This window comes from Salminus brasiliensis, chromosome 11 (assembly GCF_030463535.1).
Source record: "Salminus brasiliensis chromosome 11, fSalBra1.hap2, whole genome shotgun sequence".
Classification (NCBI taxonomy): Eukaryota; Metazoa; Chordata; class Actinopteri; order Characiformes; family Bryconidae; genus Salminus; species Salminus brasiliensis.
The window spans coordinates 14958391-15246748 of record NC_132888.1 but is presented as its reverse complement, the minus strand read 5'-3'; the positions used below and the strand labels follow the sequence as shown (position 1 = coordinate 15246748).

General features: G+C 41.4%; 13 protein-coding genes and 1 long non-coding RNA gene across 41 annotated transcripts in view; 3 read left to right on the top strand and 11 right to left on the bottom strand.

Moving 5' to 3' along the window:
- msi2b (musashi RNA-binding protein 2b) overlaps positions 1 to 20200 on the bottom strand; it is a 297133-nt gene extending 276933 nt beyond the window's left edge. For 11 of the 12 annotated variants that reach the window (XM_072691943.1, XM_072691935.1, XM_072691931.1 and 8 more), the window contains exons 1-5: positions 19946 to 20200; positions 19507 to 19547; positions 19052 to 19133; positions 17838 to 17922; positions 11365 to 11406 (exon numbers count right to left, since the gene is read on the bottom strand). In XM_072691943.1, coding sequence (XP_072548044.1) covers positions 11365 to 11406; positions 17838 to 17922; positions 19052 to 19133; positions 19507 to 19547; positions 19946 to 20007 — 312 coding nt within the window. In that variant the 5' untranslated portion in view covers positions 20008 to 20200. The remainder of the gene's footprint in view (positions 1 to 11364; positions 11407 to 17837; positions 17923 to 19051; positions 19134 to 19506; positions 19548 to 19945) is intronic. The other variant, XM_072691940.1, reaches the window with a different exon arrangement.
- An 11703-nt stretch (positions 20201 to 31903) lies between these two features.
- On the bottom strand, positions 31904 to 36580 carry LOC140565728 (uncharacterized). Its single transcript, XM_072691774.1, is given in 8 exon segments — positions 31904 to 32065; positions 32681 to 32796; positions 32903 to 33029; positions 33466 to 33581; positions 33682 to 33808; positions 34030 to 34181; positions 34498 to 34700; positions 35043 to 36580. Coding segments are annotated over 8 exon segments (2541 nt in total).
- A 15107-nt stretch (positions 36581 to 51687) lies between these two features.
- On the bottom strand, positions 51688 to 57222 carry LOC140565727 (uncharacterized). The gene is given in 6 exon segments (XM_072691773.1): positions 51688 to 51810; positions 52227 to 52342; positions 52451 to 52577; positions 53578 to 53729; positions 54024 to 54258; positions 54607 to 57222. Coding segments are annotated over 6 exon segments (3369 nt in total).
- Positions 57223 to 67338: 10116 nt separating this feature from the next.
- Positions 67339 to 72603, bottom strand: LOC140565726 (uncharacterized). Its single transcript, XM_072691771.1, has 6 exons — positions 69953 to 72603; positions 69408 to 69610; positions 69053 to 69204; positions 67924 to 68050; positions 67702 to 67817; positions 67339 to 67380 (listed from the first exon to the last, which is right to left on the bottom strand). Exons 1-6 carry the CDS (start codon positions 72601 to 72603, stop codon positions 67339 to 67341), a joined length of 3291 nt encoding a protein of 1096 aa, XP_072547872.1.
- Positions 72604 to 75962: 3359 nt separating this feature from the next.
- akap1b (A kinase (PRKA) anchor protein 1b) lies at positions 75963 to 89415 on the bottom strand. Of its 2 annotated transcripts, XM_072691930.1 has the most exons (12): positions 89265 to 89415; positions 85107 to 85213; positions 82699 to 84284; positions 81255 to 81388; positions 80930 to 81056; positions 80692 to 80819; positions 80066 to 80243; positions 79811 to 79961; positions 79638 to 79705; positions 79450 to 79523; positions 79292 to 79357; positions 75963 to 79131 (listed from the first exon to the last, which is right to left on the bottom strand). In XM_072691930.1, exons 3-12 carry the CDS (start codon positions 84257 to 84259, stop codon positions 79069 to 79071), a joined length of 2550 nt encoding a protein of 849 aa, XP_072548031.1. In that variant the 5' UTR covers positions 84260 to 84284; positions 85107 to 85213; positions 89265 to 89415; the 3' UTR covers positions 75963 to 79068. The 2 variants fall into 2 exon arrangements, with proteins under 2 accessions (XP_072548031.1, XP_072548030.1); XM_072691929.1 differs by lacking the exon at positions 85107 to 85213.
- Positions 89416 to 91995: 2580 nt separating this feature from the next.
- Positions 91996 to 155943, bottom strand: nf1a (neurofibromin 1a). Of its 6 annotated transcripts, none has more exons than XM_072691923.1 (59): positions 155704 to 155943; positions 150612 to 150755; positions 149528 to 149611; positions 148293 to 148483; positions 147180 to 147286; positions 147024 to 147091; positions 146832 to 146907; positions 146408 to 146565; positions 145492 to 145665; positions 145274 to 145402; positions 144957 to 145031; positions 144514 to 144645; positions 143615 to 143743; positions 143232 to 143345; positions 142225 to 142304; positions 141956 to 142079; positions 141124 to 141370; positions 140723 to 140796; positions 140520 to 140603; positions 139784 to 140128; positions 139147 to 139286; positions 138300 to 138422; positions 138063 to 138146; positions 137859 to 137975; positions 137297 to 137478; positions 136373 to 136584; positions 136112 to 136273; positions 135889 to 135992; positions 135012 to 135147; positions 131729 to 131791; positions 129468 to 129626; positions 129260 to 129357; positions 129016 to 129162; positions 128440 to 128586; positions 127869 to 127979; positions 111043 to 111475; positions 110604 to 110944; positions 109970 to 110172; positions 109664 to 109857; positions 109377 to 109517; positions 106684 to 106963; positions 105419 to 105633; positions 105234 to 105295; positions 104826 to 104967; positions 104056 to 104157; positions 103760 to 103900; positions 103483 to 103609; positions 102999 to 103130; positions 102763 to 102898; positions 102193 to 102350; positions 101687 to 101809; positions 100897 to 101015; positions 100572 to 100672; positions 99638 to 99780; positions 99188 to 99234; positions 98104 to 98320; positions 97624 to 97701; positions 97025 to 97078; positions 91996 to 95323 (listed from the first exon to the last, which is right to left on the bottom strand). In XM_072691923.1, the coding sequence occupies exons 1-59, from the start codon at positions 155761 to 155763 to the stop codon at positions 95181 to 95183; spliced, it is 8412 nt and encodes a 2803-aa protein (XP_072548024.1). In that variant the 5' UTR covers positions 155764 to 155943; the 3' UTR covers positions 91996 to 95180. The 6 variants fall into 6 exon arrangements, with proteins under 6 accessions (XP_072548024.1, XP_072548025.1, XP_072548026.1 ...); XM_072691924.1 differs by having other exon boundaries at positions 97624 to 97698; XM_072691925.1 differs by lacking the exon at positions 131729 to 131791.
- LOC140565806 (uncharacterized) lies at positions 108282 to 113770 on the top strand. 2 transcript variants are annotated; one of them, XR_011980614.1, is made up of 3 exons: positions 108282 to 108419; positions 111831 to 112001; positions 112303 to 113770. It is a non-coding gene; the product is annotated as an uncharacterized lncRNA (long non-coding RNA). The 2 variants fall into 2 exon arrangements; XR_011980615.1 differs by lacking the exon at positions 108282 to 108419 and adding an exon at positions 108449 to 108693.
- LOC140565254 (uncharacterized) lies at positions 114764 to 118433 on the top strand. 2 transcript variants are annotated; one of them, XM_072691094.1, is made up of 3 exons: positions 114764 to 114929; positions 115375 to 116496; positions 116533 to 118433. In XM_072691094.1, the coding sequence occupies exons 2-3, from the start codon at positions 115401 to 115403 to the stop codon at positions 117381 to 117383; spliced, it is 1947 nt and encodes a 648-aa protein (XP_072547195.1). In that variant the 5' UTR covers positions 114764 to 114929; positions 115375 to 115400; the 3' UTR covers positions 117384 to 118433. The 2 variants fall into 2 exon arrangements, with proteins under 2 accessions (XP_072547195.1, XP_072547194.1); XM_072691093.1 differs by having other exon boundaries at positions 114766 to 114929; positions 115375 to 118433.
- Positions 122607 to 127233, top strand: LOC140565263 (oligodendrocyte-myelin glycoprotein). Of its 2 annotated transcripts, XM_072691106.1 has the most exons (3): positions 122632 to 122695; positions 123001 to 123103; positions 124393 to 127233. In XM_072691106.1, exons 2-3 carry the CDS (start codon positions 123090 to 123092, stop codon positions 125570 to 125572), a joined length of 1194 nt encoding a protein of 397 aa, XP_072547207.1. In that variant the 5' UTR covers positions 122632 to 122695; positions 123001 to 123089; the 3' UTR covers positions 125573 to 127233. The 2 variants fall into 2 exon arrangements, with proteins under 2 accessions (XP_072547206.1, XP_072547207.1); XM_072691105.1 differs by lacking the exon at positions 123001 to 123103 and having other exon boundaries at positions 122607 to 122695.
- A 4382-nt stretch (positions 155944 to 160325) lies between the features above and the next one.
- LOC140565803 (galectin-9-like) lies at positions 160326 to 170134 on the bottom strand. Its single transcript, XM_072691920.1, has 11 exons — positions 169893 to 170134; positions 169331 to 169419; positions 167394 to 167598; positions 166524 to 166643; positions 166320 to 166346; positions 166111 to 166140; positions 165985 to 166014; positions 164612 to 164641; positions 164427 to 164515; positions 162043 to 162199; positions 160326 to 161876 (listed from the first exon to the last, which is right to left on the bottom strand). The coding sequence occupies exons 1-11, from the start codon at positions 169926 to 169928 to the stop codon at positions 161730 to 161732; spliced, it is 960 nt and encodes a 319-aa protein (XP_072548021.1). The 5' UTR covers positions 169929 to 170134; the 3' UTR covers positions 160326 to 161729.
- Positions 170135 to 180542: 10408 nt separating this feature from the next.
- On the bottom strand, positions 180543 to 223832 carry ksr1b (kinase suppressor of ras 1b). 6 transcript variants are annotated; one of them, XM_072691914.1, is made up of 20 exons: positions 223344 to 223832; positions 210037 to 210177; positions 198460 to 198637; positions 197194 to 197602; positions 196488 to 196654; positions 196281 to 196341; positions 196113 to 196196; positions 195955 to 196013; positions 195063 to 195169; positions 194644 to 194812; positions 193577 to 193618; positions 192399 to 192441; positions 192185 to 192245; positions 190745 to 191169; positions 188826 to 188922; positions 188607 to 188740; positions 188378 to 188509; positions 187929 to 188064; positions 184744 to 184877; positions 180543 to 182601 (listed from the first exon to the last, which is right to left on the bottom strand). In XM_072691914.1, the coding sequence occupies exons 1-20, from the start codon at positions 223497 to 223499 to the stop codon at positions 182517 to 182519; spliced, it is 2820 nt and encodes a 939-aa protein (XP_072548015.1). In that variant the 5' UTR covers positions 223500 to 223832; the 3' UTR covers positions 180543 to 182516. The 6 variants fall into 6 exon arrangements, with proteins under 6 accessions (XP_072548015.1, XP_072548016.1, XP_072548017.1 ...); XM_072691915.1 differs by having other exon boundaries at positions 195075 to 195169; XM_072691916.1 differs by having other exon boundaries at positions 198490 to 198637.
- An 8945-nt stretch (positions 223833 to 232777) lies between these two features.
- Positions 232778 to 246381, bottom strand: wsb1 (WD repeat and SOCS box containing 1). Its single transcript, XM_072691913.1, has 9 exons — positions 245977 to 246381; positions 244530 to 244698; positions 242619 to 242890; positions 240411 to 240542; positions 239580 to 239680; positions 236459 to 236631; positions 236132 to 236245; positions 235528 to 235635; positions 232778 to 234997 (listed from the first exon to the last, which is right to left on the bottom strand). The coding sequence occupies exons 1-9, from the start codon at positions 246014 to 246016 to the stop codon at positions 234835 to 234837; spliced, it is 1272 nt and encodes a 423-aa protein (XP_072548014.1). The 5' UTR covers positions 246017 to 246381; the 3' UTR covers positions 232778 to 234834.
- A 4606-nt stretch (positions 246382 to 250987) lies between these two features.
- On the bottom strand, positions 250988 to 278684 carry cuedc1b (CUE domain containing 1b). Of its 3 annotated transcripts, XM_072691912.1 has the most exons (12): positions 278384 to 278683; positions 277842 to 278005; positions 262620 to 263264; positions 258289 to 258416; positions 257192 to 257414; positions 256791 to 257013; positions 256222 to 256284; positions 255716 to 255799; positions 255528 to 255621; positions 255197 to 255255; positions 254780 to 254849; positions 250988 to 254325 (listed from the first exon to the last, which is right to left on the bottom strand). In XM_072691912.1, coding segments are annotated over exons 3-12 (1254 nt in total). In that variant the 5' UTR covers positions 262929 to 263264; positions 277842 to 278005; positions 278384 to 278683; the 3' UTR covers positions 250988 to 254324. The 3 variants fall into 3 exon arrangements, with proteins under 3 accessions (XP_072548013.1, XP_072548011.1, XP_072548012.1); XM_072691910.1 differs by lacking the exon at positions 250988 to 254325 and having other exon boundaries at positions 254776 to 254849; positions 278384 to 278684; XM_072691911.1 differs by lacking the exons at positions 250988 to 254325; positions 277842 to 278005; positions 278384 to 278683 and adding an exon at positions 266738 to 266939 and having other exon boundaries at positions 254776 to 254849.
- Positions 278685 to 282515: 3831 nt separating this feature from the next.
- The window catches only part of vezf1b (vascular endothelial zinc finger 1b), a 12426-nt gene continuing 6583 nt past the window's right edge, over positions 282516 to 288358 (bottom strand). Inside the window, 5 exon segments of the mRNA XM_072691089.1 lie at positions 282516 to 283549; positions 283551 to 283673; positions 284041 to 284231; positions 285849 to 285918; positions 286282 to 287039. Coding sequence (XP_072547190.1) covers positions 283318 to 283549; positions 283551 to 283673; positions 284041 to 284231; positions 285849 to 285918; positions 286282 to 287039 — 1374 coding nt within the window. The 3' untranslated portion in view covers positions 282516 to 283317.

Here is a 288358-nt window from a genome sequence, read left to right as displayed (position 1 = left end):
TGCAAGTTTTAGAAAACGCAGATCTGCTTTCACAATGCTTTCTCAAAAGCGGTCCCCAGAGCAATGATCAATTTTATCATTATTAATTCATCCGACGCTTGTGTTTCAGTCTGGACCACTCTCCGGTGGCCAACGTCATCGCTCGTTCGGCTAGCCAGCTATACGAGTCAAATGTCTGTTTCCAGCACATAAACAATGGGCTTCAACTATGTACTGCCAGTAAAGGCCCAGGGCCAAAGCACACCATGCATCACCGTTTTCAAACAGCTCACGCTCACATTCAGCCGCCAGCTCAGAGTAACAGGCACTTGCTGGTGACCAAGTGCTGCCCATATGGCTAATATACTAGCGGACCGTGACTGCAACAAGAGAAAATGAGAAAGGACAGTATTGCTGAAAACACCTGTGCCCCTGTGTAGCCGTGTGTAATTCAGAAAGCACCACATGGCCCGAGTCCTGTAAAGCTAGGAGTTTGTTTTGGCTTCACAGTGTTCAGTGCATGCAGGAGGGGATGGGGGGTTGGAGGGGGTAAAGCAGGTCAGTTTACAGACCTTTCATAAGCACTGTGCCTCCTATTGGTTCAGCTGGATCTGCATGGAGGGACAGTCCTAGCCAGCTCCCACAGCGTTCTCTCCACTCCACACAAACACACAATCTTCTGCTTGGGCCTCAAATGCTTAACCACCCTGTTACTCATGCTAATCATGCTAATCACCCCACAATCGCAGACTAAACACGTTTGCACGAGTCCTGGTACAGGAAAACGAGGAGAGATGGAAGTTGTTTTGTTTGCAAATCCAGTTTTGCATGTCGTTATTTCCGGCATTAAGGTGGCTGGCTAGAAAATAAAGGTAAGTGGTTTCACAGGGACTTGTGGAGTGAAGTGAATGAAATAAATAGCGAGGTGGTGATTGCATCGACGCACGAGGCGCTTGCCTGCGCAACTGTCTGCAAGCTCGCAGTTACATAAGCACCACAGCCACTATTGACAAAATAAACTAAAGCATTTCGGTGCACTGATCTCAGGAGCCGAGCTGCCCACCGGGGATTAGGAGTTTGTGCTAAAGTTAGTCCAAGTTAGTTACTTTTGTGAACTTAAGCACATTCAATAGAAGAGGGGGAAAACTGGAGCTGACAAGCTGCATTAGGATCAGACTGCCTGTCCAGCAGGAAATTATTGTGCACACACACACACACACACACACACACACACTAACACACACACAGAAGGCCTGTCCAAAATAGGTGCAACACTATGCAACACAGTGTGAGTGAAGGTCCATCATAGTGGTTATGCAACAACAAATGTTAAACATTAAAATGTTAAAAATCAAAGGCAAAGGCAGGACCTTTAACCTGTAAAAGTGTTTTCTCTCCAGTAGTGGATGTTCTAGAAAGAAAGCCTGCCGCTCTTTCATGCACACTCACTCTCACACACACACAAATATACTCTCTCTCTCCTTTTCGCTCTCTCTCGCTCTCTCTCCCCTGCCAGTAATCTTTCTCTCTGCGCGAGAAAAACGGCCTCTAAATTTAGCATCAGATTTATCATGCTGCAGGAGAGGCTCCAGCAAACCCAGAGAGGGTGGGGAGAAAGTGAGTGAAGGGGGCGTGGCCTAACCCCAGCTGTCCATCACTAGTCAAGCGCCAAGCCAATGAGAAAGCCACAGGCAGATTTCAAAACACACACACACACACACACACACACACACACACACACACACACGGCCAAGGGGAAGACACTCCTACTGCCCTCCCTGGCACACAGGACAAACCATGACCAGCTAAATGTAAAAGACATAGATTTAACCAAAATGAAAAAGAAGAAGAAAAAAAAAAAGAAAAAAAAAACAAGGTGTTTAAGAGAGCGAGAGGGGAAAAAAGAAGGCCCATCAGCCACCCGTGCAGATAAGTGTCTGTGTGGTGCGGAGGAAAGAGGCCAGAGCCACTGCGGTGGAGTGAAGGACAATCATGAAACAAGGACACACACACACACACACACACACACACACACACACACACACAGTGGGTCAGGATATAGCACTTAGTCCAGCTTCAGCCATACTAACAGTTCTGCACTCATTACACACATCACAAACACCCACAGAGAGAGAAGCTGGTAGGTACAGTTGTGTGTGTGTGTGTGTGTGTGATGGTTGGAAGGGGGGGGGGGTGTTGTTGTTTGCAGCAGACAAGAAGTCAACACTGTCAGTACTGTCAGAGTGGAAATATTCTGTGCAGTGTATTTATGGATAGAACATATACTGTCGTACCAATGGAAGAAAATTACAGCTGACATTTACCTCCACTGAGAAACGGTAAAGCTCCAAATCAGCTCAGGTTCATGCTAAATTAATGACATTAATAAGGAGGCACGGATAGGAGATCTGTGCATCCTGTGAGCTGATATGATTTTTATCTATGTATTCATCAGTAAAAATACTAAAACACACTGAGAAAGCAGAAAAATGGGGCCTAATAGAAGTGGATTAGAATTACAGAAATATGAAATTCCATCACTGCCCAGCCAAAATCTCCATTTTTGACATAATGTAAAACTGGCAGTTTTTTTCCTGATTAATGGACCAATATAAATCTCCAAAAAAACAAATCTTGTTATATTGACTAATGTTGAGAGTTCTCCTGTAGAGTGTTTTGTGCCTTTTTGGAGATACAAGGTTTTTACATGCCCACAGGAATATAAAAATGTATCAATATTAAACGATGCTGTGGTCTCAGTGGTCTACTGTGCTGTCACTATAGCCCGGTGGTAGCAATTTTAAATCCTGAACCATGTCGCTTTGCCATCAGCAGCCAGAGTTAGAGTGAGCACAACTGGCTGTGCAATCGCTGGTTGGGAAGATGTTGGCTGGCACAGGCGTCCATTAGCTGGGGAACCAACGCTCTTCTCTGAACCTGTCCACTACCCAGTGATGTCGCACCGCCAGCATTTCGAGTCAGTGGCTGGCTTCACACATATCGGAGGAGACATGTGCCAAGTCCTTATCCTCCTAGTGTCTGGAACATTGCTAGTACTAAGGGAAGCTGGTGAGTTAACTGGTTATATGTAGAAATATTAAACAATACCAAATTCGAATAAAAACTACTACATTATTCAAACACATTAGGGAATCCTTAATCAGAGTTTAAGATTGATCTGTATTAACTGGCTGGTGACTGTGTATAAAAACATATTTAGTGATTGGTTAGAGGGCTCATTTGCATATTACATTCTGCAGTATTTCCAATAATCACAATAACAAGAAGCAAACATTTGAGAATATTAACATATTTAATAACATTTTAATTATAGTTATTCTAACTCAAGAAATGCAGAGACTGTGTGAATCCAACTGTTTCACAACCTGTCCATCAAAAGCAAGCGCTTGACTCAGGGCTCAGAGAAGTGATAAAGTTTGTGTCTAATTAATGTGATGATTGTTATGGGCTACCATTAAATGATATAATGTGCATCCTTAATGAAAAAACAAGGCACCCACCCATAAAAGGCACCAGCACAGAGAGGCAGGTAATGTATGAAAGGTGAGGGCGAGGGCGAGAGCGAGAGAGAGAGAGAGAGAGAGAGAGATGGGTTATCAGAGAAAGAAGAGAGTGGGCGGATAACCCCAGCACTACTACAGTGCGTATGACACGGCAGCTAACAGCAGCTTTAAAGCAACGTCTGCAGGGGCGGATTTGGAGGGCTGTCTGCTCCTACAAGGGACTGGAGCGCACTTGGCAGCTCTCCACTCTGGGAGAAACCCTAAATGAAAGCTCCAGGATGCTCCAAACTCAGTTTGTCACTGTGTAATAACCTGTCTGTGCTGTTGACGTGCTTCCAGGCCTGACAGCCCACAAGCAAGTCAGGAATTGTGCAGAAATAATGCAAGTTAATGAAAATGACATCAATTGCAAATGTTGGGTAAACAGTAATTATTACGAATAAAACCTTGTGTGAATTATCAAGGGTTCAGAATTTGTATTGATTTCATGCACAATAAAAAAACGCTCTGACCATTATTATTAATTTGTCATAACGTTCGATTACAACATTTTACGTCCATTTCCCTGTGCTGCTGTACTTTGTACGAGAGCTTGTCTGCTAGTCTACAAAGGCAGATCATAGCCAGGGTCATATCAAACATATCATTACAGTACACACTGATACGGATATGTAGTTAAAGTTTATAGACCTATAAGATGTTATTACCTTGACTTACAGAGCACTTACTACAAAGCTTAGTACTATATATAGTATAATAATGCACTGGCCACAAGTTAAGAGGTTAGCACACGGCTAATATGCTTTTATGAGGAGTGTTTTTTTTTTTTTACCTCCTTGGTTTTCAGCAGTTCGAGGGACCTCAATACGGACCTGCATACCTCATTTGTATTACAGATCTCAGCAGTATAACATCACTGTCACATAAAAACATTGTATCTCCACAATGGCAACTTTACAAGAGAAGGGAAACCCTTCCTACCCTCCAATGGAAGCCAATATATGTAATCCGTATTTGTGCTTACAGATCTGGGCAGGAACGGAGCAGTACCACCAGAACTCGTGGGGGCAGTGTAGCCAATAGTTCCAGGTGAAACGTAACCACTGCCTTAAGGACACACTGAGGAAGAAGCTCTGAGCATCTTTTTTGGTAGCAATTACATTAGCACAACCTCTTCCACCGTCACCATGTCAACATCCAACCTCCTTAACATCCAATCCAACATAAAGGACACATAGCAGCATGTGGGCAGGGATGGTTACAAGATTTTAAATGTTTATTTTTGTACGCAAAGGAAGTATAAATAAGCCTTAAGCTGTAAATTAGGTCAACATTTAAAAAAAAATGGCTTAAATTTATATACAAGGTTTTTGCATGACAGCATTGATAAGAAGTAGTATGGCCTAGCAAGCCCACAACACTTCTTACATTAGTGTGAAGCATGATTCGAATGTAAGTCCTTCCGAACAAGTGTATCGGCCCAATTCTGTAAATGTATGGTTTGATGGCGGCATGTATTTACAGGCTCATATTGAACCCTATGACATGCTGTACTGTTTCACCCCAGAAGAAAATTCACCAGAACAAAGAGGCCAAACACAAGCAACTGGGTTTTATTCAAAGAAAAAGGCGACAGAGACAAACAACGCAGTTTTAGGGTTTTTTGGGCCCAAGCTAAACTTTACACAAGACATGGTTCAACTAATGCAGTCGGGCTCCATCTGTCTCTAGCAGAGAGGCAGAACACAACACCCTCTGTGTCACCGCTGTACTTTTTTGCTTCATCACTGAGGTAATGTCCCCGTAAAAAGTCAGGCAGAATTCTCCCTCCCTCCCGACAATTCTTTTTTGTCTTTCTGGAACTTGGGCACAAAGCCAACCTCTGGTCCACCAGCCACTAAAGTCTGCACAAAGAAATCTTTCTACCTCGTCAACTTCACAGGGAAATGGAGACCTCAAAGCAACACTGTCTATTTGATGTGTAGCCAACAATTACAACAATTCCTGCAACACCAAGCAGCAGCCATTTTTTCCCTGGCCCTGACCTTCAGATGCGCTTGAGGAGAAGGGTTTCGAAGGGGAACACCGCAGACAGGCAGCTCAGTAACTCTCTTCACAAGGCCTTATCGCGCTGGCCGTCTGCAATTAGTACTCCAAGGTATGGCACCTTTACAAGTGGAATTAATCCTCACCTACCCCTTTCTCACGAACGCCACTGTTTTGGCTCTGCCTAAGACATGTTGCCATACTCTCAGCGGGCTTGCATTAGATCCGGCGCTTTCTGCTAATCAAAACAAATCAAAGGAAAGCTTCCACAGAAACACGTCCTCAGAACCATGGTAATTGAGTGTCTTTTGTGAAGGTTAGCCTTTGAGAAGGAGCAGGAGAAGGTGGGGGCGGGGGGTGTGGGGGGTGGCATGGGAAAGATCGCTGTAAGTGTTGGAACCTAAAAGGGGTTTTGTCAATGGCCATGTTGAGTGCACCACGTTTCTTTGCTCTTCTCCATGCCTGGTCCCCTCATTAGTGTCACTCAACGGTAGTTAGCGCAGGGGCTGGCCGCAGCATCTCCCTCCCCAAATTCTCCTCTGTAAGCCTGCGCCCGTGCAAACACGTCACCTCTGCTCTCAGACAGTCGCCCAGCAACACAAGCGGAAAGACGGAGGCTCTCAAAAGATGCCTCGCTGAGAAAGAGACAGGAACATGACACGGCCTAAGGCCGAGGCCCAGTGCAGATGCAGTTCAAGCACTGCTCTTAATCACTCATGGATCTGTATGTGAGCTCATATGTCAATACATACAAGGCATTTGTGTCGTTACTGACTGAACAATAAGGGGCTGTTTAATGGGCTCACTGCATTAAATTGACAACTTTAGAGTGTGAGAAGGTCCAATCTGACCAAAAACAGCTCAAAACGTCCATCCATGCCATCCAGACAAGGTCGCAGTGAGTCCGGAGACTAGGAAGGAATACTCTCTGGACAGAGCATCAGTCCATTGCAGGGTAGCGCACACAACCATTCATTCACACACCCACACTCGCACCTGGGCCCATTGAGCATTGCCAATTCACCTGCCATGTGCATTTTTGGGAGTACCCAAAGGAAACCCGAGCAGTCACAGGGACAACACAACCAAACTCCACCCAGGTAAGACCGGAGTGAGAATCAAACCCATAACCCCAGGCCTCTGGAGCTGTGTAAAACATGCACTACCTGCAGTGCTACTGTATCACCATGATTTAAAACATTAAATAGAAAATTTGATTTCCCATCAGAACTGCAGTAACTTTCGTCATGGGTTGGTTTAACTTTTTTGTCCTCAATGGTGGCTGAGTCACTAGAGAGCAGTTCAAAAGTTCACTGGTCAGCTTTGATGGCATTTGACCAAATTTGTGGGTGGTTTAGCTCAGGCCAGTGTTTTTCAACCTGTGGGCCACAGCCTACAGTGGGGCATGTCGATACTGCTAAGACATAGTTGACGTCAACATTTAACCAAACAAACATTTGATGGACTGTACTAATTGTGTTGTATCTTTTGCTGTGTTTTAATCAATCAGGGTTGGTATATAAAACAGAGGATTTTGTAGGCCATGTTGAATTATCCCAGCTCTAGACAACAATGAAAAGAGGCACATTGGGGAAAGCTTGGTAAGGCATTACCTGAAAAAAATAACCGGTTCTCAAACCAATCCTCAGGGACCTTCAGACAGTCCACATTTCTGAAGACGTCTGTCTATGCGTTGAGTTGGAGAAAAAACGTGGAGTCGAGACTCTTTTAAAAACAAGGGTCCTTAAAGGACAGGACTTATCTTACAGGAGTATATTTTTAGTACAATATAGAACCCTTTCCACTTAAAGTGTACTTTTGTCATGCCCTGCAGCAAATTCCACATCCCATATCCTCTTACATTCTACATAATATTTAAATCAGAAAGACATACGTCGTTTAGCCAAGACCCCTTTTACTTCTCAAACAGCCCCCAAAAAAGCTGAAAAAAAGCTGCTCAAATACTGCAGCTAGAAAAGGGGGGGTAGAAAACAGACACTTTGCCAAGCTGTCAGTCGCAAGGGTCGAAATGAAAGCAGCGGTGACGGCAGAGTGGGACTGATCCGGGCCTTCGTCGGGCGCTTAATTGGCGTTGGAGCGGCAGTGGGCTGTTTGGCGAGGGGAGGGGGGGTGGGGGCTTCTCCAAGCTGCTTCAGCTGCCTTTCTCTCTGTCTCTCTCCTTCTCTCTCCCTGAGAGCTAGTGAGCATCCGCCATGCCAGCGAGGAGCCATGCCACTTCACACAGCAGCACCTTTTGGACTTCATTAAAAACTTGGCCCGCCGCTCCCCCCACCAGCGGCCGCTGCATGGGCCCCGACAGCTTTGGCGGTTTGGCTCTACACAAGGTGTAAATATTGTTACTTAAAACAAGCATGAGGCAGAGCGCAGCAGAGACAGTACATGGGACATGACATGAGAGTAAACTCAATTCAGTCTTCGACACCATCTCCTCTACCCCCACTGATGCCTTGGGTGAATCCCATGCTAGGCTGTTGCAGCATTGCTGTGGATGTAGCTGAGGGAACACAACTAGCACAGGCATTGTTTTGACAGCTCTCGTGGCGGTAAATGCCAGGACGTCTCCGCTCAGCCTCGTTGCGTGTTGCGCTGCTGCTGGAACTGAAGGATCCTATTATGCAGTGTACTGGGCCTTTTACTTCCTATGTATCCCCCCCTCCCCCACACTTCTCCCCCTGCACTTCCCATTCCGCCTGCACTTCGAGTATAGCTCCCATTTTTGTAGATAATGTCACTCATTAGGATGATTATAGCTGCTGGCATGGAATTCGCTGGTGAGAACTCTGGCGAAATAAAGTCGGAGGACCAGAGGGGTGGCTGCTCCGAGCCTTCAATCGCAAACTCATTACACAGCGTCTAACAGTGTTTGAAACTGGTGTCAGCGAAATGACACAATAATCTTTTAAAGGCTGGGTGGGGGTGTTGTGGCTGGTAGCCAAAGGCACAGAGAACAAGTCTGAAGGGGGTGAAAAGGGTACGATCTCCTGTGGTCCGAGGGAAACAGAGGGCCAGATTCTGAGGAAAATGTCTAAATGTGTGAGGGCAAAAAAACGTGCAAGTTTTGCTAGCTGCCGATCGGCCCATAACACTTCTGGGCTGAATTTTCCTCAGCGTCCACGAGCACGCTCCAATTTGAGCGAGACGTATTTCTTTCAAAGTCAGCGGCATCACCTACAAACTTCTCCCTCAGTTGCGAGGATATAAAAAGCTATAAAGAGGCGAATGTGGTAAAACCGCAAAGTACTATTTCCATATTGCATTGTCCCCACAATAATGAATTGCTCAAGGGCAAAGAAACAATGGAGGCTAGACAATAGTAGTACCATACAATATTCCAACAAGAAGGCGATCTGAAGAACCGAGCTAAAAAGGAGGGCCACAGCGATAAAAATGAGATCAACCTGGACAGGTTCCTCCTACGGGCTTGTTAGAATGGCACGGTGGCTTAATTAAAAAGAATACGTAGGTTTTGGGGTAATGACAGCTTTTCCTCTGAGGGAATATCCTATCTGCGCAATCCATCGCCCGCTAAAGTGACCTTACTCCGAATATCAATTAAAATCTTGTCAGGACACGCAAAGATGTGTTATGCAAATATGGTGTGAGGCCAAAAAAAAAAAAAAGACCAACAACAACAGCAGCAGCAGCAGCAGCAGCAGCAGCAAAAGCAATCTCCAGTTCTGTCTGTGGTAACCGGCCACGCCGTTAAAAATGATCACAGCAAAAAGCAAGCCTCTGTCAGTTTTCATGCCTTCATTGGCAAATAAAAAGCAGGCCAGCTTTGCAAAGACAAAACAGCACAGCTATTTAGAGCTTTTTCTCCTTCACTGCACTTCTTTATTCGCTCGTACTTACACGCTTCTTGCCATTGGGCTGGAGGAGAAGACGGTAATGCATTTGCATCGTACTCACTATTCGCCAGTTGTCCTAGCCCGCAAGTCTACTATCTCATGATTGGGGAAGAGGGTATTAATGCATTTGCATCGAATTTGTTATTCGCTATTGTGTTTTCCAGCTCGCAGAATAGCGAGTATATACAGGAGGCAGTCGTAGAAGCTGCCGCTGCTGCTGGAGCCTGCCGGCATTAATGCCCCCATTCATCCCTGCACTCACTCTCGAGCCAAAAAGCGGCATTAGGCCTGGGGCCCTGCGGCCTGCATTTGGACCGGCCTGCCTGGCATGTGTGCTCGCGATAGAGCGAGAGAAAGAGAGCGCCATTTCTCCTCCACTGATTCAGCCCCATTCTGGACGGAGTGGAAAAGTTCTTTATTTTAATTAGCCAGACAAGTGTGCTATGGACACCTGCCACCTCGCAGCCTCTCTTTCCTCTGACACGGCTAAGGCAAGACAGTAACTTTTGTATTCAGTAACAGAAAACGGTATCCTTCTTACTAGTGCTGGGAAAGAAAATGAATCTGATCCAATTCTGTAACAGGGTAGCTTGAACACACACTCGCAGTCTGGGATGTCAGCTAGGGCTGCACAATATTGGGCATTGACAGTGCAATTTTATTTTCTGCTATATGAACTGTGACATTGTGACAAAAGAATTATCACCAAATTTCACAAGAACACATGTGACATATTGTATAAGCAGCCAAAACGTTGTTGCATGACATATATGACATTTGATATATGAAAAAATATAATAAAACAGTGCAATCAAAACAAGCAAATGTTAAGCTTGTAAAACCTAAATTTACTATAGAGGAATGATACATCCAATATGTTGTTGCGGTCACACAAAAGCCCTGTTTCATGAAAATGGCAACTTCACAGGAAGGGCAAGAAAAACCCTTCCTAACTTTTAATGGTTGCCAAAGTAAAAGAGTTCGTTCTGAATCATTTTGGAGCAGTTCTATTGATCCATTTATCAATTAAAGAACACACATACATAATTACACACATATACATACACACACACTGAATATTATTATTATGACCCTGAACTACTTTTTGAATAGAATTATATATATATATATATACATACACATATACACACACACACACACACATTATATATATATATATTTAAAATGTGAAAAAAATGAAGTGCTCGGAATAGTGGGCAGCACTGCCGGCGGCCCAAAACACAGCAAAGGAAGAATCTCAGCTCAAGCTTATAAAGGCCAAGACACAAGTGCTCAGCAGCAGACGCTAAAAATGGGGCACGGACCACCTGGCTGACGCTGCAGTCTGCACTAGAGAGCCTCCACAGGACACTCACTGCCAACATGGCCACCACAGGCCGGACAAGAAACGCTAATGGCCAAATAATAATAATAAAACCACCAAAAATAAATAAATAAATAAATCATTGCCAAAGGCAACGCTCACCTATCTGGGTCGGAGAGGAAAAAAAAAAAAAAAAACACACAAGCCACTGCTTCACTAATGATCTTCTGTTTAAGCAAGGACTACAGCATTTCAGAGGTTTGTGTAACCTTTAGATTCATGTAGTGAGAGATGATTACTCCCCTTAGTACCCTCAAGATAGTCTTTACAGTATCTTCGCAGTTTATTGCATGTATATTACATGAGTCAAATAGGCAATCAGTGCTCAAATCAACCTACTCGGAATCTATTGCCAAGTCTAACAGTACCACAGTCTGGAAGAGACATAGGTTAAATGAAGGAATTAATAAAAAAAGGAAAATTAAGGCTAAAGAGAAGCCATTACGCTACTTCAAATTCAAATGAGAACCAAGCACTTCTGCAAATCAGTTACGGTACCTTCAGCACTAAAACAGCACAATGCTTTCACATTTAAAGCCAAAAAAACAAAAACATCTCTTACCTTGGGTTGAGCACGTCTTGGGAAGGCAACTTTAGGGTCAATCTGAGCAGAAAAAGGAAAGAAAGATTTGTTAGCGAGCAATGTGAAGTCATTTGCAGTGGAATAGTACAGGATTTATGGTGTTACTGCATTGCATATTGTTGCTGTCATGCAAAAAACTTCCAGCTACATTTTTGCTGTTATTGACATGATGTAAATCTGGCAGTTGGCCTTCATATTGGAGCAAAATTTCTATATTTTTATACATTGACCTTCACTGAATGTTAAGTAGGTGTTTTTGCACAACAGTAATGATACATATGTGATTTCTATATTACTATACTGCAAGTATAGTGCATAGTGTGTATGAAATTGTACTGTGCCAGAATACATTGTTTGCATTGCATGTAATGTAGCCTAACTGTGATTTGCTAGTAACACCAGGTGTACTCATAGTATTTGGTAAAATTACTGTACTACCACATCTAATGAAATACAGGTCCAGTGGTGAAAGGGGAGGATACTTGAGTAGTTGTATTAATATTACTTAAGTATTACTGAAATATTATTAACTCTGTTAGGAATTTCCAGGAGAAATTAAAACACACAATTCCACATTTCAAATAGTGGTCATTAGTAGTTAAGAGAAACAAATTCTACAAGACATATAACGAAATACCTTACCAGTTTCACTGCTTACAATCAATGATAAAATACAGTTTTAAAAAAATTACTATCTAACAAATAAAGATGCATTATGTAAGGAAGTCCTTGACAGCTGGAATAATACCCTAGGTTAGCCATACTTAGCAAAATAGTCCTTTTCTACAACATGTTTTTGTTTTGTTTTCAGATTGTCTTTTCTACAGTTCTTTTTCTGCATAAAATGTTGTGTTATTATTCAATTTCCATGTTTGTTTTATTTGTCTGTTTGTTGTTTAGTTTAATTGTGTTATTGTTTTTGTTTTGTGGATTGTTATTGTACTGTCTTGTCCAGTATTTCTATTGGACCCTGGGAAGAATAATGGCTATTGAGAATCTCAAACATTTTCTTTTGCTAATTAGTCACGTTATTCTGTAATTAAGTGTAATATTTGTATCAAAATATTCACTGAAAAATCAGTAAATCACTGGAAAAAAAAAACCTTCCCGCAACTATGCTTTATTTGTATTTTACAAGGCTACGATCACTGATTAGCTGCTATATTGCCCATCACTAAACACAAGCCTCCTCCAGCCTCTTTTTTGGCTCTGTACTTCCAGATTTTCACACAGGACCCACAACACACTCACTTCAGCCTAATTTCTCTGTACGTTTTCCACCAAGAAGATAAAACCCCGGTTATAATTCCACAGCTTCATGGACATGTCTCTTTGGCCCCTGGGGAACTGAGTCTGACATGGCGGAGTTTGTATTGGTGAGGGCTGTAGATTTGTGAAGAATCATGAGAGGGCATTAGATCAATACTCGCACAACCTCTTTCCCCCCTAGAGGGATTATCATCATTACTGGTGACTCCTTCCTGCAGTTACTTTCTGAATAAAGGCCTACAGAACCATCTGCCCGAGACATTCCTCATCTTAAGGATCAGCAGTGGAAGCTTATGAACACGCCACCACACATATCACTCACTACACGCAGTGTTGCAGCACAAACATAATGAGTTCACAAACACAATCCTGCACGCGCTGGATGAGAATGCCGTGCAATACAGCAGGTTATATCTTCATCAACGTCTAGCGACTAAATTAGCTCCCTTAATAATTCACAGGAAATCAAACGTTGGAGTCGAACGTCTTTCATCTTTGCACCTCCAATGATCGCATGAGCCGAACATGACAGTATGGAAAAAAGGGGTGTTGTGAGATGTTAAACTAAACAGCATTTTCCTGTGGGGAAAAAAATAACTGCAGAAAATAGCATCTTTCCATCTATAATGAGTAGATCCTCGCTGATTTCAGTTAAGTGGCTTGTCAGGTGAAGGTTTTTGCAAATATTTTTTAATATATCCAGGGGTCCTAAGGTAATGCACAATTAAAGGAAGCTTGGCTGATATGGAACTGAAGAGAAATCAGAGGGCAGAAATCAAAATGGAGAAAAATCAGGTTTGGGCCGGACAGCGAGTATGCTAAAATGCCTGGTTGACTAAAAGGATGGCGAACGATCACACATGCAAGGATGGGCACGGTGCAAAGGCCTTTCCAGCGTTCTCATCAAATGGAAAAATAACTCAAGGGGAAAAAATCCATTAGTGAAAATATTGCACTTCAATATACAGTGTGTCTTAGTGCTTTGTCACTTCATAAAAAAGGAAAAGTGAAAAAAAATGGAGTAAAAAAAAATAAAATAAAATAAAAATGGAATGGCAATATGCAAAGGTAAAATGAACATAAAAACACGTTTCTTTTAGGGGTGGGAAGGAGGGTGGGGGGTTGTCCTCTGGAAAATTCATTAGGGCTGAATAGAATTGTAATACGCACTGCCTTTTAAAGAGTCTTTCTGGGGGGGAAAAAGCTATGCTGTTTTTATTATACTTTAATTCATCCAGAAAAGTGTTTAATCTAAAACAGATTGCTTTTAGAGAGGACTGCAGCAGGCAAACAAGTGTCAACACACAATGCAATTTTCACTCCAGGTTCTTACATCCGAGGCTTACGTAACCGGTTTTAATCAAATGTGAAATATTAAAGTGTGTCAAGAATTTTGCTGCTCCGCTCCGCTCATATTCATTCATTCCCGTGTATTCAATACCTCAGAAAGTGCCAAACGCTGGCAAGGCAGGTGGCGGGAGAAGAAAAATAGACGCAAAAGAAAAAGAAAAAAACGCTACAAATGCAAAATACGTTACAAATGACTTTGCATGCCAGTATACAGTACATTTAAACAACAGTGGGTGTAATCACAAACATGAACAGCCCTATACTTTTAAATTAAGCTAATTATATGGAACGTAACCAGACTCAAAATTGACGTCATATGGCAGTAATAAACAGGGACTAACAAAGGAAGCAAAGGAGTTGGGAGGGCTGGGATCCAATACTGTAAAAAGTGTTCATTGTGTCTGTTTTTGGGGGTTTAAGCAAAAAAAAAAAATGGCCATAATTGCAGAAAACAGCCGAGACGGATAGAGCAGACTAAACCCATACTTGAGTTACTTGAGAATGAGGTAGGGACTGAACAACAAGTCGCTAAAAGCTCTGAAAAACTGCTTGAGTAATAATTCAAAAGTAGCTGCTTTACAAACTATTTAAGCACTGAGCAGCGGAGAGAAGTGCAGCAGAGCTTTTTACATTCTACACTCAACATCTCACAACCCAGAAAGTGAAGTTTGCTCAACTCCATGCTATATATTGCTTTAAAATATCACAAGTCAGCGGTGTGATTTGTCTCGAACTATTACCGACAGGGTCAATGGGGTAGCGCTGCACTTAAAAAATAAAAGTAAAAAGTAAAAGTCATTAGAAAAAGCAGAAAAGAAAGTGCCAACAAACCCAACACACGTTTATTGCATGCAAGCGAAACCAGAGAAGCAGTTACTGCCCACAAAGAGTAAGATTAGATAACAGAGGTTAAGTTTGGGGTCATCCCTGTACGTCTATTGCTGCTTTTGTGCCAAGCACTCGTCACAAGTGTTGAGCCAGTGTCCTGGAGCAGGAGCTGCAGGGTTCACCTTTATCACTGAGGTCACGCCTCAGCGCGGAGCCATTCAGCCGGCTCTCCGGCCGCGCGTGTGACATCACAATCCACAGCCCGTTAATCCCTGCTTTAGCCCCGTCACTGCTGTCCGCGTGATCCCAATCTCTACCAATCCTGGACACAACGCTGCTAATGCTAACACTCACTCTACCCCACCCCCCCTCCCTCTCCTTTTTCTTTTTTTATCTTCTTCCCCCACCATTCAGAAACATTTGAAATGTCAAACCTTGACCTACTTTTTAGCCAGAATGCTAGAGTTACACATGTATGGAGCGATTATGTAATGTAACTGGCCCACTTTTAACTCATCCGAGATACCAGGCTAGAGCAAGACTCAACGATACAAGAGCTCGTTTTCTAAATTAGCTTTAAACGTTGCTCCAAAGGAGAACCCTTATTGCTTCTGACCTACATATGTCGTTCATGCTCGGCTCGGCATCTGCATATTCTCGTAGATCACCGCTGACTTGGTGTTTACATGACTTTCCACAACAACAACAACAACAACATAATAATAAGCATGATGTATGCATTGCGGAAAAATGGATGCAGATGGAAATTAGCTCATAGCTAACTGTGGTAGAAGCACCTTCTCATTTGAAGTTAAATGTCTGTGGCCACAGACAATCTAAACATAATCAACTAGGCCAAACAGATACTAGTTTAGTCTTTTTTTTTTATTAGTCGTTTCATCAGCTCACAGCCCTTAAAATATCAGCTTCATTAATGTTCTTTATATGTTTGGTAGCACCTCCTGTCTGTTAGTCTTTGCAATTAAGATTTAACAGTCTATACTCCTCTAACTGGATTAAAATAAGTGATCCAGAGTAATCTACCTTCGTCCATGTGCGGTTGACAAGGAGTTTAACAGGTTAATCTGCTGTCGACCAAATTAGCACCCTGATCTCCTATGAGCAAATTGAACCACATGTCTGTCACATGTAAACAAAGCACAGACAGACAATAGAACCCCCCCCCACCCCCCCCCCCCACCAAAAAAAAAATAATAATAATACATATGGGTTTACACAGTTTCGTTCAGACTGCGGACTGAAGAATTTTCAGTGGAGAAATCTTATCACAATTTCATTAGGCAGAGGCTCCGCGTAATAATTGCCCAGGTTTCTCCTGTAGTTATATATAGTTCTGAATATGCTGCTTTATTTAAAAAAAAACAGCTTATATCCAGTCTATCCACTGTCAAATCATAAAAAGAAATCACAAGGAAAGCATTGAGAATTGAGGTTACAAAAACACCATCAGCAAAAGAACCCCTCTGATTTCACCATTAGTCCTGCTGCACTTCAGATTTCCTTTAACACCACTGATATACAGGTTGTCTTTTTTTTATGGGTTTTCAGCAGCATTGCTTCCATTAAAACGACACGGTAAAAGTAATGCAGTATGTCCAAGCCCAGCCATTCCAAATAACAACTCCTCCTGTCTGTGCTCCAGCAGACTTTCAATGAGGAATATCCAAATCACATATCTGCACAAATCTTATTGATACGTGGCACAGCGTCTACTGCCCCTCAGATGTGCAACGGCAAAATGTCAGAGCGTATCTGTTGCACTTTTCAAAAAGGAGCCATCCAATAATCCTAAGAAATTCACTTTCTCGCAGAAAGTCTGCAAAAAAATCCGCCTTTGACAGTGTTGCTAACAAAAATATGGAGCAAGTTTCAAAGGATAAGCTACTTGTCACTACAGAGCATCCTAAGAAACTCGCCTGTCACACTTGGTGATGTTGATGTTTATGTTTACTTTGTCATTCCCCAATTTTTTGGAGGCAATAAAATGCAGAATCTTAATTTCACACATATTTTCACAAGATTTTTAAGGAAAATTCTACTTCAGACATTAACAAACAACTTCTATCACTACCCATAAAAACACCAATCTCGGGGGGGCTTTGGAAAAATCATAATTCTTTATTTTATAAAGTGTGCAAAAAGTAATGCGCAAGCAGCCACAACATAATAACAGCAAGTTATAAATGATATAAAAATAGGGAAGGTACATAAATACAATAAAAATCTCATTAAACAAGCAACAAAAGGAATGTATAATATGAACTACAGTTACAGTATTACAACAGCAAGCAGGTCTATTGTAGTAACACCAATGGGATTTTAATGGACACTCTCACAGAGAAATTCCATCCAGAAATCTAGCTAAGAGTTCTGAGCCAGAGGAGCTATAAATGCATCTTTACAATTCAGTCGCTCCAGTAAAAACAATAATAACCAGCAAAACAAAGTCACGGATGTGCAGCCAATCTAAGCGCTTAGTACAGTATAATGCAGGCAATAAAGTAATGCATCACTGTCTCTGTGCACATTAGTTTGGCTTGGCATCCGTTCAATGCAGCAATAATGATTGAATACACTAATGTCAAAAGCGACCATCCCTACTGACACGAACTGCACTGAGCACAAAAGCACAGTGCAGCAGGTGCTCCCTTTGAACGGCTCAGACCGCAGCAGAGCGTGCTGGCAGAGGCAGGGTTAAAACCCCACCAAGGCAGTGGGAGTGGGGTACGACAGAGTTAACTACTCCACCACTTATTTACGTCAAGTGCCTGCTGGCGTGTGAGCGGCACAATGAGAAATGTCATGGAGAGCCGTCAGGCAGGAATGGGTATTATAGGAAAGTGTGTGTGGTGTGCAGGACACTGTACATGCCCGGACACCGAGAAATTTAAACAGCACTGCAAGATAAAAAAAAATAAATAAAGAGAGGGAGACAGAGACACAGAGAGAGAGAGAGAGAGGATGTCAGCAAAAAGCAAACATACCGTCTTTGAGTCTAATTCGTGGTGAGGTTGACCTAAGACTTTATCTACACTGGCCGCATCCGCAAACGTAACGAACCCAAATCCCCTGGAAAAATAAACACACATACACAAACACACAGACAGACACAGAGAGAGAGACAGAGAATGGCATTTAGATCAGAGTCAGTGCAGATGCAAAACTACTGATTTACCCAATACACTTTAATCATTTCTGTTTATGCTGTATCCAACCAGACATGCTGTAATCACTTTAACCCATTCACGTCCAACAACTAAGCCACGCACTCATGCCACAGAGCTGAATCTAGTTACACCTTGGACAAACATCTAACATGTGAATCTGATGTGGGGGTTTTTTATGGGGTTTTTTCCCCAATGCTGTTATCCATAATCAAATTTGGAATTTTTATATTTTGTTAAATATCCCAAACCAGGCTTCTGTGACCAAATGATCACATTGCTTATGGTAAGTTAAGACTGCTGTCCCAAATTAAGCCTACACTAAAAACTATTTCCAATGGTGAATCACCATTAATGACAAGTGAGTCTAAGACTGAGCTTAATCCTTGTCTAGGGACACCATCCCTAATTACAAAAAATGTCAGATAAAAGAATTTAGCCTTGTGTTTTGACGGATTTTCAAAGAAATCTTCAAAATTGAGGCCAGGCAAGCTCAGAGAACATGTACAACAAAACCAACACCACAATTATAAACTACATTAATACAGATTTATTTACAAATGAAAAAACAATGCATCTTTAATAGATCATTTAAAATACATAAATCAGATGTTTAATGTGAGAGCATCCTGAATGCCAGAAAAAAAACAATGTAAACTATTTTTTTCCTGACATGGGCGTGAATGGGTTAATCCTCATGCACATTCAGCTAACTTTTCACATCATATATCATCATCATCATCATCATCATCATCATTTCCAACAGAAGCAGACTGGATGCTTTTTACGCCCCTATAGCACAAACAGGAGGTTATCGGAGTGCTTAGAGAAACCAGTGAGCTAAATAAGAGCAAGCAGGCAGCGTGTTATTGGGACCCAATGTCACCCTGCATTCTGGCACTGGCTGTTCCAGCGGCTTGCAAAAGCGGATCGCCGCATGGCACTGAAAGCTCACAGCTAAACATCAGCGAGAGCACACTGCAAGCACACAGCAGCGATTCATCATCACTGTTATTATTCCCTCTTATTTTTACCTGGAGCGTTTGGTCGTGGGGTCCCTCATCACCATACATTCTCTGATTTCTCCGAATTTACTAAAATAGTCTCTAAGGCTGTCTGGAAGCAGAAGAGGAGAGAGAGAGAGAGAGAGGCGGATTAGATTAGGCGGCCGTCCGTGGGTCAGGCAGGCAAGTGCTATTTATGTGTGTGTGTTTTGAAAACGCCCCCTCCAACGCATGTAGGGGTCGAATAGAGGACTTTCGAACCAAATGAAAAGAAGCTTTCGCTCACTAACCACACATTTTCACACACAGTCTCTTTCTCTCTCACACACACACACACAAACACACACACATATATACACACCACTCGCTCTCTCACTCGCACGCACGCACAGCCAGCGTACACCGGAGCCGTTTCAGCGCGGCTCGGAGAGCCCCGCTAGCGGCCAGCCTGGCCGGCCCAGCCCCGCGGAGAGCGGCTCGCTTACCTGGTGAAGTTTGCCAGCTGAGGCCACCGATGAACATTTTACTGCAAGAGGGAAAAACAGCAGAAGTGAGTCCAGATGTCAGATCGGCCATTTTGACGTGGAGCTAACTACTTAGCTAGCCACACACACACATATACACACACACACACAAACAAGGGAGAGGTGGGGAAAAAAGAAGCGGGCGAAAACGAAGACACACGGATCGCAACCGTGGCTTTAGCCGCCGAGCTGCGTCTCTGAAAGGGGGCAGGCCAGCTTCAGCACACGGCAAACAAAAGGAGGTAGAAATAGCGCTGGTAAAGAGCGGCTTTTAAAATGTATTCAAAATAGCGTTAAAATAGAAATAAAAAGGACTGTTTACCGAATAAAAACATGACAGAAGTCAAAGTGTTTACGTTGACGAGAAAGAGGGAAAAAGAGGAGAAATCCGCCGCCTTACCCCGGGTCGTGTTGTGAATCGTTAGGACTCCCAGATGTGGCTTGGCTCCCGTCCGCCTCCATAGCTGAAGCCGACCGACCGCAGGCAGTGAGTGGAGCGCTGGCTGGCTGGTTGGCTTGCTTGCTGGCTGGCTGGCTGGCTGGCTGGCTTGCTGGCTTGCTTGCTTGCAGAGCGACCCGCTGTACCGAAGCCCCCGCTTAGAGAACAGTGGCGAGCCGGGAAAGCAGCGTCACACGTGGGATCAGCTCAGCTCTGGTTCCCTCCTCCCCCTCCCTGGACCCACAAGGGGGGCGGAGAAGGGGCTCGTCACCTAACTCCGCCCATTGACGCCATCGATCTCGCCCCGCCCATTCCTCAGTTGCATCCATAACACGAGTGTTATGCATGCATGTGCGCGTGTGCGTGCGCGCGTGCGCGTGTGTGTGTGTGTGTTTTGTGCCTGTGGGGAGCGCCGGCCAAACAAGCATGACGTCACCAATAAAGGCAACACACCAATCTATCTTGATTAATATCAGCTCGCCCCCGGGGAGGGGGGTATCCAGCATGCATCGTGTAACCTATTTGTCCAACATGGCATTATTAGTATTATTATATTAAATTATTATGATATAAAATACTTATGCACTTCACTTCATGCATTTTGCATGAGCTCCGTTCAAACATTAGCCCAGTACATAAGATAAGAAGTCTTTGTCCAGTGTAATGTCCTTACATAACACAAAGATGAGGGAATATACAAGAACATTTCATGAGTTAATCCATTAATGCTCACATGTGAAACGTTACATTAGGGCCATGCATTCTCTGAGGATCAGCGATTAAACCACATACCGAAAGAGTATACTATAGAACCAAGCTTTAAAATGGCCTAAAATACACAAATAGGCTCTTTCAGTTGGTGTTTCAGGTGTTCCTGTACACATTTTTTTTTCACATTAGACCAGTCTAAACTCTGCAGGGTGGTAGATCTCCAGGACCAGGACTGATTTAGACCAATGAAGACAAGTAAATATGTAATAAATGTAGCTGTTGGGTTTGGACTTACACTATTTTAGGTACAGCCCCCACAGCCTTAACAGACCTATAGTATAGACTTAAGAGTATGTTCAGAGAGGTGAGTTGTGCATATATGATAAATCAGACTGGAAAACAGTGTCAGAGGTATTCTCCTTTAGTCAAGAGAAATTATGTGCAAATAAATTCCAAATGGATAAATATTGCCAGCCAAACAGCTGTGAAATTAATTACACTGGTCTGGAAAACCAGCCTTAATTACTTTTGTGGTCACTTATTGCTGTTATAATGATGTCTGATGCAATAGCCATTCATCGAACATCTCCCACAGCTCTACTCACAACTATTAACCCAGTAGAAATTCCACTTCCAGTAGAAGTGCTGTGAGTGTGTGATACATACATATATACCAACAGCACCTACATTAGCATTTAGGTACTATAATTTGTCCTCATGTTCTGGATAGAATGACAATATCTCACTGTTGGGACAAATGAACACAACAGTGATACAAGGTGTTGTCCTGAAAGCATTGACGTGTCTCCCCCTACTCAAAATATATGTGAACAAATGTGATTTCCTGCTACGGTGGTGCAAGGCCGAACAAAAATGAAGCCGTGTCCTCTCACACTGCTTAGGCCTTAACAACTCTGAGAAATCACACATTATTACTCATTTAATAATAGTTTCAAATGAAAAAGAAATAATTTTGGAAAGGTTAAGGGATCCTTCCACTGGAGGCTATGGAAGTGCACGCTTATTACCCAGCAAGAGGTGGAGGAAGGGCTCTCTGCACTAAAGAGAGGCGAGAGAGAGAGAGAGAGAAAGGCCTCAATTAAGGGCCTTGCTCAGCGGAGGCTCAGTTATGCTACAGTGATTGCTGTTTATTTCCTGCAGCTCTGTTTAAAGCAAGGCTCCATGGCCTGAAGACAGCTCATCTTTGTCCCCCCGCCCCACCGCACCCCACCCCACCCGGAGACACATTCTGAACGACAGTCTCGCTGCTAGAAAGTGGAGAGAGCCTACATCAGGCTAGCCAGCGTCCAAAGCAGGGCAGCTAAAGTGCTTCTGATTGGCAGGTGAACCCCACGGTCTCACCTCGCTGCCTAGCAGGCTGCTTGTTGGTAAACTGACACATAGGTACCTGTGGGGCACAGCCCCGAAGCAAAACATCTCTCTCCCTTTCCCAGTCTGTTCCTTTTTCTCCCCCTCGCTTCCACTGACTTTAAACAGCAAAACACCTCAGAGGCCGCACACGTTGCAGCTCAGCTCATCGCCCGTTTTTCAGTTTGTATTAACTGGTTACTGCAATAACAGGGCAATTATGTCAGTGTTGTGTTATTGTACTGATAAACCGTGCTTGAATTGGTAAGATGTGATATGGGATGTTGGTTATTAACTGCAGGTATACACCATTTTTGGCATTTGGGCAAGTGATCACATCACCTAGACTGGGTTTATTTCACGTTTGGAGAATTTCTATTGGTCACAATGATCATCCAATTTTGACACAAGGTAAAGAACAACTGACAGATTTCTATTATGTCAAAAAGTTAAAAACAGCAAAAATGAGATGAGGGTTTTGTATGACAGCAGCGGTATGCTGGTGTTACAGCAGATTTTGAGAGACCAGCTGAGCCAGTTATGAAAAGGAACAGCTTGTAACAACCTTGCAACAGCTTTGCACACTCTTCTGTGCTACCTTTTCACACATTAAAAGCCAGTTAGTGTGTACATCTTAAATAGAGATGGAATATAATTATTTACAATTGCACACTTAATTTACTTAATTTATATCATTATTTGAATGCTTTTTTTGGTCATTTTTGACCAAAGGATGTGGCATACCCTTGCATTTCTCTTTAAATATAAGCCCTGCTTATGAATATGTTATAGATGTTGTAATAGAGACCTTGTGTGAGTGAGATATTGGGCACTGAAATGGAATAGATATTCAAGCTCACTTTGTTTCCCATTGAAATGTTATTCTAACTCTAACACAAATAAGCAGCAGCACTGCTGCTCCGTTTCACTGTAATGTAATACATAATTACATTTCAGATTAGGCCTGGCAGAGTGGTTTATGGGCTATTTACAGTAATCTAAATTACATAATTTCATAATAAGATTTGATAAGCCTAATGGTCAGCAGCGTACTTTGTTTAGAATGGTCCCCTTTCATTGAGCATTAACCTGAAAATAACATCTAACATCCAATTCGAGCACACCAATGTGGACTGGGAGGCTTTAACAGTACATAGATGTTTGACTGGTATGAAACAAACGCCTGATTGTCTTTAGAACATTAGGTTTGATCATTTGGAACTGCATACGAGCATTAAAAAGTACGATGTGATAGCAATAGAGGATAATTTCACTCACTAAACAGCCCCATTGCACTCTAAACATCTCCCCGCCATAGAACGAAGCTCCACACAGTAACACAAGGCAGAGGCCTCCGTGTTTCTGCTGTACAGTATGTTAGTGAGATTGTACATGGCATGTATATTCACGTTATATGCGACATACGTAGAGCTATGATTGGCTTGATGAATGTAAATGAACCACGAATGAAGAGATTATTTGAGCGCATACATTTGCATGGACTGCTTATAAAGTAACCACTAATTTATGCTACAAGCCCACCATTATCTATTTAAATTTAATGTTTCAAAAAGTCCATTAAGTCTTCAGAAACAGTGCGGAAAAGATGGTGGAACTGGAGCTCCTGATTAAAGCAAAGACTAAGTGCACATCGGAGCTCGGCCCAATTAGAGGCTGTGCATTTCACAATTAGAGGAAAATTCAGTATGCCTCACGTCTCTGAAATCGGCCAATTTGACAACAGAAAGTAAAGGGGGGGAAGCTTGAACTTGAAAATGAATGACATTATGAATAATACGTCTACACTCTCAAAAATAAAGACGCCAGAAAGGGTTCTTCGGAGTGCCGCCAAAGCAGAACCCCTTTTGGTTTTCTGTGGATGACTGTGGGATGCGAAGGTGTGAATAACATTCCTACATGATGTGAAGATGAGGTTCTACGCAAATGAAAGCTCTAGCAAAAGATCTACCAGGAGACTCTAATGCAGCGTAACCTTTCTTCAGCCAATCACCAGCCTCCATCTGTGCTGCTTTCAGAAGTGACGTCACCTCTCTCCCTCCTTCCTCCCCACCGCCACCAGTTTGGTCCCGGCGGCTGCCCAGGGGTAGGCTCCACCTCCTGCCTCTAAGTTTAGCAGGATGTTGCAAGACCTGGGCTGAAAACATAGTTAACTTGCTAGCATTGTTTCCATCTCATTATTTGTCATCTCATTACTGCACTAATGTCTCCATGAGTCTTCTGGTAAAAATGAGAGGTCTTCCCCGTCACCAAGGCACCAACAATATAGGCAAAAGGTACAACATAGTGCTAAAAGAATTCTTTTTTGGTGAAATATCAAATGAAAATGACTTATCAGTGATCAGTCAATCAGCCAAGCCATATTTGGTATCTATAGTATCTTCTTTAGTGGAGTAGCTAGCTATTTATGCTGTTTTACTGGTCTTTCTTTTAATAAACTTGCTTATGTACCTTTTTGATGAACTTTCTAGCAAATACATGAAGACCCTGCTATGTATTGACCGAGCCGAGATAGGTGACAGTCCAAGTACAGTATTTGTTAGCAATGTTAGCCTAGCATCTACATTTTAAACTAAGGAAGCACATATCTATATCAAACATGCCTTGGCTGACTGACTCCATCTACATTTGCACTCTGCAAGAGATCAGTGCTGTAAATTCTTTTGCTAAATTCAGGGTCCAATTATATGATCAATAAGTGTATAAACAGCTGCAATGGAAGGTACTGAAGATGGACCCTCCAAGGTACCCCCAGCAACAGTATGGTACTTCACATCCCAGCCAATAACCATTTAGGAACCTCTTTTGAGTGGAAGAGTGGAAGGAGTGTCTTGGTGTTAGTGGTGCTGAACTGGTGCGGAAACAGTTCAGCATTTGACCTCTTCTCCTCTGCCCCCTGACATGCACGAGATTTAATCACACATTTACGAGCGGAAAATAAAGAGGATTCCGGGCCATGCCAAGCGTGAAAGACATGGAGATAGAAAATGACAAATGGGAAGTGGTGGATTGGTTGGTGGGGGGCACTCTTAATATCATCACAAGATAATGAGTTTCTCAATACTTTTAACTCCAGTTGTACAGTGTATGCACAGTGCATGCATACGCCTAATATGGCTCCTCTAATTAGACATAATGCTCTATGTACACATCCCATCTCAGATCAAGCTTACCAATTAACAACAGAAGCTAAGCAGAAGCAATAATCCCTTGTGTTCTTATTAGAAAAGTCAGCACATGCAACAAAAGAGGTAAAGAAATCAATAAAGCCAATGCAGGGAATGAAGTGCTCTTATTGTTTTACAAGTGCCACACTGACCTTGGGTCATAAACCAATATTAAATTACATGCATGTGCTTAAATAGATATTTCATGTATTTCTGTATTGAATTACATGTTTCTCTGATGATTTTATTTCTGTATTTCTCTTTTATTGAGTTGTAAACAATGTAACGTAAAGTAACAACTGTAATTGCATATAATTCCATATCTCTCACAAAAAAAAAGACTTATTATGTCCTCAGTAATCTTAAGATTTGTTATCCAGTAACTTCCAAATTATGCAGTACCTACAATGGAATTACCAAAGGTACTATATCACTTTTTCATTTGTGAACATTTTTATACTTTGGTTATTCAATAACCACACTCTATTTAAAATAGGATCTTTAAAAGAACAGTAGTGTCAACAGTGGAAACCTTTTTGGTGCTATATAGAACCATCTACAAGACGTTTTCCTTATATGTGAAGAACCATTTAACCAGGCAAGAATTCCAGTGCTTCTTTGAGTTGTTATGGTATATAGGACCGTTTTCTTTGTTGAAGAACCCTTGAAGAACCCAGCGTTTTGAGAGTGTACTGTGAACTAGCTTTATTTTTATATATGGATTTTAGCTTTGTGTGTGAAGCTCCAGTTTCACATGTTATTGGAGCTCTTCGCTCACATTTTCGCTGTGAAAGCTTCTCCTACTCAATGAGCTCAAGTATGTCCTCCCTTTTACACCTCTGTGCACATCAAGGACAATAAAAAATGAAAGATGTTAGCGATCTTTCTAATGATCGGCCCTCAAAGAATTACAGGCATCCGCAACAAAGAGGCCGATCCATTCACAGACCTAGAAAAGGCCTTCACTCGTCCATCCACACACACACACACACACACACACATATAGATATGCGGCTCTATTCTGTGTGCAGAACAACAGTGAATGTGAGCACCTGGTATAAAGAGCAGCACTGAAGACCCTTCACATGCTTTTATGTGGATCTTCCCTTAGCGAAGCTCAAAGCCTATGTAGCACTCTGCCATACTCTCACTCTCTCTACCTGCACCGTTAAAGATTACACAGAGGCGTCTGATCCAGCTGGACCTTCCTGGTTGAGCTGTGTTTTAGCTGGCCGGATTGGTAGTTGGTATTTCAATGCTGTTATCCCGAGGCTAATATGATAACAGTGATTGAGCACAAAGCATTTTAACACAATGCTTTTAGGCCTTAAGGCCTTTTAGGCTTTCTAGGGATGGCATACTGATTTCTCAGAAACTACAATAAATGTCTGTGATTTTAGTTCATAGATTCATCATACCTGTATTTAAATGAGATGCAATCTTCTAACTCTCAAGTGCACACCAGCATGAGGGACCTATAAGGTAGGGGGTTTCAGGAAAGTGGTTAGCAGGGTATGATTTGTTATTTGTTAAAAAGGATGTTAAAAGGTTCTTTAATAAAGGAATACATCGGGAAGGGCCAGTTTAAACATTTCAACAGTAAAGAAAACAGCATAAAACTAAAAACAAAGCATATTATGGTATTTTAGTTTATTTTTAATAAACAAAAAAACATTTTACTAAAACCAAAAATGTCTAGTTACAAATTAGAAATTACCTAAGCATCAAGAATCAAGATTTTATCCCATGATATCTGAAACATAGAGCATATAAAATGATTATGGAGGGCATATGTCTATTTTACCTATAGCTTTACCAAGATACATTCATTTAATTTTTTTTTTTTTTTGTGGGGGGGGGGGGGGGGGGGGGTTGGTACATTCATCATGAAATGTTCACTCTAAGCCCATTTAATAAAAAAAAAATATTGTATAAGGTTGTAATATGATCAAGACAAGGCCCTTTAGCTAATGTCTTATTACTGAGGCGAGACAAAACAAAGGCTGTGTCTGAAACTGCAGGTAACTAGCACTAGCTGACTCGATGCCTTGATGTCCACGCTGTCTCGGAAGGCAGTGTGGTGATGAAGGTCTTTGCCAAGGTATCGACAGATCTAACGTTTAGCTGTACTGTCGTTAGCCATTAGCATTGTTTTCGCCCAATAAAGTAAAGTAGAAGGCACGTGACTAGGTGCCTGCCTACCTCAGAATCCTGACAGGGTAGGCAGCACGCCTTACATTTGGACACAGCCAAAGTCTCACGTTTCTCTCTAGCAGTGCTTTGATTTCGAGAACGTATTTAAAGAGTGTAAAAACCTGTGAGAAATTGCAAAATGACATTTCTCTCCTGATAGACCACACAGACACAAAGCAGAAGCAAGGTCACCGGCTGGAGCACAAGAGATTTCACAAATCCCCATTCCTTCATTAGTCGAGATGTCCAACACCACGTCCTCCACCTCTGCAGAACAATCACGCGACTGATGCTGGGCGTTCAGTCGCCTCACAGAGAGGAGAATGCCTGGGAATAGGTAGCGCTCGCATGAATGAAGATGTCTGGATTTCATTTGTGTCTCGTTATTTGTGTGGAATTAAGCAGCGAGGAGCTGAAAGTGTCGAATAAAAAGCTGCAGTGACCTCTAAAAACAAAATTGATCTTGTGAGGAGAAAAAATGAATGCGAGCTTTTTTCCTAAGGCATCTGAATGAACACCATATGTGGTCGAGTGCACTCATTAGGCCTGTCTGAGCTTTATAAGGCTATACACCTCCTCTATTTGACACAGAGATCAGACAGGCATAAAGTTCATTAATTTACTATGCAGCAGAAGAGCTCCTCAAGAAGTAGATGAGCTCATTCATCTCCTGAACTCACTCCGCCATCTAGTGGCCGTGGTGTGTTATTGCAACTCGAAATCTATAACTGTGGATGAGAAGGGAAGGTGTATTGGGTCACAGTGTGTACTTTGTGTGAAACACTTACTGGACACTTAATGAGTATACAACTATCAGCCATGACATTAAAACCCTCTGCCTAATATTGTGTAGGCTCCCCTCATACCAGGGCAGTGGTGGCTCAGCGGTTAGAGCGCCGGGATATCGATAACAGGGTTGTGGGTTCGATTCCCGGGCTCGGCAAGCTGCCACTGTTGGGCCCTTGAGCAAGGCCCTTTACCCTCTCTGCTCCCCGGGCGCTGGAGTTGGCTGCCCACCTCTCTGGGTGTGTGTGTGTACTCACTGCCCCTAACACATGTGTGTGTGTGAGTGTGTGTTCACTACCAGCTGGGTTAAATGCGGAGGACACATTTCGCTGTACAGTGTACACTGTATAGTGACAAATACGTGCACCTTTACCTTTACTGCCAAAGCAGCTCGAACCCATCAAGGCATGGACTCCACAAGACCTGTATCTGACACCAAGACGTTACCAGCAGATCGTTTGAGGATGTTGTGAAGTGGGGCCACCATGGGTCACATCAATAAGCCTTAGGTGCTCTTGACCCTGTCTCTGGTTCACTCAGTGTCCTTCTTTGGACCATCTTTGGTAGGTAGATGTTTTGCTGAGATGCTCTGACTCAGTCGTCTAGCCATCACAATGATGACTAGGTTGAGAATGGCCCACTGCCAAAAATACCCTGCCTGATAATCAGAAATTGACCATTGATGAAGGTCTGTCAATGGATGGGCTACAGATATCAATAAGGTGAACCTTCAGGGTTCTAGTAAAGTGTCCACAACCCAAAAATATCCAAAAGAAACTGGTTCTACGTCAAAGCTTAACCACTGATGAGGATTTGGAAGAAGATATGTAGTTTGTGTTATACAAAAGTTCAGTGAAATCTTATTTACACAGACCTGGACAAATCAAGAAATACAGTGTGATGAAGCATCATGAGACTGGAGAACAGTTGGGTGGAGGTTATTACGATACTCCATTTGTCTTAAATAGAATAAAGAATGACGAGAAACTGCCTGAACCGAGGAAATGAGCTGACAGTATTGATATAGATATCCATGGCTGCAACTCTACCATGAACTATGAACTTGCTATCCCACCTAAAACCCCTGCCCACCTGAACCACCCTCAAACCAGTCCAAAGTTCCTGCAGTGCTCCTCAAGAAGTAGATGAGCTCATTAAAGACTTATCTTCTGAACTCAACCGCCATCTTGTGGTTGTGGTGTGTTATTGCATGGACAGCATCCATGACGAACTCGGAATCCCTAACTGTGGATGAAAAGGGAAGGTGTATTGGGCCACAGTGTGTACTTTGTGAGAAACACTTACTGGACACTTAATGAGTATACAACAATCAGCCATGACATTAAAACCCTCTGCCTAATATTGTGTAGACCCCCCTTGTGCTGCCAAAGCAGCTCATACCTATCAAGGCATGGACTCCACAAGACCTGTATCTGACGCAAAGACGTTACCAGCAGATCTTTTGAGGATGTTGTGAAGTGGGGCCACCATGGGTCACATCAATAAGCCTTAGGTGCCCTTGACCCTGTCTCTGGTTTGGTAGGTACCTGTTTTGCTGAGATGCTCTGACCCAGTCGTCTAGCCATCACAAATTTGGCCCTTGTGAAAGATGCTCAGATTTCAGTGGTGCTAATATTACAGCTGATCAGTGACAAACTATAGCCAACCTGTTGCTGCTCAATTTGTCAACCTACCTCCATCTCCTTTTACCACTAGCCAGGTTCTGACCACAAAGACTGATAGACTGCAGTTGACCAGATATTATATGGGTATTAGACTTTTTTCAGCACAGCAGATAATATGTGGTCCTGATGAGTCAGTCACTATGGTCTAGTTGGGATTTTTGACAAACATCAATGTGATGGCTTGGTTGAGAATGGCCCACTGCCAAAAATACCCAGCCTGAAAATGGGAAATTGACGTTGACATATTAACGTAATATTGCAATCACTGCAATCAAACAATTCCTGTAACTGTCAATGACTTCTGCAGCTCTCAGCAGGTATTTTGGCCCACTTCTCATGAGCAAACTGCTCCAGTTGTCTTAGGTTAGAAGGGTACCTTTTTCAGACGGCATGTTAGCTCCTTCAAAAGATGCCCAATAGGATTTAGGTCAGGGCTCAAAGAAGGCCACTTCAGAATAGTCCAATGTTTTCCTTTTAGCCGTTCTTGGGTGTTTTTAAGCTGTGTTTTGGGTCATTATCCTGTTGCAAGACCCTTGACCTATGACTAAGACCAAGCTTCCTGACACTGGGCAGCACATTTCTCACTAGAATCCCTTGATAGTCTTGAGATTTCATTGTACCCTGCACAGATTCAAGACACCCTGTGCCAGATGCAGCAAAGCAGCCACAGAACATAACAGAGCCTCCTCGATGTTTCACAGTAAGGACATGACCTTTTCTTGATATGCTTCATTTTTCCATCTGTGAACATAGAGCTGATGTGCCTTGGAAATAAGTTCCATCTGTCCATAGGACATTCTTCCAGAAGCTTTGAGGCTTGTCAACATGTAGTTTGGCAAATTTCAGTCTGACTTTTTTATGATTTGTTTTCAACAATGTGTCCTTCTTGGTTGTCTTCCATGAAGTCCACTTTGGCTTAAACAATGACGGATGGTGCGATCTGACACTGATGTTCCTTGAGCTTGAAGTTCACCTTTAATCTCTTTAGAAGTTTTTCTGGGCTCTTTTGTTTCCATTCGTATTATCCAACTCTTTGATTTCTCATCAAGTTTCCTCCTGCGGCCACATCAAGTGAGGTTGGCTAGAGTCCCATGGATCTTAAATTTCTGAGTAATATGTGCAACTGTAGTCACAGGAACATCAAGCTGCTTGGAGATTATCTTATAACCTTTACCTTGAACATGCTTGTCTATAATTTTCTTTCTAATCTCTTGAGACAACTCTTACCTTTGCTTCCTCTGGTCCATGTTGAGTGTGGTACACACCATGTCAACAAACAGCACAGTGACTACCTTTAGCCCTATATACAGGCCCACTGACTAATTACAAGATTGTAGACGCCTGTGGTACTAATTAAAAAATAAATACATTATTTTCAGGGGTACCATCATTTTTGTCCAGGCCTGTTTAATAAGTTTACTTTCTATGAGTTTTACTATTTCTGTGACCATTGTGGGTTTTTCTTTCATTAACTGAGGGGTACCAACAATTTTGTCCACATGTGTATGCACTGCTGATGAGGATTTGGAAGAAGATATGTAGAAAAAGATGGACTACGGTCTCTATATGTGCACCAGCTTGGTGGATCTACAAGTAAATTTCTGAGAAACCATACGTGAGACACAAAAGGCTTCTTTTAATTGTAATGATTGTGGGACCCTTTTTGGTGTTATATGGAACTATCTACCAAATTTAAAGACCTAGGAACCACTTAAGCATCTAAACAGTTCTGTAAGTTGTCATGGAACCACTGATTTTAATCAGGGCACTGAAACTCTCCTATTCTTTTAAGAGACTGGTGAGTGTATACCATTACTCAAGGTTAGGTGTGGATCATGCAGATGCAAGGACTATTCAAGGATGTGCATATTACTGAGCATTCTTTATTACTCTCTCCACACACTGTTTCGAGACAAACTAGTATCCCGGGTGTGCAACAGCAACCTAAATCAAAAGCTGATGTGGAGAAAACAGCAACACAAACAGCAAAACTACCAAACTGTTCCCGGGGGATAAGGGAGTTCTTCTGAGAACAGAGCTGAATTGGTTGAGCTGTCGGTCAGCCTCCTCTCCTCAGCAGTAAAGTGAGTGACTCTTTGGGTAATGCCGGAGTACTGCACAGGGAGCCTGCTGAGAGCCACCTCGCTGCTCTCCTGAAACAGAGAAAAGAGCTGTTCACAGGCAGTCTCGTGCAAAGGCCTGCACACTCACAGCAAGACATGAATGTTTAACCAGAGGCTTCTGCTCAAGCCAGCAGGACAGAAGAGCTCTCCCAGGCACAAGAGCCTCAAAGCAGTCAAAGAATTCACCTGCAGAAAAACGCCCCCCAATTAAAGAAAATTATGAAGACATTTATACAGTTTTGAATATAACCCCTGAGTGCCATTTATAATATGTATTAAACATTCACTGGGATAAAAGCTGCATTCTTTTGGAAAAGATATTTTGCTCCACCTAGAGGCAAATGTGGAATATGCTATGCCACACTGCTACACAGAAAGAATGCATCTGCTTATGCATACACAGATAAAACAGTGTGTACAGATTTGGGCGAAAACACATTTCTAAAATTTCATTCAGGGCATTTTTACCATTTGAAGTTGATCAAGAGGGTTTCCTGGGCATATATTAGGCCACTAAAGAGCCTTGTTAGAAGGTCTAGGTTGAGGTCTAGGTCTGTGAAACCAACCCTCTATAAAGTCTATAAAGACCACTGTAAAACACTTGCATATATTATATAAACTTATTATCCGTATTATCAGTATTACCTGGTCCAACGTGGGTAGCGATGACAGTGGTATGAGGACATGTAGGTTGGTCAGGTCAAAGCTTCTGAACTTCTTGCCAATCAAGGCCAGCACTTTATCTACCTGCTGCTGAGTGCCTGAAAGGAAAGGAAGGGAAGGATAGAAAAACAAGCTTTAACGCACAAATCAAACTCATCATCAACCCAGCTTAGCAGAACCTAATGGCTTTCACAGCTCACTCACCTTCTACATGGCAGATCTCAAACTCTTCAGTATGAGGCAGGGTTATAATGTAAACCTCTGCACCAGAGCTCTGCTTCAGATAGTTCATATACTTCCCTTGCTTGCCAATCAATCTGCTGACAAGATGCTACAAACAAAAGGAAAGATAGGGCGTCAGAGCAAAGTCACACATGAGACACTTTTTACATACAGATGTATTATACAGTGCTTTCACTCGGCTTCAATACAGTAGTTCAGTACACACAGGAGAACTTCATTACTGACTTCTGTTTAAGAGTTATAGTCAGTACTGAGAAAGCTCACCTTTGACACCTCAAAATCCAACTGAATCAGTTCAGAGCTCTGTGATAGGCTGGCTTGGCTGCCACTCTGCTGGAAGCAATCAATACAGCTTAAATAAATAAACACTGGAATATGGAGCAATTCTCCACTATCGCTATTCACAGACAGAATGCATAGATCTGCAAATTAATACACAGTTGAAGAGAGTTGTGTAGTTGGTCAATCACTGTAAGAATTGAGCAGAGTTGGGCTGAGGGTCTTTTTCTGCTGAGAGTTTTTACCTGGTTCATTGTGGGTAGCGATAGCAGTGGCAAGGGATCAATTATGTTGGTCAGGTCCAAGTTTCGGAACTTCTTGCCAATTAAGGCCAGCGCTTTATCTACCTGCTGCTGAGTGCCTGAGAGCAGGGGATAGGAAAAGAAAGAAAAACAAGCTTTAACACACAAATCAAACTCCTCATCAAAAGCTTAACCTAATGGCTTTCACAGCTCACTCACCTTTTATATGGCAGATCTCAACCTCTTCAGTGTAAGGCAGGGTTATAATGTAGATCTCTGCACCAGAGTGCTGCTTCAGGAAGCTCACATACTTCCCTTGCTTGCCAATCAATCTGCTGACGAGATGCTACAAACAAAAGGAAAGATAGGAAGCCAATATTAGTCAAAATTAGTGACTGACAGAAATGCGATATAGAATACATTGGACACTGCTGTAAGAACACACAGGCAATCAAACTGACAGAAGTATTATTTCCATACAGGTTTTTTTTACAGAGTTTTCACAGTGACTACATACAGTTATTCAGTACAGAGAGAAGAACTTTATTATTGACTGAAAAGGCTCACCTTTGGCACCTCAATCTCCCACTCAATCAGCTCAGAACTCTGGGATGGGCGGGCTTGGCTGCAACTCTGCTGGCCTCCCATCCGCAAGGTGAAGCAGCTGTCAGCTGAACCCATGCTATTTACATCTGAACAATTCATATGCATTTAGTGACCTTAAATATGACACATGTTACATTCATACTGTTGATTCAGGCTAAATCTTACTATTAGGGATGTCTTGACCCAATCCAGTGGATCAGGGTCAATCCATGCATACTGTAATTTATTAGGGATAAGGTGTTTTAAGCCGATCCAGTTCAAATTCTTTGTTTTTACCGCTCCATTAAATCACCCTCTGGTGTCCTGTAGGCGTTATTAATTAGGAAATCCCTAATTACTATCATTATAGTGAAATATAAGCACATTTCTAAATGCTCAGAGACCTCATGAAACAATAAATGTAATTTCCTACAAAATCATGGTACTCACCTCCTGACTGACCTGCCTCTGTCTTACTGGTTCCATTCTGGAGGCCTGGCCCGTTGAGCAATGCTGCCTCAAATACAGCAGCCACATGGTCTCTAGTCAGCACTGGCTTTTCCACCACTGAAAAATTGGAACTCTCCTGCAGTCCATCTTCCGTTTTTCCAGAACCTCTGGAGATCCCTGACATCTCATTAAGGTCATCTTTGCTCTCAAGCACAGCTGTGCTGAGGAGAAGGTCCTTGCTGCTGGTGGCATTCTCCGGCTGGCACGTGCTAGTGTCAGTTTCCTGTTTATCAGTTGTTTGATTCTGAGGTTGCGTTGCTGAGCCCTGCTCATCTCCTGTAGGCAGGTGGCTTGACTCAGTGCTTACAGCAGCTGCTTTCTCAACTGCATTTGATGGGGTTGAAGTTGGGTCTTGGGGATTTTGCTTAATCATTATAGGGCTGCCCTCTTTAGAGTCTGCAGTTGCACTGTTGGAAGAGGGGGTGCCCAACTGTTCATGTGCCATCACTGTGATTGGTGGGCAAACTGGTTTTGCTGTGGAGAACCCTGAATTCTGAATAGGTTCCTCTTTATTCTCAGGCACAGCTGAGAACAAACATGTGTCGAGGAGAAGGTCCTTGTCGCTGATGCCATCCTCTGACTGGGACGTGCTACATCCAGAGTCCTTCGTTGCAGGTATGGCCTCCGTAGCATGAAGCTTGGGAAGTACCGGGGTCGATGCCAACTGTCCCTGAGAGGACACCAAACACTCCCGCTTATCCTCGGCCTTCTCCCGTGCATAGGAAGTAAGGCAGCCATTGATGACCTCCTTCACAATCTGTGCTGCCTGCTCCTGTATGTCATCTGTGTGACTTTGAGAAGAGGATCCCACATGAGATGTGTGGACATCCTCATCCTTCGTGGGCTCCTTGTCATTAAAAGAAGGTGCACAGCTGCTCACTGCCATGACCTCTTGTTGGGCCGCTGAAATGACCTCAGTGATGAGACTGGCGGCTGAGTGCTGAAGTTTCTCAGTGTTGTCACTGGTCTCAGCAGGCTGGCTAAAGTCTCCGTTCTCTAGGTGCTGGGAACCTACAGAAGCTTCTGAGACAAGTATGCTGGCTGAGAGGGGAACTGAAGCAGATACCATAGGGCTCTTTGGGCCAAAAAAGTGCCCAAGTGCAGACTGAGTACATTTATCTACAGCTTTGGGTGCAGTGGAGGACAAGTCATCTCTGGTGGAGGACGGGCTGTCTTTCATCAAGTCCACTTGGACATTTTCAGCAAAAGGCACAGCCAATATCTCGTCAGTTACTGCCTCAGGTTCTGGGCACTCTGCTTTAGGCAGGTCCACAACTGAGGACACAGTCGGTGCGTCTTCCTTCATGTCAGGTTCCTGTTCGTCAGTGTTTTTATCCTGAGGCTGCATAGCGAAGTCCTGCTCATCTCCTGTAGAAAGGTGGCTTGACTCATTCTGGCAAACTGGTTCTACTGTTGTGGGCTCTTTGTCAGGTGCACAGCTGCTAGCTGCCTCAGAGGTTTTGTAGCTGCTTTTTTCCATGACCTCCTGTAGGGCCGCTGAAATGACCTCAGTGATGAGACTGGCAGCCAAGTGCTGAAGTTCCTCATTAATGTCAGTGGTCTCAGCAGGCCGGCTAAAGTCCCCATTCACATGGTGCTGGGATCCTACAGAAGCATCTGAGAGGGGTGTGCTGGCAGAGAGGGGAACTGAAGCAGATTCCATAGGGCTCTCTGGGCCAACAGAGTCCCTAAGCACAGACTGAACACACTCATCTTTGGTGGAGGAAGGGCTGTCTTCCACCAGGTCCACTTGGACATTCTCAGCAAAAGGGACAACCAATGTGTCGCCAGCTACCTCTGCCTCAGGCTCTGGGCACTCTGCTTTGGCTAGCTCCTCACCCGAGGATACAGTAGGCGCTATTTCCTTACTGCCATGTGTAACGCTGCCCTCACTTGGTAAAGTCAACATGTCCTGTGTCTCTTCATTGTCCTCACTGGTGATTTGTACTTTCTTGCGAGAGGTGTACCACCACCAGGAGCCCACGAGCGCTAGCACACCAGGAACTATGTACCTCAGCGCCATCTCCTGTTATTCCTAGCTACTACTGTTGAGAACAGTTCAAAAAGTGGAAAGGTAAAAAGTAGGAATTCAGCAGTTTCCATTTGCAAATACTTTCAGACATTCACAGAAACATTTAGAGCCGCATCAGAATCTGCATGTTTCCATTAGTCCAATGTCACCTAGAACACCTAAAATCTCTGCCTTCTCAGTCATGTTCTTGTAGGTGTAAACATTAGATGATTTTAAGGGTCTCTGACTGACAGGGGCCCTAAAAAATATATAGTAATAGCATATTTTGGCAGAGCTGTTAGAGTTGTGGGGCCCAAAATCCCTGGCAACGCCCATGGCAACTCGCTTATGTTTAGCTAGAGTCGTTTCAGAGTAGAAAAACAATAAACAAACAAATCCCACATACCAGCAAAACAGCACATTTTACAGTTCCGCATAAAAGCATAAAAAATTACCTGCATAACTGATATTTCCTGCATCTTTGGTGAAACGTCGTCCAAATAATCCCTTCACTCTTTCAGTGCTGCCTGACTCTCGACTGGTTCACCAACTACTGAAGAACTCGTGAGAATTCCAATTTTGATGACCTAACAATGAGCACCACTGACATCACGGCCTTTATGAAACTGTATGCAGTTTAGACTGGAAGACATACATACAGTCTACTGTAATGTAGTCTACTTCAGTAATGCCATGTCTTTACACAATCTAGGCCAACCCAACCAATTCCCATTCAAGCTTGAATCTCGGTCCCTTTATAAGAGAAAGATCATTAAAGGTAGAAGACGTGGAATTAATTAAAGTCGTGGACAATGCTGCACTGTCAGAGGAGACGCCATATACACTGATACAATCAAATAATTATATATATAACAAATTATATATATATATATATATATATATATATATATATATATATATATATATATATATCACTGTATTTACAATTGATCAAAAATGTGCTTTCTTGTCCTAGTTTCACATGAATCAGCACACTCTGGGACACATTTGTGTGTTTATTAACCTAAAACAGCTTACTGTGACAGTTACTGTGTCTAAATTAACACATCTGCTGTCTTAAATGTCTGCAATTAAAAATAAAAGTAGTGTAGTACTGATAACTGCAAAGTGTTTTGTGAAGATATTGGCCAATGATCACTTACGCTTATGTTTATGCTTTTCAGGCTGTCACTACACTTCTTTGCCTTGTAGATACGGCTTCCATTACATAAATACAGCAAGAAGTAACAAGAAATTACTCTTCAAAAGTTAATATCTTCTTTGCAAGAAAGTACTTGAGATCTTGTGAGCTAGTATGAAGAAGAACAAAGCCTGATTCCAGATTTATAGTCCCAGAATTCTACATGTTTATTTAAGTACTTTTTGCAAAATGTCATCTGGCCATTCTGTTTGGTGGTTTGCATCTTCCATTGTAGCCTCTGTACTTCTGTTCAAGTTTTTTGCAGATAGTAGTCTGACAAATACACACCTCCCTCCAGACAACTGAGGATTTTTCTTAAGATTATGAAGATTCCTCTGCCATCAGCCTACCAGTCTCTTTTCGATTGCCAGAGTTTCCTTTCTTCACGATGATATTCCACACAGTTGGTTTAGGTCATTCCAAGACAGTAAGATGCAAAACAAAAACTGATCAGATGTCCTAGTTGGAAATGAGTGGAAAAACAATACATTTACAAAAAGTAAAAGAAAATTAACATTTCTACAGAGAAACTGTATAATTTTTCATTTCTACAGAGAAACTGTACAATTTTAGATTTTTCTGAATTGTCATAATCAAACACCTTCAATAATCTGACAAATGTTCTGTAGCAAAATTAACTATCTAAAAATTCTGTGGCAGTACCAGAGTGAACACTAGCACACAGCTGGTGGAGTCACACTCAGCAACACAGAAAAATAACAAGACACAAAAGAGAGTGTCAGTAACTGAAAGACACGTCCTGTTTGCAAATAGATGGTGCCAGAAGTCAATGAGAAAGATGTGTTTTACTGAGGTTGTATTTTGTTTCTCATTGGCTCCTGGCACCAACTATATGGATATTGGGCATGTCCTCCCACTGACTCATGGTCAGCGTGGTGTTGTTTTCCCCAGGCTACCTTCTCTTACACATACATTCCATTTTTCAGCAATGGCTGGCTGCCTCACCTCAGTGTTGTAAGTTCTTAGAGCTTGAAGTTACTAGTTTCTCTGTTGCTGTATTGGCACAGCTCTTGTCCTTGTGCCAGCGACGCCACCAGGGATGGACTGACCATCAGGAGGACTGGGACAGTTCCTGGTGGGCTGCTTTAGGTGTGGGCAATTTTTCAGTAGCAGACAGGCCAGGTACTCGTGGGTACAGGTCAGCTTTCAGATCCTGCAAGACATTTCCTTAGCTAGCTAAGCTACAGCGTTATGATTTTCCAAAAACCTGGTGCAGCTTCCCCCTCAGATCTCAGAAGTGTTGATAAGAGACTTCTTTTAAAATAAATACTTCCTCAATATTTTGAGAGGGGCTTGAAGCTTGAAAACATGGGCTCCCTGCAGGGCAGTATGTTAGCAGTCACTACAACTTGCAAACATAAGAAAAGAAATATGTCCCCTTTGTTTCCTACACTCTCCCCAGTGTTATACAAAACTACAGTGAAATCTTATTTACACAGACCTGGACAAATCAAGAAATACAGTGGGATGAAGCATAATGAGACTGGAGAACAGTGGGGTGGAGGTTATTACGATACTCCATTTGTTCTGAATAGAGTAAAGAATGATGAGAAACTGCCTGAACCAAGGAAATGAGCTGACAGTATTGATATAGATATTCATGGATGCAACTCTACCATGAACTTGCTACCACCCCCTAAAACCTCTGCCCACCTGAACCACCCCCTTTCAAAAAATAATAAAAAGTCCAAAGTTCCTGCAGTGCTCCTCAAGAAGTAGAGAAGCTCATTCAAGACTAATCTCCTGAACTCAACCCCCATCTAGTGGCCGTGGTGTGTTATTGCATGGACAGCAACAAAATTGATCTTATGAGGAAGAAAAATGAACGCAAGCTTTTTTCCTAAGGTATTTGAAAGAACACCATATGTGGTCGAGTGCACTCATTAGGCCTGTCTGAGCTGTAGAAGGCTATACACCTCCTCTATTTGACACAGAGATCAGACAGGCATAAAGTTACTATGCAGAAGAAGTGCTCCTCAAATGTAGAGGAGCTCATTCAAGACTAATCTCCTGAACTCAACCGCCATCTAGTGGCCATGGTGTGTTTCTGCATGGACAGCATCCATGACTAACTGACGAAATAACCCCAATGACAGCTGAAGAGTTTACTGAAAAACTGCCACCCCTATCGACCTTAGCTTACACTCCGTCAGACCAAATGGAGCTAGTTAAATTAACAAAAGATCCATAAGATACCCTTCAATCAACCTTAGACTAAGTAGCACCGTTTAAAAGTAAAATGACAAGGCAAAAAAAAGGCTTGCACCGTGGCGCAGTGATCAAACTTGTACCTTAAAACAACAACAGTGCGGAAACTAGAGCGTAAATGGCGGAAGCCCAAACTAGAGGTGTTCCACTCTGCGTGGAAGGACAGCCTTAGTCAATATAGAAAGACACTCATTAAAGCTCACTCAGTGTATTTGGCCTCGCTGATCGAGAAAAACAAAAACAATCCTAGAATACTTTTTAGTGAAATCTATAAACTTACTAAAAGCCAGGCAGATTCTCAACCCCAGGTTCCAACATCTTTAACCAGTAATGTTTTTATGGACTATTTTAATAATAAAATAGAACATATTAGACAACAAATCCAACCCTGCTTATTAAATCAAACATGGCCGTCACCTGCTGGAGCTGCTTTAGAACTTAACTTAGTTGTAGAACAAAGACTGGAAGCCTTCTACACACTTCCACAGCCTGAACTAGAAAAAAATATTTCCTCAGAAAATTGTACAACCTGTACACTCGACCCAATTCCCTCTAAAATGCTAAAAGAAATACTCCCAATTATAATAAGACCTCTTTTATCAATAGTAAATCCATCCCTTAGCTTAGGGCATGTACCAAATCCCTTAAATTAGCAGTCATAAAACCTTTAATCAAGAAAAAGCCCAAAAGACTCTGCTTATACCTGAGTAAAATGACATGTATGAGAAATACCAATCTGGATTCAGACCCAATCATAGCACAGAGACAGCCCTAGTGAAGATTACAAATGATCTCCTTCCTGCCTTGACAGAAATTGTAGGACTGTGTAAAGAATATTAAACTCTGGATGTCACATAACGTCCTTCTTCTTAACAATGACAAAACCAAGGTTCTTCTTTTAGATCCAAAAGACACTAGAAAAAAAACTATCAGACTTAATGTTAGACTTGGCTGATGCTTCTATTATTTCTGGTCTAGCAGCTAAAAATCTTGGCGTCATATTCGATTTATCATTTGAGCAACATGTAGCCAATATTAGGAGGTCAACCTTTATGCAGCTAAGGAACATTGCCTAACTAAGAAACTGCTTATCTCTACGGGATGCAGAAAAGCTAGTACACGCTTTTATTACCTCAAGGCTAGATTACTGTACTGCACTCTTGTCAGGTTGTTCCAGCAGGAACCTCAATAAACTTCAGTTGGTTCAAAATGCTGCAGCCAGGGTCCTTACTAAAACTAGAAAATTTGACCTTATAAGTCCAGTTCTATCAGCACTTCATTGGCTCCCAGTTAAATTTCATATTGAATACAAAATTCTTCTATTAACATATAAAGCCCTACATGTCCTCGCTCATGAGTACCTGAAGGATTTTATTACATATTTTGAACCATCAAGATTACTTAGATCTCAGGGTGTTGGCTTCCTAGTAGTTCCCAAAATTCAGAAAACCTCAGCAGGGGGAAGAGCCTTTTCTTATAAAGCCCCCCAACTCTGGAACAACCTTCCAGATAATGTTTGGGACTCAGACACAGTCTCAATCTTTAAATCTAAGCTGAAAACTCATCTGTTTAGTTTAGCTTTTGGTAATTAATGTTTCCATTGCAGATGGACACAAGCGTTTCAGGGTGCTCTTGTGTTTGTGTCTTGTGAGTCTTGGTTCCTCCCAAGGTTTCTTCCTCCAGCTCTGAGAGAGTTTTTCCTTGCCACTGTCACCGTTGGCTTGCTCACTGAAGGTCTTTGATCCTTCATGTCTTCTTACATTATTTCTTTTTTGTCTCTGTCTTTTACTAATTACTAATTATGTAAAGATGCTTTGTGATGACAACAGTTGTAAAAAGCGCTATACAAATACATTTAACATGACTTGACAAACTCGAAATCTCTAACTGTGGATGAAAAGGGATGGTGTATTGGGCCACAGTGTGTACTTTGTGAGAAACAATTACTGGACACTTAATGAGTATACAACAATCAGCCATGACATTAAAACCCTCTGCCTAATATTGTGTAGGTCCCCCTCGTGCTGCCAAAGCAGCTCGGACCCATCAAGGCATGGACTCCACAAGACCTGTATCTGACACCAACACGTTACCAGCAGATTGTTTGAGGCACTTTACCAGAACCCTGAAGGTCCACCCTAATGATATCTGTAGCCCATCCATTGACAGACATTCATCAATGGTCAATTTTCGATTTTGACTGGCTTCTAGTAAAGTGTCCACAATCCAAATATATCCAAAAAAAAAAATAGTTCTATGTCAGAGCTTAACCGCTGCTGAGGATTTGGAAGAAGATATGTAGAAAAAGATGGACTACGGTCTCTAACTGTGCACCAGCTTGGTGGATCTACAAGTGAGAAACCATACGCCAGATACAATAGACATCTTTTAATTGTAATGATTGTGGGACCATTTTGGTGTTATATGGAACCATCTACCAAATTTAAAGACCTAGGAACCACTTAAGCATCTAAACAGTTCTGTAAGTTGCCATATTTGTATATGGAACCACTGATTTTAATCAGGACATTGAAACCCTCCTATTCTTTTAAGAGACTGGTGAGTGTATACCATTATTCAAGGTTAGGTGTGGATCATGCAGATGCAAGGACTATTCAAGGATGTGCATATTACTGAGCATTCTTTATTACTCTCTCCACACACTGTTTCGAGACAAACTAGAAACACTAGTATCCCGGGTGTGCAAAATAACCTAAATCAAAAGCTGATGTGGAGAAAACAGCAACACAAACAGTAAAACTACCAAACTGTTCCCGGGGGATAAGGGGGTTCTTCTGGGAACAGAGCTGAATTGGTTGAGCTGTCGGTCAGCCTCCTCTCCTCAGCAGTACAGTGAGTGACTTTTTGGGTAATGCCGGAGTTCTGCACAGACACAATTATGAAGACTTTTTTACAGTTTTGAATATAACCCCTGAGTGCCATTTATAACATGTATTAAACATTCACTGGGATTTTGGAAAAGATGTCTTGCTCCACCTAGAGGCAAAGGTGGAATCTGCTATGCCACACTGATACACAGAAAGACTGCATCTGCTTATGCATACACAGCTAAAATAGTGCGCACAGATCTGAGATTTGGGCGAAAACACATTTCTAAAATTTCATTCAGGGCATTTTTACCATTTAAAGTTGATCAAGACGGGTTTCCTGTGCATATATTAGGCCACTAAAGAGCCTTGCTAGAAGGTCTAGGTTGAGGTCTAGGTCTGTGAAACCAACCCTCTATAAAGTCTATAAAGACCACTGTAAAACACTTGCATATATTATATAAACTTATTATCAGTATTATCAGTATTACCTGGTCCAACGTGGGTAGCGATGGCAGTGGTATGAGTACATATAGGTTGGTCAGGTCAAAGCTTCTGAACTTCTTGCCAATCAAGGCCAGCACTTCATCTACCTGCTGCTGAGTGCCTGAGAGCAGGGGAGAGGAAGGATAGAAAAACAAGCTTTAACACACAAATTAAATTCATCATCAATCCAGCTTAGCAGAACCTAATGGCTTTCACAGCTCACTCACCTTCTACATGGTAGATCTCAAACTCTTCAGTATGAGGCAGGGTTATAACAGTGATCTCTGCACCAGAGCTCTGCTTCAGAAAGTTCACATAATTCCCTTACTTGCCAATCAATCTGCTGACGAGATGCTACAAACAAAAGGAAAGATAGGAAGCCAGAGCAAAGTCAATATTAGTGACTGACAGAAATGCTATATAGAATACATTGGACACTGCTGTAAGAAAAGAGGCAAACAAACTGACAGAAGTATTATTTCTATACAGGTGTGTTTTATAGAGTTTACAGTGACTACATACAGTTATTCAGTGCAGAGAGAAGAACTTTATTATTGACTGAAAAGGCTCACCTTTGGCACCTCAATCTCCCACTCAATCAGCTCAGAACTCTGGGATGGGCGGGCTTGGCTGCCACTCTGCTGGTATATCTGAACAGTTCATATCTATTCAGTGACCTTAAGTATGACACATTGTACATTCATACTGTTGATTCAGGCCAAATCTTAATATTAGGGATGTCTTGACCCAATCCAGTGGATCAGGGCCAATCCATGCATACTGTAATTGATTAGAGATGATTTTTATTAAGCCGATCCAGTTCAAATTCTTTGTTTTTACCGCTCTATTAAAGCACCCTCTGGTGTCCTATAGGCATCAATAATTCAGTAAGTTGTTGTTTTCCCCAGGCTACCTTCTCTTACACATACATTCCATTTTTCAGCAATGGCTGGCTGCCTCACCTCAGTGTTGTAAGTTCTTAGAGCTTGAAGTTACTAGTTTCGCTGTTGCTGTATTGGCACAGCTCTTGTCCTTGTGCCAGCGACGCCACTATTGATGGACTGACCATCAGGAGGACAAGGACAGTTCCTGATTTAGGTGTGGGCAATTTTTCAGTAGCAGACAGGCCAGGTACACGTGGGTACAGGTCAGCTTTCAGATCCTGTGAAACCTTTTCTTTAGCTAGCTAAGCTACATTTTTGTTTTTGGCAATCACCACAACTTGCAAACATTTTTTTGTAGCAGTGAGTGTTTCAGTTCATGTTTGGGTGAATTTCACCTATTCTTCCTTGCAAAAGGCTTCTGTTTCTGTGAGATCCTTGAGCTGTCTTGCTGCAATACTCTTCTGAGGTCTATCCACAGACCTTTGATGATGATTAGGTTGGAGGGGACTGTGAAGTCCGTAGCAAAACCTCCAGCTTGTGCTTCATGAGATAGTCCTTTGTGGGTTTCAGAGAGCTAGGCAGCTCCTTGTTTGGGAAAGGTATTATTGAAATTGGCTTCACCAGGTCTTTTCTAACAATGATTGTAAAGAAGCTATAGCCTTGAGAAGCTAATTAAGCTTTGAGGCCTTGGTAAACATTCTTAGTGTGCCAAAACTCTTAGGGTGGACCTGGTGCTCCTTTCCGCTACCACTCTAAAATAGTACAAAAATACAATGCTTTAAAAAAAAAAAAACAATTCTTGCTTACAATGCTGAAGAAAAATCTATTTCCTGGCCTTTCTTCATGTGTGTGGGTCAATGATAAAGAAGGATTTAATAGGTCCTGTTACATTTCTTACATTTTTGTTTTTGCACTGAGTGATATTCTCTCCCCCCAGTTTTGTGTAGTCTCTGCGTGGTTCACGCTCGTCCTTAGTTTTCCCTGTAATCTCCCGAGGCTCTGCCTGGTAGGTTGTTTTTTGTTGTTCACAGTTCTCCCTCACCAGCTCACCCAGCTAAGCTCCCAGAGCCCCCACGGTCTCAGGTGTGCTTTTGTGTTCACCCGTTTTAGTTGTCGAGTTTACATTGTTTTACTGTTTAGTCCTCTAAGTTGCTGCTTGGCTTGCTTTCATTTACCCTCTGTGTTGTACCCTTTTTTGTTAATAAAAGTACTTGCATTGGATCCATCTCTGCGAGTGTTCATCCCTCAGTGTCTGGCCTAACCAGCCATGACAGAATTCTCGTCCAACAGCCTCCGAACAGCGGGGATGGGAGCCTTGAATAAGGTTTTTAGCGCCAAAGGACAGTTCTTGGGGCAGCAGCAACTCACTTTCCAGAGTGTGTCAGAGACTGTTGGTAGCCTGGTGCAGCAACAGGCGGACCAGCAGCACCAAGTCGCCTAACTAGTGGGCGACATTCAGGGGCTCACAAAGCGGTTGCAAGCTGTGTTGGAGCCCGCTAGTCCTCCCAGCCCAGTCACCTCATCCCTTAGTTTGTGTCCGGTATGTACACCAGATACGTACAATGGTGATCCAGAGCTTTGTGAGGGGTTCTTGTTACAGTGCTCTGTCTTTTTTAGCAACCAACCAACTGGCACTGACCAGGCGAAGATCGCCTTTCTAGTATCGCTTCTCGCTGGTAAAGCTCTGGATTGGGCCACTGCCACCTGGGCGGAGCTGAGCGATAATCCCCGGAAGGGTCCCAAGCTACCATGTCATCAGCTGCCTCAAGTGCCAGCAAGCCGATGGAGGTAGGAATTGGTCGCCTCGATCTGGAGGAACTCAGCAGGAGGAGCCAAGGGGGTCTATGCTTCTACTGCGGGAAAGCGAAGCACCAGCGGAAGGTCTGCGGTCTGCAACCCAGAGGGGCATCACGCCAGGTCACCGGTGTGTGTGGGGAGAGGTCTCCTCACGCCAATGCAGTGAGTGTTCCTGTTTAGGGGTTGATTTCTAGGTTGATCACGTTGCCGGTGGTTATCTCCTACCAGTGCCAGTCTCTTGTCATTGCAGCACTGATCAACTGCAGTGCGGAGGGCAGCTTCCTGAGGGTGGATATCGTGGACCGTCTCAACATCCTGGTAGAAGCGCTCCCGAGGCCTCTCCGCATCACCGCCCTGGACATGAAAGCCCATGGGTCCTTGGCCCATTAACCATGACACTGCCTAAGTTCAGTTAGCAGCCAGCTTTCTCCACCAAATCTCTCCTGTTGGTTCTCCCGGTCTCTGAGCACGTCCTGATCCTCGGTCTCCCTTGGTTAAGCCACCATAACCCCCAAATTTCCTTGCCAGAACGGGAAATAGTGTCTTGGTCCCCATATTGCCGCGATAACTGCCTTCGCCTCGCCCTTCTCTGTGTCATGTCTACCTTGGTAGAGAGTCCCGAGCCCGAGACCCAGGTTGTCCTGCCCCCAGAGTACAAGTATATACAGGACGTGTTCAGTAAAGCCGAAGATGCTAAGCTTCCTCCCCATCGTCCCAATTGTGCAATTAATTTAGTGGAGGGTTCCACATTGCCCAAGGCGCGTATCTATCCCCTCACAGGGGAAGAGGGACAGGCGATGGAGGAGTATATCACTGAAGCCTTAGACCAGGAATACAAAACCCCGTCCCCGTCACCGGTAGCTTAGGGTTTCTTTTTTATTCAGAAGAAGGGTGGGGGGTTGAGGCCATGTATTGACTATCGTGCACTTAACACTATTACAAAAAAAATACCCATATCCTATGCCCCTGGTTCCGTCCGCCCTTGAATAGTTACGTGGAGCTTGGCTCTTTACGAAGCTAGACCTGCATAGTGCATACAATTTGGTGTGCATCAGGGAGGGGGATGAGTGGAAGACATGACCACCAGGGGGCATTAACAGTACCGGGTCATGCCGTAAGGCTTGTCAAACGCCCCCTCCACGATTCGCTTTCACGTCGGCTGTTCTCTCTCAGCGTCACGGGGAGGGTGACAGGATCCACCCAGTTGCGTTCTACTCTAAGAAACTCACTATGGCCAATGCAATTACAGAGGTAGGGGATAGGGAGCTCCTGGTGAACTTAGAGCTTCTTGTGTTAAAGGTGGATCAACATAGAATTAGACCAAAGTTACAGTAGACAGAGTGTTACTATATCATCTAGTCCCATCTGACCAACAAGCATAGTGGTTTCACAAGTCAGGGGGGGATGGGGAAGAATTCACTGACTAATTGAAAGCACATCTTACTGTAATGATAGATGATCACTTGTTGGTGTTATATGAAACTATTAAAAGATATAATACCCTTTAACCAGGCAAAGTTCTGGTTGTTCTTTGTTCTTTGAGTTATCTTGTTTCATGTAGACCCACAGCATTTAGTAAAGAGCCCTTGAAGGGTGTTCAATCCTAAAAACACCTGAAACCAGACGTAAAGCCATCAGATAATTTGCAGCATATCTTCTGGACATGCAGGTATGCAAGCTTACTATTGATCCACAATGCTATGCAGCCTTGAACAAAACCTAAAAGAAAAAGTTATTAATATTAAGATATACTAACATGGCCAGAAGAAAAATCATTTAGCTGTACCAGAGGACTAAGACCAATAATTAGTAATAGTAATAAATAGTCATTTCAACTAGTTATAAATAAAAAGAAATAAATGGTCATATATTTATCTGTTGGTCTGACTTATAAGTAGTGGAAAACTCTCTTTTTTTAATAGATCGGTACAACCAAGAATCAAAACTTTTTTATGAGTCTAGCAAAAACTGAGCTGAACATGTCTACGCTCTGGACAGGATTGCTTACACTTACATGAATCCAAAATGATTAATAAACTAGCTAGGTAAAACACTTCAAACTATAAACTATTTTCAAACTATAAATTAGGTCCCCTTTGTTTCCTACACTCTCCCCAGTGTTATACAAAAGTACAGTGAAATCTTATTTACACAGACCTGGACAAATCAAGAAATACAGTCTGATGAAGCATCATGAGACTGGAGAACAGTGGGGTGGAGGTTATTACGATACTCCATTTGTCTTGAATAGAATAAAGAATGATGAGAAACTGCCTGAACGAGGAAATGAGCTGACAGTATTGATATAGATATCCATGGCTGCAACTCTACCATGAACTATAAACTTGATATCCCCCCCTAAAACCCCTGCCCACCTGAACCACCCCCTTTCTATAAAAAAAAAGAAAGTCCAAAGTTCCTGCAGTGCTCCTCAAGAAGTAGAGGAGCTAATTAAAGACTAATCTCCTAAACTCAACCCCCATCTACTGGCCGTGGTGTGTTATTGCATGGACAGCAACAAAATTGATCTTGTGAGGAGGAAAAATGAACGCAAGCTTTTTTCCTAAGGTATTTGAAAGAACACCATATGTGGTCGAGTGCACTCATTAGGCCTGTCTGAGCTGTAGAAGGCTATACATCTCCTCTATTTGACCCAGAGATCAGACAGGCATAAAGTTACTATGCAGAAGAAGTGCTCCTCAAATGTAGAGGAGCTCATTCAAGACTAATCTCCTGAACTCAACCGCCATCTAGTGGCCATGGTGTGTTTCTGCATGGACAGCATCCATGACTAACTGACGAAATAACCCCAATGACAGCTGAACAGTTTACTGAAAAACTCCCACCCCTATCGACCTTAGGTTACACTCCGTCAGACCAAATGGAGCTAGTTAAATTAACAAAAGATCCATAAGATACCCTTCAATCAACCTTAGACTAAGTAGCACCGTTTAAAAGTAAAATGACAAGGCAGAAAAGGCTTGCACCATGGTATAGTGATCAAACTCGTACCTTAAAACAACAACAGTGCGGAAACTAGAGCGTAAATGGCGGGCGACCAAACTAGAGGTGTTTCACTCTGCGTGGAAGGACAGACTTAGTCAATATAGAAAGACACTCATTAAAGCTCACTCAGTGTATTTGGCCTCGCTGATCGAGAAAAACAAAAACAATCCTAGAATACTTTTTAGTGAAATCTATAAACTTACTAAAGGCCAGGCAGATTCTCAACCCCAGGTTCCAACATCTTTAACCAGTAATGTTTTTATGGACTATTTTAATAATAAAATAGAACATATTAGACAACAAATCCAACCCTGCTTATTAAATCAAACATGGCCGTCACCTGCTGGAGCTGCTTTAGAACTTAACTTAGTTGTAGAACAAAGACTGGAAGCCTTCTACCCACTTCCACAGCCTGAACTAGAAAAAATATTTCCTCAGAAAATTGTACTACCTGTACACTTGACCCAATTCCCTCTAAAATGCTAAAAGAGATACTCCCAATTATAATAAGACCTCTTTTAACAATTGTAAATCCATCCCTTAGCCTTCTTCTTAACAATGACAAAACCAAGGTTCTTCTTTTAGATCCAAAAGACACTAGAAATAAACTATCAGTCTTAATGTTAGACTTGGCTGATGCTTCTATTATTTCTGGTCTAGCAGCTAAAAATCTTGGCGTCATATTCGATTTATCATTTGAGCAACATGTAGCCAATATTAGGAGGACAACCTTTATGCAGCTAAGGAACATTGCCTCTAAGAAACTGCTTATCTCTACATGATGCAGAAAAGCTAGTACACGCTTTTATTACCTCAAGGCTAGATTACTGTACTGCACTCTTGTCAGGTTGTTCCAGCAGGAACCTCAATAAACTTCAGTTGGTTCAAAATGCTGCAGCCAGGGTCCTTACTAAAACTAGAAAATTTGACCTTATAAGTCCAGTTCTATCAGCACTTCATTGGCTCCCAGTTAAATTTCATATTGAATACAAAATTCTTCTATTAACATATAAAGCCCTACATGTCCTCGCTCATGAGTACCTGAAGGATTTTATTACATATTTTGAACCATCAAGATTACTTAGATCTCAGGGTGTTGGCTTCTTAGTAGTTCCCAAAATTCAGAAAACCTCAGCAGGGGGAAGAGCCTTTTCTTATAAAGCCCCCCAACTCTGGAACAACCTTCCAGATAATGTTTGGGACTCAGACACAGTCTCAATCTTTAAATCTAAGCTGAAAACTCATCTGTTTAGTTTAGCTTTTGGTAATTAATGTTTCCATTGCAGATGGACACAAGCGTTTCAGGGTGCTCTCGTGTTTGTGTCTTGTGAGTCTTGGTTCCTCCCAAGGTTTCTTCCTCCAGCTCTGAGAGAGTTTTTCCTTGCCACTGTCACCGTTAGCTTGCTTAGTGGGGGTCTTTGATCCTTCATGTCTTCTTACATTATGTCTTTTACTAATTATGTAAAGCTGCTTTGTGATGACAACAGTTGTAAAAAGCGCTATACAAATACATTTAACATGACTTGACAAACTCGAAATCTCTAACTGTGGATGAAAAGGGATGGTGTATTGGGCCACAGTGTGTACTTTGTGAGAAACAATTACTGGACACTTAATGAGTATACAACAATCAGCCATGACATTAAAACCCTCTGCCTAATATTGCGTAGGCTCCCCTCGTGCTGCCAAAGCAGCTCGGACCCATCAAGGCATGGACTCCACAAGACCTGTATCTGACACCATGACGTTACCAGCAGATTGTTTGAGGATGTTGTAAAGTGGGGCTACAATGGGTCACATCAATCAGCCTTAGGTGCCCATGACCCTGTCTCTGGTTCACTCAGTGTCCTTCTTTGGACCACCTTTGGTAAGTACCTGTTTTGCTGAGATGCTCTGACCCAGTCGTCTAGACATCACAAATGTGGCACTTGTGAACGTTCTTAGATTTCAGTGGTGCTAATATTACAGCTGATTAGTGACAGACTATAGCCAACCGGTTGCTGCACAATTTGTCAATCTGCTTCCATCTCCTTTTACCACTAGCCAGGTTCTGACCACAAAGATTGATAGACTGCAGTTGACCAGATATTATATGGGTACTTTTCTCAGCACCGCACATGACATGTGGTCCTGGTGCATCAGTCACTATGGTTTTGCTGGGCTAGGGTGAGTATGGCCCACTGCCAAAAATTACTAGCCCAAAAATCGAAAATTGACCATTGATGAAGGTCTGTCAATGGATGGGCTACAGATATCATTAGGGTGGACCTTCAGGGTTTTAGTAAAGTGTCCACAACCCAAAAATATCCAAAAGGAAGCTGTTCTATGTCAGAGCTTGACCGCTGCTGAGGATTTGGAAGAAGATATGTAGAAAAAGATGGACTTCGGTCTATAACTGTGCACCAGCTTGGTGGATCTACAAGTGAGAAACCATACCATAACCATAACATGTCATGTTTGTATATGGAACCACTGATTTTAATCAGGACATTGAAACCCTCCTATTCTTTTAAGAGACTGGTGAGCGTATACCATTACTCAAGGTTAGGTGTGGATCATGCAGATGCAAGGACTGTTCAAGGGTGTGCATATTACTGAGCATTCTTTATTACTCTGTCTCCACACACTGTTTCGAGACAAACTAGAAACACTAGTATCCCAGGTGTGCAAAAGCAACCTTAATCAAAACTACCAAACTGTTCCCGGGGGATTATGGAGTTCTTCTGGGAACAGAGCTGAATTGGTTGAGCTGTCGGTCAGCCTCCTCTCCTCAGCAGTACAGTGAGTGACTTTTTGGGTAATGCCGGAGTTCTGCACAGACACAATTATGAAGACTTTTATACAGTTTTGAATATAACCCCTGAGTGCCATTTATTACATGTATTAAACATTCACTGGGATTTTGGAAAAGATGTCTTGCTCCACCTAGAGGCAAAGGTGGAATCTGCTATGCCACACTGATACACAGAAAGACTGCATCTGCTTATGCATACACAGCTAAAATAGTGTGCACAGTTCTGAGATTTGGGTGAAAACACATTTCTAAAATTTAATTCAGGGCATTTTAACCATTTAAAGTTGATCAAGAGGGTTTCCTGGGCATATATTAGGCCACTAAAGAGCCTTGTTAGAAGGTCTAGGTTGAGGTCTAGGTCTGTGAAACCAACCCTCTATAAAGTCTATAAAGACCACTGTAAAACACTTATTATCAGTATTATCAGTATTACCTGGTCCAATGTGGGTAGCGATGGCAGTGGTATGAGTACATGTAGGTTGGTCAGGTCAAAGCTTCTGAACTTCTTGCCAATCAAGGCCAGCACTTCATCTACCTGCTGCTGAGTGCCTGAGAGCAGGGGAGAGGAAGGATAGAAAAAAACAAGCTTTAAAACACAAATCAAATCCATCATCAATCCAGATTAGCAGAACCTAATGGCTTTCACAGCTCACTCACCTTCTACATGGCAGATCTCAAACTCTTCAGTATGAGGCAGGGTTATAACGTAGACCTCTGCACCAGAGCTCTGCTTCAGAAAGTTCATATACTTCCCTTGCTTGCCAATCAATCTGCTGACAAGATGCTACAAACAAAAGGAAAGATAGGGCGTCAGAGCAAAGTCACACATAAGACACTTTTTACATACAGATGTATTATACAATGATTTCACTCTGCTTCAATACAGTAGTTCAGTACAGACAGGAGAACTTCATTACTGACTTCTGTTTAAGAGTTATAGTCAGTACTGAGAAAGCTCACCTTTGGCACCTCAAAATCCAACTCAATCAGTTCAGAGCTCTGTGATAGGCTGGCTGGGCTGCCACTCAGCTGGAAGCAATCAATACAGCTTAAATAAATAAACACTGGAATATGGAGCATTTTTCCACTATCTCTATTCACAGACAGAATGCATAGATCTGCAAATGAATATACAGTTGAAGAGAGTTGTGTAGTTGGTCAATCACTGTAAGAATTGAGCAGAGTTGGGCTGAGGGTCTTTTTCTGCCGAGGGTTTTACCTGGTTCATTGTGGGTAGCAATAGCTGTGGCAAGGGATCAATTATGTTGGTCAGGTCCAAGTTTCGGAACTTCATGCCAATCAAGGCCAGAGTTTTTTCTACCTGCTGCTGAGTGCCTGAGAGCAGGGGATGGGAAAAGATAGAAAAACAAGCTTTAATACACAAATCAAACTCCTCATCAATCCAGCTTAACCTAATGGCTTTCACAGCTCACTCACCTTTTATATGGCAGATCTCAACCTCTTCAGTGTAAGGCAGGGTTATAATGTAGATCTCTGCACCAGAGCGCTGCTTCAGGAAGCTCACATAATTCCCTTGCTTGCCAATCAATCTGCTGACGAGATGCTACAAACAAAAGGAAAGATAGGAAGCCAATATTAGTCAAAATTAGTGACTGACAGAAATGCGATATAGAATACATTGGACACTGCTGTAAGAACACACAGGCAATCAAACTGACAGAAGTATTATTTCCATACAGGTTTTTTTACAGAGTTTTCACAGTGACTACATACAGTTATTCAGTACAGAGAGAAGAACTTTATTATTGACTGAAAAGGCTCACCTTTGGCACCTCAATCTCCCACTCAATCAGCTCAGAACTCTGGGATGGGCGGGCTTGGCTGCAACTCTGCTGGCCTCCTGTCCGCAAGGTGAAGCAGCTGTCAGCTGAACCCATGCTATTTACATCTGAACAGTTCATATGCATTTAGTGACCTTAAATATGACACGTGTTACATTCATACTGTTGATTCAGGCTAAATCTTACTATTAGGGATGTCTTGACCCAATCCAGTGGATCAGGGTCAATCCATGCATACTGTATTTGATTGGGGAAAAGGTGTTTTAAGCCAAAGCGGGTCTATTAAAGCACCCTCTGGTGTCCTATAGGCGTTATTAATTAGGAAATCACTAATTACTGTTATTATAGTGAAACATAAGCACATTTCTAAATGCTCAGAGACCTCATGAAACAATGAATGTCATTTTTTACAAAATCATGGTACTCACCTCCTGACTGACCTGCCTCTGCCTTACTGGTTCCATTCTGGAGGCCTGGCCCGTTGAGCAGTGCTGCCTCACACACAGTAGCCACATGGTCTCTAGTCAGCACTGGCTTTTCCACCACTGCAAAATCGGAACTCTCCTGCAGTCCATCTTCCTTTTTTTCAGAACCTCTGGAGATCCCTGACATTTCATTAAGGTCATCTTTGCTCTCAGGCACAGCTGTGCTGAGGAGAAGGTCCTTGCTGCTGGTGGCATTCTCCGGCTGGCACGTGCTAGTGTCAGTTTCCTGTGTATCAGTTGTTTGATACTGAGGTTGCGTTGCTGAGTCCTGCTCATCTCCTGTAGGCAGGTGGCTTGACTCAGTGCTTACAGCAGCTGCTTTCTCAACTGCATTTGATGGGGTTGAAGTTGGGGCTTGGGGATTTTGCTTGATCATTATAGGGCTGCTCTCTTCGGAGTCTGCAGTTGCACTGCTAGAAGAGGGGGTGCCCAACTGTCCATGTGCCATCACTGTGACTGGTGGGCAAACTGGTTCTGCTGTGGAGAACCCTGAATTCTGAATAGGTTCCTCTTTATTCTCAGGCACAGCTGAGAATAAACCTGTGTCGAGGAGAAGGTCCTTGTCACTGATGCCGTCCTCTGATTGGGACATGCTACATCCAGAGTCCTTCGTTGCAGATATGGCCTCCGTAGCCTGAGGCTTGGGAAGTACCGGGGTCAATGCCAACTGTCCCTGAGAGGACACCAAACACTCCTGCTTATCCTCGGCCTTCTCCCATATGGAAGGAGTGAGGCAGCTATTGATGACCTCCTTCACGATCTGTGCTGCCTGCTCCTGTATGTCATCTGTGTGACATGAAGAGGATCTCACATGAGATGTGTGGAGATCCTCATCCTTTGTGGGCTCCTTGTCATTAAAAGAAGGTTCACAGCTGCTCACTGCCATGACCTCCTGTTGGCCCACTGAATTTACCTCAGTGATGAGACTGGCGGTCAAGTGCTGAAGATTCTCAGTGTTGTCACTGGTCTCAGCAGGCTGGCAAAAGTCCAAATTCTCTAGGTGCTGGGAACCTACAGAAGCTTCTGAGACAAGTATGCTGGCTGAGAGGGGAAATGAAGCAGATACCACAGGGCTCTCTGGGCCAAAAAAGTGCCCAAGTGCAGACTGAGCACATTCATCCACAGCTTTGGGTGCAGTGGAGGACAAGTCATCTCTGGTGGAGGAAGGGCTATCTTTCACCAAGTCCACTTGGACATTTTCAGCAAAAGGCACAGCCAATATTTCATCAGTTACCTCTCCCTCAGGCTCTGAGCACTCTGCTTTAAGCAGATCCACACCCGAGGACACAGTCAGTGCATCTTCCTTCATGTCAGATTCTTGTTCGTCAGTGTTTTTATCCTGATGCTGCATAGCGAAGTCCTGCTCATCTTCTGTAGAGAGGTGGCTTGACTCTGTGCTAACAGCAGCTGTCTTTGGTCGGTTTTGAGAACATTTCTCTACCAAATTTGATAGTGTTGAGGATGGGACTGGGGGGCTCCTCCCGATAGTCCCAGGGATGTCCTGTTGGAAATCTGTAGTTGCACTGGTGCAAGAGGGAGTGTCTTGCTGTCCATGTGCTATCACTGTGACTGGTGGGCAAACTGGTTCTGCTGTTGAGAACCCTAAATTCTGAATAGGTTCCTCTATACTCTCAGGCACAGCTGAGAATAAACCTGGGCCAAGAAGAAGGTCCATGTCGCTGATGTCGTCCTCTGACTGGGACATGCTACATCCAGAGTCCTCCGTTGCAGTTATGATCTCTTTAGCCTGAAGCTTTGGAAGTTCCGGGGTCGATGCCAACTGTCCCTGAGAGGACACCAAACACCCCTGCTTATCCTTGGCCTTCTCCCATGCATGGGGAGTAAGGCAGCCATTGATGACCTCCTTTACGATCTGTGCTGCCTGCTCCTGTATGTCATCTGTGTGACTTTGAGAAGAGGATCCCACATGAGATGTGTGGAGGTCCTCATCCTTCGTGGGCTCCTTGTCATTAAAAGAAGGTGCACAGCTGCTCACTGCCATGACCTCTTGTTGGACCGCTGAAATGACCTCAGTGATGAGACTGGTGGCCAAGTGCTGAAGTTCCTCAGTGTTGTCACTGGTCTCAGCAGGCTGGCTAATGTCCCCTTTCTTATGGTGCTGGGAACCTACAGAAGCATCTGAGAGGGGTGTGCTGGCTGGGAGGGCAAATGAAGCAGATACCATAGGGCTCTCTGGGCCAACAGAAAGCCCAAGTGCAGACTGAGTACATTCATCCACAGCTTTGGGTGCAGTGGAGGACAAGTCGTCTCTGGTGGAGGACGGGCTGTCTTTCATCAAGTCCACTTGGACATTTTTAGCAAAAGGCACAGCCAATATGTCGTCAGTTACCTCTCCCTCAGGCTCTGGGCACTCTGCTTTAGGCAAATCCACAGTTAAGCGCACAGTCAGTGCGTCTTCCTTCGTGTCAGGTTCCTGTTCGTCAGTGTTTTTATCCTGAGGCTGCATAGCGAAGTCCTGCTCATCTTCTGTAGAAAGATGGCTTGACTCATTCTGGCAAACTGGTTCTACTGTCTTGGGCTCTTTGTCAGGTGCACAGCTGCAAGCTGCCTCAGAGATTTCGTAGCTACTTTCTTCCATGACCTCCTGTAGGGCTGCTGAAATGACCTCAGTGATGAGACTGGTGGCCAAGTGCTGAAGTTCCTCATTAATGTCACTGGTCTCTGCAGGCCGGCTAAAGTCCCCGTTCTCATGGTGCTGGGGTCCTACAGAAGCATCTGAGAGGGGTGTGCTGGCAGAGAGGGGAACTGAAGCAGATTCCATAGGGCTCTCTGTGCCAACAGAATGCCTAAGCATAGACTGAGCACACTCATCTTTGGTGGAGGAAGGGCTGTCTTCCACCAGGTCCACTTGGACATTCTCTGCAAAAGGCACAGCCAATCTGTCGCCATCTACCTCTCCCTCAGGCTCTGAGCACTCTGCTTTGGCTAGCTCCTCACCTGAGGATACAGTAGGCGCTAATTCCTTACTGCCATGTGTAACGCTGCCCTCACTTGGTAAAGACAACATGTCCTGTGTCTCTTCATTGTCCTCACTGGTGATTTGTACTTTCTTGCGAGAGGTGTACCACCACCAGCAGCCCGCGAGCGCCAGCATACCAGGAACTATGTACCTCAGTGCCATCTCCTGTTATTCCTAGCTACTACTGTTGAGAACAGTTCAAAAAGTGGAAAGGTATAAAGTAGAAATTCAGCAGTTTCCATATAAAAATACTTTAGCAAGAAAAAGAAACTATCAGACATTCACAGAAAATTATAGAGCCGATTTAGTACATGAACAGTGGCCAAGGATTCCAATTCCATCAGAATCTGCATGTTTCCATTAGAGATGGGATTTCTGACTAATGTAATATTCAGGAATCTCCAAGAGTTCATGAGCACCTCATAAAAGGAGCTAATGAGCTAATGCTACAGCTACAGACTTTTCTACTCAGTGGGCGATGTGCCAACGTTAGTTTTGTCAATGAAACCTACAGCAAGTTCAGTTTCTGAATCTAGCTAATGTCACCTAGAACACCTAGAATCTCTGCCTTCTCAGTCATGTTCTTGTAGGTGTAAACATTAGATGATTTTAAGGGTCTCTGACTGATAGGGGCCCTAAAAAATATATAGTAATAGCATATTTTGGCAGAGCTGTTAGAGTTGTGGGGCCCAAAGTCCCTGGCAACGCCCATGGCAACTCACTTATGTTTAGCTAGTCGTTTCAGAGTAGAAAAACAATAAACAAACAAATCCCACATACCAGCAAAACAGCACATTTTACAGTTCCGCATAAAAGCATAAAAAATTACCTGCATAACTGATATTTCCTACATCTTTGGTGAAACGTCGTCCAAATAATCCCTTCACTCTTTCAGTGCTGCCTGACTCTCGACTGGTTCACCAACTACTGAAGAACTTGTGAGAATTCCAATTTTGATGACCTAACAATGAGCACCACTGACATCACGGCCTTTATGAAACTGTATGCAGTTTAGACTGGAAGACATACATACAGTCTACTGTAATGTAGTCTATTTCAGTAATGCCATGTCTTTACACAATCTAGGCCAACCCAACCAATTCCCATTCAAGCTTGAATCTGAGTCCCTTCATAAGAGAAAGACCATTAAAGGTAGAAGACGTGGAATTAATTAAAGTCGTGTACAATGCTGCACTGTCAGAGGAGACGCCATATAACTGTATTTCCAATTGATCAACACACTCTTCACTTCACTTACTCTTATGTTTATTCTTTTCAGATTCGGAGACTGTGCTGGCCACTCTATTACAGTCAGAATTCCGGTTGACTCCTTATTTCTTAAATATTGGCGACACAATTTGGAGGTATGTTTGGGGTCATTATCCTGTTGTAGGATGACCAAGCGCTGTCCACAGGGCCTTCTTTCTTTAAGATCCCTTCCACTTTGTATAAATCTCCAATTTTACCACCTCCAAAGCATCCCCAGACCATCACGCTGCCTCCACCATGCTTGACAGATGGCATTAAGGCATTGGTCATGCATCTTTTCATTGGTCCTGCACCTCACAAATGTTCTTCTGTTTGATTTAAAGACCTCAAACTTGGGCTCATCTGTCCAATGTCTTTTCTTTTTGGCCCATCGCAGTCTTTTCTTTTTATTGGCCAGTGTGAGGTATGGCTTTTTCTTGGCAATTCTGCCATGAAGGCCGTTGATGCTGACACTGGTGTTTGACGGGTTCCATTTGGTGCAGCTGTCAGTTGACAGCCTGTGAGGCGTCTTTCTCTCAAAATGCACACTTCTTGCACAGTTCTGCATTGGGGCCTCCCCCTCCTTTTTCTGTCCTTGTTAGAGCCAGTTTGTGAGAATTGCTGATAATAAGCCTCTATACAAAAATAGGCTTTAATACAATCTTTTTATTCTTTAAAAATCATCTGATACACTTAAATTAATTGTGAAATGGACAATATTGTTTGTGAATTGCATGAAAATGTAAAAGAGGGAAATTTGCAAGTAATCCTAAACTTTTGAGCGGTAGTGTATATATACATATACATATACATATGCATGTACATATACAGGTAATGGTCATAAAATTAGAATATCATAAAAAGTTGATTTATTTCAGTAATTCCAATAAAAATATTTATTAATTACACACAGACTGATATATTTCAAGAGTTTATTTCTTGATGTGTTATTTCTTGATGTGCTATAATGTGTTATTTTTGATGGTAATAACGGACAACTAATGAAAACCTCAAATTCAGTATCTCAGAAAATTTTAATATTGTGAAAAGGTTCAATATTAAAGACACCTGGTGCCACAATCTAATCAGCTAATTAACTCAAAACACCTGCAAAGGCCTTTAAATGATCCTCAGTCTAGTTCTGTTGGCTACACAATCATGGGGAAGACTGCTGACTTGACAGTTGTCCAAAAGACAACCATTGACACCTTGTGCAAGGAGGGCAAGACACAAAAGGTAATTGCTAAAGAGGCTGGCTATCCACAGAGCCATGTGTCCAAGCACATTAATAGAGAGGTGATGGGCAGGAAAAGATGTGGTAGAAAAAAGTGCACAAGCAATAGGGATAACCGCATCCTGGAGAGGATTGTGAAACAAAACCCATTCAAAAATGTGGGGGAGATTCACAGTGTGGTCTACAGCTGGAGTCAGTGCTTCAAGAACAACCACAGACGTATGCAAGACATGGGTTTCAGCTGTCGCATTCCCTGTGTCAAGCCACTCTTGAACAATAGACAACATCAGAAGAGTCTCACCAGGGCTAAAGACAAACAGGACTGGATTGTTGCTAAATGTGGTCCAAATTTATGTTCTCTGATAAAAGTAAATTTTCCATTTCTTTTGGAAATCAAGGTCCCAGAGTCTGGAGGAAGAGAGGAGATGCACAGAATCCACGTTGCTTGAGGTCCAGTGTAAAGTTTAATGATGGTTTGGGGTGCCATGTCATCTGCTGGTGTTGGTCCACTGTGTTTTCTGAGGTCCAAGGTCAACATGCTTCCTGCTGCTGACCAACTTTATGGAGATGAAGATTTCATTTTCCAACAGGACTTGGCACCTGCACACAGTGCCAAAGCTACCAGTACCTGGTTTAAGGACCATGAGATCCCTGTTCTTAATTGGTCAGCAAACTCGCTTGACCTTAACCCCATAGAAAATCTATCTATCTATAACCCCATAGAAAATCTATGGAGCCCCAGCTAAGTATTGAGTGCTATACATGCTCGTACTTTTCATGTTCATACTTTTAATTTGGTCAACATTTCTAAAAATCCTTTTTTGTATTGGTCTTAAGTAATATTCTAATTTTCTGAGATACTGAATTTGGGGTTTAATTAGTTGTCAGTTATAACCATCAAAATTAACAGAAATAAACACTTGAATGATATCCGTCTGTGTGTAATGAATGAATATAATATACAAGTTTCACTTTTTTAATGGAATTACTGAAAAAAATAAACTTTTTCATGATATTCTATTTATGACCAGCCCCTGTTTATATATATAGCCCCAGAATTCTACATGTTTATTTAAGTACTTTTTGCTAAATGAGGCATTCTTGCCATTCTGTTTGGTGGTTTGCATGAAGTCTTCTGCAGATAGTAGTCTGACAAATACACACTTCCCTCCAGACAACTGAAGATTTTTCTTAAGATTATGAAGATTCTGCCATCAGCTTACCAGTCTCTTTTCAATTGCCAGAGTTTCCTTTCTTCTTTATGATATTCCACACAGTTGATTTAGGTCATTCCTAGACATTATGGTGCCCTGAAATGCCAAACAAAAACTGATCAGATGTCCTAATTTGAAATGAGTGGAAAAACAATACATTTACATTTTTTTTTTACAGAGAAACAGTATAATTTTACATTTCTACAGAGAAACAGTATCATTTTAGAGTGAACACTGGCACACAGCTGGTGGAGTCACACTCAGCAACACAGAAAAATGACAATACACCTAAGAGAGAGTGTCAGTAACTGAAAGACACGTCCTGTTTGCAAATAGATGGTGCCAGAAGTCAATGAGAAAGATGTGTTTTACTGAGGTTGTATTTTGTTTCTCATTGGCTCCTGGCACCAACTATATGGATACTGGGCATGTCCTTCCACTAACTCATGGTCAGCGTGGTGTTATTTTTCCCAGGCTAACTTCTCTTACACATACATTCATGTTTTTAGCAATGGCTGGCTGCCTCACCTCAAAGCTCTGAGGCCTTGGTAAACATTCTTAGCGCGCCAAAACTCTTAGGGTGGCCCTTTGCTCCCTTTTTCCCACCACTCTAAATTAATACAAAAATACACTGATCTTGCTCACAGTGCTAAAGAAAGATCTATTGCCTGGCCTCTCTTTGTGTGTGTGGGTCAATGGTAAAGAAGGCTTTAATAGGTCCTGTTACATTTCTTACATTTTGAACTCTTTTGCACTTTGAGTGATTTTCTGTTGAGGCTTTATTCTGATGCTGCTTGTACATTGTCATTGTCATTTATTTTCAGCAATAAACAAATACAAAGGAATATCTTCAGCACATCAACTAGTCATAAAAAAAATTAATAAAAGGGTATATATTTATCTGTTAGTCTGACTTATCAGCAGTGGAAAGCTCTACTATTTATTCAATCAATAATATGTGAAACACAAAACAGATACGAGCAAGTTTTAATAACTGTATTCTATTCTCCGTCAAAGTTGTGCCTATCCTAAAGGAGACAACTCTGGACAGCTTGGATATCGGCAACTACAGATCCATTTCTCTTCTCTCCTTCCTCTTAAAGCTTCTTGAACAACCTCTACAACCAACTGTCTCTCTTTCTCATTCTAAACAATCTACAGGACCCTAACCAGTCTGGCTTCAAAGCAGCACACTCTACTGAAACTGCTCTCATTGCAGTTACAGAGAAGCTCCATGCAGCTAAAGCTGCCAAACTGTCCTCGGTTCTGATCCTCCTGGACCTCTCCACAGCTTTTGACACAGTGGACCACAAGATCCTCCTGTCTATCCTTTCCAGCCTTGGAATTACCGGCTCTGCATGGCGATTGTTTGCATCGTACCTGCAGGGACGCTCATATCAGGTAACATGGCAGGGGGACACGTCCGCTCCTTTTCATTGGCGTTCCACAAGGCTCGGTTCTTGGTCCTCTTCTTTTCTCGCTCTACACTAAATCTCTTGGTAAAGTGATATCCTCTCATGGATTCTCTTACCACTGTTACGCCGATGACACTCAACTCATCCTTTCGTTCCCACCATATGACACAAAGGTTTCTGCCCGCATCTCAGAGCTGCTGTACATCCCAGGAACTGCTGAACCTAAAAACGATCTTGCCATCTCCTTTGAGAACTCACTGGTACAGAAGCTCAAAGCCTTGGTGTAGTCATGGATGATGGTTCTCAAGTCATGTCGCAAACGTAACTCGGTCATGCAGTTTTCTCCTTTACAACATCCGGAGAATTCGACCCTTCCTCTCGAGAGAGGCTGCCCAGGTGCTCGTTGAGTCTCTCGTCACTTAAATACTTGACTACTGCAACTCTCTTCTGGCAGGTCTCCCTCTGCGCACCATCAGGCCCCTGCAACTTATCCAAAATGCAGCGGCATTTGATGGCAATGGTCAAAAGCCGATCCGCACCAAGAGCCCTTCGTGCTTCAAGTACAGCTCGGTTCGACCCACCAACCTCAAAATCGATGGAAGACAAGCGTCCAGACTTTTTTTCTATCCTGGCACCAAAGTGGTGAAACGAGCTTCCCCTGGGTGTCCGAACAGCAGAGTTTCTCGCTGTCTTCAAATGCAGACTGAAGACCCACCTCTTCCGAGAATACTTGGGCAAATAGTAGAGTGGTCACCTTACTGACTTGTGTTTAGTAGTGTCTAAACTTAGAGGTCTTTGAATTATTATTAGTCTATTCAAACTAGCTAAGGTTTTTCTAGGGCAAATAGCAAAGCACTTTTGTAAGTGGCTCTGGATAAGAGCGTCTGCTAAATGCTTTAAATGTAAATGTAAATGTAACTGTTTTTGCACTTTGAGTGATTTTCTGTTGAGGCTTTCAGCAGCTGAGGAGCTGAGCTAATACTCTCCTCTAGGAAGACCTCTGGATGATAGTTTACATCCCAGTGATGGAATTTGTTTTTCATTGTTTGTTAAAATAATAATAATTAATTTAATAAAGAGCCCTTGAAGGGTGTCCAATCCTAAAAACACCTGAAACCCGACGTAAAGCCATCAGCTAATTTGCAGCATATCTTCTGGACATGCAGGTGTGCTAGCTTACTATTGACCCACAATGCTATACAGTACTATGAACTACCACAATACTATGAACAATACCTAAAAAAAAAAAAGTTATTAATATGAAGATATACTAACATGACCAGAAGAAATTCATTCAGCTGTACAAGAGGATCAAGACCACCTGATGAGTGGGCATTAGGGTAATTTCAACTAGTTATAAATAAAGATAAATAAAAGGATATATATTTATCTGTTAGTCTGACTTATGAGCAGTGGAAAGCTCTACTCTTCATTTAATCAATAATATGTGAAACACAAAACAGATACGAGCAAGTTTTAATAACTTTATTCTCTTTTTTTAATAGATCTGTACAACCAAGAATCAAACCTTTTTCATGAGTCTAGCAAAAACTGACCTGTACATGTCTACGCTCTGGACAGGATTGCTTACACTCACATGAATCCAAAATGATTAATAAACTAGCTAGGTAAAACACTTCAAACCAGTCCTACCGACAGAGAACAAGGAGTAGAAAAAGAAAATAATTATGTCCCTTTTGTTTCCTACACTCTCCCCAGTGTTATACAAAACTACAGTGAAATCTTATTTACACAGACCTGGACAAATCAAGAAATACAGTGTGATGAAGCATCATGAGACTGGAGAACAGTGGGGTGGAGGTTATTACGATACTCCATTTGTCTTGAATAGAATAAAGAATGAGAAGTAGAGAAGCCTTATTCAAGACTAATCTCCTAAACTCAACCCCCATCTACTGGCCGTGGTGTGTTATTGCATGGACAGCAACAAAATTGATCTTATGAGGAAGAAAAATGAATGCAAGCTTTTTTCCTAAGGTATTTGAAAGAACACCATATGTGGTCGAGTGCACTCATTAGGCCTGTCTGAGCTGTAGAAGGCTATACACCTCCTCTATTTGACACAGAGATCAGACAGGCATAAAGTTACTATGCAGAAGAAGTGCTCCTCAAATGTAGAGGAGCTCATTCAAGACTAATCTCCTGAACTCAACCGCCATCTAGTGGCCATGGTGTGTTTCTGCATGGACAGCATCCATGACTAACTGACGAAATAACCCCAATGACAGCTGAACAGTTTACTGAAAAACTCCCACCCCTATCGACCTTAGGTTACACTCCGTCAGACCAAACAGAGCTAGTTAAATTAATAAATGATCCAGAAGATACCCTTCAATCAACCTTAGACTAAGTAGCACCGTTTAAAAGTAAAATGACAAGGCAAAAAAAAGGCTTGCACCGTGGCGCAGTGATCAAACTTGTACCTTAAAACAACAACAGTGCGGAAACTAGAGCGTAAATGGCGGGCGACCAAACTAGAGGTGTTCCACTCTGTGTGGAAGGACAGACTTAGTCAATATAGAAAGACACTCATTAAAGCTCACTCAGTGTATTTGGCCTCGCTGATCGAGAAAAACAAAATCCCAGAATACTTTTTAGTGAAATCTATAAACTTACTAAAGGCCAGGCAGATTCTCAACCCCAGGTTCCAACATCTTTAACCAGTAATGTTTTTATGGACTATTTTAATAATAAAATAGAAAATATTAGACAACAAATCCAACCCTGCTTATTAAATCAAACATGGCCGTCACCTGCTGGAGCTGCTTTAGAACATAACTTAGTTGTAGAACAAAGACTGGAAGCCTTCTACACACTTCCACAGCCTGAACTAGAAAAAATATTTCCTCAGAAAATTGTACAACCTGTATACTTGACCCAATTCCCTCTAAAATGCTGAAAGAGATACTCCCAATTAAAGTAAGACCTCTTTTATCAATAGTAAATCCATCCCTTAGCTTAGGGCATGTACCCAAACCCTTAAATTAGCAGTCATTCCAATTAGCAGTCAAATTCCAATCTGGATTCAGACCCAATCACAGCACAGAGACAGCCCTCGTGAAGATTACAAATGATCTCCTTCTTGCCTCTGATCAAGGCTATGTGTCTCTATTAGCTCTACTAGACCTTAGTGCAGCCTATGATACAATAGATCATACCCTATTACTAGAAAGATTAGAAAAAATGTTTGGAATCACAGGAACAGCCCTCTCGTGGTTCAAATCATATCTAACTGAATGCTATCAGTTTGTAAAGATAAAAGACTTATCATCAAATTACACAGAAGTAAGATATGGAGTTCCGCAAGGCTCAATTTTAGGACCGCTATTATTTACATTTTACATGTTACCACTGGGTTCAGTTATAAGCAGACATTGTTCCATTGTTATGCAGATCACACACAGCTCTATATATCAGCCAAACCTAACGATAAATTTAGGTTACAGAAATTGTAGGACTGTGTAAAGAATATTAAACTCTGGATGTCACATAACGTCCTTCTTCTTAACAATGACAAAACCGAGGTCCTTCTATTAGGTCCAAAAGACACTAGAAATAAACTCTCAGTCTTAATGTCAGACATGGCTGATGCTTCCATTATTCCTGGTCTAGCAGCTAAAAATCTTGCCGTCATATTAGACTCAGATTTATCATTTGAGCAACATATAGCCAATATTAGTAGGACAGCCTTTATGCAGCTAAGGAACATTGCCAAATTAAGAAACTCATTATCTCTACAGGATGCAGAAAAGCTAGTACACGCTTTTATTACCTCAAGGCTTGATTACTGTACTGCACTCTTGTCAGGTTGTTCCAGCAGGAACCTCAATAAACTTCAGTTGGTTCAAAATGCTGCAGACAGGGTCCTTACTAAAACTAGAAAATTTGACCATATCAGTCCAGTTCTATCAGCACTTCATTGGCTCCCAGTTAAATTTCATATTGAATACAAAATTCTTCTATTAACATATAAAGCCCTACATGTCCTCACTCATGAGTACCCGAAGGATTTTATTACATATTTTGAACCATCAAGATTACTTAGATCTCAGGGTGTTGGCTTCCTAGTAGTTCCCAAAATTCAGAAAACCTCAGCAGGGGGAAGAGCCTTTTCTTATAAAGCCCCCCAACTCTGGAATAACCTTCCAGATAATGTTCGGGATTCAGACACAGTCTCAATCTTTAAATCTAAGCTGAAAACTCATCTGTTTAGTTTAGCTTTTGGTAATTAATGTTTCCATTGTAGATGGACACAAGCGTTTCAGGGTGCTCTCGTGTTTGTGTCTTGTGAGTCTTGGTTCCTCCCAAGATTTCTTCCTCCAGCTCTGAGAGAGTTTTTCCTTGCAACTGTCACAATTAGCTTGCTCACTGAAGGTCTTTGATCCTTCATGTCTTCTTACATTATTTATTTTTTGTCTCTGTCTTTTACTAATTACCAATTATGTAAAGCTGCTTTGTGATGACAACAGTTGTAAAAAGCGCTATACAAATACATTTAACATGACTTGACAAACTCGAAATCTCTAACTGTGGATCAGAAGGGAAGGTGTATTGGGCCACAGTGTGTACTTTGTGAGAGAGGCTTCTTTTAATTGCAGTGATTGTGGGACCATTTTTGTGTTATATGGAACTACCTACCAAATTTAAAGACCTAGGAACCACTTAAGCATCTAAACAGTTCTGTAAGTTGTCATGGAACCACTGATTTTAATCAGGACATTGAATCCCTCCTATTCTTTTAAGAGACTGGTGAGTGTATACCATTACTCAAGGTTAGGTGTGGATCATGCAGATGCAAGGACTATTCAAGGATGTGCATATTACTGAGCATTCTTTATTACTCTCTCCACACACTGTTTCGAGACAAACTAGAAACACTAGTATCCCGGGTGTGCAAAAGCAACCTAAATCAAAAGCTGATGTGGAGAAAACAGCAACACAAACAGCAAAACTACCAAACTGTTCCCGGGGGATAAGGGAGTTCTTCTGGGAACAGAGCTGAATTGGTTGAGCTGTCGGTCAGCCTCCTCTCCTCAGCAGTACAGTGAGTGACTTTTTGGGTAATGCCGGAGTTCTGCACAGACACAATTATGAAGACTTTAATTCAGTTTTGAATATAACCCCTGAGTGCCATTTATAACATGTATTAAACATTCACTGGGACTTTGGAAAAGATGTCTTGCTCCACCTAGAGGCAAAGGTGGAATCTGCTATGCCACACTGATACACAGAAAGACTGCATCTGCTTATGCATACACAGCTAAAACAGTGTGCACAGTTCTGAGATTTGGGCGAAAACACATTTCTAAAATTTCATTCAGGGCATTTTTACCATTTAAAGTTGATCAAGAGGGTTTCCTGGGCATATATTAGGCCACTAAAGAGCCTTGTTAGAAGGTCTAGGTTGAGGTCTAGGTCTGTGAAACCAACCCTCTATAAAGTCTATAAAGACCACTGTAAAACACTTGCATATATTATATAAACTTATTATCAGTATTATCAGTATTACCTGGTCCAACGTGGGTAGCGATGGCAGTGGTATGAGGACATGTAGGTTGGTCAGGTCAAAGCTTCTGAACTTCTTGCCAATCAAGGCCAGCACTTCATCTACCTGCTGCTGAGTGCCTGAGAGCAGGGGAAGGGAAGGATAGAAAAACAAGCTTTAACGCACAAATCAAATCAATCATCAATCCAGCTTAGCAGAACCTAATGGCTTTCACAGCTCACTCACCTTCTACATGGCAGATCTCAAACTCTTCAGTATGAGGCAGGGTTATAACGTAGACCTCTGCACCAGAGCTCTGCTTCAGAAAGTTCATATACTTCCCTTGCTTGCCAATCAATCTGCTGACAAGATGCTACAAACAAAAGGAAAGATAGGGCGTCAGAGCAAAGTCACACATAAGACACTTTTTACATACAGATGTATTATACAGTGCTTTCACTCGGCTTCAATACAGTAGTTCATTACAGACAGGAGAACTTCATTACTGACTTCTGTTTAAGAGGTAGAGTCAGTACTGAGAAAGCTCACCTTTGGCACCTCAAAATCCACTTTAATAAGTTCAGAGCTCTGTGATAGGCTGGTTTGGCTGCCACTCTGCTGGAAGCAATCAATACAGCTAAAATAAATAAACACTGGAATATGGAACAATTCTCCACTATCTCTATTCACAGACAGAATGCATAGATCTGCATATGAATACACAGTTGAAGAGAGCTGTATAGTTGGTTAATCACTGTAAGAATTGAGCAGAGTTGGGCTGAGGGTCTTTTTCTGCTGCGAGTTTTTACCTGGTTCATTGTGGGTAGCGACAGCAGTGGCAAGGGCTCACTTATGTTGGTCAGGTCCAAGTTTCGGAACTTCTTGCCAATCAAGGCCAGCACTTTATCTACCTGCTGCTGAGTGCCTGAGAGCAGGGGATGAGAAAAGAAAGAAAAACAAGCTTTAACACTCAAATCAAACTCCTCATCAGTCAATCTTAACCTAATGGCTTTCACAGCTCACTCACCTTTTATATGGCAGATCTCAACTTCTTCAGTGTAAGGCAGGGTCATAATGTAGATCTCTGCACCAGAGCGCTGCTTCAGGAAGCTCACATACTTCCCTTGCTTGCCAATCAATCTGCTGACGAGATGCTACAAACAAAGGGAAAGATAGGAAACCAATATAAGTCAATATTAGTGACTGACATGGTATGCTAAAAATGCTATATAGAATACAGTGGACACTGCTGTAAGAACACACTGACAGAAGTATTATTTCCATACAGGTTTTTTTTTTACAGAGTTTTCACAGTGACTACATTCAGTTATTCAGTACAGAGAGAAAAACTTTATTATTGACTGAAAAGGCTCACCTTTGGCACCTCAATCTCCCACTCAATCAGCTCAGAACTCTGGGATGGGCTGGCTTGGCTGCAACTCTGTTGGCCTCCCATCCGCAAGGTGAAGCAGCTGTCAGCTGAACTCATGCTATTTTCATCTGAACAATTCATATGCATTAAGTGACCTTAAATATGAAACATTGTACATTCATACTGTTGATTCAGGCTAAATCTTACTATTAGGGATGTCTTGACCCAATCCAGTGGATCAGGGCCAATCCAATCCACAAATCCTTAATTACTGTTATTATAGTGAAATATAAGCACATTTCTAAATGCTCAGAGACCTCATGAAACAATAAATTTTCTACAAAGTCATGGTACTCACCTCCTGACTGACCTGCCTCTGCCTTACTGGTTCCATTCTGGAGGCCTGGCCCGTTGAGCAGTGCTGCCTCACACACAGCAGCCACATGGTCTCTAGTCAGCACTGGCTTTTCCACCACTGCAAAATCTGAATCCTCTTGCAGTCCATCTTCCTTTTTTTCAGAACCTTTGGAGATCCCTGACATCTCATTAAGGTCATCATTGCTCTCAGGCACAGCTGTGCTGAGGAGAAGGTCCTTGCTGCTGGTGGCATTCTCCGGCTGGCACGTGCTAGTGTCAGTTTCCTGTGTATCAGTTGTTTGATACTGAGGTTGCGTTGCTGAGTCCTGCTCATCTCCTGTAGGCAGGTGGCTTGACTTAGTGCTTACAGCAGCTGCTTTCTCAACTGCATTTGATGGGGTTGAAGTTGGGGCTTGGGGATTTTGCTTGATCATTATAGGGCTGCTCTCTTCGGAGTCTGCAGTTGCACTGCTAGAAGAGGGGGTGCCCAACTGTCCTTGTGCCATCACTGTGACTGGTGGGCAAACTGGTTCTGCTGTGGAGAACCCTGAATTCTGAATAGGTTCCTCTTTATTCTCAGGCACAGCTGAGAATAAACCTGTGTCGAGAAGGTCCTTGTCGCTGATGCCGTCCTCTGACTGGGACATGCTACATCCAGAGTCCTTCGCTGCAGGTATGGCCTCCGTAGCCTGAGGCTTGGGAAGTACCGGGGTCAATGCCAACTGTCCCTGAGAGGACACCAAACACTCCTGCTTATCCTCGGCCTTCTCCTGTGCATAGGGAGTGAGGCAGCCATTGATGACCTCCTTCACGATCTGTGCAGCCTGCTCCTGTATGTCATCTGTGTGACATGAAGAGGATCCCACATGAGATGTGTGGAGGTCCTCACCCTTCGTGGGCTCCTTGTCATTAAAAGAAGGTGCACAGCTGCTCACTGCCATGACCTCCTGTTGGCCCACGGAATTTACCTCAGTGATGAGACTGGCGGTCAAGTGCTGAAGATTCTCAGTGTTGTCACCGGTCTCAGCAGGCTGGCTAAAGTCTCCGTTCTCTAGGTGCTGGGAACCTACAGAAGCTTCTGAGACAAGTTTGCTGGCTGAGAGGGGAAATGAAGCAGATACCACAGGGCTCTCTGGGCCAAAAAAGTGCCCAAGTGCAGACTGAGCACATTCATCCACAGCTTTGGGTGCAGTGTAGGACAAGTCATCTCTGGTGGAGGAAGGGCTGTCTTTCACCAAGTCCACTTGGAGATTTTCAGCAAAAGGCACAGCCAATATGTCGTCAGCTACCTCTTCCTCAGGCTCTGGGCACTCTGCTTTAGGCAGGTCCACACCTAAGGACACAGTCAGTGCGTCTTCCTTCATATCAGGTTCCTGTTCGTCAGTGTTTTTATCCTGAGGCTGCATAGCGAAGTCCTGCTCATCTTCTGTAGAGAGGTGGCTTGACTCTGTGCTTACAGCAGCTGCGTCTGGTCTGTTATGAGAACATTTTTCTACCAAATTTGATAGGGTTGAGAATGGGACTGAGGGGCTCCTCCCGATAGTCCCAGGGTTGTCCTGTTGGAAATCGGTAGTTGCAATGGTGCAAGAGGGAGTGTCTTGCTGTCCATGTGCCATCACTGTGACTGGTGGGCAAACTGGTTCTGCTGTCAAGAAATCTGCATTCTGAATAGGTTCCTCTATACTCTCAGGCACAGCTGAGAATAAACCTGGGCCAAGAAGAAGGTCCTTGTCACTGATGCCGTCTTCTGACTGGGACGTGCTACATCCAGAGTCCTCCGTCGCAGTTATGATCTCTTCAGCCTGAAGCTTGGGAAGTACCGGGGTCGATGTCAACTGTCCCTGAGAGGACACCAAACGCTCCTGCTTATCCTTGGCCTTCTCCCATGCATGGGGAGTAAGGCAGCCATTGATGACCTCCTTTACGATCTGTGCTGCCTGCTCCTGTATGTCATCTGTGTGACTTTGAGAAGAGGATCCCACATGAGATGTGTGGAGGTCCTCATCCTTCGTGGGCTCCTCGTCATTAAAAGAAGGTGCACAGCTGCTCACTGCCATGACCTCTTGTTGGGCCGCTGAAATGACCTCAGTGATGAGACTGGCGGCTAAATGCTGAAGTTCCTCAGTGTTGTCACTGGTCTCAGCAGGCTGGCTAAAGTCTCCGTTCTCTAGGTGCTGGAAACCTACAGAAGCATCTGAGAGGGGTGTGCTGGCTGGGAGGGGAAATGAAGCAGATACCATAGGGCTCTCTGGGCCAACAGAGTACCTAAGCACAGACTGAGTACATTCATCCACAGCTTTGGGTGCAGTGGAGGACAAGTCATCTCTGGTGGAGGAAGGGCTGTCTTTCACCAAGTCCACTTGGACATTTTCAGCAAAAGGCACAGCCAATATCTCGTCAGTTACCTCTGCCTCAGGTTCTGGGCACTCTGCTTTAGGCAGGTCCACAACTGAGGACACAGTCGGTGCGTCTTCCTTCGTGTCAGTTTCCTGTTCTTCAGTGTTTTTATCCTGAGGCTGCATAGCGAAGTCCTGCTCATCTCCTGTAGAAAGGTGGCTTGACTCATTCTGGCAAACTGGTTCTACTGTCGTGGGCTCTTTGTCAAGTGCACAGCTGCTAGCTGCCTCAGAGATTTCGTAGCTGCTTTTTTCTATGACCTCCTGTAGGGCCGCTGAAATGACCTCAGTGATGAGACTGGCAGCCAAATGCTGAAGTTCCTCATTAATGTCAGTGGTCTCAGCAGGCCGGCTAAAGTCCCCGTTCACATGGTGCTGGGGTCCTACAGAAGCATCTGAGAGGGGTGTGCTGGCAGAGAGGGGAACTGAAGCAGATTCCATAGGGCTCTCTGGGCCAACAGAGTCCCTAAGCACAGACTGAGCACACTCATCTTTGGTGGAGGAAGGGCTGTCTTCCACCAGGTCCACTTGGACATTCTCTGCAAAAGGGACAGCCAATGTGTCGCCAGCTACCTCTGTCTCAGGCTCTGGGCACTCTGCTTTGGCTAGCTCCTCACCCGAGGATACAGTAGGCGCTATTTCCTTACTGCCATGTGTAACGCTGCCCTCACTTGGTAAAGTCAACATGTCCTGTGTCTCTTCATTGTCCTGGCTGGTGATTTGTACTTTCTTGCGAGAGGTGTACCACCACCAGCAGCCCACGAGCGCCAGCACACCAGGAACTATGTACCTCAGCGCCATCTCCTGTTATTCCTAGCTACTACTGTTGAGAACAGTTCAAAAAGTGGAAAGGTATAAAGTAATAATTCAACAGTTTCCATTTGAAAATACTTTAGCAAGAAAAGGAAACTATCAGACATTCACAGAAACATTTAGAACCACATCAGAATCTGCATGTTTCCATTAGAAATGGAAAAAAATATATAGTAATAGCATATTTTGGCAGAGCTGTTAGAGTTGTGGGGCCCAAAATCCCTGGCAACGCCCATGGCAACTCGCTTATGTTTAGCTAGTCGTTTCAGAGTAGAAAAACAATAAACAAACAAATCCCACATACCAGCAAAAAGGCATATTTTACAGTTCCGCATAAAAGCATAAAAACAATTACCTGCATAACTGATATTTCCTACATCTTTGGTGAAACGTCGTCCAAATAATCCCTTCACTCTTTCAGTGCTGCCTGACTCTCGACTGGTTCACCAACTACTGAAGAACTCGTGAGAATTCCAATTTTGATGACCTAACAATGAGCACCACTGACATCACGGCCTTTATGAAACTGTATGCAGTTTAGACTGGAAGACATACATACAGTCTACTGTAATGTAGTCTACTTCAGTAATGCCATGTCTTTACACAATCTAGGCCAACCCAACCAATTCCCATTCAAGCTTGAATCTCGGTCCCTTTATAAGAGAAAGATCATTAAAGGTAGAAGACGTGGAATTAATTAAAGTCGTGGACAATGCTGCACTGTCAGAGGAGACGACATACAGTGAGTCCAAGAAGTATTTGATCCCTTGCTGATTTTCTTTGTTTGCCCACTAATAAAGACACTATCCTTCTGCACTTTTAATGGTAGATATATTCTAACATGGAGAGACAGAATATCAAGACAAAAATCCAGAATATAATTTTAAAGAATATATTTTAATTAATTTGTATTTCAATGAGGAAAATAAGTATTTGATCCCTCTTGCCAAACACACTCAATACTTAGTGGCAAAGCCTTTGTTTGCAAGCACAGCGGTGAGACGTTTGTTGTAGTTAACCACAAGTTTAGCACACACACCAGGGGGAATTTTGGCCCACTCTTCTTTGCAGATCCTCTCTAAATCATGAAGGTTGGTGGGCTGTCGCTTGGCAACTCTGACCTTCAGCTCCCTCCATAGATTTTCGATCGGATTGAGGTCTGGCGACTGGCTGGGCCACTCCATGACCTTAATGTGATTTTTCTTGAGCCAATCCTTTGTTGCCTTTGCTGTATGTTTAGGGTCGTTATCATGTTGGAAGACCCAACCACGGCCCATTTTCAGATCCCTGGCAGAGGGGAGGAGGTTGTCCCTCAGGATTGTGCGGTACATGGCTCCATCCATCTTCCCAGTGATGCGGTGAAGTAGCCCTGTACCCTTGGCAGAGAAACACCCCCAAAACATTATGCTTCCACCTCCATGCTTGACGGTGGGCACAGTGTTCTTGGGGTCATAGGCAGCATTTTTCTTCCTCCACACATGGCGGGTGGAGTTGAGGCCAAAAAGTTCAATTTTGGTCTCGTCTGACCACAAAACCTTCTCCCAATAACTTGGTTCATCTTTCAAATGATCATTGGCATACTTGAGGCGCGCCTCCACATGTGCTCTCTTCAGCAGGGGTACCTTTCGGGCACTGCAGGATGTGAATCCATTGTTGCGCAAAGTGTTGCCAATTGTTTCCTTGCAAACTGTGGTCCCAGCTGCCTTCAGGTCATTTGCTAACTCCTGCCGAGTGGTTGCAGGACGAATTCTGACTGTTCTCAGCATCATTGCCATCCCACGAGGCGAAATCTTCTTTGGAGCACCGGGCCGAGGTCTGTTGATTGTCATGTTATACTCTTTAAACTTTCTGATAATTGCACCAATAGTTGTTACTTTCACATCCAACACCTTACTAATCTTTTTGTAGCCCATTCCAGCTTTGTGAAGGTCAACAATTCTGACTCTGAGGTCCTGTGACAGCTCTTTGGTTTTACCCATGTTGGAGACTTGAAATCTGTGTGATCTGTCTGATTCTGTGGACAGGTGTTTTTCACACAAGTGATTAGTGAGAACAGGTGGCTTCAGGTCAGGTAACAAGTTGATTGGGAGTGTCTAACTGGTCTGTAAAAGCCAGAACTGCTAATGAATACTAAGGGATCAAATACTTATTTCACTCCATGAAATACAAATCAATTAATATATATTCCTTAGATTTATTTTCTGGATTTTCTTTTTAATATTCTGTCTCTCCATGTAAGAATACATCTACCATTAAAAGTATAGAATGATCATGTCTTTATTAGTGGGCCAACGAAGAAAATCAGCAAGGGATCAAATACTTCTTGGACTCACTGTATACACTGAGACATACAAATAATGGAGCATTATTATTATTCTTTCACCACATTCAGTCTGTCAGTCCTTGTGATTTAACGCACACAGATCTAATAGCACTCCGAAATATCTCTGGTCACTCCAATATATATATATAAATATATATATCACTGTATTTCCAATTGATCTAAAATGTGCTTTCTTGTCCTAGTTTCACATGAATCAGCACACTCTGGGACACATTTGTGTGTTTATTAACCTAAAACAGCTTACTGTGACAGTTACTGTGTCTAAATTAACACATCTGCTGTCTTAAATGTCTGTAATTAAAATAAAAGTAGTGTAGTACTGATAACTGCAAAGTGTTTTGTGAAGATGTTGGCTAATGATCACTTACGCTTATGTTTATTCTTTTCAGGCTGTCACTACACTTCTTTGCCTTGTAGAAACTGCTTCCATTACATAAATACAGCAAGAAGTAACAAGAAACTACTCTTCAAAAGTTTATAACTGCTTATTGAAAGCATAACTTAGTGTAATGCTAGATGATCACTTGTTGGTGTTATATGATACCATTAAAAGATATAATACCCTTTAACCAGGCAAAGTTCTGGTTGCAGGTTCTAGGAGTTATCTTTGTTCCGTGTCACAGCCTTTAGTAAAGAGCCCTTGAAGGGTGTCCAATCCTAAAAACACCTGGAACCAGACGTAAAGCCATCAGCTAATTTGCAGCATATCTTCTGGACATGCAGGTATGCTTACTATTGATCCATAATGCTATAAATCCCTGAACAAAACCTAAAAGAAAAAGTTATTTATATGAAGATATACTAACATGACCAGAAGAAAATTAATTCAGCTGTACAAGAGGACTAAGACCACCTGACGAGTGGGCATTAGGGTAATTTCAACTAGTTATAAATAAAAAAAATAAATGGAAATATATCCATATCTGTTAGTCTGACTTATGAGCAGTGGAAAGCTCTACTCTTCATTTAATCAATGATATGTGAAACACAAAACAGATACGAGCAAGTTTTAATAACTTTATTCTCTTTTTTTAATAGATCTGTACAACCAAGAATCAAACCTTTTTCATGAGTCTAGCAAAAACTGACCTGTACATGTCTACGCTCTGGACAGGATTGCTTACACTCACATGAATCAAAAATGATTAATAAACTAGCTAGGTAAAACACTTCAAACCAGTCCTACCGACAGAGAACAAGGAGTAGATTTTGGAAAGGGGTGGGGGGGGGGGGGAGAGAAAAGAAATATGTTCCCTTTTGTTTCCTACACTCTCCCCAGTGTTATACAAAAGTACAGCGAAATCTTATTTACACAGACCTGGACAAATCAAGCAATACAGTGTGATGAAGCATTATGAGAGTGGGGTGGAGGTTATTACGATACTCCGTTTGTCTTGAATAGAATAAAGAATGATGAGAAACTGCCTGAACCGAGGAAATGAGCTGACAGTATTGATATAGATATCCATGGCTGCAACTCTACCATGAACTATGAACTTGCTATCCTTTCCTAAAATCCCTGCCTACCTGAACCACCCCTTTTCAAAAAAATTTAAAAAAGAAGTCCAAAGTTCCTGCAGTCGGGTCACTGTGGCTCCTTATCCATTCTGTCTGCTTAGTGCAGGTACACACACTTCCAGAAATTGATAAGAGGTTAAAAACCAGTACGTAAGCCATGTAGTACCACTTTGCCTGACACTGACATGTTACCACAGATTTAGACAACACACTAAACACAGCAGACAGGAGGGAAAGCCCATTCCTGAGACTCAGCATAGATATTACAGTACCTACAGCTTTCAGAGACAGTGAGGATACTGCAACGAGTAGTGTAGAAAAGTGCATTCCCTTCTGCAGTAACTTCTACAGAAGAATATCCTTCCACACCAGTTTTTAAGTGTTTGCAGGGCTGTAAGGATCATTACACTATGCAATCTTTACAGTTCAAGGGGGTGACCTGTATTCCTATAACTGAAGAAAAGAAAGAAAATTCAAGTTTGTCTTTATCCTGAAACGGTTCTTAGGTTGATATCAGACATGTGGATATAAAATGCTCCTTATCACACAAGCAGTTCAAGCCGTGATATGAGCAGACCCCAACTGGAGTTCTAGTGGGTGATTCTCAGAATACAGAGAATGCTAGCAGCACACACAACAGTATGGGACCAATAATAGTGGAAAGTAGTAGTGCTCACCAAAAGAACCCTAACAGACTGATTAAAACTGTAGTAAAAGCCCAATAGAAACGCCAATCAGACAGGTTTGGAACTGCCAACATCAGGAGAATGATAGTGGAGCAGCAGCAGGAAACTGGGTGAATGAAACCTGGCTAAACAAAAACGTCAATTGCCCAAATGTAACACAGATCACGGTCAAAAACATACAAAAACAAACAAAAAAAAACAAATCTCAGTGGTTTACATTCTGTTCACCATATTACAGGTACTGCAACAGACCGCACACTGTAACAAAGTCAAACCAAACTTCCAAAGAAAAAGAAAAAAAAGCTGTGACTGAGACTTAAAGCGTTTATCCTCCACCGCAAACCAATCATGAGCACATCATCTAAATGCCATTTCATGAGCCAATTAACACAGGGTTTACAACCAGGGTGGCTTTTCCGCGATTCACAGAACGTAGAAAACGGCTACTGACCATCACGAGACCATTTACATCCATGAGACCTGACTGAGGAGTAAAGCAAGACTAGCAGGCAGCCAGCCAGCCACACTACATACAATGAACTGTGGGCTTCTTGCATGACCGGTGGATCAACATAGGACTAGGCCCAAAGGTGTGCTCTGAACAGGATTACATGCATACAGTAGACACAGTCTTACTAGATCATCTACCCAAAACAGGAGCCCCCCCTCGCAGACAGTGTTCTGGTTTAGAAGTCTCATCCGACCAGCAAGTGTAGTGATTTCACAAGTCAGGAGAAAAAGAGGGGGGAAAAAATAATAATAATAAATAAAAAGTGTAGCGAGGCCATGTCGTTTCAGTGAAGCACAACCCAATGCCTTTGTGTATTCCTCAAGATACAGGGAGAAGGACGAGCCCAGAAACAAACAGCCCAGAGAGCAAGTTGTATAGTGTCTCCTTATATAATGGGCTACAGTTACGAGCTGCATTTGGTGAGAACGCTTGACACCAGGCCTGTTCACATCGAAGGCAATTTGCAGGGCATGTCCCACAGAGCTAGTGTGCTGGGGAGGGGGTAGGGGTCACGTTTCCCCCCATAAGGCCACATTGCTGTACAGAGAGAAGTTGGGGTGGAAGATCAGACAGGATCTGTGGAGCAGTGGTAGTTCTTCATCGTCACATGACAAACTTGGACAAGTCCCGTTTCACACACTTGATGCGCAGAGACTTTTGGAACAGCGGATGGCACTCTGGTCCTGCCCTCACACGAGCAGCCGGCTTCAGTGAACCACCAGCGTCCGAAAACAAATCCGGTCAGCACATGAACTACTGAGACAGGGCTACAAAAACGGAAGTATGCACAGGTTGTTGAGATCAGTCCCAAACCGAACATTTTACAACCGAGTCTTTTCAAACGCTACCAACGTTGAGCGTTGACGGCACCATAGTTATACTCTTAAATGTACATTATTTTTTCTTCATATAATTACAGTGTTTACAGCCATGGCATAATCATCCATAGTCATGATTACTTGTGCTGGAAGGAGTCTGGTTGGACGGAAAACATGATCTTTTTTGTAGTTACCTTTTTTTTTTAAGGTATCTATTAAGGTACCTTTTTTTTTAAGGTATCTTTTCATTTTAAGTACTCTTCATTACAGCAATGAAGATTTCCCCTTATTCATTTCTTAAACAGCATTCTCTGATTAACTTGGCTTCATATTCATCTATCACTTTTTTTCCTGCATTTCAACAAATGGATTTATTCTGAAAGGGAGTACAACTCAAAACAAAGCCTCAAAACCCAAAACTGAAAAGTAATTCTCCCATAGTCAGCGATGTGCACTTCAGGTTGAGGGTGTTAAGGGGTGGGGGTGTGATGCAGGTCAATCCTGCGCGCTGACAAGATAAAAGGGGTGAGGAGGTGATAAGAAGTCGGGACGAGGAGGGGGCAGGGATCAGACGGATCAGAAGCTGTCAACCCAGGTGGCAAAGCCTCGCTCTGCCAAAGTGCGGTTCAGCAACACCAGCTAAAAAATAGGAAAAAAAATAAAATTGGAGATAAAACCATTACCAGGTTGATGTTCTTTTCATAGTCAAAATAACACTGGCTACAAGTTCTCTAAATGTGAGGCACTGTCCTCTATGTAGTTAGCTTACTGGGGAAAAAACAATTGCAAATGTACTCACCTCATCTCCAACCATGTTCCACATTTGTACTAACGGAAGGCCTGTGTTATTGTCATAATTTGTGACCTAAAAAAAACAAACAAAAAACAATAACAATAAAATGGATGTGTTTAATTGTACTTCTTAAAACATTTTAATACAGTAAAATTCTTCAGTACTTGGGCTAGCAATGGGACCCCTCGTGTCATCTCTTCCAGGGCAGAGCTGGCTTCAGTTGAAAATCGATCCTCTCCTGCAGAGGACATGGAGGGGCTAGTTATTAAAGTGGTTAAAAGACAGCAGGCAGACTTTACTTAGGGTAAACGCAACACTAAAATATTATAAAACACTAAAATCTATTCCTTACCAGGAAGAGGAGCAACATTGTCCAGTAACACTTCCGTTCCTTGGAATGGTAACGTCACAAAGTCAGACCTGAAAGAAAGAAATTATTTAAGAAAAGGAAAGCTAGAGAAAAAAAATTAAAAAAAATAAAATTGCCATGGTGTCACACTAAACACCAAGCAAAGGAGCAGTAACCTAATCTGTCGGAGGGTATCACTCTTCACTCGGTCGTAGCCGCCGTAGTCTACGTATCGGATCTCCACTTCGTTGGAATCCTTGAAGAATGAGATGACCTGTGCACGCCACCACGCACCATCAACTGCAGGAGCTGCACAGATCACACCAACTAAAGAGAAGGAGAAAGGAGGAGAAGAAAAGGTAAAGGAACTGATTTTGCAAAAGGACATTACCTATTGAGAGGAGTGGACTTCCTTAGTGAGAGTTTCTCACCTTCAGCTGGAGATGGCAGGGCCGGGGTTCCTGGCTGGGAATAGCACAGGAACATCTGCTGGTCCAGGCTGCGCAGGGCATGATAGGTTGGGTGGGTGTGTTGCTGCACAAACACGTGGCCAGCTGAGACGATATTCACCACAATAACCTCCACTGTCACACCATTAGGAAGGAGGAGCTGCAAGATGAAGAAAGACAAAGTTTACTAAACCTATTTAGTTTTTGACTGTTCATTCACCATTTCCTCAGGTGCCAGAGCAAAGAAAAACTGTCAGAGCACAATTTGGAACCACTCAGCTATACACTGCTGTGTGATAAGTCATCTTTAAATAACACTAGAAAACCTTCCTGGGATGCAAAACAAGAGCAGAGGAAAATAATCTATAAAATATATATATAAGGTTTCCTGAGCATAGATTATGAGGTCTGGGAAACCAAACCTACAAGTCTATAAAGACCACTGTAGTCACCAACTTTCTTCATACAAGTCTACCCTTCTGCAGAAATCAGCCCCACTCCCCCTGTCAAACCTGTCAAAATCAGGACTGCCCAATACGAATGTCTTGCAGCCCTTCTTTTAATAGACAAACACTGGATAGATATATAGTTTTTAGAATATGCATTACCCAGGACGTCATGGGCAGTGAAGGCAGTGAGAGGGGCAGCGGTGGGGGCGCGTACAGGTTGGTCAGGTCCAAGTCTTTGAACTTCTTACCGATCAGAGCCAACGCTTTGTCTACCTGCTGCTGGGTGCCTGAGAGCAAGAGAAGGAAACAAAAGGAAAAACATTTTAACACAAATCAAACTCATCAATCCATCTTGAAGAACCTAATGAAACCTGACAGCATTTTGCAGCTCACTCACCTTCTATATGGCAGATCTGAAACTCTTGAGTGTAAGGCAGGGTTGAAATGTAGATCTTTGCACCAGAGCTCTGCTTTAGAAAGCTCACATACCTCCCTTGCTTGCCAATTAATCTGCCAACTAGATGCTAGAACAGAGAGAAAAATCAGAGCCAAGTCAATATTAGTGACCGACAGAAATGCTATACGAGTCTTGTTCAGTTCAAAATAACTAAAGAATACATTAGACAAGTACATGCAGGCAAAAGAACTGAGTTTTTAAAACCATGCAAACTGCTTTTGAAACAGCTTCACTAACAATTAGGGACAGTACTGAAAAGGCTCACCTTTGGCACCTCTATCTCCCACACAATCAGCTCAGAACTCTGTGATGGGCTGGCTTGGCTGCCACTCTGCTGGGCATCTGCTGCCCCTAAGGTGGAGTAGCTGTCCACTGAATCCATACTGTTCACATCTGAACCTGGATCAAAACGTTCATATTAATTCAGTGACCTTAAGTTTGTCAGGACTCTATAACTACGCGCACACATACATCCACCATGGTTATGACTAACCTCAAAGCCTAAAAAACGCAGGTGTTTAACCCATGTCTTTGAAGATCAAAAACAAATAGCTGCTTAACCAGGTCATACCTGTCTGCTAAGCAACAGGTGTAACTAAAACACAAGTTACACAGATGAACAACAATAATACTTAAAACGACTGCTCTCCAGAGCATGACACCTACTGTGTCAAAGGGAAGACGAGACATAGCTCTCCTTAAATAAGGGGGGCAAAAACAAAGGACGGGAAATGTTGCCTGCAGAAATGGCAAAGATATAACATTTCACCCCGACTGAAAACACAAGTGAGAAAGTGAAGACTGGGAGACACCAGAAAACATCTGGCTAGGCATAAGACCACACTTTTCTAACATCGGAACAGGCTTAAAAAGAGCACAACAGTACTACTGCAGCATTTCCTGTCCCACTGTGAAAAAAGACAGGGGGACAGGACAAATGTGGCAGGCAGTTTGAAACAAATAACCAGGTGCTGTGACAAACACCTTTCCTAAGACACAGGCAGAGGAGGATCACAGAGCAGATGCTAGAATGGCCACACTTCGCAAAGTGTCAAATCAAATGACAGATGGGACAATTGGTTCCTGCCAAAATAAACAGTAAAACACTCTGACACTGCCCAAAATTCAGCTAAAGAAAGGATAATCCACTTTTACGCTGCAAAACACTTCCAAGCCAAAAGACAACCTAGGGACTACTGCTGGTGCAAGTAGTAAGAATGTGCAAGTGGAGGCTCTCCTCATGTAACATGCACTGTTTGGGAATTTGAGAAGTTGAGGTTTCCATGGGTCTGACAGTAAATGATCTACACTGCTTAACTGTTAAAGGGTAGCCCTTACCTTAGACTAACCAAACTTTACCACAAAAAGGCTAAAGGGGGCATTTCTGGGGTGAATTTAAATGGATTGCTACATCCACACTACAGAGTCTGGCCTTAAATATACAGTAAAAATCTATAGTACTATTAGGGATCAGGGCCAACCCATGTACATTTCAATGCCTTAAGTTTAAGGCGGATCCAGTTCCAACCTTTAGTTTCTTACCACTACAGCAAATCACCCTCTTTGTGCCTCCAGTAGGCACAATTACAAGGCATTATTCACAGGCTGCCCACAGAGAGAAGAATCCTTAAACTATCTATTTGCAAGAGAGCTCCTTGGTATCAGACAACACTCAGCAACAGGTACTCTGACTGGATCATGGCACTCACCTCCTGACTGGTCTGCCTCTGCTTCACTGGTTCCGTTTCGGAGGCCCATCCCATTGAGCCGTGCCGCTTCACACACAGCTGCTACGTGCTCTCTAGTCAGCGCTGGCTCTTCCAACTCTGTTAAATCTGAACTCTCCTGCAAACCATCCTCCTTTTCTACCGAACTTCTGGAGATCCCTGAAACCTGAATAAGGTCCTCTTTACTCTCAGGCACCACTGAGGACAAACCCGTACTGAGGAGAAGGTCCTCGCTGCTGATGCCATCCTCCGACTGGCATGTGCTACATCCAGAGTCCTCCGTTGCGGTTATGACCTCCTCAGCCTGAAGCTTGGGAAGTACCGGGGTCGATGCCAACTGTCCCTGAGAGGACACCAAACACTCCTGCTTATCCTCTGCATTCTCCCATACGGAAGGAGTGAGGCAGCCATTGATGACCTCCTTCACAATCTGTGCTGCCTGCTGCTGTAGGTCATCTGTGTGACTTTGGGAAGAGGATCCCACATGAGATGTATGGAGATCCTGGTCCCTCATTGTTTCCTTTCCATTAAAAGTAGGTGCACTGCTGCTATCTGCCCCAGTTGTTTTGCAGCTGCTCACCGCCATGACCTCCTGTTGGGCTGCCGTAATGACCTCAGTGATGAGACTGGCGGCCAAGTGCTGAAGTTCCTCCATGTTGTCACTGGTCTCAGTAGGCCGACTAAAGTTCCCATTCTCATGGCGCTGGGGTCTTACAGAAGCATCTGAGAGTGGTGTGCTGGCAGAGAGGGGAAATGAAGCAGATACCATAGGGCTCTCTGGGCCAACAGAGTGCCTAAGCACAGACTGGGCACACTCATCTTTGGTAGAGGAAGGGCTGTCTTTCACCAAGTCCACTTGGACCTTCTCAGCAAAACGGACAGCCAATATGTCGCCAGCTACCTCTCCCTCAGGTTCAAGGCGCTCTGCTTTGGCTAGCTCCACACCCGAGGATACAGCAGGCGCTACTTCCTTTGTGTCAGGTTCCTGTTGGCCGGACGTTTGATCCTGAGGCTGTTCATCTTCTGTAGGAAGGTGACTTGACTCCGTGCTTACAGCAGCTGCCTCTGGTCTGTTAAGAGAACATTTCTCTACCACATTTGATGGGGTTGAGGATGGGACTGGGGGATTCTGCCTGATGGTCTCAGGGCTGCCCTGTTGGGAGTCTGTAGTTGTACTGATGCAAGAGGGAGCGCCCAGTTTTCTGGACGCTACCACTGCCAAGCAAACTGGTTCTACCGAGGTCTTTGTTGCTGGTGCATGAACCTGCGCTATCACCTCCTGCTCAGCAGGCCTCTGCTCTTTGGCCTTAGGTCTGTCTTGACAGGTTCTGCCATGTGTAACACTGGCTGCTGGACAGCCTTTATCCACCATTCCGTTGCTGCCCTCATTTGGCGAAGCCAACAAGCCCATGGCATGTCCCTCCTCACTCTTGTGGCTTGTGATTCGTGCTTTCTTGCGTGAGGTGTACCACCACCAGCAGCCTATGAGCGCTAGCACACCAGGAAGCGTGTACGGGACAAAGGATCGAAACCTCAGCGGCATTTCCTGGGAACCCTAGCTACTACTCCTGAGAACAGAGAAAATACAAGGCAGGAATTAGAATTCAGAAGTTTACATACGCAAAAACACTGACCATTGTTCATTTACCAAACTGATTAATTTGTATCTATAGTTTTAAACTCTAGGCCACCTCATATTTCCATTAGGGATGTGCTTTCTGACCAATTGTGATTCAAGAATCCTCGAGAGTTCAAGAAAACCTCCTTAGACGCGACAATGCTACAGCTGAACAAACTAGTGCTGAAGGCTGCGGAGTACTTGCTGCCTTCTACAAGAGTTATTTTCACCTCAGTGGACAACGTGCCAATGATCAGTTTTTCTGTGAAAAATATATGAACTGTTTCTGAACCTAGCTAACGTCACAGAGAATATTTCCACATATCCATACATCTCTGCCTTCTTAGTCACATCCTTGACAACTCGCTTATGTTTAGACACCCAAAATCGCAAAACAAACAAACCCACATTATCTGTAAACTGATTTTGCTATTCTATTACACATTAATCTGAGACTCTTCATAAGAGGAGGTCAATTAAAGATTCATTTATTAGTTCTAGATAATTCTGAGTTATCATCGGAGACTGTGAAAAAAAAAAAAATCAATTGCCTCAATATAAGAAAAAAAGACTAAGATGCTGCACTGTTTATAACTACAGGTATGTGTGTATGTATATACTACAATACAACTACTGTAATAAAAAAAATGTTTAATTATTCATTAAATTCACATTTACACACACACACACACACACACGTGTATAAATATATAAAATAATCTATAATAAAAAGTAACTGCACATTTATAAACTAGACAGAAAGTGTACATACTTGTTTAATCTGTGAACAGTCCCAAAAAGTAAGTCCCCTTACTCTTACTTCATGGCATATGGGCCAGCATGGCTATGCTCACATAGCAGCCACTAGGAACAGCAGGCCTGTTGAAAAGGGGAGGATTTTGTGTACTATAGTAGAAAAGTAAAGGCGGGGCCACACAGCTACACTTAACAGCTAACAGGCTGACAGGACTACGTGCTGCGGACACTTCTGCGCCGATTGGCCAGCAGCTGCACCATGTTAAAAAAAGGACACCCAAGCATGCCTTTCCTTAACTGAGCCAGAGAAGCCCAGCCTGTGGAAAGAAAAAAATGTATTGCAGGGGGAGACATGCCTCCTCTCGACACTGCACTATATAAAAAGGACACCGTGCTAATACACGCTGAACTTGGACTTTGATCCCACAGAGATGGGCTGAACTGGGGAGTGCCAGTAGTATGGCTAACGGGAGGACACACACACACCATGTGTTACACCTAGGTAATATCACTGTGCGAATCTATTAGACCCTGGAATTTAAGAGATGCTCTACAATGAAGGGAAGAAGCTGACAGTAGTGTAAATTAAAGAGCGCATTGACTCACGCTATATGCTGGTCTACAACCTGCTTTGAAAAACGCTTGTTAGGAGGTGTGTATAACAAGCACGAGGAAGCAAGGTTTAATATGGAGTGGGCAGGCAAGAAAGAGGTCAGTTACAAACTACGTAGTACTGATAAAATTCCACGCTATAACTGGATTAACCTCTTGATGGCTAATCTTTAACAAAACACTTGTTTTAACAAAATGCAACAAGGAGCATGTATGTGAAAAAGATGGATCGTATTCACAGAAAAATAAAAAGTTAATTTACTCGCTTGTTAATAAGTAACACTCAAAACACACAAGTACAAATATTAATTCTTGCAGAGCACTTTCCATATTCAAAATGACTCAACTTGGTCTGAAATCTTTGTGACATACAACTTTCTCTTCTCAATGGAAGACCTTACAACATGGACGAAGGATCTCGTTACTAAGATTACACCCATAAGAGGTTTAGCTATGAATGACGGTGGATTAAAGGAGACGTCTAAATGGTGAGATGCGTTAGTCCCTCCTTAAAAGGGAGATAGGGAATTCAACTACTAAACAAAACAGGCGAAAACACTTGTGCAATGATCAGATTTTCCCAAACCGTTACATTACCCCATGTCAAGGCTCTGAAATTTCTGTTGCTGTTGATTCTGTACATAGTCATTATAGACCAGTGAACTAGAAGGAGAAATGCCTTAACTAAGTGGGATGGAGATAAGGATGGTCAATCACATTGCCCTGAGCTGCCCCATCCCGGCAGTCCCACATGGCCCCATTCCTGTTAAATATCAGCTTAGTGCACACACACAACAAGCAGGCCTCGGTTGAAGAGAATACGAGTCTGCTATAGGGTTTTATCACACAGATAGAAACAGTGAGTGTAATTCATCTTAAATGAGATCCTGGACATTATTGATTATTAAGGTTGTGCGGTAATCCTAACAACAAGCCTTTTTACAATGTTTCTAATTTCATTTTAATAAGCAAAACTATTTACCAACAAATTGGGTTGCTGGGTATTAACATATAAAACCATATACTGACATTACAAGACAGTTTTAGCAATATTAAAGAAATCTTCTTTGATGGACAATGAGTTTTTATATCCATGACAAAATGACAACGTTTTCTGTCTGTAAAAATAGATACAAAACAACAGACAATACAAGCTCTGTCATGCTGTAACATTTAGCATAAGCATTCACTAACTTTATTCATTTTTGAGTAGATATTATACAACAAAACTTTATTAAACTTTAAATGTCATCAGTTACCACATAACTATAATATGTATACATTACGTGATCCTGTGCAGCACTCCAAGGCAGACTAGGGTTCAATTCCCCAGCTGGGCAAGAACACCACTCTACATCAATAGGAGTCCTTGGGCAGGACTCCTAACACTACAGTTGCTGAGCTGTGTAACATGATTCAAGCGCAAGTCTGTCTGGATAGGAGCGCCAGACGATTGATAAGCGCTGGGATATTGAATTTAGTCAATATGGCCCTGTATTACTGACAACTAACCCACAGCTTTTGCAAAAATCAATACAACCAATAAGTAATTTGATAAATGCTGCTGAATTTACATAAATAATTCTAACTACACACTGGTCTCCAACCCTGGTCTTCCAAAATCTACACCGGTGCCCTGTATGGAGGCTCTCCTGTATGGGGGTCACATGTCTCGGGCTGCAGAGAGACTTGAGCGTGCGCAATTTGGTCAACACAAAAATGTCAGTAGTTATTTTGCCAAAGCCGTCGTTCACCTTCGATGAGGTTAAATAAACCCTTCGTGAAGTGGACGCCGACAGCAGGCTTGGCCGTTATCACGGGCCCGGGCGCTTTAGTGCACACACGGAGTCAGGAATCACGGTGCGCCGCTGTACGACCTTGGGGGGGGGGGAGAGATAACGGCGGGGGTCACCGGACTTCACACTCCACACACACGAGAAACAAGCAGCGAGCACTTCGAGTGGAGGAAGCATCTTAAGCAGCTTATTAGCGTGTCCGCGTTTAGCATACAAAACACCCCGCACTGAGCCTGTGCTAATATACGCACCAACCACCACACAGCCCGCTGTGGATTCCCCCAGCACTGGAGGAAATCTCACCAGCATCAACAATGGCGAGACAGGTTGTAATAAATACCACAGAAAACCTTCGTCCTGAGCAGTGTCGAAATTAAGATGGGCATCTGGCGCATATGGCTGTGTGGCTTTTACCTCGAGGTTGCGGTGCTACATGTGCGCTAGCATGAAGCCAAAGTTGGCTCCTCGTCCGACTTTTCCGGTCCACCTTAAATGCGTCCGTTGCAGTCTACGGTCACGCACAGGCGTCAGAGCGGAGCTCCTGAGCATTTAAGGTGGACCGGACAATTGCAATAAGAAGCTGGCGAACAAGAAGCCAACTTCAGTCTCGCTGCGCTAGCAGGCTAGCTGCTTACTGCTAAGCACGACTGACATTAACTTGCTGCATCGACGCTGGAAACAAACGAATATAGACAGACTACAAATCTCTAAACAGTCCTAACACGTTAGACCCGCCGTTCGGCTTTAATAAACGGGGTGAGCTGTAAGCCCGGGCTGCTAACGGGTGCATTTTGACCTACAGCGTGTTTATTAGGGTAACGGTAGGCCGAAGCGCTGGATGAATTAATGCCGTGCAGCCAGCGAGCAAAGCCATTAGCTGCACGGAGAGGTCATCCAGGAGTAAAAGCCACAGTGCACCGTGACTTTGACCAGCACGGCCAGCTCAGTTCACGACTGTGTGCAGTTAAAAAAAACAACTCTAAATGATCGATATTCCGAGTGGATTCTCTCCTGAACGTGTCTGTAAATGTCAGCAGTTACAACATCTCGAGCTTTGCGCCATAGAAAAGGTCTGGTTTTGACTTCTAAGCGCTGTGTAGCACGAGCTAGCAGTGAGAGAGTCGCTCCACGCGTTGGACGTCAAAATTAGCTGCAACACAAAGTGAACTGGGCTAGTTAGCTTAGCTTAATAGCTAGCTAAATTAACGTTACCTGAATGAACGGGTCCTGGCTATTCGTACCTTACATTTGAAAACTGCAGCCAACGGTTGCCATGCGTGGCTTTAAGCTAGCCAGCTAGCCTGGTTTACTGGAACTTACCTATGCTAGCTAGCTACCTCCAACTTAGCTACCCACCTAGCTTGAACCGCACGCTGAAATTAGAAAGCTCTGTCAGTAACACTCTCAATAGGCTGCAAAGTGAGACAGCTTTAAGTCCTGTGTTGGCTGGGAAGCCATAATTAGTTATCTAACAGTTCTGTTTAAAGTTAGAGCACCCCTACGGCTATCTGTCAATTAAATTACACTAATTAAACGCGCCTGAAGCCTAGACAAAGCATTACAATAAAATACCAAAACACAACAAAGCACGGACATTGCTGCTGTTCGCTAACCACCCCGCTAGCTAAAGTAGAGGGCAACGCTGAGACACTACACAAGAGCAGTGAGCTAGGCAGCTAAGCAGCTATCTAGCTAGCTGTCCGTGTCCCGCATGAGCTCCCCGGTTTGAGATTTACTCTGCGCCGGGCAGAGCACAGCACACTCACCGTATCTGTACGTCCTTCTCGCCGCCACCGTGAACCGCACACCCGTATTGGTGAAGCCTAGCTACTATTCCGTCCTGTGGGCCCAACACACCCCGGCCGTGTCCCTCCGCTCAGTGTCTGTATGTGTCTTTCTCGCTCGCCTCCCCACGTGTTGACCGACCGAAAGCACTCTAAAACACAGACGCATCAGCTGATCAAATCTCGCGACAACTGCGCTACTCCCAGCGACTGCGGCTGATCTCGCGAGGCTTTGTTCCCCAGCCTTAGTGTTAAACGTGCAGCACAAAGCAGTGCAGGTACTATCATCAGAAATTAACCCTTAAAAGAACTTAGTATTTAGGTGTTGACATTTAAGTTGTAGCTGAGTAAGTATAAATTCCTTTGCTCAGGGAGCTTTGTGGCCAAGCAGCTGCTTGCAAGATTTGCATGGGAAGTGGTGTAAAGCGAACCACCACTGGACTCTGGAGCAGTGGATAAAAAAAAATTAGGGTGCACGTATTTGTCACTGTACAGTGTACAGCGAAATGTGTCCTCCGCATTTAACCCATCTGGTAGTGAACACACACTCACACACACACACACATGTGTTAGGGGCAGTGAGTACACACACACACCCAGAGCGGTGGGCAGCAGAGAGGGTAAAGGGCCTTGCTCAAGGGCCCAACAGTGGCAGCTTGCCAAGCCTGGGAATCGAACCCACAACCCTGTTATCAACAGCCCGGAGCTCTAACCGCTGAGCCACCACTGCCCCGGACGGATAGTGTGTTCTGTGATGAATCACGCTTCTCTGTCTGGGTTTGGCAAATACCAAAGACAACATTGTGCCAACTGTAAAGTTTGGTGGAGGAGGGATAATGCTAAGGGGTTGGTTTTCAAGGGTTGGCCTAGGCCAGGGGTCAGCAACATGTGGCTCCGGATCCACACACAGCTTTAACAATAAATGATCTTAAACTCTGGAGTTAGTTTATAAATGCTATATATAAATGCTGCTAATTCAACTTTAAACTCAGAAGACTGGCACACAGACTGCTGGCCACATAGCAACACAGTAGACAGTAGCTAACAAAGCAAATAACAAAGATTTAAGAGAAATGGGACATAACTGCATTCATAGACACTCCAGCTGATTTCCTGATATTAAATTACAAAACGGTCAAATACTAAGAAGTTGCTACACTGAGGTCAATTTCAGCTCCAGCTCCTTGTTCAAATTTCCCCCTTCCATCTTAAACAGTGCAGCAGTTTCATTCTGGTAAGTCAGGCACCATTGGATATTTTACAAGAAACCTTTAGTTCTGTAGAAAGGTATTCTGCCAGGGATGCAAGAAAAGCAACTATTGCTGAGATTAAGCTTTAAGCGAGCAAAGTAAGTCTGCATTTTCATTTATATTAGCACATACCAAGACATATGTACAGCAAAGATGGTAAAACATTACTTTAATAAAATGGGTAAAATCTGGCTCACAAGGTGGTTTGATTGTTGTTGAAAGTGAGTCCTCTTAACCGGTTGGTGTGGCGCAACAGATAACAACAACACCATGTGGGAGACCAGGGTTCGATTCCCGGTCTGGGTGACTATGCTGCGCTACACCAATAAGAGTCCTTGGGCAAGACTTCTAACACTACATTGGCCCACCTCTGTAATACGAGTAACCTTAAGTAAGTCGCTCTCTGCTAAATGCCGTAAATGTAATGTGTGGGTTGCTGACCCCTGCCAGGGCCCCTTAGGTCCAGTAAAGGGAAATCTGAATGCTTCAGAATTCCAAGACATTTTGGACAATTGCATGTTTCCAGCTTTGTGGAAGCAGTCTGGGAAGGACTTTTTTTTCCCAGCAGGACTGTACCCCAGTGCACAAAGCATAATTGGGTGAGGTTGGTATGGAAGGCCCACACAGACCCTGACCTTTCCTGAAAATGTGACAGTAGGGCTATGGTGCATATTTTGTATATACGCTTGCATCATTTAAACATAAAATATAAAAAAAAACTTAATTTCAGAAATTAAAGCTAAATAGTTGTTTAAAATATTTTTAAATCACCAGTCTGTAACTAGAACAAATGGACCTGGCTTGTGGCTCACTCACAATTCTCCAGAAGGGGGTGCTACTAGTACTAACATAGCTTATAGCGCTTGCAATAATGAAGACCGAGACCAACTGATCCAACAAGTTTAGAATGAGAACTTACAGAAACGAACTATGTCCCTTTTACAAATTTGAATGGGCCTGAATTAGGTGATGTTCAGCATCACCTAATTCAGGGACTGTTTTGTGTGGGTCCTGCTCAAGCACACCTGATTCAACTCTCCTGGTAATTTTCAGGTTTAGTAGGTCTGTTTGAGCAGGGAAAGCAGCAACTGTGCTGGACTCCAGCCCCTGTTGCCCATGCCTGCTATAAGCGATAGTCCTGCTGCATTGGATGTGGGCAATATAATGACCAAAGAAAATGGAAAATGAAGGGGCCATTTATTGATTTAAGGGGTTTCATGATCTGTTCAGTTTGAACTCCATACATGATCAGAAGCTGCTGGTGGGTACAAACTAATTACACCTCTATACATGATAAATAACCCAGTTAACTAATGTAGTTACTGAAAAATAAGCCTCAAGATGTAATCTAGGGGCTAAACAGGCAGATTCTAATGACTTTTATGTGGCTGCAGACACCTTCTCCATTCTTGCCTCTTGAATAAGAATGATGCAGTACTAATAGGCCGCACAGTAGCGCAGGGCACATTAAGCCTCCATAAAACCAGAATTACAAACCTGAAATAATGAATACACCTTTGATATAGGTGTGACAGGGTAGTGGACAACTTTTATTATGAACACAGGTATATTTAAATTGCCATGTTATACATGTACAGCAACTAACTGCTTTACAAAAAAGCAATACAATGTCATATTTACAATCATATAACTTCCAATTTTACACAAAAATATTTACAAGTGACAAATGTGCTGTTTACAGATGACTGGTGCAATTAAAATGTGGTAAATGCTTAAACAAATACAACTTTGCATTGTTTAATACATATAGTTAACCTTTTTTTTTTCCAATGTACGCAGTGTTCCTTAACCACAACGTGTGATGAAAAATGAGCAAGACTTTATCTTACATCATAGTTCACACACACACACACACACACACACACACACACACACACACACACACACACACACACACACACACACACACACACACACACACACACACACACACACACAGGCTGAAGGGCAAGCATGCTTCCAATGAACTGCAGTGCAGGCAGTATTCTAGATCATACCTGCATCTATAGCTTTACATATTAGGCTTCCATATATCCTGAGAACTTGCGCAGTTAAATTCAGCTGTGTACCATCAAGTCAATGCTTGGGATTAGTGAATGCATAACTGAAAGGGAGTGAAAGAGATAGATAGACAGATTATAGTCTTGGTTAGTTGAAACCCATCTTTTACCCACATCAGTCCTTTGCATGAGGTGTAGGTGTTGGTAAAATGTGTTTAACTTGAATTAAAAACGACGTCTACAATGTTTAAGTGAACTGCCTCGGCACCTTCACCAGCTGGGACTAGGAACACTGTACTACTACTCTTGCACCCTAAAATGACGGTACTCACTCACTCACGCGCACACACACAGACAACAGGGTAACATAACAGAACATTACATACTGAAGCTACATGGTTTAGACAATGACGGGGAAACAAAATAAGCTTAAGAAACAACCGAACATGGGAGTGCAGGACAGATTTGGTCCCAATTCCAAAAGCAAAAGCATGAGGCACTGTTATTCATAACTGGACTACATACACTGGACGCAGTGACAAGAGTAAACCCTTTAAGGCAATTAATTCTTAGGAGATGCAGTGGTTCAAGATATACAGGTTTAGTGGTTGAGGGGCAGAAAAACAAATTACAACCAATTGAAAACAACAGGTAACTGACTTTGGTTTCCTTAAATAAGAAGTGGGTAATGCTTCATTGCATTTGGATGCTTCTTTTGTAGTGCTAGTCTTCCCTTAAAAAGACACGGTCAGTGAGAAAATAATAGAACAAAACTAACAGTATGAAAGGTAGGATAGTGTATAGACAGAAGATTTCCACCTTATCTTCTGGAAGAAGGGGGCGTGTAGGAACAGAGAATATTGCACGTCATCAGCAAACCTCCTCAGGTCATGAGCGGTATATTGAGTACACTGTAGTGGTATTCGGTTGAAAATGTAAGTGAAATGGCACATTTGTCTTCATGCATTCATAGAGGGGAGAGGGGGGGTATGAACAAGCATGCAGAGTACATACAAGCCAAAAACTTACTTACAATGGCCTGATAAACACAAGTCCTAGTGAACATGATCTACCATGGTAAACATATAAGGCAGTCCTAAAAGAAAACGAGGCGTTTACACCATGTCCTTTCATTCCGTCTTGTGATTTATCCTTTGGTGCATCGTCACCATGCCTCCCTCTTGATATCCTGGAACTTGGGGAGGGGGGGGGCTGGCACTGATGGATTAGCTGTGTGCTTCGTGCCACTGAAAGATTAGCAGACAGAGCAACACTTCATTCTGAAGGAGCACCAGTAATGGAGTGCACACAGACCACCTCATCTCCCTTTCGGTCTTTACTTATGCCCTTTAAACACACACGTAACGTAAAACAGACAAAACAACATATATTTGAAACTAAAACCATTCCTTGTGGCTCACCACAACCTTGAGACCAAGCTGAATCCTCATATGTCCTCAACTTGTCCGTTTTATCCTGGTCATTATTGTCATCATTACAGGAATCTGACCAGTTCGCACTCTTGTCAGTATGATCATTCTTGTTAATATTATTTGAATGGTTAATGGTTATAAGAGAACAGTGATTAAGAGATACCTTTTCACTTGATTTCGAGTCATCTACCTCCACAGAATAAATATATACAGTAAATGCAGCAAGTAATGATACTTCTATATTTGAAGGACATATGATACTTTTTTTTTCCTCTTTACAGTGCAGCAAAGTATGGACATATGTATACGTGAAGAACACTTCTCTATAAGTAGTACCTGTTTTTCCCTTCCTCAGCTTATATTACAAACTATACACAGCTGATAATCCTGACAAAGGCACACAATGGACAAAACAGCAACCCAAAATGTGTGATCATCGTCGTCGTCGTCTATATATCGCTTCCATATATACATCTATCTGCTTGGTATCAGCATGATGTCCAATTGCCAGTCTGGACATCAAGCCTGTGAATAGCAGGACACTATTCTCAGGACAGAAGGACCCAAGCAAAATCCCGCCAAAGACTTTGAGGCTGTCTTTCTCCACAGTCAGTTTTGGTCAGGCGTTGTAGTGGTTGTTTATGCAAGTCCCTGGTTTGTATAGTTCTTCCAGACTTTACGGTGACAGGCCTTCAGTGTTCAGTCTCCCAAAAAAATTATAGCAGAGAATAATTCAAAGCTCGATCCACAGCCTACAGCGCAATCTCCTGCTGATACTGAAGATTAAAATAGCAGACAGCGTCTTCATACTCATGTGGCTTCCCTCAGGCTCCCCTGACTTTCAGAGCGGAAGTTGAAAAGCCGACGGGGGAAAAAGGATGCCAACTGCAGAGAGCTGCGCAGTTTACAACGTTTTCTCTTCACGCGCCAGTCAAGGCTTCTAAAGGCGGTCGATTCCGAACTGTAGTGCTGAGAAGTTCTGGCTCATCCCACCTCGTCTCTTAGATCGCTATTCCACACATGCAAACACACAGGTAAAAACGCTGTTCTTCCGTTTCTGGCTTCCTCAACAAACAAAACGAAGCTCAAACGTAAGGAACCTTCTCAGACTGGTCGACGGAGCAACAGAAACTATTTATGCAGAAAGGTAATTAATGCAGCCTCCTGAATACAGAGCTTGGTCTCAGTGCATGGTCAGACTATCTTCTTGATGCTGGTACGTTTGAAGCTGCCGGCGCTGCGCTGTTTCTGCACCTGGCTGGCTGAACCGTGGCGCGCTCGGCTACCGCTGCACAGGCTGGAGGTAGGGGACAGCTCCACGTTCTCCTTATCAATACCTGCAGGGGGAGGAAGAGACAACATACACAGGTCAAATCCCACACATTCCTACCAACCAACAATATGTGAGAAAATATTAGGACACCCTATGCCCTAATAGCTGGTATTTCACCCCCTTGACTGAAATAACTTTAGTTACACAATCCCTACAATAATCTACTGGTCTCTGGCATCCATGGGGAGAAGGTTTTTCCCACTCCTCCAAGGAGAATTCTTTCAGTTATGTGACTTTTCAGTTTTAGTTTTAGGACAGATGGTCTCCTTTTTCTTTAAGCGCTGATGTGCTGCACCTGGTTCTAATTGTAGGCATTTGAAGTAGTAATAAATGTGTGTGTGTGTGTGTGTGGGGGGGGATTATTAAATCAATAATTAATAAAAGGTTTGCGTAATGTGACAGACATAACATACAAACATGTTAATTTGTAATTAGCTAATAGTTTAGTATTTCCTGTTAGTTTACTATATACTATAATAGTTTTTACTGAGAAGTACTATAAACATACCCTTCTCAATCACTTACCACACAAGAATTGCATACACCAGTTTAGATATTACACTAAGAGCAGCGGTTCTCAAACTAGGGGCTGAAAGGGGTGCTTAGACGGCTGCAGAAAAATCTTACAAGTTGTATCTCTAAAGTTCTCTTTAATTTGCCAATGTAAAGTTTATAAAAACCGCTTTGACATTATTTATCATTGCTGATATTAAAAATGTGCCAAACAATTAAAATTCATGTCCACCCCAAATGCCCACTAAACGAGCTATGGGTAAAGTCGGGAAACAGTGACATGTCTATTGTACGTGCAGGTCAGCAATGGCTGCGGAGAAAGAAAGCTCACAAAATGGTGTCTGGTAAAAGAAGATCTTGGTCCAGTAAGTAAAATTAAAGGAGAGTGGGGCGCAATGACACTCTCCATAAAAAAAAAGAAGCTTGAGAACCACTGACAGTATTTTCTCCACACAATTACTACAAATATTACAGTTATTTTCATAATAGAGATGGGCAACATGAGAGTATTGTTTCATTACAGTGTTACATTTTGCCATCATGATCAAAAATATGCTTTTCTGGGCACACTGTGGATCTGGTCCAAACCAAAGAACAATAAAGAACTGCATGTTAGGTTTTTAGGGAAAAAAAAAACAGTGCAGTGAGTCTCAAAATATTGCAATACAGATCATGTATTGTGAAAATGTTCCCAAGTGTTGGGATATATATATATATATATATATATATATATATATATATATATATATATATATATATATATATATATATGATATGTGATATATATCTCAGAGTAATACTCTTGCAATATTGCCCATCCCTGTGTCCAACAAACCATGTTAGATTAATCAATAATAAAAAGTAATATAAAATGTATAGAATTCTCTCAGTCATGGACTGAGCCTTTAATACCCTTATCAACCAGAAGGTGGCTCAAGATGCAACAGTGCTGCACCAGGTGAGATATGTGCCGTGCTCACAAGTCCAACTAATCACTTACAAAGAAACAAAGTGAGAATTCTTTTAAAATTCTCATTTTGTACCCAGTGATGTGGACTACAGCATGTCTTTAAAAAGCAAACTATATTCTAATTAAGATCTTGGAGCAGAAAGAGCAGCTGATTTCAGAATCAGCAGCAGAAGGGAAAAAGTCTAGTGTCAGGTTTTAGCACACACAGCAACGGACGAATACCTGGAAAGACGAGGTGTGGTGGAAACACAGCCGACTTAGAGCAAGGCAGAGAGGCTTCACACACGTACAAAATAGACACAAATACACACATACACACAGAGGGGTGGAAAAGAAAGCAGACATGAGTGACATTTACAACTCAAAAGAGAGAAGAAGAGACAATGAATGGTGGAAATTGAACTTAAAACAAAAATGATAGCTGATTCTCTCCTTATTAGATCATTAATAAACAGTAAGAGAGACATAACATGTTAACTAACGTGGATGATTTTCATTAATAGCTCATATATAATAGTTAAAAGTTAATTAGTAGTAAACAAGGGATTCTGAAATGGTAAAATTTATGATGGATACAAACTAACCTTAAAAAGAAATACTGGGCATCATTAACAGCCTTATAGCAGATTGCTGCTGTTGTCTTTTTTTCTTTAAATATCAGACGACTTTTATTGGCCAAATCAACCATCACTATCATCACTACCAGCACCAAAAAAAAAATTATTACAGAAGCGATAGGCACTTAAACCAGTTACCAAAGTCTGCAAACTATAGAACTGGACATTAATTGCCCATCACAGCTCTATAGTTTAGGCTTGTACCAGCGGTTTTCGGTGGCATCTCTTCTGTTGTCCTGGCATGAGACAAAGTCGGGGAGCGTCTATAAACTATAGGGCCTTCTGAATTCACAGCAAGTCCCAAACAAAGAAGAGAAAGTGCAGTGAAGTTAATGTAGAGTCAAACACAGAGATGAGAACACACATACCCAACCTAGCACACACACTTTAGAACTTCTATAGCACATGTCCGTAAACACTATGAAGTTGTAAGAAGGGGGAAAAAAAATAAATAATAATCATGTTCATCACTTGGAGAGGCAATGATTGTGCATGACATGACAAAGCCTTGCATTAGAGTGCAGCAGAGGACACAGAAGCAACCACAAACACAGCACAAAAATCCCCACACAAAGTTTTCATTCATAAGCTTTATACACACACACAGACACACAGACACACAGACACACAGACACACAGACACACACACATTTTCTGTGTGTGAACGTATACACAGCTGCTCACCTGGCGAATGCTGTGAGGTTGCCAGTGAGGTCATGGAGTTGGAGAGGTTGAGGTTGGCTGTGATGCTGAGCTGGCTCTGAACGCTGGGTGGGTATGGAGAGGTGGGCGTTCGCTGGGACTCCTCCCCTCCCTCTTCTTCAATACCCGGAAGGTAGGTGTCGATCAGAGCGTCCAAGAACTTCACCACCAGCTCAGCATAATCAGGGATCTGGGTTTGCTGCAAAGAAAAGAAGAGCATGGCTCGTGATGAGGCCAAAAAGCTCATCATAATGTGTACTACTTTTTCTCTGATAACTTGTTCATGCAATATCATACTGTTGTCTAATAACAGCATGCTATTTTCAGTGTGCCAATACTAAAGACAATTATTTCAAACAATGTTTTGGGCTTCCTTGCTTCGCCATTTGCCCCACCCATGTTTCTCCCCTTTTTAGCCATTTCCAATTCCCACCTACTAACTAGGACTGGTGGGAGCAGGAGAGGCCACGAATAACTGCTGCATCACATTTGCCATTACATTCTGGAAACATTGACTCAAACCAGACAGAATTTTTCTACCTCCCTATCTAGCAAGTAAAAGGATTTGCTTCTAATATTAATGACAGAAATACTACAGATGTAATCAACAAAAGAGGCAAACTGACCTTACAAAAGCAGACAACAACACTTGTTGGTCCAGTTGCAGACCAAAGCAAATGGATGGTATCATTGATCGCAAGTGGTTCAATAAAATGAGAAAGTCCTTCTGACTGTCTTTAGACTAACAATAGGCCATGACTCTGCTGCCTATTAGCTATCAGCAGGCCAGTGAAAGAGCCCTATAGAAACAGAAGGCTGTAGCAGTATTGAACTGTTGAAGATTCTATGAGCGGTACATAAATAGTACATCTTTGCCTTGAGCTAGTGTTATGTGGAGGAAAGGCAAGTAAAGGGGGAGGAGGGGTAGCGGAAGGGGGTTTGAACGCTTTGCTCAATTAATGCAGGCAAACCACAGACACCTCAGTGGGAAAGCAATTGCTTAGCAGGCTAAATTTCGTACTTCCTGGGGAAGACGAAAGGCTAACATAAGGACAATTAATCATACCTTACAGAAGGGGCCGGCAAACCTCCAAAGTCCATTAAAACCGAAGCCTGCAAAAGAGAGAGAAGTGACAGTGGGGTAATGACAGAGCAGGAAAAAGGAGCAGAGAATGAGAGATGAAATGAAAGTGAGGGGAAAAGGGCCAAAGAAATTATGCTCTCAGCAGACCGAGACCTTAGACATTAAATTAGTTCAATTTTAAACTTGATGCCACTTAACTACATTCCTTCTACTTTCAGATATCCACTGAACTCTTCTCCAATTAAGACAAAAACATTATTTCTTCCAAATTATTTCTATCTAATCAGCCACACAGAGAACTTCAGAAGTCAAAGTTTACATCATGACTGGGATTCATTCACAGCTTTTAAAGATGGGATTTCTCACTGTTGATGCACTTAAGAATCCACAGAAGAGCAGAAAAAAAAAGCATGAAGGGGAAAGTGTTTTTACTCTGAAGGCAGGAGGGTTGGTACTGAGGGGGTGACTCCTCATGGTAGACCACACTCTGGACGATGCCATGGACAGGGTTCAGCAAGTTGGGGTCCTGGCACATGGACAGCAGGGTGCTGATCTTGGAGTCCAGCAGATTGTGCCTGGGGCATGAAGGCCACAAAGAAGAAAATGAATGCCATAATATACATTTTCAGTAATCTAAATGAGATCACATCCAAAAAATGATGGCTAATATAAGATTAAAAAAATAAGATCAAGTGATCTGGAAAACCCAGCCTTGAAACATCGCACAATAAACCTGCCCATTGCTGTTTCATAATGAATCTAAATATTAGCCTCTGTCAAACATTGTAAACTACTTTTTTTACTTTTTGTTCACATCACTCAAATAAATCTTGACATCTTAGCATGACATGGTGAACAACAGAGTGGTCCACTAAATATGTGCCATAAGCCACCCATCTGAAATCATCCATTTGGGCTCATTAAGGAGTTACAGTTGCAGCAATACTTGCCACATGTATGGCCTCCTGTAGAGAGCAGCTCAGATAAGAATGGAAAATGTCAAGTGCTATTTTTGATGAGCTGCTTGACACTTCTAAAAGAACACACTCCACAAAAGCCACAATCAACAGCCTATGTTGACTGACTGACTCAAATTGATGAATGCTTCTGTACACGTATTCTACCTTAAAGCATCCTAGGCTGCAACTCGCCTCAGTGCTTCCGTCTTCTAACCCCAAGAGCTCACTCCAAACTTTTCTCCACTTTCACTCATGGGAACTCCAACAACACAAGATTTCAGTACTCCACCTCCTCAGATACATCTAACTCAGTCCACAAAGAACTTGCTTAAACCCGCCTGGCAAGCACCCTCAGTTTTGTTGCACCATGTACTAAAAGAACGTGGCCCGGAGGGACAGACACTCACACAACTGGAAACACCTTTGGGAAGACCACGCTGGCTTCAGCCAAATATTCGTACAGGATCCTCTGGTGGAACTCATCGGTGGTGTACTTCACTTGAGTTGCCTGCAACACAACAGACTTTCAAACACATTCTACGCCACAAGAAACGCCCCTGTCCAAACAAACAATGATCGAAATTAAGTAGAATCCAAGTACGTTTAAATAATTCTGCACAATTTGCTAATCTTTTAGCATTAAAGAGACTGGCTGAGAAAACCGGTCATTTCGTAAAGTTAAGAAAACCAATGTGGATAGAAAAGACAAGACATCAGGACAGAAGGTCTCACCAGCACAGTGAGAAGCAGAGTCTGGATCTTTGGGTCAGTGAGCACTTCTTCATCCAGTAACACATTGGACTCAGACACTGAGACTTTGCGCAAGTGGGAGTTGGCAATTCTCTGAGTTTCTGGAGAGGGATGGAGGAAAGTTTGTCACTGTATTACAGAGCCTGATATCCCATCTTCAGTCTTTAAATTGCAATTAATTGTTTGATGATACTCAGACTTGCTGAAATTATCAGAGGAATGTATGAATTTGGAAACTTAAAAACTGAAAATCTGCGTTGTTGAGATGTGTTATCAGAAAACAGATCCACTAGTGTCATATTGTAGGTTCAAGCAAAGGGCACGATATGGACAACATTGTTGGGACAGCTGCTCATTTATTGCTTCTTTTGAAATTAAGGGTATTAAAAAAAGAAAAGGTTTATCCTGCTTTTGTTAGAGAAATTGCATCTACTGTCCAGGAAAGGAGTTCTACTAGATTTTGGAGCATTGATGTAAGAATCTGATTGCATTCAGTGCGTTAGTAAGGGCTATTAACAGACTGAAAGGTTTCAGTGCAGACGAGTACTGACGGAGCAAAGTTTTGTGAAAGTGACAATGTCCACACAGATATTTTAGATATTAGATTACATATTAATTTTGTCATTTAAAGGTTTCTAAATATCTGTATTTCAATATACGTATAAGCACTTACAGAAGAATCACAGTATCAAAAAATATGCATCATTGAAGTTTCCATTCACGGTCATGCTCAGCTCACTGATCATGTACAGTACTTTCTGGACAGTCTTACCAATGTCGTAATCGTTCTCAGCCACCCGTCTTATCTTCGGAGGAGTTGTGATGCCTGATTCCATCTCTGGTCTCTTTGGTGCTTTGGAGTCAGATATCAAATGGTCAAAACTCTTCCTGGTGCCTATGAAACAAACCAATTAGGTTTAAGCAATCCAATCCAAAGTTACATTTACAGCTCTCTAAGCCTATGAGTTCAGGCTTTGCAGCGGCCTCAAGAAAATACTTCTTCATTAATCTCTTCATTAATCATCTTACATATTCCAATCCTACACTACGGTTAATGAGTAACAAAAAATAGGCCTATATAGCTCCACAGATGTCATAAAATATAATTTAACATCCTTTTTGTCCTGTGAAGGCAATATCAAATCAACAACAGTCTTTTCAACTAGAAGCAAAAAGGTGTTTTTACTTTAGTAAAATCTGAGATTACCAGTCAAGTAGACTTAGAATGTTTTGTGGCAAAATTACGTGCAGGAGCTCCTTTCGCTGGGTGTTCCTTACCCAGTAGCTTCTTGGCATTGGCTTGTGAGGGCTGACCCATGTCTACGCTCATGGACTTGCGTGTCCGGGGACTAGTTTGCCCCACTGTGGGATAGTATGCGGCCAGGTAGCGCTCAGATACTTTAGGGGAGGTCCATGGCTGACTTTCCTTAAGCGGCCTGAAATGACAGACAGACAGAAAATAAACACTTAAGACCCAAGACATGTGTCACATTCATTTAAAACTAAAGAACCAATTAAAAAGTAATACATTACATTTATGAAATTAAAAATTAATGTAAATATATGCTCATACAGTCCCAAGATATTTCAGTATTCACTGTAAGATGAGATATATATTAAGAGCACAACCAGTATCTTCATAATGTTCAAAACAGACCAAAAGATTATGAACTGATTCAAGGCTGATGTTCGTAATAAGAAAATGACATCCTTTCAAACAGCAGAATGGAAACTACCACCACAGCATCTGTTCCATGTCTCAGTATTTCTTTGCATATTTCCTGTACACATTTAAAACCCTCAAGTCACAAACACAGAAACAGCACCAATGTTTCTTCCACATCTTACCTGCAGCCAGGCTCAGGGTGATACACTGAGTATGTGTCCACAGGGAAATTTTCCATGGTAACATCTGAGAGCAGCAAAGACTTTCTGTGCTTCAGACTGCAACGGCTGCGCACCTCCTCTGAGACTGTGAGCAGAGCTATAAACACACACCACATACACACATTATATGACAAAATATGACACAATGAATAAAACACTCTGTGGAGTTGTATGAGAGTTATGTTAATTTCACTCACCTGCCAGGTAGGCCACACTCTGAGTGTTCACCTCGAATTTGTCACAGTTGCGATGTTTGCCCACAAGGCCTAGAAGAGTGTGAAGGATACGGACCGTCCTTGCTACTGTTGCAGAGGATGGGTGTCTGTAACCTTCAGGAGAAAAATTGGCAGAGAAAAGAGAAAACATGCTAAATGCATTTTATTGGTATAGAGTTTATTGGTACATTTGGGCCCCCATTATCTGTGCCAAAGCATAAAACCATATAAAACATTACACGAGTACACACGGAGTGCTTTTCTGCCTTTATGAGTGACAGTCTATTAACAGAGCTTTTTAAACTGCAGCCAATAACAGAACATATCAACAATCACACAATAATACATGACTGTTGCACACTATGACAGATCCAAACTCCCTCATAACGCCAGTTACACGCTATGTCAACCTGAGATATTTCATATTTCAAAGTTATTGCTGCTTGCATCAACTATCAACTGTTACCTTTTAGCAGATGTCCCACTAGTGCAAAATTGAAGTTGGAGTTGAAGTTGAGTCCCACAAAATGGTCCATCTGTTTACAGTCCCATTCTAGAGGCTTCCGAATCTCCATGAACACCTCCTCAGGACTCTGCATAAGCAGAGAAAAGATTCTCAGCATTAGACTTATAGTACTGTGATTAACATTTTGCCTAATGTCTGCCGACAAACGTTTATATCTTTATTAACACACAGTAGCAGATCAAAACGGATTTTGCGCTCGATTACATATGTTTAATACCTTATCATTAAAAACTCGTAAGCTGTCTAGCGTGTGTAGGTTCTGCTCCAGCAGCGCAGTCCCAGCAGAGTACAGATTCACCTCATCCAGCTGCAGCACTGCTACTGCCACCCAGAACAGAGCCTTGTGCATGGGAGAGTCCTAAACACAGCACACACAACCCTCTGCGGTCAATCACAGTGCTGTAGATAATATAAATCATTTCTAGACCGTCAGGGCTCTAAAAAACAAAACAAAAAACTAACATAACAACAAGGTGCTGTTGAGTAACCATTCTCTCTTCAACCAATAGGTACCTGGCTGAGGAGGGGCTGTAACTTGGTGAGTGCGATGACCGTGGCCTCAATGAGAACCTGGCTGTTGTAATTATCCGGTCCCTTTAAGCAGCTCTCCAACCCCTGCAGAGGAAGAGCATTAATCAGGCTGACCAGTGGAGCTCGGCAGCAGCAGCTACAGATACACAGCCACAGTGAATGGCACTACAGCAGTTCCCCCAGCGCATTGCCTTCTGCAGATAGGGCCCCCCTGACAATCATGCGCTTTGCAGAGGAAAAAAAACTGGCTGTCTAAATGCTCCCAAGAGAGGGACAATGATATATACGGATACAGGAGCTGAGCTGAAGAGTGGAGATTCTTAAAGGTTTTCTACAGAATGACAGAATATGACTCAGCATAATTTGGATGGTATTTGAGTTGACGCAAAACATACCAACAATGACTGCACTAAACACCTTCAGCTGCATATTACAGCTCATTCATCATTTTTAAATGTTAGAAAAGTCCTTTCTCTTTCGTTTGCCTGAATTGACTAAAACTGAGCTCCACTAAGGGCGGTTTTGTAGTGACATTATTAAATTCTTGATTTCTGCATTGAAAACTTTTTTTTTTTATTACAGTGCGTTTTACAATCTTTTTCCACATACATTTTGAGCTACTGGTAAGCATTAAAACTTGTGGAATTGTTCTGTGGAACAGGTATAAAAAACACCACCACCACACATTTGAGTCACTTTTAGTTTATATATGTGAAAAATAAACATGCTTCAGAATGAAAAGGGCAGCTCACCCGATCTATGCTGAGAAGTGGACTGGCCTTGCTCAGGATTCGGATGATCTGCTTGATTTGGCCATGAGTCACACGCTTACTGATGCAGCCAAACACCACCAGGGCTCGTGGCTGAAGAGATGGGTTATACTGGAAAGCAAACCTAAAAGCAAAGACATAACCACTGAGGAAGCTTGCATTTACATAACTGAGTGAGTGAATGCTAATAAAAGGCCTTAAAAAAAAAACTAGGACTTTAAAATGACATTTGCTATATACACACACGTATATATGTACGTATGTATGTTTTAATGCTCCAGAACATCTGATTAAACTCATAAGCTAATTAACAATTAATCATTTTTCAGAGCAGGGGAAACACAGGGTGCTTCAAGTACTGAGAACAATAGTTTTAGGTTGTTTACGCACTTCTGAGCCAACTCTGTCCACTGGTCCAGCCACTTGCATCCAGGAATGTCCCTCATACAAGCCTGAGGACAACACAGACAGACCACTTTAAGCAATGAGATGATACAAAACAGGTCATTTTGTGTGATCCTGACCACAGAGCAGCATAATGTGCGTATATCTGTCATGCAAAAGTGCACACCAACCTCCATGATCTCCAGCAAGGCTTCAGTGACTGTCTCTAAAGAGGATAAGGCGAATGTCTCTCTCTCATAGGAGCCTGGAGAAAAAGAGCGGTCTCTGTAGCTGGACCGGAAAGCTATGACCGCTGCTGACTTCACCTTACTGATGCCGAACAGCAGGTAGAACTTGGGCAGGGAGAATTCAGTCAGACTGAGTCGCAGCACCTGTTTAGTCTCCTCTACAAGGAAGAGAACAAGGGCACACATCAGGAGAACCATTACAAACTGAAGAGATGCTAGGAAGCCTTACTATATGTCCAAGTGGACACCCCTTCTAATGAAGGCATCCAGCTACTTGAAGTTGCACCCATTGCTGACACAGATGAGGAAATGCACACCCACACAGCTTGTCTAGTCCCTGTAGAGAAGTAATATTAATAGAATAGGACCATCTAGATGAACCTTGAACCTGTGAGGCTAAATGCCTAATGCCAGGCGTGGGCTAAAGGGTATAAAGTCACCCAGAATTGAGCTGTGGAGCAGGAATAATGTAATAATGTGTGATACCTTGATACTTTTGAGTTAGTGAGTTGAGGATGAGGTGGGGTGTCTTTTTTTTTTTTTGATTCCCTTCTGGATGCCCAACCACATGCATTTTAACCCATTTAATAAAACTTTAGTAGCCTTATTTTTCTTCCAGCCAGAAATACATAAACCTTACTGAAATACAGTCAGAAGAAATGAGTTTATACCAGGAAGGTGTTTTCCTCCTGTTAGTCACTCTGATTTACTAATTTTCCTGTTAGAGCAACTAAAAACGTGTGGTTTCCACACTTCTAAATAAGAATTTCGGATATACTGTAGACCTACCAGAAGAAAAAGTCTCCTTATATCTAAATAGTCTTCCCTTGCATCACTAACAAAGATAACAGATAAAACCGGCTCTCCCCAGGTATGCAAATATATGTGGTATGTGTCTATGACACAGTTTCCTGCACAGAATATATTACTGCAGATACATTTCTGTCTGACTGAAGTCATCAGTGATATTTATGGAAAATATGTTGATTTTCAATACTGAATAATAACTCCTGTTGCTCCACAACGTTCTATAATGGTTCATATAATTCACACAGGTCAATTGTGACGAATTCTAACACAAAGTATACAGCGACAACAGCTTCTCTTGTTTTAGGCACCATAAAAGAAGAAAAGCCCTTGTTCCACAAACGGAAGTGAAAATACTATTAAATAATAAGACAAATGGAGGCAGGTATGTGTTTTCTTACCACTGAAATTGAGCTGGGAACAGGTACAAAGTGAGTGAATGATGTTAATGACCAGGCCATGTGTAGAGGCTCTGAGAGAGAGGGGCCCTGTGGCCACAAGCAGCGTGACTACATGGAAGAGGTATGGCAGGTGAGCTGCCACGTCCAGAGAATTGTTAAAGGAGAGCATGAGCATGTAGCGTGCCAGGATGGCAATGTCATCCCACATCAGGTGCTGCTCCAGTGTTGGAGTGGGAGAGAGACACGTCTTATCGATAATCTTGCACATGCGGCCAATGACCTGTAGAGGAAATCAGAAAATGCTGTTGTCTAGGGGTAAAAACTTAACACCCAAGAACACTGGCTATTAATTCAGTCACCAATATTTCCAAAAAGAGCTAATAACGTTTACTGTTAATGCTAAAGTTTAAGATCTAAGAGGTTTCAGAATAAGAATAATACCGTCACCATCATTGTCATGACCACTAGCAGCTATATTCTCTAGTCTACTACATGCTGCTGCTTTGTGTGTGCCTATTATAACCCTTGGTCCTAATATTCCTTTTTTGTCTGCTGCTTCTGTCCTATTTTTCACTTCAATGGCAATGTGCAGTCCTGCGAGTGGCCACTAGGAAGGCGCTCTGTATAAAGGAAGTATATTTGGAGAGACACACTCAGGCATTCTCCCCCTTCACATGACCTGGAATACCACCTGTCCAGACTTCACACTTTAGCTTCTGTTACATTTTGTCCAACTCAGGAAGTAGATAAAAGTAGATAAATAGTGCCTTTTGTTTTTAACAAGTTTAGTGTCTTTGTTTAGTTAGTAATTTATTTTGATGCATGCTCACCCCTAAAGCAAAGCTTCCTTTTTGCCTCTATAATGTGCAATTCTAAATATATTTTTATTGATTTAACTGACTTAAACTAATATGGAATAATTTTACCTAACATTTTTATTTTTATTAATCATTTGCTGGTTCCAACTCCGCAACAAAGGCAAAAAAGCAGGAAAGCCTCTGACAGGCTGGTTTCTACCCTGCTTGCACCTAAGCCCTGCCTCCACATGCTTTTTATCAACCCCCTAACATGCATTTTTCAGATGTGCTAAGAGTCAGGAGACCTTGACACTAAGTAAAAATACTGATATAGGCCAAAGTATCATGATATTATGTTTTGCAATACTGTAACAATTCTCAAAAACAAGGTACTGATTTCACGAGATAAAATGTGCGCTGTGTTTAAACCCTGACTGCGAGATAGCAGTGTTGCACTCTGTCATCAGAACCCACTTATCTGATTGGATAAAAAAAGTCACCTTTTTACAAGTTTGTGAGAAGTTAGCACTTATTCTAATGATAGTATTTTTATGGCATTGAAGAATAACAGTAAGCCTATAAACGGTTTTAACAATGTGTCCCTCTGTGCCATTTACCTAAGCATTACTTGCATGAGGCATACAACCTCCTCAATAAGGTTATGTTTGGGTCTGTATTGGACCCCAAATGTTGTGCGAGACGGGGAGAAGGCAGATGCAATGACTGGACAATGCCTGCCCTTGTGCTCCTAAACTGGCATGTTGTGACATCAGCAGTGGCTGGCACATGCTAGTCAAACAAGGCTCTGCACCCATTCAGTTTAGCTATAAACCTGAAAATAGAGCTACATATGACAAATGGAGATAAGTAGATAAGAAGACGAATACCAATGCGCTTGCTACTTGCTGCTAAAACACCGCAATGCCCGAGACACTTGAGGTTAGTGGACTTTAAATCACAAGAACCACCCTTTACTCTGCCGTCTGACAATGATGTCCATTCACTGTAATGACTAACAGTTGTTCATATAATAGGAGAGAGTGGCTGGCTGGCTTACTATTGTGTTTCTGTTTGAGTGTGTTCATGTACGGATTGGGAACAAGCATTTGTGTACAAACGCTAGAGATAATGGAGTAGGAGTACGAGGTCGGATAAGATCAGTGAAGCTAGAAGAGAAATGGTTTCGGAGCACAAAAGGCAAGCAACATCAAAAGTAAGTCAACCTCCATTTCAGAGAGGGTCAGTAGGGTGGTACCGTGATGAAATTTAGCTTTGCTGTCAAGCCGATTACAGGCATTTCTTCAATGATTTAAGACTGTTCATGTTTACATCAAATGATTAACATACTAAAGTTAAGATTAGGATATTTAAGCATATTACAATATGAGGCATTTGAATGCAAATATACAGCTGATCAAATACATATCTTAAGTTGGTGAGAAGTTCTATAAGTAGGTCTAATGGTTACCATTTAGTTAGGAGTATGACAATACTGAGACAAGTCAGTCTTATTTATTTACATAGTGTATTGTGCAGATGTGAACACTAATACAAATATACAAATACATTTACATAGTAAGTGGTTTTATTTGCGTGAAAGTGTTTAATTATTGATAAACCCTTTCTCAGGGATGGAAGTATTATTTGTATTTTATCTCCTAATAATTTTTACTCTATTTATGTTTAATCTATTGTAATGATATTTGGTGTTTTACAAGCAAAAATAGCCAAGATTATCTTCAAACCTTTATACAATACGGTATTTTTTAGAGGTGTACGTTAAGAAATAGAACACCAATTGGTTGTATGTTCTGTTCTTTTATATGAATAGCTAACAGTTTGCTGTTGCTGGATTTAGACCCATAGCCTTATGTCAGTTCAGTACAAAAGACTTACCTTACTGGATACCAGTTTGACATTTCCTGAAGCAAGAGCCACAGCTGTGTCCGCCATTACTTCAGCTTTGATGGATCCCAGGCCCCCAGTAGCACTGGTCTTTATGAAACTGTCCAACACCACGTCAAGCAGATCTGATATCTAGAGACGGAAGGCAGAGTTCCAGTTTAGAAATCACTAGAGTCAGTATCTCTAAAAAAAGAAGTAAAGTCTGGAAGACCAACTACTTTTAAAATCAACACAGCAGGGGCATAGTAATAGAGCAGAGTCTGGTGTGAGAATTCTACCTGTCCCAGGCTGCCCCAGATCTTAGCCTGAATTGAAGGGTACATTTGCTTCTCATTGATAGTCATGGTGATGAGCTTGTCCAGTATGGCAGTGACACGCTGACGCTTGGCGTCGTCATTGTGCTTACAGAAGCGCACCAGGTTACGCAACCATGGAGTCATGTATTCCAGGCACAGGTGCTTCAGTTCAATGCCTGTAACCCCACAACAGACAAGAATAAGGGAAGAGGCAATGAACAGAACCCAGTGGCTATGATGAAACTGTTGAATCTCAGAATGTAGTTCTGGCACATGTATGGCACTGACTAGACTTGCTGAATCCAGAGATGCATTCTTCCAGGAACTCCAAGGTAAGGTGGGGTTCATTGGCTGCTAGTGTCTTACTGATGGACACGATGAAAAGTGTGTTGTTGGCTGGAATGCATAAGCCAGATGTCTCCAGGAGCTGCCCTTCAATCTTGAGGTTAAAGGTACAGGTTAAGGCACACAGGAGGTTGTATGCTGCTGACCTGGTGATTGCATCAAAACAGATAAATTATATTAGTAGCATATATAATGTCTGTTGACAGATCTTCAGAAATGCAGATTTAATGTTTCTGCAAGTTCTCAAAGAGATATGGTTGATCTGAACAAAAAAATAGCATTTATCAAAGCAATAAAGAACCACATGTAACAGGTTCTTGGCTCTCAAGTAAGTGTTTTTATTGTCCTAAGGACAGCGAGTTCAAGTGCCTGGCAGCTGAACTAAAGACATACAAGGTCACTATTAGCATTTCTAATCCGTCCAAACCAGCAAAAACAGAATCTTGCTAATAAAAGGCCCATTGTTACAATAACTGGGAGCATTGCAGCGCTCATCCATGACTGTCCAAACAGTTAGCCTACAGGGAAAACCTAGCATTGTACAAACTTCCAGGCCAATTAAAATCCCTGGCCTTACCTCAGGCTGGGGTCAGAACTGCCCAGGTTGAGGAGGGCAATGTTGAGCAAAGTGCCAGGCACATCTTTAGGCCTGATTTTGGTGTGCTGAGGAATGGAGTCAGGCTGAGAGAGCTCCCAGCGTGTGCGGATGTGGATGATGGACTGCACTATGGCATCGCATTCCTGGTGCATGAAGGTGAGGGGTGTGCCTTGATTGGCAATGGTCAAAGTGAACTGGTTCTCATCCACAAGGCAGATCTCCTCAATCTCCGAGGCATAGTAGATGTCATTGAGGAAGACTGACTGGCCTAGAACACGGGTACGCTCGGCTGAAGTTACCTGCACAGCTGTAGAGCCCACCTGCAAGGAAACAGAAGTAGTGACATTAGAAAGAAAAAAAAAAAGGCAGTTGGTGAATCTCTTTAGTGGTGCTCCATGGAGCTATCATGAGCAAGTACCTTAATGGACACTTTTGTGTCTTTGTGAGCCAGTTTAAGAGCATTATGGAAAACTTTGAGATCTTCTTCCAGAGCCAGGGTGGCAGCAGGAAGCTTCTGTTGATCAGGTTCCACATGTTCGGCGAGTCGTGCAGGTGAATCGATAAACAACAGCTTCTTACTCCCTTTGAGACCAGTCAGCAGTCGCTCATGGTATTTAGTGTATTCCCGCACCCATGTGTTGCAATTGTAGATGAAGACTGCGGCCACGTTCTCATAAGCAAAATTTGGAAACACAACAAACCATTTGGAGAGAAAGTCCGTCTTGAAGCGGTTGCTTGGGCCTACATGAGTCAGGTCCACCACTATCTCATAGTGTTTGGCATAGTATGGCTTCAGGGTGAGTAGCACATGGTAGATCAGAAGGTCACCATTGATCTGTCCAGTTTTAAACCTATGGGAGACAAAAAGAAAGGTCAACAAAGGTCTCAAATTTCTTGTAAGAGCAAATGACTCCTGTGAAATGCAAAATAGAAAAACATTTACAATTATTGCGGGTGTTTCCAGATGCAATCCTCATACTCCAGAGGCATCAAATGAGCAGGTATAAACGGGGTACACGTACATAACCATATAGCCACATTTACAAACACTTCAATTACTTTGTGTAAGGCTCTACGTGTGAATAACAACCAAAATAAATAATTAAATTAGAATACGGTAAATGTATTGACTGTACACTCGCATTTGACAGGCCAAGGGTTATTTTGTGCAGTTATTTACAACCTGCGTTGTTCATTCTTTCACAGCTGGAAGCAAGACGTTTCTAAATTCAAGGGGCCCTAAATAAATCTAGCAAGCGATGGGCAGGAAGTGAACATTTTGCATATTAGTCTGCTGCTTTCATTGGTTCTGTTCACACATTCATCACCACACTCTGCGCACCTTTCAACAAGCACCACCAACAAAGCTCAACGCAGGTAAATAATCAGCATATATGTACATAATACAGTACTTGCATTTGTCCTAACTGTGTTAACATTGAAACATTTCTATGCTTATTATATAATATTATTATTATTATTATTATTTTATTATTATTATTATTATTCTTTATAACAATTTGAAAATGTGTTTATAGATTTTATTGTGTTAATTTTATAGAGCAAGATGTTCAAGTTATTAATTTCATTACAGAAATAAATGTCAAGGCAGTGAACCCTACACAAAATGAACACATTTACAAAATGAAAATGTTCTCGATTCTCCACATTGAAACAGGCATGGCGAGCCCTTTTATCCCAAGCTTTACAACAGAGTTTCTACAGAGCACCTTAAATTCCTCAGATGGCCTTCAGAACATGACTGTTCCAGTCAGTACTTCTCCTACTGGTGACACAACAAAGTGCGTCATTGACCCTCAACTAGCATTCATAGTGGCTGTATCTTCTGGGAGTCTGATCATCTTCCTACTGATCTCAACCTTGGTGCTGAGCTGTAAGGTTATTGTTTTGAAGCGGCAATGCCAGGCTCGACGTCCAACCCGCAGTAACGTTGACCTGGTGAGTGGAACTGGCTACTGGGGCACTGAAACAATTGAAGGTGGCATTGTAGGACCATGCGAGACCAACCTTCTGTTAGAGGAAGTCAGGACCGACGCAGAGGATGAAGAGGTGCATGAAGAAGCAGAGGAACCTATTCTGCACCATAGCCTCACCACAAACATGGATGCAGAGAATGCCCCGGTCACAATGCAGACCTCTACCTCCAGAGATTCCTGCATAGATCCTAAAGAGCTGGAGAACATGCCTCTCATGGTGTGAGCTTAACTCTCCCTCCATCTAAATCACTTATCTGCCTAAAGGCAGGAGGTTATTGATAATGGCCTTACCAATAGGTACATCGATTTTCTGCATTTCATAAGATTTAGGACAGGAAGATTTTACATTAGACTAAAGATCTTTTTGGAAAACTAGTAATTTCACAGGCAAATATATTTTACGAAACATCCTTTTTATGCACAACTGCTGTTATATTAACGGAGCTGATAATACTGCACAACTAATTTGTTTAGGAAACTCATGTTTTACTATTGTGATTGTTTTAGGAAATGTAACAGATGTTTTGGTGACACTTAAACCTATGTACATGTAACTGGGGTATATCATATTGCAGAAAATGTCAGTATGTCAGACGCTGTATTTGCTAAATAGTGATGACTAAGATCAATATTCTGTAAACGTGTTTCTTAAAACTAACTGTTACTTAATGTTTATATAAAATAAGAATACGGGATTTTCTATTATTGGTACAATTAAACCTGATTAAAATCCCCATCAAGATAACACACATCAGTTAGTCTTGTAGACTATTTGCATTTATCTGTCTAAAGTATTTCTACTTTTGGCATAGATCTGAAATATTTGTACATTTTCCAGCTGATTCCAAAATACAAATACAAAAACTTGCTAGACACAAATATAAATAAGCAAATACTTAAAGTATGGCTAGTCAAACTCATGAAACTCACTCTTCAATGCTAGAACCCACATTTTGTCTATAGACACAGAAGTATATTAGTCCTAAAAATGTCTTTGCTGTTAAATTAATTTGCTTTTTCTTTATTCTTGTCACTGTGTACCAGATATGAAATTGTAGTGTAAGCAAATACTACCCTTTCTGTCAGAAATGATTCTCGTTTTTGTATACCACCATATTAAAAATAAAGCTAAATACTAATTATAATTAACCCACTGTACATGCTGGATTTCCTGTATTTTGAGGCTCATCTGATATTTAGGTATTGTTCGTACCTAAAATCTATTTAAACCGGATCAAGTTCTGAATGGAGTATAACATTCTGAGCACATTTCTCGCATTCATAAACTGAGCGGTGAGATATTCTGACCCATGATATCTGAGCTATGTACATACATGTCTACATCAAACTATATCCCAGAACATGACACAGATATGTAGCAGATTACAGAGCTTTCTGATCGGCTTGGATTTATATTATGCAAAACACTATCAGGCCATTTTAAAAAGAGAACTAACAGCATAATCTCAGCATATAGTCAACTATATTTTTATCCTGCATTTATCTTTAGATGGTATGTGGCTGACCGAGTAGAAACATATGTAACACCACTTGGTTCAAAATCTCCCCCTACATGGTAACATGGTTAAATAATAAAAGCTAGTCTGGATAAGAGTACATCTCATTAGAGTCTGGTAAAGCTGCAAGACAGAAACGCAGCCAAAAAAGAAAAAAGGAAGAGATCCACATCACACCAATATCTATTTAATAAAACAGTTTCCAAGTGTCCTTCACTTGCTCTTTTAAATATTTTTTTTCATTTCCATCTTCTTATAAGGCAGAGGATACACTCATCCCAGGCTCCCAGCTTCTCTTGATATTCTGTACGGAAGGCAGAAACTCTCAGGAGAAAGTAATCTGGCTAGGCTGCATAGGCTGTACAACTTGGCGTTTTCAGAGTCAGCATTGCCAGCGTCACCACAGGCTATCCATCAACAACAGTAACAGTGCAACAAAAGCAGCGAGGAGACCTTATGACGACCATTTAAATTTAACTAGAAAACACTTAAGATAAATCTGATTCAGTTTCATCATCCTCAACCTGTTTATACATAGGGGCAATGACTTCAGACAGAATAAATTACTCATTAGCTGAGCAGAAAAAACAGTGGTTTCACAGCTCTCGTTTCCTGTAAGAGAAACATGCGCAAGTTCCGTATTCAACAAGCCCAGCGCTTCTCCCTCTCACACAGCTTTCAAAAGGGGCTCTGCATCCTCTTATCTGTCTAATGTAAAAGGTCTAATATTTACATCAAACCAGCAGCACAGAAGAATGTCTGGACTTCATTAGCCTATTATATTAAGACTGGTAAGTGAAACTATTTTGTGATTCTTGGTGAATTTCTATTATGAAACGGCACGAGACACGAGAGTACGCTGAACAAGAGAAATAGCATATAGTGTTTGCCTGTGAATGTATCAGAGCCTCAGCTTTACCAAGTCAGGCTGATTGTTAATCATATATTACTCTCTCTTGGATTTATTAATACTCATTTGATCTTTGATCTGCTGTCCTGTTAAGCCATTTTCAAAACAAAATAAAATAAAATAAATGATAATAATGTCTGTAAAGTTGCTTTATACAAAATCAGACAGTTACATAGAAAAGAAACACTTTGTCTGTTACCAAGTAAGCTCAAATGGGAAACATTTCACAATCTGTCCAGTTTCTGCAACTTGCAAGTTCTTCCTTTTAAAGAGTGAGTGTTGCTAACACATAACTAAAACGTCTTTATTTATATGGATGATTTCAGGGGGCACCATTAATGAAGACCACATCATGAGAATCATTCTCAGTATATGTTTGTTAGTTCTGCTATTTGCATGGGAACTTAATGGAGCTACAACCACCAGCCCAAGTATCCCTAGTAGGCATGCAGAACCTTCTGAAAGTCATGAGCCTCCATCAAGAGGTAAAGGATCCACCATTTTTTTTACAAGTGATCATCCCATCACAGAATTGGATAAGGACTCAAAACAGTTCTCACCAAAGCAGACCATCAGGGGTGCAAGCCTTGCAGAGCACAAAACCACTGAGGTGCAAACTACCACAAAAGAAAATGAGTCACCTCAAAGTTCTTTCTCCCTGAGCAGCTCAACTTTGCAGACAACAAGGAGCTTGGATTTCTCCAGCCCGCATAAAAGCTCAGCTGAAGATCACGAGCCTTCAACAAAAAGTGAAGAATCTACAATTTTATCCACAAGAGATCATGCCTCAGTGTCTGGTTCTGAAGATGGAGTCTCCTCGTCGGAAGAAGAAAACAAAACTACTGTGGTGCAAATCACCACAGGAGAACGCCACTCGTCTTCACATTTGTCCTCCCTGGTCACCTCAAGACAGCATACAAAAAGAAGCTTGGGCTCCGCTCAAAACAACCAACCCTCAAGTACAGCAGCCAAGCCGAATATGATGGACATTACTTCATGTACTGCTTGCTCCCCTTCAGCAGTAACACCCACAAAGGAGAACGGCCTAACAAATAACCTTCAGCGGAACATTTCAGAATCCCTCAGCCTACAGACCTCTGCCGCAGGTCAACTGCAAACTACCCAAGGCGTTATTACAGATGAGCCTGTAAATGTGGCTGCAGATAATCCGACAAAAGAACATACTACAAAATGGTCTTCACAAGCCCAGGAAAAGGGTAATGACAAGAATACTACTTCAACCACAGGTCATGAGATATTAATTACAACCAAGTCAAATAACATTTCAGAGGAGATAAGCAATGGTCATGACCGTGCTCTTTCTACTAGTGCTTCCACAATTCACAAAAAAGTCACATTCACAACAACCAGCTCCATGGCCTCCACAGGCTCCTCCACAGGCTCCTCCACAGGCTCCTCCACAGGCTCCTCCACAGGCTCCTCCACAGGCTCCTCCACAGGCTCCTCCACAGGCTCCTCCACAGGCGTCATCTCAACGGTTACCACAAAGATTGCAACCACTGCAATCACAGATACTACGACAACAGTAACACATGGCATGCCAACAAATGCAAAAACGTCTACAGATGCACCTACGACCTCTCTCACCACTCGGACTGACAAGACACAAACCACTAAAAAGCCCATGCCAGTAATCCCAGAAAACCAGAACAAAAGCAATGCAAAAAAGAACAGTGGGAATGCAGGCCCCATAGTGGCAGCTCTGATTGGCAGTGCTCTGGTTCTTATGTTTATAGCAATTGTGGTGATTTTGCTAAGAAAACGTCAAATGCAGAAAAAACAAAAGGACAATCCTGACTGGGCTGGTCCCTCGCCGTTCCTTGAAAGTGAAACCCAGCCTAACCCAGCCACACAGGCTGATGATGGGCTGGTTCACAGACGTGACACCAAAAGGATCTCCCTCCATTCATTTCTTCCCCAAAGGCTCTCCCAGCGGCTTTCATTGCTGGTAGAGGAGGAGGTCCAGATGAACGACATGGCAGTAAGTAGCACGTTTGGCAAAAATGAACAACCAAAGAATGGGACACCAACGGCGCAACAGGACCAGCCACAGGACCAGCCACAAAAAGCTGAGGACCACGACCCAGCTGTGGTCTCTTCAGATTCAAGTGTGCCTGAGACCGTCAACATGCCTGCTGCTCCTGTCGACAATGGGAATATCCAACCAGCACCTACACCTGATGATAAAGAAATCACCTCATCTCCAACCTCAGAGACTAATTCTGCCCTTCCAACTCCACCACCATTTGAGGATGTAGACCTCAGTCTTCCTCAAACAAATGCTGCACATACACCCCCTGCTCCACAACCCTAAACTCGATGACATGGACAAACCACTTCCTCACCATCAACCACTAACCAGAATAGAAAGAAAAAAAGATAGATAGTAGTAGATACTTCTCTGCTTTTAAAAAAGCAAATTAAAAGTACTAATTAAACAAAAAGTATTTTACATAGAACTGGTGTAACCTACCATAGACTTGCATTTTGATCAAGGGACTTCGAATTAACTCCAACAGCCCAGTCAATTAGCTCCTGTAATGAAGAACTCTGGCTCATTAAAGCAAATTCTCCTTCACTGATTGATTGCTTCTAAAGCCTTTATATTTAGACCACTGCTAGAAAATAGGGATGTGTGTAAATGTGCTAATGCAAAAATGGTCTATTTTTATGTAAGACTTCCTGTGTTTTTAGATCCAACACTGGGTCGGTCAGTGGGAATATATGAGATTACTGCACTGCAGCATTACATACTAGAATCGATTGATATTGGAGAGGGTGAGACTATATAGGTTGCAATTTAGTCTCACACTCATGCTCATGGAATGGGAAATGCCTACAATTCTCAAGCTGACAATGCACATAAAATCAGAACCCAATGTGTATCTGTGTGTGGTGTGTGTATGAGTGTGGAGAAAGCAAAAGCAGGAGAGAGAGGCAGCAAGAGAGAGAGAGAGAGCGGGAGAGGGTGAGTGGGTTTGTGAGAAAGACAGGGGCGAGAGACAGAATGACTATGTGTGTAAAGCATTGCCGAAACAGTTTGAGTGAGTTACTGCAGTGCCACAAGCTTCAGCATCTGACTGCTTTTCTGGGCAGCAAACAACCTGTGATTCACAATCCAGGCAGCCCAGCTACAGCCCCGACTCTGAAAGTGTCCCTGCGCTGGCACAAGTCAATGAGGGATGTTTAAGTCACTGGTGCGGTACTTTACATTAAAACAAATGAAAGGAAATATGGTTAATGTAGAACAGCATTTGCACGGCAAATTCAGAAAAGTACATTTTCTTTACATGATAGTTAATTTTATTTGTGCTGATATCTGATGTTCCTCTGTGTGGTTACAAATAAAATTTGTCATATTTGATACAGCCTCCTTTCACTTATTATGTTTGCTTTAATACAGATATTTAAATGTGTTCAGGTTGTAAAGCTCATCACAGAACTGCCACTGTTACAATTACCCCATCGAGGCAGCTAGTTGTATTATTCACACACCCTCTCCTTACTGCTGAACTTTATGTAAATGGTAGGTGCTGCAGTGACACTGACACGGTGGTGGCGTTACAAGTGGATCAGCCACAGCAGTGCTGCTGGAGTTTTTAAACACCTCAGTGCCCAACCAGAAATATCCAGCCAACAGCGTCCTCAGTGCAGCACTAGGGCTAAAGGACTAGAGGATGACCAACACAAACTGTGCAGCAACAGATAAGCTGCTGTCTTTGACTTTACATCTACAACGTGGACAATCTAACGAGGTAAGAGAGTGTACAATGAGTGGGTCCAGTGTTTAAAGACTCCAGCAGCACTGCTGTGTCTGATCCACTCGAACCAGCACCACGAATACACCACCATCCAGCCAGTGTCACTGCAGTGATGACAAAGAACCACCACTCAAATACAACCTCCTCTGTGGTGGCCCAGTGGGGACTTGACCACTGAAAAACAGGGTGAAAATAGGCCAGCAAAGTGAGCAGAGAAACAGATGGACTACAGTCTGTTATTCCAGAACTACAAAGTGCTCCTGTTTTGTAAGTGGAGCTGACATAATGGACAGTGACTGTAGAAACAAGGTGGTGGTGTTAATGTGAGGCTGAGTGGTGTATATAGATTAGAAAGCAAAAACCAAAACTGATTGGGTTATGATCTGTTCTTCCTTACACATTCCAGAGCCGAATCCCCACTTTTAAGCCTGTTAGCTGCTATCATGGCTAATTTTATGTGCATTATAAATGACTGTTCTCTATTGACACCAATGTAGATGTTTAATACTTCAGAATTAGGTTGCATCGCTTTAAATCAAAATGAAAGGCACCAAATATGTAACTGGCATTGCAAACAGGTCTTTGTTGTAACTGTGAGATTCTTCTTTTACATGTAAATAGCACCATCTGTGAAGATCTGCTTACAGGGCATGTGCAAATGGGGCAGAGCAAAAGTAGGAAATGGCACAGTTGAATAGGACATGAACCACAAGACTTTTTTTAGATGTTTCACTTGTATATGAGTAAACCTTGTGGTTCCCACAGAAAAAGGCCAAGATAACCTCAGGAGTTCCTGTTGTATGGCAGCTGGGCCAAATTACTCTGAACTGCCTCAAGGTCAGACGTGACCTTTAACTAGCCAACAGCTGACCATCAGCGTGAATACTGTAGTGGTAAGACAGATGACCACAGCTTGCTGACAAAACCCAGAAATTTCCAGTCACAACATAGCAGATACACAAAACTTGCAAGCTTGCTGTTAGTGTTGATCACACATCTGCCGAGCTGCATGATGCCGTCCATCATTCTTGAATAGAGGGGACGGCGAGCCAATGACACATGCACACTGTGCGTGTGGATGAGCCCTGTGATGAGAGAAATGTCAAGGCCGAAAGATCTATTCTAAGAGGCTGATAGCTTGCATAAATGATCTTCCTGTACACCAGCTTCCATCACCACTTACGCACACATTGGCAAAGACTGGTGGCTGGAACTATTTAACAAGAAAAAAAAAAACCATGTCAATAAAAGACATGTAAAAGTGACGAAAAAGCACTTCTTTTTAATTATGTCACCTTCATTAGAACATTACCCAAGATCTCTATCTATTATTTATACTATCATCAAACAACAATCAGCACTTAATGAGGTTACATTAGGTGAGTTGATGATGGGATATAACAAATGCACATGCTGCCTTGGGGCTTTAAATCCTAAACTAAAATTAAGGCGCTGCTTGTCCTTGATCGACAATGTCAGAACTGTCAGCACTTTCATTAACCATTCTAACCTCCACTCAAAATTAGAATACAAAGACCAGGTTATTTACTTCTATCTAGCATAACAGAGTGTCATGTCATTCTTTGACTAAGTGCAGTGATCTGAACCATTAGTCAGCTTTTCTGTCATCAGCGCGCCAATCATCAACAGGAAGAGCAAAGGAAAAGCTATAGCAAAACATCACCACACACATTAAGTATCTCAGCAGTCCCGCCACAAAGCCGCTCTAACATAAACGTCACTTCATCCAAAAAAATTAAATACAAAAAGCACAGCCATGCCTTGAAAAATAATTAGGTGCCAAACATTTCTGCACAGACTTGTATAGCATTTCGTACAATAAATAATACCATTGCAGGCAGCCTCTGAACAGTCTGCGTGGGGTTAAACGACGACTACATGACTTTAAAGTCCGGATCATTAACAAATTGGGTATCTCTCATCAACTATCCCACTTGTTTCCGCACATGTTTTGGTAACCGAAATAATGAAGGTAATTAGGTACAAATGAGGTTGTTGCCTCATCAAACCTGCTCAACCAAACATGCTCTCCTGTTCCATGGAGACAAAGAGGGCAAAACAAATATGGAGGCCAATAAAGAGGCCACTGCTGTTTTCACCACATTTTCACTGAAACACTGAAGAAACGCCTATGGGTCACAGATAAGAGGCGTGATCACTGTGTGGTAGTTTTTATACTTCATATTGCAAAACTGCAGACTTGAGCCAATGAGCACAGGCTCAATTAGGGAAAGGAAAATACAGATATATCGAAATATCACAATATTATGTTTTGCAGCAACTGTATCAATTCTCAAAAAACTGTATAGAGTAATGAATACTTTACAAGTAAAGACTGGTGGCAGACAGAGATTCATTCAGGGTTGTGTTTAAAGCCTGACTGCTCCATAACAGTGTTTTCACCCGCCTTCAGATCTCACTGTTCTGACTGGACAAAAAGTTAACTTTTCTTTTACTCAGATTTGATGCATACAGTGGTGCATGTTCCTAATATTGGACCTCTGTGCATTTGCAGATTTTTGCCAAAACACCGTCCTGGGCTCCACCAGTTTTAGAACTGAAGATTACACCTTTTCTAAGATGCATAAAAATGATTACCTAATTATTTTTCTCAAGTTGTTTTTAAACTTAACCATCAGGAGGGAAGGGATATGATTATATGGGGACATACTGAGAGCAAATGAAAAGAGGAAGAGAAACAGAGAAAGAGAGACAGACAGACAGGCGCAGAGAGATGGAGAGGAAAGTGGGGGAGCAGAAGTAGGGAGGCAAAAGTGAGTGTCTATGAATCAATGCAGGAGGGAGAACAGATCGATTGAAGGCTGCACAAGTTGCAAAGTGGTGCCTTTCACATTTTATAGTCAGTCTAAAAGATGGAAGATATAAGATACTTTAAATCTCCAGCTAAAATTAAGGCACTGTCTAACCTCCAATCAAAATTTGAATACCAAGTCCAAGTTACTGACTTCTGCCTAGCATAAGAGTGCCATATGCCATTTTCTTTCACCAAGTGCATCGATGTGAAACATTAGTCAGCTGTTCTTTCATCAGTGCACCATCAACAACAGGAAGAATTAAAAGCACCACACATATACAGTATCTCAGCAATCTCACGTTTTCTCACCAAGTCTCTCCAAGACTAACTGCACACCACACATACGGCTGCCTGTACAACTGCTGCTGAACAGGTACAATGTCACCCTGTCAGAGAGAAAGCAGGTGTAGTAGCTGTGTTTAAAAAGGCAGATGCATTTACACTGAACCCTGCACAGCACACGTCACGCCACATGCGTACCTGAACACTACACATGTAGAAAACAGCATGTCTGGAAATGGAGTGAGAGACAGAAAAAGATGGAGAGAGAGAGAGTGAGAGACACAGAGACAGAAAAAGATGGAGAGCACGGTAGTGAGGGTGAGAACATGCGAGAGAGAGAGAGAGAGAGAGAGAGAGAGAGAGAGAGAGAGAGAGAGAGAGAGAGAGAGAGAGAGAGAGAGAGAGAGAGAGAGAGAGAGAGAGATGATTTCGTTGAGTGTGCGGATCCTGATTATAAAAAGATTGGAGTCAGCAGCCTCTCCCAACCCCCCCACCCCCCTCCACTCTTTCAGCAGCAGTAGGCACTGTTTCTATGCTGCATTTCTCCACTCCCCCTTTCTTCCTCTCTCTAGCGCTCTCTCTCTCACCCCCCTCCTCTTGCACCCCTTTTTTCTCCCATACTTTTTCCACAAGCTCGGATGATGGTACAGTGAGCAGACAGAGGCTGCAGCAGTGGGGGCCAGAGCCGTCAGGGGCTCACTTACTCACTCACAGCACTGCCATGCCAGGAGGGAAGCCCAGCCATGGGTGAGTGAGAGAGGAGCTCCACCTATTAAACTGCTACTGGTTAGGAAGAGGGGGTGGCGGGGTGGGGGTGCTGAGGTTGATGGAGGGGGTAATGTGGGGAGAGCAGTGGCGAGAGAGAGTGAGGCGAGCAAGGAGAAGAGAGAGCAGAGAGGTAGAGAGATAATCAAAGAGAGGGAGGACCAAATCACCGTGCTGAGCAGCAGGAAAAAAAAGGAGAGAAACAATATCTTTATTTAAAAAAAAACAAAAAAAAAAAGGAAAAAAGGAAAAAAGGTAGCGACTGAAATTACCCTCTGCTGCTCTAGATAAAAAGGAGAGCATGGGAGGAAGAAGTGGCTGAGGCGTGGCATAGAAAGAAAGAAGGAAGAGGAAGGAAGGAAATGATGCCGAATTGATGAAAAGGATAAGGTAAGTCACTTTCAACATGGAAAATCGACAGGGTCACATGTTTTGTAAAGACGGGGTTGACATATGCAAGGCATGGACTCCATACTGAATGAGCATGCTGTCTTTTAGCCTGCAACCATTTCCATCCTAGATAGAGCATACAGTGCTATATTTACTGCACTACTCCCTTCTGGTTAAGAAATGCATGGACTTGCAATAGTTACATTGTCGTATATATAAATAAAGATCCTGTCTATCCATCAAACATGCAGAGAAGACCTGAAATTTCTAGAACCTCAGTGTGGTGTAGAGTATATGGATCTTGTCCTCAGATGCCCCACAGAGCCTGCAGCTAATGAGGAACCGGAGAGGAGAGAGGAGGACAGGATGCAGGCGCTAGTAACCAGGCTAAATGCTCACTGCAGCAGCAGCAGCAGCAGCAGCAAAAGCAACAGCAATAGCAGCAGCAGTAGCAGGGCAGAGTAGCTACTGGCAGGGACTCAAACTCCAGCCACACTGCAAGCAAGAGGGAGTACTGAGGGGGCTCTGTTCACTCACCCCTCGCTGTGGCCAAGAGCACACAACCCAAGAAAAGGCACAACAACGCCTTATGCAACTGTAACCGAAACGGGAACCAAATTGCGAGAACGTTCTTGTGATTCAACAAATTACAATACGAGTCTGTGTTTATGTTGGCATGTGACTAGCTTTCCTAGCTATTCTAGCGTAAATATTTAAAGAACGGCTCATCCATGATTAAAGCTATATCAAATATCCGGGTCACTCAGCTGCATACTTAAGTAGTAAAATGACAATTTTACTACATGGCCTGAAGATTGATGTAATGTGTGTTGAACCAGCTAATTTCACTTGTCAGTGAACATGTTCAGAGGAGCTGTGGCGAGTTAGTATTCATAAGACTGCCAGGGGGGGTGATTAGAGGACGCCAGATGGGGTGTGCACGGGTAATATGCTCCATTCTGTACTGCAGTCTTTTGCCATCAAATGTTATACACACTGATTCAGCCAATAAGCTTCCCTTATGCAGGAATTGCTCAGAGAGCGAGAGTGACAGACTGTGGGAAGCCAGGAGCTACAAGGAAGCCGAATGAACTAGCCTAAGGCCAATTTGGTTAGCTTTGATGCTAACATCTTTGTCAACCTTCCAAAGTAAACAAATCAGTCAGGCTGCACCGAAGCACTAATCTGCCTCGTGTAATATTTAGAAATGCATGCATGTGGCGTACAATACTTCCTTAGTTCTTTGCAATGACCAATAAGTGATTTTCCTTTTTCTTTCCCTTTCATAGGACTGCTAATACAATGGCTGCATCTATGGTGGCAAGCCTGCTCCTCCTGCTTATTTGTGCAGGATCCACGATAGCCATCTGTCCCTCGATGTGTTCCTGCGGCAGAGGCCACCGGGTGGTGGACTGCTCTGCCCGTGCTCTCAGTCTACTGCCGGACAGCCTGCAGCACAACATCCATTTCCTCAACTTGTCCCACAACCGGCTGCAGAACCTGGATGGGCTTCTAAGCCACTTTGCCCACCTAAGAACTCTGGATATTTCTCATAACCACCTCCGCCACTTTCCTGCTGGTCTGCCCAGGGCACTGTGGGATATTCATGCTTCAGGCAACCACATTCAGCAAATGGAGAAGAACGACACCGCTTACCACTGGAACCTGCAGTCCCTAGACCTGTCCAACAACCAGCTGGATCGGGTGGTCTTCATTAACAACACGTTACCCAGTCTGCGAGCGCTCAATCTCAGCCACAATAAGTTCTGGACTGTGCCCACCAACATGCCTCACAATCTGGAGGTGGCAGACCTCTCCCACAACTTCCTGCTGCAGATCTTGCCCGGCTCTCTGGACCGACTGCCCCGTCTGTCTCGATTTTACCTGCATGCTAACCGCTTTGCTTCACTGAGCGAGGGTGTGTTCAATCGATTGGAAGCATTGCAGCTCCTCACTCTGGGGGATAACCCCTGGGCCTGCGAGGATGAGGAAAACATAACCCACCTGCTGCACTGGGTGCAGCAGACCCCTGCGAAAGTGCTGGGCTGCCCTTGCTATATCAGACCCACTTGTGGTGAGGCTCATCTGGCCACCAGCAGAACCTGGCATTCAGCCTCATATACTGAGCCACCGTTGGGTACAGACACGCGTGACTCCGGGCACAGAACACCCATACTTGCAGTCACCTCGGGGTATCTGTCCAAATCAGCAATGCTCAACTTGCCACACAACCGTAGCGTTGGAAATGCCACTGGGGCAGGTGAGCAAGCACTGACCAAGGGCGGGGTATATCTGACTTCCACACCCTACACACCCTCGACCCAATCAAGCACAACAATCCGCACACGAAGCGCCAAGAAGGCAATACCTGGCAAAGCTCGCAGCACAAGCATCCATATTCATGCAGGCAATCTTCATATTGTCGCTTTGAACCTTCTGGTTACAGCGATCATCTTCAGCACCTTCTGAAACAACGCATTCTTTGGTGACCAGGAATGTAGCATTGTTCTGGACTTAAAACAAACTAAAAAAAATGCTCACCGATACACAAGATTGTCAAAGGAGAGTCTCAACTTCTTGGTTTTAACCTCACACACTGACTGTTAGTGCCTCTATGGGTATTCTCCACAACATATATATCTCTGTCTGCTTCAAACAATCTGACCAATCTCTACTGAATGTAGCTATTGTGCATATTCATACAGAAACCTAAACTAAATGTACACTACAGTTGATGTGGACACTTGGCTGTTCTCTCTAGTAATATGCTCGTCCATTGACAGACACTGTTGCATTTAATGGTTTAAATAGTATGAACCTGAAACCTCTGGACTGCAGTCTCCTCTGATTTTCAGCACGAACGAAAATATTCAAGGTCACTCGACTGCAGATGTCAGAGATTCTCATTTCCAGTCATCGCCAGTCTTTAAAGTGCAGAATAAAGAAAAGACCTGCCAGTTGTTAAATGTCCGTAAACTTTAGCCATGGAGAGAAACATGCAGTAAGACAGCAAGGAACTAAGAGCTAAAGCTGATCACTCAAGAGAAACAGTGGAGTCAAACGGTGACCCCGGCCGTAGTAGATTGTGGCATGTATAAGGAGCTGTGGGCAGTGCTTACCCCAGCAATAATAGGATGTGATAAATAAGACCCAGGGGTCTGCTAACGGACCAATCCCTGGGTGGTTGCTCACTCAATACAAGAGTCAACAAGGCTGCCCGGCCACTTCCTCTTGGTGCTCTGAACAAATAAAGGCTGACAATCCAATGAAAGCCTCCCACCTACTCCCAACCAGCTGAAAGCATCATAAAGATCATGCAAGCATTTAGCACTGGGTGATGATTCTGTAGGAGCGAACAGGAGATGCCAGCTTTACTCCAGCAAAGCATTCTGTCTGAAGCTTTCCGGCAGCATTCAAGCTTCTTGTGTTTTTTTGTGATGATAGGTTTCCTGACCAAAAAAAAAAAAAAAAAAAGTAGTATTTTGATAAGGGCTAAAAAGTCATGCTTGTCCTTAAACAGTAGGGGGGGGGACTTCATCCCTCAAGAACTGGACTAGCAAAAATGAGACAAGATAAAAAGGAACATGGTAAGAGGAAAGCTCCAAACATCATGCTTTGTGGAAAAACAGGTCTATAATTGATCATCCTTTCCAAAAGACATTGGGTAACATGAGAATCGCTCCCAAGAATAAGGGCAAATACCCAAACCTTTAGATTCAGGGATAGCAGAAGAATTGTTCCGTTTAAGAAAGTGGCTTTTAATTAAGGCTTTAAATCTTTAAATCAAGTGTAAGCAGTAAGCAATAGTGCTCATCACAGTAGACTTCAAGAGAAAAACAGACTGTGTACGTCAGATAGCAACACAAGGCAGACTGTAATACAGGTAAATGACAGTAAAAAATAAAATCCTAATGTGTACATATATGCAGAGGATAGTCAAGTCTAATCAATCATTTTGTGGGATCCTCCCTTTCTGGCATGTGAAATAAGCCTTACAAAGCTTGCAGAATTCGCTTTCCATACCGATGGTAAGCATGGACCTCATTGCTGCTATAAACCACTTCTGCCAACAAATGATTTAATCATTTCAACAAGACGACTGGTTTACAACCTACAATTAAAACAAATGTTTTAAATACAGCATGCATTGACTGTCATTTGTAACCATTCCATATTTAATGGGTATACTCAACCATTAACATGCCGTTAAATAAAAAATAAATAATTTTTTTTTTTAAAAAAACAGTGTTACGAGGAAAGTAACATCACGCTCATAGCTGGCGTCTAGCTTCTACTTGTTGCAAGCTATGTAAACAAATTCAATTTATGATTTTTAATACTGCATAGTGGTGACTGGACTACAAGGTTTGCACTAAAGCTCAAGATAGAGGTTGCACAGTACCTTAACATTCCTTAAAATACCTTCGGCTTCAAGAATTTGTCAAGAAAAAGATACATTATTTATTTTTTGGTTTTAATTTTTTTTAGTTTTAAACAGTGTCCAACACCGAAGCGCTTTCATGATTTAAGGAGATTCACATGTAGATATAATTTCTCATTTCTCCCTCTATTATTTTGCAAACACATTCTGTAAAAAAATAAGCTTCTTGTCTGGATACTTTTAAAATATTTAAAATCATACAATAAATAAAATGTCTTATCAAACCAATTTGAGTGAATAGTGCCATCTTAAATTGTGCAAGTGTGCTAGTGCTAGTGAGTTAAGTGCACAAGGTATCAGACCAACTTTAAATAAGGACCTTACCTCCGAGCAATGTAATAGAAGACAGGATTGCCATTTTTAGATGTTCCTGCCTGGTAAAAGATGTTAAGTGTCTTCAGGGCTTTGAATTCTTCTTTTTCATGGACTTGGTGCCTGGAGGGTAATAAAAATGTTCAGGGCTACGCTTCGTCTGATATCAGGTATACTTAAATTAAATGCATCCCATTTTCAACCTTTAAAAACCTACCCTAACTGCTTCAAAATAATTGTACTTTTATAGTAGTCCCTCTGGCCTGATGAAGGTGAAAAAAAAACCTTACTACTGACAGCAAAAGGAGAAGTGCAAGTCATAACATTACACCTTGAAATAAAATGTAACATACTCCACTTACAAACACCCTGCAAAGGAATTTAAGTGCACATTTTAAGGCATTTGGGGCAATGGGGCATCAATGTGTCGCTCACTGTAAATTGTAGTGATAAGTACAACAGAGTCTAGTGTGCTTTTCTCAAGCTAATGTCCTTTTGTGTCCAAGGGGAATAAGAACATGCAGCATTTCTAACTGCATTGGACTTTGGACTTGACTGGCCACAGAAAAGGCAATAAGTCTACCTGGTCATGAACTCTTCAAACTTGGAACTGGTGAGGTTGAGGCTGGACCAGTGAGTGTCTGCTACAGGTTTGTGCTCAGGAGGGCCGAGGTAGGCCAGGAGGGTAGCCATCTTATCAAAGGGTCTCCTACCCACAGCCTTGTGGTCTCTGACAAACACAAATCAGTTGTGAGATTTATCAGGATCAGGTCATCATGACTGAAAACAAAGTGATTAGGTGAAACAAAACATCCTCCAGGCTACACCGAGATGTGTGTCCATCATATTTGAAGACAGTTACGATGACTGGCTTCCATTTGTTATTAAATTAATGTGAAAAATGATTTTCCAATGTCAACACAATGTAGTAGTTTACCACTACACCTGTGTATAGTCCTACCCAAAAAGCAGAAATGCAAACAGGCTTCACAGCTCAAAAACCACAACCCCTTAAGGGAAGTGGAAGCAAGACAGTGCAAGACCGGAGAAAAGTTTGAGGCCAACTTCCTCTGACCAGTCGACAAACTTTCTCTTTATAACTTATGAAACAAATAGCATTTTATCTCCAATCCCTCTTTTATCCAGCACACGGCCATACCTGTTGCTGGACAGGTATTGACCAATTCTCTCCTGATTGTTCCAGAGGAGGCGGTGGAGGGCCAGTACATTGCCATCACTGATGAAAGACAGGCTGTGGTTGACAGAGTCACTAGGTGGGGAGTCAGAAGCTATGTCCAGGAAAAACCTAATAGATGACAATAAGCAATTACAATTACTTGCAACATATTGATTAACACAAATCATACAGTTTCATACCTGCATAACAGTAGCCACACACATACCTCCGAGCAGCATCAAAGTTGCTTTTCACAAAATCATTAAACGGCCTCATATGTTCTTCTTTAGTAAAGAGGACATGATTAGCAATGCTCTGCAGAATCTGAGAGACAGGAGAAACAACAGTGAAACCAAGTTCCTTCTTGCAAGCATCGTTTGAAATAAAGAGGAACAGTGAGTGATGCATGTGTTCCAGCAAGCAGCATCCCGTACCTTAGACATGAGCTTGAGGCCTCGCTCAATCCGAGGAGGAGGCTTTTTGTCTAGGATGCCTGCCTCATAAGGGGACACTATGGCCGGGTTGATGAAGCGCAGAAACATGGCGCTGCCTACAGCACCTATGCTGTTCTGGGGGAAACGCTGACTGACCACCTGCATGTAGACACAGTGGGTAAAGGAAGAGGGGAAGGGAGAAGCAGGGGAAAGGGATGGGCATGGAAAATGCAAGACAAAAAAGAGAAAGACAGAGATGTCAAATGAAACCAATAAGATCACAAAATACTTCAAGCTCTCTAAAAGAGCAGTTTTTTTTGTACAACTGCCTTAATACATGTGGGGGAAAAGAATCATGAAGACTGATGCAAGAGAATGGCCATTGTACAAAGAGTAGGTTTATAGAGTTTACTATGTAATGAGAAGATAAAAAAAAAAAAAGAAAAAAAAAAAAAAAAAGAGACAGACTGTGAATGGAAGTAGGACATTACTCAAAACCTGAGTGAAACACTGCTCAGTGAATCTGCAGTAGTGAGCAAACACAATAAAGTCCCATAACTTTGCATAATGGGAAACATGCAAGTAAATATGTTCATCTTAGCCACCTAACTGCCCCACAACACAGCCATCAAAAGTGCACACACACAAGGTTTCAATACTAAAACACAATGAGTTTAGATATGGTATAAAACAGAAAAGAGTATTGACAACACACACACACACACACACACACACACACACACACACACACACACACACACACACACCTCAACACCGTGCATCTGTATGCAGCCCACCATACAGACCCAAACATCTGACCCTCATCCTGTTTAAAGTATTCAAACCCTTCCCAAATTACACACTGGAGAGTGTGTTACCTGACTCGTGCTTACCATGCACTTTCCTCCCCTTAATTAAAACATTAACACGTTTCAATGTTTCTAAGAGAATGTGTTGCTACTTTTTCTCTTTTTAAAAAAATTATGGTTCAGCACAGCAATCTCACTAAGCTTAAAAAATAATTTCCAAATATGCGGAAAATGTCCTTATCTACTGAAACCCACACTTTGCAAAGACTAAATATATAAAGATACAATTAAAAAAATAACTAAAATAAAAAAATAAACACCAAATACATATACACATCTGTCATTAGCCATAGTCATAAGAAAAAGAAAAAGATGTGGCAAGTGGCAAGATGTGCATACATCCTGAAGACAAAACACACTGTACAATCAATAGAACATTGACCACCACTCCAACAACTGTCAACTTGTTCAACACTCCCACACAGCACATGCAATCCTGTATGCGGAGCAGTGAAAGTCCTGACCCAATACCCAGTTCGCAAGCGCATGCTTTACATTGCACACCAAGTGTAAGGCCACTAAGCAGCATCTTTGGGTGTTGGACCAATTAGAACCAAACATCATATTATATATTATATAAACATAAAATGTGACTCTCTGCTTAAACTCTCGCTTTGCTTAAGACATAGCAAAGGAGTATAGTATAAGCTATAGGGCTACAGAATTCAGTAATAACAGAAGTCTTGCAGTGGTCAATACTTTTAATTTCTTTAATATATATTATTATAATTTAACCATATACATTTTCATCTCAAACAACAAAATTGCACTTAATCAGTTGGTCTCCGCCTTTAAACAACAGATCATGTGAGCTACTGCTTGACTATAATGAAAACCTGCAACATCCTTGGCAATGGAGGAGAAGGCTGGACGTTCATCTCACTTGTTCTTGGACATTACACCTGAAGCCCAGTCACACGTTCTTGACTGCTACAAGCTGACTTTGTGGAACTCTGCTTGAATTTGGTCCTTATTCTTTTCCTGGTGTGCAAGGGTATCCATGGCGGAGGAGGTTTCTCCTCAGCAATGGAGAAAACACAGAAGGGTAAACTCATCTGTATGACGTGATGGACAGATGGAAAAGCTTGACCAGTCCCAAGAGTGCACCACACAACTAGCCTTCTTACATTTCAATCCAGACCAGAAAGGTTCAGCAAACTGGTGATCCACAGAGCTACATTGTTTCAACCATGACTTTTGAGTTAGTAAGAGGTTAGTAAGGCCATGTTGCTTATGAACATGTTTGGAGGCAAAAAAAAATATAAATAAAAAATGCTTGAGGAAAAAAAGGAAAGAAATAAAATAAGTTGCGGCTTTTCAGAATGAACAAATCAACCCAAAAATGGTGGCTAAAAAATAAATAAAAATAAAATAATGTTCTGGGAGACTTACGGATTTTTTGTTTTCCTTTTTTTCTTTAACAGTGGCTTTATTCAGTAGGGAGTGGCAAGTAGCCTACAGGGCAGAGATGGGCACAGAGAGGTCACAGCAGCGGCTACACAACAAACAGTGAGCACAGCGTACACAGCCATTATGCTTATATATATAGACACACATACACACACACTCACTTCATCTTAGCCTTAAGGTTCTGACTCTGACATACAAAGTTTCATTGACCATCCTACTTACTTCAAATTACCCCTTATTTATCAGCCATGTAAGGTAAACGATCAGCGATTAGCTACTTACTGTGCAACAAAATCTAAAAACCAAACCCAACCATTAAAAAAAAAACAAAAAAAAAACAAAAAAAAAAAAAACACCTCTTTTCTGCATGAGTCACAAGGTCTTTCAATACCAAATCAGGATGAGTTGTGGAATTGTGGTTTAGCTGAAGAGGTGAGCATGAAAGAGAATGATTTTTTTTTTTTTGGCCTAAATGCAAAGCATGTGGGACGCTGGCCCCGTACAGCAGCAAGCAGCTCAATGAGTGACTCACTCAACCGACTGTGTGTTTCTGAGATGAGAAGATGGTGGGCTGCTCAAAGATACACACATGCAGAGTAAACGGAAAGAAAACAAGCAGTAGGTGTGAGGCTTGGGCCACTTCTTCCTTCTTACAAAGGCATGCTTTCAGGGTGCACACACTCTGGGCTTTGTGTAAAACTTCCGTACTGTAGACAGGTTGCTTTCCCTGTCGCCTCAACCAAACCAAATACTCCCCGCCTATTACTCTACAGCTATAAGCCTACAAATGTTAATTCACAAAAATCTAACTCAAACACAGACACCCCCAAAGAGCAAGGGACCACAGAAGCATTTAAGAGAACAGCATTGAGTTTATAAAGGTTTGTGCCTATTAGTGAACCAAAGGATCACTACTTAAAGAGAGCGTTTAGCCTTCCCCTTTAGCCAAACGAAGTTCTGTGTACGTAAGTAAGTGTAAGTTTGCTTCTGTAGCTTTGTACTCAAGCTACAAGGCTAATGCAGTTCAGGACAAATGAAAGCTAAGTGCTTGTGAACTGCATGCCCAAATTACACACACACACACACACACACACACACACACACACACACACACACACACACACACACACACACACACACACACACACACACACACACACCACGTCAAGTAATATCAAAATAACTCCCTATGTAGTCCAACGCTGTTTTTTTTATTTATTTATATATATAAGCAGGGGTAAACAGATCAAAACAAGCGCTGACCACCCAGGTCACCAAATCAGATTATCCAATCTCTGTCAGATTCAGGATTATAGAAATGATAGAAAGGTTAATTGCATATTCTATTATATTGTATACTTAAGTACCAAAAAACACTCAAGTGTAAGTACCCCACATCCACTTCACTTTTCGTATCATTCCCTTCACTTTTCTCAACCTTTCAAACTTTAAATAGAGGTAAAAAAAAGGCTGATTTTATTGTAGGCACAGATCAAGTTAATCCAACATGAAAGCTCTTTAACAACCAAAAGCGTTTGCTGATCTTTTCATAAAAAACAAACAAACAAACAAACAAAAAAAGACATACATGAGAACACTGGTAATTAGAGATTCTTTATAAAACTATTCACAGTCCTACTGTATCTTTAACAGCTGAACTGTCAAAGCAGTGATTCGTATTTCCTCCATTTTATATAAAATCACCTTGACTGAATCCCCACCCTCTGCAGTCTCCTATTGGTAATGTAGGGCTATGCCCTGCTGTCTGCATCAACTCATCATTCTATGTAAAATCTATGGCAAATCTATGGCCAAAAAAACCTTAATCCGAGTAGACACTGAGCTTGCATGAAAAGTGACCACAGACTCGACAAACTTTCATATGCTTTTAAAAATGCTTAATTTTTTCCTTCTAATCGACTCTGGACTTCATAACTTGCTTTTTTCTTCATACTCATCATTCTTTTTATTATCAGCACTGACACTGACAGTAAATCCATATTTTAATAGCCCAGCCCTCACAACAGGCAATGAAAAACCACTCCAAGTTCTGGAAAGCAGTTTCCACTTGCCGTCACATTTGCAATTGCATATTTGCTAAGTTCTTTGATTGGTTTATTTTGTATTGTCATTAATCATCATACAAACATCCCCACATGATAGATTTCATACAGCATATGTGCTAATGTTAATGTTAGACTTGCCAAATTCCATGTCCAATCAGACAGGCTTGAAAGTAGTCACCTAGTTATTAATGTGAGATATATTTGTGAATGTGCAAAAAACATTGATCTGGTCTAGTTGTTTGTTTTAATGGGGGAAAACGCAAAGGAAATGCTTAAGGCAGGCAGTCACTCGGACCACAGGCACTCCATTTTTAGTGGCCTAAAGGTGAATTGTGGCCAGGGGCACAGGTCAACAGGAAAGGGGTACCCTTGTTTATAAAAAATGAATTATGCTTATTTTATCATGTGTAATGACGCAACAACAATTACTCTGTGATATAAGAAAAATGTATGATGATAAACAGTGAAGGTCAGTGAAGGCAACCATCAAAAGTTTAGTGCTCCAACTGCCAGGATTTAAGCTCTTCAATCTGACATACTAACCACTACTTTTCTAACAAAACAATAGAGACGTCTCTCTCTCTGAACACAGAACAGGTAGAAGAGCACCACTAGTTATTATGCAGCCCATTAGTTCTTACTGTAAGTCAAGAACGACTCATCTCACTAACACATACGATCAAATGTAAAGGCCAAATCTAAACCAATTAAAATTCTTTGCCAGATTTAATTATTAACTAAGCTTTGCTTTAAACTGTCTCCTTTCCTCAAACGTGCAAAAACACACGCATGTCATCATGCAGACATAAATGAATGGACGATTTTACTCAAACACAGAACTGGAGAGAGCCAGCAATTAATCAGAATGACTTGCAGTGTAATGCTCCAACTTTCACAGAGACAGCCACCAGATGGAGCAGTGCAGTAAACGATAAGCAAATGTCTATTTTATCAATATGTGATTTAACACTGATAAATGTGTTTCCAACATGAAAAAAAAAGCTTTCAAGCAGACAAAAACCAAGCTGTATAAATATATAGCAAGGTGGCAGGAAGGCTAAGCGTGAGTGTATGAGTTAGTCGTGACTGTCCAACACACTCTCCACTGTGGGAGCAAGCAATAGCATGGTGATGGGGCACAGTAAATGTGAGGTTTGGTGTGAACGTCCAGGCAGTGTGGGAAAGAGAACAGTGTGTACCTGGTACAGACAGTGGCAGACACTCCGAAGCTGTGGGGGAAACTCGCTGGAGGAATTGATGATGGCTAGGAAGAAGCGGTCTGTGATTTGCAGCAAGTTCCTCTGGTTCTCATCCAGGTTCTCCGTGGGTTCCAGCCTACAGAGGAGGATTTTTTTTTAGTTCTACTAAGGAGCAACAATCAGACTCACTTAAGACATACAGGTTTGTAGACACCTGCTTAACTAAACCTTCTTCTGAAATCACAAAGTATTCATATGTTTATCTCCCCCTTTCTCTTCAGTAACGGTCTCTGGTCTTCTAAGAAACTGGGGACACTAATTGATGGAACACTGCTGTAAAGATTTGATTGCATTCAGCCACAAGAGCATTAGTGAGGTGGTAATGATGTTCTGAATCTTACTCACCCAACAGCTGCTCATTCAATGTTTTTTCCAAAATCAAAAGTATTAAAAACAGGAGTTTATCCTGTTTTTGTCTGAGCAACTGTCTCTACTGTCCACTATATTCTGGAACATTGGTGTGAGGATTTGATTTGATTGAACAATCAATCAATCAATAAGAATGTTAGAGAGGTCAGAGAATACAGTTCCACTGCTCCACAGCTAGGGGCGTTATACCTCTCTAACCCACATCTGGCAATAGGCATGATGCCAATAGTTCATGTTTATTTGCAGCAGAGAGTCCTATTCCTTTGGCAGTGATTTTCTACAGGGTTTATTGCAGACAAGCTGTGTGTGTGAATTTGTACATCTGTGTCAGCAATGGGTGCAACTTTGAGTAGCTAAATGCAGATATGACCACAAACATCTAGACATAGAGTTTATAGCACAATAGTCTAGTAATTCAGATCATGTCAATCAGCCAGAACAGACCTACCTGGTGGGGTCCACCTCAAAACTAATGTGCTGCCACTCAGGAGTGGTGATGACTCCTCTCAAGAGTGGCTCCAGAAGCTTCTGGAGATAGGCAGCTCCATATACCTACATGTGAAGAAAGTGTAGTAACTTTCTCTGTTTAAGCATCACATTTAAGTGGGACAGCTATTAGTGAAATAGTAGCAAAGTGAAACAGAGAAAATGAAAATTTTTACATTTTTTACCTTAAAACAGAATGTCATGATCTTGCTCGCCAGACTGTTTCCTCTGAAAAGAGTTTGCATTGAGTCAGCCAGCTCCACCTCCTTAGAGAACATGTTCCAGAGCAGTTGATAGAGCAGATGCCTGGAGTCAAACAGTGTCACCAACACCCTGGCCAACTCGTCCTGAAGACCATAGCAACAACCTCTCAATATCCATTTCAAATAAGTGTCTCAAGAGCTGTATTCAATCAAGAGCTGTATCCAGTCCTGGTGGTTACTTACCCACTGAGAGCAGGGCACCACATTGGCCAGAGCCATAGCGATGGGCAGCTCCCCTTGGTCTCCCATCATGGTGACAAGCTCAACTAGTCTTTCAAAGCGGTCGGCCAGAACGGTCTCAGCCAGGGTGTCAAACTCTGTGCCCTGCTGCAGGATCTTAGTGAGCACCTCCATAAAGGTGGCCCTCGTCTGCAGGTCTTTATGATAGCCCAGCCCTTTAGACAGACACAGAAATTACTTTCTCTCTCTCTCTCTCTCAAATAAATCATATAAATAGTCTAGCACATATAATAGCCTAGCATGCATGACTACCTAATATTATGGTGTCTTTCATCTGCAAAATATGGTCAGCCAATAAATAAATAACCTGGTCAGTTGCAGATAAGGATGATAAAGTTACTGGCAAAAGACAGAGCATCTCTAGTTCACTTTAGTCGGCCTGTTCATTGTACATTAGGTCAAGTGGCCAGAATGGACTCCTTCCATCACAGAATGTTATCAGTGCTGGGAGGTTGGAAGTTAGCATGGGTTTCATCATGTCAGGAATCAACATGAAGCCAATCACTGCATGTTTTTGAACTGCTGCCAATAAAATGCCAATAGACAGCTAAACACGCTTAGAGGAGACCACAAACTGCCAGATCCCTTATGTCAGCTAACAGATGCCTACAGTGGCTTTGAGTAATAGGAAGGACACATCCAATGGGAGCGAGGCCAATCATGCTCGCTGAGACTCACAGCCACAGATGGCTGCAGCATCACCAGGAATTGAACTAGCAATGCCAAAGACTGGGCCAACACTTAAACAGTTGCACCACTTGGGAGCCCCATCAGCCCACTTCTTTAAAAGCAAAGAAAAAAAAATTAATACACAAATATACACTGCTTGTGGAGGGATTGGAGCTGAAATCGGTCTATGGCAATCACCTATGGAGTGCATGAGGCCACTGTCCACATTGGCATTAAGGAGATTTGACATGGCCAGCACGGTGCAGTGGCGTAGGGATGCAAGGCGTCGGGACATTCCTCGCTTCCTCTCAGCCACCTGCTGCCCGTCCTCCTCCACCTCACTGCAGTCATTCAGTAGGTTCATGAACAGAGTGAAGTACCTGAGAAAGGACGAAACAGCAGAGAGTTAAGATTAAAGAGAATGCAGCTGTGAAGAACTTTCCTGTGTCACTTCTGCAAACCCCTATCAGGAAATCCTGTGTGAGGCACTTTAGAGTCTGGCCCCCAAATAAACATTTTTTACGAATGCAGAGACATTACTACTGCCATCCATTAATAGTCCCAAAATGTGAATGTGCAGCTTCAAAAACATGCATGTTGAACATCCAGGTTGGTCGAACGCACAATAAAGAACATGGTGTATTCTACAAGATACAATGTTCATGCTGTATGTTACTAAATTTACAAGATTTAGTTACATTTTTTTAAATAACTGGTATGTGATTAGAATCTGTGCCATGCACTTTGAGGGCAATCATACTTGAGGAAGAGTTGAGATTTGGCCTCCATTAGCTCCACTCCATCTCCTTCCTCAGGCTGCAGAGGCAGGCCAGCTAGCAGAGACACTACTGCCTCCATACTCGCCTGGTCCAGGTCCCTGAGCACAGACAAGAAGTTTGGTGTGATCACAATGTGAAAAAGATCAAATAACTGATAAGAGAATCTTGAGATTCAGGGACGGTACCGTGTGAGGTATTTGACATCATCATCTGCTGCTTGATTGGAAGTCCCCATCACCCAGTCAGTCAAATATTCCACCATCTTGTTCCTGAAAGGGACGGTGCAACACTACACATTACGATCTGGTTATGAAACACAGTAATTCCATAACTCCCCTTATAACTAGGTAACAGCAACAACGCACTAAAGGACATTTACTAGAACACAGTACTTTTGACATGGTACATTCAGTGGTGTTTACCTGAATTTCATCTCTTGACAGAAGGAGAGATCATCCCGGCGCTCCATCATCACCTCCACTAACTGACACAGCTTGGTTTTGATCTGAATTGCATGAACCCCATTACCTAAAATGCGGACATACCTGTGGGGACAGCCAGGCAATATACAACCGAGACTTCAATGGATTTAAAGGCCAAAATGCATTTGAAGGTAAAAGTCTACACATTAATTTAATGAAACTGCTGTCTGAGAGTGACAGTCACACAATTCTTTACATTTATCTGCGTTTATTTTCTTAATTGAAAAGAGATGCACATAATTTGTCTGCACTGCATTTACTTAACTAGATCAAGCTACTTAATTGCACACAGACAGCAGGTATAACCTCCTTATTTAAAGTACTGGCATCAGAATGGGACAAGGAGTTGTTTCCATTTAGACTTCTAAACGCTATTTAAAATAGCATTATGTAACAATTTTACCCTAAAAAAAGCTTTAAATCATTTAGACGGTGTGGGGAATGGGGACACGGTCATTGCCACTCTGGTACTGCACTATAACTTTTGTGGACGTTTTACTGAGAGCTCATCATATTTGTGAAAAAAAAAAATCTATATTGTGTCTCAAAACGCTATTGATATTTACATCAGTGGCATAAAAGGAAAATTACACTCTGCAACTGTAGGGGGAGCCCACGTGCAGCAAGTACCAGTTTTTGTATAATGTGGCTTTAATGGGATGTACAATCTTGAATCTTGTATTGCCGGTTTAAGGGACTTGTGCGTCAATACTCCAAGAAGAACATTAGATAATCATCTAATTAGTTTAATGTGGTTAATTAAAAAGGGAAGGAGATGAGGCCTGACCTGACAAGGTTGAGCATCATGGTCTCAATGCTGGCCTGGCCCAGATGCTCAGAGCTGCCCTCAGTGTGACTGTCCAGCAGATTCTTCATAATGGCAATGGTTTGCTCCACAAACAGTGTGTTTGTGTCAGTGATCGGCACCTGAAGGAGGACACGGGCAGGGCATTACAAATGAGGTCATAGCTGTGTGTCACTGAAAAAGTGAAATCTGAAACCAAAACTGCTAATTCAATCTGTGAATGAAACAGCTGCAGAGTTCAGATGGTGTGATGCTGCATTCATAAATCTTGAGAATTCTGCCCTCTTGAAGTCAAAAGCCTACATGTAAACTCTAAAAATAATGTAAATGTAACGAACCCTGGTAATATACCCTTTTTGTTTAGGTTGTTTTGTTACAAAAGAAAAGAAAAATACTCAGACACAAAGATTACATAAATTAAAGTTAGTGTCATTTATCAGACAAGCAGACAGTGATTAAGCAGACGTAAATACAGTTAAATGTGTTATGTATAGACTTCTGGAACCTTTTCTATTTCTCACAGAACCATTGAAGAAAAGGACCACTTTGACAAATGATCATGATTATATGTTTACCAACATTTTGGTTTTTACTCGAAATCTTTGCAGTTGTTTCTTACCGGCCCCTGGGTATCAAAAAAGCGGCCTATGCTGTTGCGCAGCTTGGTGAAGAGCATCGGGTAGAGGGCAGGGCTCAGCTCCAGACCCACCAGGTCTTTAACGTTGGTGCGGATCTGCATGCCCACCTTCTCATGTGTGCAAACCATGAGAGACAGTAGCCTCTCCAAAAACCTGCTGAGTGGCGTCTCACTGTTCACCTCGCCCGAGGCCATGGAGATCATGGAGCCCTTGCGCTCACTCAGAGGGCCCATAGGGGGGCTGTAGGTCCCCAGGCTGGGTGTACTACGCTGCTGCAGACACACACCACCCAGAGCACACAGGAAACCAGTCATATTGATCCACTCCTATGGGGAGTGAGGAGAGGGGAGTGTGTTGAGTACATGCATTCATGTACATGAGTTGAGTACATGCATTCTATTTTTTTTTCCCCCTGGAAGGAAATATTATTTAGCACCTGACCAATAACTCAAACAGCACGGTAAAAAATAAATAAATCAAATATCAGAATTGTTTATTCAAAAAAACTTTACAATGCTCTCTTTACTTCAATCTCAACAGTACTCTAAAGCCTGGAGAAAACTAAATAAACACAATAAATGATTAATAAAAATGAACATCTCGAAAATCTTCACTCCTCATTATATTAATAACAAAAACAACTTACAAGCCAACTACTGTAACTGTCAAATCTGAGGTATTGTAACTGCCAAAACTAAACAGAACTGCATCACTCACATGCCCATCTTCAGCTTTGTTCTTTGGATGGTTTAGTATTTGTTTTGTTGATTGCTCCCACTTAGCATGCGTATCCTCCCAAGCCTGAAGGTAGTAAGAGGCAAACAAAGGAAAGAAAAATAACAGTTAAAGTAAAACCAAAAAGAGCAGAACTGGCTAAACAGAGTGAACATCTAGACACTAATGCTAACACTCTGCCTCACCTCTATGTTCCCAGCTGTAGGATGCTCTATTCTCCTTAGCAAGGCCATTACTCTTTTCTGTAGGGTCGAACGACCTATACACAAACAATATAAGACAACAGTGCACTAGTAGAATTATAACACAGGCCTCAAAGCATGGTAGGGGTCATTTCACAATGCATAATTTATTCATTTAAAGCGTTCTATGGACACGTGTTGCAAATTAGCACTTCGCTATAAACACTAAACACAGTACATCCGGCTCTTGTGCATAACTGCATGTTGCAAGGCCAGAGGTACTATCTTGTCCATGGCAAATAAATAAAATGCAACAAAACACAATAAAAATGAATAGCATCATAAGAACTTGCACTAGAAGCACAAGTAAAATGTTCAATATCCATGCCGTTTGAAAAACGAACCTGTCGCCATCATGTTGCTGACTGAGGCAAACTCCATGAAGGCGTTGTAGTTTGGCAGGACAGTGTGTACCGGCAGCTCGTCCATGCTGCAGCGGATGTCTGCCTCCTCACACAGGTGCCGAAAGCAGGACATGGCCACCAGCACAGCTTCAGCATCCGGACTCCAGAGGAACGAGTACAGACACACCTCCAGCTTGGTCTGTGCTTGTCTGCTGATGGGAATCAAACTACCCTGTGTGGCACTCTCCTGGCGGAAGGGAGGGTTTTTTAGAAGACTCTTACAAAGAAAGTCAACCGAAGAACCTTCAACGTCTCAAAGATCTATTTACGTTTAAACGCCAATATTAATGCTCTGTAGCATTTTTCTGCATTTTACTGTGTAATTTTCATTTAATTAATCTTTATAATAAAGCTAAATATCTGTAATCACATTTAGCATGCTTGCATTATGTAGAAGAACAATAATCAATATAATAATAAAGGAAGAAGAGTCAGGAAGAGGTAAAATATAAAAAATATTTAAAAAAAAAGTACTGTGCAACAGTGCCCTCTTCTAGTCATGGAGGAGAAAAAAAAAATAAAAGTCAGAGGTGCTCAGTTATGAGGGCTGAGGTCCATTACAATTCCATGCTGTCCACACCTACTAAATCTGGCAACTACCAACAGAGTTGAATTAGGAGTGTTTGAGTTGGAAAATCAATCTATGCAGGAGATACACCTTTCAGGATTAGAGTAGAACTTTCCTGCAACTAGTCCGAATGTAAACAAAGCTACTAGCAATCTGGACCTTTTTAGAAAACCTTTGCGAGCTACAGGGCATGTGGGTACTCACTTTATTCTTTAAGAGAAACTTGTTCCTGCAGATGAGAATCTCCCTAAGCCACTTCAAGATCTCTGTGCTGTTGATCATCTGGTGGCCAGTCAGCTTCTTACATATGAGGAACAGGACCTGAGAGCTGAGAGCGAAAGAGCGCGAGAGCGAGAGAGAGAGAGCGAGAGAGAGAGAGAGAGGTCCAGAAAAATCAAACAATTAATCAGACACACCTCTCCAAGTCCAGGTTTAGAACCACACCAACTGAGGCCATTCACTGAGTAACTAACCTGATGTCCCAGAAAGTCTCAATAGGTGTATCAGGGTTCCACAGCTCAATGGTCTCAGGCTGATGTAACACCAAAAGTGCCTGACAGACAAAAGGAACACAGACAATAGACAAAAGGCAAGTGTTAATTAAGTACATTTACCCACATAACATGAGAGGATCTGTACTTTCCAGTGAACTGAATTTAATAAAACTAATGTAATTTTATTCGAAATTCTTTGTGTTTTAATTTGTATGTATTGCATTTAGCAAACACTCTTATCCAGAGTGACTTAGTGCATAGTCATTTACTCCCAGAATGTCTAAAGTTAGCATTGATAGAATCCTGATTTCAATGTAAATTTGCGCTATTACTGCCAGAAATGAGCCACACAATACATGATAAACATTTCATAACTAATACTAATAACTAATAATTCCTAGAACCTGCATGTTGAGCAATAAGTGGTGTAAATGCAATGAAATGTCGAATAAAATAGATATTAGTTCTCTGTTAAGTGCTCTCAAAAGAGAAGGGTCTTCAGTTGATGTTTGACAACAGCAACCGATTCTGCTGTTCGGACACTCAGGGAAGTTCTTTCCACCACCTTGATGCCAGGACCGAAAATAGTCTGGATGCTTGTCTTTCATGTGTCCTGAGAGTTGGTGGGTCAAACCAAACCATACTTGATGCACAAAGGGCTCTGGGTGCAGCTTGGGTTTTGACCACTGATATAACTGTTGACTGTTCTTTCATATTGGTTCTGGACTGTGTTGGAGTTGTTTATACTTAAGTTAAAGCTCTACAGAAGTTCTAACAAAATTCAGGTCAAGCTGTTAGAGGTAAAGGTACATTTGCTATTACTTGAATAATTACAGAAACATTTTATTTGAGTATGGGTTCAGTCTACTATCCACACTTTTGCCATTCATCTCCATATTCAATAACAACCTCCATCTTCACTACAAATACAAAAGAAACTGAATGAGAAAGAACGAGACAGCAAGAGAACGCAACAAATTCTATACCTCCATGGCCTCCTGAGACAGCTCTGAAGCATGTGTGAGAGGCACAAGTTGGACCAGGCCTATGATGAGCTCAGTTGTGCTGTTCTGGATCTCTTGGCCCTGTTTCCCAGGGTTCTGTCAGAACACAGACATACACAAACATTCCTTACAACCTGTGTGCCACACACTTAATTCCACATACAATTAATATTTCGCTTAAAACACAGTGGCCCACAAGTCTAATGTGTACTTTATGTACCAGAAAAGGTTCATCCTGAAAAATCTGTGAACCAGGATTGCTGGTAAACTCATAGGAGTTGCATTAGTGGAAGAGGAAACGGTGGGAAAAAGTGTGTAAATGTGTAGCATCTGAGCCAGTGAGGTAGAGGCTGCTTTGTACTCACATGAAGCATTAGTTTGGGGTCAGCATGGATGAGTTTCACCAAAGCCAGTAAGAGAGAGCGAGAGTCCATATCTGCAGACTTCTCCTTAAACTTCAGACTAGTCGTCATCTTCTCTTTGAATGTCAGACTCTGTGAAGGGGGAAAGGGGCTCATATCCTATCCAAAAACAAAATATCTAATTCTCTATCTGATGTTACCTTGAAGGTAATAAAGCGACAGAGAAAGTATACGCTATTTTTTTTTTATTTTATAAGGTTCAGGTGCCAGTGTGGCAAGGTATGGCCTAGTCACCAGTCAGGCCAGTGGGGTTCTAAAGTTATTAAGTAAGTTAAGTAATAGGTCTGTGAAATGAGCTTGGAGGGAGTGGGTCTGGGATGCCAGACCTTACTGTTTAGCCTTCCGGAGGTGTTGTGGGCTTAACTTAGCCAAACACTGCTGAAGAGAGGTGCCTACCTGATTATCCCTGTGAGGAGCTTGTGAGGTAGTGGGTGGTTAGAATATAGGTGCAGGGAATGGGCTGGGCCCTATTGTAACCCTAATTACTAGATGCAGGGATTCTTCATCCTAACCTGTATTGTGTCACTTACAGACTGTAGAAAGCTTGTTTCCAAAATTGGTGATACATAATTGAATTCATTATTCCCTCGATCAGTGAAATGTTGCCAATGCTTGGTTTTCAATGCAACAGAACCCCACTGCATGATCAATCCAACACTTGCTTAACACCTGAAGAAATGTTTTTGGCCTATTCTCATCAACAAATATTTTGACTGGGGTCCACACTGTATACTAGACACTGTAGTCAGTAAAAGAGTGATTCCCACCCCTAAACCTAACCCAAGACATGAGCATTTCAAGTTATTGGTATGAGCAAGTGTGTAAAGGAAAGCATTGCTCACCGGGGTCATTCTCAGGGGTGCATGGGCACTGTGGCTCTGGACAACTCGGCCCTGTGTGTCTGCAAACATGGCACGTAGCTCTCCTGAGTAGCAGTAGATGGCATCGATTTTTGGCCACCAGTCCAAGTGAGACTGTAAGTTAGAGGCAGACATTAAGCTCACATAGTAAAACAAGTCCTAAAGTCCTGCCTGAAGAACAATAAGACACAAGACACGATATCCATGTTGAGCATATTCTTATCTGAATGCTTTAGAAGATCACAAACTTTTCCAAAAAAGTTTTCAAAAAGTTTCCAAAACTGATGGTTTTCCATCAGTAAAGATACAACAAAAGGTAAAGATAATAAGAATGATAAAGACTTTTATTTAGATTTAATGGAGCATTTTTAGATGTGTGTGCTGTGCTTTACTACCTAAAATGATAAACTGTCCTTGGCACTCACATTAGTGATGATTTTGTGCAGAGAGTTGACCAGGACGAAATGGAAGGTAGGAGGAGATGTAGAAGCCAGACAAACCTAGAATTGGAAATAAGTCTTATACTTATACGCACACACAGTAATACAAACACTGTACCAACCATCAGGCATCTTGAACATAACATTAATCTACTGTACATATACTGTACATATATAATTAAATAAAATCAGCAGCAACCTTCGTTCACCTTGACCGGTGCCTATACAACAGCATGCCATGCTAATATTAGTCATAACCGTAAGAGCCATTGGTGAGTAAGCACTGCAAGAGCGAGGCTGACCTTGAAGTGCTGGTTGTTGTGTGGGTTGATGCGGAAGCAGGACACAAAGCAGTCAATCATCAGGTCCACGTCAGCACTCTGGCATCCAGTGCCCCGTGAGAACGGCTTAGTGGGGTTAAACAGGAGAGCCTGCAGGGCGGAAACGTGCAGAGGTGTAGCACAGATTCAACACCGCATTAAGAAAAGAAACAAAATAGCTGCATATGACACACACTTACTTTGAGGTCCACCACAATGGACTGCACCAGCAGGAAGATGACAGAATGATCCTCCCAATTAATGTATGTCGAAGCTTTGCACAGTTTGACACAGGCGATAGCTGCACTCTCAGTCAACTGCTTGCTGCTGCCGTGACCTGCCAGGGCCTTTCTCAGACTATCCAAGAACAATTTCTGCAAGACATCATACATTACAATAAACATGGGATATTTTTGGAAAGTAACAGTAGTTGTTTTTTTTGTTTGTTTGTCCTACACAGCTCTCCTCTAGCATGGAATGGCTTGTAAACATATGACACAAGGAGGACTAAATGAAGCTAAACAACTATATGGTCAAAACAAATGAAAAGAAACCTAGCTTATAACTCAGGGGTCTTCTCTTGCTATTTTAGGTGGTACCAAACAGTGATGTCTAATGCTGAAGATATACTTGCTGTTAAGTGTTAAGCTTGCTTACACATGATGGCTGCCCCACATATCCTACACTGGTTTGGTGCATCAGTTGTGCTCAGAAATTAACGCCATGTGCACACATGGTGCAGTACACACAAAAACGACCCAAGTCTGTATGTCTTTGATGTAGTAGCTTTACATACCATCTAGGAGGGCGCTGCTGTTTCTGCAGTGTTTGCATAATTACCTAAATGCTAAGCTCCTCGAGTTTACATTATGCAAATCCAGAAGTTTATGGTCAGTGCTCTCCGGTCTTCCCTCTAGTGGAAGCCTCCAGTAACACATGTTCAGTAACACACAGTAACACACAGGCACGTATGTGAACGGTTATAGTTCACGATGCAGGTTGACTGGTTGACTTGTTGTTTAGCCGTACGCATGGCAACAAGTATAGCTCTAGCCTAAGCCACAGTGTGAACAAACCTGGGACGTCTGTGTCATTTAAATAGAATTAGCACCTTACCTTATTGGCCTTGCTGTCCTCCACTACCTCTTTTGAGATGCTCTGTGTGATCTCAGGACAGAGGATGAGGAGGATGATCTGCAAGGGCCACACGGCTGCCTTCCTTTTTGCACTTTCCGCAAAACTGTCCACTAGATCAAACAGCTTCTCAGCAGAGTCTATTCAACAGAGGACCGAGACTGGGATTGATGTAAAGACAAGTCAGCCCATATTTTAACTTGCTTAAAAGGCCAAAATCAGCTGTCCACAGAAAAAGGTCAATAACAAGACACCTTTCTTGTTTCTTCTTCAGTCACATTCATATGGTTTCTTTCACTTCTAGAAAATCTAATTTAATCTTGACCTCACAATTAAACATTGCAGTTTTACGATCACACTCAGTAGGGTAAAATATTGCAGATATTTTCAAGTTTCATGCACTCACCAGCCATATCAGCCTGTGGTCTCTGATACAGCATTGTAAACTCATCAGGGTAGAACTCCACCCAGTTCCAGAAAGCCTAAACAACAAAGTGAGGCCATTATTAGTCCTGTGATATATTTAATCATTTGAAGCATTCACTCAATCATGAAATGAGGTTCTTTTGCAAAATATAATAAAGACAGAAAACCATACCTTTTCCAAATTATTGATGACTGCAAGCTGTGCTGGCTTTTTCAGTGCTTTAAATTTTAGTACAGTTTCTGTAGGGGACACAGGCATTTTATTCACACACAGAAACACCTGGAAAAAAATAGCTTTACAATATAGAACATCATGAGTTTGAATTACCTTGAAGTAATCTCTTTAACTTGGAGCAGTCAACGTTGATGTACTGAATGAGTTCTATGTCATGAACATCTACGGTGTCCTCTGCGCAAACTGTCAGCTCCTGTAACCTATAGAGATGAGACAAAAAAATAAAGATCTTTTCCATAGTATATACTAACTGCTGTGATTACTGTATTGTTTCTGTGATTTAATGCTTAACTATTTCAAATAAACCCATTTATGTGAATGGCATGTTGCAGGGTGTGTGTCCAATTCTCACGTACACAGCAGTCAGTCAAATGGGACATATGCAAACAAAAAAGTGCACCAACACTCAAACACATTTCCAAAGATAGTCAAAGATACCAGAGACAATCAAAGGCATTCTGCATCTGGACCTCACCCACCACCACACAAGAAGGGTGTGTGCAAGTGTTTTTTCCTGCTTTGTTCCAGAGGGGCTTGGGAGTGTGACAGTTTGGAGAAGACAAAGCTTAGTTTATCCATGAAATAGATTAGCAGATATACATACACACACCAAACAGAGCAGAGTTGCTCCAAGTTAGTAAATACCAGTAAGTAAAACTAAAGTTGAAACTAAAACTAAATATCCATGAGTTTTAATATATCCACAAATACAATTTCCACATATGCGGCTCTTGAGCCCTTAAGAAGATAATTTATTTTTATAAGAATTAAATTACAGCTGTTCAGATTTAGCCAATTTCCAATAATACAGCATGATCGGTATTGTGCACCATAAAAACCACATTACACTTCCCATTGACCTAAAACAGTTCAATTGAGGCTGTATGAGAATTCACAAAAGATACCAAAATATGCTTGGACCAGCCAAAGAATTCAATTAGATGTGTCCCTCAACATGGACAAGAACTGCATACTTTGACAGGAAAGGACCTGCTGTTTGAGTTAAAATCTGACCATCAGAAAAGTGGGGTGGCTCAATTAAAAAACTATAGTAATTTATTATTAAGTGCTTTTGTGGACCAGTTGTAGCCTATTAATGTCAACAGACTGAATGTTAGCCATGAATCCGAAAAAGTAAACCATTCCCGGACACAGTGACCATCTGTTACTGTTACCATCAACATAAGCCATGAAGAGGGGCAGTACCGGGTGGAGATGCGGCTGAAGACGGCGTTAAAGTTGTTGCAGCTGAGAGAGAAGAGCACGGCGGAGGCGGAGCTGCGCAGCTGAGCCGCATGCTGCTGGCCCTCACGACATGAATGCAGGAAGTGACAGATCTCAGGGAGTAACTGCTTTACCAGCATGGCCTCGTCCAGCCGCAAGCAGTCCTTGGTTTGCTGCAGGACACACAAACCAACACAGTCAAGTAGAACTAACTAAAACCACAGTGACGGAGTTTCATATAATAAACTTCACAACCAGGACCAATTCCGGGCTCATTTTCGCTAGCTTACTTTCACACAGAATAATTCCATACGAAGAATGGCTTGACCGGGTAGTTTTGAATGTCCCTTTTCTGCATGCATAGGTTCACCGATATCACTCAGAGGTTAGCAGCTCATGAATACATAAATTCTTTATAATACCCTAAATTTGACATTAGCCTAAATGAGCAATCACAAAGTCACAAAATGGCAAATTAAGGCCAACAGGTCTTTTTCCATGCCCAAAGATCAGTAGAGGAAATGAAATTCACTGACTGGGCACCCAACACATTAATGAATCAATGCACTCACACTGATGAGGCCAGAGTACTAAATCTGTGCCAGCATTGACTGATCAGTCACTATTCATGTAGCAACTCTGGCAAACAATTCGGGAGGACTATTTACATTAACCTAAAAAGACATTCAGAAAAACAAAATATTTTGTCTTGCATAGACCTACACTTAAAGAGTGCCGGTCATACTAAACTCTGCTCCTCACAGAAACAAATGACAAGTTGAAAGAATTGAGCAGCTGTCTCATATCTGACAGCATATTAATGAAATATCTGTGCAGGAAAACCTTGTCGATCCCACTGGAAGCAGCGAGAACGCTCAACTCAAGATGAGGAAACACCTGCAAATGTAATCTTCTGCGGAGGCAAGCTCACAGCCCTCTTTCTGGACCCGGAGAAACTACAAGCTTTAATTGCATCAGCAGACCTTAGTGTCTGAGACCCAGACAAGACGTGCTAAGATTTACGACGGATACAGAAGCATTTAAGCTCACTTGCGTTGCTCTGAATTTAAACAAAAAGACACATGAATATATGACACTGCAGCAAAAGTTCAACACTGCTCAAAAACTCCCAAATCTCTGTGTGTGGTTGGTTTTAATACAATCAGCTAAGTACAAGGATGAACAAAGCTGACACTGGAACATGGTTGACTGCTCACCCCTGCCAAGCACTTCTCCAGAGTGTCCAGGATGATGAGCTGGGAGAGGTAGAGGTTCTTTTCGGCGGTTTCCCCAAATATTCGCTGGAAGAGAGCGACACACACACACAGTTTTGGATATTGTGGAATGGCCCCAGACAACATATGATATTTGCATGGCTGGCATAAGCCTCCCATCTGTCAAAACATCAGTTGCTTCAGAACCAAACAATCATCCTCATAAAAGACTGTATCACAGAAATGGTAACTTTACTAAAAGAAAGAAAACAAATATTTAACTTCAATATACACTGATCATCCACAATATTAATATCAACTTTATCTGCTCCTCTTACCATATAGGAGCAATTTGTAGTTCTATAATTGCAGACTATAGTCTATCTGCTTCTCTACATACTTTGTTAACCCCCTTTCACCCTGCTTTTCAATGGTCAGGACCACCACAGAGCAGGTGTTATTTGGGCGGTGGGTCATTCTCAGCACTGCAGTGACACTCACATGGTTGTGGTGTGTTAGTAGGGTGTGTTGCGCTGGAATGAATGAATGACACAGCAGTGCTGCTGGACTGAGAATTGTCCGCCAACCAGTAATACCCAGCCAAAAGTGTCCTGTGACCACTGAGGAAAGACTAGAGAATGACCAACACTAACTGTGCAGCGACGATAGAGACAGATGAGCTTATGTCTCTGTCTTTACATCTACAAGGTGGACCAACTAGGTAGGAGAGTCGACCAGAGTAGACACACTACATAAAGACTCCAGCAGCACTTCTGTGTCTGATGCACTTGTACCAGCGCAACTTACATGAACATGGCAACACCATGTCACTGCAGTGCAGAGAATGAACCACCACCTAAATAATACCATTACAGAACTACAAAGTGCTCTAATATGGTAGGTGGAGCTGACATAATGGGCAGTGAGTGCAGAAACAACAAGGTGGTGTTAAATGTTATGGCTGACTGGTGTACATTAATGTAGCAAGAGTTACTAATTTTGGAACATTTCTATTGGTCCATTCAATATGAAACGTTTACACAACTTAAACGAGAAAATGACAGCTGGTGTAAAAACATGAACTCACCATATTGTTAACATTTTTGAGGATGTTGGTCAGGCCATTGATGACGAGGGAAAACTTGTATTTAGAGATGTTGATCAGACATTCCTTGTTATGCTCTGTGCTTACTTTGGTGTGCGTGGTCTGCTGTCCTGTCTTAATGGGGAGCTAAAAATAAATAAATAAATAATAGAGACAAAAAGAAGAGGAAAGAGATACATTTGAGACAGGATCATAGAAGCACATGTCCAAATGATTGATGGGTCTATGGAGTCCTTATAAGAAAGCAAGTACACCATATGAAACAGCTCAAGTGAATAACTCCGAGCACTGGGAGAGTCATGGTGTGTAGGTATGGGATTGAAGGAAATTGGGCTTGACACATTGAGACTACTCAAGACCCCTCCCATGCAACCCAGGCCAAATCTCCCACACCTAAAGTGCTAAAACAAAGGAGTCAAAGCGCTCCAGACTTCCGATTCCCAACCCCGGAGCACGGCTGCACAACTGCAAGCCAGCACATCTGCTTACACACACTCACACACACACACACAAACCGCTGGAGCCAGGCCTCCTGTAAAGCCAGTACAGAGGTTTTGCAAAAAAGCAAGAAAGCACACTAGGCCTTGCCTGTGTTAATGAACCATGAGGAGACCGGGGGGGTCTGGGGGGACTTTCTTCCCACTAAACGCTCCCTGATGTGGAGTTTATTGTGCATTGCATTACACTGCATTCACATTTCTGGGTCAAAAGCAGTCTGCATGTGCATGGCTGACATTCAGCATGAAGCTTCATGTTCTTAACTTGCAAAACAAAGGAAGATGAACGTGGATTCTATTAAACTGGAAGAGAAAAGAAAGAATCTGATGTGATTCTGTAAGAAATCAAGCCTGAGATATAAGAGTCACATAGCTAAGTAGGTCATGTGTTAACAGTAGCTATGTGTCTAGCCTAGTATTCACATGAGAAAAACGCAGATCAGCAAAGCAGACTGGCATTCTGAAAGTAAGGAGAGTAAACAAAGCTTAGTAGTTTTCAAATAACAAAAATACCACACCGTTATCAGCTGATGCTCATGGTTTCAGTTTTGGTACTGGAAAAGAAACAGTCATGCTAGAAGAGCTAGACACTTAACAACGTCTCTCAGCATGCTGATCCATGAGCGAATGAGCATCTGTGGCAAAAACTGATCTAGCTAACAGACAAAAGTTTGGAACATCTGGTAAACACTATGAGCTAGCTTTTTGTTTGCCTTAGCAAATCCTGAGCACTGTATCTGCTTTATACAGAGCTGAGGTCTCGGAGGGGGCCAGCTATAGAAATGGCCAGTGTATCTTTGAACATGTCAGGAAGGGAGCAGGAGAGGCCCCTGGGGTTCCCATTCTCTCCGCGCCTCTGCTCCATAGCCCTAAGGGAAAAGCGCGTGGCTGCAAATGAAAGTCCCAAGACCAGAGAAGAGTCAGGCTTCCGGCGGGCGCGCGCACACACACACACACACACACACACACACACACACACACACACACACACACACACACACACACACACACACACAGGCCCTGCTGACATCCATTTTAATGCAGGATGCCAAGAGACAGTGAGCACTTTGTTTCCCAGGCACGGTTTAAAATTCCACAAAGGTCACGGACCAATCATTTCCCTTATGTGCACTTTGGCAGAGTCTGGTACACTCATGTGCTATATAGATATTACATGGACAGAACATACAACAGTATATGAGGAAAGGCACATCAAATGCAACTGGCATTTCAGTGCCATTTCTGCACCATCGCACTGTGTTTAGGGATTGTAGAGACATGACGGTTTGTTTTTGTTTGTTTTTTTAAGGTAATTAATTAATCCAACAATATGACTTTTGTATTAATATGTATAGCAGGACCCAAACAACTATGGGTCTATATTATTGACAGCAAACAGATACATAAAAAATGGCTATAAAGACATGAAACTATCGTTTTATTAAATTCAGTCTTAATAGCTTAGCTATCTACTTCGCCATCAGCAACCAGAGCCTGAGAACGTACAATAGGCCATGTTCTCTCCTCATCACTTCCATTGTAATGCGTCCCAGCACAGGTGTCTGTTGGCTGATGTATCAGAGCTGAGCACGTTGGCTGCCTAGTGATGCTGTCCGAAAGAGGCAGTGGCTGACTTCACATGTATTGAAGAAGGCAAGCGCCCGGCCCCACCATCCTAATGTCAGGAGAACTGGATGTGCTGGGGGGAGTCCTAGTGACTGGGTGGGTTAACTATAGTAAGTACCTCAAACTATTAACAACTAGTGTTATAAAAGTGTTTTAATGTAATAAGTATTCAAAAAGCCAAGTATGGAAAACATAGATGCTCAAGTCCTTTCTATACTAAACTGAAGTAAAAAACAAATAAATAAATAAATAAATTATACAGAAAAAAAATGTGTGTGTGTGTACATATATATATATATATATATATATATATATTAGTTATACCAGTCCTGCATGCATGGATGGATGGATGGATGGATGGATTCAACTGTATTGTCATTGCTTTAGGTACACACCACCATTCAAATAAAATAATGCTAGTTCAGGCTACTACGCTAGTCTATTCCTGAGACTAGGGGGGGGGGGGTTAAAGTTAAACACATTTTAATTTTAAGCACCACAGCCTCATGTTTTCCCCACAGATATCCATGCAGCAAACGATGGCATCCTAAAAGAAAACAGATGAGACTTGCACAATTTTCTGCCACAAGAGTGTGAATGCAGTTTAAGTCTTAGTATTCCAAAAGGCTTGGGGCACCATGACCAACAGCAAACCAGGCTTAGCAAAGACTTACAGCAACCACAATGTCGGTCAGAATCGGCACAGTGCACATTAAACATAATACAAAAAATAAACATAATGACCTAATACAATTTCCCAATTCTCATTCAATTCTTTTTACAATAAGTGTACATGTTGACTGTTTGATACCAAAAATGCATAATTAAAATGATCAAAAACAAATGATACTACTGAAAAACATTAAAAGTCCTCATCACTGTCTGAACACCAAGTGTTTAGTGGATTGAACAGAAAAACATTAGCAGTTTTATACATTCACAACTTGGAGTTAGTATATTGGAGTAAAGTACTGTAATTTAAAGCATTGTTTACCAAATTGAAATATTACAAATATGTATTGAACTTTGTGGACTATACATAGTTTAGTGGATACCTATCCTGAATAAGCCTCTCTATGCATTTTGACATTCAAGGATTACAAATCAACCAGCTCCCATTCCTCAGCTGTCTGAGCTTTCCTCAGAAAGGATAGATTGGTTTTCCATGACCATGCACTGGCATCTGGGAGGTCACTGTTTCAAGGTGCTCCCTGCATTCACACTGCTGACATAGCAATAACCACCACTGAGGACTATCACAAGCAAGAAAAGAGCAAAGCCATACAGAACACACACTTTTGCTTTTACCGTTTGGCAAAAATGAATAGCCCACTGTTTATCATTGCAACAATCTGAGCCTAAATGACATATGTAGTGACAAATAAAACACTAGAGTGGACGACCTGGGGAGGCCGGGGCTTGGCCGGCCAATGAACTTAACCCAGTTGGAACAACTGTTTAAAGTCTTCAGACTTAAAGAGCTCCAAACTGGCTTAGCAATAAACACAGCCCAAATCCCTCATTACACTTTCATCAAACTGTTATGAGCCTCAGCCAGCCACTAAGCCCCTACACAAGCATCAGGAGCCGGCAAACGGTCACTAAAACCAGGGCTTTCCACTAGCCGGTGGTGCTGGGTAAGTAGCTCTGACAGCTGTTGGAATTAATGCACAGTCAACCTGGCCTCAAATACACAAATAACAGAAAGCTCTCCTTGAACAAGGTTTTTTAACCCGTAAATGCACATGCTTTTAGCCATGAAATCAAATTCAATTGCAGGACAGAATGGACACATGCACACCTGTACACCATGCAACGTCCTACACCAGACCAGACATGCACACGGAGCATCTCAAAACGTCCAGAAGACATAAGACATCAGACAGGGGTAAAAAATAATCTGGAATTAGAGATAAAGCAGATGAAACATTTAAAGACCCCCCACCACCACACACACACACACACACACACACACACACACACACACCACCATCCTGCAGATTGTAGTGGCTTTCTGCTTCAACACTTTTAACACACTACCTTAAACTCCTGAAAGGCTTAGTAATTAGCTGGATCCGGTGTGATGGGAGCAGAGTAAACACCACAACGTGCAGTACAGGGGTCTTCCAGGACCACAGCAGACAACCACTGTTATAATGCACATTTGCACAACTGAACATGTGATATTCTGCATTACCCTGTTATTAATACTGCATTGTGGTATACAGTTGGATCTAATGATGGAGTGATGGGCGGCAATAATGGAGGTCTGCAAGGTTCAGTTTAACCAGGCAAAACTGTCAGTCCCAAACAGTCCCAAAACACAGAGAGCACTCACTGCCTCATACTGTGAGCTACACCCATCCAACATGTCCACATATTCTGATCTACACTCTGATCTGACCTCCAGCACCCCCACAGATATCCAGTCAGCTGCCTGGTAGCTAGCTATATCCAGAGAGCTGCACGGTCACCCTCAGCTAATGTGGAGTCTTGTCAACAAACCAGTGCGTGTCGACCAAAACAGCCCCGCGACCGCCTTTTGTTCAGATCCACCCGGCAGAGGCTCCAGAAGACACGCCAAATAAACGCCCAACACACCTTAGCAGCTCTCTGTAGCGTCGCCTGCTCGGGGCCCGAGTAAGGTTAACGTTTGTGGGCGAGCAGCTGAAGCGACAGCGGCTCGCAACGGCGACGCGTCGCTCCCTAAACAACGCGGACGAGCAGAGCAGGTCCAGCAGAGCAGCGGCAGCAGCAGCAGCGGCGGCGGCGGCGGCGGCTCCTCCTCACCCCGCTGCTGCTCCTGCAGCTGCAGCAGCTACACAGCCGCGGTGCCTTCGGGCTCCTGGCTGTTGACACCGACCCTGCCTTTGGCCCTGTCTCCCCCGCATACACCTCCAGCCAAGCCCATCATCTCCAGCAGCAGCCATCCTCCCGTCCCTCAGTCTTACCTGCTCGTCGAATCTGTTAATCACGGCCTGGACCCACTCCACTGGTTTGTGCGCCGCCATGGTCAGGCGGATTTACACCGCCGCTCTCAACCCCCTCCCCTGCTCCAACCGGCCTCGTTCACCGTGCGAAACACCCCGCGGCGCTCCCAACTCTTGCAGGAGGAGAAGAAAGAGGGAGCAGGGTTCAGTTTTTCACTTCAAGCATACTCCACCGCGCCGCCATGACACACCACCGGAAGTTTGAGTCTTTCTCCCCAGCCTAGAGCTGCGCGTGCGCGACGCTGCTGCTGCTGCTGCTGCTGCTGTTCGCGATACAGGGAGCTCGAGCTCACATTGAGGAGCAGATATTAAACAGTATAATAATAATAATATTCATAATACTCATAAGAACAGAGGCGTGGAGGTACTACTGTTAAATAATAACAATTTAGGTTAACGTCAAAACACAGCAATCAGCCCTAACGTTACCCATCTGCTGTCCTCCAAATGTTTGGATGCATTTGTGGATGAACCCATCCTTATTTATGGTCTTTGTAACATTATTGAATAAAAAAAAAAAACTAATATTAAATTATTTTTTCTTTGCTGATAAAACAGCATGGTCATTAAGTACAGGGTGTGTTTGGATTTGAGTGTATTGAGTGTAGTTAACCAACCTCACCAATATGACCACATTATTCCATCAGCCTGACAACCAGCTAGTTCATCAAAGACCAGCTTAGACCATTTTCTTGGGCTGGGTTTTCCAGCGTGGCTGTTATGCACTGGTACAGGCTTCATGGGCTAAACACAGAGCAGTGGCAGCCACCTTATCTCAGTTGTGGATTGGGTGCCTCTTGCTCTCTTCTTTAACATTTAGGCCTGGATGCCCCAAAACAAAGTTTGTAAAATTATGAACTTGATCAATTATATCCTATGGTCACCAGCAGCCGAGGGATTACAATTGGCACTGGGCAGCTGGTGCACTTGGAGGAAAGTGCTAGGTCCATAGTTCCACCACACCAGCTAACAGATGCTTAAGAGTGATGAGGAGAGAGAGAGAGAGAACTGCCAATTTTGCTCTAAAGCAGTCGGCACACCAACCATCACATCTTGAAGCAGTCGGCACACCAACCATCACATCTTGAAGCAGTCGGCACACCAACCATCACATCCTAAAGCAGTCAGCACACCAACCATTACATCTTAAATAGCTTGCACACCAACCATCACATCCTAAAGCAGTCAGCACACCAACCATCACATCTTCAAGCAGTCAGCACACCAACCATCACATCCTAAAGCAGTCGGCACACCAACCATTACATCTTAAATAGCTTGCACACCAACCATTACATCTTAAATAGCTTGCACACCAACCATCACATCCTAAAGCAGTCAGCACACCAACCATTACATCTTAAATAGCTTGCACACCAACCATCACATCCTAAAGCAGTCAGCACACCAACCATCACATCTTCAAGCAGTCGGCACACCAACCATCACATCCTAAAGCAGTCAGCACACCAACCATTACATCTTAAATAGCTTGCACACCAACCATCACATCTTCAAGCAGTCAGCACACCAACCATCACATCCTAAAGCAGCCGGCACACCAACCAGCACATCCTAAAGCAGTCGGCACACCAACCATCACATCCTAAAGCAGTTGGCACACCAACCATCACATCTTCAAGCAGTCGGCACACCAACCATCACATCCTAAAGCAGTTGGCACACCAACCATCACATCTTCAAGCAGTCGGCACACCAACCATCACATCCTAAAGCAGTCAGCACACCAACCATCACATCCTAAAGCAGTCAGCACACCAACCATCACATCCTAAAGCAGCCGGCACACCAACCATCACATCCAACAGCTGGCACATCTTAAAGCAGCCGTCAAACCAACTATTGTAATTCATCTACATATATATACCACATTTGTGATTTTATTCTGGAAACTCTTAGGGGCGATTTCGGCCCCTCACGGGAGTGCCTTTATGCATTTGGAAAGTTTTTTAAGGCAGGGTGCTGAAACAGGAAAAAAAACCTGACGTACACTCAGCGATAAATTCTGCGATAAGTTTGTGCTGTAACGTGTTGATAAACATATTGATGCATGCCTCACTACCAATGTGGAGTCTTATGTAATCTAAGCTCCTCTAAAACACTTAAATGCATCCGTTTAATGGTGGTGAATAAAAGATGAAATTCTGATCTTTTGATCTCTGGTCCAATCGTCTTCAGTGTAGAGCTAATCATGACACCCCCCCTCCCAACACACACAGACACAAGCTGTGTTGAGCCTACAGTAAACTGCATCCCTGCTAACAGGATAGAAAAACAGAGACCAGACCAGACTGGCACCAGACCGGTCTAAACCACACTAAGACAGATAAACAATAAATGGCTAAATATTGTCACTAACAAATATTCACTTTTAGAAGCCAGCAACCTGCAATCCTTTGGGCTTGTCCTTACATGCTGTACTACTATTTCTATAGATGTTAAAACAAGACTAAAAAATGAAAAAGAAATGAAACAATAGGTATACCTTACAAACTGTTTATCTAGAGTGTGAAAGTATTAAACATAGTGGCAGGTCCATTTGCTATTGGTCAAAAGGTACAGTATCTGTCTCACATTGTGGCAGATGAAGTGGAACTGGACCTGAAAAGACAGGAACAATTATATCACTTGAAAATGATAATAAGTATGAGTAGACTGATATCACTCTGTTTGTCTAATGTTTGTGCTAGTTAAAGTGCCATCTGCCAAAGATACACTGGATGGTATACTGACTACTTTAGGATGTGCTGGCTGGTGGGCCGACTGCTGCAATACGTGCAATACGGTTGGTGTGATGGCTGCTTTGGCATGTGCCGGATTGTGTGACAGTTTCAGAGGGCTATGCGGTTGTTGTGCTGGCTAAGATATGCTGGTTAGTGTGTTGGCTGCTGTAAGATGTGACATGTGCTTTAAGATGCCACCCCCCACGCCCAGGTTTCCCAGCTGCGATGTTTTGTGTGTTTGGTAGTCATTCACCCCTTCTTGTTTAAAATCTACTGGAAATGCAGTGGTTTTATGTATTTGTATATTTTTTAGGCAAACATTTCAATGCTGGGTCGGCACTGCAGATTTCAGTCTGTCAGACTGCTCTCTTGAAGCATTGTCTGAAGCACTGGCTCCATACCAGAAACACACCTCAGAATCTACACCTGCTCGTCCATGCACCTATTTAATCAGCCAGTTCAGTGGCAGCACAGCACACAATCAGGCCAACAGCTTCATTTAGTCTAGGGTCTGAATTAGGTTTTGTTTTGTTTGTTTTTGTTATTTTACTTTCTAAAATAAAGTCTTAAAATTGTGATCTGTTAAAAAAATGTATATTTCATATAAATATGTACTTGTAATTTTTTTTTTAATTGATCCTCCACCCCCTCACAAAAATGAGCAAATACTAAGTAACTGAACTAACAACAATGGTAGCCAGCTGTTTGGCAGTGTTTAACTTCTTCTAATTAGACTAAAATAACAGCCAATAGTAACTAAATTCAAGTCTGACCGTCTTTTATGTACCTTGTAGGAGTGATTCTTGATTAATACCATTCGGGGCAGTGGTGGCTCAGTGGTTAGAGCGCCGGGATATCAATAACAGGGTTGTGGGTTCGATTCCCGGGCTCGGCAAGCTGCCACTGTTGGGTCCTTGAGCAAGGCCCTTTACCCTCTCTGCTCCCCAGGCGCTGGAGTTGGCTGCCCACCGCTCTGGGTGTGTGTGTGTACTCACTGCCCCTAACACATGTGTGAGTGTGTGTTCACTACCAGATGGGTTAAATGTGGAGGACACATTTCGCTGTACAGTGACAAATACGTGCACCTTTACCTTTTAGAATTGCTGATAATTCATGTACTATACTTAGGACCTTTTGTATACCTGTTTGTGTTAGGCTGGAGCCTTTTGTTTCACCGCCTTTCTAAATGTAAATCATGAGACAAAAATCCAACATCTCTACCAGAAGGCCCCTATGTTCAGAGTGCCAGAGCAAATTGGGTGTTCTCATTAACTCTTTCAGAAGCAGCTGTAGTCCAATTCATCCTGATGTTGATCTCATATTTGATTGATATTTGATTCCACATTACAAATGGGACAGAAGACATACAGGTGGTGACTTACCTAAACCCGCACTATAGTCACTGTACCTACACTCTTATTCAGTTATTCATTTAAGGCACATTATTCAGTACTAGTTTAGCAACTCCTGTGAAACTACACACAGTGTGTAGTTATGAGAGTGAAGCTCTACAGAGGAGGCGAGAAGTTCTGTAAAGTCTGTTTTGTTCTATATGTAAAAAAAAAAAAAAGAAAAAACACACACACACGAAGGAAAATGCCACAGTAATATAAATAAGCCGGACCTATGCACCAACTTTGATTGGCTAGCAGCAGTGAATGAGTGTGACCCTTTTCCTAATTACTGCTTGCTCTCTGGGTTCCTCCTGCTCCTCCCCTCCTTTCCTCCATGTTTGCCTGGGTTAGGAATTGAGCATAAGGAAGGAAGGAGGAGGGGGAGGAGGGGGACGACAGGAGCAGTAGAAAAAGTGTCTGGATGCAAAAAAACAATGAAGACATGTTTCCATTGTTCCCCTTTGGAACTGATCTTTACTCCCCTCTTAAGGCAAGTACAGGTATAGCAGCAAAGCACAGCTGTTACAAGCACTGTTTCACTACAGTTTTTGACATTTCCTCATCAACAACATCTGGACAGGTCAGGAGAGTAAAGGCTAGCAGCAATGGAGGTTTGTTCAAAATAATTCCCTCAAAAATAATGTTAGCTTTAGTCTTTGTTAGCATTTGCTAAAAAGCTTGACAGTAAAGTAACAAAGGTAGACACATAGCTGCCATGTGCAGAGTAATGGACTGCATTGACCCCAGGTCATATTGTTTAAATATTAAGTATTTTATTGCCCCTATAGCAATGTTGCCTGCCAACTTTGTCAGATTGCAATGGCTTCTGGGCAGGATCTGCTCCTGATATTTACACAGTCCTCGACTGATGTAATTTACCTACATAAAATTAACCTTTTTTTAATGTATGCAGCTCCATATGCATAAGACTGGGATTTGGAAATTTATGTTAAAGTCTTTAGTATCATTACCAGATCAACATATTACAGTGAAGAAAATCAAATAACAGTGAAAGATTTTGAAGTTGAAATACAGGTAGGGTATTATTTAACTTCGTTGAGATTTTCCAGATAACTGATTGGTAAGGGCATGTTAAAAACTATAATGAAGTGAGAAATATATGCATTGTAATTATATAGATTACATAAAAGAGGCACTTTGGTATGTAAAAAAACATGTTTTAGATAAGAAATTACAATGAAGTTATAATAATAATAAAAATACAACATTTGATTAGCTGAGGAATTACAATTACTGTTAACAAGATTGCAAGAAAACATGCATAAACAGGGAAGTACAAGCCAGGCTAAAAGAAAAATTCAAGTAAATACCTACTGGTGCCATTCCACATACATAAAACCAAGTCATGACCATGAATTAGTAAAGCATTAGGGAGTTTTGTATGTTGTATGTTTGTATATTTATATGTATGTATGTATTTGTGTTCCTCTCAAGCTTACATTGCAGTATGTGTGCTGACCTTATCTAAGTCGTTTGCCTTAGCTCAGCTCTCACTGGTTGATAGTCTTTCAGGCGTGACATCAATGTTGTGCTAAAGTCCAGAAATTCAGCATCCACCCCACACTACAGGATATATTAAACATTTTTCATATTTGTGATTCACGATTGTCGGGAGGAGCAATTCGGCCTCAAACTTGGCCTGATTATCCTGTAGTGTGGGGCCAGGCATAAGTTGTGGCCAAAAAAAAGTCTCTATATATAACTAAATGTCAAGAAATCTGTGTGTAATTTGTGTGACTAGAGTCAGAGAAAAAAGATTGCTATACTAAACACATGGCTTTTGTGATTTCAAATCTGGCACAGGAAGTACGACTCAACAAAAACATGACTAAACCACGACGGAGGTCAGGCTCAGGTCACCAGAAATGTCCAGAAGGTCAATGTCTTGCAGCTTGGTGAAGCGATGGTTGTAAGTATGCACTTGTTGTCCATTGACAAACACGTTGTAATGATGGGGATTGCAGGAGATGATCACCTGAAATAAGCAATGTTGAACAAAACACACAAACACACAAATCAGCCCAGCTGTTTTCATTGCTCTTAAATTCAGGGGTCTTAATGGTGTCTTGCTATTTTCCATCTGCTTTGTTCTGTACGAGTTAAAAACAGTCAAAACTCTGTTTTCAAGCTGCTCTGCATACCTGGAAAGGTTGTCCTTTATAGAATGGCAAGCCTCCGTGGCGTTCTTCGGAGCCCCACTGTTGTCCCATAAGGGTGTTGCGCACTACCACATTCTCATCAAACCGCACATTATAGTGGAAGGCCACTCCACCATTGTGGCGCAGGTCAAAAGCAAAACTGTGGGTAAAATATCAGATCATTTTCAGACATAAAAATGGAGTTTATGGCAAAAATGTTTTAAAAGTGGCCCAACTGACATTCTGGTCAGCAGGTGGCAGTACTGAGTATTTTTAAAACGAGAGCGCTACACCCCCTGCCACTCCAATGCTGGATACAAAAACAGAAAGTACACTATATTCCCCTAGTGTATGATATGCTATATTGTACATTGGTAGGCAAAACAGCTCTCCTGGACCGTTACTGTGTACTATAGGTACTATATGTATACTAATTGTACATTATTTTGTACCCTGTTTGGGCACAGTCTATAGACAAAGAAAACTAGAGAGGAGTAGGTTGTCCACACTTCTAAAACGTTTATAACCTGCTGGATCAAAAAAAAAATTGCAGCTTAAAAGACAATTTAACATAACATTGTGCTTTTTCTAGCTTTACTGTGAAAACTGGACATATAGATAATCATATCTCATCTTGATTGTAAAATTATGTTATTCTATCCATTGATTTTCATTGAAATTAAGATGTATTTTGCCTTCTGGAAAGTTGACATTTTGGAGATACAAGGTTTTTGTGTACGTCACAGCCACTGTACGTTTCTTAGTTCAGCCAGTTCATCATGTATTTGTGTATTTCTGTATTTGTCCATATCATATTTATCAATGGATCAGCCCCTCCCTACCTAATGAAAATGGTCAAATAACCTGATCTGTACCTAGAGCCCTTGAGGTTTATTCGTTCATGGCATTTTGCTGATTCTCTTATCCAGAAAGCACTCTTGTACTTTGCTCTGGACAACAGTGCCTGTCTGTATGTCAATGTAACATTTAAGCATTTTCTCTGCTCCTGACATACCTGGGGCTGGATTCACATCTTTTCCCAAATAAGCCCAGACCCAGTTCTGAATATTGCTCAAAATAATGAAATCTGTTCAATTAATTGAATTGAATTAATTTAATGAATTTTTCACATGACGTCTTCTGTAAATAAAAATAAGGATAAACTCCCGCTGTAACTCACAACAATTGTCGAATGTGTGTTTCATTATTTTGTTCTAGGCTCTGAGCTGCTAATATGTAATATTTGGCATTTTATTAATGTGTTTGATTAGTTAAATGTGTTGGAACGGACCAAAAAATACACTTTTAAAACAAGCTGGTTTGGTCTCAAGCATGAACTAAACACACATGAGGTTACATGTGCACACATTCACAAACCGTCCTTATGACGCATCCAGGATGTTAAGTATATGTCACTTAGGGACTTTATGAGTTAAAGTGAAGGCATAAAGTGCTGTAAGGTACTTCCCACATCACCATGGGCTCTTATGGGTTAATAAAGAAATTCTTCTTGAATCTGTGTGAGTTTTTTAAACTTCATGCTTAAGAAAAAAGTTAGAATAAATTTATGTTCTACAAAAATCTGTAAAAAAAAGATTTGTTTTTAAATATTTTCTTAACCTTACCTTAGCCTCACATTTGTCTTAGAGTAGAAGAGATCAATTGGCAAACCTCAAAAATGTATACTTACATTTGCAGCATTTAGCTGACGCTCTTATCCAGAGAGACTTACAAGGTTACTCTTATTACAGAGGCGGGCCAATGTAGTGTTAGGAGTCCTGCCCATGGACTCACAGCACAGTCACCCAGACCAGGAATCAAACCCCAGTCTCCCATGTGGTGTGGTAGCCTCCTGGCAGGTAGTGGTGTTAGCTGTTGCGCCACACCAACCAATGCTCAGCTAGTGTGCTCAGTGATCAGTGTAAATAGTTGGATTACTGGAACTGGATTAACGTTGATTTTAAAGTACTGTCAGTGTCTGTACAAGGAAAATCCACTTGGTGGAGATGTTTACTTTCATTCTGTTTTTCCTACATTTTTCTCTCCAACATGTGTTTAACCGAATATTGGAAAATGTTATTTTGCACTATTTCCAAGCTTTGAAATGCAGCATAAAAGACTTTTACTGTTACAATTGACCTAAATAAGAAAACAACTAAGAATATTTGAGAACGTCTCAGGACTTTTTGGGAGAACTGCATGTTTTAAGGTCGTACGTTTTTTTTCTTCTTTTCCTGCCTCCCCTCCCCTCCTTTGGTGAATCCGGCCCCTGATCCAACAAATCGTCTCATGCACTCTTTTCTAGGTTAAAGGTGGTATGGTAGAGCAGGGAAACAGGGTACAAACAAGGTTGGAAGGCTGTGAGGTATAAAACAGGGATAACTGACCGGCGAGCCTGAGGGTTGACCACTCCTTGGATGTTGATGTTTTTGCCAGGGTGTAATCCACCACTGATGACTGTTTTGTAAGGAACAGTCTAATGACAAAGCACAAAATAAGTGGTTATTAAAGGGCAAGCATTTAAAGGTAAAACAGAATATGAACTACTTGTGTAGTGGTCAAGTGTTCTTACAAAAAATGGTGCAGTAGGAAATGCAGGCATCTGTGGAATAACAACAGAGTTAGCTGGGTCAGTTCCCTAAAAGCAATGAGCTTATGTAAAACAGTAAATCCACTGTGTTGAATTTGATGTAGTATGTAAATAGTGTCACAATCTGAAACATACATATCATACATACTTTCTTTGAATAACACATTAATAGTGCTTATTAAATTGTTTTTAACTTATTTCCTTTCAAGCTGGTTTAATTATTTTATTTATAAAACTCAAATAAAAGACTACATTCGTTTTTAATTGAGTGGTCTATGTGTGTTTATTGTTGTGTTTTTACATTTATTATTATTATTATTATTATTCATTTTTATGTAGCTCTTTTGTTATTGTGTGTGTTTGTTTCTGTGCAGTTATGTTTGTACTGTAAAGCACTTTGCACTACATCTTTGATTTTGGCAAAATAGATGTCCAAATGTCTGTGGACACCACTTATATGGAATATGGAATGGTGGTGGTGCTCCATCAAGTACTTTTGAGATGAGGTGGGGTGGTAATTATCCTAAACTTATTATCAAGCACAGCAATGCTCCAAAATCAAATTTTCTTCTTTCTAAATTCCTGGAGTATTTTCCTTGGAGAGACAGTTACTCAACCAGAGCAGAATAAACTTTTTTCTTTTAGAAGAAACAATGAATGTGGTGTCCCAATACTTTTGTCCATACACTGTATAACAGTTGCAAAGGCACAGCAACGTTTGCGGTACATAAAGCCACACAGATATCTTCTGTGGAATAAAGTTCAGTCTGTGGAATAAAGTTCAGTAAGATCCACCAAGATACAAATGACCTCCAGGGTAAATGTGACATGTGACACCATAAGAGAGTGAAAAACAGGAAGCTTTCAGATTTTGGCCAGGGTAACCATGATGATCTTAGAGGCATCTGACCCAGCGTAGCAGTTTACAATAGTAGGTAAATCATTACCTACAAGGCCTTCATCTCTGCCATGCTCCATTTTTATCATGACATTGACACACATTTGTAAGAAATCCCCTCACAACAAAAACTCCACCCATTGGTGAGCAGCATGTGGCTACTATGATCTGCTTGTGGCTTCCTCTGTAGAACATTGACTTTTAGACCACTGAGTTTCAAAATTAAACATTACATCATCAGAACAGAGGCAAATATAGAGGTGTATAAAGTTAGCACTTTTGTGTTAAAAGCAATAAAGATAAAGACGTGAGATCAGTAATAAAATAAGCCACTACAATATAATACAGGTGATACTGGAAAGAAATACTGAACTGTAAAACTTCTAATAAGCATTCGTTTTAAATAACAGGTCACAGGAACATAATGTGTTAAGGGTTTAAATGAGAGGTTACTTACAGCAGATCCCACAGGATAAGCATTCTGGGCCTATAGGCATAAGATAGAAGACAAATATCATAACAACGCTATTAAACACATTTGAATTCTATGATGTTTAATAATGTTGAATGTTTTAACACACACCTGGAATGTTGACTGGGCAGGACTAATGCCCTGTAGAAACAGGCCAATGGTCATCATTTGCATTCAGAAAACTTGACATGATTCAGATAAAAATGAATCCCACCTTTTCAAATCTTTCTTTTTCTAAACTTATGTTAATTAAAACTTACAGTCCTGGTATTGCATGCATCCCACTCTTTTACGTGGGCGTATGGTCAGCAAATACTTACTGGAAAACCCGGCTGGGGGAAGTAGGGCTGCAACAAAAGGAATTCACTTCGGTCATTTCCTCAGTCATTTGAGCATACCAGCAGCGTTGCACATATATTTTATATGGTATATGATATGGAAATCTGTAGATAGCTCTGCTGTGAGCCATGAAACACGTTTGAGCTGTTTTGGTGTAGGTGTAGGACGTGTAAGGTTGTTCTCACCGCAGGGTTTTGGAAAGCAATGGAATTCACTTCTACCATTCCGTCCACCACAATAGTGTCCACCATATTGAACGGGATACGGTGGTTGTACTCCATGACATGGGCCCCATTGACACTTATCTGTGAAAAGACACATTTGCTCCCTTAAAGTCTAATTATTTAAACACATCTAGGAACTGAAGATGAGTTTAAACACAGATAATTAACCCTGATGACCAGAGTGAAATCCACACTTATCTTCAAAATAGAATTCCTCAGTTCTACAGAGTTTTAATATTAAATAAATTTGTAAAATAAATACAGATTCTACAGAGGTTTTGCTTTATTGGCTTCTTAAAAGTAGCAAACCCGACGAAATATGTACTTAGTAGGGTCCAGTGTCCTGTCAGAAGCCCTTTTTCTGCTCAGTGCGTTCTGCTGTAAATGCGTAGTGGAAATGCTGCAGTAATCAACTGTATTTAGTCATTTTACTTAATGTTTAACACTTGATGTTTGATTTTTCTAACCATGTTGGTCATTTATCTATTTAGTCCTTTACATATTAAATGGGATTACTGTCAATTTTGCAGTCTTAAAAATAGCATGTAACTATTAATGCTACTGTGTCTTGGGTAAAAGCAATACTGCATCATACAGTCATCCTGTTGTAATTGCTATAGACTGTACTACATAATGCAGTATTATGAGTACTATGACAATGTCTGTCACTAAAAATACAGAAATATCCTGTATTTTTCTTTAAAAATGACCACACATCCCTGCTTAGTAGGCTCAAGCACCTCATCATGAACAGCAGAAGTCCTTTATTCTCTATATGAATGAACTTCCTTACATTTACTGTTCAGCTTGAAGTGAAACTAGCAAACTGACCTTGTATGAGGCCCGAGTGACCATTATCTGCAGGGTGAAAACGTTCCCGGGGGGGAACAGAGCCTGATATTTCCTTTCCTCTGTGCCCCAGCGAGAATGCTGGAACGTGTTGGTCACTATAAATTCAGACCCATCATAACGGGGGTTAAAGTGCAAGGCAATGTCGGCTGCATGTCTGGAACCGCACTGAAGATTTACATGGAACCTGAAAGTTGAAAGAATGGAAAGGAAGAGGTTATGTGAAGTTGTCTTAAGAGCTGTTGTACATACCTGGTGTTCTTTTGTTACTTCTGTTAACCACTATAGCTGATTCCCAAAACCCTTGAACATCCCCATGTTGTTCTTCTGCATTACTCTGGTTGACCCAGTGAACCCTGTGCCAACATTCAGTTACTAATCTTTCTACTTCAGGAACTCTATATCTAATACAGACATAATGTAGTTGTCAGAATGAGGAACCAACGTAAGCATCTAAAATGAGGATGTTTTTAACCACTGAAGCAGACTGAGGTGAGTTTGAGCATGTACAGATCTGCTCTACGCTCTCATTTACTCCCTGTACTGAAGTACTGTTGTGTTCTCTGTAAATACGCTAAGCTACTTACTTACAACGCAGCCAACTTCTTCACGGCCATGAAGCCATAATTCATCTTAAAACAAGCATTATTCATCCTCTCTTTATCCTCTACAATTAAACATGCTGTTTTTTTACCGTGTTGGTCTAGAAATCAGGCAGGCTTATAAACTCCTAAATATCAGAGATCTGAGGCTTGTTTTCTGAAAGTGTCTCACTGAGCCAACAAGCTGTGAGTTTACACCTCAAACCTGACATGTATGAGACTGTAGTTTTGAAGCCCCTGTAAAATAACAGCACATGGCAACCTACGACTCTGAATTCCTCACTTTACACCTAAACAGGTGTAAACTGAGCACAGAGAGCCAGTCTGTTATGATATTAAAAACCACATTTTCAGGGAACCCAGGATACCAACATATCCACCAACAGACATTGACGATGACAAAGATCACATTGGGACAAAAAAGAAAAAACTGTAACAGTGATTACAAAACTGTTGGAATTAAAAAGTGACCCATAACCCTTTCAGCCAATCATTTGTGGCCTTTGCATGGCCTTTGCAACAGTAAGACAATATCTGTGGTAGCATGTCTGTGGTGTTCTTTATGGGCTTCAGTCTAGAGGTGGGCAATATGACGATAATATCGTTATCATGATCAACAGTATGCCTCAATCAGCGTATTGTGGCAATCGTCAGTACTTACAGATCATTAAGCAACTGCATGTTTCATTACCAGGAGAAGAACCAGTCCTGCCTAACTAGACATAGTACAAGAAGATTGGTATAAGACCAGTGTTTTTCTGTTGACAGATATTTGGTATCTGGCACTACTAGTGTGTTTATGTCTGTCAATCTGATGTCAGCTATATCATGTATTTACCCTGAAGCGGGTGTCTTACGTGCCCGTTGCCCATGACCTTGAGTAATCTGACTGAAATGTAAGTTATTTTAAATGAAAGATCCAGTCCCGAAGAAAAACTCATTCCAGACTTGGGAATGAGTGGGGCAGTGGTGGCTCAGCGGTTAGAGCGCCGGGCTATCGACACCAGGGTTGTGGGTTCGATTCCTGGGTTTGGCAAGCTGCCACTGTTGGGCCCTTGAGCAAGGTCCTTTACCCTCTCTGCTCCCTGGGTGCTGGACTTGGCTGCCCACCACTGTGTGTGTACTCACTGCTCCTAACACATCAGTGTGTGTTCACTACCAGATGGATTAAATGCAGAGGACACAAATAGGTGCACCTTTCACTTTCCCATTCTTTAGCCACTGCAGCTCAAATTTCCACAGAACAATTCCAGGAATTCCTACTCTCAGTCCTGTTTTTCTGATCATGGAGAATGCCATCCCAGCTTTGTGCCTTACCTGTTTGCTCCCGGCAAAACTCGTCCACTTACAATTATACTCTTTCCCTCCTGCAAACCTCCTTGTATAGAGCCAGTGAAAGGTATTCTCTGTTAAAAAACAGAAGGGTATTAACTGACGATGGGTGAGTTTCATTGATGAGCCCAAACAAAGCCATCAGATTCATCATTCTTACTATTGTAATGGTCTTTTTTATATTGAACGGTGGCTAAGCAAAGCTATATTGTTTACTTGTATAATAAGAATACATAACAAGTATGATTTATATAGATATATATATTAAAAATAGAAAAGGAAAAAAGATCGTGTAGCAACAGGATGTTTTGCAACAACTCACGGATGATCAGAGTGACTAGTCTTATAAAAGTAACGTTAAGCATTTTGCAGATTAAGAGCATTAAAATATGATCAGTGACCCTAACGCTACAAAACCTCTAAGCTTATACGTATACATACACAGTAATACACAGTTATTACTAATAAAATAAATAAATAAATAAATAAATAAATAAATAAATAAATATTAAACAGAAAAGACCTTCCAAGTCATGTAAACACTTACAGGGCTGTAGAAGGGCTCTTGCTGGTAGTATGCCATCTTTTCCAAGAGAGTTCAGATACTCTTTAGCAGGTTTAGAGATGAGACTGAAAGGAGTAGCGGTTGTTCGTTTCACCCCGAGGTTCTTTTTTTTGTTTCGCTTTAGCAGAAAGCGTTCAGCTCGGGTTGCACTGAGTGTGCGCAGCTACTACACACTGTACGGTAATCCTAACAGAGCGGCAGAACAGGACACTGTCCATCAACACGGCCGCTTCGAATCAGAGAGGAGCAAATGCCTCGGTCCAAAGGGCTGCTTCCGGCTATGCGCTGTTTTTCCAGTCGATGCACAGCTCCGCGAGTGTATATATACGCTTGTATGCAAATGAAGGTGGTGATCTAGAAGTTTCTTGGCATTAACACAATGTTAAACCGTATATGGGCACATTTAAGCAGCACGTGGCCGCAGTCATGTATGCCCTCAGCCCCTGATGTGTTTCCATATAATCACTTTAACAAACTAGCAAGTTGAAGGACAAGGCAAGCCAGATCCTGACTGACCTCTGTTCATCTCTACTAGACACACTGTGTTTTTTTTTTACTTACTTAGACTGTAAAGGTGATTAGACTAGATTAGACACTAGAGTTGATGTTGGTAAAACTGCATTAGAATCACAGGCACGTCCCAATACTTTTGACCTTACTAATGCTCTTGTCGCTGAATGCTATCAAATCATCACAGCAAAGTTCCAAAATATAGTAGAAAACCCTTCCTTGATAGTAGAGACAGATACACCAGTAAAAGTGTTGATGTCAGACTGAAACCTTGTATCTCCATTTTGTTTTTTACTTTTTTTTATTTTTTTATTTTTTTACTTTTGACATAATGTCAAGTCAAGTCAAGTCAAATTTATTTGTATAGCGCTTTTTACAACTGTTGTCGTCACAAAGCAGCTTTACATAATTATTACTTAATAAAGAACAGAGACAGAGAAGAAAGAAGAAATAACATGAAGCGTCAAAGACCCCCGTGAGCAAGCCAACGGCGACAGTGGCAAGGAAAAACTCCCTCAGAGCTGGAGGAAGAAACCTTGGGAGGAACCAAGACTCACAAGGGGGACCCATCCTCCTCTGGCCAGACTGTTTTAAACATTAATGATAAAAATTACCAAACCAGGTACAACAGAAAGTTAATAGTTGTGATATTAATAGTGTCAGACAGGCACGAGTCCATCTAGGTTTCAGCACGGCCACCAAACAGGCAGCAGCGGCTGGCGAGTGAGCCATGGGTGGTGGCGGGTTGGGGGGGACCCGCTGGCTGGACTGGTAGGTGGCAGCTGGTTAGATGCAGGTAGAGGGGACCTCAGCGGGCAATCTTCCTGCAGATCGGGCTGGGTGGCCATTTACTCGGGGAAGGTAAAGAGAGAGAAGTTAGTTCTAAGAGGAATTTTATGGAGTGCAGAGAATGTTGATCATCAGCATCTGGGTATGTCTGATGACTCCGGCAGGTCTGATTATCACAGCATAATTAAAAGGAGAGAGCCAGAAGGTAACACGGACACGGGCGTACCCTGAGAACACCAGCATCTATCTGCTCCACCGTCAACAAACCTGAGTGATCGCGTGTAAGCAGCGAGACGACAGCTCCAGCATCTCAGAGTACTACAATTCCCTGGGTCCGCGAACCCCTGGACCTGCAGCCCTTATCTAAGAAACATTAATTACCAAAAGCTAAACTAAACATATAAGTTTTCAGTTTAGATTTAAAGATTGACACTGTGTCTGAGTCCCGAACATTATCTGGAAGGTTATTCCAGAGCTGGGGGGCTTTATAGGAAAAGGCTCTTCCCCCTGCTGAGGTTTTCAGAATTTTGGGAACGCGTAAGAGGCCAGCACCCTGAGATCTAAGTAGTCTTGATGGTTCGTAATATACTATAAGATCCTGCAGGTACTCAGGAGCGAGGCCATGTAGGGCTTTATATGTTAATAAAAGAATTTTGTATTCAATACGGAATTTAACTGGGAGCCAATGAAGTGCTGATAGAACTGGACTGATATGGTCAAATTTTCTAGTTTTAGTAAGGACCCTGGCTGCAGCATTTTGCACCAGCTGAAGTTTATTGAGGTTCCTGCTGGAACAACCTGACAGTAACGCATTACAGTAATCTAGCCTTGAGGTAATAAAAGCATGTACTAGCTTTTCTGCGTCTTGTAGTGATAAGGAGTTTCTTAGTTTGGAGATGTTCCTAAGCTGCATAAAGGCTGTTCTACTAATATTAGCTATATGTTGCTCAAATGATAAATCTGAGTCGAATGTGACGCCAAGATTTTTAGCTGCTAAACCAGGAATGATGGGAGAATCTGCCAAGTCTAACATTAAGTCTGATAGTTTATTTCTAGAGTCTTTTGGACCTAAATAGAGTCTTTTAGACCTAAATAGAGTCTTTTGGACCTAAAATGTGAACCTAACAGCCACATTCCTTCTGTCTGTTAATGTCTACTACACGTGAGGTAAGCCCTGTTTCCTTGGACTATAACGGTACAAGTCACACACCACAGAGGATGTGGTTAAAACAGCACTAGAGTTGTTCACAGCAACAGTTCACACAAGACCAGCTGAACATCAGCACCTTCATTTAACTGAACAGAGGTACGGGTGGTTCAGCAAACTAACATATGCTTGGATTACTCATGATCTTATGCTCCCTCATGCTATAAAACAGTGAGATCCTCTATAACATACAGATAGCCTACAGTAGCCTCCATATAATGGTACAAGTACAGTAGCTATAAAAACTAACAAAACTAAGCAAATCTTGTAAACCAGCAGGGTCACCTTGCCACACAGCTACAGGGACCTGCAGTTAAGAGTGGCCATGTTTTTGGTTGTCAGAAAACAGGACACTGCAGACACACAGCATCCATCATGGGTAGGGTGTTGTGGCCGGAGAGATTCAAGCAGGCCTAAGTTTTAGGACTGTGGCAACGTGTATGTGTCAGGGTGGGAGGGAGTATCTCAAAAACCATACGACTACATTAATGAACATTTACTGATTTACCAAGACTAATATATTAATAAATAATAAATAATTTCCATGCCAATCTAAACAATACAAATAAAAGTCAGTTACCATAAAAACTCTTTTGAAAGGGAGGACCTTTCATGATGATCAGTTTTTATTTTTTCAGTTCCCAAAAAGAGGTCATGTGCAGGAAAAAGAGGAAGGTATGGTGACCCTAGTTAAGGGTGCGTTCATTGCCCCGGTCACTGATCTTCCCTAGACTGTGTGGGTTTTCTCCCACCTTTCAAAGAGACACATGATGGGTGAATTGGCTTTACATGATGTGTAATTGTCAATGTAGCTGCAAGTGTGTGAGTGAATGAGTATGTGTACCCTGCAGTAATTTAGATATCTCTGTCTTGCATCTTATGATTCAAGGTAAGCTCCAGACCTACCGCAACCCTGACCAGGAAGAAGCAGAGAAGTAGATGATGAATGGACTACTGGGGTGGGTGAGGACCCCCACATGGTTAGAAACATGATGGTTCAACAAGTAATGCTTTAATAATGTTTTATTACTTTTTAAACACACACACACACACTGCTTTCAGCAATAATGGATGTCAGTGAGCTCTTTCAGAAGAGCTACAGTCTCTGTAAAATATCAGACACTGTAAAATATTTACAATATTCAGTTTGAGTCACTTCAGATCTTGAATGCGTCCTGAAATGTTGATACTGAATGTGACACAGTGTGACTCGGAATGACTCCTCTGTTATCCACAGTAGTTTGTCTCTTCCCATTACAGCCTGGCCGGATCAATCACATGAGCACCATGTGGATAAGAGAATGTTGTGAAAAAGTTTGTGGGGTTGTGGTAACTCTGAGATCCAGGCTGTAAGGGTCTTGAGCCTGACCTGCACTGAATCATTTACTTAGGAAGAGCCCAAAATAAGTGTGTCGGTAAAATATTGGTTTCAGGAACGTTGGGCAAATGTTTCAGTTTCTAGTGCTCTCACTTCCTTATACAGTCAAGAGGGCATGTGGGAAAATTCAGTCAAACTGAAGGAACTGTAGAAGCTTTACCAAAGTAAAAGTAAAACTACTGCCATTAATGACAAGCAGGAGTTCAGAAAGTACCAGGCCAAAAATACTTAAGTATGAAGTAACTTACAGAACTGCAGAAGCTCTTTTGAGAATGGCTAGTGGTGAGTGAGGTTGAGGTAAATTCATCATTCATATGCTGTTGTTCATAGAAGGAATAGTATGGTGGGGTCACCAAGAACACCTCAAAGTGAACCAGCAATGAGAGGGTCACAGGTTTAGTGCCCAGGACTGACTGGATGCTCCTGGTTGTGCCCTTTGGCAAAGTGCTACTAGTAATAAAAATAATAAATGACTAAAATATACATTTTGTTACAAATGAGATGCCTTTCTTTCCAAATATACTAGAGTAGAAGAAATGTATCATCATTTGGAAAAGTAGAAATCTATTAAACCTGAATGTAAGTCTCTACTTTTCTCTGTTACACTCAGCAACAGAGCCATGTTGAATTTCATTAAACATCAAGTGTCAAAAAAAAAAATCTATCAAAAGTCATGTGGTACTTAACGTGTGTTAGGTATCTTCTAAGATCCTCTATCAGTTAAGATGAGAATTTGGGGACAATTCTCAGCCTCATTTAATTTTTATGTATTGTGTATTTTATGCATTTCTGTTCATCTAATGAAAGTAAAAAATGCAACATGAGTTACGGGTGTAAATTACATTTGTAAATTAGAAGCTGCAGACAGATACACAGTAACTTACTTTTACCCTCAGCAACAACAACTCAAGGCAAGGCCAAGAAGATACACACACAATAGAAGATAGTCCACAGGGAGACATGACAAGGGTGTATGAAAAATAAATAATGCTCAGAGCAAATGGGAAAGTTTCAGTTTCAATGAGTAAATCTGACAACTCACAGTATTTGAAACCACACACCGACTTGGTCAAATACAAATATTTGTTTTTCTGCCATTCAGAATTTCAAATACATGCAGTGTGCAGGCAGCTCCATATTTACTGTTGTCCTGCAGAAAGTGTAGATGGAGGTCAGGGTAAGACATCTTAATACATCTAAACCTGCCAAGTTTTACCTAAAGAAGGCTCACATCAGGATTGCCATTTGGAGCCATGAGCAGCACAGCACGGAAATCTGTCTCTGTAGCAGCAACATGGAAAAATCCTGATGTTCCAAGGTACTCATGTCTGTGTTTGCACTGGATTGGAGGCATATAAGAGGTGAGGCCTTTGTGTTGTTTATTTAGAGACAAGGTGTAATAAGTGTAACTGCTATTAGTGTAATATTAAAACAATAAGGAAGCTATTGAATGTTGAGTGCAGGTGCCAGGGCGGAGATTTGCAGAATTGTGGAACCAGTGTAATATCTTTTCATGGGTCCCCAAATCCCGGGCAGTGCCCCTGTATATAGGACAACTGTATATATATGAACAAATGTATTGGGACACCTGCTTATTTATTGTTTCTTCTGAAATTAAGGGTATTAAAAAAGAGTTTATCCTGCTTTTGTCGGAGTAACTGTCTCTACTGTAGAATTTCTACTCAGTTCAAAGTTATTGTTGTGAGGATCTGATTGCATTTAGCAACAAGAGCACTAGTGTGAACAGGATATTGGTTGATTACCTTCCCACCTCATCCCCAACTTCCCACCTCATCCCAAAAGTACTGAATGGAGCACCATCCATTATTCCAGAGAACACAGTTCCACTGCACCACAGCTCATATTGCGGGGGGGCTTTATACCCCTCCAGCCCACATCTGGTATTAAGCAGCCAATAGACCAATGGGTTTATGTTGATCTTCTCCAGAGAGTCCAGTTTTGTTCACAATACTTCTCTACAGCTATGTATTAGAATGATGTAAAAACAGTGTTTATGTCTTATATAATATGATATTGTTATGTTTCTGCTTTTTTATGGTGGAAGTACAGCACTGACATGGCCAGCTTGTGGTTTGATGACTAGAACAGCATGGTGAATCAGAAGTGAAGCACAGGATGATGAATCTGCAGCACTCGGTTTTACCAGTGAGCTTCAGAGTGGACCAGTCTCTGATCTGCTCTGTGAAACTCTACTCTACAGCTGCTCTACTCTACAGGGTTTGGAGAAGTAGTAGAGGGTCGCAGTAACAGAGTGGCCATGTAGCTAAAAGCTGCGCATGCTGATTTCCCCCTCACAGGGGCTGACTGGAAGTACCTCCTCATCCGCTACTCTGATACTTTCACTTTGTAAAGCAGAGCTACGTGCTACGAGCTTCACACATACAGATAGCCTACAGTAGCCTCCATATAATGGTACAAGTACAGTAGCTATAAAAACTAACAAAACTAAGCAAATCTTGTAAACCAGCAGGGTCACCTTGCCACACAGCTACAGGGACCTGCAGTTAAGAGTGGCCATGTTTTTGGTTGTCAGAAAACAGGACGCTGCAGACACACAGCATCCATCATGGGTAGGGTGTTGTGGCCGGAGAGATTCAAGCAGGCCTAAGTTTTAGGACTGTGGCAACGTGTATGTGTCAGGGTGGGAGGGAGTATCTCAAAAACCATACGACTACATTAATGAACATTTACTGATTTACCAAGACTAATATATTAATAAATAATAAATAATTTCCATGCCAATCTAAACAATACAAATAAAAGTCAGTTACCATAAAAACTCTTTTGAAAGGGAGGACCTTTCATGATGATCAGTTTTTATTTTTTCAGTTCCCAAAAAGAGGTCATGTGCAGGAAAAAGAGGAAGGTATGGTGACCCTAGTTAAGGGTGTGTTCATTGCCCCGGTCACTGATCTTCCCTAGACTGTGTGGGTTTTCTCCCACCTTTCAAAGAGACACATGATGGGTGAATTGGCTTTACATGATGTGTAATTGTCAATGTAGCTGCAAGTGTGTGAGTGAATGAGTATGTGTACCCTGCAGTAATTTAGATATCTCTGTCTTGCATCTTATGATTCAAGGTAAGCTCCAGACCTACCGCAACCCTGACCAGGAAGAAGCAGAGAAGTAGATGATGAATGGACTACTGGGGTGGGTGAGGACCCCCACATGGTTAGAAACATGATGGTTCAACAAGTAATGCTTTAATAATGTTTTATTACTTTTTAAACACACACACACAAACACACACACACACACTGCTTTCAGCAATAATGGATGTCAGTGAGCTCTTTCCGAAGAGCTACAGTCTCTGTAAAATATCAGACACTGTAAAATATTTACAATATTCAGTTTGAGTCACTTCAGATCTTGAATGCGTCCTGAAATGTTGATACTGAATGTGACACAGTGTGACTCGGAATGACTCAGCTCCTCTGTTATCCACAGTAGTTTGTCTCTTCCCATTACAGCCTGGCCGGATCAATCACATGAGCACCATGTGGATAGGAGAATGTTGTGAAAAAGTTTGTGGGGTTGTGGTAACTCTGAGATCCAGGCTGTAAGGGTCTTGAGCCTGACCTGCACTGAATCATTTACTTAGGAAGAGCCCAAAATAAGTGTGTCGGTAAAATATTGGTTTCAGGAACGTTGGGCAAATGTTTCAGTTTCTAGTGCTCTCACTTCCTTATACAGTCAAGAGGGCATGTGGGAAAATTCAGTCAAACTGAAGGAACTGTAGAAGCTTTACCAAAGTAAAAGTAAAACTACTGCCATTAATGACAAGCAGGAGTTCAGAAAGTACCAGGCCAAAAATACTTAAGTATGAAGTAACTTACAGAACTGCAGAAGCTCTTTTGAGAATGGCTAGTGGTGAGTGAGGTTGAGGTAAATTCATCATTCATATGCTGTTGTTCATAGAAGGAATAGTATGGTGGGGTCACCAAGAACACCTCAAAGTGAACCAGCAATGAGAGGGTCACAGGTTTAGTGCCCAGGACTGACTGGATGCTCCTGGTTGTGCCCTTTGGCAAAGTGCTACTAGTAATAAAAATAATAAATGACTAAAATATACATTTTGTTACAAATGAGATGCCTTTCTTTCCAAATATACTAGAGTAGAAGAAATGTATCATCATTTGGAAAAGTAGAAATCTATTAAACCTGAATGTAAGTCTCTACTTTTCTCTGTTACACTCAGCAACAGAGCCATGTTGAATTTCATTAAACATCAAGTGTCAAAAAAAAAAATCTATCAAAAGTCATGTGGTACTTAACGTGTGTTAGGTATCTTCTAAGATCCTCTATCAGTTAAGATGAGAATTTGGGGACAATTCTCAGCCTCATTTAATTTTTATGTATTGTGTATTTTATGCATTTCTGTTCATCTAATGAAAGTAAAAAATGCAACATGAGTTACGGGTGTAAATTACATTTGTAAATTAGAAGCTGCAGACAGATACACAGTAACTTACTTTTACCCTCAGCAACAACAACTCAAGGCAAGGCCAAGAAGATACACACACAATAGAAGATAGTCCACAGGGAGACATGACAAGGGTGTATGAAAAATAAATAATGCTCAGAGCAAATGGGAAAGTTTCAGTTTCAATGAGTAAATCTGACAACTCACAGTATTTGAAACCACACACCGACTTGGTCAAATACAAATATTTGTTTTTCTGCCATTCAGAATTTCAAATACATGCAGTGTGCAGGCAGCTCCATATTTACTGTTGTCCTGCAGAAAGTGTAGATGGAGGTCAGGGTAAGACATCTTAATACATCTAAACCTGCCAAGTTTTACCTAAAGAAGGCTCACATCAGGATTGCCATTTGGAGCCATGAGCAGCACAGCACGGAAATCTGTCTCTGTAGCAGCAACATGGAAAAATCCTGATGTTCCAAGGTACTCATGTCTGTGTTTGCACTGGATTGGAGGCATATAAGAGGTGAGGCCTTTGTGTTGTTTATTTAGAGACAAGGTGTAATAAGTGTAACTGCTATTAGTGTAATATTAAAACAATAAGGAAGCTATTGAATGTTGAGTGCAGGTGCCAGGGCGGAGATTTGCAGAATTGTGGAACCAGTGTAATATCTTTTCATGGGTCCCCAAATCCCGGGCAGTGCCCCTGTATATAAGACAACTGTATATATATGAACAAATGTATTGGGACACCTGCTTATTTATTGTTTCTTCTGAAATTAAGGGTATTAAAAAAGAGTTTATCCTGCTTTTGTCGGAGTAACTGTCTCTACTGTAGAATTTCTACTCAGTTCAAAGTTATTGTTGTGAGGATCTGATTGCATTTAGCAACAAGAGCACTAGTGTGAACAGGATATTGGTTGATTACCTTCCCACCTCATCCCCAACTTCTCAACTCATCCCAAAAGTACTGAATGGAGCACCATCCATTATTCCAGAGAACACAGTTCCACTGCACCACAGCTCATATTGCGGGGGGGGGGGGCTTTATACCCCTCCAGCCCACATCTGGTATTAAGCAGCCAATAGACCAATGGGTTTATGTTGATCTTCTCCAGAGAGTCCAGTTTTGTTCACAATACTTCTCTACAGCTATGTATTAGAATGATGTAAAAACAGTGTTTATGTCTTATATAATATGATATTGTTATGTTTCTGCTTTTTCAGGATGATGAATCTGCAGCACTCGGTTTTACCAGTGAGCTTCAGAGTGGACCAGTCTCTGATCTGCTCTGTGAAACTCTACTCTACAGCTGCTCTACTCTACAGGGTTTGGAGAAGTAGTAGAGGGTCGCAGTAACAGAGTGGCCATGTAGCTAAAAGCTGCGCATGCTGATTTCCCCCTCACAGGGGCTGACTGGAAGTACCTCCTCATCCGCTACTCTGATACTTTCACTTTGTAAAGCAGAGCTACGTGCTACGAGCTTCACACATTCAGATACTACCATACCACACAGTCTACTTTTTAATGGGTTAAGTTAGTGTTGGAAAGCAGTCAGATCAAGCAGAGGCCTTAAGTCACACACTGATGGGGTAAAGTCAGACCGTGTCCATGAGGGTGGGAGTCAGGCTACTACATTTCCCCGAAATGTCTCATTTCGTTGCCAGCAGACCAATTGTGTAAGCCTGCTCTTATGTAAGCTGTGAAAAAAGGAACAGATTCCATGGAAATGGAGGGGTTTAGTTTTCGGTAAAAGAGGCGAGCTAAGTCTGTCTCTGGGGGGGGGGGGTTGGGGGGCTGAAGCAGTATCAGCTCTTCTTTCAGGTCACATGTTCCAGATTGGACACAGGTGCATATTCAGCCAAGTCAGACATCCTGCTAGTTTAGATATCGAGAAGTTAGACTACACCCACAATTATAGACCAATAACAGTGTAACCATTTCAACACAGTATCAAAAAGTAGGCTTATGCTGATACACACATTATTACATTTGACAGATGCTATTATCATACAGTGACCTACAGTAAATAAAAAAGAAATGGCAGAGGTGGGTGTTAGGAGTCGTATCCAAAGACCCTCAGTGGGTTATGTGTGGTGGGACATTGCTTGCCCTGGTGGTGAAATGAACACAGGTCTAAATACAGGTCTCATTTATACATATGTAATTTGACTATTAGTGTAGTTACTTAGTTTGGGCCTACATCACCCAGCTGTCATGCACACATTTGCACACTTGCGCTTCAGGCTGAGACAGGGCCCATCCCATCAGGGAAAATAATGCAAACTAACTTCACCAAAAGCTTGTTCATTCATTAACTTAGGCTTTATTGTTTCTCAAAGCTGAAGAGAAAACCAAATGCACCATACGTACACATGCTGTACAAAAATAGTCATTCTTACATTAAAATTACAGTCCACATACCTGTTAATCTCTATAAAACGAAAATAAAAGTACCTATTCCAAATGTGACAAAGGTGAAAGCTGTTCTATAAAAGTTTGTACAAATAATAATAGAAATCTTAACTGTACAATAAATAAACATAAATCTGAGCAATCCGCATGTGTTTGCTCACACACTCAAGCCGAATAAAATGTAATAGTCCAGAACTTTACATTCAGTTTAAAAGACCCATAAAAATGCATAGAACAGATTCAAACACACACACACACACACACACACAAACCAGAGTGCACATTTCTGCTGTTAGAATCATTCAAACCTTTTCCTCTTCTACAGAGCTAGATCTCTTAAAAACAAACAAATGAAAAACCCTGACTTTTCCACCCACTTTACTCCTAAAACGTCTTCATTCATTTCAACGTTTCCTATTCTACATTCTACATCTTGCACATCTTTCACACAATCAGCTGCAGTTTGTTCAGTGAACTGTTGAGCTGAATGTCTAGTTTTGGTTGCTTTATTTGATCTGCAGAAATATCCTTTACTAACTGCTGTTCTCCAGTGACCCAAAAATTAAAACAGAAAGCAATCAGGAAACAGAACTGAAACGGTTTCACACCACCTGATTTACATCTGCTTTCTGAATTGGAGTGGAGCCAGTCTGCTTATTTACACACAGCTTTATGGAGAACTCTGCATGTTAGGGATATCAGCTTGGACAGAGTCAACAATGCATGCACAGCCAAGAGCTTTAAGAGAAGATCCTCAGCATTCAGACCAACAGCCAGCCTGGCTGGAGAGTTAACAGTGGAGAATAGCTCAACCCTGACTAAATCCTGCCACAGGAAAAGGAAAAGACAGGCGGAACTGATAGGGGGAATACAGAAGGTTTGGGAAGGTTTAACTCCCATCAATAAAAAATAGGAAGCTGTTGCGAGGGGGGCACTGTTTTATCCACAACAAACAAAGCAATGTGAGACATAGTTGAAACTCCAAGAGGGCTCATCACTGTAGCGGCTCAATAAAAAATACAAATTTTAGCCTTAATATAAATAACAATAGTACAATACTATTATAATAATAATAATCATCTCAATCATACCAATCATTGCACCAGTCAACTACCTTTTCCTTCAAAAAACACTTATTGTATTATTCTAATTACTTTGTAACGATTAGGAATGACCAAAAACTATTTCTTATTAATCATAAATAGTGAATAAAAATGGATGCCACATTAACTATTAATAATATTAATAATACAGTGCATTATTGTGCTGGGATATGTATAAAAAAAAAAAACGGAAAAAATGGAAATAATTAGCATTACAGTTGATCATCACTGTTGTTATGCAAATTAGCACTTTAACGAATTAGTGTGTGATATTTAAAAAACTATTACTTTAAAAACTGGAAAATATGAACTAAGCTACTGGTGCAATGATTGACATCAAAATAATTACCACAAGCAAAGCTTAGTCAGAAATGTTAATCTTGCTTACAGTGAAAGAAAATAAACATGCATCAAATAGCTACAGAGTTTCTATAAAAAAAATTATAATAATAATAAAAAATCTAGTAAGTTGCCAATCACAGTAATTGGTAACAACCATTTGTTTACTGTTAGCCATATTAGCATAAAAAATAAAGCTACTCCATTAAGGCAACAATGCACAGTAAAGCCGGTCACATGAACATATTCTCTAAGCATCCCTTATGGCCAACAACATTTACCGACAAAGAAAACAGAGCTTTAAACAAATGCCTAAACAAATTAAATAAATAAACAAACAAAAAACACTTTGTGCAAACCAGAGATCCATCAGTTCCTTTCATGGGCCAGCCATGCGTGTTTTGCTGTATCTGTGTGTTGTTAACTGTCGTATTTGTAAGCGTACGGGCAGCGAGAGCGTGTGCCCTGACTACAGTGCTCTCTTAGACAGTGATGACGCCATGAGCTTCACATATACAGAGAATGAGGGCACATATTTCACATGACGTAAAAGCAGTGAATAGTCAGAGAGAAAGACACGGTAAGAAAAAGAAAAGTGGAAAAATGCAGGTTGTGATGCCACAAAGTGGTAGACAGGCGGTGTGGTCCAGAGAGTTACAAGGAGAGGTCAGCAGGAAGACGTTCAGGGTGATTCAGATCAGTCCCAGCACCAAAGGAACCAAAAAGAAAGGAAGATCAGAGAGAACACAGACAGACATCTAGATTACGAGTACAGAGACTTGCGGTTCTGAACGGGCTCAGGGGTTGCTCTCTATCTTGACCTGACAGGCATTTTTATAGTCTCTGCATGTATTTTTACTGATGGCTACACAAGTTTTCAATCATTCATCTACTCAAAACAGTAAGAAACACACAGGAGAGTGGTTTTCGATTCATCACTGCTCACTTTCAACTATTCTCACTCTACTGTCCCAAATGTGATGGAAGCATGAAGCCTGAATAAACGTGGAGTATAAAATACTCAAACAAATACTGAGTACAATGTTCTGCATCATACACTACAGGCCGAGTCTTATATCTGCGAAAGTATGTGTATTAACCCAGAACCAATGGGTGTGACTACACCCAACATACCCTGCCAACATGCTCATGTGGGCTTCACATGGGTGGAACGTGGGCTAGGTGGCTTCCAGGTGGGCCTGGGCTCTGAGTGGATTTGTACATGTGTTACTGGGAGTTCTAGGCCCCATGTGCATGTTTAACCACTCCTGCTCCCTGATCCTGGTGGGACTCTGGTGGGCATCCATATGTGGGGCCAGTTTTTTCCAGTTCCCAGTTGAGCTATCCATACGGCCCCACATAGACATGTTATCTGGGTTTAGTTTCATCCAACTGCATACTGACGTACTAAATGATATCCCACCATTAGAAGGGCCTTCATTAGTACAGTAGTACTATGTTTTGGATGCAGCTTTTATGTCTGGTTTTCACATTCAGATGTTCCTTAAACTTTGATGAACTGAAACAGGGGTGTTAAGAGTTTTACATCCTATCAGTCAAGAGGAATTGCTCAAATGATTTTCGTAAGGATCACAGATACACACCGTTTTGTAGACGACTGCCTTTCTTATATTCTTACTATTTTCCTTAAAACAAGCTCAATTAACTGCTCCAAATACATTCTTTACTGCTGTCCACAGACCTCACCTCCTGATCTGAGGTTTTCTTTTCCACACATTTCCCAACACAGTTGGAAAAAGTTCTCATTTGTCTTTAAATACGGTGACTGCGTTGTCATGATATCCCCTAAATTTCCTCACTTTGAAACCTACTCCATCACCTGATGAGTGCTTTGAGATCTCGCATTCTTTTTTAGTAGATCAAGACATTGTTTAATGATTGTCTACCAAAAATGATGAGAGGCCTTTAAGCACATCCAAAACAGCTGCTAAACATCAGTGCATGACGTTTGGACATATCTGAGCAATGTGTTTTGGCTGCCAGTGTAAATAAAAGCTGGCCAAGGAACGAGGAACGTATGTCAGTGTAAATCAATTAGATATTTTGGACAAACTTTGTTGGATAAACTAGATATAAATAAACATTTTGCTTTAAGGGAATTGCATTAAATTGTGCCTCTAATTATACATCTGTTGACTTCCTCCAATCTCATATCACATAACAACAAACACTTTCTGAGACTAAAACAATCTTTCACATTAAAAAAAAGTTTAGTAGGACACACACACACACACACACACACACACACACACACACACACACACACACACACACACACACACACACAAAAAAAAAAAATATTACAAACATGCATCTGTTCAGCACAGTTCTGAAGACAATAAAAAAAGGACTTCCAGCACCTGCAGAGGTCTCTTCAAAAATAAGTTATCCAATGCGCTGAAATAACTGAAAGAATATGTGGATAATTCATTAAGTACAAGTCAAATTCACCAGGTAAAAAAAATTGCACACTTGGAAAGGCTCAGAAAACAAAAAGCCAGATTTTAGTGGTTTGCCCCAATAACACACACACACGTTTTAGTTCTCATGCTCCAAAAGGCTACATGTTCAGCTTGACAGGGTAAGGGGGCCACGCCATGCAGGGTGCCAGCACTACGATACATACTCCGCTGACTTCCAGAAGTGTCCCGGGTGGGACAGTCTGCGGTTGAGCTTGGGAAGCTTCTCCAGCTGGTCAGCGAGCTGGGAGAACGTAGGCCGGTCTTCCAGCTCAAAGGACCAACAGGCTGATAAGATGTCCTGTAGGGTACACAAAAACAACCACAGCATGAACGGAGTGGAGTTGCTTTAAAAGCTTAATAGGGATTAATAAGGAACATCCACAACTACACAAGGATAGTGTGGGTTTGTTTATTTAGTTATGTTTGGAACCACCTTTCCTTAAAAGCCTCATACAGTGTGTGCAGAATTATTAGGCAAGTTGTATTTGAGAGGATTCTTTTTATTATTGAACAACAACTATGTTCTCAATCCATCCAAAAGACTCATAAAGATCAAAGCTTAATATTTTTGGAAGTTGGAGTGTTTTTTTTTAGATTTGGCTATCTTAGGAGGATATCTGTTTGTGCAGGTAACTATTACTGTGCAGAATTTTTAGGCAACTTAATAAAAAACAAATATATACCCATCTCACTTGTTTATTTTCACCAGGTAAACCAATATAACACAAAATTTAGAAATAAACATTTCTGACATTCAAAAACAAAACCAAAAACAAACCAGTGACCAATATAGCCACCTTTCTTTACGATGACACTTAAAAGCCTTCCATCCATAGATTCTGTCAGTTGCTTGATCTGTTTACGATCAACATTGCGTGCAGCAGACACCACAGCCTCCCAGACACTGTTCAGAGAGGTGTACTGTTTTCCCTCCCTGTAGATCTCACATTTTATGAGGGACCACAGGTTCTCTATGGGGTTCAGATCAAGTGAACAAGGGGGCCATGTCATCATTTTTTCTTCTTTTAGACCCTTACGCTGTGGAGTATTTGGATGCATGTGATGGAGCATTGAAAAAATCATGTTTTTCTTGAACGATACCGACTTCTTTCTGTACCACTGTTTGAAGAAGGTGTCTTCCAGAAACTGGCAGTAGGTCTGGGATTTGAGCTTCACTCCATCCTCAACCCAAAAAGGTCCCATAAGTTCATCTTTGATGATACCAGCCCATACTAGTACCCCACCTCCACCTTGCTGGCGTCTGAGTCGGAGTGGGGCTCTCTGCCCTTTACTGATCCAGCCTCGGGCCCATCCATCTGGCCCATCAAGAGTCACTTGCATTTCATCAGTCCATAAAACCTTTTTTTGGCCCAGTCTTAACGTTTTATCTTATGTTTCTTGTTAAAAGGTGGTCGTTTTTCAGCCTTCCTTACCTTGGCCATGTCCCTGAGTATCGCACACCTTGTGCTTTTGGATACTCCAGTAACGTTGCAGCTCTGAAATATGGCAAAACTGGTGGCAAATGGCATCTTGGCAGCTTCACGCTTGATTTTCCTCAATTCATGGGCAGTTATTTTGCGCCTTTTTTTTCCAACACGTTTCTTGTGACCCTGTTGGCTATTTGCCATGAAACACTTGATTGTTCAGTGATCACGCCTCAAAAGTTTGGCAATTTCAAGACTGCTGCATCCCTCTGCAAGACATCTCACAATTTTTGACTTTTCAGAGTCCGTCAAATCTCTCTTCTGACCCATTTTGCCAAAGGAAAGAAAGTTGCCTAATAATTAAGCACACCTTATATAGGGTGTTGATGTCATTAGACCACACCCCTTCTCATTACAGAGGAAATCACCTGATTTACTTGATTGGTGGTTGGCTTTCAAGCCTATAGAGCTTGGAGTAGGACAACATGTAAAAAGGATGATGTGATCAAAAACTCATTTGCCTAATAATTCTGCACACAGTGTAATTATGCAGTAATTATGATGTGAATGTGCTGTGCCTGTGTTTAAAATGCAGTATGGCTGGTTGGGCAAACAAACAAACCGAGGGATGCATGGTAAATAACTAAAAATCATAAAACCTTCTTAATTCTTAAAGTAAATAAGTGTAAAGACATTGTAGCCCAAGTCATTTTGGAGCCATTTTAATGCTCCATTACAGGTTGGGTTGGCATTTGCTCACTTTTGTTTCTCAGAAGCAACAGAGAGAAAAGATACACAAAGCAGGAAAACCACATAAGCCTCGTAATTGTTTAGTGAACTGCTTACGCAAGTAGCGCCAAGTAGCGATCAGTTCACACTGAGTGGGAAGAAATATGGTGATATACATCAGTTATTTAGTGGTTACTGGAATAGTAGTCATGGGGAACACTTTTTGGACGCATATTGTTTGCCCTCAAAGAGCAAGATTCGCATCTGGTTAGCCTGCCAGGCATTTTAAAAGCACTTTACAGGAGAAGGCAAAAAGGTTATGAATTTTGGATAGAAGTCATTGTAATATTTGGGTCCAAAACGTTTAGAGCATTTTTATTGGTCTTTTCAGCCAGACTTACTTGTGTACTGTGTACAGAACATCTACAGGGTTCTAATGATGTAGAAAACTAAAAACAGACAAATGGAGAGGTTTTTCATTGGACAGCAGCGAAGGGCGCTTTACATGCTGTCTCAAGGACCCTTTCGCTCAGAAAATTGTGTTTAAATGATTCCATTTAGATACAATAAGGACAGCTAAATTCTAACTCTAAACACAAGTATCAAATCAAACAGATATTATTCAATCCCACCTTGTAATACTAATAAACTGATTTTACTGAATTTACCAGGGGGTGGAAAAGACACAGAGTAATGGTCAGATGAAATTAATATAACTTAATAAAACAGCAGGTAGGGTAGGGTAGGGTAGGTATTTAAATTTCAATATGAGAAAATGCTCCCAGGAGAAGTATAGGCTGAATGTTTGGATAGCCTGAATCACTGTATTAGAGAGTAAAGAGAAGGTAACAGAGGTCATAAGAAATCGTTTTTTTAATTAATATTTTGCCATATTTGCCATGTGCACTTTTTTTAACACAACAGTAAGCTCAGGATAATGTACCCAAGGAGAACAGAATTATCATAGAAGACACACCACAAACATTAAAATTGTGGGTCTGCACATGAGCAGAGCTGCTAAGTAGCACATATCTGTGAGTAGCACATGTCTACGGAACATTCGCAAAATATGGACCCTTTGGAACCACTGTGACAGAGATTCTTAAGGATTTTGTTACTGAGACTTTAACAGAGTACTGTAAATAAAAATGCCTTTGAAAGTAGACAATGGTAGCCTACAGCTGCTGTGGACGTACCGTGACTTCCTTGCCCAGACTGATCTGTCTCAGCTGCCGCTTGATTCCTTCCCCACTCCCTAGCTGCCAGATTGCAGCCTCAGCCGGTTGGTTAGTAATGGGCCATTCCCGTGCCTGCAGCTCGTACCAGATAGTGCTGAGAGACGAGCACACAAAATAGATATTCAGACATTACAGAAAGAATCATCTGTAGAAATGCTTATTTTGCAAGTTAATGACGTTTTTTAAAAGGATGAGGCAAACCAGACAGTAAAATGTAGGATTTCTGTTCATGGCCATTTACAGATTCATTATTTTAATTATAGTCCTGCATGTCAGTTCTAGCAAAAAAACAAAAAACAAAACCCAAAAAACAATTTTGGAGCCATTATCTTTGTCTTTGTTCAACAGCTGGGTTTCAGCAGTGTTCTAAACTGCAGGAAAGGGAAATGTCTGGGTGTGGTCGTTACCCAAAGGCATAAACATCAGCAGCTTTGGAGAAAGGCAAATGTTCCTCATCATTCCCAGGACACATCCTCCGCACAATCTCAGGAGCTAGGTAATAGATCCAGCCTTGAGGCAGCTTCAGCTCATTCTCTCGCCTGAAAACATGCACACACATATACACAGCTTACTCAGCTATGGGTATTCATAGGGGAGTACACTACAAAGCCCATTATAATAAGGAAAGCTACTAACCTGTCCTCTTGCACCACTCCAGACATGCCAAACAGACCAAAATCTGTGATGACCACTTTGTTTGTGTCATAAAACACGTTCTTGGATTTCAAGTCCTTGTGCACAATTTCCTTTGCATGGAGATAGCCCATTCCCTATCGGACACAAGAGCAAGAGTGATCAAGCTAGACGAAGAAGACAGAGCAGTGATGCAGACCAGGAGAGACAGAGGATTAATACCTTTACAATTTCTTGAGCAATCTGCCTCGTCTTGTTAAGGTCAAGCGAGTTTTTAGAATCTCTGACAACAGAGTACAACGTCCGTCCCTTGCAGAAACTGTAACAAATAAACACGAACATACATGAAAACATACAGTGTCTCCAGACAGTGACTGGACTTACTTAAAACATCCCTAAAAATAAACAAATCATATGTTTGCAAGTGGCTTTTTGTTCCTTACTTTACAATGATATACATACACAAGTCTGTTAATGTGACTAACATTTACGATCCTAGGGTAGGTTTGCATTTTAATTTTTTTTATATTTTGTTCAAATACAAAAATACAAAGTGTTTCAAAGAGACTCACATATAGCATATTAGTAATTTGATATGTAAACAATTCGTATGTAAAGTAAAATGGGCGTCTCCTAAATTGATTAAAATAGCTATGCGTTTTTTATTTTGTTTTCGTGAGCTAAAATTCCAAGCACTTTTATGGTGGTAAATTCTGGTCACTGATGGCCTGACAAAAATGGCATTTTTTTTTCTGTGGGCTGAAATTCTGTGGTTGATTTTGTGGCTTGTTGCTGAAAAATAACAAACTCCCCTCCTCATCCTGTTCTGCTGAACAAGTCATACTTGGAGCACGCTAAACTGCCCACAAACCCCTTTAGAAACATTAAGAGACTAATCAGGGGCAATAAGGTTGTGTGCTTTTAGAAATACATAGATGATCTCACTGATATCTTTGATTACTCAGTGATGCCTTGGAGCATTTAGATACCACTAAAGTAAGGCCGTAACGGCACACAACATTCACAGTTCGGTGCGCACCACGGTTTGGACCTTGCGGTTTGGTATGAGCTCAGTACAACGAGGAGCAAACCAAAAACGTTGGACAGTCGTGCAAGTCACAATTTTGTTCCATCTAGTGCCATACAGTAAACCTTGAGGTAGTTAATACTAATGTGTTGGGTAAATTAAGCAGTAAAGTAAACATTAGCATATTCAATGTATTTCCACCCAACCCACACACGCACAAACACAGACACACTGTCCTCCTTTAATCCATGATTTCATAAGTTTATACAAGATGTTAAGAGAAATAATTTCTGTGAGTGGGGTGGGGTACAAGAGTACAGGTACCATAGCAATACTCTTAAATCACTACAGTTCCCACAATACCATGTAGCTAAGATTTTTAAGTGGCATGCGCATTTGTAAAATGATCATATTTTCCCTAATAGTGTGTACCGTATGCACCGAACTTTGACCCATGTATCGCTACAAATGCACGCACCGTTAACGTCACCGGGTAAGACCTGCTGAGTTTCGATATGTGTAGCAGGAGGTGTTCCTCAGTTATGAAGCCTAAAATATAGCCATGCAAATGTGCAAAAACAGAAACTACCACAAAATACTAGGGTCTAAATGTTAGGTATTTAGTTTCTCACTGAAGTTACAAGGTTAATGTAGCATTTAATGTTTTTAAATGAGTTATTAAATGCTTTGTGGGCTTGTTTCTGACACACTGGTCTCCATTAAGAAAAAACCCTATAAGATTCAAGCTTCTAAGGTGGCTACTACTACTCAATTACATTTTGCCAATTTTTATTAACACCAAATGTTTTTTTTTTTTAAATGTCAACAGTTTGAAAAAGGTCTGTGATGGCATTCAGTCTGCAACTTCCCTTCCTTTATTTACTACAGTACTCTTGTAGCAATATTAAAGGAAGAAGCTCTAGAAGCTCTAATTCCCAGACACTTCTCGGCTGATTAACTATATAAAGTGTTCGGAGGAACTTTTTGACACACTGTTCCTTTACACCTCTGGCCTTGCGTCATGAAAAACTGTACAACATATCAGCTTACAAGCATGACTGCCCTCTAGCCTTCATTCTAAACTCCCCTAAACCGCACAATGCCCCAGGCTTACCTTGTAATGATAGCCAGCTGTGGCGGGTTCATGCACGCTCCCATAAACAGCACCACATTCTCATGCCGAGTCTGCCGGTAGTTCATCACTTCCTTCTTGAAGAGCTTCAGGTGACCCTGGTTATTTCCGTCTATTTCCAGCAGACGCACAGCCACCTCACCGTGCCAGCGACCCCGGTACACCTTCCCCCATCGGCCCTTTCCAATCAGCTCCCCCAGCTCCAGCTCAAAAAAGGGCACATGCCACTCCTGCAGGTATACACTAGTCTGGCTGGGCTTGCGTGAAAAGGGAGCCTTCCTTTGACTGCTGAGGGAGCTGGGCAGGTCATCCAGGTCATCCTCCTCACCTTCACCTTCATCGTCAGAACCAGCATCTTCTGGCTTTTCGTGTTCCTGTTGATCCTCATCGGCGTTTACATCCTCATTCTTAATGAAAGAATAAGAGGGGAAAAAGTCAGCAGGTTAAACCTCTTACCCAGAAGATGCACTATTCAGCTATTAATCCTAAAGCTAAAGTAATTATCTAATTACTGCTCTGAGTGATTCAGTTACTAACTTAAAATGATGGTGCTCCATCTGATACTTTTAGGATGGTTTGGGGAGTTGGGGATGTGGAAGGTTGGTGATCATCCAATGTCCTGACCTCACTAACGCTCTTGTCGCCAAGTTGGGGAGCTGAGGAGTTGGGGTTGAGGTGGGATGGCTGTCATCTAATATTCTGACCTCACTGGCAGTCTCATCACTGAATGCAATCAAATCCTCACAGCAGTGCTCCAAAATCTAATAGAGAGCCTTCCCTGGGCAGTATTGATACACTAAAATGCCTCTACTCTTGATTTCAGAAGAAACAATGAATGAGCAGATGTCCCAATACTTTTGTTCAATAGTTTATACATCCTCATTGTCAGAACACCATCACCATTATCCCCAAAGCTTGAAAAGAAATCTCCATAGAAAAGCACTGCTAACATGAGCAGCCAGACATGAGCCTAAAGTCACCATGCCCAGTGCCAAGCATCAGCTAGAGGGGTGTAAAAGCCCCTCAATGTTGGGCTGTGAAGCAGTGGGACAGTGCTTTATGGAGTGATGGTGCTCCATCCAATCTGGTATAAACCAGAATTTACTTACTTAATTAACAATACATTTTAAATAATCTAATGAATTCATTTGAGTCAAGAAGCCCTTCCTGAAATAAAAAGGGTGCATCAGGGCGGCGAAAGCAAGTAGTTCTCTAGTGCCCTCAAGTGATGGAGTTCAGGAGATTTTTTGTTGCTCCTAAATAAAGCCTGTTGACTTCCAAGATGCTTCCACAAGTCACACATCAAGCCTGCATCAAGTCTCTCCAGATCCACATTTGGTTTAAGGTATCCAGCTAAACTGAAAGACTCTGCCTTATGACACTATTTTGTGAAATGCACCCCTTGATGTTTCCTATACTTACCACAGCTTCTTGATGTGTCGCTGACTGTGGCGTCAGCTCACTCACAACTTGCTCTGTTTCTCTGAACAATGAGAGAGAGGACATGTTAAGTGTAGTTGCAGTTCTTTTTGACTAAGAAACAGAGTCACTATTCAAAGTAATAGTCCTCTTTAATAATAAACACCAGAAAACAAGAACATGCTTTAATATACAATTAGCAAAGAAAATGCATTACCCTCTGTCCTGACAACCATCTGGATGCGGGGAATTAGATCTGTCTGTAGACAAAGAGAACCACACATATTTAGACCACACTTAGAAATGCGTATTTATAGTATTACCTGTTCCCTGGAAAACACTGTGGCTGAATAAGGAACCAGGAAGGATAGACAAAGATGCCATAATGGATTATTGCCCTGATAAGACATGTCAAATCATTTTACATGCTTTGTTTTGAGGGGACAATAACATTTCTGGACAACACTGATTTTGGACACCTTTCTAATAAATGCATTCAGCTACATTAAGTTGCACCCATTGCTGACACAGATGTGCAAATGGACACACAAAGCTTGTCTAGTCCTAAGAATTGCCAATAGAATATGACTCTCTAAAGCAGGGTTTAAAAGGGAATTCCAACAACTTCCAACATTTTCTGTACAATTATATCCTTTACATGTACATTACATAAGACATTGACAGGGTCTGATGTAAAATGTGTGATTCTAGAGAAATGTACCGAATCAAATGTGGCTAAAAGGGTGGTGATAAGAACCTGCATCATTTAATGCCTCTAAAATAGAATGGCATATCAGTATCAAGTGATTTTAATCATTACAATCCAGACAAAACAGTACTTTAGAGCCCTCAGGTCTTCAGGAAGAGTTCTGAAGATTAGGGCCAATTAGGGCAGCCTGTACAACCATGTTCCTGAAGACATAATATTGGATCAGAATCAGCTAATAAACAGGATTTCAATATCAGTATCACAACAAAAGCAGTATCTCTATTCTGAAATCACCCTTACCATTTTTGGAAACATTTATAGTGGAGAGGTATATGCATGGTGATGCAGGGCAACCCAGCAATTAAAGAAACTTTTTGGGATTTATTTATTCATGCATTTATATGTAATTTATTAGCATTTTTATCATTACATATTGAAGCAGTATATCTTGGATGGGAAATAAAATGGTTGTGTGTACTACCCCCTGGTTCAGTTACAGTATAAGTCAGTATAAGCTTCTCTACAATTCCATTACCTCACTCTGAATGACTCTATTTATATCTCAATTATGAAAGGTTAGTGGAGTTCCCCTTTAAGAGGTTTTTTTTAAATAGATGACAGGTGTTAGTGTAAAAGTATTTGGAAAATGTGTGAAATACAGGGTTACAGGAACAGAGTTAACTCACCAGGGAAGATAAACTGTTGTCTGAATTGAAAGTAGCAGGCAGCTAATGTTCAGGACAGAATGGAAAGAACCCCCCCAAAGTAACAAATAAGGAGAAAAAGAGGGGTTAGTGAAAGAGCTCAGCTTGTGGTTATCAGCGCCTCTGATAGATAAACACATCTGTAACTCATGATTAGTTCTGCTGTGTGCTTTAGTTGTTGAAATACTGATGGCGTTGAAGCTTTTTTTAGAGTAAAAATGTTATCCAACTGTATAAAAGGCTCCTTTCTACTCCCTTACCATAGGACATGAACATGTCTGTTTCAAACATGGTAACCGTCTCTGTCCACATACTTCCATGTGTCCTTTACGCTGGCATGGATGTTAAGCAATGCATCCCTTAGAGGGCAGTATAGTGTCAAAAGCTTCAGATAACTACAAACATGGCAACGGTATTCATAAGCTATCAGAGAATGTGTACAAATACGACCAAAATAAATGCAGAGTACAGACAGAAAACTCCAGCCGTATCTGTATTCATTGTTAAGCATAAATGAGCCTTTACTTTTACCTTTATTAGACTCTTTTGGGTATAATAGTATTTATCAGACTAATTATAATTCCATATCACAGTACATCTGCAGTGGCTAAGCAAATCAGCTGCAACATCACTAATTAGACAACTTTGTGGCCTGTAAAAACAACAGGGGATTTCTGAAGTGTGTTATCCAATTAAACTGGTATTTGCTTTATATGCAGAACACTATATGCTTAGGTTGTTGGACACACACAACAAAGGCTAGACACTACACATAATATCTAATGACTAATCTTGAAACCCATAGAAAACCAATTGTAGAATATTAAATGCACTAATTAATTGTTCTAATCTAAAAGAAAATCCTAAAATCGAATGTCCTAAATCTAACAAGATGCAAGAAAAAACAGTAACGAGACAGAAATATAGAACAGAAATAACTGGAAAGAGAACTGAGAAAACACTGGACATCCAACACTGGATGTCTAAACCTGGTGTGAAAGTTAAAGATAAGAGCAAACTGTTGGTGTGCGTGGGCTGACCTCACTGACCTGGAAAGTAAAAGCGATTGTCGCGAGCCCCTTTGGGGGAGGGGTTGGGGGGTGGGGTGGCGCTAGGTGGGTTACTCTGGCTGAAGGCAGCAGGTGATGAAGGTGTGGAGGAGGTGGTGGAGGAGGGGTTACTACTGGAATCCAGCTGACTCACAGATGAAGTCTGTTCCTAATGGGAAAACAAAACAAGGCCATTTTTACATTGTCATTTACAGTGTCATCCTAAAATCTAAGACTTGACCACAATTTGATTGGATTGTTTTGTTATGATTTAGAACCATGAAAAATATCATATATCAAATATATATTTCAGTGAGCATCAATAGTACACTTTACTGTACAGCCTTAATTCTTTGTTAATGAAAATCAGAAGTGTTGTGACGTGTACTTTGTATTTCCACATTTTGTCAACATCATACCTTTTTGTTTACCTTTTGTGCCTTCAGTAATGATTCTAACTGTGGCATTTGGTCCACCTTATTATGGATGTCTGAGGGAACGGACTCCGTCCTTCTGATTGGTGAAACTGAAAGCATAAAGAAAAGAGCTAAGCACCAAGAAATAAAACATATCACCAAGTGACTTCACAGGAGAGGGCAAAAATGTTCTTAACTTTGAATGGAAGTCAATGTAATATAAGAGTCCATTTTAAGTAATTTAGAACATTTCTATTGGTCTGTTCATCCAGAATTATTTACACACTGTGCAGAGCAGCTACAGGATTCAAACCATGGAGAAAACTAAAACAGACAACAATGGAGATACATGGTTTTCATTGAACAGCTGTGATACACTATGCGGACAAAAGTATTGGGACACATGCTCATTCATTATTTCTTCTGCAATCAAGGGTTACTTCTGTTGGAGTAACTGTCCCATTGTCCAGGTAAGGCTACTGGATTTCTACTAAATTATGGAGCACTGCAGTGAGAATTTGACTGCATTCAATGACAACAGGATTAGTGAGGTCAGGATGTTGGATGAATACCACTCCACCTCATCCTCAACTCCCCAACTCATCAAATTCTTGTTTGGAGAACCACCATCATTCCAGAGAACACACAGTTCCACTCCTCCATAGCTCAATGCTGGCGGGCTTTATACCCCTCTAGCCCCTGGCATTAGGCATGGGGCCAATAGGTTCAGGTTTATCTGCTCCATTGAGTCCAATCCTATAGGCAATACTTTCCTACAGGGACTAAACAAGATGTGTGTGTATTTACACATCTATGTCAGCAATGGGTGCAACTTAATGTAGCCGAATGCATTTATTAGAATGTGACATATAGGCACATCAGACTTAAATCTAACCTGGAAATGGTAGCTTGCACTGAGGTGCCTCTTTGGTACACTTGTTGTGGCACTTTAACCTGATGGTGAGAAAAAAAAGTTAGCAGATATAAAAAAAATAGCAGATTCTGTAAATAAGCAGACATGCTTATTATGCTAGTGATTCTAGCATAACTTACTTGCAGTGTTTGCACTTTACACCGAACATCAAGGTCTTCTTACACACCTCACATGTCTGAGACATCCATGACTTGGTGGAAAATCTTTAGAGGAAGAAAAAGGTGAGAAGGTGTAATTTCCTGTGAGCCACTAAACTAACAAATGAGGGCCAGTGAGGTTAGTCTTACCTGTGTGAGAAAGTAAGACCAAAATCTCTACGTATAGTCTGTGGAGAGCTCTTTAGGACTGCTACAGAGGGTCACAAAAGTAAGAGAGATCATATGAGTGAATGGACAAGGATAGCAATTCTGGTTATTTTCTTTGGGACATTATATTTAAAATCCATCAACCATCAGCAGTGCTTTCCCAGGCTGCCCTGACACAAGCACACTTACATTTCAGTGTGAGGCTGTCCACCAGGTTGGTGTGTTGGTGTGTAGGTGTGTTGGGTACAGTGCACGGTGACGAGACAGAAAGCAGTGATGAGCTTGAAAGGGAGTCTTCACAATTGCCCCCACCATTCACCTGCACGTTTAGAAGCAGCTTATTCTTCTTCCCATTCCTAAAGGGCAGAGGAACTACATTACCCACAAATCTGTCTCACAAAAAATATATATATATTATAACAAATATTAAAAGTAAAATTAATTAGCTGACCTGTCATAAGCTGCACTACACCAAGACTATTTGCTTGTTCGTCTGACCAAATAAGGTCATTTTGTCCTTTTAACCCCTTAAATGCTGGACTTAGTGAGTACATTAGTGAGTACATATTATGAATTCCTCAGAAATGCCTATGAAATGTCCATATAAAGTCACATGCCTATCTTTTTAGCCCATCTGTTGATGTACAAAAGGCTGAGAATGGCCTGATCACCCAAATGAAATCTGGTCAGTAGTGGTCCATTGATTGATGAGGTACAGTGTGGCTGACAAATTGTCCAGCAAGGAGTTAGAATCAGTAACTGAACACCTACAACGTGCATATGGTAGGTGTTTCTGATATAGTGGACAATGTGTGTAGGTACAAGTATATGTGGGCAATATGACAATAATTAAAGGGTGAAATAATCTGTTAATGTTGTTATCTGTTGGACCTACTTGTTGGGCGCCGGCTCGTCCACTCGGTTGGCCAGCTGGGTTTGGCTCTTGCTACGTGGCAGGCCAAGGGTGGGCAGGAGCTGCAGTAGCCTGTTGGAAGGGGGTGTGCGGGGAGTGCTCCTATTGATGGGCGGGGTCAGGGGAGGAGTCGATGCCAACGGACGGCGACTCAGTTGCGGAGAGGGGTGAAAACAGTCAGACAGTCCATCAAAGGAGTTCAAAGAGGAGCAGTCCAGGGAGGGCACGGTGGACACAGAGACAGAGCGAGGAGCACAGGGTCCTGAGGGGATAAAAGGAAGGGGACTGGCTGGGTTCGGGCTGTAGGGTAGCTCAGCTGAGGTCAAAGCGTTAACGTTGCACCGAGGAGGTTCTACTATCCAAGGAATTCCCTCATCCTTCAGCTCCCGGCCTGTTAAGAGACACCATAGTTAGACCAGAGAAAACAGGAGGACCGTTCCTCTGTCCTCAGTGACTGTCTTTAGTGACCAGCTTATGGTGAGCTGCTACAAAGTATATTGTTTAAAAAGTATTGCTTGCTTTGTAATATTAATATCGCAGAATCCTACGACATGCAAATTATATTGTGAATAGAGATATTTACCTTTTATTTTCCTGCACTGATATATTGAGCTGTATTGATGGAGTATTGACTGAAACCTCTGTATCAGTCAATACTCCTAGTTATCCAAGTTTTCTTTAAAACTACTAAGCTTTAACACAAGCTTTACACAAGTTTTAGGAAGAAATACATAGCTACCAACATGACATCACATGAGAGTGAGTGTTTGCTATTTCAAGGGCCCCGATCATTTCCCTCACTGTTTTGAAATAAGGAAGTTTAAAGCAATATAAAGCTACTGCTAAAGTATCTGAACACATAATGTATTTTCCAGCCCACATAGTCCATTTATGAAATGTAAGCAGCAAAAACAGACCCTTCCTCTGATGCCATGAGAACCAACTCATCTATACATCTCCACCTATTCAACCTACCACACTTTAGGTTTCATCTCAGAGTGCACAATATAGAACAGCTAATCAGAACTTGGCTCATTTATCGTATATCCATCTTAAAGACACAGTAACAAAAAACAGCCGGTCTAATTCTAAAGGCTAAAGAGAGAGAGAGTAAAATTGTTTTGTAAAAAAATCATCATTTTTGCGACATAAAGCTAAAATATTCCAACTAAAATGGACTCATGTCCTACACTTTCCTTTGTGTTTTATAATGTTTGGGACATATTTTATAATGTTTACTGTCAGTACCTGGTTTAGGGCAGGAGATGTTGGACTGACCTGTGTCAGTGGCGCTCTTGAGGCAGGAGAGGGCAGTAGTGATGCGAGAACAATCTTCACCGCTGACGCCTAGTTTTCTCATGGTCTCCTGCACCTGAGCACCTGACATGTGCAGCAGTTCATCCAGAGACAGTTTCACTGGTACTGCCTAAAAAAAAATAAAGAGAGAGAGAGAAAAAGAAAGAAAGAGAAACAGAAACAGAGAGAGAGAGAGAGAGAGAGAGAGAGAGAGGGGGAAACGGGGAGGAAGATGGAGAGAGGGGGAAAGAGAGACTGCATTTTAAAACTTCTTCTATTTTTTACATTCTATGCACACATCCACTCACACATCCACACACCCACAAACATACTCCTTTAAAATACACTGAAGATGTGCCATTTTAAAGATGGCACTAAAGACATCTGGGTTTACGATTGAACAATGAATTAGACGACGAAACAGAATGCCAGCTTTTATTTTCTGATATTTAATCCTAGAAGTGTTAAAAACTTCAGTCTTCTCATTAGAAGGTCATACTGGGTTATAATCTGGTCATTTACTTGGCCAGTCTACAACCATCCATTTTTTTCCGCTGATAAAGTTTTTCTTTTTTGTTTTGCCTTCATGAAGAAGTTTTTTTTTTGGATACGATTGGATGCATTCCTCTGTAAACTGGCAGACAGCATGTCTTTGGAGTTCATTCCGCTTCAACCTTTAAGAGTCTCTGTTCCAGAAGCAGACATTTAATCCAGAGCAATGACACTACCTCCACCATGCTTGACAGATGAGCTTGTAAGATTTCTTTCTTCCTCCACACTTTTGGCCTTTTGGCCACTTTGGTAAAGGTTAATCTTTGTCTCATCAGTCCATGACATTTTCCAGAACAGAATCTTACAGTTGAATGGTTTGCACCTTGTGGTATGACCTCTATATGTCGGTTCTCAAAGCCTTTTCAAACAGCGGATTGGGATACAGTCACCCCTGCCCGTGGAGGTTGTTGGTGAGGTCATAAACTGTTTTTTTTTTTGTTTGTTTTTTTCACAGCTCTCACAAAGTTTTCTTTGGCTGACCTGTTCGATGCCTGGTGGTTTGAGTTATTTTTTGAGGATGTTCCCCATTAAAATAAATACATTTAAATGTATTAAACTGTATGTACATGCCAGAAAACACCTGCTTGTACATTCCATTCAATCATAAGTCAAAGAACAGGAAGAAAAGGCTTAAGTGACACCACTTTCCAAAGAATTATATCACCAGGACAAGCAGCAGCACTGCAGAACGTTTTTTTTTTTTTTTTGTAATGTAAAAGTAGGGCAGAGAAGTGAGAAGGAAGGACTTCCTTTCCTCACAGTAGTCACCCCGAGGCCTGAACCACAACAGGTAAATGATTGATATTCAGCACCTGCCTTTCTCTATCTTGTTTTCACATACCGGTAAGCACACACACTTCTACAGAAAAAGAAAATGTATGAGCAACCATTTTTAACAAGAGATCCTTTTGAGGGCAACTCCAGACACCTGACAAGGGCCTTTTTTGTGTGCTAATGTACAGAGTGATGACAAGTCTGATAGAGGCGGCAGGTAGGGCATGTTAAAATGCACGGATACGCTGTGATACATTAGCCTGAAGGCGTGCAGTCGTAAATACTTAAAAGTTAAAATTGATTAAATATTGAATATTTAATGTGAATAGATACAATTAATTTACAATGCATGCTCTCACTGTCCTCCAGTGTCCACCCACTGCCACTGCTGGTCAGTGCTGCACCTGTAGACCCTCCTTCTCCACGCTCAAAGTGTCTGTGTGACAGTGACAATATGCTTGTGAATATATAAAATATCTATCCATCATCAACATTAATTTAAATGTAATAGTCTTAATCAATGGGTCACGGGTAATGGATTAGTGGTGACAGCCTTTCTGCACTTAGAAAATAGGGTTCTATACGGTCCTTAAAAAAGGTTCCCTTATAGGGTAATCTTTTTGATTACATATTTTATATATATATATATATATATATATATATATATATATATATATATATATATATATATATTCATTCAACCTTTTATGGTTTCTCAAAGGACCACATATTTTTCCATCATTGCAAAGAACCATTATCTATACTAAAGAACCCAGGAAGAAGCACCTTCACCTTTTCACATCGTTTACATCAGTTAAGACACAAAGATGTGGTAAATCGGTCACACTACTTCACTACAAAAGTGTAAAGCTCTTGAACTGAGACTGTGATGCTGCTTAACCACAAAAGTGTACGTAGCACTGAGGAAAGTACAGATTCTCTGACATTCTGCAGTTATCTTGATGTGCAGATGTAGTCTAGATCATACTATTCTTATGTTGGCAGGTGTTAAAAATGGGGGAGGTGCTATTTTAAACAGCAAGCTGTTATTTTTGTTCCTCTTGGTTGTCAAAATTAAACCAGCAATGGTGTGTATGTGTGGGCCTGGGGAACCACCCAGCAACTGCTATCTTACCAGAACAGTATTTGTGTGTGGGTGCCCATGTGAGTGTTTGTGCGTGTGTGATCCAAAAGAAATTGTGGCGTGTGTGGGGGGGAAAAAAATCAACAAGACAAACCACCTACTGAGAGATAAAAAAGAGATTACAGCATGAACACACACACACACAGACACTCACATACAATTCTCACAGGACCGGGGAGCTCACTTCCAGGAATCAGAATGGACACTTCCTTTATGGATAAAAGCCAGATATGACCTTAAGGATACAACGCCTGGCCCTACAGCATGAGCAGGACGCAAAGATAAAAAGTAGTGCTGGTCTGAAAAAATTAACCTCTTAAATACAGAATTAAAAGCATGTTAGCCCAGCAGTCCCTTTAGTTTACAGACAAAAGTATTGGGACACCTGTTCATCCAAAAGTATAAATATTAAAAAGAGTTTTTCCTGCTTTTGTTTGAGTAACTGTCACTTCTATCCAAGGAAAGGCTTTCAACTAGATTTTGGAGCATTGCTGATGAGGATTTGATTGCATTTAGCAACAAGAGCGTTAGTGAGGTCCGGATGTTGGGTGATCACCACCCTACCTCATCTCTAGCTCCCCAACTCACCCCAAAAGGTACTAGATGGAGCACGGTCATTCCTGAGAACACAGTTCCACTGTTGCACAGTTCAATACCCAGGTCTGGTACCAATAGGTTCATGTTGATCTGCTCTAGAGAGTCCCATTTAATTGGCAGTACTTCTCTACAGGGACCTGAAATCCCAGCCATTTCCTCCCAGAAGAGCGGTAAGTTTACATTCCATTCAGTCAAATCACTGGTATTTACCCTAAATCTAATTATCTGGCTCACACTGAACAGAAAATACATATCCCAATAGCTGCGTACATGCACGCAAGCCTGTGTAGAGGGCTGAAGAACATTTATTTACATGTAGTCAAAACACATTCTAGACCTGGATTTTAGAAAGTATTGAACCTTTTCAGTGCTGTACAGAACCATTTTACAGGCTCTTTAAAGAATACAACATGTGATCATATTGAAGAACCATTAAAGCATGCGAATGGCTCAAGTTTCTGTTTAGAACCTTAGTACAACAACTCAAGCCCCCCTTTTGAGGGTGCACAATAAATCATAAAAGACAGATCTAATCTCACATCACTGTGAATACACTTGTTTGATCTATAACTTTCATCAGCTGGCAACGGCTCTACTAACTACCTACTAAGTCTTTCCATCAGTTTCTTACATTTGCTTGAGATTTGTTAGTATGCTATAGACAAGCCAAGACAGAAAACACTAAGTACTAAAGGCTGAGAAGAAAAGGGTTTGACACATACCTATACCAAAATACTGTCTGGACATGCCTTTCCTGCTTGTGTGTCGGCGCTGATGTAATGTAGGGAGTGATACTCAGGAGAGTACACGCACAAGACCCAGTAACATGTATCATACATAAACAGCACCCTGCTGACACACACACACACGCATACACGATCACGAATATGAGCCCTGAGGAAAGCACCCTTCACAAATCATTAAACAAACCACTGATAAGAGTTCCTCCCTGTCTGCCACCTGACCCCAAGTTTCGCACGAAACTCCAGATCCAGCTCTAGTTCAGGCCTCATTGATCCCAAAAAAGCCCAAGCATGAAAGATCGACATACATTAGAATTACATTCAGTTAACTAAGGAAAGTGATATGTATTTGTTAGCCACATCTGTGTTATTGATCAATACCTCTCTAAGAATAAAAATCAATACTGATCAGGACAGCAATATAAACAACAGATCACTAAGCACTAAATGCTAGTAGACACAAAAAAACCCAGATCAGGCTGTAGTGTAGGTCTTGTGTATAAACAACAGCACTAGGAGCTCACTGCAGTAGCTAACAGTGCATGTAACTGTTTTGGAAGCAGAGAGGCGCACAGGCAGGAAACCGCAACACCAGAGAGGAAAATAACTACAAGAGCCAGGCGGTGTCGCTTAAAAAGGACGTTTCAGAAACGAAAAGGACGTGTTCTAGAAATTCGGGACTACATACCTTTAGGAGAGTTCAGTCTAAAGTACTCCTCTCCAATAGCATATCCCACAGATGGTGGCAAAATCTCAGCTTGTCTTCAGAAGTGGCTCCGAAGTGTGATAAGCACAGCTCCCTTCCACTCCTCTCCTCCCTTCCTCCCTCCTCTGTTCCAACACTCTTTCCCTTCCCTCCTACCTTGCTCTACTCCAACCTTTCTACTCTCGCCCTCTTTCTCTTTCCCCCACAGCGCGTTTGATCATTCTATCAGCAGCTAGTACGTCTCCCGGTCTCCACACATAGAGCACATGGTCAGTGTGTGTTTCCTGTGCGCTGTGGTCACCCCTCCCTCCCTCCCTCCCTCCCTCCCTCCTTCCTTCCCTCCTTCCTTTCCTCCATTGCTCAATCACAGCTCCACCATACTGCTGTTTGACAGGGATTGCCAACTGCAACACCAGGGCTGTCAAACCAGATACAACAGATATTTGCAATAAGAACACTTGCATTAACAAGTTTAAGCACCTTAAAAAAGGAATGAGATAATACGTATCCAACCAGCCAAATGCATAAAGTCCCTGTCCACATTTCAAAACATACCATTCACTCTCCAGTCAACACGACTCATTTACATACATAGATGAGCCCAAACTTCAAGACCACCTGCCTAATATGTGTGCCACTAATACCACTCACTCTAGAAAACCTTTGAAGATTCCCTTTGGTATCTGGCACTAAGGTGTTAGAATCAGATCCTTTAACTCTAGTCAGTTGTGAGGTGGATCTGCTGCAGACACAGCACAAGCAAACAGTGCATGCATACACCGTCATCCAAGCGATGTAAAAGAAAACAGGACTCCAAAGACCAGGCACTTTTGACAGTGGACAGGGGTTAGCATGGGTCGTGGAAGGCTCTGATGTACTGTGTTGTGAGGTTTTCCTTTCAAAACCATCACCAAAAACCATCAGTGTAACCTTTCTGTCCGTTCCAACAGATGGGATAGCCTTAGTTGCCCTCACATAACGACACGCCCACACCACAAGCCTTCCACAACAATTTGGCCCTTGTCAAAGTTGCCCCTCCAATTCTCCTGCCCCAAACATGTGAACTACAAGAACTGACTGTTTAATGGAGACATGCATCCAGACCTTGACATTATAGGATACTTAACATTATTTGCCTTATCTGAGTGGTCTTATGTTTTGCCTCATTGGTGTATTTCCTATTATCCGATCTATGGCAATTTCACCTGCCAGTTTATGCTGAAGTTACAAGGAGTGTTTCAGCATGGGTTGGTGTAAAAAATAAAGCACAATGCGAGGCAGCCAATCAGAACAAAGGCTAGTTACATATTTCTTTTTGAAAGGGACAGTAACAAAAACAGACTGCATAATTCTAAGACGTAACCAGAAGTTAGAACAACGGTCATGGGAAAATGAACTAAACCAAACGTTTTAACAAAAAAATAGGTCCAAGTGGATGTTTGGGAGGTTGGTTTAGTCCTGTTAGAGCAGGCACCAAGTATTTCTGCCTGGCTGATCACTTTGTGCTGCGAATGAATGACTGGACCCATAAAAGGCCGGTAAAGAGAGGAAAAGGAGAGAAGGTTGAGGAAGTTGAGGCTTTGGGTGAGATAGACTCACTCTGTTCTTCTCTTCCTTAAGCGGGAGACCCTTTCCTCTTTAAATTGACAGGATGCGAGTGCTGAAAAAAACATGTGTGTGAATGGTTTAGACTGGTCGACCTGTAATAACATCAGTTCCAGCCTTTGCAGAAGCTTCACAGTTACCTATCAATCAGTGGTCCACTAACAAATGCATTCGTTCATAGAAACTGTTGCCAGGTTGGTCAAGCTTACATAACATTGACAGGAATCCCATTCAATCCAATTTAGACTGCACAACACAACACAGTTGTGAGTTAAAGTGTTTACATGCTTCACTAATGAGACAAACCCTGTTGTTGTAGCTAGTTAAAACTTGCCAGGTAGAAACTCCACATTTGCAACCCTGCTAACAGTAACAATCATGACAAGAAAATTCATCTGGCTTATCCAGGGGCGCCATATGGGGGGGGGGGGGACAGGGACCCCTAACGATGTATTAACGATGAGTGTTTTGGCAAAATTTGTGTGAGTTGTGGGACCTAGTGTACTATCTCTTCATGGGGCCCAAGATCCCTGGCAGCGCCCCTGGGCGTATCCTAATGCAAAATACATTCCCCCGAAGCTAACTGACAAATTATGAGTTATGCGCAATAATTTCTCATGATCAAAAATATGATTTTGCTTGATAAATGTTTGTTAAATTATATGTAAAGCTTGCCTAACTTCACAACGGAGGGAAAGCATTAGTGGGCAGAGCGGGAGGAAGGTCAAACACTCTTTATTGCGTTCTCTTCATGACAAGACGACAAACACAGACCCTACTGAACTACAAATTTAAACTCTGAAGCAGAGAGATTCACTGCTGTAATTTAAATCCAAGATTAAGTTTTGAATAGTGGCTGAAAGTTGTCCCCTAGTGACCTCTCTTAATATCCTGAACTAACACTGAGCAACAGCAAATCCAATTCATATTCAGGAGGTACCACTGATGAGTCAGAGAAAAGGAGCGAGAGAGAGAGAGAGAGAGAGAGAGAGAGAGAGAGAGAGAGAGAGAGAGCGAGAGAGCGAGAGAGCGAGTGAGCGAGAGCGATAGAGATGAGAATCCAAATGACGTCTTTGTAACAGCTTTCTTTCATTTCCCAGAATGTGGCGTAATGCACTGTGTCCTTACTAAAGCTACATGGAGAAACGACCTTACAAGAACTGTGCAATGACAGCTTGCTCAAAACTGTACTTGTTCAGACAATATGAAGAGCGCAACATTCATCTGGCCTTTCACTACAGTACACATAGCTGGACTGTACACACATAATTTAAGACTGATATAAGTCTTTATTGTTACATTAGCTTTAGTGATGAGTGGTACTGCTAAAATTCAACATGATGATATTTTCTACATTTAAAACAGTATAATATACTGTATATCGTCGCTATTATTAAAAATAAGCAATTTTAGAGCGTTTCTGTTAAATCCAGAGCAGTTACAGGCATCACACAATGGAGAAAACTAAAAACGGACAAACATATTTGGTGTGTGTGTGTATATATATACACATACATACATACATACATACATACATACATATACACACACACACACACACACACACACACACACACACACACACAACATATAAATATGGTAATATTCTGTTAACTGACTGAATATTCTGTGAACTCATTGCAAATTAGGCAATAAACCAATCAAACAAGGACAGTTTTAAGACAGTTCAACACAACTAATATAAGAAGTGCTTTCTCCAAACTCAACACACAATGCCACTTGTAATGATGACTGTAGTCTCCAAATTATTCAATCCCTTCAGGACAAGCATCTTTAGTACTTATTAGAACGTCCTTTTGCTGTTATGACCTGCTGCAAATGTGATGAACAACCAGAAATCAGCTTCTAACAGCGTTTCTGAGGAATCTTAGCCCATTCCTCATGGGCAATGGCCTCCAGTTTACCCACATTCTTTGGTTTGCTCCTCCAACTGTTTTCTTCAAATCCCACTAAAATTTTTCTATGGGGTTCAAGACTGTGACCAGCACTCCAGAATCTTCCAGGACTTTTTCTGAAACCAAGCCTTGGTGATGTATACTTGTCCTGGAATCACTGTCCTTTTGGAAGGTATAAGGACACCCGAGCTTCATCTTCCTCCCAGAAGGCATAGCGTTTTACCACATGCCGCAGCTTTCCAGTGCCAGAAGAAGCAAGTCAGCCCAAGGGCCACCGCCATGCTTCACTATAGGCAGGGTGTTCTTCTCGGTGTATGCTTCATTCTTCCTCCTCGGGACATAGACTTAAAACGTTTTTGCTCCGCAAAAGTTTTCGGGCCTATGGAAGAGTGGTTGCAGCACACAAACCCATAAATATTGACCCAGAGGCCACTGCTCATGAGAAGAAAAAAAAAAATCATCCATCAATACTTGCCAGACAACCCTGTAGTGTTGTGTGATACATACATACATAGCCATTCAAACTAAAAATTAAAAAATTAAAAAATCTATATACACTATGATTCTTGCATATCTATATACACTAGCATTTTTTTAATGCCAGAATCTTCTATGTTTAGCTTTGCTGTTCAGGACAAATTTATTGTCAAATTTGTCTGCAACCAGTTTGATGTCATATTATATAGTAATCACTGAATTCAAGCTTTTGAAAGGTAGCAAAAAAAACAAACAAAAAAAAAAAACAGCTGAAGCACAGAGGTAATTCCTGGTGGAACAAAGATGGGAAACCACTGTCTTTGTACTTACATAGAGCTTATACACTCACACACAGCACATTTTCCTAAACTACCCAATCATGCAAATTCCTCTTCAGAGAGCTAGCCTAATCTTGTCTGCCTAGCAGGGCATTCCTCTGTGCTTCCTGTGAAAACATCAGCGCAGCTGGCTTTAGGCTTTCACACACTGCACATGAGCTAGGCTGTGTCTGCAGAGACTGCCAGCATTTGTCCTGCTCACAGTGGCCTGGGACAGACAGCGGTCCTCAGTGTGTGGCACCACATTGGGCCTCGGCTGCAGCCCCCGGCCACAAGCACACATTCCTGCACTATGAATCACACTGCGTGGAGACCGCAGATAATTAATAGCCTTTGTTGAGCTTTAAAAAAAGAGAGAAAAAAAACCCAAAAACAAAAACACAAACAAGACAAGCTGACACCACTTTAACACAGAGAGTCCAGAGAACACACAACTAAATAAGCACTTAAAGACAACATACACCAGAAGAGAGACTAGAAGGAAATAAATACACACACACTCAAGCTGCAGCACATACAGAGCTAATGACATGCCCTCACCATGAATCTTCAACCATCTCCTAACAGGCAAATTTCAGTCCGCAGTTCTTACCCTCCGGTCCTCTGCACTCTATCTCTCTCTCAGTCTCTTCCACACTGCACGTTTATTCTGTTTGTTTCTGTTCAGAAGTTTCTGTTTACCTCTAAACAAAAGGTAAACAAGGTTGGATGTTCCTCTGTCTGAGTGGAATCCTGTTCTGGCCAGTTGGCTGCGTGTGTGTATGTAGGCAATGGAGCCAACGACAGAGGGAGGGGGGGTAAAAATAGAGTGAGTGGAGTGAGTAGGACAGAGAGGCTGAGTCGGCACATTCTGGGATTAGGAGTCGGATCGGGTGAGTAAGAGTGAGTGTGTGTGTGTTTGGGACACGGAGCCCACGGCAGCCTGGAAATGACAGAGCGATCTTCACACAGCTATACAGCAATATATCTCTGTTCTACACAGTCTACACATTTTGCTTGGGAAATTCATTTCAGTTAGTGGTGGACAAAACATCATGATACTTGACCCCATCATGCTACATGATAATTATTTTTCATTTTTAAGAGTTACAATCATTCATCACAGTGCAATACAACTGGAGGACCAGCATTCTGAACAACTATGCAACTGGTAATTATAAACAGTGATCTTTAAGTAGTGGCAACACCCATGCTATGCTCAAAAAACACTGTCATTTATCATGATCATGTTATCATTTGGTCAAATTACCTACCCAAATGTGAGTCTCACTATATAATTATGATTTAAAGCAGCATTTTGTAGCAGTTGTACCTTCAAATAACAACTTTATAATTATTTTGGTAGTACACTGACTTGTAATATGGAGAATGTAATGGGAAGAAATGCTGTCTGCCTACCCCCTGGTTCAGGCTCTCCCGCTGTGTCAACTCACCAACATTTGTCACAATCCTTGTAACTCCCTTGTCTTTCTGTCCTTTACGTTTTCTTTCTCTCTCTTTCCCATGTTTTGAGACGCCCTCCGAAGATTGTTCTGACCCTTCTAAGATGTTGCATACCCAAAGTCACAGTTGTGTAAGGTCTGGTAATATCACTCTACTGCCTCAGTCCACATGCTTCTTTTGCTTCAGATGCCAGTTCGATGAACAAATGCATGTTTCTATAACAGTCCACAGGAGGGTGATCATAGCATGATTTGTATTTCCGGTGTCATGACCGGATCCTATCCCCCCCGGACACATCCTATCCCCTCTGACGTCATCTTACAGAAGAACCATTTAGGACCCAATACTTGGGTCAGCCGACGAAGCTAGCCGAGCTGGTCCACCCCTTCAACTGTATTAGCCATCATGCTGCCAGTCACGTTGCCTGTATGTTATATCTAGTGGCTGTTTGTTTGTTTTTTGCTTTATTATTTTATTTGGATTTATTTATCTGCTGATCTTGCACAAGGCTAGCTTGATAGCAGATAGCAAGTGAACAATAACTAGCTTTCCTTGTTGGTATCCGCTTTATAGCAACACTAATATTATATATTTGCATAGCAACACTAATATTATATAATTTAACTTGCTAATATGTGATTCACATTTAATAAAAAAAGTTAAATAGCAACGCTTTATTGGGATAAAAACGTCTCAGTAATAATCAGTAAATATCTTTCAATACATTTTAATCTGGCATGTAAGTATGTCAGCCGTGCACGATTTTAACCAATGGAAGGAGGTGGAGTAAGGGTGGGTCAATTGAGGTACATGTGAGTGGTGGTTGGTTCAAATCAGTGCTAAAGGAGTCTAAAGGCCTGGGGGGAGAAGCTGTTGTAGAGTCTGGCAGTGAAGGCCTAGACACTCAGCCAGACGGTGAAGTGTGGTCATCCACAAATACCATATGTGGTGTAAACATCCATGATGTAGGAAGAAAGAAACTTCCATAATCTTAGCTGTCCTCACTATCCGCATTGGGCATGGTGACCTCAGGTGAACTTAGCTGCTGCATAGCATCCAATTCAAACAGCAATGCTTTCCCTTTATTCCTATTTATCCCAATTTGCTCTGTAGAGTATATATAGAATATAGAAACTCTTGAGTGTGCAACTCTTGAGTGTGTCAGAAATACAGGCATGTAGTGGACAGGACATCAACAGTCAATGGTACAGAGATACAAAACCACACAAAATACCTGTATGACCTCAGGCCTGACGTTGACGGTGTAAAGCCAGTCCACAAGGTGTGGGTACGAGTCGAGGGCCAGCGATCGCTCACACGCTGGAACTCTCTGCTTACACTGCAGCTGCTTAGTGATGTACTTCAACAGTCTCACCTACAGGGGGAGCACACACACAAAACACAGAAGAGCACTTACTGAACACTGCACTTTTCTTCTCTCATCTACATGTTCAGAAATGGCAACGTTTTAACCTAAAAATCAATCATACTCTGTTACATTCATCCTTCTCCTGCATACTGGACTGTGGCAGCACAGATGCGTACCTTTCTGGATCCTTCCTATCCAAAGAGTGCATGTGCCATTTATATTGAAGCTAAATGTGATGTAATGAAATCTCATCACGCTACACTACGATGAGCCAGTTATAGTCAGTAATGCAGTAACCAAAGTGAACCTAGTCCTGAAAACTGGCACACTTGAACATCTCCAGATTAAGACTAGAAACCAAGTGTATTGCTGTATCCAGTATAAATAGTAGGGGCTCAAATAGTAAGGCTGAAGAAGTGACACTGGGGCATAGGAGGAGGGGGTTTCGCAAAAATAAAAAGTGAGACCATTTTGCTTTGAAATGACTCAATAGTCAATTACACGCTATGGACGATATACCAGTAAGGCCTGGCGTCAAGACACAAATGTGTTAATGCAACCGATACAGGGAGAGTTTTCTGTCGACAATGTCTGTGTATGCAAACAAGCCCTGCACGCAAAATGCAAAGAGAGCGGTGAGGCCCAGAGCTGAGGAAATCCCCACAAATTACTTCACTGTCAAAGGTGGGCGAAGCTACTGTTGCTCTGTTTCTGCAAGCTTGCGTGTGTGTTTGTGCCTCTGAGAGACACAGAACTATATATATGGTTAGTCATGTGAAAATGGATTAATAGAAGAACAGCTTTCTTTAGGTTTTCTAAAGGAACAACACACATCAGCAGCTTTTGTTTTACTTTGAAAAACCTTATACAGGTGTACTACTAGGACCTGAGATCCATATGTGTAGTGAACACAAGAAACCACCTGCTCAAACTACGGTCATACAGTTCTTTGTCAGCCACTTCACTTGGATAAGGCACTGACCAATAGAAAAGAGGCACCCTGGAGCAGTCAGAAATGAGCCTATCATGTGCTAGACGGGTCTGTGGCGTATGGGGGCGGACAAGTTATTCTAGACGATTCTAGGGGGGCCTGTGACTTAGAGGGGTCCTAAAACTGCGTATATTGGCAGAATTTAAGAATTGTTCATCCTTAGCAGCGATCCTAGGGGCAAATAGCTCCCCAGCACTGGGTTGTGGAGCATGCTGATCATCCAATCATGCTTTTCATGTTCCTGTGGTTGAATGCAATCAAAATCCAGACAGCAATGTTCCAGAATCTAATGCAAAGAGGATTTTGAAAGAAACACTGAATGAGATTCACAAACATTTGGCTTATCTCATGAAGAGGCACCATGAAGATTGCAGGTTAGCTATGACTAACACTTGAACAAACTGGGAGAAAATGAATTTAAAAATTTCCAGAACCAACACACCGCCTCCCAACCAGTCTATCACTACTGTGTTCTGTTGAACATGCCATGCAGCTGTCTAACAACTCGTCTGAGAAGCCTATTGTGTCTCATTCTTCATTTACAAGCACACAGAGCTCTCTATAAATAGCCAGGAGTTATTATGAGTGAGCCTGTCCTGTCATTCTCATGGGAGTTTCTGCTCTGTAGTCATGGCAACTCAGCGTGGCTGGAACACTGGGGCAGCCGGCAGGCCGAATCCTCCGTGACATCACGCTGACGCCAGATCAACCACAGACTGAAGGACAGCGGTATCTACTACAGTCTACAGCAATCTACCAGCAATCAGAGCTACCCATCGTTCTAACTCAAAGCAGCCCAAGATACCACACACACACACACACACACACACACACACACACACACACACACACACACACACACACACACAGACACAGACACAGACACAGACACAGACACAGACACAGACACAGACACAGACACGGTTTGCCTGCTGACAAAGTTCATCAACATCTGTTCTTACAGCATGAACACAGTCTGTGGACCAGTCGCTGGCACCAGCTTATAGTGTCTGAGCTGACCAGCTTATAGCTCAAGTTTAACATTAGTCAACCTAAAATCAAACCTGATGTTTTTACCTTGTTAGTTTTTTTTTTATATTTTAAAGTAACATTATGTGGCATTTTTATCTTAAAACAACAGCCTCAAAATCACTGTGATACTCCACTCACCTGTAATAGGAATACCGTCTCACCTGTTGCACTGATTGGGGGGAGCCCAGGAGCAGGACAATCAACTAAACCCACACCGGTACTTTCACAATCCCATTTCTCATATATACTCCCAACCTGAACCACACGTTCAATATCACATGACAAGCACCCAACTTAACACACACCAGCATGTTCAATGTTATTCAATATGCTCCAAACTTAACCCACACACTCAATGTCACATGACATGCCCCCTTTACACTTAACACTTAACACACACTAGATTGTTCAGATCACACATTTCTCAATCAAATATATTATCTTATATCTATATCTATAATGGATCTATAGTATCCATTTGCATCACAGCTGGAACCATATCATATCGTATTGTAACAACCAAGCCAGCTTGTGGCTAGAGAGTTAAATCGAGACTCCATAAAGCACAGTTTTGCTTTCAAATATTGCACTTTTATAATGCAAAAACTGCACTGAATTGCACAATTGAATTGTGTTGAACCGTTAGTTACCCCTCTAATTAGCTTTCTTTCACTCAAGATTTAGTTTGAATGAAAGAAAACACATTTTGCACCCAGTAAAGTGGTCCTATTGATCCCTTGACAGCCTGCATATGCCCCTGGCTTGCTGCATGATCCTGACACAGGGAAGCAACATATTACTTTCTTCCTCACACCTGCTGCTAACCTGCTTTCAGCAGAGCTTCCGCAAGGCAGCACTGTCCTACAGCATTGTGAAGGAGAGGAGAGGAGTAGCATTAAAGTTTCAGCAGTTGTGGAGCAGGAGGAGGAGGCACGCTGCTTGCTTGTAAGAATGCCCCCAGGCTGATTTAATGCACTGCTCGTCTACGAGTGAACCTCAAACACAGTGGGTGTTAGTTTGCACCAGACACGGCCTGGCACACCGCACAGGGGCTGTTGCTGTATTCAGTGACTATCTCCCGCTTCATCTGCCTTCTCTGTTACACCTCTCAAGGGGCAGTGAGCGGCTGGGGTATTCATATGCGCCTGCTTAACTTAAAAGCCTGTTTGACAATAATCTGTCCGAGCTTCTCCAGGCCAACAGAACGCAGCCAGCCTAGAGTCTGCTGGAGCAGCGGCCCTACACAAAAGCACAAAAGAAGCTGTCTGCTTGATCAGTTAGGGGAGGTTAAGAGGCGAGGCTACAAAGCACACTACTGATGGTATCCGTTACTGCAGATCCACAGTCTATCTGTGCAAATAGAGCGTGGCAAAAGCTGGCATTCACTTAATCATAATGGCTCCCAACTGATCGGTGGTGAGGTCATTCAGAATGGAGCGTGCTCCTGCCGTAAGGGTATACAGCACACAGCCATTAAAGGGACACTGGGTTGTGTAGTGCAACGGCAACTCTTCATTGAGTTAGTAGGCCATGCTGCTGGGTATGGCGCAGCAAAGAAGGACTGTCAAATGAGCCTAAAGAAAAAAAATCGGTCCTCGCCATGATAACAGTCAGTCTGAAAGCGGTCTGATTTGATCGGAGAGATTTCAACACATGGAAGAAACGTCATAGTTGTAATAGCTGATGAGAGTAATTGTAGACAATGGTGGCTCAAGTTACTGCATGTCAGACTGCGATAGCTGTACATGCACTACTCCAGATTACAAGGAAGCCATTCCTATTGTTTAGCAATACCAGAATAGCATCACGGAAAATACTAGATATGCACATTGCAGTAGTATGCAAAGGTTTTAACATCCCTGTTGAAATGACACTTTTTGTTGAGTAAAAATAAGATCTCTACAGGTTAACAAACCTAAAATACATCATTTCTCTGCACATTTCAGAGCACAGTTTCTATTTAATTGCTTTTGTATGAGTGTAACCATACACTTATTTTTTTTATAGGATATTTTTAAGTAAACCATAACTGCACATTAAAACGCAGAAGTGCAGAAGAGTGTTCCGTAGTAGAGGGACACATGTTACTGGACCCAGGGTGTCCAAACTTTTAAATAGAACCGTTTTAATTAGCTTAATATATACTGTGTACACACACAAAAGCCCAGGTATGCACTGGACCTTTCAAAAAAGGTTTAAGTGAAGATTAAGAGAGATTTTATACATAGAAAATTATTCCTCATTATGTCCGCATTATAAAACGCGTCTGAGCTTTAGTTTAAAGCTTAGATCTGATCTGAAGATTCTTGCATACTGCTAGGGCTGGGCAAAACATAATATATATGATAATATATATGATAATATAATATGATAAATATCATGATTTGCGGTATTTGCGGTATATCACCAGTACCATAATGGCCCCCCGAATGGAGCGTGCTGCTGACGTAAAGGTATGGAGCACACGACCATTACAGGGATACCGGGTTGTGTAGTGTGACTTCAACTACTTATTGAGTTAGTAGGCCATCGTCAGTACTTTTTAGTGCAGTGCAGTGCAGTGTGTGAAATGCAGAGTAAAAGGGATTTATACTCATCATTAAAAAATTGTCACAGTACCAACACTTTCTAATGCAGCAAAATAACTGTCTGTCATCTCTATGCTCTCCACTTTCAATTCGGACTTCTCACCACTATTTCTGTCTTCTACAAAAAATAAAACCCATGATCTGGGGAAAAGAGCAGAAAAAAAAGCGACAAAGCCATCGAAGAGACTGGTAGAGGAAAGAAAGAGAAACGAAAGGGGAAAGAAATGAGAAAAAGAGCTGCAGAGAAAACCACATGGGGATTTCCTGATACGAACAAACAGTTGGTCTAGAGGCCCATGCTCTCCTCCACCTGATTGGCCTCCGAAGCCTGTGTTAACTTTCCTTCCACAGAGAGTGTAAATATACACTGAAAACCACTTTGAATTCAAACCCTCACTGCCCTGAACAATAGCCTACATTCCTACAAAACCAAACCTCGAACATTAAAGGGATTCCTCCCCCATATTTAAGCTGCCTCTGACTGGGGGATATTTATAGACTTCAACATTGCAATGCATTGTCAACACAGTCATCCCTGATTAAAGAGTTTAAAAAAAAAACTGGTCCTGTGTGCATTCTAAAGGCAATTACGGCTGACGCAGAACTCTAGGGCACAAGACTCTTCTTGACAAACTCAGGTTTAAAACAGTTAACACCCACAGAGACTATGCCAAAACTAATAGGGCAGCAGTTACAGGTAAACAGGATTTGCAAGGTAATCAGCTGACATAGGTAAAGCATATCCTTGTCGACTTACAAAACAGGGACAGTCATTTTAGTCAATCAGACTAAGAGTTCTGCTCCATGGTTTTAAAAAAGGGGGAAAGAGAAAGATGATACTGTCACAGTCATATCAAAATATTTGGTTCGTTTTTAATTTCATGTTTCAAATGAAAAATGGGGGGTTTTGTTATGACACTTAAAAAAATTACACAAACACACAACAATTGATTTACAAATGTCAGAGCATGGAAACATACGTAAATGAACGTCTTCTGTTGTCATCGAAAAAAGGGAACAGTCTTTTAAGAGGACACGCAGCTTCATCTACAGGCTAACTCAGCAATTTTAATTCAAGCCCACTCGATATCAATACTGATTTTACAGGGCTAAGAATTCCAGAAGTCATGAATATTTATAATTTAGGTTTAAAATGTTATACTCTAATCATTAAGGATAGACAGCGCTCTACTGCCGGACTTCCAGTTCTGAAATGCAGGCGTAGGAGTAAGTCACATGTGCAAGTCATAAGCAAGTCTCAAGTCTTAACCTTCCAAAATCAAGCAGGTCCCAAGTTACTGTCCATGCCAAGTCGAGCCGAGTCCCTGCTAGAAGTAAGATAAGTCTCAAGTCATGAATACCAAGTCGATTGTAAGTGTTATTCGAACCATACTCTAGAAGACTTGTGGAAGACTCTCTGAATATACTTTTAAAAAGACTAAAGTCCGACACTCTCTCACATCTAAAAATAACGCCATTACTCACATTTGTAGTCACGGATTATGATTTTGAAAAGACAGAGAATCTTGCTGGGTTACTATTTGCAAGACTTTTATTAGTTTCCTTTTGAGATCATTTCCCTTTATTTAATTATTTTATTAAATGTAATTTTATTATTTCCCTATTATTTTAGTTATTTATTTTACAAGCCCTCCCCAGAGTCTCCTCTACGTCTTGCCCACCCGCCAGAAATGTTCCTGTAGCTGCACGTGCAACTCTAGCAGGACCCCCCGTGGGTTTATTCTGCCATTTGATAGTGAAAATCACCAAAAGTTGTTTAAGGTAAGGCCGGTATTAGTCAAGCAAGGTAGAAACTCACCGCCTCATCTTAAATAACAAAAATTACAGAAGTACTAAAATGAGAATTGAGGGCTGATGCTAATATAAGACAAAGTCAAGCTGACAAATTATTTATTGATAGAGAAAAGTTGCCAAAACAACTGCCCTATTGCAAAAAAGCAACTGAACTCTTAGTTTCACAATGAACCAATTACCCCAACCATACACACCCAGGCTTCATTACCAGCGTAGCTGAATCTAAACAATACTCAAAAATAATATTTTCAGCGACATGAGGAAGACTAAACCGTCTTAGGAAGCAGCACATAATGGTGCAATCAAACAGAATTCCAGAATTGATAAGAGAAATCTATAGATCATATAATCCTCTAAAAAGGGATACAATGCCATTTCTCCACTTCATGATATTTTATAATAGTGATCAACAGTAGCGGTGTTCCCAGAAGCGGTCCTCCCAGAACACAGCAACACCCTATCCAGGAACTCACAAAACATCATTCATGACTCCAGCGCTAGAAAGACACAGAGCACAAATGGTATCAATGGGAGAGTTGCAAGGATGAAAAAACACTTGCTAACCAAGACAAACATAATGGCACGTTTCACATTTACCAGAAACACCACAATGACCCCCAAGCCTTTTGGAATAATTTTCAGTAGACGCATGAGTCCAAAGTGCTTCTCACAACATATACCATATTATACCACAATATACACAATATTATACCAACAGTCAAACATGGTGATGGTAGTGTCATTGTGTGGGACGTGTTGCTGATTCAGGGCCTGGGTGATTTTCCACAATTGCCAGAAACATGACTTCTGCTTTCTACCACAAAATCCTGCAAGACAAAGTCTGGTCATCAATCCATCAACTGGAGATCGAGCTCCCCTTGTCTCATAAAACATTTTGTGTGAGAAACAAATACATTCCAAAATAAGCAAAAATAGGAGGATATCAGAAAGCAACGTGCTTTCAAACACAGAGCCAAGTGAGCAACTCGAACAGCTTATATAATCGTTTATTAATCGTGATCAACGATCGTTTTAACGTGATACTGATTTGAAGAAGTCATATCGCCCATCAGGTAGGGGCAAATGCTTTTTCATGCCACTGCAGGCTTAATCTAGATCTGGGAAACTGGCCCATGCAGTTCTAAATGAAAAGACGCCTGAATAAATAGTGACTTAAGTGTGACCTGTGTGTTTACTTACTACAGCGTTTACTTACTACAAAGTAAGTAAACCTTCAACAATGCTAGTCTGTGATCCAACACAATGGAACAGAAGGTTTGGGTTTGCTCTCACTCTCTGGAAGCCAGATACACCATGTTTACGATAATACATCAGAGACTGTAATTAAAAAAAGGCAGGCTGGAAATAGCTCACAAATTAGATAGTAAAACGTATCTTAAGGAGAGAGACACTCTAGATATATTCACAAAGAGACTCTGCCTTGTCTACAGATATCAGTTACCGACTGCAAGGTGTAGTCCAAGATAAAGAGATTAGAAATATATGACACAGTCGGACTGCAATGCAAAAGGAGGCGAACTTCTTCTAACTCCACCAGACTGTCACTACAACCAGCTTCCCATGATTGGGTGGGGAGGAAAGCATCCACTGGAGAAAACTGCAAAAGATTAACTTCATACAGCAACACTAAAAAGCGCCTACAATACCACTGTCTGAGAGACTTTACAGGACCTTGACCTATCCATGAACTTCCTGCTTCTGATTGTCTGGGTCTGTTTACAAGAAATGTCAAAATCTAGTTCCCACAAACTGCCTTTTAAACTACAGAGATGCACAGAAATTCAAATTAAGCTATTAATCACACTGCTAGACATGTGCGAATCTTACCCTTTTATATAAAACAAATGAGAGACCGCACCACTACGGGTCAGCAGGCCTAGGGCAGAACACACGCTCTTAATGTGTGAATGTGAAGAACCTTTTAAAAGGTGACGTAAAGGTATTTTAGCAATGAAAAGGTTTTTCACACCCACACAATAAGAGAGGAGGTTCTGGCGTAGGCCTGCTGACCCATATTGGTACAATCTATTCTTTTCTATTATTATATGGTTCTTTATGGAGCTAAAAGTGGTTCTTCTAGGTTCTTGCTCAACACCCCTTTTTTGTGCAGGAGAACTTCAGTCAATAAGCGGTCACTGTCAAAAGAAACCTTATCTCTCAGTATCTAACATGCAAAACACAAAACTCTTGTTTCTCTGTAACCTCAGACTGAAGCATTAATATTTTCACAGCCCTTCAAACGTTTTCTAACACTTGGCTATGTCATCATGAATCCCCACCTCTGCTCATCATAAACCAAAAAAACACCAGCTGTTACCTCAGTTTGCAGCTGCATGCACACGCTCACATACATACAGCCTAATTCCTGAATTCTGTGCCTCCTGTACTACCAGAATTTCAATCCCTTCCTCCAGTGCTGGTGTCAATGCGGTGTAGCAGGAGGCAAGTTACCATCCTAACAAATCAGATGGATAAAATCACGCCCCGCCCACAATTTCCCACCAACTAATACATCAAATTACTAAAGGAAAATGTGTACTGCTTTCCACTCACACTGACATTAACACAAGTTATGGAAAGTATCATTTAGTTCAAGTGATTATGGAGCATTTCCATTTGTCCATTCATACATCATTCACACACTATAAAGGACTACTGGCTTTTTTTGAATAGACAAAACAACAAAATTAAGAGATTTTTAAACCGCAGTTATTACGTGTCCTACCTCATCACTGCCCAACTGCAACGTGGCTATACACAGCTGTTGAGGAGAACGGTACACAGAAGAGCATCTATACAAAGAAACACTGCTCTTCTAGTGCAGGTATGCTTCTAACGACCTGCATATTGCAAAGTTCTGGAAATGCCACCCTCAAAATCAGCTCAAGACCAGGAATAGGTTGAAGGTCTTCACACCCAGAACGGACTGACTTACTTAGCCCGCGATGTAAAACATGATGACACACACTCGAGATAAACCACATTTATGCCCCCACTGACTCATCTACCATCACTCATCACACTAGTAATGGGAAGAATACACACATGACCGAATATGGCGCAAGTGCAGATGCACAAACGTGGGACGATAAAAATCAAACCATCAAACCATCATAGTATAAAACGCTGAGCGCAACTGTCCCTGTTTCAGCAAGACTCATGCGGTTATGAACCAGTTTGATCCTGATCAATTTTCCAGCGGTGGCCTAACAGGAGGAAGAAACTCAACACCTGTTCCTTGTTATGCAACACGTGGCTGAGAAACAGCTGCTGCTGTCCAGGCCTGCATCAGCTCCATGATGTCAGCTCCCTGATACAGAGACATACAGAGATGATGCACTCGTCCATTTTTCATTTAATGAATCCATATTTTGACAGCTTTTGATGTATGATGTATGTCTCATTTAAAAAACAGTCCAGAGTAAACACTCCTTTTAACTTCAAAACAAATGGGCGAGGCTAAACTAGGCCGACTAGTCGGACATATGTAATCGCGTTGGTTTTCTTCGGGACATTGAACACTTTTAGCAACTTAATTTACATATTTGAACTGTACAGTACAAACCTTGAACGCTTTCTAAACATTTAATAGGATAGAAACATACATTATGTGCAAGTTGATGTCATTTACAAAAATGGCTCTCGAACCCATCCTTTACAGCAATCTTGTAGTTTCTACTATGGCATTGCCTCAAGGAACCCTTTTTGGTTCCATGTGACACCCTTATTTCTAAAAGTGTACTACAAAAAGTGGCCTACTACTCCAATGCCCATGAAAACAACTGTCAGAAAGTGCTTGATGGAGCCGAACTCTCTAGGCTAATTCCAGAAGCCTAAACAAGTCGCTGTTGGGCGAATGAACTATAAGAGCTCCTCAAGCTCCTAACGGATATTCGGCTCTCTTCGGAGGATTCAGACAAATCCTTTGTGTTCCTATTATTAGGTTTTCTACACAGTCTGTCTGACATCCTTTTATTATTAGCTCCACATTTCTCCCAGCTTTCCTTTACTAATTGACATCATTTTTTGTTCTTTTTTAGCATCTAACTCTGACATGTGCACAGGGTAAAGACAGACAGCTAAATATAGCAAGAGTAGCACACTGTGAAGACACTCTGACGGCCAGAGATTCTCATTTACCAACCACAATCATTTCAATCATTTCTTCAGCGCCTGAATCATCCCCATCTCGAAAAAACAGACAAACAGATGAGCCACACTTTGACTGTCCGCAAGACTACTAAAACTGAGAAAAATGCATGATAATTAGCATGATTGCTATTTAGCGGAGTGTCTCTGTCATTTGCTTTGAGCGAGGGCTATTTCTAAATCTGAACTGTGAGAGAAAAGCACTTTGAGTGAGTTAGAGCGTCGGTACCACAAGTCTGAGACAGAAGACCAGCAAAGAGTCATGGGAACTTGACTTCCACTTGAGAGGGGCTGGAAAAGTCTGTCTGAAAAGCATAACAATATGACAAAAGCAATAGACAAAAGTGGTTAGTGCCTGTAAAGAGGCAAAGAGGAGTAACAGTGAGTTTCCATTAACATCTTACTATTTATAGAATAAACAGCCTTTCATTACAAGAGAGACACATGTTTATGATTTGCCTCTAGGGGTGATAAATGATATCAGAATATGCTGTTTAGAGTATATTGTTACCATCAGAACTTCTAGAGTGCTGAACAACTATATGTATCATAAATATATATGACCAACAGAACAGTGGCTAGTAACTCCAGTAACGGCACAGTAAGGGCTGCTTTATATTTCTAGAAGACGCACACAAACATATTTGCGTCTAGACTAGGGATGCACCGATCTGATATTAGGATTGTATATCAGTCCTGATATGAAAAAAAATTGGCTGGATCGGGTATGAGATAATTAGGGTTTCTATGGAAACGATCCTTTCACTTTAAGACTGCACTACATGTTAGCAATGTTCGATTACTGCTTGTGTGTTTGGTTATTTATTCTCAGATATTTATTCTCAGGTTCAGCTGCAAGATTATTTTTTTTATTTTTTTATTATTTTTTTATTAACTACTGCTTACACTAAATATTTAAAAATAAGTGATTACTGTTTGTGTGTTTCAACAACGGATGAACAGTGGCTTCTGCAGGGGACAGTCCTGACAAGCCATATATATGTTTGAATTTGACCAGATACTGTCCTTAAAATATTGAGCATGTAACAGCCAAGCATGACCTTACACAGCAATGCTTAACAAAGAAACCCTGTCATTTGCTTTGAATGTAGTTTTTAATTTGTGTGTTAGTCTCACTAACATGATGCTAATCTCTGCTAGCCTGGTAATAACGATTTGCCTGTTACATTAGCATCAAGCTAACAGGCATTTAATTGTTACTTAATCTTCAAAGCAAAGATATAGACTTAGCTGCCCCAAGCATACCTACTGTCTCTTGGCCTTCTATAGAAAGTAGATATGTAAACAAATGGAGTGACTGTAAGCACAGAGGTGTCGACTTGGAATACAGTGTCGAGAACCCACACCTTCTAGCTCTCGTTTCACATCAGGGAAGGGTTTACACGGTGCTGCAGTGTACCTGTGCCTCATTAGAAACAGTACACAGTCTCAACTGACATAGGCTTCTCTTGTTTGAAAATGCAGACGGAGGCATTGAACACAGAACACTGTGGGCTGGTTTTGTGAAAGTGGATTAGAACAAGGCTTTAACTAAACTGCAAAGTCGAAGGTGCTTCCTCATTACAAACTGTATAGTCTAGGGACTGTGCAGTCCATGGGCTTCCATTTTTACCTACAGCTCTGGAATGAGCTACAAGAAAAAACACTTTGCATGGGATTAAATCAACTAGACAGTTTGACAGTTTGAACCTGTAAAGGCAAGCTGATCCTTAAATGTGTGCAAACAGGAAGGATTGCCTTAGATGATCCCTCTTCACTCAGTTTAAAAGCAGCACAGCCAAGTTAATGGCTCTTTGGGGTAATTTGCATGCTTTAAAGGAAGTACCCAAAATAAATTCTTTCAAAAAGCAGTGGACAGGTGGACAAAACCCCACAGCTGACCACAGAACCAGGAAGCATCGCAACAGGAGAGGGGAAGAACTTTTTCCTGCCATGACTGTGTTACTGGGAAATTAATAGAAAGAGTAACAGCCAGCTGATCCATAGCCAAAACAACACAACCCAGGTGGGCTCAGAATTCCCAGGTAAGCTGCTGCTCATAGGGTCAAACTAACAGAAGCTCACAATAAATCAACAAAACAACAAATAATAAACAAAAACTAACAAATAAACATAAATAAATAAACAAGTAAGTAAGCAGGTAAGCAAAAACACACCATTCTGTAGTTCCACAGTGCCAATGGAGTCTCCTCCTCTATTCTGGATCATGACTGTTCATGTTTATGACAGTTATGGTAGACTTACAAGGTTTCATTATGTTTTATGAAGCTTTATAGTTCATAATTAATAAAACAATAAGGCTTTAGAGATTTCATGAGCTTTTAAAACTTTTTAAGCTGATACGTGTTATATGGTGGTATTCACGTGTGTTTCTATGGGCTAATGGAGGTTTCGGAGTGATCATAAACATTCAGTGTTTATAAGGGTTTTTTTTAGAGTTCTGGAGAATTTCTAAATGGTCCAAAAACCAAGTGCTGAAAGAGACAGGCAGTTCTAGAGAAGTGTTGCAAAAGTGTACATGAGGCTATATTATAATGGGTTCCTGAGGCTCTTACCTCCAGTGTGTGGATCTCCTGCTGGGTGAGGTGACACGATGCTGTGCACTTGGTGCGGAGTCCCTGCAGGCTGCAGATGGAGATGTCTATGAGGTTCTGGAGAAGCTGGCACTGCTGCAGGGCTGCTGCTGCTGCTGCTGCTGCTGCTGCTGCCATGTCCGAGCCGCTCCGCTCCGCTCCCCGTTAGCCATCCGTCAGCATGGGGCACGACGGACTCGGCACAGACATGCTGAACACGCCACACGCACACTGACAGACATACAGACACTGCGCGAGGTGAGTGAGGAGTCTTCCTGGAGGAGAGCACACTGAAGACAACGCGTCCTACATCACTCGAAACCTGGTCTGTAAGGTCGGGAAAAGCCCTCCTACGAACTGAATGGGCCGTTAATCCAGTGTGGTCAGCTCTCGCGTGTGTGTGTGTGTGTGTGTGTGTGTAAAGTTCTGAAGATCCTGAAGAGTCTCTTCGCTCTTCAACTGCTCGCTCACTCTCTCCACTTCAGCAGACGTTAGTAGCGCCGGGGACGCGGTGCATTGTGGGGAATGTAGTTGTATTACGAGACTATCATCTGTCTTTATTGTGTTCCTTTAGAAAACGAGTCAGAGTACAGCGATTTAGAAAAAATATCGAAAATATGATCATTTCTATCATTATTATTATTTCCTAATATTGTGGCTGTATTTGCCTGCAATTTAGAGTGTCCATATTTTGGTTTTAAAAAAAGAAGACCGTCTGTCGTGGTTAGGATGTTGTGGCTGTGGGCCTCAAGCAGGATTGCGGGGAGTTAGCTAGCTAGCTAAATATCTCTAAAATCATGCATGTTTGTTAATGAACATTAATAGATAAACATTTACACCATTTACTAAGACAAAAAAAAAATCTTTTAATAGCCTGAATGGTCAAATTATCTCCTTTCATTTCACCTTGAGTGTCTATAATAAATAAATAATAAATAAAACGGGTTTTTACCACCTTTTACATTACATTTATATTTTCACGCCACTGTAATAAAATATATATTAATAAAAATGTAAAAAGTCAGGCAGAGTCAAACTGCTTTGTGTTTTATATTTGCGTTTAGGCATTTTTAGGCTGTGGCGGGAAGCAGTTTCACCAATGGCTTGGCGATGCAGGTACATGTAGACCAATAGTAGCGGTAATAAGGCGGGACTTAGGCAGTTTGACCAATGGTTGAAGTGGATGCAGGTACATAGAACAGTCGTGGCCAATAGGGGCGGTGAGAAGGCGGGTCTTAAACAGACGCGTTTTAAGCTGCATGGATCCTGACAGTGTGCATTATGTCGACTGCAGAAATAAACGAGGACGTAAAATCGAGTCGAAATCCCGAATATATTACACAGTTTAGGAATCCCGGCCAGACACATCCCAAGAAGACTAGGAGCACGTTCAGTCTCAAAAGGTTGTGCACTGTAGAGCGTTCAAAGGGTCACCGTTTCCGTTTTGCTACGTTTTGTTGAGCCTAAAGGCAGCACTGATTATCAACTGTTCTTGGCTTCACACCTAAAGTGCTGAATGTTGTGTGCCAGGCTGTCAGACTGCCAGTTAGTTGTGGTGTCCTGTTTACAGCACATGGGTGTTTGGTCTGACCCAAGTTCGGTTCACAAGATCTGAGTCAGTGGGTTTAACTTACCAACTAAAACTCCTGAGACAGCATAGCCATGAGGCCATGAACACAAAGTAGGCTGTGGCTGCAGAAGATACAAACAAACAAACATGGCTTTACATTAAATAAATACATATATATTTAAGCAGGTTGTAACATAACATACTGTTATTATAAACTGCTTTATTATTCATTTGTATATTTGGTCTCAACCTGCCACAAACGTATACTCACTTATAAAGGACACTATATGGACAAATGTCTTTGGACACCTGCTGATTCATTGCTTCTTCTGAAATCAAGGGTATAAAAAAAAGTTTATCCTGTGTTTGTTAGCATAACAACATATCTACTGTTCAGGAAAGGTTTTCCACTAGATTTTAGAGCATTGCTGTGAGGATTTGATTGCATTAAGTAACAAGAGCTTTAGTCGGGTCAGGATGTTGAATAATCACTACCCCACCTCACCCCCAACTCCTCAACTCCTCCCAAAAGTACTAAGAACACAGTTCCACTGCTCTGCAGATCAGTACCTTGGAGCTTTATACCCTTCTAACCCAAGCCTCCACATCTACAACAAAACCCAGGGGCACTCTCAGGGTTTTGTGCCCGAAAAGATGTTACACTGGACCCCTTAACAGGCCAACAAGTCCGCCAAAACACTCAACACATTTTTCAGTCACAGACCCTTAGAAGTGTCCTAATTCCCCCCTATATGGTGCCCCTGAATATTGCCAAACAGCTGAACACACTTGAAGTAGATTAGTAGCTGCCAGTTGTGTTTAGTCAGCCCACAGGTTCTGTCATTGGCTAACATCATGCTGAGTGTTGTGGGGAGAGGGGGGGCTTACTACCCACCCAGGAAGAACTAGGCCAATTGTGCTCTCTGGGACTCCCGGCCATGGATGTCTGGCAATCTCCTGGTTATAGGACCAGCACTTGCAGGTACATGTAAATTGGAAAAAAAAACATATCAGGTATATAAAATTAATAAACTCATTAAACTTCTCCCCTCCAATAACCCAAAAACACACCACCTAACCAGACCTTCTGAGAGTGGGGATCAGCAGAAACTTTGCATGTTGCTGTTTCAGTGAGATACAGCTCTAAAACCAGTCAGGAATACCAGTCTGACAGATGCTACGGTTTCAGAGAGAGCTCAAAAGCAATCAGTAGGATGACGCCATAAAATATAAACTCTCTACTTGTGGCTTTTAGTGTCTAAGCTCTCCCGCTCTTTCTCTCTCTTTCTCTATTTGTCTCTCTCGCACTATTGTTGACTCACAGTTTTCCCATGATGTCATCAGTCGTCCTGCACAGGCAGCAGGAGAGCGAGAAAAGCATTCTAATTATCTAAATATCTCTATATGTATTCACAGGCCCTGCTTTCTGCTCACCTCTGCAGACAAAAGAGCGGCGTTTCACACCTTCCATTGCCTTCTGACATCAAAGCATTGTTAGCTGTTGAGATGCAGGATGATAACGTACACTTACATAAAATTGACCCCAGGCACACTGGTCTAATACAACCTCTAGCACTGGATTTTTGGGTATTATCGGTTCAGTTATATTGCTAGAGCAAATGTATGCTGATAGGAAATATGTGTTACAGTGTTACATTTACATTTACAGTGTTACATGTGTACAGACTTGGTTAAGGGGGACAGGGGCACGACACACTGCAGCTTCAGCGTGAGAGACAGGCTGAAGCATGTTAATCTTCCCCGTGGGAGAATTCTCCTCTCTTCAGCAGCTTGCCAAGAGCTTACAGCTGTCTCCATGGGGTCAGCAGACAGTGCACAGCAAGCAGAGTCGACACTCTTGCCTGGAGATTTAGTCAAACCTCAATTATTAAACTCCGACCATTCCTATCTGCCCTGATGAATAGTGTGATAAATGACTTACAGAGACAACCCTGTACTCAGCTGCCTTGAGCAGGATACCTCTACAACACCTCTTCAGCCTGCCTGACAGGATTGTGAGACAGCTATTTGACAAGTCGTAATTGGTTGACACCCATCAAATTCACACAGATTCCTCTAAGACACAATGCAATCGGCCTGTAATGAACAAAGTTTGCTTCTGTAGTTTAGTTGTCTACTTCTGGAGCTCTGAGGCTAATGCAGCTAACAAGTAATGGAAGCTTACATTAGCTCTCATGCAAAAAACGACATGACTAAACCATCACACGCTTATTTACCTTCCTTGAGTTGTTAATAATGTCAAATAGATGCACTTATGGGCTTCTGACAGTATATGACATACTGTTATATATCAAAATTAACCAGAAAGGATGTTGCATAGCTAAAAACAATAGTAGCAGCAGCCATTGTAGGCTTAACTTAATCAATGCTTTTGTCGATTGTAGCAGATCGCAGTATGTGTCGCAGAAAGTCACAAACTACATCTGTGTGAGGTTACTCATCATGGTCTGAGGAATAGAAATGTGTAATGGTGTAGGCATTGGGTTTACACACTGCTAACCTGGTTGCTATACCCTTAAGGCAAGTTAGCTACATGTTCGCTACATTAGGCTTGTAGATGTAGGCCAAAACTAAAGAAGCATTGCCAGCTTCAGACTAAAAATATACTTTTGGATGGTAAAATGGCATAAAACTGATTTTATTTGCCAAGTAATTTCTTTTGTCATGACAGTCAGAACATTTCATGCATAGTTGGCGTGGTTATAGGTGCGACCTCTGGGCGAGGCTGAGACACTTCACAGTCACATTCCCACCTCCAGACATTCATTCTTTAGGTTCTTCAGCTCCTTATGAGCCATACCTTTGGTATTTGTCCAGAATTGCAGGTAATACTGAGCAGAAAGTGTAATGCTCACAAGTCAAACAGAATTTCTACCCAAACAGTAAAATGCCAAGCAGTTTTACACACAGTATTTGACTCTATTGTTTATAGTGAATAAATATGTGCAACCCAAAAGTTTCTAATTATAAGCCCATGGCCAAAACTGCCATGTTAGCAGCAGCCAAACGGGCAGATAATTAATAATTGTGTACGGAAGTGGCACCACCTGCTGGAAATAACAGAACAAGAGCAGACAGATCAAAACCAGTGCATTTTATTTGAATCCCACTGCTACATAACATGCAGTTACATTTACATTCAGCTTTTACATTATTATATTATACCATATATACCTTATAACAAAATGTTAATGTCATGATGAATGGACAATTGAAATGTTCCAAAATGACTTGGAAATGTAAGGTGTTTTCTTTTATCTCTCTCTCTCTCTCTCTCTCTATATATATATATATATATATATATATATATATATATATATATATATATATATATATATATATATATATGAGAGAGAGAGAGAGAGAGAGAGAGAGTGAATAAACAAATGCAAATAAACAATGGTTTAGTCTACCCTCAACCTTAATCACTCAATTCCAGGAAACTGGCCATAAGTATTTAGGCTTGTAAAAACCTCAATATCACATTAATAATAAGTTAAAACAAGCATTTTGTGAGCAGCAGCAGCAGTGGCACTGATTTCATTTAATGATAGATTGCTTCTAAGGTTCTGGATGACAACTACCAATTCTGGGTTTCCTTGAAAAGAGATTTGCCATGAAATGACTACTTTCTGTATGAATATTATTTCTGTTTATTGTAATATTAGTGTTTTTTTTCTGAACAAATTACAACTGACTTCTGATTTAAACAACTTTATATATATAAAGCTGTTTATATATATATATATATATATATATATATATATATATATATATATATATATATATATAAACCCTTGTGACACGGATGTAACACCAGCAAAGGGAAATGACTCTCTCTGTAACCCTCAGTAAGGTGGCTGGAAAATGGGAAGTGGGAACAATTACAGGAAACTCCAAGACATGTTTTATTATTATTATTATTATTATTATTATTATTATTGTTATTATTATTCACTGCTTCACTTCAAATCTACACAAAAGGATTTTTCATACAATTGCAGCACATACACACAGTTCCCCTTTAGCAAATGAGTGCATTTAGAAGTCGTTACTTTTGTCACTAGCTTTACTCTAACACAGTAACTATGTCTTAAACTTCATATCTGTGGCAGCTCATAGTCAGGCACTCGACAGAAGAAGCAGACACACCTCTGCCACATGGTGAGATCTTTTTAAAATGTCAAAGGTTATAACACGTTTCGTCTCACAGGCTCTACCAATGAAAACGCTGATGATTAATATTTCATAACTCTTTGCTGTGTTGTAACCTTACCACATCCATTCTGCTGAGTGGAGCTTTCTGGAATGTTCTGCCCCAGAATGTGACCTAGTCTTAGATCAGCCACAATCCACAACAATGACAACCAGCAGTCAGATCAGAAGCACGCCCAGGGTGCAGCCAGCATACTTCAGCTACGGTTACAGATCTTACACAGTTCTAGTGTTGGAGAGACGAAGTGGGAAATGCGGAAAGTGCTGAATTGTGAGGGAGAGTGATGTGCAGATTGTACTGGGTTTAAAGCTGCCTCTTTTAGCTGAACCTTTACTCCAACTCTTACTCCAGGTTGTGTTGTACATAGTATGGAAAACTGATCTGTCCTGACTTTCCTAAAAAAAATGATTCTTTTATTTTATTTTATTTACAAAATGTACCATTTACCAACCAGCCCATAATATCCATATCATCCAAAATAAAAATAAAAAACATGTATCTCCAAAATGGTGACCTTACAGTAGAAGGCTCATAACAACAAGAACAACAAGAAAGAGTCTATTCTACGTGATTTAGAGCATTTCTATTGGTCCAGTCATCCAGAAGTATTTACACAGTGTACAGAAACAACTCTTTCCCATATACCTGCCTATTCAACCTACAGCAGTTTAGCCCCACCCATTTCACACAATTTATAATTTGCATCAACCTTAAATAACAAAACAGGTCAGTCAATCAGCTTATTTGCATATCGTCGCAGTGATGCAAAACCTTGTAGAGACTTTACAGGAGAAGGCAAAAAGACTTTTCTGAACATTTCTACTGGTCCATTCACCATACAAAATTCACACAATGTACAAAAAACAACAACATTGAAATTCTATTCAAAAGTAAAAAATCTGCAAAAAAAGGAAATACAAGGTTTTTGTCTGACAATAATGATCTATTTGTCTTAAAGGCACAGAAACCAAAAAAGTTTCTGTTTTCAATTTCTAAAGGATAAAGAGAGGTTACAAAATGTTCTTTTAGGAATTAATGAATTAATTAATAAGATGAATTAGAATGTAAAATCACACAAAAGTCATAAATGGACCACAAAAATGAAATCCCATTAAACATTCAGTATTATGCACTTCCTAATACAATTAACTACAGTGAATCTTTCAGAGGGATTTCTAACAGACCCCTCTAACTGATTCTCCTCTGAAATAACTCTGAATGATATTTTATATCAACAACTATCAGAGTGAGACTGTTTGTCCTTATAAAATACACTGAGATACAGATATGGCGTGTATACTCATGTGAGATATGCTCAAGAACTGCGCAAACACCTACATATCTGACAAGAGCACACAAAGCAACTCCAACAGCACGGCCACTTCCTTCACGCTACATTTAAAAACCCCTTCCATGCACAAGCAGAGGGAGACATTCTAATTTATGGTGTTATTTGACCTAAAGGTCCTGGGAAGGTTGACCTTAGAGTGGTCTCTCATGTGCCAGTGTAAGGCACACTCTCTGCTGATGAGAGGTTACATAACCCGGCTGTCCCTAACGGGTCATGTTACACCTGAGCTTTAAATATAGCTGTGTGATGCAGGACAGCTGACCCCTCTGCTAGCGCAGGTCAGAGCCGTGCATGTCTGTAGATGAGGAGTGGTGGTGTGTGGTGTTTTATGTCTTATTATATATAATAAGACATTTATAAATAGAACTAGTTGCATAATACTGGTCTATATTAGTCCTTCAAGGTAAGCAAAAATGGTTCTATACAATTTTTATTACAAGATTTGAGTTAGAGGGTTTTCTGTTCAGGGGTAAAACATCTCAGTTACTGTCTATGGCACGCAAACATACCGTGCAAATGTAGAATTATTATTAATTAGTATTTTTTAAATCATCCAAATATATTTATTTATTTATATTTTAATGGTACTATAGTCGTTTCTGTTCAGTGGTGTTGCTCCAAAGAAGAGCATGGTACATGATGCAACAGGCTTAGTAAAGTTAAACACAGAGATGATGTAGAAGTCATTTAAGTACATTCAGCAAGAGATAAAATCCATCTAAATTCATGTGAAGTCCACATATTTCCATGTTACGGCCTAAGTTAAAGGGAAAATAGCCAACAAAAAAAAAGGTCACATGTTGGAATAAAGCCAATCTCCTCACTTCAGCTTGCTAAATCCAGAGTAGCAATGATAGAGACACTATTCTCTCTATTACAGGTCAGTGTAGCATCACAATGAATTTATAAGATATTATAAATATATAGAATTATAAGATATGCAGTATACAAATTTGCTTGTTACACTACAATTATTACTGGTGTTCCAGGTGTATTTGGTTGTTGAATGCCTATTGAAGAGATGGATGCGTTTACATATATATAACATGCAGTCTCAGACCACCTCCTGAAGTGGTTTCAGGAGTGCTGGGATTTGTATCTTGTTTAAGGGAGTCTTGGGTGAGTTCACACTTGCAGTTTGATGTGGCTCGGCCTTATCCAGATATAACCCCGATGCAAGATGCTCTAAGTGACCAGGTGTAAATGGGGTCGTAGTGGCAGTCGTTGGCTAGCTTGCTAAGTTTTACTTAGTCAATGAGGTTCTATTTATGACCCTGGTGTAAAAGTAAATTATACTTCACAACTGTTGGGAAACTAAATACTAAAAATAATAATAATAATAAAATAAAATGAATAAACAAAACACCAGTTCTTGGATTATGATTCTTAAATTCTCTATATACTTTTCTTTTGGGGTCCTTTTTTTAAATCTACCAAAATAGCTCTTACTGATTGTAACAAACCTTGTCCACTCCAAATACAAAATATTGATGCCTCCATATATTGACTGAAGAGTGATTAACTGAGTAACGCATTTTAACCTTCTCAAAGCTTACATACAACCCCCCCCCCGCCCCCCCCAACAAGAGAGGATTCAGTGTCCCATGATATTGCCTTCTTAAATTATCAGATTGTAGACTTTGCTTTTAAATGATCTGCTCATTCTGTTTCTCACAAAGTGATCTCTGACCTCTTTCACTGATTGCACTTCTAGCCCCACAGTGTGAAGCAGCACATCAATGCTCTATTACAGGGTTATGTTCTTTGGGCTCGGAGATCCCATCCTAGATCAGCTAATTATTATATTATGGAAAATAAATAAATAAAAAAAAACTCCTTCTGCTCTCTGTATCTACACTCTAGAAACTTCCTTCTTCGCATCATCTGCAGGCCTTAATATTTAACTTGACGGCATTAACAGCTCAGTCAATAATAAACTAGCAGCCGAGACATCATGCCTTTTGAACCCGGTGTGAACAACACACTCAAGCTGCTGGGTAAATTTCCACTCGAAAGATCACTTGGCAGCTAGAAAACTCTTCCAGCACCTGTAGCACTTCAACTGTACAGCCAGCAGCTCTCAGAACTGCAGTTTTTTCTTCTTCTGTTTGGGCTTCTGAAGCACACCCCTCCCCTTGGAAACCCACCACAGCTGCCAAATCTCACAGGGCTGGTTGTGTACATAGCCAGAGACCGGGTCAGGGTCCCACTGCTTAGAGTGAGCTACCAACACACTGCTAGGTCATACTCTGAAGCCATTTCATTTGAAAGAAGCCTTTATTTCAACTACAAAACACAAACAGAAAAGTACATTCTTTTGACTACTTCGGTTGCTACTATTGTGTACAGCATTACGCAGAAATGTATTTGCGAAGGAGGAATGAGGATAAGTTGAACATTTTGCTTTTGGGGAAAAAAACAACAAAAAAACTGAAGCCCACTAGCTCATGCCATAGCAGCGGACAGTGCTAAAGTTTTGAGAGTGCACTGTGGAGTTTGAATGCCTTCCTCCTTGGTACACAGAACAAGAAACTTGCTTGGAAAACAGAAGGCCTATTCGTATTTAGCATTCCTTTACATGTGGAAAACAGCTGTAAGACATATGCATAAGATTTTCAAGTTTCAGCCAGATACAGATAAGGGTAAAGGAAGGATGGGAAAAAAAAAACAAAAAAAAAACAAAACTCAAAACTGAGTGCCAAATATGATAAAGGAACCAAGATCTTTGGCATCAGCTATAATTTTTACAAATGTATGCAATTTATTGCCAGGATTGTTTAACTGCACATAGATAAGCAGGACAGAGGAGAACAGAAAAAGGGTGGACTGTTCCTCACACTAACCGCAACCATTCCACACACATACATCGCGACCCCAAAGTCCCATTACTCTCTACCTGCATCAGCTAGAATGGCCTGAATTAAACAGATCAACCAACAACAGCACAGTAAACAGACGTTCCAATCATACAGCAAATAAGCTTTGGGCCTCCGTGTGACTCAATGTTACCCAAGCGTATCTAGGAGGTAGATGAGACATGACAACCATCTCCATAAACACCATGCTGGCCCTGTCCAGATAGGACAAGCTTAACAGAGGAATAAATCCAAGCGTTCGGTTTCTCGGTTAAGTCACTGTACATATACATACAAAATAAATACAGACAGGCAGGAGCTTTACAGAAGCTTCAGGCTGCATGAAGGAGTGAGAACATTCACATTTTTTCTTGTTAATAACCCATACCTTCATAGCTACCTAGCTCAGAGCCTTCTTCTGAGCGCATGACGTTCATGTCATTCAGCTAGAAAGTCTCACAGCACAAGAGGAATCTATGCACGAAGCAATACAAGCAGCATTCAGTCTTAGACTCCGGAGAAAAGATGGAGGGATAAGGAAAAAAGTAGATTTTAGGTATTTATATATACACACAAATAAACAAATGCACATAACGACATTTCTTTACAAATTTCTGTACATGTAAAAATATACAATTTTGAGGAAGGGGGGGGTAATAATAAAAATAATAATAATCCCATGAGTTACTGCATTTCTCTCAGGTTCTGTCGAGATGAATAGAAGGCTGTTGTTACTGAGGCAGCATCTGAGTGTGGATATAAAGCATACAGCACTGGGAATTTCTCTTTATTCCTACAACAGAGGCACACAGAGGGGAGGCACTGTCTGATCTACTACTAAATGCACTCCTCAACTAGACACCAAACACACTAAAAACCGCACCCTACACAAAGAGCATTCACTCTTTTTACTCTTCACTTGCAAGAAGTCAAGCCTTGGCACTTAGGATGAGCGGCTTCCTCCTCTACCTCACTCACAATACTGATGGAGGTCACTTCTCTCTAATACACTTAAGAGAAAGCACCACTTCAGCTCACGCAGAGGAGATTCTTTGACAGTTGTCAAACTTGCATTAAAAGGTTTTGTACAAGTTGAGGTTGTGCCGGGAAAAGAAGAGACAGCAAGACAGGAAGAAAAAGTTCAAGTGACGCTGATGATAATGCTGTCTAAAGGCCACTGCCTGATATGGGTGAGGGTGCAGCAATCACTTTCCAAAAGGGGGGAGGAGAGGGAGGAGAAAAAAGAAAAAGTGTACTGAGAGGTAAATTTGCAATCAGAAATTAAAAAAAATAAATACAAATGTAACCTCATTAAGCACAGCATGAGGTCTTTGAACATTGACATTTTTTTCCTCTCTTTTTTTGTTCATTTTTTACTTTTGTCCTGTTTTTTCTTTTCTTTTTTTCTTACAAATAAAGTCTCATTGGTTTGTTAACGTGCAGTTTTTGTGCTTACTGGACTACAGGCTTTTGTAGGCCAAGTAATCCTGCATGCACTGAGGGATGGTCAGCGTGTAGACCTGCTCCGTGGTCAGGACTCTTCGCAGTGCCATGCGACACAGATGTTGCAGGCTGGAAATGCTGCGTGGACTTGCCCAGAAATGAACACTGCCATCACGTGAACTAGGGGGAAAGAGAGATTTTGTTAAAAGGCTAGCATGTATACATAAACGCTTTTAGAACTATGCAATAGAGAAATGCATCATACTGGTAAATGAAAAACAGAGTTAAACTAAATTAGGGCATATTGTGTTTGAAATTAGACTGAACTTTAATATGAAAACAGACATCTAGATAGTGGTGAGGCACTCTCACACTGGATTCTGAAAAGTGCTTGCAGCCACCAAAAAAAGATAAAAATAAATAAAAATCAGAAACATGGCTGGACATACTGTACAGAAGCTATAGAACCAGTCTGACCATTATTGTTTTTGCTTCAAGGTGATGCGTTTAACAGTAGCTACACATGACAAAGTAAAAAAAATATTCAATAAAAATGATAAAGTAAACAACTTCTAATCTATTAAAACAACTGACAAACTGATTTCTAAATCTTCTGAAAAGGGAAGGAAAGACAAATGCTTACAGAGCAACTAAAGACTTCTCTAGAAAAAAAAAAAAAAGAAAAGAAAAGAGAACCATCTTAAACTCACCCAGCAGCTAAAACGCTTCCATCTGTAGAGAAGGCACAGCAGAGGCCATTAGTAAGGGATGCAATGGCCTGAGGAGACTTTTCATCTATACTCCAGAATCTCACCAACCTGAACAAAAGAGAACATAGACACACTGATCAAAACTTGCATCTTAAACCTCTTCAGCAAGTTACAGCTATATAACATTCTATACAAGAAGAGTCATGTCCTGATGATATTAATATGGTCTTGAACTGTTAAGGTTTGTTTGCTGTCTGTGTATTAAAGATCATATTAGTGTGTCTATCTCAAGGTCATTGCCCAGCACGTTGTGACTTTGCATATTTAAACAAAGAAGAAAATGACTGCCCTCTTTCCCTCAGCCAAATTTGAGCCACACCCACTGCTCCTCTGCAACCAACCAATCAAAAGGCTGAGGTGGAGAATATGGGCGCCTCTCACTGATTAATGGCAGTCATGTGAAGAGCATGTGATCTCTCCCAGGAGTGAGGCCCAGCAACAAACACAAACACACACACACACGATTCTAATATGTATGTGAAATGATCTTTCTGCTTAGCCTGAAGTGTCAGTGTAGTTATGCAGTTAGACCATGCTCGCTTACCGGTCATCAGTGATACTGGCAATATGACGGCCATCATGACAGAAGGCTACAGAGCGAACCCAGCGGTCATTTGCTCCCCCTGCAAATATGGGTGAGGGAGGAGGGAAGAGATGCCTGTAGGATAAAGATAATAGTGAAGTTAGGGAAAAATACACACAAAAAAAGCAAAAAAGCCACCACACCAAATAATGAAAAAATAAAAGCAACATTTAATGATCATACTGTGATCCTTATACTATAATCTTTAATTGTTTTCATGGGGTTTAATTTTAATCGAAACATTGAGGTCAATTATGCGCAAAAATGTGTCATTCAAATATAGATTACCCCAACTGCAGTAATACAGTGCCCACATGCGGGTCCCACACTATGACACGAGTGTCGTAAGAGGCTGTGGCCAGCAGGGCTCCATCAGGAGAAAACTCGCAGGACACCACGTCGTTATGGTGGCCCTCCAGCTTACGGATCATGGTGTACTTATCCATGTTCCACAGAAAGACCTGTAATGTAAAACACATAGATTATAGCCCAACAGCCAAACCCCACAGAGCACAGTATTTTCAAAACCCAGACAATCCAGAGACAATTAAAGTCAAATTAAGACAAGATCAATATATGCTCAGTGTCATTTTAGCATTAAGCCGTACAGCAAACAAAAGGAAAAACTTGCACATGCCATTTAAACAGCAAGGCACTGTTACAAAAGTCAATGGACAATGATCACTTTGTTTTCTAACTGCTAGAACATTCATCTTTATCATATATCAATATAAATATTTCTACTTTTATCTTTAACTGAACTAAAATACTAACAGTACAGTTACTGAACTTGAATATACATTTTCCAAATTACAACAAACATATGTATATTATACACTACTAAATGCCTTACAAAAACAAAGTTTCAATGATAACTATAAAAAAAAGTTTAAAGAAATACATATAAAAATATATATAAATGTAGTAACTTAAGGTAACATAATGTTACTCCACTGGTATCCCCTTTCAGAGTTTTAGTTCACTTGAGTTTACTATAGGCTCGCACCGCGCCGGCGGAGGCCTACGAGGAGAGACAGACTGCAAGAGAAGAAAACATTTGATGGCCAAAAGGTTGACGCCTTTGGCAAACACAAAAAACAGCATTGTGATAACTACAAACACTCTTTAACTCAAAATCTGCCATGTGATTTTCTACAGCTCGTTTTGCTCCAGCACAACATAGATTTGACAAAATGGAATGTCTTTTGTAACCAATAACCACATTTTCTTTCTTTTTTTTTCTCAGCAGTGTGATCGATTCCTCCGTTTTTGTTTGGGCTTTAGCTATACAGAAATTGTACTTGAGCAAAACTGTATTTCCATTACAATGGCTAGTTCCCAAACTACAACAGAGATAGTATTGAGTTAGTGAGGTTGGTACGGCTACTGCAACAGTGCTTAAACAGACTAACATTTCCACTCCTTGTTACACAGCACTAGGAGATGAAAGGGCTTCAGTGTCCTAGATTTAAGCCTGCATTTCAATTTAGGAAGAAACTGTCTGCAGATGGAAGAAGCAACACTGTAATGTTTTGCTGCATGGTCTATCTGGCTGCCGAGGAATTAACGGCACCAGGCACATGAGGATGTAGCAGTGAAGTCTCTAGCACTTCTACATCTGCTGCTTGCAGTTTGGGTAAGCTGAGGACAACAGCTAAAAGTCATTAGAGGGAGAGAATGAGACTTTGGGCTATTCATGCTTCAACCATTGTTTAACTCAAATCCAGTTGAATGCTGCCACCTTTATACCAGCAGCATGGAAAACAGCTTTTGGTCAGGCACTGAGCAACAGCTGCCCTTTGACCATTTCTGAGGCAACTGGGAACCAATCTTACGTCATCTAACGCCCCCCCCCCAGAAGTTAATGTCCTCCATTTTTCTGACAAAGACAGACATTATCGAAATGCAGACAGTCTGACGAGGCACAAAGAGCCCTTTCATTCTCCACAGATGCCGACAATGCCTTAAGCCCTATGCTGCTAACTCCATTATTACAAAAAACAAAAAAGTTTGAACTCTGCTTCCCCAGAGAGAGCACACCAGCAGCAGACAGCCACAGCCCATGAACCCATGGGCCCTGTAAGCTAGGGCACTAATGAGTGACTCTTAATGAGGACCTGTGCTTTACTACCTGATTTCTACAATACACAGTAGGACAGATGGGATTTTGCTCGAACTGAGAGGGGAGGAATTAAAAAGGAGGGAGAGATGTGTAGGTGATGGAAGTGCTACTAAAATACAGATGAAAGACAAGGGCAGGAGGAAGTGGAGAGGAAGGGAGAGGAGGAGGGTTTTTTGCCCTTGCCATATAAGCCAAATTTTCTGCTCAAGAGATGTACTGAATTACAATAAAGAAGTATGAACTGCAACAGCAGAGGTAGACAGACATGGAGCAGCACCTACGTACAGGAAGCCCCTGCGGACAGGAGCATGGAAGCCCCTGTGGCGCGGGCACGGGCACATGAGCGTCCAGCAGGGGCCGCGATGGCAGCCGTGCCCCGCGTACTCCGCACCGGCTGCTCTATGTCAGCGCGGCACTTCCCCTCAATACCACTCACACACAGAGTTCTGCCTCCACCTGGGACAGGGAAAGCAAGACACTTATGGACACACACAACCGCACAGTACAACGACTGTAGTCTGCTCGGCGGAACGAGAGCTACCTAGCGCTCAAAAGGCCAAAACTATGAGTTGTTGAGACCAGCAGTGCTTACTATTTCCTTTCTTTTTTGGTCACACGGTCTCAAAGTGTGTTATATAACAATACATTGACAGAATGCCACACAGATTTGCCATGTTTTCATAATTAGAGGGTGAACAAAACTGTATTTACTAAGATGCTTAGTTAATATAACTGATCGTTTACAATAATTTTGTTTCATTGGCTTCCCTGCAAAGACAACGAACGCCTTAAGGGCTTGTTCCACTGATGCGGACAAATGTTGGTGTGAACCATCTTATTTCTCTTGCACTTCGATAACTGATGGGAAAAGAATGACCGCTTTTTAAAGAAAAACTGTGTGACTTATGCATTCCATTTAGCTTTGTAGAAACAAGTAGTCTCTGCAGATCTCGCCATGGATAAAGTGACTTTGTGATGCCAATGAACAGTAGGGATGGGGTTTAAGAAGAGGGAATCTGATCCCACTACAAAGCCATGGCACTTCTCAATTTTAGTACTTCACATGCACATTGTCAATCACGCAACTATTTGAACAAAACAAAAAGAAAAAGCACCAAAACTACAGGCAGGGTTGTAGAAGCAGATCATGACACCGAGCATTATGATATGTTCAGATGAAGATTCAACTTATAATCTCATTGATTGGTCATTGGAGAAACTAGTCACAGGCAATAACACAAGCAGCTCATACAAGTCTGAAACTGATGCAACTACAAGAGTACATACCGATTTGCCAGCACCCACAGAGCACAGCACTGAGGAATCTGGAGAGAAGGCGCTACAGTAGACCCAGTTCTGGTGGCCCCGCAGCACTTTCACCATGTTACCTGCAAAAGGCAAAAAACGGAACAGTCAATTGCCATTCCTTGTTGGCATGATTTGCATTTAAGATTTAGTTGTTCCTTTGATAGAGGCATGTGTGTGCAGATACCTTCTAGATTACATTAAAGCAAATTACAAGCACCTAATGAGAAAGACAAAGAACCCAGCCTTTTTTCCCCTCCTTTCCAAATTTCCAGTGTTCTTTTAAACTGTACATGTAGCTGGGACATTTACCAGTTACTTCAACTTTCAATACAAGCAGATTTGATCGCCTTGAGAAAAAAACAACAGTTTAATACACTTAAACGGAGAACATTCCTAATATGTGCTGTGTGTCTCGTGGTGCCCATTCTGAATTAGACCTATTCAGTTGGCCTAAACCAGTCTGGCTCTTTTGCAGAAAACTGCAGGAAACAAAAAGAACTTCTGAACTACTTCTTCACTCTGTATGAAATATGGAGACTCGTGCTGCCGACTGAGGGGGAGCTCTGGGGCCTTTCAGGGAAAGTAAAATGTAACACATTCCAGTTTACTTCGTAACATGGGCAGCTGCACAGTGTTCGTGTTCGTAATTCTGCAGGATCAGACCTAGACAAATGGAAACCTAAAATGGACTATCCTGCCAGGAAATGGCAGCAACTTCCTTGCCAAATGTCAAGGCTGGAAAATTCTGTGCTCTCCCAGGAATACAGCCTGGAACAAATCATTTTGGATTATTAGGTTGTTTTCACTCACCATCGTCCTTGAGGTCCCAAACACGAAGTGTCTTGTCTCTGGAAGCAGAGACCAGCACCAGACTGCCATCTGGTGCAAACGTAAGATCTCGTACAATGTCAGTGTGATCCATCAGGTTCAGCAAAAGTTTTCCTGGACACAATGAAAGCAAATGCCCATTAGAATGTGTTATTGGAGAGATGCCAAATTTAACTTTTGCCAAGCGGCTGGCTGGTCAAGCACCGTATTTACTGTATAAAGTCCACATCAATCAATTATAACTACAGCAGGTAAAGCCTAAAGTAAAGTACAGGACTTGAATGGTGCTGGTTGATCTCTGAGCCACAATCAGGCCAACACAATGACTGAAAAGCACTGGTTTTGAAGAGAACCTTTTCAAATCAGGAAACAATAGAACAGTGAAAGGAGTTACAGTACTGCAGGAGCTGACCTCCCAGAGTCAGCTGTCATTAGCAGGAGAATGGGTGTACTTACACGACTAAGCCTTTTTTTCAAAGTACAGAACTAAATAACCTCAAGGGATGTGAAAAACACAATGACTGCAATCTGTCAAGCTAATTCACATTAAAACCCTACAATTTAGCTTGGGATTAGGTAACTGCTTATTCACTTCCTGACAAGCGTAAAACACAGAGCTTTCTCCCTTCAAGCAAGTTTCACTTGCCTTCAACTGAATGCTGCACGATCTGTACAATGTGCATCAAAACCAGGCAAACCTTGAGAGAGGAATGAGGAACCCCAGAGTTAGTCTGTATAAAGGGGCTCTTCACTTATCTCTAAGCGGAGTCACATTGCTCCAGTTACAGCAAGTACTAACGCTGTAACTTAGCTGTGGCCAGCCAATAGCAGTGCAGTTTTGGGACCTACCCCTTAAAAACACTCTCCCAACCAATGAGCAAAGCGCAGAGCTGACAGGTCATAAATATTGAGGCGGGGGCAACTCCCTTCTTCAGCACACATAAAACTGGTTCTACGGTCAACACTGGCTTTTGGTGATTCGTGAAGAAAAAGAAAAACACCATGGATCATTTAAAGTAAGGAACGCAGGAAGAAAAATAAGGTTCTAAAAAGGCATTCATGAAGGACTAACTGAGAAATAACTTATCTAACAGAAGAACATGGCTACGTTGCTGAAGGAACAAACTGCTATAAAAAACACATTTTCGTTTTGGCAAGTCAGCAACAGAAAGACTGCAACTGTTCATGTGCTGCTGAGGGAGATAAAATGATATGCTCTTGATGTGCTAAAAACTCCTGAACAGATTCATCAAAACACAACATGCAGCCGAGGGTTCAAGGCAAACACCAATGAGGCGTGCCAAAAGATCTAAAAAAAATAAAATAAAAAAAATAAAAAGGGAAAGAGACGCCAAACCCTTAAAAAATAAAAAAAATAAAAAAAAAGACATGCTAGAACCCATCGCGTAAACACATTACATAACCCAGAGGAGCGGGTGGAGGGATGGCAATAACCTTACCACATCTGTTAAACGATGCAGGCGTCTTTAAAGTTAAGTTTTGTGTTGGGCAGAAAGAAGAAGAAACAGCTATTATTTTAGTTTTGCTCTGTTGGTGAGGAAAAACGAAGCTAGAACGCCCTCATTGCTCACTGGTTACGAGACTGATGATCAGTTTGCTTATCTTTTCGGACGATACTCATTGTGGATTTTATAGTTTCTTGCTAACATGCTAGTCTTTTGTGAGTTTGGATCTCACCATCAGCATATGATTACAATATGGAAGGAGAATGCATGACTTTAGTAGGTAGTCTTTGGACTACAAGGCCAGGCATGAGTTAAAGGGAGAGGACGAGATGGTGATTGGGTGCAGAAACTTTTTTAATGTTACATGGAACGTAGAGAAATTTATAGGACGTTAGATTGGGAAGAGAAAGAGCTTCAGACATGTTCCGTCTCCTAGGAGGAGAAATCCCTTTATAGAGTGCTAAACTGACAGCCACCATGTACTGCATTCTTGGAAGCGTCAACTTTATAATATTTATATTATTTAGAATTTTGTTTGAGCTTCTGCTTTCCACTTTTTGCTCCAACAATTGGATTACAAAGAGAGAAAACCTAAACCTTGTTGCTAAAATGATCTTGGCCAGTACTATTGGTTACTCAGAACTTTTTGCTCCTTAAAACTCAAAACTGTTCAAAGCTTACAAAGTTTAAGCCCTACTAGTCATATTGTACAGGAAACCCTCACCTGTGTACGCATCCCAGATTTTGATGCGCCCATTATTGAGGCCTGTGGCCAGCAGCAGTTGGTCCTGGCCAAATTTGAAGCGGTGCCACTCAATGTTCACACATCGACTCTGCTTCTCTGGGACGGAGGAGCCAAAAGCAAGACCCCACACGATGTCACCGCAGTCAATGGTGTGCTCCCTGGGCTCGCCGGGCACCAGAGCACCCTCGCTGCCCTGCCGAGATAAACGCCTCGGCCCAGCTCCATTTATCCGTTCCTCCTTCCTTATAGAGCTGAGAGAGAAGAAAGAGAAACAGATGTTTACAGTTCGTCATGAAGAGCAAGTCTGTGCTTGATCAACTATGGTAATTTAATGGCTGCACAAGAAGGAAAAAATAATTGTTGTTTTGACAGTCTTCCTTGCATTTAAGCCAAATTTGCCAACAAAGTTTGGTTTAAAGCAAAACAGCAACACAGCTCACTAATCTGTGCATGAGTGTGCAGGCTTGAATCTGGTTACAAAAAGGTTGGCCTTTTTAAAAAGGTTTGTGTCTTCTAAATTTGATGTTTTGCATGTGAAGCTGCCTCAGAGCAAAGGGCTACAAAATATAAAGGACTAGCCTTCTTAAATAAAGTAAAGAAGTTGAGCGTTGCATCAGCTAGATTGGCACATCATAGGCCAACAGGACAAAGATCATGTTTTCTGAAAGCGTTAAATGGCATTTCAGTCACCACAAACCCCAAAGGAAAAAATTTGTTTGCCAAGACAAGCTCAGAACAAAATTCAGGAATGTCACAAGGAACTGTTGGGCACAGAAAGGGCATACGCCGCAGAAAAGCAGCTGATAATACGTGCCACGTGTGCTTGGCAGCCAGTAACCAAACAGTGGCTTCTTTATGTTTTAACTGAGAATATTCACTCCCCACAAGATTCAAGGCCAGATAACAATGCATGCCATCTCTGTCTAGGGAGGAGAGCTGAAAGTATCAACCAGAACAAGATCATTTGTTTCCTACTGTAACTCTGGTGATTTTTCCGTATTAATAAAAATGTAAAATGCTCTGGAAAGCATTTTGTTTACTGTACATGTATAAGCTACATAATACCAATAACACTGACTAACAGAAGACTGAGAGCTGTGACAATGGTTCAGATAACCCAGGTAAATTATAATATTCACCTGACTTACAAACACTCAATAAAACAGCCCCGAAAACTGTCCGCTTGCATAGCAGTTGTATATTTTACAACACACATCAAACTGTTTCTTTAACAGCCCCTTTAAAATACTTTTCCTTTATTGCATCCAACACACAGATGCCGACTGTTTTCCTTTGAGCTGGAAAATTACACAAAAAGTGTAATATCTTCGTTAAAGATTTACTAGATTTCACTGATGGTTAGCTTTGTGTTAAACTGCAACTAAAGGACTCATGTCTGAAAACTGCCTGAGGACGAAGTCAGTTCATATCTACTACAACTTCACCGTTGGTGCACAATATATAACATTAACAAAAAAAAAGTATTAAATAATAAATAAGCAAGCTAAAAACCCACTAGAGGTAAATAAATCCTATTAAAAATGACCATGAGCTGTTATAACCAACAGCTCTACAGTCACAGAAGTTTATTCTAAGGCTAAACAAAGGACAGAAAACTGTCAACACAAACAAAACATGACCGAGAGCACTCTGTCAGAGGACAGAAGTATGAACCTAACGAAGAGCTTGCATTCAGTGTAGGACAACGGGTATCCTGGCTGGGTTACGATACTTTGTTCTGAAGAACTCCTTGTTAATCTGTAATAGTTAGGAAAGAGGTCCTGTTTCACAAATCCTACAATTTACCAAAGAATCCTTTTGGGCTAAATAATAATAATAAAAATTATTTAAAAAGTCAGCATGTCAATAAAGGTTGTTGTATGTACTCACAAGTTTGTCATGCATTTTGACCAGGGTACGAGTCTCACGATTCGATGTCCTTGAGACCAAGCGAAATAGGAACCATCAGGCGCAAAAGCTACAGTCCACGTCTCCCGTCCTGACTTCTGGTCAAAGGGAGCAACAGGAGCTAAAAGTTCTCCAATGAACTTAGCTTTACCTGGAAGACAGAGAGAAATCAGAATAATCAGTAAAAGGAGACTGGGGCATTTCTGGGGTACGCAGCTAGCTAACAAAATTCTTACAGTGAAAAGTTAACATTGAGGACGAGGTCGCTCTTCAAAAATAACAGTGACAACACACAGGGAAGTGATTATGGACAGGGGGTTTATTAATAGCCTCACTGGCCTCTCTTCTCACTGCCACGTTAAAAACGCATGACCAACATGACTGAACAGTCATATGTTTTTTGATAAACCATGAAATATCATATAATAGAGAGGCTAATGTAAAGACCCTGACTTAGTTTCTAAATAGGTGAAGCAGGCTGTGTTAATTAATTAATTAATTAATTAATTTAACTCGGATTTGTGTCACTTTCTTTACCAAAAAAAAAAAAAAAAAAGGGCAAATGACCACGTTTTAACTGATTAAACTGATAAACCCTGACTTTCTGTGAGGGTTTGATTTCAGACAGCACGGTTCCTCAGTGAGGGGGCTCATGTTAGCCCGGGACATCCGTCGACATACAGACGACCATTAGTCCTCCTGCTGGACGGGCCTGTTTTTAAGTAAACGCAGGCTGTCCCGCGCTAACCTGGTTTAAGGGAGGTTGAACTGGATGGGTGAAAAGTTGGCCATTTAGCTTTAACGTCACGGTTATCTCGGAAACGTCCGAGGTACAATTTCATCAATAAAAGAAGCGTAATCGGAGGTCAAATATGACAAAGATAACACAGCGGACACGTTCATCAGAGTTAACCATTACCCAGCCCTGTGTTGGTAAATACGCGTGAGTCATCCTGGCGCACTCCCACCCAGGCGCTATAGCGCTAACGCTAAAGACGTAGCGTTAGCCTTAGCTAAAAATAGGCGGCGGTAATTTAGCTAGCTAATCCTAAATGAGCATGAGTGAAAACAGTGTTCACATTTAGTAACGGTCTAACGTTAAAACAGGCCGTTTATCAATACACGGGTGTGCAGCATGTAGCTAGCTAAAGCCCATCTAGTGTCTCGACCGCCAATGTGAGTAACGCATAGTGCGTAAAGTAGCTATCTACGTTCCCAAGATGAAAACGGACAAAGGCAAACGTAGCTAACAAATGCAAATACAAGGTGTTTTACAGAAATCACACAAATAGACCGAAACTGCTTCTGTTAAGCGGAGCTTTTATCTGGTCACCCATCCCCTTCCCCCACCCACACCCACACCCACAGCCCGCAGCCCGCAGCCCGCAATCCAGAAAAGCAAAATTAGCCAAATAAAATGAAAACTCACCTATTTCATTTTCGTTGATAAAATCTGGGAAGCTTGCCATCTAAATAGAAACGAGTCTCTTTAAACCACGCTTTTGTAGGTTAATGAAATACAACGTTCACAACGGATAAGCGGATAACTCGATGCAATTCTGAGGAATGCGCGTGGACGCACGTACGCACGAGCGACGTTCGCGTTCAGCTCAAGAGCTCGACCAACACGCGCGCAAAAATGCACTAAAATAACAGCGCCCTTCTACTAGAAAAACACCCGGTACCAGTGTCGGTTAACAAAAGGTACTCTGGATTTTACGAACTGGGGAGAAATAACGTTGGAATGCAATGAGAAAGCAAAGTGTGTCTCGGTCTCTGCGCTCAGTATCGCCGCCTACGCCTGTGTGCAGTCTAATCTAATGGCCGCTGCTGGTCGGCACTTCACACTAAGGCCAAGTGGGCGGGCTACTCACAACACGTGACAGTTGTCAAGGAGACGAGGCAGCACCGCCTTCTAGCTCGTGCGTAGCCTCTGATTGGCTGAGCTATGGGACTCTGAATGAATGCACGTTATTGTGTGCCTGTGTGTTTTTTTCTGGGATTACGTGAATTACGTGACTTTTGTAGCAGAGAGAACGGATTTAGCCTCGTTTATGGTAATATTTTTATCAAAATGGAGTGAGGCATTTATTTGTGCAAAATATAAGACTGATGTACTACAAAATGCAATATTGTGAACTTACCAGATTAGTGTATTATGTTGCACTTCACTATTTTGTACATTTTGCATGCATGCTCATCTGAATTAGGGTACACATAGTTATTCCTATTACTATATATTATTTTTATCATTCCCTCCATTAACTATCTATTTCCATTAGATTTTCTTTTGATCCTTATATTTGATGCATGCCACAATTAATAAAGCATTTACTTCTAGTTGTACCATATAACTATGATTTGATACCAGTAGGCTTTACAACATGGTGTGTATTTACAGTGTGCTCCATCTGTACATAAATGTAAACATAGGCTATAGTTACTATTAACCGGTTTGCGCATTACTAAATCAAAGTGAAAATCACACCTCCACCTGAGTGGGTGTAAGTTTCAAGTTTTCCTCCATATATACTAACAACACTAAACGATGTGCTGTGGTGATTTCAGCTCCAACTGCAACTCCTACTCCAACTCCAACTTTTTATTTATAGTGCTATAATGTTAGGCTTTTTTATTTTTATCAGCCCCCAATCCTAACTACGTTTGTGCCTTGTTAAGCTGCTGTAATATGTGACTTTCTCCTGTGAGATTAATAAAGTGATCCATCCATGTAATCTTGAAGCTACATTCACAATTCAGCTCAGAGAGACCCAACAGAGATAGATGCTCTGGTTGTGTTAGCTGGTCACAGTCATTTAAAATAACAGGTTAAGTTGTGTACAGTCAGTAAAACTACCCAGCACATTATTTTTAACAACTGAGTTTAAACATACACATCAAATCAAAAGTCAAATCAAATCAAATTTTATTTGTCACATACATAGTCATACACAGTATAACTTGCAGTGAAATGCTTTTATGACAGTCTGCCCACATCAAGCTATACAATAAAAATCTACATTTAAACTTAACTAAACCTTAACTTAATGAAGTAAAGTGCAAAAGAAAAATAAAATAAAAAATAATAATAAAAATAGAATAAGTTACATTTAAGTTAAATAATTAAATATAAAAAAATGAAAATATAGAAATATAAGCAAAAAAAATACAAAATACAAATATACAAATATATATACACAGATGAAATAGTGCGTGTCTGTGTGTGTGTGTATATATATATATATATATATATATATATATATATATATACATACATATGTACACACCAACTTTAAAAACACCCTCCACCCAAAGACAGTGTAATGAGTCCAGGAGTCGACCTGCATGTAGTTTTTGGTGGGAGTGCTTCCTCATTCTCCTGAAGCACTGTCACCACAAACATTGGGGAGTTTATTAAAAGCAGGAAATGAATACCGTCTCATGTTGTTTGTGTTGAATAACAAGATCTGGGTGTATATATTTATATAAGAACTCTGTACACTTGCGAGGACTAGATGAGCATGAACATGTTGTGTGTATTCATAGCATAATAAATTATAAAATAAAATTACATTCCATTAAATTCAATTAAATTATTAAATAAATAAACCTAACCTGAGATGGCCAGAAGAATGTACAGATCACTATAAGCATGCATTGTATAAGCACCAAAGAGGTTTACCAAGAATGTGAAAAAGTCAGATTTTTTATTTAAATTCTGGATTACATTCTCTATCTGGACCAATTTTTATATTTCTTCCTGGTGACCCAACTAACAGAAGTATGGCTCATCTAGTCCTCGCAAGTGTACAGAGTTATAATAAATATATACACCCAGATCTTGTTTTTCAACACAAACAACATGAGACGGTATTCATTTCCTGCTTTTAATAAACTCCCCAATGTTTGTGGTGACAGTGCTTCAGGAGAATGAGGAAGCACTCGCACCCAAAAACTACATGCAGGTCGACTCCTGGCCTCATTACACTGTCTTTGGGTGGAGGGTGTTTTTAAAGTTGGTGTGTGTGTAATACTGGTAATACTGGAATGAGTGAGTGTCGTGAGTCAATTATCAGACAGTGCTGCTCACTGAAATGTCTGTCTCTACACCGAATCACTTGATATATGCAAGATGTGATTAAACTCTTGGTCGGCTGTAATCAGGAATCCCTCTACCTTTTAATAAATCACCATCATCTGTAGCAGCTCAACAAATTGTGTCAGAAGTCGAGGGTCGCAGGGAGGTACTTTAACCTGCAACCTATGTATCTAAACTATTGCCTGAACTTTAATGTAGTAATTAAAGGAAAAGTGCACACGTTCAAGCATTCAGTGAAAAAAACACAGCACTGTAAATAGCAGGAAATAAAAGCTGAAATTCTGGTCTATCGTATATTAATCTTTGTTAAAAAAAAAAATAATTAAAAATTGGTGACTGATGAAATAACTCGATAATAACTGAAACCCAGTGGGTAATTGTGTTTTTCACTGATCTCACTCATTATGATAACGTTACACTGCCCCCTACTGGCTAGAACAGAGGTGTCCAACTACTGAAGCTCCAGTGTGCGGCACAGTTTGGGGAATTCCGCGCTCGGACCCCCCCCAGACACACAACTGCTGTGAGGGTCACCAGCCGACCAGTAGCAAAGTTGGACACCCCTGACATCTATTCACACCCATTAGAAAGTTACCTTTTGGTCTAACAGCCTGAAATCAGCACTCAAGACACAATCTCAGCTTCATTTACACATTCTGCTTTACAACATTACAACATTTAAGCAATGAGGGGGAAAGAACTTGTGAATCAGCCCCTCGATTTAGCATTTTGGAGAGCCACCTTTAGTTTTAGTAGTTTAGTTTACAGCAGTCAGTCTGTTTGGATATGTCCCTACAAACCTCTGTCGAGTTGTGCTACCCGTCGAGATGTCCTACACAGCGCCTCTGCGCATGCTCAGATCCACAGTTTTAAATGTTTCCATACGTTTTTCCAGGATAAGGTTTTTTGCCCTTACTGCTAATATTTTAGTGTTACAATTGTAAATTGCGATTCATACAAAAAAAAAAACAAAAAAAAAAACGCTCAAATACACACACATATATATACATACATACATCTGGTAACATTCTCTCCACTGGACTTGCCCACTGCATGACATTCACCTTCCTATGGCAAGTGTTTTGTTGCATGTTTAAAGGTCGTTGGCCTGCTGGGAGGTGTGCCCCTTGCCAATCTTTAGCCGTGCAGGGTCTCCTCAAGAATTTGGATGCACTTGGTAGCTAGCATCCATTTCCTGAAGAGAAAACACATGAAAAGAAACACATCCACAGCGAAATGCTGCCACCACCGTGCTTCACAGCAGGTGTGGTGTTCTGTTGTCACGCTGTCAAGTTGTCGTCGACCTATTGGCTCGGGCATCCAGTTTGGAAGGACGGCTTGATGTTTGCAAGGTGGTATTGTTGTGTAGTGTATATACTGTACATTAGCTCTGCAGGTGTTCATAGATCTGAAGAAATGATATGGAGTTGAGGAATAATAAAAAGGTAAAGGTAAAGGTGCACGTATTTGTCACTGAACACTGTACAGCGAAATGTGTCCTCCGCATTTAACCCATCTGGTAGTGAACATACACTCACACACACACACACACGTGTTAGGGGCAGTGAGTACACACACACACCCAGAGCGGTGGGCAGCCAACTCCAGCGCCCAGGGAGCAGAGAGGGTAAAGGGCAATATGGTCAGGCCCATGGGTTAGACTTGAGAAAGGAGACCGAGATCCATTCCCAGGCCTAACTTGGTAAAACCATACATGAACTGAACAAATATAGGAGGTTGTTTAGGTTGAACATATGCAGAGGGGCACAGAGAATTGGCAGGCTCTCTGAAGGACAGTGGTCACGAATCTCCTTTCAAGAGAAGTCCTTCCAAGAACACCTCAGTTGCTATACATTTTTCCTGAACAGCACTCACAGGGTTAGATAAAGCCACTGAAATCTTCCCCTCTCCTTCTCCTAACTTGTGCCTATCCTCAGTATATATTGCTTGCGTTAACGTGCACTACTAGCAGATCTTCAAGGAGCAGATAAAGTACTGAATTAATCAGTACAATAGAACTGATGTCAGGTGTGGACCCTTAGCCTGGTGTGTGATCTGGATGGTGATTGGTTGTACCTGGGCAAGTTTACAACAGTTGCTTTAGGGGCAATTACTTTTCCAAACCAGGTATTTTACTAATTACAATTCTAAATACATATATTCGATTTATAAGTGTCATTTTCATATTTATACTGAAATGTTGTTTTGTGCTATGATGTGTAAATACAGTAGAAAAATGTTACACATTACATATTTTCATTTTGATGGTATATAGTGTGACAAAAGGCAGGAATTCTTACAGTATCACATATGGGATGTTTGAAATAAAGACACAATAGGAGAATGTATAACAATTTTATTACTTATTTCAATAACTAATAAACATCTCTGGATTGTAAGAAAGGTTTGGATCTGGAAACAGGATCAGGGATCAGGATGATGGCTACAGAACCATCGCACTTATTGGTGGGGCAGACACAGTCATAGTCCTAAGAAAAAAGTAATTATTTCTCAAAACAAAAAGGAACAAAACAATTAAAATAAAAGATGTAATTCATTAAGCAATTTATTAAAATGATTTAACCTAAAATATTCAGAGCATCTGATTTGATGAAAGGTGAAAGTTTTCTTTTACTAAAAAGCACAAAGACTACATTCCACTGATCATTACACCACTCAACACGGCACATTGTAAACTTTCCCCACCATATAACATGGATTTAACCTAACTTCACCCTTGATAAGGATCATCGAGATGAACGGACTTTGGAGACAATTTAGGTGTGAATTCAAGAGCACGTCAAACTGACAAAGGAATTATTCCGGCATTTCGCTGTAAAAAATGTTTTTTTGGTTAGAATTCTAGTTTTTATTGCGTTACAAAAGCATATCCGAGTGTGCTACATGAACCTTCCCAACACTTCCTCCTACCAGTTTAATGTTCATTCATGTTGTGCTTGTACCGAACAATTAGATGAGAGCAAGTTCCCTGAGAGGATAAATGTGTGAACAGGCCAGGTGGGAGACGACTCATGTGGATTACAGCTGTTTCTTAATGCGGCATGAATTTACAGTCAATTTACACTCAATTTGTGTGGAAGAGCAAGTGATCGTAAACAATTACAACAAATACAAGCACTGAAGATCCTACCAACTCCTTACAAAGTAACAGCCTTCCTAAGTCATATTGTCTGTATATTACCAGGCAGCTATGACAAACATCATCTATTTCACAGCAGCATTCAGTCACCTGACATGATCCAATGTTAGGGAGTTCTGCACACGTATGCCATTGATGGACTACTACAGTTTACAATAGCAGGGTTCTCCAATTCCCAAGTCCAGGGTTTTTCCTGCTCCAACACACATGATTCAACTCAAAGGCTTATTATTAACTTCCTCATGTCTAACAAATAAATGAGGATTAGGATGAAATGCCACACAATGTGTTCTGATTGGTCTAACAGATTTAAGTATTGTGGTTGATGTGGCGCAACAGATAACACCAGTACTTGCCACTGAGCTACCACATCATGTGGAGACTGGGGTGCGATTCCTGGTCTGGGCGAAAAAGCTGGGTGATGCACCTTGGGTAAATATTTAACACACATCTTTTTATTACATGTAATTTTCAGAGTTTTTTTTCTTATAACAATTAAAGTTTTTATTGATCTGTTAAAACTCAAACAAACTAAACAACTGCAGGTTTGTGTTAAGACAAGCTCAGAGAACATATGGGTGAAATTAACATTTCATAGTGTCTGTATAATGTATGTATAGTGTAAGATAATGTGTATATATTCAATATTTCTGAATATGAGTATATGTGTATATATTCAGTATATCTGTTTTTTTACTACTCTGAGGGACTATGCAAGTTTTTCACTCACCTTTACACTAGTGTTGTGTGATGTGACAGTAAAGGTGATTTGATCCCTAATGAGTTTACAATTTTGATGTGGTTCCCAGTGCTTTTCTTATATAACACCAACCACTTATAACATCAGTCAAAAAACACTGAAGAGCCCATGATTAGCTGAATCAGGAGTGTAACAGCAGGTACTGAACGTTGCAGTGTCCTCCATAAGTGGAGATGAAGAAACTTGCTATCTAGAACCAGAAATGGTAGATTAAAAGTCCATTTATATTCTGACAGCCAAACACATTGTTTTAAACAAACACACTTTCACAGATGAAGATGCTGCTTATGCAAAAATCCAAGAGAAACCCAAAACAATTCAATCAATTTTACAACAACTCACTGCATTAATGGCACAAAAAAATATGACAGAATCCCTGTGCTTTGGCAGATATAGACAGAAGCAGGTCATGACAACACAAAGACTGCAATCTCCCGCTATCACATGGAGTGTGTGCTAAATAACAACGGTACAGAGTGTCACATTCTTGCAGACGTCTTCCCTTACTGCAAACTCAGACAAAATCCAATTCTTTTCAAGCCAATTCTTTTCGGCCAAACTAACAACTACAGCATCATTCAAATTGTTCTGTGCACCAAGTTCAGTAACGTCACTCTGCGGATCCAAAACCTATTAGATATATTAAAAAAACATTACTGGCATAAATTTGTGTAGATTATATTAATACTGGCTTAACCATCTTATCTATCGTTCTCCCAGAAAAGCTAGAAAAGAAACATTGTATTAAAATTGATTATGAAACGGATATGGCAGTGCAAGTAGAGGTGCAAGTTCACTCTCAGATCTGTGCCCTTGCCCATGTTTGTGAAAGAAAGAAAAGAAACTGGATTCTGGCAAATAATTACTTAAGTACTGTAACAACCTCTTAGGCAGTGCATCAGAGGAGAACACAATAGGACAAGATTTTGCCTCCATAGAGATGATGTCATTTGAAGCAGCTGAACTGGATATTAGTTCTGCTTGTGGTCGTACAATAAGGAGGCACTGAAATAACAAAATTCTTGGTGTCCATAACTTTAAGTATATATACTGTACTTTAGCCAGTCAGAACAGAGTCCTGCTTCTACAGAGAACAGATTAGGAAAGGCATTTTGGTGATATTGTAATAAGTAAGAATGGACTAACTAATCAGATGTGGTCACCATGTAATACATTTCATGTGTCATTTACTTAAAGGGTTGGATTCTTGGGGACTTTGTCAGATGCGCTGTAGGAAACATTCCACATTAAAGTTCTGAAACTTATGACCATTAGTAGGACTGAATACTTTGGACCAGTATCTGAAAACGATGTACGCTTGTCCTTCTTTTCAGCAGTGACAAGCCACACCTTGCTTTAACCATAAATAATTAAGGGGGAGGGGGTATATCTAAAGTAAAAATTAGTTCACAAAAAAACCTAGTACAAAGTAATAATTTCTTTGCATTATACAGGGATTCTCATAGAAACAAAAAATATGAAATGAATACTGTATCTGTTCATTATTACATATGAAACCATAAATTAACAAATAGTTATAATACAGTTAATATAATTGCAGGTAACAATAAGTATAGGCTTGTTACAATGCTGCTTCAGAATCACCAGTTTCTTTGTGTGGGCGGGGACTGTTCCTCCGAAGCCAGGGATAGGCTGCTCTAAAATAAAGGGTAGGAGCCACAGAGCCACAGGGCCGCCTGCCATGGGTCATTCAGCTGTCACCATGGAAACCTTAAATATGTCAAGCAGCCAGAGGCATCTGAAAAATATTTTAAACGAAAGAGACAGAAATTAATGCCTGTTTTTATCTTAACCACAGCATAGAGTCAGAATTGCTTGAAAATGCAGCTGCTGATTAGTTATAATGGTACAGTTACAGTACATTGTTCATTTATGTATTTATTATGTATTTTTCTCCACAAAACGATTTCAGTTGCAGCCCACAAAAAAGAAATAGTCCTCAATAACCTAAATATAAAAAAGTCCAGTGCACAGCTGTGTGTCGTACATGCAGCATAATATAAAAAGCACATTTTAGTAAAAAGACCATAATCTATGTATTGAATATTAGTGGTTCAGATGGTTTATTTTCAGTTTTTTCTCTTTTTTTTTTTCTTTTTTACAGTTGACACACTCTTCATCATTGCAGATTCTATATTGTTAAATAAAACAAACAAACCCATCTCGGTTCATACAGTCATATGACCACTTACCAAGAAAGCGCTTCCCGGTGGGGCCGCTCCTCTTCCTGAGTGGCTAATCTTCTGAGCTGACTTTCCTCCTCTACACAGAGACACAGATAACAGCATTATACTGTTGCAGTCATCTACTTGTAAAGAAAAGAGTGAGCAAAGTCTCTCTTATCTTTCTCCTCCATCAGTCCTTTGGAAGCATGCTGTCATACATTTGCTTTTGTTAACTTTCTCCTATCATAACCATATCCTACTTAATTGGGGTTACAAAGATAACCAAACACTTGGTGTGCTTTATACTGCTCTCACGTTCAGTGTGAAGAGAAACTGAGAAAAATGAAAGAACTGGATCTGGGCCACCTGCAGTGTGAAGTTCTGTTTCGTAGCCTAATTTATGTTAACCTTTGAATTTTTCTGTTTCAAGCTCAAGATTCTTACCACATGGGTTTCCCTCCACATCATCCAGTAGATTGGCAGTGGAATTGGCAGTGCCCAGTCTGAGCAAATGATTAAGGCAAATTTTGAAAGATGAGATGTGCTAAAATCATGCTAATTTCTTCTAAAACAAGTTTTAATTCTTAAATTAAAGGATTAACCATAAGAACATTTTACAGTCAAGTACTGAACATACTGCTTGTGGCTACCAAGCATAACTTTGGAGGCTGGCTAAATGTGACCGGATATTTCTAATTCCTTTATATGCAGTCTTAAAATGCTGAGTATAGTGTTGAGTTAGTATGAGCTATAGTATGAGCTGTGTGAAGGATACGAATGATGCCTCAAGAGTGCTTTTCTTTTGGACTTTCTTCGCTTTGTCTTTTCCGAAAACCCTTTGGCGATTTCAAACAGCTTCTTTCTGGTTGCTGTGGAACAAAATATGAAGCAAAGACAGAATTAACTCTCAACTTCTAACAGAGATTCTCCTCCAATTTCAGTCTGTAAGATATGTGGTCTCACATTTTCCCATGTGTTTGAGTTTGTCTCTGAACAAAGCATCATCTGACACTCCGTCTATGGATCCAGGAGCGTAGTGGTGGTCACCTGTGGCAGAGACATGCAGAACCATTAAAAATGCATTTGGTTCTTAGTTCTAAGAATCTATGCTACTGCACAGACACGCATCTTAGGGCCTCGATACACTTGCACACAGCAGCTACACAAGCAGCATTGGTTGAAGTAGAAGCAGAAGTAGTTGTTTTCATGGTTTGTTCAGTGTGATGCTGACATAACATCAGACTGAGCTATACTGCCGCCGACATACATACATTATGTTGGCACTGCATCTCACAGATAGCAGCCACAACCTTTGCTCTGAACGAACACAGGATGCACAGGCAGCCACGTCGTGCACAAAAAAAATGGAAAAGCAAGTACATCACGGCCCTTGGCTGCTCCAATTTAATCAGCAGGCATAATCCAGTTGTGGACCTGTTACACATAGTTACAATAGTATAGATATTTACCTGCAGAGTTCCCAGCTGATGAGTGACCTGATCTGGATTTCTTCGACTCATATTTTAGTCGATCTAAAATAAAAATATCACAGTGAAAACAGTTGCCATGATCACAAGACTGATCCCATTTGTACTTAGTATGCTGAAGCACATCTTAGTGTTACTATTAAAACATTTGGGATCAAGGTTTTCAATATCTTCAATATTCAAAAATTTAACCATGTTTTCTATTAACGGTCTGGAAATACTCACTCACATACTCACAGGCACAAAAAGGCACAATAATATTACACCACAGAACAATTTCCTTCATAGGCTACCCATTCAATTCTGAATTCAGTCTTATGCATAAAATAGACCTATGAGATTTTTTTAAGCATTAACGGACCCATTAGACCTGTATCAGCTTTACATGCCTTCTAGAGCTTTGAGATATGTACATTAGCTTCCCCTAAGTGCGCCCCATTTATATATATAAAAAAAATAAATAAAAGGCGATTCAGCTTTCTCTTTACTTTGCTCAGATTGTAACAACAGTACATTACAAGTTTATGTATAAGAAACAATAGTATTGTTACCTCGTTCAAGCGCAATGAGGAACTCTCTGTTGCGCTGCAGCTCTTTCATGAACTCCTCGTTCTGCAGAAAGAGAGCGATGCGCTCGTCCTCCAGGTACTGCTTCAGCTTGCGTTCCTGCTCAGACGCCCCAGGCGCTGCTGCAGCACCGGCGGCCTGCTGCGGTACTGATGAAAGGGAAGGCGCTGAGGAGGAAGAGGGGTCAGAGAAACCACTCTGAGAATTCTGAGGACAAAGAGAGAATGGGAGATCAGTATGTCACATACAGACCAACAGACAAGAATAATTAAGAAGCAGCAGTTACTTATACACTTATACAGTGAAGTGCAAGTTGAGGCATCAGATTTGATTACAAATGGCATGAATCATGCTTTAGTTACAAGGTAAATAAACAGTTCTACACCTGTATACTTTCTGACTGCTGAGGCAAGATCCGCAGAAAGTCATCAGGCAAGTTCCCAAGCAATGGAGGGTTCCAGTTCCTGTAACTTCGGTTTTGCTGATTCTGGGGTGCTGGAGGGGGCTGTCCTGGAGGGGGCTGTCCTGGAGGGGGCTGTCCTGGAGGGGGCTGTCCTGGAGGGGGCTGTCCTGGAGGGGGCTGTCCTGGAGGGGGCTGGGCTTCAAACCTGCAATTTTGCAAAGATAAAAAAAAAACAAAAAAAAAAACAGATTAAATGAAAATCTGTATTTACTCTCACGTAAAAGACATAATACACTTGAAAATGTGACTTTTAACAGACTATAAAATATCTTTTGTTTTTTGGCTTATGTTTCATATATATGGGACAAATAATATTAACCAATAATATCATGTTTTACTTCCCACTCCCTCCACCTCTTACTAAGTGAAAACTGAACTAGCTCAGAGACCATACAAACATGGTTTCCATGAAAGCCAAAAACTAGTAAGGAATATTATTTGTTTTACCATGATTTATTATTGATTATTAACTATAGAAAATACTGTTACCAACCAAACCAAAATAAAAGTTGGATATAGCGCAGTCATTCTTTACTAAAACCTATTATACCACATATTGGATAGCAGTTTTCTTAGTACATTTGGTGCATTTTCCGGTGTCAAAATATCCCATTCAATATTGTGTATTGTAAAGATGTCTTTAAATATTGTGGTATATATTTTTTCTAACCACATCATCCATCCTTAATGAACACTAGTAACATCTGAGGCAAGTAATTGGTTCATTCACATTTAGACTGGAGGTCTACTGCTGCCCTGCTCCATCCTACAGTTTACTCCATGAACACCAGGTGGCGTCAGATGGGAACTAGTTAAAAAGAAAAATGCACTCTCTTGGTATCCCCATTACATCCAATTCCAGAAAAGAGAAGTGACGCCAACTGAATAAACTCTGTGAACTCTGTGAACTTACACAGTTTAATTCTATTGGAAACAAAGACTGGATATGGTTCTTCTCTAAACAGAATGTAAGTTAACGTGATTAACAGTATATCCATCCCTCTTTTTCCCCCTTTTACCTGGGGGGTGGAGAGGGTGGAGCATTGGGATATTTCCTGTCATATATATGCATGTCATAGGTGGGTGGAGAGTAGACTGGAGGCGGCTCCTCGTCTGAGCTGTCTGGCTCCAGTGTCCTCTCCAGAATCTGATGTGGATTAGAGAACATAAAAACAAAAACAAAAAAGAAACACCACAGGAAATGTAATCAGCCTTCAAAACTCCTAAATGCTAAACAAGATAATTAACAGAAGTAATATTTGTACATTGGGAGATATTTGTGGGCTGGAAAAAAAAACTGGAGACACATTTTGGAGCTAATAACAAAGGTTTAAATGTTGTGGAAAATACAGCAAAGTTTGTACACTCAGTGTGAATCATGAAGACGATACACGCATACAAAACATACTGCAGTTCATGCTTGACCAGGGATTTAATCTAAGTCATGGCTCAGCATCTCCAGTGGGCCATGAAAGAGGACTAATGCAGTGCGGGGAAGGCAGAGCCAGCGAGAGAGGCTGCGGCATGTCTCAGCGTGGAAAGGGTTCAATGTGTAAGCACAGTTCCTCAAACAGTGTCTGAAATCAGGGGAGACAGGCGTGAGGGAGCCCGGCTTGAGGGAACATCGATCATAATCACATTGGCTTTAGCGGAATAATGAGGTGGCTAAGAAGAGACTTGCTGAATTTAGCCTGTTTTGCCATTTCAGACTGATGCACTTTAGGAAAACACACAAGAAGCTTGGCTAGCATAAGGATGAAGTACTGAAAGTGTATGTGAAGGTGTCCAGCACTTAAAGATACTATGCATTTTTAACTCTTAACATAACTCTTGCAGAGATATACGTCAGTCTGTCCGTCTATCTGCTCTTCCCATCACCCACCCATATCAATCGCTACAACAGTACACTTTTAAGGTGCTTCAAAGGGTTCTTTGCTCATTTCTATTTCATGTTTGAAACAGAAATGAGAGAGTGTAAAGAACCTTTATTCAGTTTGTGTATGCGTAATTGTCTCTCACAGCTCTTTACAAAGATTTATTCTTTATGGAATTAAATGTTTTTTTTATGGCATTGCCCCCAAATCTCTTTCAACCACTCTTTTCTTTTAAGAGCATAGGTGGATGAAGAACCTAAAGGACAATCGATGACAAGGGGCTAGAAAAAAAAAACAGACACTTCAATAACCTTCCATGACTGTGATAAATTCTATACATCTAGCTTCTATTCATTCTATACATATGCTAAATGTGTAGAACGGTGGAGGTGTTATTCCTCACGAAGGTCAACTGGCTCATTGTTTAACTCTTTATGCTCCATGCTTTTTATCACAATGTAGGAATTACTAAACGGTAACTACATGCAAAGCAATGCAAACTAGCTGAGATGTTCCAGTGGGGTTAAAACCCAGCATTAATAGTAGTGGATATTGTTACATCCACTAACATGGCAGTTTCTCAGTTTCCAATCTTTCCAAGGTCATGCGTGATCATGTAGATGGTATCATATATCTTGATAAGCACAGATAAATAAAATAGTGATGCGATTTCTTAAACAGCATTTTACTGGTGTGTACACATTCACCAGTGATGCCGCACTGCATAGTAATGTACGGCTTGTGTCAGGTCTTGACTACAGCAGTCAGTTTCTACAGGACAACATGACAGGAGTGCATCTTGTCCATGATTTTAATAGGGAGAGAAGCAGTAAAATCTTCCCATTGTGCATGTGAGCTTCTATGGTGCAAAAGGCAGTGCAGCATGACCGAACGCTTCCAGAGATGTTGCAGCTTCTAGCAAGGATAACGTTGAAGAAGGTTATTGGTATTGTACCCTTAAAAAACAAAGGAGGTGTTTGACACTGATGCTTCTCTTGGATGGGACTTTTATTGCCATTTAAAAAGTGTACCTCTTGAAAATTAGTAAAGATTTGCTGGTAATGTGAAATTTTTATTTTTAAATGCGCTGTAGTACAAGCTAAATTTATTACTGACTTTACCGCAGAGAAATAACAGAATGGTGAATTCAGTATAATCATCTTTTTAACCTTTTTACTCCTTTTTACTCCTACCCTGGTAGTACACCAGGGTTGTGGGTTCGATTCCCGGGCTTGGCAAGCAGCCACTGTTGGGCCCTTGAGCAAGGCCCTTTACCCTCTCTGCTCCTTGGGCGCTGGAGTTGGCTGCCCACCGCTCTGAGTGTGTGTGTACTTACTGCCCCTAGTGCACTAGTGTGTGTGTGTAGACTACCACAGATAAGTTAAATACAGAGGACACATTTCGCTGTACAGTGTACACTGTACAGTGACAAATACGTGCACCTTTACCTTTACGAGCTGCAAATCTGAATGACACATGATTTTGATTTACTCAAAATACTGTGATTTACTTAGTTAATTGTGATCTTTGAAAGATTCTGCAGAAATCGTGTAGAGAAAGTCCGATCCACATGTATCTGGATATTTTTAGAAACCTTTTCTCTGTTTTTTGGCCTCCTGTCCACATGGAAACATTCGATGTTTGATGTCACTACAAATACATTGACATTATGGTTTTTATGGCTTCGTGTGAATGGGTAAAACACAGGTTTTTGAAAACACTTGACTTGTACATGGTTGAGCTGGGCAATATGACGATATGTTATTGTGATAAATTCTGTTATTGAGATAAGCATATTGAGGATACTGTTCGTGCGTAATAAACACTGATCAGCAGCAGGTTTCATTACAAACAGTGTAATTAGACTGGTTTCATTTGATGAAGTGTAGCAGAGGTTGCATCAAAATTACTCTATTCAGTACAGGAGAGTATCTGAATAGTGGTTTACAAGAATCTGTCGCTACTGATGTCTTTAGTCTGGGATTTACATGTATTGTAATTAATATTGTGTATCGTGACAAAAGTCTTTAAATATCGTGATCTACTATTTTTACCATATCGCCCAGCTCTAGTTGTCCTTTTTTTCGTTAATCTGAGACCAAACATCCTGTTCTCAAATTTGTTAAAAGCACAAGCTTTTTATTTTTTTATGTTGATGATGTTAGACCTTTTTTCCCCTAATTCCGAGTCTGTGTGTAAGAGAGTTATAGAGACATTGAGAAAATCTTGGAAACTGTGCTGCATCTTCACACTGTATTTAGGTCTATTTTGGGCATTTACACTTGCTTCTTAATGAAGCTTGATGTCAAACTTTGTGAGGTGTTCGTGCCCCCTGCTGGGCCGGCAGGCTTACATAAATGTTCCAGTGTAATTTTTGTGTTCTCGTGTGCACTGAGAGATTTTCAGAAATACTGCTAGAGATGGAAAGCAATACATACGTTTCAAAAACTTCCAGATGTGTGTAGACAGGGCCTGAGTACTACAAACAGACACTAGGAAAAGTAGTGATGCACACATTGCTATACTGGACGTTACGCTGTGCCATCTTATGCAACTAGCAAATTAGCCAAGATAAGCTCACAGTAAGGCATACTGTGATACATAACAAATTAGCCATGGCTCACAGTAAGGCTTACAGTCCTGTAAAACACAAATGACAAACCTGTATAACTTTAATGAAACTTATATGCAGTTTGAAAGTTTTGAATATGTATTTATGTATGAAAACATTTGGGAGAACTACATTAGCATCCAGTGCAAGGGTAAAATAGCAAAATTTTGACATCAAACTGGGATAAGTGAAAAATGTGTACTTATTTTCTATACATTACGAAGTCTGCCAATTAACCCACTTGTTCGTAACTCCCTCTAGGACTAGCAATGCTACCAATACTAAGAGGGTAAGGATTTGACACATCTCCTCCGATATGCAAAGTAAGTCACAATCTCTTTTCAAACTGCTACCAATGCAGCACTGCCAGGCAGCCAACATGCTCAGAGGAAAGTGCCAGTTCCCCAGCTCCACCGCACCAGCTAAGAGAGAGTGCCATATACCCACCCTGAGAGAGTACGGGAAATTGTGCTCTCAAACTTTGTGCATTGTTGACAAAGTGGCATGGCTTGGGAGTCAAATTTGCGGCCCTGGGCCATAGTGGCAGCACATTGGACTGCTGAGCCATTTGAATTCCATTTTTCTCTAAACTACTGTCCAATAGCTATTAGCTACTTGGCGGAAAAGTGCCTAAACTGGTTAAGGTATTTATCCTTGACCTAATCACTAATGCATGTTTACTGCTACAAAAGATATATTAATTCAGATCAATATCTGACCTTACAATAATTATTCCAAAAAGCTATTTTCAATGATATTTTAATTCAATGATATATTAAAATATGCCAAATGTGACATGGTGTGCCATGTAAGCTAGTTAATAAAACCCAGCTCTACTATAACTGGCCTAATAGATGAGTGCTACCTCTGGTGGGATGCTGTCGTCCGAGTCCGAGCTATCGTCTGATCCATTGCCGTCAATGCTCATCTGCAACAGCTGGTCAATAGTAGCATCCACTGCCCCGTTGTTGGAGCGCAGTACGCACTCAATAACCTCGTAGTCCATGCTGGGGAACATGGTCTTGAAGTCCTCCATGGCCTGGTTGAACTCCAAACGGCGCACCTGCCGGTTGGGCCTGCTGTTATTGAGCTCTCCTGTGGTTGAGCCTCCTCCACCGTTGCCGCCGCCACGAGAGCCGCCATTGCTGCTGCTCCGCCGAAACAGACTGGTCATCCTACAGGGATGCTTTACCTGCCTGACCGACTATGCCACCAACAAAACGATGGCGCTAAAACCTCCCCAACTCCAAATTTTCTCTCTTATATCCACTTGGATTTGTCTCAAGGCAGAAAAACTTTCCAAGCCAATTTACTCTTTCATCACTGCAGAATTATGTGAGTCCATTGAGGAAAGAGAAGGCCTTTTTTCTCTTTTTCTGCTTGTTCAGCTGCATCCAAAATAACAGTTATAGAGTGGGTGCAAGGAGGAAGTGTGGCGTCCAAAGTCTTGTAGCATAAGCCTCCAGATAACGTTTCTAATAGCTCAGGGTCTCCATCAGTTCTTCCGGCTCTATGAAAGAATGCAGAATGGAAAGCAAAACAGATGAGTAAGAGAATAAAACAGAGGAGAGGAAAACACGCTATGCCCACCTAACACACCAGGACGCTTGGATTGTCTGGATGTCTCATTTGCATGCTGAACAAAAGGGTTTATTTTGAGGTTCATGACTATGACAGGCTGTGCTACAAAGGGCTCTATCCATGTAGAACAGAACTGATGACAAGAGAGAGCTAAGCAGATAGAAACAGTCTAAAGCACAAGAGTTCGTTCTCTATAAGGGTGGAAGACCATAATGGGGAATTTTAAGAAAAAAATCCCCTCCCTACCAAGAAGCCCACTTCTCCAATGAGTGGACACTCAGGGAGTTATAAAACAAAACAAAACAAGTCATCCTTGTTTTCCAAATTCAGTCGCTGAAAGAAACCTTATAACCACAGGCAGTTTAAGAGGTCAAATCAGGAGAACATGGCCTCCCTAAGCAGCAGTACGGCAGTCGACATCCATTAGGATGACAATTATCCTACATAATTTAATAACTGGTTAATTTCCGTCTATCAAAGTGAGACCAAGTTGCCTAATCATCAGGCCATTTTGCTCTGTAATGCTCAATAGCTTTCAGTCCATTAAGCACCAGAGAGAAAATCTACTATTTCATCACCATGAAGTCTAAAGTCTGATAACGTCAGCAGTACAGATTATGTACTGTTGGTTACTGTAGCATGTTAACAGCAAAGTGTTGGAAAAACTGCATATCTTCAAAATGCTAACTTCCAAGTCATTTTGGAGCATTTATATTTGTCCATGCATCATGAAACTGTGAAACAAGGTAAAGAAAAAAAAATTGACATCATTTTGACATAATTTGCCAGATTCAAGTTGTCAAAAAGTGACAGCACAAATATAAATATATGAATATTTATAAAGACCATAATGAGGCAGATGGCAATTGAGCATTTGTAGTTTTTAAATAGCCCTTATGAACCAACAAATAAAACTGGAGACTTTTAACACTAGGCAGACATCAAAATCTTAAGCACACCCAGGCAATGTGTAACACCTGAAGGCATTATTAATAAAACACCAGTACTATCATTATCTTTGTTCATATTTTGACTGTGAAACAACCTGCAGTGTATTAAAAACAAAGCAGTGAATTAATAACATGAAATGGGTTAAGAATGGCCTCCTTATTTTGACCAAAATAATTTACATTTGCTGAAACACATTAATACAGTGATCTATTCAAACACCAACTGGACACCCATTGGGAACTGTGGCTGATCGAGGGCAGTGCTGGGAATCAGCCACAGTACTTTTTGGTGCTTTTTGAAATTAACCACAAAATGCTGTTGAACTCCGTAGCACCAGCAAAAAGAGTCCCTGAACTCCCAAGCAGAACTGCACTATGGTGCTCAAAGGGTACTTTGGTACTTTTGGTACTGGTGGTGTTAGTGGTGTTAATAGTCTTTACTCTGTTTCCCCAAGCAGCACAATAGTTTTACACATTCAACAAATATCAGATATATTAGAATCAGATACGATAGAGACAGAGCTGAATTCAACACTGCTTTTAAGGGGTTTCTGCAAACGTGAGTGAGTAGCGGTTGAACGAGGAACTGCAGGCTCCTGTGACTGAGGGGCCTTGCAAAGTGCTGCAGCAACACGTAATATATGGATCTGACAGTGTGATTTGCTACAGAACTATTGGCTGATTGCTGATGCCATAATTGGGTCAAAAATCGACAGACACCAATACAAATCCGGTTGATCCTTCAATCTCAACATACTCACAGGACTAGAGTTCTTACAATACCAGAGTTATTACTTTTGCATTTTTTGTATACTGAACCACAGCTTGATAAAGGCAAGCAAAATCCAATGTCAACCCAGTGCATGCTTACTTAGAGAGGCTCATTTGCACATTGTGGCCTTTAGCAAGATCAATATCGATGATATTATTGCTGATACTGGTGTTGGTGTGTTGCAACAGATAACAACACTACCTGCCAGTAAGCTACCACACCATGTGGGAGACTGGGGTTCGATTCCTGGTCTGGGTGGCTATGCTGCGCTACACCAATAAGAGTCCTTGGGGAAGACTCCTAACACTACATTGGCCCTACTCTGTACTCTGGGTTACCTTGTAAGCCGCTCTGGATAAAAGCGTTGGCTAAATGCCGTAAATGTAAATGTAAATATTACAATAACAAGTAATATGTGCAGCTCGACTGTATGTTAGAAGTATCAGCCTGCTAGGTATGACTCACAGAAGAAGAGCTTAGCTGAGGTTACCTCCAACAGCTTTAGGATGGCTGAGAGTATTATTATAATTATTCAGATTAGGCTGGGTCAGATTAGTAGTAGGCCAAACTGGTGTCTGTGAAACTGCTGGCTTAGACTGCACTGTAGAAGCGCAGGCCAAGAAGCAACAGTTGCAATTACAAGTGATCTATGATCCTGAAAGGGGGGTGGTGGTGGTGGGGGGGGGGGGGTGGTACCAATGGTAATGTAATTTAATCCAAGCCAACCTTTGTCTTTTTTTAATATATTTAAACATATCGGGCATTTGATCTTCAAATACTACAAAAAAAAATCTCTCAGAACATTTCTGGGATTTAGACACTATAATTTACAAGTGCAACAACTGCCAACATGGCCTGACCAACAGGCCATCCTAGCAAAACGTATAAAGTCTCCAACAATCCTAAAATGTTGTCACAGTATCTACAGGTAGTTTTTGCCACAGCTGAAGTCACAGTACATCATCTACCATCAGAAAGAGACCACACACGTTTGATTTCCATGGGAGGTGTACAGGGAGGTAACCCTTCCAGTCAAGGAATTCTTTCTTGTATCAGAGGGCGTCTGGGGAAAATGTGAGACCATCTGTCTAAAAAACTACAGCTGAAACGTCACACAGCTGAAAGATTTCTGCATGGAGGAGTGGAAAGTTTTTCCCCAGACGCCCTCTGATACAAGAAAGAATTCCTTGACTGGAAGGGTTACCTCCCTGTACACCTCCCATGGAAATCAAACGTGTGTGGTCTCTTTCTGATGGAGTGTTAGATCATTCTAGGGGGGGGGGGGGGGGGGGGGGGTGGGTGGGTACTAGCTATTAGGGCATAGTTACACATAAAATATTATGTCCATCTCTTAATATTGTTTAAATGAAGATAATAAATGTTTGATCAAATAAAAGAAGACAACAATTTCCATGGGGTGTCCAAATTTTTCACATCACTGCCACACAAAAACCTTGTATGTCCAATTTTGTCATTTTTTACAATGTGAATCTGGCAGTTGTTCTTTAAAAATTTCATATACATGTTGTGTTTTTTCCCTATAAGGTTTTTGGAGATTTTTTTCATGACACCAACAACCCTCAATACACACACTGTATAAACTGTATTTATTTGATCCATATACTAAAAATGCTGAACATCAAAAACACACAAACTTCACAAAAGCACATTTAGCGTTACCTTCACTCATCTACCGAAAACCGCATGTCCGCTTGTGCTCTTTCTGTGGTTAGGTCCTTGAATCATGTCCACGTCTACAAGCCAAGCCCATATCTTCTTCCTACTGGAATGTTATAATAGGAATTTAAAAAATGTGGGAGTCTGTAGAGGTTTGATGAAACTTTCCTGTGATGTTCTGTTCTCCTCCCCTCAGACACTTCAGTTTCTCCCCCTCCTTATCCCACCCCACCCCACCCCTCCTCAGTGCTGGGTAGAGAAATCCCTGCTCTGGGGAAACAATGCACCCAGCCGAGCTGAAGCCAGGCCCACATGGCACTGCCAGGACCCAGAGCACTTTGCCAACCACTCGTTGGCATGGAGATACTTTATGATGTAAACAGGATGCTTTGTGCAAAACGAGAATATGTAGTCTGTGTTCTGAAGTCATCTCTTAGGCAGAGAGCTCTGAAGCTGAGGTGGGCTGCGGTAGCTTGGCCATGCCTGAGCCTGGAGAGTTATTCTGTAATCAAAAAGGTATTGTCTGAGCTCCCCTTCACAACTGGAACCCTCTGATTTGCATCTAATTAATCATTCTGTTTGGGCACCATGATGCCTTGACAACACACTAAGATGCCTTTAGACAGAAAGACCACCAAAGCACCAAAGACCACCAAAGCACCCCCCCCCCAATTACTGACATGATTTAACTCCATGTAGAAGGAAAAAACACAAAGCACATTCTAAAACAAGCCAGATTTTTTTTTGAAATAGACATGTCCAATTTGAGGACTTCAGTGTACATTACTCAGCAAATGACATTTTTTTTACTGAACTTCAAAGTAGGTTTCATTTTGAATTTAAAGATTTTCAATCTTTCACTTACAGGCCTAGCCAAACTGCTCTCTACAGCAACTAGCACACAGACAAGAGCTCAAAAGACCCATATCCAATATTTTTACTTCAATGTGTTTTGCTTAGGCTCTTAGAATGTGTTAGGCACTTATTATAATTGTGTGGGTTCATATAATAGACATAATAGTAATGATAATAATCAGAAGGCCGTTTTTGGTACTGCACTTTTAAGACTGGTATATGTAAATGAACTCTGTTCTGATTGGCTGTCCTGTGCTGTGCCCATTCAAAAAGTAATACATGCTCAAACACTTGATTTTGCTAAGAATGGGCAAAGCTAGACTGCTGTAGTCTGAATAAATATAGAAATATTTATTGTGCCATTACAAAAACAACACATTTAGTGGGTTGACTTTGCAATTTTGTTTTTAACTGCAATTAACTGTATAGACTGGGAGTGAATAGTATGTCTGGAAACTAACCATGTTTACATGACCTTAAAAATTACAGTTCATCAGCAAAAGGCTGGATTCTTTCTTAAAATCTTTGAATTGAGTTCCCCTTTGAAACAAATGTGTAGGCCCAGGTTCTCTGTCTCTAATGGATATTTCAGCCAGGAAACTCTGCCTTAAATGGGCTCTTGGAAACAGGAAACGGTAAACAGGATGCCCCACTGTATGCTGAAATGTGGAATGACTTGTGTTACATGGTGTAAAGAGAACATATCAGCCACTCACAGCACAATCTGCTTTAAATAAAACCAAAAAAAAAAAAAAAAAAAAAAAAAAGCACTGCACACATACAAAAGATATGCCCATTACTGATTTGTCCTCCTTGATGTCCTCAGTCTGATACCAAACTACACAGGCTTAAAAAGAAAGCACTTATGAAAGACACTGGAAAGTTGCCTTAAAAACATTTGTCAAGTTCAATCAGTGCTAAAAGACCTGACTGAAAGCTTCACTGTGCCCTCCCTGTGCACTCTGCTGTTATTCAGACAACACTATATTAATCTGCATTTGAGATCCTTCTATATTTAGCAATAGAATCCAGAGCTTTTTGTCTAAAGCTGTTACAGCCATGGGGAAGCAGAGCGCCTGTTAGCTTCAGAAGGTCACACTCACTTCTTCCATTTAAACATTGCTGCTTAATCTAGGGGCACTTAAAGCAAGTTACAGTCTTATATGGATGAGACTATAAATAATTGTACTACAATCAGAAATGCCTTGCTATATTGACAGAGAAAATAGCAGCTGTAATTATGTTTTTTAAAATGTAATTTACTAAATTCAATACAAAATATATATTCATCAGAGACAAACTCACTTTCTGTAACAGGTGCAAGAGAAAATAAAGCAGAGATATGGCATAACAGTGAGGTTGCTGGCTTGAATAGCAGTAGAAACAGCTTGTGTGCTCTGGGCTTTTTAAAACTACCCCTTTAGGCAGGTCAAGCTGCTTGGAATCTAAGCTAGAATGCTTGGAAGGACTGAAGTGAACCAATAAAAACACAAACGAATTCAGACTGAACCCCATCCTGAGCCAGTACCAGTAAATCAGCAGGTTCATCCACCCTTAGTTACTGTAGAGAAAGCCCAGATCCAGTATATGATGTGAAATACAGCAGAGGAGGAAAAACATCCCATCACATCCTGTCAGCAGGCTGGCAGGTGGCCAACAGACAACCAGATGTTGCAGTACTTAAATAACACCATTTAGAAAAGCAGACTTTGAGAGCAACTGGGCCCGCGTCACCATTAAAAACCACACAGAATTAATGAGCACTGAGGACAAATAATTAGCTAGATGTACTTTTTGTATAACTTTCAGATTTCTAAAAGGGAGAAAGACATATTACATAATCAATAAGATATACACAATAAACCATCACAGTAAGCCTCCCAATTCTAATCATTGTGCTTAATTTCAAAACGGAAGTCTAAAGTGTACTGTTGTTCAGTGATGAACATAATGAATTTTAGCGACGTCCCAATCATGTTATTTTGCCCCCTCCTCCCACTTCAATCCAATTATCAGCACCGATCTCATCTAATTTTTGATTTTGTATACAGCCACACAGTCTAGATGTAATGCAAATTAATACAGAAGTAAAATCATGTTATCTTTAGCGACAGTTTATATATGATGTATTATATTATGAATATATCAGCACACCTGAGCAGAACAGTCCTATGTGGTGGTACAGTGGCTTTTAACAATCATTTATAAGTACTTTGGACCAAAGTTTTTTCTTCCAGTTTTAAGTTTTCCTTGCTACTGTCGCCTTTGGCTTGCTCAGCAGTGGTTTTATGTTTCGTTGATTATTTGTTATATTACTGGATTCCTGTGAAGCTGCTGTGTGACAACATCAATTGTAAAAAGCACTGTACAAATAAATGAGATTTCTTTTGAAACATTCTGGACTGATTTATTTAGTTTAGTAGTGATCCAGTCTGACCCCCCTGACCATTCAGCTCCCAGTTCCTTTAAACCCTGCAGTCAGGTTTGTGTTTGTGTTGTGGTACACACTCTGGACTGATATCTGTTATTGTTTGTCAACCACTGAACTAACTTTTTATTATAGTGAGGTATAGTGATGTGTGTGTATTAACATTAGCCTCCGGTTATGCGACAGTTTTATACAGTTTCAGATTTTATGGTTTGTTTTCATGTTCCACACTGCACACACCAACCTCTTTTATTTACCTTCTGAGAACGTCCTTACTGCTGCCGGTTGGGTGATAATGTCCATTAATGGTGCTTTGAGGACTGAGACTAAAATAGCAGATACCAGATCCATCAAAATCTTCTAAGACAACTTCTGGTACACTCAGACTAAAATACAGAGCTAATTTCTGTACAACCAACTACCCATGTCAGGGCCAACGTTCTTTTTTTGAGACCACACATTTATTATAACTAAAGGCCATTCTGAAAACACCACCCATCACTTTATTCCTGTGGCGTGCATGGAACCCAATCATCACTGCTTGCTATGTTATATAAAGACAGACGCTTAAGTCTCATATTGGTTACAAAAGTCCACAGAAATCAATACGTTCTACATTCATTTCAGATAAGGGCATAATATTTACTGACTAGTTGCTAAAATCATAATTTACACAAATGAACTGCTTTTTGACCAACAATAGAAAAGCTATTGAACAAACAATTCCAAATGTGAGAACATGAAACAGCGGCCCTCCAGCCCTTTTCCAACAAACAACAACAAAAACTCATCAAATCTACACATGATTCACATGAAGGGCATATTCATCATTTCAAAACACTCACTCGTGTTAGTCGCTCAACAGAATGTGTAAATCAACCATCTAGGATGTGTCTAGATATCTGAAATGAAACTGTACAAATCCTTTCAGTTCCTAAAATCAAAAAAGCACTGTGGAGGGAATTAACTGCATGTTTACAGGCGCACTCCATTTTAGCCCTGTCCTATTTCCTATTACCTATTTCATCTCCATCTCAGTCTCAGAGGAGTGATAAGACGCCACATTAGAAAACATGCATGACTCCAGACATTAATATCTTCTGACTGTTATGTGAACATTAAGCCCACTCTCCTTTTACTGTTCCCTGTTCACCATTTTCCCTGTGGCGCCAGTCCCACAAGGCATCCAGGCTCAGGACAGCACTTTTGTCTTGCTTCTCTGTAAACTGGCCATAGCTCATCTTGTTTTGACAGCTGACAAAGACAAAACAGAGAGTGTAAGGTCTGTTTTCAAAGGCCTGGACCAGGATTTTTCAAGATGTGCTTGATCAGAAAAAGGACACAGCTTCATAAAACAGATTCTGCCAGATTCTCTAGTAAACCACACCACCACCACAATCTGAATGACTTCAAAGTACCATATTACTATTATTAATGAATGACTTCATATAACTGCATTGTAACTGAAGGAAATTAAACCGTACTACCGTATACTTCGACTGTTTAAATCATTCCTGTATTTAGAGTATGAGGGGAAAAAAAAGTCTAAATCAAAATGAAAATGATAAATTAATTCCATGATTCACAGAATCTTGTTTTGATTCATAATCTAATAAAAGGTGAGATTAGAGCTCTGTACTCCTCTAATTAACACAATTTTAAGCACATCACTCAACAGACACAGGGGGACATTTGTGGACGAAGGAATTTTTGTGCTTTGGTCTTGGTCTGCTTTGGTCTTCACAAATTGATCTAACAGCTCACAAATGTGCAACCAAACTAAACTACATGCTGTGATTCACAGTTGGCTTTGGTCAGAGAGACTTCCCACATTCAGGAAGTGAGAAAGACAACAAATAAGATCAAAGTAAACCAGTTAGCACAGTCCTTCCTCAAAGAAAGCAGAGGCCACAACCAGCAAAGGCTGAGCTGAAATTTCACAGGGAGAAGAAGGAACAAACACAGATAGGACAGACAGTTGAACAGTGTGCTACAGAAAACAGCCTATATCTAAATTTGGATGTTCTACTGAACAGCCATGATGCACCACAGGCTGAATCCACACGAGTGCCATGATACAAAAATGGAACAAGGGTAATCTAATATGTATGACACGGCCGCCTAGGTCCTACTGTCAGTCCTTTGCATCCGCTGGAAAATAATCAGGAAAAGGAGGAGGGAAAAGAGCAGTCGGAAGCAAGAAAACGTGGCTGTTTGCTAAACAGATGAACAAAACAGGCAGACTGGGGAGAACTTGGAAAGCGTCCCTCTGATTCAGTTTCCACACATTTTCTGACACTCTCCACACGGAGCGAGGCAGTTCCACCGGAACGCCTTGGCGTCTGGACAAGAGCTAACTGCCTGCAAAACAGAGCTAAGACAGAGTATAATCAATCACACAGTCTGGGGAAGTTTGGCTGCTGAAACTCATTCACTCTGAAGCCAAGCTGTTTGCTGAAAGAAGTGGAGAGCTAGTCTGTACTGCTGGGTTTCTTAGGGACATGATACAAATCACTGATAGGTGGATGACACATATCTGCAAATGCATCAATGAAGAACACAGAGTCTAGAACTTTATTCAAGTCTATTTATATCAGTTTAGTAAGAGAATTTGAATTGGACATACAAATGGCCTACTGTCATCGTATCCCTACATACTGTTATTGATATATGCCTCTCAATTAAGGATATAACTTAATTCCAATACAGTATTTAAAACAAAAGGCTCAGAATAAGGTTCTGAAATGTAACACTGTGTTATCATACACATTCTCTCAATTTTCTATTCTGTTCCAGGAAAACCAGTCTATCATAAAGGGTACATCCCAATTTTGCACTATTTACTACTTTCTGAGTATGTAGTATGAATAAAAGTGTCAAAGTTAGGTATACTTAAATATCCACGCTGTATTTCGTATGTACAACTGATGTATGTGGTTAAGATTAGCACTATAATCCCACAATGCACTGAGAAACAGTAAGGGAGGAGCTACTCACATTTGGAAAAGTGGACAACAATGCAGGTGCAGTGGCGATGGCGGCAGGAGAACCTGCAGTGATGTATGTTGGCATAGTAACACCATCACTTCCCGTTAGTACAAACCGGATCAGTATGCTACTATTTTTTTCTGTCCAGAGCCATTAAGAATGATTATTTTACATGAATTTCATTAAGTTAATAATTATTATTAAAAATGCAATATTAAGATTAGTTTATAGTCTATACCTTATAGTATTAGTGTGTAGTAGGCAACTGGGACGCAGCCACTAACAAGGTACTTAGTACATCCTATTAGAGTAAAGTGGGCAGAAAGGGGTAGAGCTGTGCAAGCACCTTCACCAGGGCACAGTTCTAGTCCTGGAAGGCCAGCCTGCAGCAAAGTCTGGTAGTTGCCCTACTTAAACACACCCACTTTGTCAGGTAATTAAGGAATGAGCTGGGTTGAGTATGGATGCTAGATTTGCTGGAGACTGGCACACCAGGACTCCACTGCTGGAGACTGACACCCCTGACCCACACTGACTGGGTCATTTTTTTTTTGGTCACCAATAAACTCTAGGGACTGCCAAGCCAATTTTGAGCCAAGTCAATTGGTGTAGTGTTATGAACTAGAGTAATTCAAAGCTAACCGCTACTGCTTACCCAACTCGATGACTGGCTGATTAAGTAGTGCTGATTGTCTAAGGGAAAAATAAGGAACACTAAGGCCATTCCTCAACGTAAAACACTGTATCTACGTGGTGCAACAAACGTGAGAGTCAGTTCTATGCTATGTGTGTGTGCTTGTCTTAAGCTTGGAGCCACAGAGAGAGGTCAGCTTTCACGTTATCTGCTTCACTCACTCTTACTCCTGGTCAGCAACGTGGGCCAGCACAAACCTCAATGCTGCTTTTTCAGGCAGTTCAGTTCAGTTTCGTTTCGTTGGGGAAGATTCCCCCCAGAAAATTCCCAAAAAACATCAAAAGGGGAAACACAAAAATATCACAGGCAGGGTAAGTCGCCAGCGTGCCTCCAAGCACGCCATTCAACCCCCTCCCGCCATGATTCAAATGAACCTTTAGTGGTCTCAGGGAAGTGATGTCATGGTGACCTACCTTTCCTAACAGTAGTATAATCATTAGAGGTCTGTCTGTTTCCAAAACTTCTAAAACTATTTACACTGATGATTCACCACAGACACCACAATTCTGTCCAAGGCCAGACCTTTTCCATGTCCAAAGAAACAGTACTTGATGTTCACACAATGCTGGATGAATTTACTCTCTTTCCACAGTTCTGTTTGGTATCAAACAGTGCGATACTACACTTACACTTGCAATTCACACAGTAATAATTAACAAAATATATATTTTGTGCAGCCTAAAACCTACCCTATGGTTAACACACAGAGCCATCACATTTGAAGCTGTGATATGGCTTATTTAGGGTTGACAGTGGAGTACTGATCTCAGATTTCAGGAAGGAAAGCAAGAGAGTGCATTGTTATTTTTGACTCTGGATAAGGGAAATGTGCAAAAATGCTTCTAAGGAGTAGTGAAACTGACTGGCTGACAGCACATCAGAAGAAACAGAACACAGAGAGACAAGAGAGCGAGACAGACCCATATACAGTTCCACTGTCACTCTGATTATTATTTAGGGTGAACATCACTCGCTTCATGCAGCAAGAACAAGTGCGGAACAAAAATAACATTTACAAATGTTACAGATCAATGTAGGTTCCATGATGTTTCTACACTAAACCTACTTATTTAGAAGACTGGTTTAAATGACACTTTATCTCAACGCAACACTACACACTATATATTTTTCATAGCTTGGAAATATTTGATTGACTGGTATATTCATTAAGGTAGTACTAGGAAGTACTGATGCAATTCAGCTTTTTCCCCCAAAATAAACCTTAATGAGATTAAACTTAAATGAGCAATTAAACATTTAAATACTGAAATTACTATTCAGGTATGCATTATCACAATAAGACACATTATACAGACCAAACTGTGATTTTATATGTAAACAGGGCTATAAAATGTGATGGTTTTGCGATTTTTGATTAAGTATGCATATTTTATTAGACACTGCTACTCTGAAATATGAGTGCCATAACATGAGATCTTAGAGCCCCTTTCCTGCAGTCAATCGATCATCAATTAACTCTTACAGATACTCAAATATCACAATTAGTTGGAACGCAAACACCCAAGTGGCACTAGCTATGGTCTAATAGTTGATATTAAATATTTGTATCATTTAAATGTAAAACGCCAGTATTACGTAAATTCTAACACCTTTTTGTATTTGCCACATGATTTTTTTAATTGCCTCCCAATTGCTCAACCTCTGAACTCCTCAGAACCACCAGAGGTTTGCCACTCAAACTGGAATGTGACCTACTCTCTGATGGAAAGTAAATGGACAAGATTGTTTAGAAAAAGAGTAAACATCTGCGAAGAAATGGCAGATGTTAACAAGCTGGGTGATGATCTAATTACTATATAAAAGTGTTTCTATTCTATAATCCATTCTATAATGCCACTCATGGTTCAGTACACAGAAAGTTCACTCTCGATCACAAAAACAGAAGGACAAGGGCTGACTCTGGAGGGACTGGATAACAGTGTTCAATGTGAGTAAAAGTGAGAGAGCAGAAAGGGGAAATCTTATTTCAGGTGCATGACTCGAATACTGAGCTTCCTGGAAATCTCTAGAGTGCGTCCCCTGGTGCATCTGTCAGGGCTCATGCCACTAAACTAATAATAATGGCAATGATCATAGAAGCCCTTTCCTGGGCCATCTGCCATGGGGGGGAAACAGAAGACTGCTGGCTTCTCCTGGGAGGCAAAACCAAGCACAAAGAACTGCAGCCTCCTGAATTGTCTGCAAAAAACCATGCAGTCCAGTAAGACACTGGGATTAGGGCAGTCTTCCATTATGTGACAAATCTGATGAAAAAAGATACAGTACATCAGACAGCTCCTTATGTTTGGTTTCGGTACCGTAACAGAAAATCCCAGAAGAGGTGTAAATAACATCTCCTCTAGTCTATAGAAGCTGTTCCAAACGAGCACAATAGCCTTCGAAACCAAAGAACTCCTAAATGCTAAAAGAGGTGAATCTGTACTAAGAATGTGACTGGCCTTGCAGTCATTACAAGAACAATATGGGAAATATAGCCCCTCTCTTCTTGATAGTATGCACAGACCACATGACAACTATAATTAGATCTATAGTGGACGAGTGCAAAAGTGGGAGGGGGAGAAGGGGGAGAAGGGGAAGAAGAAAAAAAAAAAACCCACAACAACATCCGGTATCATCGGATTTAGAAGATCACAGCAGTGACCTCCAAGTCCGCCAGTGATTGTTGTAGTGGACGCAGTCATGCAGATGGATTAGCTTGTGAACTGATACTATGGGTCCATAAGCCATTCTGGCAGAGCAAAAAAAGGGTCAGTGGACGTTTACAATTCAAACCTCTTCAAAGGGGAGGGGACTGGCACCAGCTGTCTAACAGACAGGCCTTTCAGGACCTCCTCCATTATTACTGCACTTCAGTCAAAAAACACAAAGACAGCAAGCCAGCACAACCAGCACGCCCAACGCAGAGCAATCTCAAACCATATATCTCACACAGTTCATTAATTATTAACGATGATGTCAAGAAGGCAACACCAGATTTAAACTCTACACAAAGGAGACTCCTCTATTATACATGAACTGATGCGGAAATTCTTGGCTGATACCAACATATCATCATATCATGTACACAACATCTAAAAAATCTAGATATGGGACTTAAGGAAATGTCATTTATTTTGTTATGCAATAAAATGCAATAAAACAGGCAAAGATTTCAGATTTGTATCCCACCTTCAGTATAATGGCCTGAGCTTCTTAGCAGATGTATACAAATAAAAATCAGAGCATGCAAATAAAGTAAACAATTCAAAAACTGAATTGAGTCACATTAAATTTTGAATATAGTAGTTATATATGATATGTTTATATGACTTTTGTTACATTATATTAAGTTATAATGTTTATTTATTTCACAATGTGTATGTATTAACTCAAACATAAAAGTTGATAAGTAAGAGTGTTTTCAGCACTGTTTTTAAAATATATATACATATATATTCTTTATTAATAATATATGTGGTTGTGCCACCTGACATTTTCAAGATGGTAGAATTGATTTTAATATAATGTAAACAAATCTAATTTCATTTAACCAATTTCTGCAGATACAAAAATGAACCTCATATGATTTTCTCAGTTTCTAAATATGCTATAGAAATGATACAGAAAAAGGCGAGTACAACAACATACAGAGTAAGAGCTTCAAATAATATAATGTATGGATGAACGGTGACATCATACTGAATCACACTGGTATTGATAATCAGTTGAAATGATCAGCATCAGACTGACGTTTAGACAGAATGATTGATTTAGCTGAGAGATACTGATGACGTTATCCACTTCACTGCATTTGTAACCTTCGTCACACGAATGTGACACTTCTGGTCAATGTTAATTTAGTCCCAATTTCTCCTGTGTGTGTTTATCAGCTCAGCAGCACAGTATCGGCATCTGCAGTTCTCATATCAGTGCATCCCTACGACCACAATCCTTAAAAAGACAAGACACACAGACTCTCCCTTGTGTGACAAGTGGTCAAGATCTTCTCTTTGAGGAGTTGACTTAACTGACTTGACTAAAAATAAAAATCTCTAAAAATGGGAAAGCTCTCACAATACAAACACACTTAAATGATGCTGAGGCAAGAATAAAGAAGACTGTGAAAGAGCAAAATCACCAACCTTTGCACCCAGGAGATGAAGGGAATGGTTCAGAGTGAATCCTCCTCATCTACTCCAGCAGCTCCTGCACCTCATAACACATCCCATATGTTGTCAAAGCTGTAGCTGCCTACAGTGTGGATCCTCCACTAGCCTAGCGTTAGCGCCTAGCCAGGACAGGGATACTGTGGAAAAACAGGAAAAGTGGACGGTAACTTGGGTTAAATATCCAGCCACGTGCCCTAGGCTTGCAAACTGGCGTCAGCTGATATTTCAGACGGACTCTACTCTCGTTTCCTCTTTAAAATACAGGCGAATTTCTTCATATTTTCCTCCAGCTACTGTGAAGGGAGGCCGCAACAACAAGCCTAACGTTACAGTCACACAGCCGAACAGGACCTCCCTGCTACAGCAGGCTCGGGGAAACGAAGCCTGGGAGCGAGCACTGCTCACTTTACAAGTTTGTGGCCATTGTGTGAAATATAGCTCAATAATACACAGAGGACGCAGAGACAGCTTTGAGAGTAAAGGTTAGCAGGTTAGCACAGTGCTCGGCTCCTTACTCCGGTGGACAGCAGCAGCAGCAGCAGCAGCTGGAGAGAGCGGTAGCTATCTAGCTACAGATCCACAAATCCCCCCCGCTCGGCACTTCTCCTCCTCCGGTCTCTCGAGCAGCTCGAGCGGCTCCACCAGCAGCAGCGCTCCTCTCCTCAGCCCCGGATGAAGGCGGACACTGACAGACACGAGGTTTTGAACGGAGGCAAGCCTAAACTAAGTGACTGTGTAGTTCTCACTGCACGGACCTAGGCGACATAGCTGCCGTGTGAGTGTGTGTGTGTGTGTGTGTGAATCAGAGATGGGAAGTGTGTGAGGGAGCGTTAGAAGGGAACAAAGAGGCAGACAGCTTCCTAGTGGAGATATGGGGAAATGCACCCGATCTCCTGACCACCATGTCTGGATAAACATGTACAGTCAGAAACAACACAGAGCTTATAAACAACTCACAGGCTTATATCCTTTTTTTTATTATTATTATTATTATGTTTTTCTTCTGAGGTCCACTTATGGCGTTTGTGTGGATGTGTGTGCCAAAATAAATCATTATTTATATATTTTTATCTGTTATATTTAAACGTGCTGTTTTGGTACTGTACCTTTAAGAGGATATATGCACGCGCTCTCTGCTCGGATTGGCTGTCCTCTATTCATCACTCAGACACTCCTTATAATTAGGGATGGACGATACCAACACTTCTCTGATCGATCCGATACCAAGAGACTAAGCTTAATATCCAGATATGGATACTTAATATAAAAATATTTTTGCACATATAAAACACCAATTATTTATGATTCCAAAAGTGAAACTTAGTAACAGCATACACATTAAACATCTTTAGAAAAAAAATATATATTTTTCCACTTTTTATTAAAAATAATAAATAATATTGGTATTTTCCATCTGTCTTCTTTTCCGCTTCTTTCTGGCCCAAACTGATCCACCTGTAATCATTGGGCACCAATGCAGGCAGAAATACTCCCTGAGTCCTTCACAGGGTACCGCACACACCTATTTCCTCACACACTCAAACCTAGAGGCAGTATACCATGGTCGGTTCTTCTACCATGTGTGTTTCTGAAAGGAAACTGGAGTACCCGGAGGATATATTACTGCATATAATATTACTGGAGCCTGTATGCTTAGTTAAATGCCCTCTAGTGAGGACAGAATATGGTTCCATTCGCCCACGCAGAGCCTCTTAACAAAAAAAAACACGACAGAAAACAGACATTTTATGTTTGCGATAAGTGTGCAGAATCAAGCGGAAATCCAAACAGCCTGTAGAAGCTCATGCCTTTTGGAAATGGAAATACAGCACAATGGCAGAGACTTCACATTTTGCAATTTCTCAAATTATGTCTACCCTGACAATCACTTACACAGACAAAGAAAATGCAGATTTGATCCCTCAAAGCACTGATTACATAAAGATGGATTCTGGATGTTAACTAAATACCAGGCTTCTTGAGAACTCACACACTTAGAAATCTGTTTATTTGTATTTATGAAAATGACACTGCTTTTCTGAATGAGTGAAGACCTCATGCCTAGATGAATAGCTTTACATGTCGTTGTTTTAGAACATTTAGTTTTCATCTATGGGTCGTACTCTTCATGTATTACAAAGAAATCAATCATAATAATAATTCATAATAAATATAATAATGAGGGAATATGCAATGATATGTGATATGCAATGTTTAATGTATAATGAATTGTTGTGGCTTTCAAAAAATGTGGACTGTTAATTGTAGGTTAATTTTTCTCTAATTTGTAGTCATACCTTTCCCAGGAAAGAATTGGCACTGACCCCTAAAATGACCTCACTGAAGGTTAAGCCTTTGTGCATCCAGAATGAACATCACTGGCTTCATCTGTAAGCTTTACATTCTTCAAATCAGCCCCAAATAGTCAACATAATATTATCCATAGGGACAAACAACCGAAAACCTTCCTTCTCCATTCACCCGCTCTAAGAAGGCTGATGCATATGAACCTCAGACCTCCATGACTGAAACAGAAAGCAAAGTGTTTTGAGAGACATTTTTCTAAATTAACAAATGAATTTAATGAAGTGTGAGTAAAAGCAATGAGCACAGAGCACCCATCTCAAACAGACACTCCAGCAGTTTAGATTAGATTAAATGTGCAAGGATGACCTAAATCCATGTTTTACAATTTTCTTTTATTTAGACAACCCAAATAAAAGGCACATAAAACATTGCGCATTGTGTTTACATAATTGTTCTGGACATACATACATTTAAAAAAAATGTAGGAATGTTTAACCTTTCTGCTAACCAAAAAAGCCTAGTCTTCATATATACAAAATTATCAATGTTAATGTTCTAATACAAAAGGTTTTATAAAAGGTTATTTGACTTGTTTTTTGTTTTTCCTTGCACATGTCTAACATAACTACCACACCCTCTGAGCTAAATGTTTTTTTTTTGTTTGTTTTTTTTTATACAAAGATATACATTCACTGGCATTCACATGGTTTTGCCAATTCATCAAAAGAAATTTTAAAAGGACTGAACTACGGTTTCATTCTCCAATCCAAACTGAAAATAACGTTTTTCCCTCACTATTAAATCAAACAGGTTTCTTTAAAAGATACTGTTGGTGCATAAGGCATAAAAAACAAGAAAAACAAAAACCAATACTTCAGGAAATAAAACTCATGACAAATTTATAATTCCTCAACGTGACTTTCGGTAAATCAAAACAGTCCTTAAATCTTCACACACATTGGTAAACTCGACGTGTTCCGCTGTGGCATTTTCAGACATTTTTAGATCAGGCACAGAAGTAATGCCACTGTGGAGGGACAAACATGTAGCACAAGCATACTCCAAATCCAATGTAATGTTCTGTAATGATTTTAACCAGTCACATCAGTCCATTCCTCAAATTCCAGTTTTCAAAGTTCAGCACCAAAAACAAGATGCCCCTGTTAAACAAGGCAACACTCAGACAGACAGACAGACAAACAAACAAAAGGAATCGTTTCAGGCGCCACATTCCTCACTGGGAGGTTCATGCAATGTATGCAACGTATGAAATGCTGCTACAAGTTGCGCTTAGTATCAAAAAGGAATTCCAAACACACAGTAGGTTTAGGGAATTTGTTTTTACTGTCATTATTTGCATTGCAACCGCTTTGATCAGTAAATAATTCATTTTGTTTAGATCTAACTAGAGCAATTCCATTTTTTTAGCATATTTATGTACTGACAGTCAATAATGTTCAAATTTTAAAACCCTTAGCTTCTGGTCTGTTAGATCAACTAGGACATAAAAATAACAATAAACCAGCTTTTAGTTTGGATATTCCCTCTGCTGTCTAAAGACAGCCTTAGTAAATAAAATGCAATATTTGTTGAGTCATGACGGTACATCCGAGGCCCTTGTATAAAACCACAACTGCGGCCATGACTAAAGTATGGACACATTCAGCTGATGATCTCGTTTGTTCAGACTCACCCCTAAAGCACAGAACATATACTCATAAGGAGGGCAACACTTACAGACTAAGTCAGAGGGAATGGAACAAGCTAGCAGTTCAGCCTAGATATTGCTTTTGCCATCCATAATGGATGAAATACTTTGCCTTGGTTCATAACTAACATCTTACGGTCATGTGGAACAGAGATGAGGGTCATGGATGTACACCAAGCCGACAAACTCTGAACAACAGATGGCAGTTTTGGTTTCACAATAATTAATGAACAAACAAGAACAACTAACAAACTGAACCACATTCATAATGGACAGTTTCTTTCTTTTCTTTTTTTTTTATCAGAAATGATTTGGGACATTCCAGGAACATCACTGTTTTTAAAAATAAGGAGACAATGGTTTAGTGTATTAAATAAGCAACCAAAAAAAAAAAAAAAAAAAAAAAAAGTTTGTTGAGTGTCAAATGAATGTGTTTCTCTCAGCAAAGACCCTGAGCAAAGGTCCATGGGAGTACAGCCCTCATCCTTGCAAATGGAAGAGTAAAGAAATATTGACTTAACACCCTCAAAAAGATTGTTTATATCATGGGGGACCCCTTTCAGCATGCTGGTGATATCTACATAAAGGAAGTCTAACTCCTCCACCCCCCCCCCCCCCCCCCCCAATAAAACATTATCTCATAATACTGCCATCAGAATATCACCGATAAGATATGTTCTCAGTGCAAGACTTGTGTCAAATCACTACTGTAATGTCCAACACCCACTAAGCGGAAGGATATCCCAGCTATTGATAACATTACTTAGAAACTAGAATAACAGCTACAGTTTTAAGTGGCTTACAAAACTGTGAAACCACTTCGCCTCGGAACAGCTTTCCTTACATACATAGTACTGTTAAAAATATAAAATAACCATCTTCCACCAATGGAAGCCTCTGTCCCTTTTGTAGTACACGACTCAATGCATAAAACTAAGAAATACTGATGAGCAAGCTAAAATAACAAACAGTTCATAAAGTCCTCACAGTTCATAAAACCGTTAATACCAGTCACACACACACTATTTGATGGAGCAATTTGCTCCTCCTCAAATGGCTACTGGCAGAGTTTTTCTGGCACTAGCAAAGTGAAATCACCAAACATACAGAATGTCAGGCCTCCACTCCATGCATTAACTACTTATTTTCTTTCTTAAGCAAGTTCACTAAACTCTAGACAGTCTGGGTCTGCTTACTCTGTAGCCAAAATAAGGATAACCAGAGTGCCACCTAACATCTAATAGACCTTCACTTCTCCTCATCTGCTGTTGCTGCTGCTGCGGACTGTCCGCACTAGCTTGTAGCTCCTACCCCACATCCCTTCCATGCCCTTTCTTCACACAGAAACCATGCTACTGAAGGAAGACCAGAACAGAAGACAATGTTTTAAAATAAAACACGAGGGTTGGACGTGTATGAGTGGGACCTGTGATTCTACCAGGGTGGGGAAGAAGGCAGGACCTGGGAGAGGAACGGCATGCTCTCCATAGGTCTCATGGCGATGTTCAGAGGGCCAGTGATGTTCATGGACATGGGCGTGGTGATGGCCACCGGATGGGCGATGTTCATGGGCGCCGTGGCTGGTATATTGACTGAGGCGATGGTGACTGGGTGCTGCAGGCTGACCGGTGCGGTGATGTTGACTGTGTTGGAAGCGATGGTTATTGGAAGCGATGGTTATAGGGTTGCTCACTGTACCACGGTTCATGCTCGTAGTGCTGGCGACGGCCGAGGCAGTGACTGGCGTGGCTGAGACAGAGTTGCACACGTTATTAGTGTCTGAAAGGAACAGGAAAAAGGAGGGGGTTTTTAGTATCAATCAAATTAAAAACTTTTGCAAATTCTCTACTAATCTCAATTTTACATTTTATATTCCATATTTTTACAAGTAATGTCTTTCCATCTGACATTCGTGCGTACTAATAAGTTCAGAACATTACAATAAAAAAATATTAAAAATCTAAAAGCTACACATCTAGATTGTGGAATCACTGTTGCAATTTATTTAGTTTGCCCTTCTGAATACTTTGCCTGACGTGTGTGCCTGACTGCAGGAGCAGCTCCCTACAGGATGACTACACAGTGGCAAGCGAAGGTGTGGCGTTCTGGTTTGGGGTGGCAGGGGCAAGTGGAGGCCAGGAGGAGGTGGAGGAGGAGGAGGAGGAGGAGAAGGCTGCATACCTTTGTTTACAGGAGGAGGTGAAGCCGGTCTGGCCGTGAGTCTTCAGGTGGCTGGTGATGTAGGCGGCGCTCAGCATCTTCCCGCAGATGTTGCAAGTGACCTTGCCCTCATGGCGGATCATGTGTGAGCGCAGACGGTCTTTGGTAGCGAAAGCAGACGTGCAGGCCTGTCACAGACAAGGAAAATAGGAATATATATAATATTCTGAAAATATGCACCAGACACTCCCTATAGCCATTACAGTCCTATAGTGGAAGTTGCACATTGCTATAGATTACATGGATAAGGCTGGTAGGTACATTTCCTTTTGATCTATTGACATTATGCAAGAAAACTGTCCACCATGTTTTCAAACCTGCAACCAGCTGTCTGTGCAGTAGAGACCAGAGGCAGAGCCAGACTTATTTGGCTCTATTCATTTAGTAGACCTGCCCCCTTCTCCCTAACCAAGTCTGTCTCAGACCGCCTCCACTGAGCTAACAGAGCAGAGGCAAAAGCAGATTCCTCACCCCCCTTTTTGTTTTTTACCCCAGTTTGTCTGGTCAGTACAATGTTTCAACAGTAAAAGTTCATGTATCCATCTAATGAACAGAAACGATGGTGCAGACGGTTACTTCCAGACTTCCAGCTGTCATTTACTTCATTCTTAAGTGTATCCACACCTTCTTGCAATATAGAAGGATATGGGGTTTAAAAAATATTAGCACAGGGGAAACTAACTGTTTGAATTAGACACTGAATTTGGAAAGACAGTTTGCAGGAGAATGGAAAATGGTCTATTTGTCTGTTGAAACATATAGGGATGGGCAGAGCTACATGTAATACTGCAACCAGCCTGCAGAGGCCTGTGGTCTTTTTACTTTCAAGAGACATTGTGATGTCAGACTCAATAAACATTAAACATTTATTGACTGATAACCGTTTTGTAACAAAAATATATTCAAATACATTTTACAATGATTCTATATTTCTCAGTTGATTAAAATCAAATGGAAATATTACCAAAACCTAAGCCACTGTTAAAGCTTGAATCGATGCACACAGGCACCAGGCTCAAATGCTCAGCTGGTATTACATATCCGTTTTTATAAAAGCATTTAATTTGTCCTCTATGCTCGTCATTATCTTAACTGATTATTCTTTAAATACATGCAGACATTTTAAAAATAAATATGAGGTTCTTAGTCATTTATAATGGAGCATGGCCAAAAATATATACAAAAATAAACCAAAAGTAAACCACGCCATATGTCATGTGTAGTTGCCCAATGTAATTGCAATGAAATTGGCATTGACAAAAATGGCCTAAATATATCCAAAACAGGCTCAGGGTTATAGAAGTTAAAGCCAAGTGTCATCTACAATGGTTTCTGTGGTCTCATTCTGGGTTTACCAGAGTACAGCAATAGTAATACATCTGAACTGAATAGTGCTGAAAGTGCTGCTAAACGGTTCTAACCGTGTGTACAAGTTTATTATAAACAAGGATTTGAAGTTTCAGACATGCACATGTCCAGTGGCCTTCAGGTTTTTTGGCAGTTGAATGCGGTGATATTTATATGTTGGCCACAGAGAATAAAAGCTGCAGTGCTGTTAACATGATAGATTTTTAACATTTTAATTTTAAAAGTTTGCTCCCACCATAGACTTTTCTTTGGAGTAACCAGCTGTACTGAATGGGTTGTTACAGAAAGCTGACTACACTGTCTGAAAAACAATTCCAGATGAACAAACACGTTTCTCACAGATGTACCCAATACCAACTAAAGACGTGGCGTCTTACCGTTACTTGGCATTTAAACGGTCGTTCTGTGGAGTGAACATGCTTAACGTGACAGCTGAGATGATCTGGCCTGCAGGGGGAGAGAGAGAAAAGTGAAATGGGTGAGTGAAAAGACTCACACTGAGCTTAAAATGTTAAAATTTCAGAGAAAGAGGGGTAAGAGAGAATGTCTTAATAATTACTGATATTCACAGTAGCTAATCTGGCAAACGTGTAATTGCACATGTACTTGAAAAATACTAAAATACTAAAAAATGACTATAATTTAACTGAGTTACTCTTAGAAACCTTTATTTAACAAAAGACAAAAATTAAGCTGCTATTATAATAACTACTGTCGTCTCCACTTTCTTAACCACTCCAGCTCTGTGTGAAACCCACATGTTTAGATTATTCCAAATCTGGGGATGACGAGCTCTCATGCTCTACTCACCTGGAGAAGCCCTTCCCACACACGGAGCAGATATAAGGTTTATGCACGCCTCCGTCATGTGAGCGTACGTGGTAGGTCATGCGGTCCTTCCTCTTGAAACGCTGGTGACAGATGGGGCACTCAAAGGGCTTTTCATCAGAGTGCGAGAGCTTGTGCCGGTTTAAATGGTAGACGTCCCGGAAGGCTTTGCCACACATCTCACAGCCATGGTTCTTCTTCACCGGCTTGGGAGGTTTTTTAGGCACACTGGGCTGCTGTTGCTGGGGCAGGGCAGACATCACGCCGAGCGCTGTTGAGGCCGAGGTGGTGGCTGTGGTGAGGATGCCCGCTACGGTGGAGACATAGGAAGGGTTGCCGTTGTTGTCCCGCGGGACTGTGGAGATAAGAGGCACCATGGTGGGCGCGGTGGGCGTCTTCTTGGGCCGAGACACCATCTTGATGCCCGTGTGGCATGACTCGTGCCGCCGCAGGTGGTAGCTGTCCCGGAAGGCCTTGTTACAGTAGCCGCAAATAAAGGGCGTTTTGGACTTGGGCTCTTTCTTGATCACCACTGGACCCCCTCCACCCCCACCTCCTCCTCCCCCACCTGCACCACTAGCCACATTGTCCTTGAGAAGATCTGTGGCACTGATCGGGGGTTTCTGGTCCAGTGGGATGGGCAGCACAGGCTTCTGGTCTTGTGGTTCAGCTGAGTTGAGGAGGGGCAGCAGGCTATTCTGACCCACCTGATGCTGGTGGTGGAGCGCTTCATTTGCCTGCTGGAAATGAGCAGAGACAACATGTTTTCATTCATCTGAAGATCTGAAAAGACAGACAGGTGTGTCTAATCATCACAAATTTGGCCATAATACAATCAAACTTTGCTTCCCTGAAACCTTCTTAGTACAAAGATAAAACTGTAGGCAGTGGTGGCTCAGTGAGTACAGTGCTGGTTGGATTCACAGGTTTGTGGAATCCTAGAGGTCACTCTTGGGCCCTTGAGAAAGGCCCTTAAACTCTTTGTTCAAGGAGCACCTAGCGCTGCTTTCTCCTTTCTTCTCCCAATTTAGTACTGCCAATAAAGTAATTTGAGGCTCCCCCTAGCACTGCTCGCGACACAGTATGGACTTAACACCAGCAACCGCCTGTTTTCAAACTGCCGCAGATGCGGCAACGCCAGGCCACCGGCACGCTCGGAGGAAAGCATCAGTTCTCCAACACATCAACCAACAGATGTCTGTGGTGGGCCAACAACGCTTTTAGAGTGATTGCGGCAGAGCAAGCCATTTACTCACACAGAGAGAGCACAGCTAATTGTGCTCACTCTTACTCCAGCCACTGATGGCGTGACAGCAAGGCTCTGAATTCAAACTTGCGACTCCCGGGCCATAGTGGCAGCGCGTAAGACTCAAGACACTCCGAGTCCCCTGACCCTGGCTTTCTAAGCAGAGATATGCAAAGTTAAGAATTTTATTGTACTTTATTATTAATTATTATTATTATTATTACTACTACTACTACTACTACTATTATTATTAGAAATCAAGCAATCATCATACTAAACATACTACCAATTGAGAAGATTTACCTCAACATATTTTTGGGACCCTGACTGTCTTCAAGACAATCTCTTATGGAATGGATCTTAAGCTAAGAGCTGAATTTATGTAACCCAACAAAAGTCTTAAAAAAGAAAGAAAAAATGTTGGTCATGAAATGTTCCCACGCTTTAGAATTCAGAGTTAAAATGCTCATGGCAGGGACTATTTATTTTGCATTAATATAATTTATTAATATATATAAAAAAATAGAGCTGCACAACATATCGTTTCGCCAACTTCCTTGATACAAAAGGAAACATCTTTGCCATCACAGACAGATTATATCTGCCAATATTTTTTTTAATTGTACTCTGATCTTGGATAGACAGCGTGCATTATTATATCATGGTATGTCGGATCACTGAACTCTCTCTGGAAAAAGCTGAACATTCCTATATTAATATTTATATCCCTAGATTTAATATTGTGTGTATGTATAAAAAGAAAGAAAGAAAGAAAGAGAGAGAGCACAAAATACTGCACTGCCAGTTTTTCCA

Bases quoted from the DNA above. Each gene is read 5' to 3' on its own strand.
- LOC140565726 (XM_072691771.1), bottom strand. From the start codon at position 72,603: ATGGCGCTGAGGTACATAGTTCCTGGTGTGCTGGCGCTCGTGGGCTGC. The intron at 69,205-69,407 runs GTGAGTACCATG...TTCATATTTAAG, and splicing joins AGAGGCAGGTCAGTCAGGAG to GTCACTTAATGCATATGAAT. The intron at 67,381-67,701 runs GTAATACTGATA...CTTTGCCTCTAG, and splicing joins CGCTACCCACGTTGGACCAG to GTGGAGCAAGACATCTTTTC.
- LOC140565803 (XM_072691920.1), bottom strand. From the start codon at position 169,928: ATGGCATACTACCAGCAAGAGCCCTTCTACAGCCCT. The intron at 169,420-169,892 runs GTAAGTGTTTAC...GTTTTTTAACAG, and splicing joins AAGAGCCCTTCTACAGCCCT to AGAATACCTTTCACTGGCTC. The intron at 161,877-162,042 runs GTATGCAGAGCA...TGCTTATTTCAG, and splicing joins ATAAAGGACAACCTTTCCAG to GTGATCATCTCCTGCAATCC.
- LOC140565254 (XM_072691093.1), top strand. From the start codon at position 115,401: ATGAGAATCATTCTCAGTATATGTTTGTTAGTTCTGCTATTTGCATGG.
- akap1b (XM_072691930.1), bottom strand. From the start codon at position 84,259: ATGCCGCTGAGGTTTCGATCCTTTGTCCCGTACACGCTTCCTGGTGTG. The intron at 81,057-81,254 runs GTGAGCCTTTTC...TCTCTGTTCTAG, and splicing joins GGGAGATAGAGGTGCCAAAG to CATCTAGTTGGCAGATTAAT. The intron at 79,706-79,810 runs GTTACTGCTCCT...TCTTTCTTTCAG, and splicing joins GATACCCTCCGACAGATTAG to GTCTGACTTTGTGACGTTAC.
- cuedc1b (XM_072691910.1), bottom strand. From the start codon at position 262,928: ATGACCAGTCTGTTTCGGCGGAGCAGCAGCAATGGCGGCTCTCGTGGC. The intron at 255,256-255,527 runs GTATCCTTCACA...TCATTTGCTCAG, and splicing joins GCACTCTTGAGGCATCATTC to ACTGGGCACTGCCAATTCCA. The intron at 254,850-255,196 runs GTAAGAATCTTG...GTCTCTGTGTAG, and splicing joins TGTGGAGGGAAACCCATGTG to AGGAGGAAAGTCAGCTCAGA.
- nf1a (XM_072691923.1), bottom strand. From the start codon at position 155,763: ATGGCGGCGCACAAACCAGTGGAGTGGGTCCAGGCCGTGATTAACAGA. The intron at 145,403-145,491 runs GTAAGTGTGTGT...TCCGCCCTGCAG, and splicing joins CCATTGTGGTGGACCTCAAA to GCTCTCCTGTTTAACCCCAC. The intron at 104,968-105,233 runs GTGCGTAAACAA...CTTTGCTTTTAG, and splicing joins TGGACAGAGTTGGCTCAGAA to GTTTGCTTTCCAGTATAACC.
- wsb1 (XM_072691913.1), bottom strand. From the start codon at position 246,016: ATGGCAAGCTTCCCAGATTTTATCAACGAAAATGAAATAG. The intron at 240,543-242,618 runs GTGAGGGTTTCC...CATTGTGTCCAG, and splicing joins AATCTGGGATGCGTACACAG to GAAAACTTTTGCTGAACCTG. The intron at 234,998-235,527 runs GTGAGTTTAAGA...CTTTCCCCCTAG, and splicing joins GGAAGCGTTTTAGCTGCTGG to TTCACGTGATGGCAGTGTTC.
- LOC140565263 (XM_072691105.1), top strand. From the start codon at position 122,670: ATGCCAGGAGGGAAGCCCAGCCATGG. The intron at 122,696-124,392 runs GTGAGTGAGAGA...TCCCTTTCATAG, and splicing joins GGAGGGAAGCCCAGCCATGG to GACTGCTAATACAATGGCTG.
- ksr1b (XM_072691914.1), bottom strand. From the start codon at position 223,499: ATGGCAGCAGCAGCAGCAGCAGCAGCAGCAGCAGCCCTGCAGCAGTGC. The intron at 198,638-210,036 runs GTATTTTGTGTG...ATTTTTTTTTAG, and splicing joins TCAGGCCTGAGGTCATACAG to GCAGTACCAGTGAAACTGTC. The intron at 188,923-190,744 runs GTAAGCCTGGGG...TATTTGTTACAG, and splicing joins CAGCTGGCTATCATTACAAG to TTTCTGCAAGGGACGGACGT.